The 288,358-nt window shown below is 46.6% G+C and overlaps 2 gene segments (V, D, J or C); both read left to right on the forward strand.

The window, feature by feature from the left end:
- The first annotated feature begins 6,122 nt into the window (after positions 1 to 6,122).
- On the forward strand, positions 6,123 to 210,119 carry LOC141166586 (T cell receptor delta constant-like). The segment is given in 5 exon segments: positions 6,123 to 6,232; positions 204,520 to 204,777; positions 207,202 to 207,261; positions 208,300 to 208,416; positions 209,426 to 210,119. Coding segments are annotated over 4 exon segments (477 nt in total).
- Positions 210,120 to 225,412: 15,293 nt separating this feature from the next.
- LOC141253123 (T cell receptor delta constant-like) lies at positions 225,413 to 235,185 on the forward strand. The segment is given in 6 exon segments: positions 225,413 to 225,485; positions 227,824 to 227,898; positions 229,586 to 229,843; positions 232,268 to 232,327; positions 233,366 to 233,482; positions 234,492 to 235,185. Coding segments are annotated over 5 exon segments (582 nt in total).
- Positions 235,186 to 288,358: the final 53,173 nt, after the last annotated feature.

Consider the following 288,358-nt stretch of genomic DNA (forward strand, 5'->3'; position numbering starts at 1 on the left):
CCCAGTGGCGGGAAACTCTGCAGATGGCGGGAACAAGTTGGAAATGGCGGACAATCGGCGGGAAACGACTGGTGATGGAGTCCGATGGCGTGGACCCTCCGGAACCGGCGGGAGACTTCTTTCTGAGGTAAACTTGCACTTTTCTTCAGGCACGCAGTACCCGGGTGTTGCGGGCACGTAATCCTGCCGACTACGCCAAAGTTGACGCGCCCCCTGGGACATATTCCTTTTTGAGGGGAATACCCGGCACCGGATCAGATGGGGGGTTGTAGTCTCCGAGCGGCTGTGACCCGGTCCCGTGCCCAGGGCGTCAAGCTCAGTGTGTGGCAGTCCTTACTGATGTTACTAAAGTTCTTTATGTCGACTACGCCACCCGTTGTGATGCGGTCACTGTGGCCGCCGCTGCAGCAGGGTCCGCTGAGGCTGATGGTGGATGCGCAGCTTGGTAGGATAACCCCCAACGGGAGGGGTATAGCCCCAGAGGGGACAGGCGCAGAGGATGGGGGTTGTGGTGGTGCGGTGCAGCCGGCAATGAAGACAGACTCGGGTTGTGCAGTTAAGGGTGTTTACTTACTGCAGATGTTGTACTGGTCACTCCAGCTGCTAGTGACCACCCGAGCCGTGCTGCGTCCACCAGGTCCTGGATCCAGCCAACCCCCAAACAAGTCCGGAGCGTGGCCCTGAGCTCTCCCTCTGTCCTTTCTTCAGCCGTCCCCACCAGTGATTCACCTAGGTCCAGCTCCCTCGGGCCTTCTGTTGGGACACCCTTGGCCCTGGGTTCCCTGACCCTTCATGTGGTGTGCCTTCGGGGTGAATGTGATGGGTGACCGTGGCAAACGCTGCCCACGATCTCCGGTCTCTGGCTAGGGATTGTTTTTGCCCCCACCAGCTTGGGTTCCGGTACCCTGATGCTGACTCCTCACCCGGTGCTCTGATTTGGGTTCTTGGGTCCCTTCAGTCTTCCCCCTCTGGGTCTTTCTCTGCTCCACTCTCTCTCTCTCCAGGGCTGTTGTTTCCTTCTCTCTCCTCTGCAGCTGACTCTCTGCGTCTGACTTGTCCTCTGCATCTGACTTGTCCTCTGCATCTGACCCTGATCTAAGTTGGTGCCCTCCTTATATATCCCTCTATGTGTGAGCTCAGGTGACCAGCACCCAATGAGCTCCTATCTCTACCCAGACTGCTCCCCCTATCTGCCCCTACACTACATGGGATGTACCACCCCCCTCCCACTCCAGCCAGGAACAGACTCGGTCGTACCTGCACATTTCTAAGTGGGAGTACCGTCGGCCTGTTCCCCGGAAATGGGATGTGTGTAGTGCATGCAGCCTACCGAGCTCAGTTCCACACTCCATCCTTACCCGGGAGTGGAATATCACACCTCTGGGTTGAGGTGCAATACTCCTGTAGCAGCCGAATCCTCAGGGTGCTACACTTACACAGCCTGGAGGTGTGTTTGGGGTCATTGTCCTGTTGAAAAATAAATGATGGTCTAACTAAACGCATTCCGGCAGAGTCACTGCGCTTCTGCAGGTGCATGGTGGTGGCAGCATCATGTTATGGGGGTGTTTTTCAGCTGCAGGGACAAGACGACTGGTTGCAATTGAAGGAAATATGAATGCGTCCAAGTACAGAGATATCCTGGATGAAAACATCTTCCCGAGTGCTCCGGACCTCAGAGTTGGCAGAAGGTTCACTTTCCAACAAGACAATGACCCTAAGCACACAGCTAAAATAACAAGTAGTGGCTTCAGAACAACTCTGTGACCATTCTTGACTGGCCCAGCCAGAGCCCTGACCTAAACCCAATTGAGCATCTCTGGAGAGACCTGAAAATGTCTGTCCACCAACGTTCACCATCCAACCTGACGGAACTGGAGAGGATCTCCAAATCCAGGTGTGAAAAACTTGTTGCATCATTCCCAAAACGACTCATGGCTGTACTAGCTCAAAAGGGTGCTTCTACTCAATAATGAGCAAAGGGTCTGAATACTTATGACCATGTGATATTTCAGTTTTTCTTTTTTAATAGATTTGCGAAAATTTCTACATTTCTGTTTTTTTTCCGTCAAGATGGGGTGCAGAGTGTACTTTAATAAGAAAAAAAAATGAACTTTAGAATTTACCAAATGGCTGCAATGAAACAAAGTGAAAAACTTAAAGGGGTCTGAATACTTTCGATACCCATTGTACATGTAAGCCAGTCCATAACTAAATAAAACTCTAAAAATATTCTCTTTAATTAATTAAAAAAACAATACATAAATGCACCCACATTTACACAAACACAGTGATTTAAAAAAAAAGATCAGAAATAATCAGAGACAGGGATGAGGTCTGCCCTTCACAATTCCCTCCCGGACAGCGGAGGTCGGCCCCTAAGATGAAGCGGTCTGGCGCCCCCGCTCCTCGTCAACTGCCCCTATGTAACTCTACCACTTGCCCAGCCTGAATAACATAATGCCCTGCAGCTCCTCCAGGGTCACCTCATGGCCTGCAGCTCCCCCCAGGGTCAACTCATGGCCTGCAGCACCCCCCAGGGTAACTTCATGGGCTGCAGCACCCCCCAGGATAACCTCATGGCCTGATGCACCCCCCAGGGTAACCTCATGGCCTGCTGCACCCCCCAGGGTAAACTCATGGCCTGCCGAACCCCCCAGGGTAACCTCATGGCCTGCAGCACCCCCCAGGGTAGCCTCATGGCCTGCAGCACCCCCCAGGGTAACCTCATGGCCTGCAGCCCCCCCCCCCCGGATAACATAATGTCCTGCAGCTCCCCCCCCCGGATAATAATGTCCTGCAGCCCCCCCCCGGATAACAATGTCCTGCAGCTCCCCCCGGATAACAATGTCCTGCAGCTCCCCCCCCGGTTAACAATGTCCTGCAGCTCCCCCCCGGGATAACAATGTTCTGCAGCTCCCCCCAGGATAACATAATGCCCTGCAGCTCCCCCCCCCAGGATAACATAATGCCCTGCAGCTCCCCCCCAGGATAACATAATACCCTGCAGCCCCCCCCCCCAGGATAACATAATGCCCTACAGCACCCCCCCACCAGGATAACAATGTCTTGCAGCCCCGCAGAATAAAATGCCCTACACCCCCCCGCAGAATAACATCATGCCCTGCAGCTCCCCCCCCCCAGGATAACATAATGCCTTGCCGCTCCCCCCCAGGATAACAATGCCTTGCAGCCCCCCCCAGGATAACATAATGCTCTACAGCACCCCCCTAGGATAACAATGCCCTACAGCACCCCCCTGGATAACATAATGCCCTACATCTCCCCCCAGGATAACAATGCCCTGCAGCGCCCCCACAGGATAACAATGCCCTGCAGCTCCCCCCCAGGATAACAATGCCCTACAGCTCCCCCCCCAGGATAACAATGCCCTGCAGCTCTCCCCCAGGATAACAATGCCTTGCAGCCCCCCTCATGATAACAATGCCCTGCAGCTCCCCCCTAGGATAACATAATGCCCTACAGCACCCCCCACCAGGATAACAATGCCCTGCAGCTCCCCCCCCAGGATAACAATGCGCTGCAGGTCCCCCCCCCAGGATAACAATGCCCTGCAGCTCCCCCCTCCAGGATAACAATGCCCTTCAGCTCCCCCCCCAGGATAACAATGCCCTGCAGCTCCCCCCCAGGATAACAATGCCCTGCAGCTCCCACCCCCAGGATAACAATGCCCTGCAGCTCCTCCCCAGGATAACAATAACCTGCAGCTCCCCCCCAGGATAACAATGCCCTGCAGCTCCCCCCCAGGATAACAATGCCCTACAGCTCCCCCCCAGGATAACAATGCTTTGCTGCCCCCCACCAGGATAACAATGCCCTGGAGCTCCCCCCCAGGATAACATAATGCCCTACAGCACCCCCCCACCAGGATAATAATGTCTTGCAGCCCCGCAGAATAAAATTCCCTACACCCCCCCCCCCACAGGATAACATCATGCCCTGCAGCTCCCCCCCAGGATAACATAATGCCTTGCCGCTCCCCCCCCCAGGACAACAATGCCTTGCAGCCCCCCCCCCCAGGATAACATAATGCTCTACAGCACCCCCCTAGGATAACAATGCCCTACAGCACCCCCCAGGATAACATAATGCCCTACAGCTCCCCCCAGGATAACAATGCCCTGTAGCGCCCCCCCAGGATAACAATACCCTGCAGCTCCCCCCCAGGATAACAATGCCCTGCAGCTCCCCCCCCAGGATAACAATGCCCTGCAGCTCTCCCCCAGGATAACAATGCCTTGCAGCTCCCCCCTCATGATAACAATGCTCTGCAGCTTCCCCCTAGGATAACATAATGCCCTACAGCACCCCCCACCAGGATAACAATGCCTTGCTGCCCCCCCAGAATAAAATGCCCGGCAGCTCCCCCCCCCCCAGGATAACAATGCCCTGCAGCTCCCCCCCCCCCCCCCACGAGGATAACAATGCCCTGCGGCTCCCCTCCAGGATAACAAAGCCCTGCAGCTCCCCTCCAGGATAACAATGCCCCGCGGCTCCCCCCAGGATAACATCATGCCCTCCCGCCCCCCACCCCTTCTCAGGGTAACATTATGCCATTTTCTCACAGCATACGATCTATCACACTGTTTCTTACCATCACCACCAGGCACCAGGAGCTGCTGGCAGGAGAGAAGCATTGAAAAGCAGCACAAAACGATCAGGGGTCGGAGCCAGCACTGAGCACCGCACAGGTCCTGAGCTGCAGTGCAGGAGCAGACAGCTGGGAACACCAGGGGCTCTGCCGGTGAGTACAGCAGATGTGGACACACAGAGCACACTGTGTGTTCGCGTCTGCTATATTGTCATGCAGGCTGCGGACAAAACATTATAATGAGGGAAGTCTGGCCACGGGCACCCCCGGAGCTTCAGGCGGTAGCCCAGAATGCCCTCATTATAATCCACCTATGATTACACCGCCAATTCTGTCCCTAGCTCAGCAGCATCTCTCCCTACTCTGCCTGTTTCCGGCTTAGACAGTGACGAGCATAGGGGCACCAGGTCTTATATAGAACCATTGACTCTATGCAGCCAGCCAATCACTGTAATGCCACAACCAACATGGCTATGGCATTACAGTGCGTGGCAAGCAATCCCTGCATGTTCTTTGGCTCTCTAAAGAGTGCCAAACATGCAGGGCAGAGACCCGAGCTCCCGCCCTAGCAACCCCGGAAATACTCGCTGAGCATGTCGAGCAGTGGGATACTCGGCGAGTACTGAGCAGTGTCGAGCACGCTCGCTCATCACTACTCAGTAGCAGCAAAAAGAGGGTAATATATACTGCAGTCTGGTCTTTTGTCTGAAACTGGTTAGGGAGGCTTGTTCTCAACTCTGAATGATTATGGGATATGAATTTATTTTGCATGTCTTGGGGAATGGCAAGCATGCAACTGGAACGCCTCTCACTTTGATGGCCAATTGGCAGACAATTTTGTTTGACAATCATGGAGCTATTGTCCTGCCTTGGGTGGGTGTAGCATAGGGCGTGCTGCCACCATGCTGTCTCCCATACGCTTATTCTGCCCACTACTGCCACTGTGAATGACCCATATGACCCTCTCTTGAGGGAACCAAAAATAAAGTAAAAAGTATAATTTATAAAAAATATGAAAATTGGAATCAGCCTCCTTTTCCCAGTGAGAAAAAATAAAGAAAGAAAAGAAATAGTATTGCTGCATCTGTAAAAGTTTTGAATTATCTAAAATAAAAGTAAAGTTTGGTAGTGCTGTAATTGTACTGACCTGGATGATCATGTTGCCAAGTAATTATTTGCTTCACAATGACTATTGTAAAAACAAAACCCAAAACCCAAAAGACAATGGCGGAAATGCATTTTTTTCACCATTTCACCCACTTGGATTTTTTTTTTCCGTAATTCAGTATATTATATGGTAAAATGGATGGTGTCATTAAAAACTACAAAACGACCTGCAAACATCTAGCTCTCATATAACCAAGTTGATAGAAAAAAATCCTAAATATTATGGCACTTAGCAGAAGGGGAGGTAAAAAAAGCACAAAAACAAAAAAAATTGCCCTAGAGGGAAGGGGTTAAAGGAACAACTTGAATGAGACGTATAGAAGAGCGATTCTGGCCATGTGATGCTGTACAGGTACGACCTCTAGAAGTCACATATATATAGAGGGAGGACATACTGTGTAGTGACAGAAGAGATGGAGCTTATTCTCGGCAGCTTTCTACTGCTCCAGTACTTGGGTAAGAGAACATGTGATGGGAGATATGATTATTATACAATCATTATTTCTCTATTTCTCTGTGATTTCAGGAGTCAGAGCTGAGGTTCAGCTTCTTCAGCCACAATCAGTATCTGCACAATATGGGGGACAAGTCCGGTTATCATGTATTGCTTCTGGATATGAGTTTACTGATTATCTGATTGCTTGGCTCAAACAGGTTCCAAGAAATCAGCCTGTGTATATGGGATATATAAGACCTAGAGATGGAGCTACTTATTTCACAGAATCATTTAGAGGAAGATTTAATAGTAGGACAGATAAGAACATGGCTTACCTGGATATAAGTGACGTTCAGTTGGAAGATGCTGCTGTTTATTACTGTGCTCGAGACCCACAGTGATCATATTACTCATCATCCCATACTATTATCTCCTGTACACATTGTATTCATCACTGCCACAAACCCAGGTACAGACATCTGTGATGGGACAACATGTGACTGTTCCTGCCAACCTTCTGAGAGGATTTGTGCTTAAGGCTGAGTGCCCACTATGTGTTTTTCAAGCGTTTTTGCTGTGGAATTTCTGCAGCGAAAACGCTTAAAAAACGCTGGGTAATACGTGCCCCATGGTCCCCAATGATAATCCGCATGTGCTGTGCACATGCTGCAGAAATTTCCGCTGCGGATTATCATTGCGGAAAAATATGCAGCATGTCCATTAATTTTGCGGACACACAGCGTAATTGCCGCCATTGACTTGCATTGAAACGCTTGATATCCACATGACTACATGTGCACACACGGATATGAAGCAATTCAATGAGCGGATGGTACCCAGGTTTGGAGAAGAGGAGACTTTCATCCAGACCCGGGTACCATGGTACCTGTAAAAAAAAAGAATTTAAAATAAAAAATAAAGATTATACTTACCTTCCGATGTTCCCCGGTCTCCTCAGCGATGCGTGCGGTGTGTTGGGCGGCTCGCGGTGGTGTGAAGAAATGACATGACGTCATTGAGTCATGTGACAGGTCACGCGACCACTGATGTCGGCGGTCGCGTGATCTGTCACATGACTCAATGACGTCATCGCAGGTCCTCCACACCACCGCGAGCCGCCCAACACACCAGACGCAGAGGAGAAGGAGACCGCGGGCCATCGGAAGGTAAGTATAATCTTTATTTTTTATTTTTCACCACTTTTATTCTTTTTTTCTTTTAACTATTACTTGGTCACACTATATAAATCCATGCAGGTTGCATGGATTTATATAGTGTGACCAAGTTGTCAATCACTTTTCCAAGTGATGCTAAAATCGCTTGGAAAAGCGCTTGATAACCCGCATGCGGAAATGCATGCAAAAACGCTTGACAAACGCTTCTACCTGGCAGGAAAAACGCATGTAAAATCCGCATGCATTTTTCCTGCCAGGGAGAAGCGGAAAAAATATGCAGCATTTCTGCATCGTGGGCACTTAGCCTAAAATTGTTTTTAATTTTCTTATATCAAAAGTCAACATACCTCACAACTTTTGAAGAACAGAAAGAAGGACAGATCATACAAATCTTGGCCAGACCCCAATCCACGTCCATTTACTATTTCTTTCTCCCCTGGCAGGAGGAGATGTCAGAGGGGCGCTGGTAGTGAGGGAAATTCAGATGCCTAAAGCTGCAAGGCGTAGACCCAAATTCGGGACTGTCCACTGTATCTGGGACAGGTGGGACAAGAGATCAGCGGATGGATTGACGGATCTCTGGTCCAGTGTCCAGGTCAGTGCTACCTGGCGGCTGGATGGGAGGCCATGAATCTCTTGCCTTCCGGCATCCCCGGCGCAGCTTTTTTGCAAATAGTCCGGGCAGCGCGACGTCATCTGTCTTGCTCATCTCTAGTTGGGACCTGTGGATTTATTTTTTGTTTCTTCATTCACAGTCTGAGTCACTTTCTCATCTTTATGTAGCTTCACTTTATTATATCTGGCATTTTGGTGTCTGCGTGGCCGGGTTCACATGTAGCATAAATACTATGTTTTGTTTTCTGTAAGATCTGCACCAAACTTCACAATACCAATCTTCTGTTATTATTGCTTCGTTTATTATGCCTTTTCCCCTTATTTGATGTGTTTTTGGTGCAGATGTGAAGCCGCGTTTTTAGTGTGGTTTTTATGGTACAGAAAAGCTTTGATTCTGCACTTAAAGTATCTGCAGTTTTTTTAATTTTTTTTTAGGCTCCACATAGAAGACAAGAAAAAAAAGCTGTTTAGATGCACAGGAGGTGCAGTTTTCATGAAATCAAATCCACTTTGTTTGGACAGTTAAACAGCAGGATTTCTATGCAAAAGAAAGTAGCAAAAAAAAAGCAGCATTTTCGCTATGTGTGAACATGATCTAAATGTCTAAGCAAAGTGGATGTGATTCCATGAAATCTCCGCCCTCTCTGCATCTAAAAATGCTGCTGAACTGTGCAGTTTTGGTGCTTTTTTTTCCCTTTAGGCTTCTATAAGGAGCCTGAAAAAAACGCAAGGAAAAAAAACACCATTGCATTTTTAAGTGCAGAATGAAAGCTTTTCTGTAGTATTAAAAACGCGGATTCACATCTGCACCAAAAACGCATCAAATATGGGGGAACACGTATGAAAAACGCAGCAAATATGCAATAATCAAAGACGATTGTTATTGCATCATGTAATGCAGACAAAAAGCATTTACGCTATGTGTGAACACGGCCTCAGCGTTCCATTTTTATTACATTTTTTATGGGTCTAATAGAGAAAAAATATCAATCACGACTTTTTTTATGCTATTTACCGATCTCGGTAAATAATCTGATCTCTTTGTTGTGCAGGTCGTTACCATTACAGGGACACCAAATATGTCAGTGTTATTTGCTGATTTGTGGTGTTTATTATTTTTTAATAAAGCAAATTAAAACTGACATTGTAATTGTTTTCATTATATTTTAATAATTTTATAGAAAGAAAAAATCTTCTATTCTCCCTCTAGAATCAAGGCAAATAGAAATGCATTGCTGTGTACAGTGTATTAATACAATCTGCTTGTGGAGTCAGAGCCTGCAATACAGATCAAGTAAACAAAATTCTCCCCATTACATCACTGGAGCCCATGACTCAGTATGTTTAGGTCCTGCCTGTAATGTTAAGGTTGTTGAGTTCAAACCTGGGAAGACTCAAAAAAAGAGGAAATTGAATTTTTGTAATTGCTTTTTATTTTTTTTTGTAGTTTTATAGAAACAAAAATCTGACTTTCATTACCTCAGTATACAAGTACAAAGAAATGCACTGCTGTATACAATGTGAATGTATTATCTGCTTCGGGGTTCAAGGCCTGCAATAGAGGTCAAGATTACCAAATTCTCCTATGTTTATCATTGTGGGCTATGTCTCCTTGCTAAAGCTGCTGCCTAAGAACATGGAGATGCGAGTTTGTGTTACGGGAAGACCTGAGCACAGGAAAAGGGGTGAATATATAATTTAATTTATGCACTTAGCAAAGAGAATCGGCCCTGCACCCTGTGGAGAGGAGCTACGGAGCGATGAAAACATTGGGCGAGTATTAGAAGCGGGGACAAAAGCTTTGACATGGTGGACTGAGCCCTCAAAGCGGGACAGTCCCTCTGAATCCGGAATAGTTGGGAGCTATGAAAGACAGAATTAAACATAATACATAGAAACCCGCCCCCAACCACACCATAATCACAGTCTCCCTTGAAGGGGTTGTCCCCTTTCAGAAAACTTATCTGCAGGCTCTATTAGTACTTTACTTCTTCCTCCCTGGATCCAATGATGTGTCTCTATCGCTGTCCCGAACTGTGTTCTTTGACTGAAGAGGTGTCATCATGTAGACAGCACAGTTGCCAATCACTAAGCTCAGTGGCTCGTGCTGTCTACATTGTTGGTGAAAAAATCCACAGATGCTACAGGCAATGATAGCACCATTAGTCCATAGTAGCACAAGCTAGTAAAGTAGTACCATTGCACTCCTACATATGGTGCACAAGTAGGATCCTATCCCTTGTAAATTATTGAAAAAACTTGGCACTCGTAGTAAGTTGTAGAATATTTTGAATATATTTATTTAAAGTGCAGGCAATCCAAAAAGTGAAGACATTTCGGTCATGTGACCTTCATAAGTATAACAGATTGCTAAAGGTAGAACGTGTATGCTAACGCTGAGGATGAGCAGTGTGAACGCTTCCTGCCATTGCAGTGTTACACTGCTCATCCACAGTGTTAGCATACATGTTCTACCTTTAGCAATCTGTCATACTGATGAAGGTCACATAACCGAAACATCTTCACTGAAGATGAGCAAATATTTCAATATTCGGTTCGGATTCCGAGCATCGAATTTGCAATATTTGCCGATTAGTCGAATATTCGCCGAACATAGCCGAACCCCATTGGATTCAATGGGGGCAAAACCAAACGCATGCACAACACCTTCAAATGGGCTCAAAAGCTGCCAAATCACATGCAACAGTTCAACCTGCTTTTATGCTCAGCCACACTCAGATGGCAAAAAAATCAGATTCATAGATTAGCATTGGCACAAAAATTTAAGGATCGTAACACGGGTAGTTGACTGAAAGCAAGTTGAGGCCTGCCGGTCTGGGAGGCCTGCTGCTACAGGCAGCACACATGAAGGAGACCCAACCAGTCTCCCCATTTCCAAAAATTAAAGGCTGACACCAAAGTGGCAACAATTTCACCCCAGTAGAAATATTATAATTAGGACCTACACCTCTTCCACTACAGCCAACCCAGCCGAAGGAGACCCAACCAGAAGTGTTCACATTTCCCTAAATTAGGGGCTGACACCACCAAAATGGCAACAATTTCACTAGAGTAGAAATTTTATAATGGGGACCGATACCTCTTCCACTACAGCCAACCTAGCAGATGGAGACCCAATCAGGAGTCTTCACATTTCCAAAAATTAGTGTCAGACACCACCGAAGTGGCATCAATTTCACTACAATAGAAATCGTATAATTAGGACCGACACCTCTTCCAATACAGCCAACCAATCAGATGGAGACCCAACCAGGAGTGTTCACATTTCCAAAAATGTGTTAACCCTTGCAGCAGCAACTGCAGGCACAGAAGCCACGCTAAAGATATCACAGACTGCAATTACATGAGATCAATGCAGCGCACTAAAAACTACAACATCGCCTAGTCTGTACAGTCTGCGATTAGGGTGCAAAAGTCCTTGGAGACTAAAGGGAGGTGGAGACTGGAGATGGTATTGATATTGAGCTCTAGATACTCCTGCTCCATCCTCTCCAGTCGTTCACCACATGTCAGACTTGTACTCTGTTGTGCAGGTGCATGAGCAGGTCTAAAAAATGTGTGAAAGGACTCACAGAAGTTGCTTCTGCCACTTGCACTGCTGCTGCTAATATTTTGACGTTTATGAATTGACGTGCGGGAGGTTGAAAGTCTACAGCTGCGATGCACACTGCTGTGTTGGGGAAACCTCTCTTCCCCAAATACAATCTATAAAATTTTTGGGCATCGGTGTAGATGCTTTCCTCCTCTTGACTCTGTGAATCTTTGTAATACACTTCTGATGCCCATGGCTTAGAATATGTGAACAGTTCTGCAGACTCACCCATCTGTGGTTCCCAGCACTCAGTTGGGCAGTTGTGACGCGTGGGGAATCAAGGGTAATTTGGATGCCACCTCTGTGGACTGTACTTTGTGTGATGTTGAGGTGGAGGAAGAGGAGGAGAGGCCACTTGAAGCAGCATTTGCCATCCACTGGAGCACATGCTCTTTCTGGCCCTCATCAACAAGGCGTACCGCTTGAGAAAGAAAGGCAAAAGAAAGAGAATGGAGTAGCCCGTCCAGTAACAGAAGAAGTTGTCAGTTATCTTTGGATAGGACGTGACAGTGTTGGTTCACTAGTGCTTTCACTAACATTACCACCTACCCCACGTATACATTGAACACCAAGCCTATTCCCCCTTCCACCACGACTTCTTTCTCATTCATGCTGCTCAGATAGTTTGGTAGATGCATGCTTTTAGCAACAGAAAATGAGATTTTTTACTCTGCACCAGCTCTGTACACTGCTGAATTTCAGCAGCACTAAATGACAAGGTGAGATATGGCTAGCTTTATCATGTTAGTAACAGAAGAAAGTATTTTTGTGTGGATGAGGCCTGTATAACAGAAGGTATGCTCTAAACAATTTCAAACTGAGATGTCCCTACTGTATCACATTAACAACATCAGAAAATATTTTTTTAGTGTGGATGAGGCTGTATAACATACAAAATATGCTCCAAACAATTTCAAACACAGATCTAGCCTGCTGTATCACGTTTGTCACAGAAAAAAGTTTTTTTTTTACTCTACAACAGCTCTGCACACAGCTGAATTTCAGTGTCACTATATGAAAAGGTGAGATATGGCTTGCTGTTTCACGTTAGTCACAGAGAAAATAGATTTTTTACACTACATACAGCTGAATTTTAATGCCACAAAATGACATGGGCTACTATGGCTTGCTGTATCACGTTAGCAACTGAAAAAAATAGATTTTTTACTATGACATGTTGCCTGCTGTCTGTGTTTAGCTCAGCAATGGCACAAGAAAATAAAAATCTGCTGGAAGGTCAATTTCACAGCCACACAGAACACTATTTATCTGACTTAGAAGCAACTGCCTATCTAACTAGCTAAAATCTCTAATGAGTCCAGGAGCACCGTCAGCAGCAGCCTCTGTGACCTGTTATAATCACAAAATGGCACTAACACAACATATTCGCACTTTATATAGAGAGGGACATGTGATTTCAGCAGCCAATGGCACAAGTCCTTGTGTCTGGACAGTGTGGATGCTTCCTGAGGCCTGCTTGGCTAGCTGCGATTTGCACAAAGTTCGGAAGAAAAAAAAAAAGATTACAAGCACGTCGCTGCTCTGAGATCTCCCCCTAGCCCCTTATCAAACACAGCCTCTCGCTCATCATACACCACCACTATCCTAGCCAAAGTGATAAAAATGCTTTAGTTGCAACGCAATAATTTCCCGCACTTTTACCGAATTTTACCGATTTTTGCTGATTTTAAGAAAAAATGTTTGGGTTTCCGATCACAAATCCGCATGTGCCATATTCGTGCCGAATTTGAAATTTGCGATAGTTTTTTGAACATATTCGCTCATCACTAGTCTTCACTTTTTGGATTGCCTGCACTTTAAATAAATATATTCAAAATATACTCCAATTTACTACGAAAGTTTTTTCAATAAAATAGTAGCACAAGCAACATGCGTTATCGTGTAGAAAAACGGCTTCTGGGACACTTTAGAACAGTGCGGCACAACCTTTTATGGTCCAATGGCCACATTGTCTTACTGTTTCACTTCAAAAGCCACAATAAAACTTACAAGGTTATTCCCAACTTTGTGTTATCACATTCATTTTTTATTGTTTAACTGAGTGCAGGAGATAAAGGAGTTCTGAGCTCGGCTATCTGTGACTGTTTAATTTACAGTGAATGGAGTATTAATACTGCAGTCATATTTAATCCCTTCCCCCACCAAGCCTGTTTTCACCTTCATGACCAGGCCAAATTTTACAATTCTGACCAGTGTCGCTTTATGTGTTAATAAACAGATCTCACTGATTCTGAGATTGTTTTTTGGTGACATATTGTACATGATAGTGGTAAAATTTGTTCTATATGACTTGCGTTTATTTGTGAAAAAATTGGAAATTTGGTGAAAATTTTGAACTTTTAATTTTTAAGCCCTTAAACCAGGGAGTTACATCACACAAAGTAGTTCATAAATAACATTTACCACATGTCTACTTTACAACAGCACAATTTTTGAAACAATTTTTTTTGTTAGGAAGTTAGAAGGGTTAAAAGTTGACCAGCGATTTCTCATTTTTCCCAAAAAATTTACAAAACTATTTTTTGGGACCAAATCACATTTTAAGTGACTTTGAGGGGTCTATATGACAGAAAATACCCAAAAGTGACACCATTCTAAAAACTGCACCCCTCAAGGTATTTAAAACCACATTCAAGAAGTTTATTAACCCTTCAGGTGCTTCACAGGAACTGAAGCAATATGGAAGGAAAAAATTAACATTTTACTTTTTTTCACAAAAATTTAACTTTAGGCCCATTTTTTTTTTATTTTCACAAGGGCAACTGAAGGAAGAAAATGGACCCCAAAATTTGTTATACAATTTCTTCTGAGTATGCCGATACCCGATATGTGGGGGGAACTATTGTTTGGGCGCACGACAGGGCTCAGAAGGGAAGTAGCACCATTTGACTTTTTAAATGCAAAATTGGCTGAAATCGAGAGCCAACACAATGTAACGTTTGGAGAACCCCTAATGTGCCTAAACAGTGGAAACACCCCATAAACGACTGCATTTTGGAAACTATACCCCTCAAGGATCAAGGAACTTATAAAGATATGTGGTGAGCTCCTTAAACCCCCAGGTGCTTCACAGAAGTTTATAACATTGTGCCGTGAAAATAAAAAATCTAATTTTTTCCACAAAAATGTAGTTTTAGCCCCGATTTTTTTATTTTCACAAGGATAACAGGAGAAAATTTTGCCCCCCCCAAAAGTTGATGTGCAGTTTCTCCTGAGTACAATGGTACCCCATATGTGGGAGGAAAACCACTGTTTGAGCGCACGGCAGGGCTTGGAAAGGAAGGAGTGACATTTTGGAATGCAGACTGATGGAATGGTCTGCTGGTGTCATGTTTGGAGAGCCTTTGATGTGCCTGAACAGTGGAAACCTCCCACAAGTATATGTAGCACCCTGAGGACTCGGCTGCTACAGGGGTATTACACCTCAAGCCAGAGGTGTGGTATTCCACTCCCGGGTAAGGATGGAGTGTGGGACTGAGCTCAGATAGCTGCATACACTACATACATCCCATTTCCGGGGGACAGACCGACGGTACTCCCACCAGTATATGTGCAGGTACGACAGTGTCTGTCCCTGGCTGGAGTGGGAGGGGGGTGGAACATCCCAGTAGTGTAGGGGCAGATAGGGGGAGCAGTCTGGGTAAGGCTAGGAGCTCATTGGGTGCTGGTCACCTGAGCTCACACATAGAGGGAGTATATAAGGTGGGCACCATCTTAGATCAGGGTCAGTCTTCTGTAGAGGGTCAGTCAGTCCTGAGAGAGGTCCAGGAGCGCCTGCAGAGAGAAGAGAGAGAGGAGAAGAGAAGGACCCAGAGGGGGAGAAGAAGGAACCCCAAGAACCCAGTATACAACCAGAAGGGTGAAGGGTTGGCACGCAAGGGAACCGGATCCCAAATTACTGGAGGAGAGAAACTACCCTCAACTAAGAACCGGAGGCTGCGACATTACATGTGGAGCAGCCTCTCACCAAGTCCACTAAGAAGGCACACCGAGCATAGGGTCAGGGAAGCCAAAGAAGGTTCACCCAACAGGAGACCCGAGGGAGCCGGACATAAGTGGACCCCTGGTGGGAACGGCCAGTAGAGAGGACAGTCAGAAAGGGAGCTCAGGACCACGCTCCAGAATTGCTTGGGGGTTGGCCGAGTCCAGGACCTGGTGGACGCAGCACGGCTCGGGCGGTCACTCAAGGCCAGAGTGACCAACAGAACAGCAGTAAGTAAAAACCCTGAACTGCACAGCCCGACTCTGAGTCTTCTTACCATCCACACTGCACCACCACTACCACCATCCTCTACACCTGACCCCCTGAGGCTATACCCCTCCCGTTGGGGGTTATACTACCACAGCTGCACATATACCACCAGCCTCAGCGGACCCTGCTGCAGCGGCGGCCTTTTGACCGCAAATCAACGGGTGGCGTAGTCGACACTAAGAACAACTAATAACATCTGTAAAGACTGCCACACACTGAGTTTGACACCCTGGGCACGGACCGGGTCGCTGCCACTCGGAGACTACAACCCCCATCTGATCTGGCTCCGGGTAATCCCCAAACAGCACTGGCCCAGGGGGCGCGTCAACTTTGGCGTAGTCGGCAGGATTTTGTGCCCGCAACCACCGGGTACTGCGTGCCTGAAGAAAAGTTCAAATTTACCTCAAGAAGAAGTCTCCCGCCGGTTCCAGAGGGTCCCCGCCATGGGACGCCATCACGGATCGTTTCCCGCCGGTTGCCCGCCATCTGCAGCTTTTTCCCGCCATCCACGGAGTTTCCCGCCACTGGGAGACGATTCCCGCCATTTCCAGAAGATTTCCCGCCTTGGAAGAGCGGACGCCATTATGGGCGTGCCAGAGGGTGGCAAGAGGTCACCTCCCATCGTGGGCCAGGTCAAGGAATGGCGCCAAAAGCAGAAACCGCCCCCACCAACGGAGACTGTGATGCTAGAGATGTCCATCAGCGTGAGAGAACTGCCCCTGGAACTGACAATCACAAAGTTGCCCCGGGACCACCTTCAATGTGGGCGGAGACAGAACAAGAGAGCGAAGATGGGTGCAGCCTGGAGGAGTCTGGAGAGAGCGCACCCGGAGACAAGAAGTCTGGAGAGGACTCCGGAGAAGTCGTACCCGGAGATGGAAGGAGAGTCAGGCAGCACCGACCCTGTGGTCAGGAGCCTGCTGCAAGCAACAACCCCACTAGGCTTAGTGGAGATCCTGGCACAGCTCCCCCGAGACCGGGAGTGTGCGCAGACCGCGCTGGAGCGCCTCGCATGGAGGATGGCCCAGGTGCAGCGAGAGACGCTGACGGAGTGGAGCCGAGGGATGGCCCTGCAGGCAAGAACCCGCCAGCGAAGCACGCCACCCGAGACGAGGAGACAGACCGTCTCTGAGGATGGTGCAGGAGGAGTGAAGGCCGGAGACGGCACCGAAGAGGGAGCTGAACAGATGGAGGCAGGTAAAGGGGACGTCACTACCCCGAGCCGAGAAACCGCGTGCCTGCCCCAGCTCCCCGTCGCAGAGCCCGAAATTCCCCCTGCCGTGCCCGTCGCTGCATCGTCACCGCTCCAGACAAGGCCTCAAGCAGAAGCCGCGGCCGCGACCCCTGTGACGTCACGCGCCTCAACCCTGAGCGCGGCAAAGCAGGAAACACCACCGGCCTGGTCGCAAGGTCTAGTACCCCCGGGTGCCGCAGTACCAACAGCGCCCTCTACCTCCACTGAGCCACCGGCCTGGTCGCTGGGCCAAGTAACCCCGGGCGCCGCCGTCTTCACGGTGCCCTTTACGTTCAGGGTACCCCAGGCCTGGTCGCAAGGCCTGGCGAACCCGGGCGCCGCTACCACCACCGCGCCCTCAACATCCACAGCGCCACACCTGGGTGAAGACCTATTTGCCCAGCATACGTGCCCGGATGGGCAGCCCTTTAGATGGCCACCGGAGTACTACCAACTGGAACTCCAAAAAGCAAGGCCCCTGTGCGAGCCCCTGATTCCGGCTCCGAAGCCCGTTAAGAGGACCCCGCTCCCGCTGGAAGAAGCGCAGTTCGAGTGGGACCCCACCGGAGGAGACCTCATGGGGTTCACTCAGGAAACTCGGGCAGCCGCAGCGGAGCGTGTGGAGTGCTGCCGCCAGCAGTTGGCAGTCTTCGAGCAAGAACGGAGAGAGAGGCGGGTCCGTGAGCAGCGGCTGCAGGAACAGAGCGCAGGGCAGAAGAGCAGGACCAGGAGAGACCCCCGTGCAGCTCATGGTCCCCGTACCACCGGGACTGTGATTAAGTTTCAATTGCAGCACGGGTGGGGCTTCATCAGGGATCACCACACCCCCGGCGACGTCTTTGTGACCAGAAGAGACATGGAGTCCCATCTGCCGGAGGGACACAGAGGTCGTGACCTATATGTAGGGGACGAGGTCACGTTCACCCGGCACAAGTGTGCCAAAGGACCCTACGCCCTCCATGTACACCGGCTGACGGAGGAGGAGATACGGTGTGAAGAGGAGCAAGAGGACCCGGACGGGTCTGAAGGAGGAGCAGGAGTACGCCGTCATTAAAGTACGGTAAAGAGACTGTACATAGTTACCCGTCAGGGTATAAGAACTGTTACTGCTGCTAGTTAAAATCCTTTCCTAATACCTGGCCGAGGACTGAGAGCGGCCATATTTCCCCTTGTATATAGTTGCGCTTTTTAAGGCGCCCCCTACTGGTTTTATAGGAAAGCTGTGTTATTCTACAAGAGACTGTCGCACTTTACCCGGTCACAAGTTGCACCGTGGCCGGAGGAACAAGAAAGTTTACAAGAATGTTTATTATGAAAAAGTTTTATGCTGCAGAAATATATATATAATGTTTTATATGTTTATGTTGTTATGAAAAAAAAAAAAAAAAATTGTATGTTTATGGATGTTTTATTCTCTTACAGCCCGAGGACGTGCTGTGATTTACCAGGGGGGAATGTAGCACCCTGAGGACTCGGCTGCTACAGGGGTATTACACCTCAAGCCAGAGGTGTGGTATTCCACTCCCGGGTAAGGATGGAGTGTGGGACTGAGCTCAGATAGCTGCATACACTACATACATCCCATTTCCGGGGGACAGACCGACGGTACTCCCACCAGTATATGTGCAGGTACGACAGTGTCTGTCCCTGGCTGGAGTGGGAGGGGGGTGGAACATCCCAGTAGTGTAGGGGCAGATAGGGGGAGCAGTCTGGGTAAGGCTAGGAGCTCATTGGGTGCTGGTCACCTGAGCTCACACATAGAGGGAGTATATAAGGTGGGCACCATCTTAGATCAGGGTCAGTCTTCTGTAGAGGGTCAGTCAGTCCTGAGAGAGGTCCAGGAGCGCCTGCAGAGAGAAGAGAGAGAGGAGAAGAGAAGGACCCAGAGGGGGAGAAGAAGGAACCCCAAGAACCCAGTATACAACCAGAAGGGTGAAGGGTTGGCACGCAAGGGAACCGGATCCCAAATTACTGGAGGAGAGAAACTACCCTCAACTAAGAACCGGAGGCTGCGACATTACATGTGGAGCAGCCCCTCACCAAGTCCACTAAGAAGGCACACCGAGCATAGGGTCAGGGAAGCCAAAGAAGGTTCACCCAACAGGAGACCCGAGGGAGCCGGACATAAGTGGACCCCTGGTGGGAACGGCCAGTAGAGAGGACAGTCAGAAAGGGAGCTCAGGACCACGCTCCAGAATTGCTTGGGGGTTGGCCGAGTCCAGGACCTGGTGGACGCAATACGGCTCGGGCGGTCACTCAAGGCCAGAGTGACCAACAGAACAGCAGTAAGTAAAAACCCTGAACTGCACAGCCCGACTCTGAGTCTTCTTACCATCCACACTGCACCACCACTACCACCATCCTCTACACCTGACCCCCTGAGGCTATACCCCTCCCGTTGGGGGTTATACTACCACAGCTGCACATATACCACCAGCCTCAGCGGACCCTGCTGCAGCGGCGGCCTTTTGACCGCAAATCAACGGGTGGCGTAGTCGACACTAAGAACAACTAATAACATCTGTAAAGACTGCCACACACTGAGTTTGACACCCTGGGCACGGACCGTGTCGCCGCCACTCGGAGACTACAACCCCCATCTGATCCGGCTCCGGGTAATCCCCAAACAGCACTGGCCCAGGGGGCGCGTCATATACACTATATATTAGAATTGATCTAGTGTTTCCTGGTATGGGAATAGTATAATGTAGTGGCATACGTAAGTTGTGTAGAGTGAATCAGGTTGGTAAGCGTGAGAAGTGTAGAGTGAATCAGGTTGGCATATGTGAGTAGTGTAGAGTGCATCAGGTTGGCATATGTGACTTGTTTAGAGTGCATCAGGTGGCATTATTATTATTATTTACATAGCGCCATTGATTCCATGGTGCTGTACATAGGAAGGGGGTTACATGCCAAATACAGTTATCACTTACAGTAAACAAAGCTAACAGTGAGACTGGTACAGAGGTAAGAGAACCCTGCCCTTGCGGGCTTACATTCTACAGATGTTAGTTGTGTAGAGAGCATTGGGTTGGCATACATGAGTTGTGTCGAGTGCACGTCAGGTTGGCATACGTGAGTTGTGTAGATTGCACGTCAGGTTGGCATACGTGAGTTGTGTAGAGTGCACGTCAGGTTGGCATACATGAGTTGTGTAACGTGCACGTCAGGTTGGCATACGTGAGTTGTGTAGAGTGCACGTCAGGTTGGCATATGTGGGTTGTGTAGAGTGCACATCAGGTTGGCATGCGTGGGTTGTGTAGAGTGCACTTCAGGTTGGCATACGTGAGTTGTGTAGAGTGCATGTCAGGTGGGCATACGTGGGTTGTGTAGAGTGCACGTCAGGTTGGCATACGTGGGTTGTGTAGCGTGCACGTCAGGTTGGCATACGTGAGTTGTGTAGCGTGCACGTCAGGTTGGCATATGTGAGTTGTGTAGAGTGCACGTCAGGTTGGCATAAGTGAGTTGTGTAGAGTGAATCTGGTTGGCAGACATCAGTTCTCTAGAGTGCATCACGTTGACATACGTGAGTTGTGTAGAGTCCATTAGGCTGGCATACGTCAGTTCTGTGATGAGCATCAGGTTGGCATACGCGAGTTGTGTAGCATGCATCAGGTTGGCATACGTCAATTGTGTAAGTCAGAAATTAATTTAGTAGTCTATGGATGTGTGGTACAGTTTGAAACATTCTTTTATATACAAATACAGATATTACTTATATTACGTGAGTTGTGTAGAGTACACGTCAGGTTGGCATTTTTGAGTTGTGTTGAGTGCACATCAGGATGGCATATGTGCGTTGTGTAGTGTACGTCAGGTTGACATACATGAGTTGTGTAGAGTGCATCGGGTTGGCAGACATGAGTTCTCTAGAGTGCATCACTGTAGCGTCGGCGTCCCTGCCTCCTGCTAGGCAGGGACGCTGTTCCCCTCACCTCTCCGCTCCGTGCCCGGCGTCTTCCTCCCGCTCTGCTGGCTCTCTTAAAGGGGCCGCGCGCGTCGTCCTAAGGAGTCCCCGGCCAATGGCCGGAGGACTTCACCATATATAAGGCACCTCCTCCAAAATGGAGGTGCCCGAGCAATGCTGTTGCAAAGCCTTCACTCTGCTTCAGTCCTCAGGTTCCACTACCAGTTTTCTGCCAGTCACCTGCCAGATTCCTGCCTGTTACCTGCCAGTCACCTGCCAGATTCCTGCTTGAGACCTGCCTGATATCCGCTTACCTGCTTGCAAGCCTGCGGTCCGACGGTCTGCCTTCCGACACCTGTCAGTCTGTCTATGGACCAGCCTGCCCACTCACCTGGGAGCGCTCACCTGCTACCTGCCTGCTAGCCTACCTGGAGGCTCTGCCGTCACTTGCCGTGACCACCTGCCCATCCAGAGACTCTTGCCCGCTCACCTGGGAGCGTCCACCTGCTACCTGTCTGCTAGCCTACCTGGAGGCTCTGCCGTCACTTGCCGTGACCACCTGCCCGTCCAGAGACTTTTGCCCGCTCACCTGGGAGCGTCCACCTGCTACCTGTCTGCTAGCTCACCTGGAGGCTCTGCCGTCACTTGCCGTGACCACCTGCCCGTCCAGAGACTCTTGCCCGCTCACCTGGGAGCGTCCACCTGCTACCTGTCTGCTAGTCTACCTGGAGGTTCTGCCGTCACTTGCCGTGACCACCTGCCTGTCCAGAGACTCTCGCCCGCTCACCTGGGAGCGCTCACCAGCCACCTGCCTGCTGTCCTTCTACCCAGAGACTGTCCCTGTCACTTGCCGTGACTACCTGCCCTTCTACCCAGAGACTGTCCCTGTCACTTGCCGTGACTACCTGCCCTTCTACCCAGAGAATGTCCCTGTCACTTGCCGTGACTACCTGCCCTTCTACCCAGAGACTGTCCCTGTCACTTGCCGTGACTTCCTGCCCGTCTTCCCTGGGAGCCACCCGCTTCCTTACAAGGACCGCCCCCTTGTATAGTTGCTCAGAGGTTCCACCTCCCAGACCCGTTACAGTTTGCTCGGGCCATGGAATCCGGTGGCACCCAAGCTCCCTCGCTCTCGGACCTATGTCATGAACTGTCCCGTCAGAGGTCCCAACAGGAGTCCATCCTGAGTCACCTGCGGAATGTCAACTCTCGCCTGGACACTCTGACTGCTCCACCAGCAACCACTGCTAGTGTCATGACTCGCAACCCGGCAGCGCCGCTGCCCACCAATACCATGGTATCCTGCCCCGGACCCCGGCTTTCTGCACCTCCTCGCTTCGGAGGTGACCCCGCTCAAACTCGGGGCTTCATAAACCAGTGCACCCTGCACTTTGAACTCTTGTCCCACCAGTTTATCTCCGACCGGTCCAAAGTAGCCTTTATCATGTCCCACCTCACGGGGGAGGCTCTGGCTTGGCTAAATCCTCTATGGGAGAGAGGAGACCCCCTGGTGTCCGACCTGCCAGCCTTTCTCACGGCTTTCCGGAAAGTCTTCGACGAACCCGGACGGAAGACCTCATCCGCATCGTCTCTGCTACGCCTCCATCAAGGAAATCTCACCGTAGGCCAATATGCCATACGGTTCCGTACCCTTGCTTCGGAGCTGGCCTGGGATAACGACGCCCTGGTGTCTGTCTTCTGGGAGGGTCTTTCCGGCCGTATTAAAGATGAACTCGCCGGTCGGGACATTCCTACCACTCTCGACGACTTAATAACACTTGCCACCCGGATTGACATCCGGTTCCAGGAGCGTGCCAAAGAGGTCACCCGTGAGAGGAGGTTTCCACGTCTAGCCCCTATCTTCCAGAAACCTGTCACTCCCTCCGTTACTCCCCAGGCACACTCACCTGAGCCTATGCAGGTCGACCAGACCAAGATGGTCAAAACCCGTCAAGACTTACGCCGTGCCGAGGGGAGCTGCTTCTACTGTGGCAGTAAGGAGCACCGGATCCGTTCCTGCCCAGAGAGGTCGGGAAACGCCTGTGTCTAGGATCGCTCAGAGAGGTCGCCCTAGACAAAAATAAACCCTCTCCATCCCTGATGCTGTCAGTCTCTATCATCTGCGGAGAGAACCGCTATTTTGAACTGGCTCAACTTGACTCAGGAGCTGCTGGAAATCTCATCTCTCAATCCCTGGTAGAAAAATACCGCATTCCCACCAAACCTCTGACCGTACCTTTATCTGTCGCCGCCGTGGATGGGGGCCTCTTACCACATCCCATCCAACTCATCACCGAATCTCTAACTCTACAGGTGGGAATGCTGCATTCTGAGAGCATCTCCTTTCATGTTCTGCCTGGACTCTCTCACGCCCTCTTGCTAGGCCTACCTTGGCTTCAGAATCATGCACCCGTGCTTGATTGGCAGACCGGAGAAGTCCTTCGCTGGGGACAGGACTGCCATAAGACTTGTTTAGTTCCCGTCCATCCTGTCCGTCCTTCTCCTACTCCAGCCAATCTACCTGGTCTTCCGGCTCCTTATTGGTCGTATGCGAACGTCTTTAATAAAAAGGAGGCACAGACATTACCCCCTCATAGACCATACGACTGCCCAATCGACCTGATGCCCGGCGCTACTCCTCCCCGTGGGCGCATTTACCCTTTGTCCGCTGCTGAGACCCGATCCATGTCAGAATATATTGAGGAGAATCTGGCCCGGGGATTCATCCGGAAATCTACTTCCCCGGCGGGAGCAGGCTTCTTCTTTGTCAAAAAGAAGGACGGCTCACTCCGTCCCAGTATAGACTATAGAGGCCTTAACCAGATCACGGTGAAGAATAAATACCCCCTTCCGCTCATTCCGGAATTATTTGACCGTCTGAGGGGGGCTAGAATCTTCACCAAGCTGGACCTCCGTGGGGCGTATAACCTGGTCCGTATCCGTCAGGGGGATGAATGGAAGACGGCATTCAACACCCGGGACGGCCACTATGAATACCTGGTAATGCCCTTCGGTCTCTGTAACGCTCCCGCCGTCTTTCAAGAGTTGGTCAATGACATCTTCCGGGACCTTCTCTACTCCTGCGTAGTGGTGTACCTGGACGACATCTTGTTCTTCTCTCTGGATCTCCCCACACACCGGAGGGATGTTCATCAGGTTCTGCTCAGGCTCAGGCAGAACCATCTCTACGCTAAATATGAGAAGTGCCTCTTTGAGCAGACCTCGCTTCCGTTTCTGGGCTACATAATCTCTCAGACCGGCCTACGAATGGACCCTGAGAAACTGTCTGCCATCCAGAAGTGGCCCCGACCAGAGGGGTTGAAAGCTATTCAGCGGTTCCTGGATTTCGCCAACTACTACCGTCTCTTCATACCGCACTTCTCTTCCCGGACTGCCCCAATCTCTGCGCTCACCCGTAAGGGCACTAATCCCAGAGAATGGCCGCCCGAAGCAGAGGAAGCCTTTCTTTCCTTAAAACAGGCTTTCTCTTCCGCCCCGGTGCTGCATCGTCCGGACGGCAACAAACAATTCTTCCTGGAAGTTGACGCCTCCTCCTCTGGAGCCGGAGCGGTACTTACCCAAAAGTCGCCTTCCGGAAGAATGGTAACTTGCGGCTTCTTCTCCAAACTCTTCTCCTCTTCTGAGCGCAATTATTCTATAGGAGATCGAGAGTTATTGGCCATTAAGCTGGCACTGGAGGAGTGGCGTTACCTGCTCGAGGGGGCTCTTCACCCGGTAATAATTTACACGGACCACAAGAACTTGGCTTACCTCCAGAGCGCCCAGAGACTTAAACCGCGCCAAGCCCAGTGGTCCTTGTTTTTTGCCCGCTTTGATTTCGTTCTTCATTTTCGCCCGGCAGACAAAAACATCAAAGCTGACGCCTTGTCCCGATCCTTCCTGGTGTCTGATCTAGAGGAGGAACCGAAGCACATCATTGATCCCGCCAGAGTAATGCAGGTGGCTCCCGTGAATCTAAATCGTCTCCCTCCCGGTAAGACGTTCGTAACAGTACCTGATCGGAAGAAGGTCCTACTCTGGGGTCACTCGTCTAAACTAGCTGGCCACGCCGGTCAGAAAAAGACCCTCCAGCTTATTACCCGGCATTACTGGTGGCCTACCCTGCACAAGGATGTAATAGACTTTGTTTCTGCCTGTGTGTCCTGCGCCCGCAACAAAGTTCCGAGACACCTGCCAGCCGGTCGCCTCCTTCCTCTTCCAGTACCTGCTGCCCCGTGGCAGCATATAGCTATGGACTTTATAACGGATCTCCCTGTCTCTGCCGGTTGTACGGTCATTTGGGTGGTCGCTGACCGCTTTTCCAAGATGGCGCACTTCATTCCCCTGCCGGGTCTCCCATCTGCACCAGAACTGGCTAAAGACTTTATCCGCCACATCTTCCGTTTCCATGGTCTGCCCCTCCACATCGTGTCGGATCGTGGGGTTCAGTTCACCTCACGCTTCTGGAGAGCCACATGTAAGCTGCTTGACGTCACCGTGGACTTCTCCGCTTACCACCCACAGTCCAATGGTCAAGTGGAGCGGATCAATCAGATCCTGACCAGTTACCTTCGGCACTTCGTTAATGCCCACCATTCGGACTGGGTGGATCTCCTACCATGGGCCGAATTCTCTTACAATAATCACGAGAGCGAATCTTCCTCCAAATCCCCGTTTTTTGTAGTCTTCGGTCAGCATCCTCGGATCCCATTTCCCGTCTCCACCTCGGTGGACAATCCGGCTGCGGAATCTCTCATTAGCGAATTCTCCTCCATTTGGGAGAGTACCCGATCCGCACTCCTTCAGTCGTCCGAGCGGATGAAAAAACACGCTGACAAAAAACGCCTGGATCCTCCACAATTCCGTCCTGGAGATAAAGTCTGGCTCTCGTCCAAGTATGTCCGGCTCAAGATTCCCTCCTACAAGTTAGGGCCTCGGTTCATCGGCCCACTGGAAGTTATCAAACAAATCAATCCGGTGGCCTATAAATTGAAACTCCCGGCCAACTTACGGATCCCTAACTCCTTCCATGTATCTCTCCTCAAACCCGTGGTACTTAACTCTTTTTCCAAGTCTACAGGTACGCCCCCTGCTCCGGTTTCCGCTGAGAACGAGTTTGAGGTAGAGAACATTCTGGTCACCAAAAGGGTAAGAGGAAAGACCTTTTTTCTGGTAGATTGGAAGGGGTTTGGTCCTGAGGAGAGAACGTGGGAGCCCCGGGAGAACATCCATGCCCCTCTCATCCTTGATAAATTTCTCTCTGGCCTAAAAAAGGGGGGGCCTAAAGGGGGGGTACTGTAGCATCGGCGTCCCTGCCTCCTGCTAGGCAGGGACGCTGTTCCCCTCACCTCTCCACTCCGTGCCCGGCGTCTTCCTCCCGCTCTGCTGGCAGCGCGCGCTGCTTCCCGGCCACGGTGCTTAGGGCGCGCGCTCCCCCTCTCTTAAAGGGGCCGCGCGCGTCGTCCTAAGGAGTCCCCGGCCAATCCCCAGAGGACTTCACCATATATAAGGCACCTCCTCCAAAATGGAGGTGCCCGAGCAATGCTGTTGCAAAGCCTTCACTCTGCTTCAGTCCTCAGGTTCCGCTACCAGTTTTCTGCCAGTCACCTGCCAGATTCCTGCCTGTTACCTGCCAGTCACCTGCCAGATTCCTGCTTGAGACCTGCCTGATATCCGCTTGCCTGCTTGCCAGCCTGCGGTCCGACGATCTGCCTTCCGACACCTGTCAGTCTGTCTATGGACCAGCCTGCCCGCTCACCTGGGAGCGCTCACCTGCTACCTGCCTGCTAGCCTACCTGGAGGCTCTGCCGTCATTTGCCGTGACCACCTGCCCGTCCAGAGACTCTTGCCCGCTCACCTAGGAGCGTCCACCTGCTACCTGTCTGCTAGACTACCTGCAGGCTCTGCCGTCACTTGCCGTGACCACCTGCCTGTCCAGAGACTCTCGCCCGCTCACCTGGGAGCGCTCACCAGCCACCTGCCTGCTGTCCTTCTACCCAGAGACTGTCCCTGTCACTTGCCGTGACTACCTGCCCTTCTACCCAGAGACTGTCCCTGTCACTTGCCGTGACTACCTGCCCTTCTACCCAGAGACTGTCCCTGTCACTTGCCGTGACTACCTGCCCTTCTACCCAGAGACTGTCCCTGTCACTTGCCGTGACTACCTGCCCTTCTACCCAGAGACTGTCCCTGTCACTTGCCGTGACTTCCTGCCCGTCTTCCCTGGGAGCCACCCGCTTCCTTACAAGGACCGCCCCCTTGTATAGTTGCTCAGAGGTTCCACCTCCCAGACCCGTTACAATCACGTTGACATACGTGAGTTGTGTAGAGTGCATTAGGCTGGCATACGTCACCTCTGTGACATGCATCAGGTTGACATACGCGAGTTGTGTAGCATGCATCAGGTTGGCATACATCAATTGTGTAAGTCAGAAATTAATTTAGTAGTCTATGGATGTGTGGTACAGTTTGAAGCATTATTTTATACACAGGCCAGGTTTGTCAAGGCAGGTGTCACATTGATAAGTGCTGTCTTTTCTTTTTACCCCTTCTGTAACACACTCGGCACCTCTTTTGCGACCTGCCTTTCTTTGTGGTTTGAGGGACCTCACCGGGAAAATGTTGCCCTGGTATGATACAACCACCTTCAGTTCCGGAAGTACTGGGACCTGCTCCTTCACGGCTGCCAAATATTAGGGCCTTGATCATTACCTCCTGGAACTGAAGGAATGACATAGCGGTCTGGCCTGCACATAATAATAGCATGAAAGTGTTGTACGATGTGCACGGCCAGCTTCATGTACCACACCTTGGCCTTTCACAAGGCACTGGACGACTGGAGGACTTGGTCAGAGAGATCAACTCCCCCCATGTTCTTAAAACCTATAAATGGCATACACGATATACTTAAAATTGTATCCTTTTATTAATCATATTAAAATGTGTAGCGTCGGCGTCCCTGCCTCCTGCTAGGCAGGGACGCTGTTCCCCTCACCTCTCCGCTCCGTGCCCGGCGTCCTCCTCCCGCTCTGCTGGCAGCGCGCGCTGCTTCCCGGCCACTGTGCTTAGGGCGCGCGCGCGCTCCCCCTCTCTTAAAGGGGCCGCGCGCGCCGTCCTAAGGAGTCCCCGGCCAATGGCCGGAGGACCTCACCATATATAAGGCACCTCCTCCAAAATGGAGGTGCCCGAGCAATGTTGTTGCAAAGCCTTCACTCTGCTTCAGCCCTCAGGTCCCGTTACCAGTTACCTGCCAGTCACCTGCCAGATTCCTGCTTGTTACCTGCCAGATTCCTGCTTGATACCTGCCTGATACCCGCTTACCTGCTTGCAAGCCTGCGGTCCGACGGTCTGCCTTCTGACACCTGTCAGTCTGTCTATGGACCAGCCTGCCCGCTCACCTGGGAGCGCTCACCTGCTACCTGCCTGCTAGCCTACCTGGAGGCTCTGCCGTCACTTGCCGTGACCACCTGCCTGTCCAGAGACTCTTACCTGCTCACCTGGGAGCGCTCACCTGCTACCTGCCTGCTAGCCTACCTGGAGGCTCTGCCGTCACTTGCCGTGACCACCTGCCCGTCCAGAGACTCTTGCCCGCTCACCTGGGAGCGCTCACCTGCTACCTGCCTGCTAGCCTACCTGGAGGCTCTGCCGTCACTTGCCGTGACCACCTGCCCGTCCAGAGACTCTTGCCCGCTCACCTGGGAGCGTCCACCTGCTGCCTGTCTGCTAGTCTACCTGGAGGTTCTGCCGTCACTTGCCGTGACCACCTGCCTGTCCAGAGACTCTCGCCCGCTCACCTGGGAGCGCTCACCAGCCACCTGCCTGCTGTCCTTCTACCCAGAGACTGTCCCTGTCACTTGCCGTGACTACCTGCCCTTCTACCCAGAGACTGTCCCTGTCACTTGCCGTGACTACCTGCCCTTCTACCCAGAGACTGTCCCTGTCACTTGCCGTGACTACCTGCCCTTCTACCCAGAGACTGTCCCTGTCACTTGCCGTGACTTCCTGCCCGTCTTCCCTGGGAGCCACCCGCTTCCTTACAAGGACCGCCCCCTTGTATAGTTGCTCAGAGGTTCCACCTCCCAGACCCGTTACAATCACGTTGACATACGTGAGTTGTGTAGAGTGCATTAGGCTGGCATACGTCACCTCTGTGACGTGCATCAGGTTGACATACGCGAGTTGTGTAGCATGCATCAGGTTGGCATACATCAATTGTGTAAGTCAGAAATTAATTTAGTAGTCTATGGATGTGTGGTACAGTTTGAAGCATTATTTTATACACAGGCCAGGTTTGTCAAGGCAGGTGTCACATTGATAAGTGCTGTCTTTTCTTTTTACCCCTTCTGTAACACACTCGGCACCTCTTTTGCGACCTGCCTTTCTTTGTGGTTTGAGGGACCTCACCGGGAAAATGTTGCCCCGGTATGATACAACCACCTTCAGTTCCGGAAGTACTGGGACCTGCTCCTTCACGGCTGCCAAATATTAGGGCCTTGATCATTACCTCCTGGAACTGAAGGAATGACATAGCGGTCTGGCCTGCACATAATAATAGCATGAAAGTGTTGTACGATGTGCACGGCCAGCTTCATGTACCACACCTTGGCCTTTCACAAGGCACTGGACGACTGGAGGACTTGGTCAGAGAGATCAACTCCCCCCATGTTCTTAAAACCTATAAATGGCATACACGATATACTTAAAATTGTATCCTTTTATTAATCATATTAAAATGTGTAGCGTCGGCGTCCCTGCCTCCTGCTAGGCAGGGACGCTGTTCCCCTCACCTCTCCGCTCCGTGCCCGGCGTCCTCCTCCCGCTCTGCTGGCAGCGCGCGCTGCTTCCCGGCCACTGTGCTTAGGGCGCGCGCGCGCTCCCCCTCTCTTAAAGGGGCCGCGCGCGCCGTCCTAAGGAGTCCCCGACCAATGGCCGGAGGACCTCACCATATATAAGGCACCTCCTCCAAAATGGAGGTGCCCGAGCAATGTTGTTGCAAAGCCTTCACTCTGCTTCAGCCCTCAGGTCCCGTTACCAGTTACCTGCCAGTCACCTGCCAGATTCCTGCTTGTTACCTGCCAGTCACCTGCCAGATTCCTGCTTGATACCTGCCTGATACCCGCTTACCTGCTTGCAAGCCTGCGGTCCGACGGTCAGCCTTCCGACACCTGTCAGTCTGTCTATGGACCAGCCTGCCCGCTCACCTGGGAGCGCTCACCTGCTACCTGCCTGCTAGCCTACCTGGAGGCTCTGCCGTCACTTGCCGTGACCACCTGCCTGTTCAGAGACTCTTACCTGCTCACCTGGGAGCGCTCACCTGCTACCTGCCTGCTAGCCTACCTGGAGGCTCTGCCGTCACTTGCCGTGACCACCTGCCCGTCCAGAGACTCTTGCCCGCTCACCTGGGAGCGCTCACCTGCTACCTGCCTGCTAGCCTACCTGGAGGCTCTGCCGTCACTTGCCGTGACCACCTGCCCGTCCAGAGACTCTTGCCCGCTCACCTGGGTGCGTCCACCTGCTACCTGTCTGCTAGTCTACCCAGAGACTGTCCCTGTCACTTGCCGTGACTACCTGCCCTTCTACCCAGAGACTGTCCCTGTCACTTGCCGTGACTACCTGCCCTTCTTCCCTGGGAGCCACCCGCTTCCTTACAAGGACCGCCTCCTTGTATAGTTGCTCAGAGGTTCCGCCTCCCAGACCCGTTACAGTTTGCTCTGGTCATGGAACCCGGTGGCACCCAAGCTCCCTCGCTCTCGGACCTATGTCATGAACTGTCCCGGCAGAGGTCCCAACAGGAGTCCATCCTGAGTCACCTGCGGAATGTCAACTCTCGCCTGGACACCCTGACTGCTCCACCAGTAACCACCGCTAGTGTCATGACTCGCAACCCGGCAGCGCCGCTGCCCACCAATACCATGGTATCCTGCCCCGGACCCCGGCTTTCTGCACCTCCTCGCTTCGAAGGCGATCCCGCTCAAGCCTGGGGCTTTATAAACCAGTGCACCCTGCACTTTGAACTCCTGTCCCACCAGTTTGTCTCCGACGGGGCCAAAATAGCCTTCATTATGTCCCATCTCACGGGGGAGGCACTGGCTTGGCTAAATCCTCTATGGGAGAGAGGAGACCCCCTAGTGTCCGACCTGCCAGCCTTTCTCACGGCTTTCCGGAAAGTCTTCGACGAACCCGGACGGAAGACCTCATCCGCATCATCTCTGCTACGCCTCCATCAAGGAAATCTCACCGTGGGCCAATATGCCATACGGTTCCGTACCCTTGCTTCGGAGCTGGTCTGGGATAACGATGCCCTGGTGTCTGTCTTTTGGGAGGGTCTGTCCGGCCGTATTAAAGATGAACTCGCCGGTCGGGACATTCCTACCACTCTCGACGACTTAATAACACTTGCCACCCGGATTGACATCCAGTTCCAGGAGCGCGCCAAAGAAGTCACCCGTGAGAGGAGGTTTCCACGTCTAGCCCCTACCTTCCAGAAACCTGTCACTTCTCCCGTTACTACCCAGGCGCACTCACCTGAGCCTATGCAGGTCGACCAGACCAAGATGGTCAAAACCCGTCAAGAGTTATGCTGTGCCGAGGGGAGCTGCTTCTACTGTGGCAGTAAGGAGCACCGGATCCGTTCCTGCCCGGAGAAGTCGGGAAACGCCTGTGTCTAGGATCGCTCAGAGAGGTCGTCCTAGACAAGAGTAAACCCTCTCCATCTCTGTTCCTGTCGGTCTCTATCATCTGCGGGGAGAACCGTTATTTTGAACTAGCCCAACTTGACTCTGGAGCTGCCAGAAATCTCATTTCTCAGTCTCTGGTAGAGAAATACCGCATTCCCACCAAACCTCTAGCTGTACCCTTATCTGTCGCTGCCGTGGATGGAGGCCTCTTACCACATCCCATCCAACTCATCACCGAATCCATAACCCTGCAGGTGGGAATGCTGCACTCTGAGAGCATCTTCTTTCATGTTCTGCCTGGACTCTCTCACGCCCTCTTACTAGGCCTACCTTGGCTTCAGAGACATGCACCCGTGCTTGATTGGCAGACCGGGGAAGTCCTTCGCTGGGGACAGGACTGCCATAAGACTTGTTTAGTTCCCGTCCATCCTGTCCGTCCTTCTCCTACTCCAGCCAATCTACCTGGTCTTCCGGCTCCTTATTGGTCGTATGCGGACGTCTTTAATAAAAAGGAGGCAGAGACATTACCCCCTCATAGACCATACGACTGCCCAATCGACCTGATGCCCGGCGCTACTCCTCCCCGTGGGCGCATTTACCCTTTGTCCGCTGCTGAGACCCGATCCATGTCAGAATATATTGAGGAGAATATGGCCCGGGGATTCATGCGGAAATCTACTTCCCCGGCGGGAGCAGGCTTCTTCTTCGTCAAAAAGAAGGACGGCTCACTCCGTCCCTGTATAGACTATAGAGGCATTAACCAGATCACGGTGAAGAATAAATACCCCCTTCCGCTCATTCCGGAATTATTTGACCGTCTGAGGGGGGCTAGAATCTTCACCAAGCTGGACCTCCGTGGGGCGTATAACCTGGTCCGTATCCGTCAGGGGGATGAATGGAAGACGGCATTCAACACCCGGGACGGCCACTATGAATACCTGGTAATGCCCTTCGGTCTCTGTAACGCTCCCGCCGTCTTTCAAGAGTTGGTCAATGACATTTTCCGGGACCTTCTCTACTCCTGCGTAGTGGTGTACCTGGACGACATCTTGGTCTTCTCTCCGGATCTCCCCACACACCGGAGGGATGTTCGTCAGGTTCTGCTCAGGCTCAGGCAGAACCACCTCTACGCTAAATATGAGAAGTGCCTCTTTGAGCAGACCTCGCTTCCATTTTTGGGCTACATAATTTCTCAGACCGGCCTACGAATGGACCCTGAGAAACTGTCTGCCATCGAGAAGTGGCCTCGACCAGAGGGGTTGAAGGCTATTCAGCGGTTCCTGGGCTTCGCCAACTACTACCGCCTCTTCATACCGCACTTCTCTTCCCGGACTGCCCCAATCTCTGCGCTCACCCGTAAGGGCACTAATCCCAGAGAATGGCCGCCCGAAGCAGAGGAAGTCTTTCTTTCCTTAAAACAGGCTTTCTCTTCCGCCCCGGTGCTGCATCGCCCGGACGGCAACAAGCAATTCTTCCTGGAAGTTGACGCCTCCTCCTCTGGAGCCGGAGCGGTACTTACCCAAAAATCGTCTTCCGGGAGAATGGTAACTTGCGGCTTCTTCTCCAAACTCTTCTCCTCTTCCGAGCGCAACTATTCTATAGGAGACCGAGAGTTATTGGCCATTAAGCTGGCATTGGAGGAGTGGCGTTACCTGCTCGAAGGGGCTCTTCACCCAGTAATAATTTACATGGACCACAAGAACTTGGCTTACCTCCAGAGTGCCCAGAGACTTAACCCGCGCCAAGCCCAGTGGTCCTTGTTTTTTGCTCGCTTTGATTTTGTTCTTCATTTTCGCCCGGCTGACAAAAACATCAAAGCTGACGCCTTGTCCCGATCCTTCCTGGTGTCTGATCTTGAGGAGGAACCTAAACACATCATCGATCCCGCCAGAGTAATGCAGGTGGCCCCCGTGAGTCTAAATCGTCTCCCTCCCGGTAAGACGTTCGTAACGGTACCTGATCGGGAGAAGATCCTACACTGGGGTCACTCGTCTAAGCTAGCTGGCCACGCCGGTCAGAAAAAGACCCTCCAGCTTATCACCCGGCACTACTGGTGGCCTACCCTGCACAAGGACGTAATAGACTTTGTTTCTGCCTGTGTGTCCTGCGCCCGCAACAAGGTTCCGAGACACCTGCCAGCCGGTCGCCTCCTTCCTCTTCCAGTACCTGCTGCCCCCTGGCAGCATATAGCTATGGACTTCATAACAGATCTCCCTGTCTCTGCCGGTTGTACGGTCATTTGGGTGGTCGCTGACCGCTTTTCCAAAATGGCTCATTTCATTCCCCTGCCAGGCCTCCCGTCTGCACCCGAGCTGGCTAAAGACTTTATCCGCCACATCTTCCGTCTCCATGGCCTGCCCCTCCACATCGTGTCGGATCGTGGGGTTCAGTTCACCTCACGCTTCTGGAGAGCCACATGTAAGCTGCTAGACGTCACTCTGGACTTCTCCTCCGCATACCACCCACAGTCCAATGGTCAAGTGGAGCGGATCAATCAGATCCTGACCAGTTACCTCCGGCACTTCGTTAATGCCCACCATTCAGACTGGGTGGATCTCCTGCCATGGGCCGAATTCTCTTACAATAATCACGAGAGCGAATCTTCCTCCAAATCCCCGTTTTTTGTAGTCTTCGGTCAGCATCCTCGGATCCCATTTCCCGTCTCCACCTCGGTGGACAATCCGGCTGCGGAATCTCTCGTTAGCAAATTTTCCTCCATTTGGGAGAGTACCCGATCCGCACTCCTTCAGTCGTCCGAGTGGATGAAAAAACACGCTGACAAAAAACGCCTGGATCCTCCACAATTCCGTCCTGGAGATAGAGTCTGGCTCTCATCCAAGTATGTCCGGCTCAAGGTTCCTTCCTACAAGTTAGGGCCTCGGTTCATCGGCCCACTGGAGGTTATCAAACAGATCAACCCGGTGGTCTATAAATTGAAACTCCCGGCCAACTTGCGGATCCCTAATTCCTTCCATGTATCTCTCCTCAAACCCGTGGTACTTAACTCTTTTTCCAAGTCTATAGGTACGCCTCCTGCTCCGGTTTCCGCTGAAAAGGAGTTTGAGGTAGAGAACATTCTGGCCACCAAAAGGGTAAGAGGAAAGACCTATTTTCTAGTGGATTGGAAGGGGTTTGGTCCTGAGGAGAGAACTTGGGAGCCCCGGGAGAACATCCATGCCCCTCTCATCCTTGATAAATTTCTGTCTGGCCTAAAAAAGGGGGGGCGTAAAGGGGGGGGTACTGTAGCGTCGGCGTCCCTGCCTCCTGCTAGGCAGGGACGCTGTTCCCCTCACCTCTCCGCTTCGTGCCCGGCGTCCTCCTCCCGCTCTGCTGGCAGCGCGCGCTGCTTCCCGGCCACTGTGCTTAGGGCGCGCGCTCCCCCTCTCTTAAAGGGGCCGCGCGCGCCGTCCTAAAGAGTCCCCGGCCAATGGCCGGAGGACCTCACCATATATAAGGCACCTCCTCCAAAATGGAGGTGCCCGAGCAATGTTGTTGCAAAGCCTTCACTCTGCTTCAGCCCTCAGGTCCCGTTACCAGTTACCTGCCAGCCACCTGCCAGATTCCTGCTTGTTACCTGCCAGTCACCTGCCAGATTCCTGCTTAATACCTGCCTGATACCCGCTTACCTGCTTGCAAGCCTGCGGTCCGACGGTCAGCCTTCCGACACCTGTCAGTCTGTCTATGGACCAGCCTGCCCGCTCACCTGGGAGCGCTCACCTGCTACCTGCCTGCTAGCCTACCTGGAGGCTCTGCCGTCACTTGCCGTGACCACCTGCCTGTCCAGAGACTCTTGCCCGCTCACCTGGGAACGCTCACCTGCTACCTGCCTGCTAGCCTACCTGGAGGCTCTGCCGTCACTTGCCGTGACCACCTGCCCGTCCAGAGACTCTTGCCCGCTCACCTGGGAGCGCTCACCTGCTACCTGCCTGCTAGCCTACCTGGAGGCTCTGCCGTCACTTGCCGTGACCACCTGCCCGTCCAGAGACTCTTGCCCGCTCACCTGGGAGCGTCCACCTGCTACCTGTCTGCTAGTCTACCCAGAGACTGTCCCTGTCACTTGCCGTGACTACCTGCCCTTCTACCCAGAGACTGTCCCTGTCACTTGCCGTGACTACCTGCCCTTCTACCCAGAGACTGTCCCTGTCACTTGCCGTGACTACCTGCCCGTCTTCCCTGGGAGCCACCCGCTTCCTTACAAGGACCGCCTCCTTGTATAGTTGCTCAGAGGTTCCGCCTCCCAGACCCGTTACAAAATGTACCTATTCATTATTACGCAAAACAAATAAATCCTCAATCAGGTTGGAAATAGCTCTGGGATTGCATCCAATTCCACATATCTTACGTATACCTCCATTTAGTCAACATATTATAATCAGTTTATCAATCATGGATCATCTAGTTTTGATTATAATATGATGACTAAGTATAGTGCCGAATGGGGTACTCTGTAGCTGGGCAGGCTGTCCGACGGGGGTATCACGGTGGCGATTGCCCAGTTCTGTGGCCCTGGCCGGGCAAGTGAAAGGGGGAATTATTTATAGGGGATTATAGTTTATGGATGATCCGTGATGCCAGCAGAGGTATCTGGCCAGGGATGGCCAGCGCTGCATATGGGGTCCCCAAGGGATAGACGGTAGTGCAGTAAGGTAGTTCACTCCCCTCAGCCGGTCCGGGCCCCAGGGGTGATGATGGGGGTTGTGATGAGCAGTGCAGCAGAAAGAAGCAAAGAGGCAAATTAATTCAGTCTTTACCTTTACTGATGATGGATGGCAAGTTGATTCCAGGAGTACTGGTCACTAGGTTCAGGGTCCAGCCAGCCTGGAAGCTGCTGGAGTCCACTCCACCAGGTGGGATCAGTATGCCTTCCTTCTGCCCTTTATATCTAGATTCTCAGATCCCTGTGAGCTGATCTGTTCCTCTTTGTGCTCCCTTCTCTGTAGTTTTCCCAACCAGCAGGCAGTGCAAGCCTCTCAGGGGAGTTGTCTTGTCTCTTACAGCTCCAGGCTCTCTATACTGCAGTACTTTTCAGTCTACACGTGCAACCAGCAAACTTGTAATCCTCTGATCTCCAGACTTGGCTGCCGGGGCTTGCAATTCCCTGAACTGCCCAGGACTCTGGTGTTCTCCTCTCAGCATGAGCCTGGGGTCAGCCTGCCAAAAAACCCGACTCCCCCCCCCCCCCACCAGAGCTCTTGTTTCCTCTTGCTTCTTCTCCCTTCCCTTCCTCACACTACTCCCTCTCTCCCCTCACCCCAGCCAGAAGAGGCTGTAACTCCCCAAAACTAGGTGCTTGTGCCCCCCTTCTGGTCAGGGATCAGGCCTGTGTGTGGATGTGTGGTTACCTGATGCAGGGAGCTCCATTTACTTCCAGACATACCACCCCCCGTTAGGGAGGCGATACCATTGTAGCTGCCAGACCGCAGGGGCACCACAGAAGGTATATGTGAGGAACTGCCCATTTTCTAAAGAATATGATACTTTTCCAGCAACGGACTACCATTTTTGTTAATATTATTATTGTGTTTTATTAGTGATTTACTTGTCATGTTTTATATAGTTCTGTTAACTTGTCAGTATGTACACTAGATTCACTTGTAAAATGTCCAGCATTCCACTAATCTGTATCTCAGGAGTCCATTGTTTCAACAGCCAATGGTCTCATTAGGTGAGTTTGGATTGAGACACAGTGGAGCCGTCATCACAGGGGGTCTTACATGCAGTCTCAGATGAAGGCTTCTAGAATATTCTTCATTGTTTAGCGAACAGTGAATGCTTGAGGGGGAGGGTGATCACTTCTCTGCTGGGAGGGGGCTGACCCCAGGGATGTGGAGGAGTTGATGGAAGGACACTAGAGGGATAGGACCTATGGCTGTGGACGTGGAGCTGATGGATGGATGGCTTATGGAGTGTTGGAGATCAGTTATCAACTGGGCTGGATAAACGTACTACAGTTGTGGATATGTCGTTGGATATCAACTTTATTCTAGGACCGTTGCTACTGGATATCTGTGCTTCTATTGTTTTATCCGTCATCTGGAGGATCGTGGACTGTGGCAACAGACTATACTGGCTGGAGATACAAAATCTGTGGGCCAACCAAAAATTGGGAGACAGTGAGTATGGCCTGATACAAAGCAAGTGGAACTATTGATCCCAGGTTGAGAACTTAAGGACTGAGAGAACTGTATTTTGGCCATTTACTTCGAATTGCTGCATTACCATGGATGTGATTAATAAAAGATTGTTGCATCGTTAACCTGCCTAGGTGATTACTTACAACCCACAACCGCACATCTTTACAAGTGGTGGCAAGCGGTGGGATCACCTATCTCTGGAGAGCATACCAGGGAAAGTTACCGAGCGGTGACTTGGCAGAAGAGATGACGGAGGATGGACCGACTGAGTTGAGGAGGATGCTGGACGCGCTAGGAGAGCGGGCCACGGAGATGGAGAGGGCGGCAGTGTTAAACAAACTTCTGGGTGTGCATGTAGCGATACCCCCATCCGCCCCAGTGCAGAGGACAATGGATAACAGGAGAGAGGGACCTACATCTTAAAGGTACCTGGATATACCACAGTTCAATGAGGACACCTCTGATATTGATGAACATCTCCGGTTATTTGAGAACCTCTGCCTGCTGCATGAGGTGTCAGTCAGTGACTGGCCCAGATATTTGAGTGTTGGCCTGACCGGAAACGCAAGAGAAGCTTTTAATAACTTGTCTTCAGTGGATCAGAGATGTTACTCTACCATTCGCAGTGCATTGCTAGAGAGGTATGCCGTCACGCCGGAAACCTACCGGAGGAAGTTTCGGGAGACTGACAAGCCCGCTGCACACACACATCGGGAGTTTGCCAACACACTACGTACGGCATGCACTCGGTTAATAGAAGGACTGAGGGCTCAGGAAGCAGAACATGTAATGGATATAATCATGTTGGAACAATTTATGTCAAAGCTCCCAGGTAATTTGAAAGAATGTGTGGCAGATAGAAAACCACTCAGCCTGGATGAGGCTGCAAGACTGGCGGATGATTGGTCTGCTAATCGACCAGGGCAACGTGGAAGTACAGCCCCAGTGAGTCAGGAACAGGATTTTACAGGGAGGCCATCGAGACCCATGGATCGGCCAGATGAGGAACGGCAGGGAGTTCAGACTTCACAAAGAGGGGGAGGTTGTCCAAGCCCCCAAGTACGGCCCTTGTTGGGGTGAGGAAGGCTTAACTGCCATAACTGTGGACGCATGGGACACTTTGCCAGGGAATGCTGGGAACGTTCTAGCCCACATCACAACCTAGGACGAGGATTGGTGTGCCACTGGGCCAATGTCGTAACCCAAAGCCAAAGACCGGTTCTCACTGCTTCAGCCGAGAGGGAGCGGCACTATCGGCAGACTAACCCCCCACCTGTGGTGAGTAATACACAAAATGCCATGACTGTCACAATGAAGGAATGTAATCTGGGGGAGGTAAATTACATCAGGGAGGAGGCCCAGGGACTTCGGGACACTGGATCTACCCTCACCCTGGTCAGCCCAGATACTGTCCCCCCAGAGCTTCCTTTACCAGGCTGCCAAGTGACCGCCCCCCTAACTGGGTGTCAGCACTCTGGGGTTGGTAGCAATGGATACAAGTTTTGTTCTCATTGGGCACGTGTGGAGTTTCCCAGGACAAACTGGAGATCAAGGAGGGGATATGGAGGACCCCGCGGAAAGGACAGACCCCTGATCCAGCGAACTAAATACAGAGTCCTTGTCTTCGGGCTTCCCCCATCGGGAAGTTGGCAGGATCTGAAAGACCATATGAGAGAAGCTGGAGATGTCTATTACACCGACGTATACAAGGGTGGAATGGGGACTGTGGAGTATATTTGCAAGGACGACATGGATTATGCTTTGAGGAAACTGGATGATACAAAGTTTCGTTCTCATAAAGGCGAGACCTCTTACATTCGTGTCCGTGCTGAAAAAGTGGGGGAGGTATGTGAGGAGCTGCCCATTTTCTAACGACTATGATACTTTTCCAGCAACGGACCACCATTTTTGTTAATATTATTATTGTGTTTTATTAGTGATTTACTTGTCATGTTTTATATAGTTCTGCTAACTTGTCAGTATGTACACTAGATTCACTTGTAAAATGTCCAGCATTCCACTAATCTGTATCTCAGGAGTCCATTGTTTCAACAGTCAATGGTCTCATTAGGTGAGTTTGGATTGAGACACAGTGGAGCCATCATCACAGGGGGTCTTACATGCAGTCTCAGATGAAGGCTTCTAGAATATTCTTCATTGTTTAGCGAACAGTGAATGCTTGAGGGGGAGGGTGATCACTTCTCTGCTGGGAGGGGGCTGACCCCAGGGATGTGGAGGAGTTGATTGAAGGACACTAGAGGGATAGGACCTATGGCTGTGGACATGGAGCTGATGGATGGATGGCTTATGGAGTGTTGGAGATCAGTTATTAACTGGGCTGGATAAACGTACTACAGTTGTGGATATGTCGTTGGATATCAACTTTATTCTAGGACCGTTGCTACTAGATATCTGTGCTTCTATTGTTTTATCCGTCATCTGGAGGATCGCGGACTGTGGCAACAGACTATACTGGCTGGAGATACAAAATCTGTGGGCCAACCAAAAATTGGGAGACAGTGAGTATGGCCTGATACAAAGCAAGTGGAACTATTGATCCCAGGTTGAGAACTTAAAGACTGAGAGAACTGTATTTTGGCCATTTACTTCGAATTGCTGCATTACCATGGATGTGATTAATAAAAGATTGTTGCATCGTTAACCTGCCTAGGTGATTACTTACAACCCACAACCGCACATCTTTACTGTATACGTAAGATCTGTGGAATTGGATGCAATCCCAGAGCCATTTCCAACCTGATTGAGGATTTATTTGTTTTGTGTGATAATTTCACTATGGAAAAGGGGCAGTGTGGGGTGGGATCACTATGCAGAAGGGGCGGCGTGAGTGGGATCACTATGGAAAAAGGGGCAGCATCACTATGGAGAAGGGGCAGCGTCGGGTGAGATTGGTATGGAAAAGGGTTCAGTGTGGTGTGGGATGTCTATGGAAAAACAGGCAGTGTGTGGTGGAAATACTATAGAAAATGGGACAGCGTGGGGCGGGATGACTGAAGGGATGTCTAAGGAAAATGGGCAGTGCGGGGTGGGTTTAGTATGGAAAAGGGGGCAGCATCGGGTGGCATCACTATGGAAAAGGGGGCAGCATGTGGGGTGGCATCTCTATGGAGAAGGGGGCAGCGTTGGCTGAGATCATTATGGAAAAGGGGCACTGGGGTGGGATCACTATGGAAAAAGGGGCAATGTGGTGTGGGATCACTATGGAGAAGGGGCAGCGTAGGGTGGCATCACTATGGAGAAGAGGCAGTGTGGGGTGGGATCACTATGCACAAGGGGCAGTGTGAGATGGGATGACTGTGGAAAAGAGGACAGCGTGGGGTGGGCTCAGTAAGTAGTAGTAGCATTTGGGGGTCTGTATGGGGAAATGGGCTCAGTATAGAGAAGGCTGAGGGAGACAGTTCAAAGAGGGGGCAGCATGGGAAGGGGACAGTGTGGAGATCGTAGGGGTGGGATGACCCTGGAAAAGGGGCATCGTGATGTGGGATCACGCTGTGGGTGTGATGGGTAGAATTCATAAGGGAGGATGCAAGGTTGTCATAGTATAAAAGGAGGGATGTCGTGGTCGTCATAGTATATAAGGGGAGGTGGCGTGGTGGTCATAGTATATAAGGGGGATGGTGTGTTGGTCATAGTATATAAGGGGGGACAGTGTGGTGGTAATAGTATAGAAGGGGGGACGATGTGGTGGTTATAGTATATAAAGGAGAACGGCGTGGTGATCATAATATATAAGGGGGGACAGCATGGTGGTCAATATATAAGGAAGGACAGCGTTGCAGCTATAATATACAAGGGGGGATGGCGTGGTGGTCATAGTACATAAGGAGGAAGGTGTGGTGGTCATAGTATATAAGGGTGGGCGATGTGGTGGGTATATTTTCTCATACTCCAAAATGTCATCATCAGTCGCAAGCTGGAAGCACTGCAGCACTGCCTTGGCCAAGCGGCAACAGGCTTTGCTGAAGTTAGTCTGCTTAGGTGATAAAACACACACCACCGCAGAGTTGTTGAAAGGCCTAACAGACCAGGTCTAACTGATCTGTGGCTCTTGACTCTGAACCTACAGCCAGACATGTTTGTGCGTGATAATGACAGTAACCTGGGGTCAGCTCTGAAGCTTGGCAACCTCGCACACGTACCATGCCTGGCCCACATGCTCAACTTAGTGGTTCAGCAGTTTCTCAAAACCTAACCTTATCAGCCTGAGCAGCTTGTAAAAGTATGCTATGTGCCCATTTTCACAAGTCAGCTACAGCTTCCGCCGCCTGGCAGTGCTTCAGCAGCGTTTGCAACTTCCAGCTCACCGACTGATGAGCAATGGCACCACTCAACATTACTTATGTTGGCAAGGCTTTGTGAACAGCAGAGGCAGTAGTTGAAAACCAGTTCCAACATGCCTGTCGGTATTCCGTTCAGCCTCGGCACATAAGAGCTGATGAGTGAGCATGGATGTCTGACATCTATGCCGTTCTCCATTGCCACTCAACCAAGATGGTGAGTGGCAATGACGCCATAATCAGCGCAATCATCCTGTAATGGGACGGGTGGTGGAACCACTGTGCCACGGTGCAAGGAGAGACTGGAGGGGCGTAACTAGGTGCCTCACAGAATTCAACCTTAGATCTACTGCAGCTTAATGACTCCGTGATCCAAGGAAAGACGAGGATGCTACTCCAGTACTGACCTCGAATTGATGGCAGGAGGCAGGCTCAGACGGGCACTTCTGATAGACAGGCAGGCGGGCACAGCTGATAGACAGGCAAGCGGACACGGCTGATAGACAGGCAGGCGGGCACAGCTGACAGACAGGCAGGCACATGCACTGGGACAAGAGAACTAAACAGAGTGTTAGCAGCAAACAAACTAAGTTGCACAGGCACCTCCATATTGGAGGAAGTGCCTTAAATAGTTAGAGTCCTCTGGCCATTGGATGGGGACACTTTAGGATGGTGCACGCTGTCCCTTTAAGAGGGGAGAGTACGCATGCTCTAAGCACAGTGCCCAGGGATCCACGTGCCGTGCGCACACCCCGGGCAGTGTCGGCATGGAGAGGATGCAGGAGCGGGACCCTCCAGCCGAGGGCCACAGCGGTAGGGGGGTCGGCATCTCTGCCAGAAAATGAGGGTAAGAGGCAGAGACGCCGGCGCTTCAGGACCCCCCCCCCCCCTTTACGCCCCCTCTCTTACAGACCTGCAAGAAATTTCTCCAGGAGGAAAGGGGCATGGATGTTCACTCTGGGCTCCCAGGACCTCTCCTCAGGACCAATCCCCTTCCAATCTACAAGAAAGAAGGTCTTTCCCATTACCCTTTTAGTAGCCAGAATACTTTCCACTTCAAAAACATCTGAAGAGCTGACAGTAGCAGGAGTGGTACCAGAGTCTTCGGAAAATGGACTGAGGACGAGAGGTTTAAGGAGAAGCATGAAAGGAGTTGGGAATCCGTAGAGACCCAGGAAGTTTGAGTTTGTAGGCTACAGGACTAATCCGATTTAGAATCTCGAAGGGACCAATGAAACATGGGCCCAGATTGTATGAAGGTACCTTGGGACGCAGCATCGGACTGGCCCGCCGGGACACCGGGAGATCCCCCGATGGGCCCCGGGTCCTCGGTTAGCCACCGTGATGGATATAGTGGGGGCCTGCGGGTAACCGTGATCTTTTTTGACCACGAGCCTATCAGAGGCCACCGCGCGGCACATACCTCCCTCTTGATGGTTGCTGGGAACATCTGCTGTCTGCCATGCGCTGTGCACAGAAGGAGTATAGCAGTGACATTCAAAGGTCGCCGGCCACCCAAATCCTCACGCATCAGCGTTCGGACTGATAGGCCGGCGGATATTGAAAATCACTGCTATGTGCCGGGCGCTGACGTCAGTGCACAGCACATAGCAGTGATGTGAAATGGCCTGTGGCTGGCGGGCTGCTGTCAGCACGCTGCCTCTGATTGGTTGGCAGCCCTGTTGAAGACCACACCTTTCGTGTGCCCTAACATCTTATGTGGTGTAGTATATAGAGGATGTATCCTGTGTGGTGCAGTTTATAGAGTATGTGTCCCATGTAGTGCAGTATGTAAAGGATGTGTCCCGTGTGGTGCAGTATATAGAGGATGTGTCCCGTGTGGTGCAGTATATAGAGGATGTGTCCCGTGTGGTGCAGTATATACACACGTGGTCAAAATTGTTGGTACCCTCGTTTAATGAAAGAAAAACCCACAAAGGTCATAGAAATAACTTGAATCTGTCAAAAGTAATAATAAATTAAAAATCTATGAAAATGAACAAATGGAAGTCAGTAATTGCTTTTCAACCCTGCTTCCACAGAATTTAAAAGAAAATTAAACTCATGAAATAGGCCTGGACAGAAATAATGATGCTCTTAACTTAATATTTTGTTGAACAACTTTTTAAGGCAATCACTGCAATCAAACAATTCCTGTAACTGTCAATGAGACTTCTGCACCTCTCGACAGGTATTTTGGCCCACTCCTCATGAGCAAACTGCTCCAGTTGTCTCGTGTTTGAAGGTTGCCTTTTCCAGACGTCATGTTTCAGCTCTTTCCAAAGATGCTCAATAGGATTTAGGTCAGGGCTCATAGAAGGCCACTTCAGAATAGTCCAATGTTTTCCTCTTAGCCATTCTTGTTTTTAGCTATGTGTTTTGGGTCATTATCCTGTTGCAAGACCCATGACCTGCCACTGAGACCAAACTTTCTTATGCTGGGCAGCACATTTCTCTCTAGAATCCCTTGATAGTCTTGAGATTTCATTGTACCCTGCACAGATTCAAGACACCCTGTGCCAGATGCAGCAAAGGAGCCCCAGAACATAAAAGAACCTCCTCCATGTTTCACAGTAGGGATAGTGTTCTTTCCTTGATATGGTTCATTTTTCTGTCTGTGAACATAGAGCTGATGTGCCTTGCCAAAAACTTCCATTTTTGTCTCATCTGTCCATAGGACATTCTCCCAGAAGCTTTGTGGCTTGTCACCATGTAGTTTGGCAAATTCCAGTGTGTCTTTTTTATGTTTTTTTCAACAATGGTGTTCTCCTTGATCGTATCCCATGAAGTCCACTTTGGATCAAACAACGACGGATGGTGCGATCTGACACTGATGTTCCTTGAGCTTGAAGTTCACCTTTAATCTCTTTAGAAGTTATCCTGGGCTCTTTTGTTACCATTCGTATTATCCATCTCTTTGATTTGTCATCAATTTTCCTCCTGCGGCCATGTCCAGGGAGGTTGGCTACAGTCCCATGGATCTTAAATTTCTGAATAATATGTGCAACTGTAGTCACAGGAACATCAAGCTGCTTGGAGATGGTCTTATAACCTTTACCTTTAACATGATTGTCTATAATTTTCTTTCTAATCTCCTGAGACAACTCTTTCCTTTGCTTCCTATGGTCCATGTTGAGTGTGGTACACACCATGTCACCAAACAGCACAGTGAGTATCTATATATAGGCCCACTGACTTATTACAAGATTGTAGACACCTGTGATGCTAATTAGGGGACACAATTTGATTTAACATGTCCCTTTTGTTACATTATTTTCAGGGGTACCATCATTTCTGTCCAGGCCTATTTCATGAGTTTAATTTTTTTTTAAATTCTTTCGAAGCAGGGTTGAAAAGCAATGGCTGACTTTCATTTGTTCATTTTCATAGATTTTTAATTTATTATTACTTTTGTCAGAATCAAGTTATTTGTGTGACCATTGTGGGTTTTTCTTTAACTAAACGAGGGGTACCAACAATTTTGACCACGTGTGTAGGGAATGTGTCCCGTGTGGTGCAGTATGTAGAGGATGTGTCCCGTGTGGTGCAGTATGTAGAGGATGTGTCCCGTGTGGTGCAGTATGTAGATGATGTGTCCCGTGTGGTGCAGTATATAGAGGATGTGTCCCATGTGGTGCAGTATATAGAGGATGTGTCCCGTGTGGTGCAGTATATAGAGGATGTGTCTCGTGTGGTGCAGCATATAGAGGATGTGTCCCCTGTGGTGCAGCTTATAGAGGATGTGTCCTGTGTGGTGCAGCTTATAGAGGATGTGTCCCATGTGGTGCAGCTTATAGAGGATGTGTCCCATGTGGTGCAGCTTATAGAGGATGTGTCCCGTGTGGTGCTGCTTATAGAGGATGTGTCCTGTGTGGTGCAGTATATAGAGGATGTGTCCCGTGTGGTGCAGCTTAAAGAGGATGTGTCCCATGTGGTGCAGTATATAGAGGATGTGTCCCGTGTGGGGTAATATATAGAGGATGTGTCCCGTGTGGTGCAGTATATAGAGGATGTGACTCATGTGATGTAGTGTATAGAGGATGTGTGGTACAGTATATAAAGGATGTGTCCCGTGTAGTGCAGTATATAGAGGTATATTTCTGCGCTGTTGCAGAAACCAGGGTCTCTGCGTGCTCACTTAAAAATATAAAAATGAGCAGGATCTTTAGTATAAAGGCCAGACTACTAGTCAACGAGCAAACTCCTTCATGATAATAGAGGCCACCATCTCCTTTGCTTGTTGGTAATGTTCTCTAGGAATGAGCTTGTCTCCAACCAGCCAGGAATATCCAGTGAATGGCACGCCATGGTTTGGTATTAGCACCCAGTACCAGAAGCAAAGCTATCCACAATTTCCGTACCTCAGAATTTTCATTTGGTAGACTGGCTGAGCAAACATTAGTTTCTCACAAAGGAGCTGAAGACACTGAGTGGCAGTAGGTGCATTACTGGGCTTTGCCAAGGTGCCATATTGCATCTTATGGCTAATCGAACGTGTTGAGGCACAGAATTCCAGAGGATTGTGGATATTTGGTATAAGTATTGGAGGTGATTGGGTGAGGAACAAATAAGTGTGGAAAGAAGGAGGTCTTGGGAGGACCAGAGATTACGTAAGGTAATATATCGGGAGATTCGTTCAGAGATGTACGAAGAAGAAAGCTTATGGATGGCTTTGTACGTCTGTTAGTAGTTTGAATTGGATACGCTGGGCAATTGGGAGACAGTAAAGGGATCTTATAGATTGCAATCTTATGGATTGCTGGAGCCAGTCCACAGTAAAAAAGCAGCCATAGAGTGTCCGGGAACCTTCACACACACTTTTCTTAGCCAGGGCTGCTTCTCAGCAGAGTTGGACGGAATCCTCCGGTGGGCCCTGGCTTCTCCATCAGGAGAGTTCACAGCGCAAACCTTTCAGGTTGTAATGATGAGGCCATCCATCTCCTTAGTTTTCTGTTACTTGGAATACAAGCACAAGTATGCAGCCACCCACAGGCAACAATACTGAACTGCCACATTTCTGAACAGCTGCTTGCACTTGAAATGTTGCCTATTAGGCTCGATGAGGCAGAAGCTTTTCACAACCTCATGCTGGCGGCGGCCGGGTCTCCATACTCCAGGTTTTTGTGGGCCCTGGGCGAAAGTCTCAGTGGGCCCCGTTAACACATACCACGATTCATGATGCACAGATACCGTAGACAAATATATATAGTACAATGCCGAAAATTTCACTTCTTACATTACATGAGCAATATCTATTGTAAATTCTACAATAGCTCACAAACCGGCGAATTCTCTCAACGCACAGTGCAGACCGGACAGTACAGTCCTCCATCCAGTATTATGGGCCCCATATAACGCTCCATACAGGATACTGGTCCCCATATAACGCTCCATACAGGATAATGGTCCCCATATAACTCTCCATACAGGATGCTGACCCCCATATAACGCTCCATACAGGATACAGGTCCCCATGTAATGCTCCATACAGGATACTGGTCCCCATATAATGCTCCATACAGGATACTGGTCCCCATATAATGCTCCATACAGGATACTGGTCCCCATATAACACTCCATACAGGATATTGGACCCCATAAAATGCTCCATAGAGGATACTGGCCCCCTTATAATGCTCCATACAGAATACTGGCCCCCAATAATGCCCCATGCAGGATGTCACCCCCCTCCCTTATAATGCCCCATACAGGATGTCACCTCCCCCCCCATATAATGCCCCATGCAGGATGTCACTTGTTCCCCCCATATAATGCCCCATGCAGGATGTCACTTGTTCCCCCCATATATATTTGTCAAGTATTTGAATGATGACAATGACATGAACATGTTGTTCACCTCAGTGTTTGGAAACACGGAATTGAATTTTTTGGATGTAAAATTTAAAGTTGTGGAAGGCAATCTATTCACAGAATCTTTTTCAAAACCCACATCCTGTAATGCACTGCTTCACTATCAGAGTGCGCATCCTTTACACACAAAGCAATCTTTACCCTACAGTCAATTTTTACGCTTGCGAAAAATTTATAACAATACTGCCTCCTTCGTAAAATTAAGTTCAAACAAAGAGGATATCCAGATGATATCATAGATATTGCCTATCAAAGGGTATGCCAATTTCCTCCGACCTCGTTATTAAATCCCCCAAAAAATTAGGACAATACAGATAAGTTTAAGAGATTCATTTTCAATTTCAAGTTTGGTCCTATGGATAAAAAAATTAGATCAGCAATTCTGAAAAACTGGCATCTTGTCACTGCAGACAGGGATTTCCAGGTGGGAGTGGGAAATCCATTGATTACTTACCGCCGGGGACCAAATTTGAAAGAAAAGCTTGTAAAGAATCACATAGAGGGTAATTCGGCGAGGAATTGGTTAAATAAATCAGTAATCACGGGCAATCACAAATGTGGTACGTGTAATTTTTGCAGTTTTCATGAGAATGCCCGGCAAATAGAACTTGGAGGGGTACACCATGTGATCAGGGATCATATTACAAGTAGAACCAAATTCACGGTTTATGCAATTTTTTGCCCGTGTAGAAGGTTCTATATAGGCAAAACAATTAGACCCCTGTTCACACAATTCAGAGAGCATTTCAATACAATCCTTTCAGGGAAGGGCTCTAAAAGGTTAATAGAGCATATTCGCACTGAGCATAGGGGTAATCCTGAAGTCATGTGCTTCATAGGATTAGAAAAAGTGGAATTGCCACGCAAGGGAGGAAACCACAATAAGATCCTCTCACAGAGTGAGGTGAAATGGATCTTCCGAACTAATGCCCAGGGACCCCTCGGCTTAAACGATAAGCTAGATATGGCAGTATTTTTATGATGGTTCCATGAATATTTTGTATATAATTTTTTTTTATTTTAAAACAATAGTTTTTAATTTTGTATTTGTTGTTGTAACATTTTGTATGGATGTTTGGTCTAGGGGGTGGGGTCAGGAGTATTTTAACCCCTGCACACCCCCATGACCATATGCCTGGACCCGTAGACATGCGAAACGGCCGTCGTCCACAAAAGGCGCCGCTTCCCTGCATTTTTAATGGAAATGGAATAAAAGAAGATTTTATTACATCGGTGTGCCACCTCGCTTTTTTCATGTATGAATTGTCCCCCCATATAATGCCCCATGCAGGATGTCACTTGCCCCCCCTATAATGCCCCATGCAGGATGTTACTTGTCCCCCCCCCATATAATGCCCCATGTAGGATGTCACCTATCCCCCCCATATAATGCCCCATGCAGGATGTCACTTGTCCCCCCCCATATAATGCCCCATGTAGGATGTCACCTCTCCCCCCCATATAATGCTCATGCAGGATGTCACTTGTTCCCTCCCACCGTATAATGTCCCATGCCTCCATACATGTAAAAAAAAATCAGATACCTCACTTCTCACCTTCTGCCGCTGCTCCGGACCCCTCACCCGCACCGGCGTCTTCCCGCTCTGCGCTGCCTGTTACAGCTCAGGAGAGAGCGCGGTGGCTGACCTGAGATGTCACAGTGCAGCAGCCGCGGAAGAGACCAGAGCTGCTGCAGAGGTACGGGGAGGGGTAAGTATTGTGCCAGGGCCCTGAGCAAGCAGGGAGGAGCGGGCGCTGACACCGGCACCGCACCTCTCATGGGTCCCATAGCGCACCAGGGTGCCCGACAGTGAGTGGGCCCCCCACCTGCTCAGGGCCCCGGCACTTGCCTGGGTGCTGACGCCGGCCCTGCCCAGCCACCACCATTTCTCCTGGTTTCGTCCCCGCCTTCCAAAAGCACGGGTCCCAGAACATTACCCATGCCCTCCCCAGTACACTTACTGGCAAGGACCACCTAACCACAAACACGTGGACAAGTGAGTGTGGCCAGGGACGGTACAGAGCTTGTCCACAGTAAAAAAAAAGCAGCCATAGAGTGTCATGCCAGGTGTGGGAAAGACTAGTGCAACACGGAGGGAAAAGGGAAAGGGAGCCCAGACACTAGGGAGAGGGGGAAGTGGAGACCTCCTAGTCTGGTCTAACATCACCCTGTTTCAACTATCGTCCCTATATTGCCTCTTCAGCAATCACCGGACGCGTGCCTCGCCCTACTCTCCCTGGCGTATGGCAACGGCTAGGCATGGGAGGAGATGAGCACTACTCAACCTCCGCTAAACTCTATAGATAACAAGGGTAGACAAAACAGGGGGAAAACTGCTTAGCTTTAGATGATGAACTTCAAATAAGCACACGGCCTCAAGCTCCAGAGAGGACAAAATACTGCTCCTGCTAAGCTTGACAAGTAGAAATGAGTATAACCGGCGACTCCCTCTCAGACACACCAGGTATATATACACCCAGGCCAGAGAGCTAATTAGCAAGAGAGAGGTAGCCACTGGGTCCTAAAGACAGCCTCCTATCTAGAAGCTGTCCGCAATACCAAACAGATCTCTTGCATCCCACTGCAAGGTGACTGTCCGTCACCTTCGACACACCCATGGCAGTGTCTGGGAACTTTCCCACATACTTTTCTTTGCCAGGGCTGCTTCTCAGCAGGGTAGGACAGGCCCACCAGAGAACCGGAGAATCCTCCGGTGGGCCCTGGTTTCTCCATCAGGAAAGTTCATAGTGCAAACCTTGCAGGTTGTGATGATGATGAGGCCATTCATCTTCTTAGTTTTCTGATACTTGGAATGCAAGCGCAAGTATGCAGAACATTACCCATGCTTTCCCCAGTGCACTTACTGGGAAGGAACGCCTAACCACAAACACATGGACAAGTGAGTGTGGCCAGGGACGGTACGGAGCCAGTCCACAGTAAAAAAACAGCTATAGAGTTTCTGGGAACCTTCCCACACACTTTTCTAAGCCAGGGATGCTTCTCGGCAGGGTTGGACAGGCCCACCAAAGAATCCTCCGGTGGGCCCTGGCTTCTTTTTCAGGAGAGTTCATAGAGCAAACCTTGCAGCTGCTATGGGGCTCTTTAGCGGGGGAGAAAGGTGGTCCCTCAGAATCAAATCCTCCAGTGGGCCCAATGTTCTTCAGTCTGACACGGCTTCTCGGTGAAAGTTGTATTTCACCATAGCCATATTCTTTAGCTCGGCAAAAGGACTGGCATAGAGGGAAACCGTATCTACTCCAGCTGTTATTTCTCCCAGGAAGTCCTCTAATGCAGCTTGTTGCATAAGAAATAGCAGTCCGTCCAACATCAGCTCACACTTCTCGGTGGTGCTTAGTCACAGACAAAGATCTCTCTTTACGCCTTGAATTTAATCACTACAGAGTTGGACAATGTTCTGATCTGCAATGTGTTTTGAGAAATAACGTGCATAAGCAAAGCCACGGTTTAGGCCACTGAAGGTCATTAAGCAAAACTCATACTGCTTTCCCACAGACTGAAAGGGGTATCAAGACTTCCAAGACAGCCAAGAGTTCCCTGTCCTCCCAAAGAGGATGACTGTCCATGTTCTCCTCCTCATTATCACTCAATCTGCACTGAGATGAGATGAGACTGGGCTGCATAGTTCCTTGCTCCGCCTGCAATGCCTCCTCTTTAACTGATCACCGAGTGTTTCAGTAGACAGAAGTGGGATGGTGATGCTAATTATCGCCGCACACCATCTTGGTTGAGTCCCCAAAGTTTGGGAGGACGGCACAGATGTCAGACTTCCATGCCCACTCATCAGTTCTTATGTGCGGAGGCTGACCCGAATGCCGATGGGCGTGTTGAAGCTGGTAGTCAACAACTGCCCTCTGCTGCTCACAAATCCTTCCCAACATGTGCAACGTTGATTTCCAACATGCGGTGACATCACATAACAGTGGGTGAGCTGGAAACTGCAAATGCTGCTGAAGCACTGCCAGGGTGGCGGAAGCTATAGCTGACTTTCTGAAATGGGCACACACGCATTGTACTTTCACAAGCAGCTGGGTAGGTTTTGAGCAACCGCTGAACCACTAAGTGGAGCACATTTAGTGCTCTCTCATTACTAATGTGTGCTCCTGTATGGAGAATAATATCAGCACTCAAAAATTAAAAGATGAAATATAGCCTGCTTTATATACCACGGTACTAAGAAAACCTATTTCGATTATATCTTGTGTACCCCTGTGACAAAAATCTGCACCAAAGAATTAATTTCACTAGAGTAGAACTAGTATAATGGTGATCGACAACTCTTCCAATACAGCCAAACCCAATAGATGGAGACCCAATCAGGATTCCCCACATTTCCAAAAATTTGTGGGAGACACCAGCAAAGTGGCATCAATTTCACTACAGTAGAAATTGTAGAATTTGGAGCGACACCTCTTCCCCTACAGCCAACCCCGTAGATGGAGACCCAATCAGGATTCTCCACATTTCAAAAAATTAGGGCCTAAAACCACCAAAGTGCCATCAATGTCAGTAAAGTAGAAATTGTAGAATTAAGAATGACACCTCTTCCCCTACAGCCAACCCAGTAGATGGAGACCCTATCAGGATTCCCCACAGTTCCAAAAATTAGTGGCAGACACCAGCAAAGTGGCATCAATTTCACTACAGCAGAAATTGTAGAATTAGGAACACCACATCTTCCCCTACAGCCAACCCAGCAGATGGAGACTCAATCAGGAGTGCACCATCCTCTCAAGTCATTCACCACGTGTCAGAATTGTACTCTGTTGTGCAGGTGCACGAGCTGGTCTAAAAAATGTGTGAAAGGACTCACAGAAATTGCTTCTGCCACTTACACTACTGCTGCTGCTAATATTTTGGCATTGACGAATTGACGTGCCAGAGGTTGGAAGTGTAGAGCTGCGATGAACTCTGTGTGCCTTACTGCTGGCTTGGGGAAAACCTATTTTAAGGTTGTGTAAAAGTGTGTTTCGATACTCCAGCATTCGCGGGTCCCTTTCAAGGACGGGAAGCATCTGGCAAAATTTACTCTTATAACATGGATCTAACAGAGTGGCAACCCAGTAGTCAGCACTATTTCGAAACATAACTATACTGGGATCATGTTGCAGATAGTGCATCAAGAAGGCACTCATATGTCAGGCTCTTTCATGAGGTTCAAGCCCATGCGGTGTTGGTGGCTGGGTTATTCCGATGCTTGTTTCCTTTGTCAGATTATCCTCTTCATGTTCTGACTGTTGCTTTCCCATCACCTCATCCTCTTCCATTTGTTCCTTGCCTTCACTAACAGTTTTTCTAGTATCGCCAACCCCACCTCAATCGCAGTCAACCACCCAGTGCGCCGCTGATCTGACCTGTTCTGAGCTATCACCAGCCCCCCTACTCATCTACCACGTCTCCCCGCTCATCATACACAAGCACTATGCTAGCAAAACTGTTAAAAACGCTGTAGTAAACCCGCAATCACGTAACCACGGAAATTCACCGAATGTTAATGATTTTCCCGAATTTAACAAATTTTGCTCGCTTTTCCGAGCAAGAATCCGAATGTGCCACATTCGTGTCGAACTTAAGTTTGGTATTCGGATTATGAACATATTCTCTCATCACTAGTGTCCCGTGTGGTGCAGTATATAGAGGATGTGTCCCGTGTGGTGGCGTATATAGAGGATGTGTCCCGTGTGGTGCAGTATATAGAGGATGTGTCCCGTGTGGTGCAGTATATAGAGGATGTGTCCCATGTGGTGTAGTATATAAAGGATCTGTCAGCTCTCCTGTGGTGTAGTATATAGAGGATCTGTCCTGTGTGGTGTAGTACATAGAGCAGGGGTCCTCAAACTACGGCCCGCGGGCCACATGCGGCCCGCAGAGGACTTTTATCCGGCCCGCCGGGCTATGGGCGGAGGAGAGGAGAGCGGTGCCATTGCCCGCCCTTGCCCCCGCTTGCTCAGGGCACCGGCAGGTGGATACTTACCTCTCCCCGTGCCTCCGCAGATCCGCTGTCTTCCTGGTCTGCGCTTCCTGTGACGTCTCAGGTCAGAGGGCACGGTGACGTCTTTACACCGCGCCCTCCCGAGTGCCGTCACAGGCAGCGCAGAGCGGGACGACGACGCCGTGACGCTGGAGCCCAGACCAGAGTAGAGCAGCGGCAGCAGCAGCAAGTGAGAAGTGAGGTGAGTATTGGATTTTTTTTATTTTTTTTTTATGTATGGAGGCATAGGTCATTATATGGGGGGGTGACATCCTGCATGGGTCATGATGTGGGGGAGTGACATGCTGCATGGGGCATTATATGGGGGGGTGACATGCTGCATGGGGCATTATATGGGGGGTGACATGCTGCATGGGGCATTATATGGGGGGTGACATGCTGCATGGGGCATTATATGGGGGGGTGACATGCTGCATGGGGCATTATATGGGGGGTGACATGCTACATGGGGCATTATATGGGAGGTGACATCCTGCATGGGGCATGATATGGGGGGTGATATCCTGCATGGGGCATTATATGGGGGGGTGACATGCTGCATGGGGCATTATATGGGAGGTGACATCCTGCATGGGGCATGATATGGGGGGTGACATCCTGCATGGGGCATTATATGGGGGGGAAAGGGACATCCTGCATGCGGCATTATAAAGACAGGGGAGTGATATCTTGCATGGGGCATTATATGGTGTGAGAAAGGGACATCCTGCATGGGGCATTATATGGGGGGTGGCATCCAGCATGGGGCATTATAAGGGGGGAACAGCCTGCATGGGGCATTATAAGGGGGGGGGCAGCCTGCATATGGCATTATAAGGGGGAAACAGCCTGCCTATTGGGAACATTTACCTGCCCATTGAGGACCTATGCTGCCTATTGGGGACCTATACTGCCTATTGGGGATATTTACCTGCCTATTGGGGACATTTACCTGCCTATTGGGGACCTATGTTGCCTATTGGGTACATTTACCTGCCTATTGGGGACCTATGCTGCCTATTGGGTACAGTTACCTACCTATTGAAATACCGGTTGATTTAACTTTACTTGTTCTTCATTTTAAATATTGTATTTGTTCCTGTATTGTTTTTTTTTACTTCAAAATAAGATATGTGCAGTGTGCATAGGAATTTGTTCATAGTTTTTTTTAAAAACTATATTCTGGCCCTCCAATGGTCTGAGGGACCGTGAACTGGCCCCCTGTTTAAAAAGTTTGAGGACCCCTGACATAGAGGATCTGTCAGTTCTCCTGTGTGGTGTAGTATATAGAGGATCTGTCCGCTCTCCTGTATGGTGTAGTATATAGAGGATCTGTCAGCTCTCCTGTATGGTGTAGTATATAGAGGATCTGTCAGCTCTCCTGTCTGGTGTAGTATATAAGGATCTGTCAGCTCTCCTGTGTGGTGTAGTATATAAGGATCTGCAGCTTTCCTGTGTGGTGTAGTGTATAGAGGATCTGTCAGATCTCCTGTGTGGTGTAATATATAGAAGATCTGTCAGCTCTCCTGTGTGGTGCAGTATATAGAGGATCTGTCATCTCCTCTGTGTGGTGTAGTATATTGAGGATCTACCAGCTCTCCTGTTTGGTGTAGTATATAGAGTATCTGTCAGCTCTAGTGATGAGCAAGCACTAAAATGCTTGGGTACTCTTTGCTCAAGTCAAGCAAATTGGAGTGCTCGAGTGCTTGATCCGAGCCCAATATAAGTCTATGGGAAACTCAAGCATTTTTCCGGCGGCTACCCCCGGAGGTCTGCAGGGGGCCTAAAAATTGACGAAATCAATGGGAACAGTGCTTAAATGACATGGGAACAGCATGAGGAAGACCCCTGGAAGCATCTCTGACTCCCAGGTCACTGCTGTCAACAATGTTGTCAGAGGTATTACGCCACTTTTACGGACTCACAAAAAAAAATACAAAAACTAAACCAAACATTTTTCCCAGGAAAATCAATTTAAGGAAGATCTTTTCTAGGGTAACGACTTGTATATAAGGCAAAATAAAAAAAAAAAAAAATGCTCCTCCACACCTTGAGCTATGTTCACATGTAGCATTTTTGATGTGTTTTTGCACTTTTCCCAGTAAATGTCATTTTAACATTTTACTACCTTATCTTCCATTGTGGTGTGCAAGACATGATCAGACACATCCATAAAGTCCTAAAAAGACACGGGAACAGCATGGGGAAGACCCATGGAAGCATCTCTGACTCCCAGGTCACTGCCTAAACTGTGGTCATCAGAGGTGATCCTATATTACTGCGGTAACACAGACATTTTTGGCAACGTGACAAATATTAAACTTCATTTAAAATGGGCAAGGTGTGTGGCAAGGGACAGGGAAGTGGACGTTATGGTGATGACGATAGTGCACACAGAGGCTGAGGCAGTGGGGAAGATGAAACTGTGCCTGCTGAGGGAGCACAACAAACATCATGTCGAACTACCTTCCTGTTCCGCGGAACACCACTTTTGAAGCCAGAGCAGTTGTTGGTTGGATAGCAGATAATGCTTCCAGTCAGTTTGCCTCCACCACCTCCCTGTCTTCCACATGGTCCAGTCTCAGCCGTGAGTCTGAACCAATTATTATTATTACTTTATAGCCTTAAACTCAATGGCGCTTTACATGTGAAAACGGGGTATACATCGCAAAAACAATTACAATAATCTTGAACAAAAATGTGACAGCGACTGGTACAGGAGAAGAGAGGACCCAGCCCATGAGGGCTCATAGTCTACAAGGGATGGGTGAGGATACAGTAGGTGAGGATAGAGTTGGTTGTGCAGCTGTATGGTGGAGACATCACATGTCCTCTCTATTTAAAAAGCGGCCATGTTCCCTCAGCGCCATTTTATCCATGTCACTACTGGAGACAGACACTGCTGAGTGTGCGCCCGTGTTCTGAGAGATATCTAGATAGATGAGCGCTTGTTTGGAAGTCAGATAGTGTAGATAAGTCCTCTGCTGTGTACCTGTTCAATCGACCTTGCAGCACATTTTTTTTTCTTGTGCAATTACTGAGATTCTGACAGAAAGAGCAGGGCCCATTCCATAAAACAGTGTTGTGCACCGGTTGTATTGTGCTCCATGCAGGAGTATACCTTCAATCTATTTTTTCACTTGCTAATGTGATAAAGCAAGCAAGCCCTTGTAGGCCACTTTTTGATTTTGTGGGGTTGAAATTCAGCTATCTGCAGAGCTTGTCAGTGGAGAGCTTCTGAGTGCAGAGCACAAAAACCTTTTTTTCATTTGCAAGCTGCAAGCTGTGTTAGCCCAGTTTGTCATTTTTTTGGTGGGTGAACTTCAGCTGTATGCACAGTAAAACAAATAAATGTTTTCTGTTGGCAGGCAGAGTCCACTAAAGATTTTTTTGTGTGCCAAACAAGATACACTATACTATACGTCAGCTACTAAGTAAGTGGCGGTGAACTGTTTTCAGAGTGAAAACAGCTAGCTATTGCTAGCCACAGTCCAAAGATTTTTTTGGTTTGGCAAACGTGATACACTCTGCTAAAAGCCAGCTACTATCTTAGTGTTGGTGAACCTCAGCTGTTTTCAGAGTAAAAAAAAAGATTTTTTTTGTCTTGCTAGGCAGAGTCCACAAGATTTTTTGTGTTGCAAACGTGATACCCTCTGCTAAAAGCCGTCTACTATCTTAATGACGGTGAAATTCAGCTGTATGCAGAGCTCATGCAGAGTAAAAAAATCTATTTTTTACTGTGACTAATGTGACACAGCAGGCTAGATCTGAGTTTGAAATATCTTGGAGCATATATTCTATGTTATACAGGCCTCATCCACAGTAAAAAAATACTTTCTTCTGTTACTAAAGTCATACACTAGGGGACATCTCAGGGTGCCAAGGGGAGGATGGTTCACTGCGATCAAGGGGGGTTGGCGATACCAGAAAAACTGTTAGTGAAGGTGTTCGTGAAAGCGAGGAACAAATGGAAGAGGAAGAGGTGATGGGCGAGCAATATGAAGAGGATAATCATCTCCTCTCTGTTGTTCATGTTTGGTGGGAGGGGACGAAGCAAACAAGCATTAGAATTACCCAGCCGCCAACACAGCATGGGCTTGAACCTCATGAAAGAGCCCAACATATGAGTGCGTTCTTGCTGCACTATATGCAACATGATCCCCATATAGTAAATGTGAAGAAGTAGAATGTTTTGTTATGTTTTTAAACCTGGTAGTGGTACATGACTTTCTAGTGTGACAGCTTCTGTGTGAATGTGTGTGAATGCATCTTATCTCCTACTTTTCCTATTAGGTTGGCCACCTAATGCACTTTTTCTACTCTTTCTGTGTTTTTAGCTAGGAACAATCTACTACATAATCGTCTTATCCCGTCTGTCTGTCCTTCTGTCCAGGAAATCCCGCGTCGCTGATTGGTCCAGCCGTGGCCAATCAGCTACGCGGGATTTCCGAACAAGATGGCGGCCTTTAGCGGTTCATCTGCCGCACGGAGGTCATCTCCCGGCTGCTCGCAGCATAAGTACCCCGACCGGCGATGTGACCGGCTAGTGTGAAGGGAGGACTGGGGAGCGGAGCCGCCGGCCGCGACCAATCAGCGATATTGGCGCCAAATTTAAACACCGCTCTGCTGATTGCGCCCGGTCGGCCGCATACATATTCTAGAATACCCGATGCGTTAGAATCGGGCCACCATCTAGTGTACCAATACCAAGGAAAATATATATGTATAACAATCTGTTTATATACAGTGGGTGCGGAAAAAATTCAGACCCCTTTAAATTTTTCACTTTTTGTTTCATTGCAGCCATTTGTTAAATTCTAAAAAGTTCATTTTATTTTCTCATTAAAGTACATTCTGCACCCCATCTTGACTGAAAAATAACAAATGTTGAAATTTTTGCAAATTTATAAAAAAAAACAACTGAAATATCACATGGTCATAAGTTTTCAGACCCTTTGCGCAGTATTGAGTAGAAGCACCTTTTTGAGCTAGTACAGCCATGAGTCTTCTTGGGAATGATGCAACAAGTTTTTCACACCTGGATTTGGGGATCCTCTGCCATTCTTCCTTGCAGATCCTCTCCAGTTCCGTCAGGTTGGATGGTGAACGTTGGTGGACAGCCATTTTCAGGTCTCTCCAGAGATGCTCAATTGGGTTTAGGTCAGGGCTCTGGCTGGGCCAGTCAAGAATGGTCACAGAGTTGTTCTGAAGCCACTCCTTTGTTATTTTAGGTGTGTGCTTAGGGTCATTGTCTTGTTGGAAGGTAAACCTTCAGCCAAGTCTGAGGTCCAGAGCGCTCTGGAAGAGGTTTTCATCCAGGATATCTCTGTACTTGGCCACATTCATGTTTCCTTCAATTGCAACCAGTCGTCCTGTCCCTGCAGCTTAAAAACACCCCCATAGCATGATGCTGCCACCACCATGTTTCACTGTTCGGATCGTATTGGGCAGGTGATTTTTCTCCACTCATACCGCTTAGAATTATCACCAAAAAGTTCTATCTTCGTCAGACCAGAGAATCTTATTTCTCATAGTCTGGGAGTCCTCCATGTGTTTTTGAGCAAAGTCTATGTGGGCTTTCATATGTCTTGCACTGAGGAGAGGCTTCTGTCGGGCCACTATGCCATAAAGGCCCGACTGTTGGAGCTCAGCCACAGTGATCTTGGGGTTCTTTATCTCTCTCACCAAGGCTCTTCTCCCAGGATTGCTCAGTTTGGCTGGAAGGCCAGGTCTAGGAAGACTTCTGGTGGTCCCAAACTTCTTCCATTTAAGGATTATGGAGGCCACTGTGCTTTTAGGAACCTTGAGTAATGCAGAAATACTTTTATAACCTTGGCCAGATCTGTGCCTTGCCACAATTCTGTCTCTGAGCTCCTTGGCCAGTTCCTTTCAGCTCATGATTCTCATTTGGTCTGACATGCACTGTGAGCTGTGATGTATTATATAGACAGGTGTGTGCCTTTCCAAATCAAGTCCTATCAGTTTAATTAAACATAGCTGGACTCCAATGAAGGAGTAGAACCATCTCAAGAAGGATCACAAGGAAATGGACAGCATGTGACTTAAATATGAGTGTCTGAGCAAAGGGTCTGAATCATAGGCGGATTATAATGAGGTCAATCTGGGCTACCGCCCGGGGCCCGTAGCTGCCATGGGGCCCGGGGCTCCCAGGGGCCTGTGGCCAGATTGACCTCATTATAATGTGTGACAGGAGGGCCCGGGAGTCGGAAGATGGAATCTGCTCTGCTGTGTCCGGCGGCGTTGCGAGGATAACTCACCAGCAACTGACTGTGTAAGTGCAGGAGAGGAGGCTCCGCCCACCTGCTCCGGCCTCCAGCAGAGCACAGAGCCAGCTTACAGCATGGCCAGCCCACTGCTCTCCCTGCCCCCTACCCGAGTCTGAATGTTACCTCTCCGTTCTCCCCCTCCTGCCCTGCAATTACACCAGAGCTCTGCAGTCGGGCCTCAAGAGGAGGGGAGGCTGCCCCACAGAGAACCTGCATCATGTACAGAAAGGGTAAGTCCATGTGCAGTGTGTGTGTGTTATATATATATATATATATATATATATATATATATATATATATGTGTGTGTATATGTATACCTATGTATTTGTGGGCCATCAGAGGGGCTCACTCGCTGTCGTGGCCTGGGCTGCTTCCCCTGTGCAGGACCGCTGGCACTTCACCTGACATGGCCGTGAGCTGTGCGGCTGTGTCTGGTATTAATGACACTGCGCCTATAATTGTGCTTGTGTATTGCCCCTGCCGCGCCATTACTACTAGACACAACCGCACAGCGCACGGCCATGTCAGGTGAAGTGCCGGCAATCAAGCAGCGCAAGAGGTCCTACACAGATGGCGAGTGGGCCCCTCTGATGGTCCAGGGCCATGTCTGTGACATGCCGGCGGCCCTGCACTGAGACATGCCTGAGGAGCTGCTGGACAGGACAGTTTTATGTGTTTATAAGATATGTACGTATGCATGTGTCTGTGCGCATATCTGCGTACCGTGTGCATGTGTGTGCATATCTGCATATCGTGTGTGCGCACGTGTGCTGGCCCGGCCGCATCACAGCTAGAAGACACGACCCTGTGCGCGGCAGTGTCTGCTAGCGTGACGTCATGCAGTGCGCCCTGCACTGCTTCTTACCACCATAGAGGAGCTGGACGACTGGAGCCGAGCAGGGGAATGGTGAGTGATGTGTCAGTGTGTGCAGATATCATTGTGTGATACGTCTGTTTATATGTATTTTTGTGTTTCAAATGTGTTTATGGCTATGTGCCCATGATGAAGAAATGCTGCATATTTTTTCCGCTTCTCCCCTGCAGATTTTACATGCGTTTTTCCCGCCAGGTAGAAGCGTTTGTCAAGCGTTTTTGCATGCATTTCCGCATGCGGGTTATCAAGCAATTTTTCAAGCGATTTTAGCATCACTTGGAAAAGTGCTTGACAACTTGGTCACACTATATAAATCCATGCAACCGGCATATATAGTGTGACCAAGTAATAGTTAAAAAAAAGAATAAGAATGGTAAAAAATAAAGATTATATTTACCTTCCGATGGCCCCCGGTCTCCTCAGCGATGCGTCCGGTGTGTTGGGCGGCTCACGGTGGTGTGAAAGGACCTTTCATGACGTCATTTAGTCATGTGACAGGTCACGCGACAGCCGATGTCATCTGTCGTGTGACCTGTCACATGACTAAATGACGTCATGGCAGGTCCTTTCACACCACCGCGACGCATACAACAGACCGGACGTATCGCTGAGGAGACCGGGGGCCATCGGAAGGTGAGTATAATCTTTATTTTTTTTATTTTAAATTCTTTTTTTTACAGGTACTTTGGTACCCGGGTCTGGATGAGAGCCTCCTCTTCTCAAAACCCGGGTACCATCCGCACATTGAATCGCTTAATATCCGCATGTGCACATGTAGTCATGCGGATATTAAGCGATTCAATGCAAGTCAATGGCGGCAATTACGCTGCGTGTCCGCAAAATTAATGGACTTGCTGCGTTTTTTTCCGCAATGATAATCCGCATTGGAAATTTCCGCAGCATGTGCACAGCACATGCGGATTATCATTGGAGACCATGGGGCACGTATTACCAAGCTTTTTTTCAGCGTTTTCGCTGCAGAAATTCCGTGGCAAAAACGCACAGTGGGCACACAGCCTATGCGTGTATGTATTTGTCTTTGTATATGTCTGTATATGTTTGTTTGTGTGTGTGCGCCCTCCTGCTGTATCTGGGGGGGGTGCCGTGCGTCCGCCGGCTGTATCTGGGGGGGGGCACCGTGCGTCCTCCGGCTGTATATGGGGGGGCGCCGTTTGGCCTCCGGCTGTATCTGGGGGGGGCGCCGTGCAGCCTCCGGCTGTGTCTGGAGGGGGCGCCGTGTGGCCTCCGGCTGTGTCTGCGGGGGGGGCGCCGTGCGGCCTCCAGCTGTAATCTAGGGGGGGCGCCGTGCGGCCTCCGGCTGTGTCTTGGGGGGGGGGGCGCCGTGTGGCCTCCGGCTGTATCTGGGGGAGGGGCGCCGTGCGGCCTCCTGCTGCATCTGGGGCGGGGCGCTGTGCGTCCTCCGGCTGTATCTGGGGGGGGCACCGTGCGTCCTCCTGCTGTATCTGGGGGGGGCGCCGTGCGGCCTCTGGCTCTATCTGGGGCCGGCGCCGTGCGGCCTCCGGCTGTGTCTGGAGGGGGGCGTCGTGTGGCCTCCGGATGTATCTGGGGGGGCGCCGTGCGGCCTCCGGCTGTGTCTGGGGGGGGCGCCGTGCGTCCTCTGGCTGTATCTGGGGGGGCGCCGTGCGGCCTCCGGCTGTGTCTAGGGGGGGGCGCCGTGTGGCCTCTGGCTGTATCTGGGGGAGGGGCGCCGTGCGGCCTCCTGCTGTATCTGGGGCGGGGCGCTGTGTGTCCTCCCGCTGTATCTGGGGGGGGGGCACCGTGCCTCCTCCGGCTGTATCTGGGGGGGGCACCGTGCGTCCTCCTGCTGTATCTGGGGGGGGCGCCGTGCGGCCTCTGGCTCTATCTGGGGGGGCGCCGTGCGGCCTCCGGCTGTGTCTGGGGGGGGGCGCCGTGCGGCCTCCGGCTGTGTCTGGGGGGGGGCGTCGTGCGGCCTCCGGCTGTGTCTGGGGGGGCGCCGTGCGTCCTCTGGCTGTATCTGGGGGGGCGCCGTGCGGCCTCCGGCTGTGTCTAGAGGGGGGCGCCATGTGGCCTCCTCTGGCTGTATCTGGGGGAGGGGCGCCGTGTGGCCTCCTGCTGTATCTGGGGCGGGGCGCTGTGCGTCCTCCGGCTGTATCTGGGGGGGCACCGTGCCTCCTCCGGCTGTATCTGGGGGGGGGCACCGTGCGTCCTCCTGCTGTATCTGGGGGGGGCGCCGTGCGGCCTCCAGCTCTATCTGGGGGGGGGCGCCGTGCGGCCTCCGGCTGTGTCTGGGGGGGGCTCCGTGTGGCCTCCGGCTGTCTGGGGGGGGGGCTCTGTGCGGCCTCCGGCTGTGTCTGGGGGGGGCGCCGTGCGGCCTCCGGCTGCGTCTGGGGGGGGCGCCGTGCGGCCTCCGACTGTATCTGGGGGGGCGCCGTGCGGCCTCTGGCTGTATCTGGGAGGGGGGCGCCGTGCGGCCTCCTGCTGTATCTGGGAGGGGGGCGCCGTGCGGCCTCCTGCTGTATCTGGGGGGGCGCCGTGTGGCCTCCGGCTGTATCTGGGAGGGGGGCGCCGTGCGGCCTCCTGCTGTATCAGGGGGGGCGCCGTGTGGCCTCCGGCTGTATCTGGGGGGGCGCCGTGTGGCCTCCTGCTGTGTATAGGAGGATTATGTGAAAGCTCATATTATACAGTATGAGACCCTACATACATAGGGGGATGTCAGCATACTTAATTGTGCTCAATATTAAGTCATACAATTAATATAAAAAAATAATTCTAATTAATATATTAATATTGTGCAGAATTAATTTCACATGAACTATCACATGATCTATGAAAGGGGGATCATGTGACAAGTCATGTGATACATCAGGTGTGTGTGTGTGTGTGTGTGTGTGGGGGGGGGGGGGGCATGCCGTCTAAACTGCCCGGGGCCCTTGCTACTCTTAATCCACCCCTGGTCTGAATACTTATAACCATGTGATATTTCAGTTTTTCTTTAATTTGCAAAAATTTCTACATTTCTGTTTTTTTTCCAGTCAAGATGGGGTGCAGAATGTACTTTAATAAGAAAAAAAAAAAACTTTTTAGAATTTACCGAATGGCTGCAATAAAACAAAGTGAAAAATTTAAAGGTGTCTGAATATTTTCAGTACCCACTGTAGTGTTTATATGGAACAAATTCATTTACCTGCACTGGGGCTGCAGGGTGTGTCTGCTCTGAAATTATAGGAGTCAGGCCAGGAGCCTTCTGGTGTTATATTGTGAATACTGCAAGGAATTGTGGGAGTTTTCATGTGTATATGTGGCACCCCAGAGGGTCTGGTTGCCACAATGGTAGTAATACCATGTCTGGGAGCAAAACAGGAGTTTCCTGGTCAGGGAACACACTACATGCAACACCTCCTGCCCCAGGCCAGGAAGGGGAGGATCCTGCCCCAGGCCAGGAAGGGGAGGATCCTGCCCTTTATAACTGGATCTGGAGGCGGGGTTAGCCCAGACAGGGTGGTAGTCGAGTTGAGGACACAGAAGCAAGAAGCCAGGGACTGGAGCTGGAGATAGCTCGTCCTGGATAGCATGCAGAGGACCGGACACCGGAGTCCGAGGCTGTGGGACCCTTCAGGACAAGCAGCAGATACCGCAGGGCAGGGGATTGCAGGTCTCCTGGCCCAACAGAAGCCCGGAGGCTCAGCCACACGAAAGGACCAGTACCGCCACAGAGGAGCGAGGAATACACGGGATCCGAGTCGCCAGCAATACAGGTGAGCACAGCACGTCACACTCAGGGACGTGGGCTACAACACGACTATAAGCGGGATAGCCAAAGAGTACAGTCAGAACGGCAGGCCTACAACTCCACCTGGCCAGGGGAATTCTAGGATTGCTCCCAGACTGACCAGGCCCTCATCCCTAGCAAGTACTCCCGTTGGGGCCTATATAATTACCACCAGTAAAGACCCTAGGACTGCACTGCAGAGACTCCGTGTTATCATTACTGATCCAGGCACTATCACCACTGTCATCCATACACGCTGCCCTGAAGCTCCACTCTTCCTGTGGGGAGTTTCATCACCTTGCTGCACATACCATCAGCTTCAGTGGACTGCTCCGCAGCGGCGGTTCCCAATAACCGCATTCCACAGGTGGCGTAGTCGGACATTATAAATATTATACATAAACTACCCTGGTTTCACCGCTCTGGGTCACGGACCGGGTCACCGCCACGGTGACTACAACCCCCAGCATCCACAGGCCCGGCTCCGGGTATGCTCACGGCCCAGGGGGCGCGTCATATAAAAGGTCACAATTAACAGCAGTGTGGATAGTTGTGAGGTCTTGTGTTATGTTCATATTATATGGAGCTGCAACAGCCTGATGTCAAAGGCCTATATTGAGCAAAATGTGGATTGTTGCTTTCTTTTGCTGAAGAAAAGGACTGCTTAAAATAAACTCCTTTGGAATTTTTGCATCTCTCAATGACTGTCATCTTTGAAAATCCCATGCTTCACATATGGTGTCAGAAGTGGGATAATTTTTTGAGTATTCCTCCAAGTACTCACATTTAAAGCATATGACGCGCCCCCTGGGCCAGTGCTGTTTGGGGATTACCCGGAGCCGGATCAGATGGGGGTTGTAGTCTCCGAGTGGCGGTGACCCGGTCCGTGCCCAGGGTGTCAAGCTCAGTGTGTGGCAGTCCTACAGATGTTGCTGGATGTTCTTTAGTGTCGACTACGCCACCCGTTGATTTGCGGTCAATACGGCCGCCGCTGCAGCAGGGTCCGCTGAGGCTGGTGGTGTGTGTGCAGCTTCTGGTAGTATAACCCCCAACGGGAGGGGTATAGCCTCAGGGGGTCAGTTGTAGAGGATGGTGGTAGTGAAGGTGCAGGATGACCAAGCAAGAAGACTCAGAGTCGGGCTGTGCAGTTCAGGGGTTTTTACTTACGGGTGTTCTTATGGTCACTCTGGCCTGAAGCGACCACCCGAGCCGTGCTGCGTCCACCAGGTCCTGGACTCGGCCAACCCCCAAGTAATTCTGGAGCGTGGTCCTGAGCTCCTGTCTGACTTTCCCTCTCTTCTGGCCGTTCTCACCAGGGATCCACCTATGTCCGGCTCCCTCGGGTCTCTTGGTGGGTACACCTCTTCTGGGTTCCCTGACCCTATACTTGGTCTGCCTTCCTGGTGGATTTGGTGAGGGTCGTGGCAGATCCTGCCCACGACCTCCGGTCTCTGGCTAAGGTGTGCTTTTCTCTCTGCCAGCTTGGGATCCGGTACCCTAGGTGCCAACCCTTCACCCTGTTGCTTGTATTCTGGGGTCTTGGGGTTCCTTCTCCTTCTCTCTGGGTCCTTCTGACTCCTCTCTCTCTCTTGGCCTTGGAGCTGGGCCCAGCCGGAACCACAACTCCCTGTCAGCCCTTCTGGCTGAGCTTCTCTGCTCTGCTCCTCTGACTCTACAAAAGACTGACTGACCTAAGATGGTGCCCACCTTATATACTCCCTCTATGTGTGAGCTCAGGTGACCAGCACCCAATGAGCTCCTAGCTTTACCCAGACTGCTCCCCCTATCTGCCCCTACACTACTGGGATGTTCCACCCCCCTCCCACTCCAGCCAGGGACAGACACTGTCGTACCTGCACATATACCTAGTGGGAGTACCATTGATCTGTCCCCCGGAAATGGGATGTATGTAGTGCATGCAGCCTACTGAGCTCAGTTCCACACTCCATCCTTACCCGGGAGTGGAATACCACACCTCTGGCTTGAGGTGTAATACCCCTGTAGCAGCCGAATCCTCAGGGTGCTACACATATATAAGGAGTTATGTACAAGACTCTTTCCTGGTGTATTAAACCAAAAGAAACTAACTGCTAAGTGAACAGCTGCAAAAAAACTCAAAGGTATGGAAAGTCAAGGTGCCAGACCGAAAGTTAAGGAAACAGCACAAAGTGATGATGATGCAGAGCTGCAGGGAACTGCTGGTGCTGCAGAAGATCCAAGTGCTGCTGAGCTATCTGAAAAGGCTTTACCGCAGAGCATTGCAGATCTTATGAAATGGCTAGCTATGCAGCAGATTCTAGCTGACCAAAGACAAGTGGAAGAAGCAAGGAGACATAATGAATAGTTGCGACATCAGGATGAACGCTGGATGGAATTGTTCCAAACACTAAAACGGGAATAGCAGACATTGCCACCTCCTCATCCTCCACCTGCAAGACTTTCTCCACAAGATGATGTTGAAACATATTTAACATTTGAGGATTGCAAGTACCTGTCAGTGGCCTAAGGAGCAGTGGGTAGTGAGACTGGCACCATATCTCACTGGACAAGTCCAGCTAGCATATAGCCACATGAATATACAGGATGCAAATAACTATGATTTGGTTAAAGAAAGTATCGTAAAGCGATATCACATAAGTGAAGAAACGTACAAAGCTTCAGGGATCTCAAATATTGCTACACTGATAATCCCAGAGAGATCTTTACTAGCCTGCAAGACTTGTATATGAAATGGATGAAACCAGACACTAAATCCATTGAAGAAATCAGTGAAGCCATTATACTTGAACATAAATTGGTGTGCATGTAAAATGTAAATGCATGTTCACATAAGGCCATTAGACAGAAAAAATAAAAGACAAAAGCTCAATACACAGATACCCAAAAGTAAATGGATAAACCGCAAAGTGCATAAAAATAATATTCAATAATGAAGGGTATTAAGTTAACATAAATTTTGATCAAAATAATGTAAAAGCCATCCTGCCACGTCAATCCCTATGCAGAAGAAGATCACTTGAACATTTTGCTTAGGTATTTTAATTTGGTAAACAAAAATGCAAATGTAAGTGCAAATAAATTCTAAGGCAACTGCAAGTGCTTCTTGGTAAAGCAGACAAATATACATGCACACATGTGAGGAGAACAAAAACAGAAGGGAAAACCCGACCATGAAGTCCCAAACATCAAATGTAGTGAAAAAATTATTTTATTTATTAAATACAGGTGACAGACAAGTGGATAGCAAACAATGATAATGATAAAACATATTTTTTAAAAACATTTAAAAACAGGGGCGCATATCCGGGTAGCATAAAAAATTCATAATGGGAGCAGCCAATTAATAAGTAGGATTACCAGTCCATGCACAACAAATTATAAATGTATACACATGATTGTCACATAAGAACTAGAGATGAGCGGTGTTCGACTCGAACTGTTCGCCAATCTCAAATTCGAGCTGTTTTGGGCGGTGTTCGAGCCGTTCGGCGAACACGAACGATTTGAAAAAAATTTGGCTGTTCGAGGTTATGTTCGATAACTGTTCCTGCACCAAAATCATAACTGGATTTTTTCTCAGTAATGATGAAAATTAATGTTAATACGCAGTTTGAGTGTACAGCGGGGCGGGGGGAGGGGCAGTGGATGGATCTCTGCAGGAATAATGAAGATCTCCATTTTTTTTTTCTCTTTCCCGCATTTACAGTGGGGAGGTGCAATCTGTCAGCCTATCAGCAGCGCACACACGGAGCGAACTGCTTTTTTTCACACAAGCAAGGGCATGTGTCATTGGCAGTGTATGTCACATGTCCTTGCCCTATAAGACCCAGCCATTTTCCCCGTCGCCACCATTTTATCACTGCTGCAGCTGCGTGTTAGACGGCACCGCTGTTGCTGTGTGCGCTATACTTTGTTAATTTGAAGCCAATTTTCGCACAAATCTACAGATAGCTTGGGAGTAGGGAATAGTTGTGATTGCAGTCCTTTTAAGGACTAGGTTACATCATTTCCCACGACTTTTATCAGGCAGGTCTGTGCTCTTAAATAGATAGGTTGGGAGTAAAGACTAATTGTAATTGCAGTCCTTTTGAGGGCTAGGTTACATCAGTTCCTATCACTTTTTGCCAGGCAGGTCTGTACCAGTGCTGTGGAAGTTTTTCACAGCATTTGGCTAAATCTAGCAAAGCAAATCCTTTTTGGCCTATTGCAGAGTGTGTTAGTCAGTGGAGTAGCCTATCTGTGTTGCAAGCTACACCACCTGTGTATAGAATACAATTTTTTTTACTGCACCTAGTGAAGTAAAACCTTTTGGGCATAGCATCATTCTATTAGTTCATCTATACTAACCTCCACCAGGTTGCAAATTAAATATAATTTTTATCTGCATCTAGCTCTGAAAAAATATTTGGGCTTCGGCTTGTAGCAGTGTGTGGGACTTGTTCTATTAGTCCATCTATACTAACCTCCACCAGGTTGCAAATTCAATATAATTTTTATCTGCATCTAGCTCTGAAAAAATATTTTGGCTTTGGCTTGTAGCAGTGTGTGGGACTTGTTCTATTAGTCCATCTATACTAACCTCCACCCGGATGCAAATTCAATATAATTTTTATCTGCATCTAGCTCTGAAAAAATATTTCGGCTTGTAGCAGTGTGTGGGACTTGTTCTATTAGTCCATCTATACTAACCTCTACCAGGTTGCAAATTCAATCAAATTTTTTTCTGCATCTAGCTCTGAAAAATTATTTCGGCTTGTAGCAGTGTGTGAGACTTGTTATATTAGTCCATCTATACTAACCTCCACCAGGTTTCAAATTCAATCTAATTTTTTTCTGCATCTAGCTCTGAAAAAATATTTCAGCTTGTAGCAGTGTGTGGGACTTGTTCTATTAGTCCATCTATACTAACCTCCACCAGGTTGCAAATTCAATCTAATTTTTATCTGCATCTAGCTCTGAAAAAATATTTTGGCTTCAACTTGTAGCAGTGTATGGGACTTGTTCTATTAGTCCATCTATACTAACCTCCACCCGGTTGCAAATTCAATATAATTTTTATCTGCATCTAGCTCTGAAAAAATATTTCGGCTTGTAGCAGTGTGTGGGACTTGTTCTATTAGTCCATCTATACTAACCTCCACCAGGTAGCAAATTCAATCTAATTTTTTTCTGCATCTAGCTCTGAAAAAAATATTTCGGCTTGTAGCAATGTGTGGGACTTGTTCTATTAGTCCATCTATACTAACCTCCACCAGGTTGCAAATTCAATCAAATTTTTTTTCTGCATCTAGCTCTGAAAAAATATTTCGGCTTGTAGCAGTGTGTGGGACTTGTTCTATTAGTCCATCTATACTATCCTCCACCCGGTTGCAAATTCAATATAATTTTTATCTGCATCTAGCTCTGAAAAAATATTTCGGCTTTTAGCAGTGTGTGGGACTTGTTCTATTAGTCCAACTATACTAACCTCCACCAGGTTGCAAATTCAATCTAATTTTTTTCTGCATCTAACCCAGCCAATACTTTTGGGCTAATACCACAGTTTGGCCACTCAGCTCTGCTCGGTTCCCATCCATTGTTTTTTGTGCAAACAACTCCAGAGTTGTCAATTAGTTAACCACCAAAATGAGTGGAAAAAGGCCTGCTGCTGGTGGAAAGGGGAATAGGCGTGTTGGGAAGGGCAAAAAAGGTTGTGTCCGTGGGGTAGGTGTTAAAGCAACAGTAACATCTGCAGAAGAAAGGCCATCTTCCAGCCAAACTAAGATGTCTACTTCTTTTAGCGGACAATGTGATAAGATCCCTTTCTTACAGCCACGCCAATCGCTACAAATTCCAGATGAGGCACAAAAACAGCAGGTGCTTCAATGGATATCAAGTGCTCCTTTAAGTGGGCTCTCCTCCACCTCAACTTCAACATCACAAATACTCCAGTCCTCAGAGGTGTCACCCCAATCGCACTTGCTTCCTCACAGCTCCCAAGTCTCCAGCTGCCCGTCTGAGTATGGGGTAGAACAGATGGTTGAGTCTGCAGAGCTGTTTACTCATACTATAGCCTGGGAATCAGAGGTCAGCTACAGAGCTTCTGTGAATCCAGACGAGGAAATGATCTGCACTGATGCCCAGAATCTTAATGAGTCGGATCCAGGACCAGAAGCAGAAGGTTCTGACCATAATGTAGACCCTCGTTCCCAAACTGTAACTCCTGTTGGTGGAGACAATGAGGAAGACGATGATGAGACTCAAATACCTGATTGAAGCGACAACTTTAGTTTTATGTCAGGGCAGGAAGAGGTTGGCTCTGAGGACGACGGGAGTGATAACACACAGGGTGATGATGACGAGGTTGGAGATCCCACTTACTGTCAACCCACAGTCAGCCAAGAGATGAGGTCAGCAGAGGAGGTGGAGGAGGATGCTAGTGACGACGAGGTCAGGTTGCGCCTTCCTGGACAGAGACGTAGTACTGGAAGCACGTCAACAACTGCATCCTCAAACACAACTCTGCCTCTGACCACAAGTCGTGGTGGCTCTTCAGGTCGCATGGGTGCTAAGCCTTGCATAGCCTGGGCATTTTTTCATATCGATAAAGATGACCCAACTTGTGTTATCTGTAACATTTGTCAGCAAAAACTAAATAGAGGCCAAAAAATACATAGTTTGAGTACTTCATGCATGAACCGGCACATGGATATGAAGCATAAGTTGCAGTGGGAAGCTCACTGTGCTACAATGCGGCCGGGCCAACCACCTTCTGCCATATCTTGTGCATCCGCGGCCTCTTCATCCTCTGTGACTGGGGGGACAGCAGTCACACCTGTTTTGGGACGCAGACCTGCCACCTCTTTACCCGCAACAGCCAGCGTGATTGGCAGGTCATCATTTTCTTTGGAGGTGGAAACACCAGCTGGTGTTCAGCGCTGTCCGACATCGATAGCACCACCTTTGGATCAAGGCAACCTAACATGTCCGCCTGCATCTTCCTCACAGACTGGCAGTTTGCCGGGGACACCCTTCTCAACCCCGTCTAAGCACAACAGCCAGCCCTCGGTCCCTCAGATGTGGACAAGTAAAAGACCATTTCCTCCTAGCCATGAGAAAGCTAAGAGGTTGAATTTCACCATCTGCAAGCTCTTGGCTACTGACATGCTGCCTTTCCGCCTGGTGGACACAGAGGATTTTCGAGACCTTATGTCCGTCGTAGTGCCCCAGTACCAGATGCCCAGTCGGCACTACTTCTCAAAGAAAGGTGTGTCTGCGCTCCACCAGCATGTCGCACACAACATCACCGCTTCTTTGAGAAACTCTGTGTGTGACAGGGTGCATTTCACCACAGACACTTGGATGAGTAGGCATGGAAGGGGCGTTACATGTCGCTGACTGGGCACTGGGTAACTATGGTGACAGCAGGACAAGGGGCTGCTGTCCAAGTCTTGCCGTCCCCACGAGTTGTGCGTCAATCCTCTTTATCTCGAAGTTCCTCCACTGCTTCTGCCTCCTCAACCTCCTCTCGGTCCTCCACCTGCACCCAAAGCCTGTCTGGTCATGCCACAAGCTTTCTAACTGCGCAGAAGGGATCCTGCACACCTCCTTACTATGCTGGCAGCAGGGCTCAAAGTCATCAGGCAGTTTTTACTTTGAAATGTCTGGGAAATGTGAGTCACACAGCTGAGGAGTTGTGGTCAGCTCTGGAGAACCAGTTTCATGAATGGTTGTCTCCACTGGACCTGAAACCAGGGAAGGCTGTGTGCGACAATGCTGCAAACCTGGGTGCGGCCCTTCACCGGGGCAATGTCACACACGTGCCTTGTATGGCACCTGGTTGTCCAGCAATTTTTAGCCCACTATCCCGGACTAGATGGCCTTCTGCAGAGGGCACGGTCGCTGTGTGCTCACTTCCGCCGTTCGCATCCCGCAGCTCAGTGACTTACATCTCTACAGAAGTCATTGGGCCTGCCACTTCGCCGGCTAAAATGCGATGTGCCTACCCGGTGGAATTCAACTCTGAACATGTTGCAGCGACTGTGGCAGCACCGACAAGCCCTGGTGCAATACGTTGTGACGTATAGCCTGGGCCAACGAGATCCAGCGGTGGGGCAAATCACGCTGGAGGAGTGGTCTCAGATCAGGGACCTATGCACCCTTCTGCACAGTTTTGAAATGGCGACGAAGATGTTTAGTGCTGACGATGCCATTATCAGCATGACTATTCCGGTGATTTACATGCTGGAGCACATGTTAAACAGAATTCGGAGTCAGGTGGTGGCACAAGAGGAGGTGGAGGAAGTAGAGGAGGAGGAGTTGTATGCGGAAGGGCTAACATCTGCTAGGTCCAGACGGTCAGCAGCACCAAGGCGGCAGGCATGTGAGGGTGGGGGAGATGGTTTTACCAGGGCGCATGGTAGCAGCCAAACTAGTGAGTAAGGTGCAGGAGCCCAGGAAGAAGTGGAGGACGAACTGATGGAACACTCATCAGATGAGGGAGACCTTGAGCACATTTCTGTTGTGCGAGGTTGGGGGGAGAGGGCAGAGGAAGGAAGCATGATTGTTACCTCGTCACCAACACAACAGGGACTTGGTGCTCCTGGATGCGCAAGACACATGAGTGCCTTCTTGCTGCACTACCTGCAACATGACCCTCGAATTGTCAGAATTAGAAATAATCCTGACTACTGGGTTGCCACACTGTTAGATCCCCGGTACAAAAGTAAATTTGCAGAAATTATTCCTGCCATAGAAAGAGATGCACGCCTTGGAGATCTTGTCATGACCCGCAGCCAGCGTTCTGTCTGAACGTGTGTTCAGCGCTGCTGGTGGTGTGCTGACAGATAAGCGCACGCGGCTCTCCACTGATAATGTAGACAGACTCACGTTCATAAAGATGAACAAATCATGGATCCGAAATCACTTTTCTACCCCTGTGTCATCCTGGGGAGAGTAAAAGCTTGATGATTTGTTACCTCACCAACCATTTTAAGCTTTCAAATTATTAATCATGTTTATCTGTATCTTGGTTGGAAAATAATTTGGGCCTTGTAGCAGTGTGCAGTACTGATTCTATTAGGCCATCTATACTAAACTCCACCAGATTTAAAATTACTAATCATGTTTATCTGTATCTTGGCTGGAAAATAATTTGGGCCTTGTAGCAGTTTGCCGTACTGATTATATTAGGCCACCTATACTAAGCTCCACCAGCTTTCAAATTAATAATAATTTTTAGCTGCATCTAGCCCGGAAAATAATTTTGGGGCTCCTAGAGGCACAAGACACATGAGTGCCTTCTTGCTGCACTACCTGCAACATGACCCTCAGATTGTCAGAATTCGAAATAATCCTGACTACTGGGTTGCCACACTCTTAGATCCCCCACACTCTTCGATCAACCTTTTCATTTTAATAAAGAACAAAAAAATGGTCATTTTTGAAATTAAGCATTAGCAGGTTATTACAAACTGAAATCAAACAGTTTTCAACTCAAAACTTTATTCTAGGTGATGTTACATTTGTACATAGGACCCCTTGTTCGAAAGAAGCTTTTAAACTCTCTCGTTCATTGAATTTGTCAGGTTTTGGATGGTTTCTGCTTCAATTGTTTTGCATGAGGACAGAATACCCTCCCAGAGCTGTTGCTTAGATGTGAACTGCCTCCCGCCATCATAGACACTCCTTTTGATGATGCTCCAGAGGTTCTGAACGGGGTTGAGGTCAGGGGAGCTTGGGGGTCACACCATAAGTTTGTCCCCTTTTATGCCCATATCAGCCAGAGATGCAGATGTGTTATGTGCAGCATGAGACGGTGCATTATCATGCATGAAAATGATCTTGCTGCGGAATACACATACACGGTTCTTCTTCTTGAACCATGGCAGGAAGTGCTGTTTGAGAAACTCCACATACATTATGGAGTTCATCTTTACCCCTTCAGGGATCCTAAAGTGGCCGACAATCTCTCTCCCCATGATTCCAGCCCAAAACATTACTCCACCTCCTCCTTGTTGGCGCCGTAGCCGTGTTTGCATGGGGTCTCCATCAACCTGCCATCCTCCACTCCATCGATCTGGACCATCGAGCGTTGCATGGCACTCATCGGTGAACAAAACAGTTTTGAAGTCAGTCTTCGTGTATTGTTTGGCCCACTGGAGCCATTTCTGCTTGTGTGCAGTGGATAGAGGAGGTCGACAGGATGGCTTACGCACAGCTGCAAACCTCTGAAGGACTCTGCATCTTGTTATTCGGGGGACGTTGGAGGCACCAGCAGCTTCAAAAACTTGTCTGCTGCTATGACAAGGCTTTTTTGCCGCTGCTCTTTTAACCTGACGTAATTGCCTGTAGGAAAGAGTCCTCAATTTTCCCTTATCAGCACGCACACATGTATACTGTGAATCAGCTACATACTTCTTGATTGTGCGATGATCAGGATGAAGTGTCTTGGCAATGTTGATTGTAGTCATGCCTTGACCTAAACACTCCACAATTTGTTGCTTCTCAGCAGCCGACACATCCTTTTTCTTTCCCATTTTGGCAGAAAATGTAGGCTGCTTTATAATGTGGGACAGCCTTCTTAAGTAGTCTTGCCTTTCATTGGACACACCGGCCAAACTAATTAGCACAGGTGTCTGCAATTGCTTACAGTGATATAAAGAGCCCTGACACACATCACCATCAATGAGTTTAACTGACAAACAAAAAAATTCTTACCTTATCACTCCTAAACACTTTTTGCATAATAATTTGGAACACAGTGTACATGTGCTTTTTCACAAAACACCAGTGGTTCACGTAGGGAATCTTACAGTTCTAACTTGCCAACCGTGGTCTGTATGGAGTTGTTCAATAAAGGGCCCAAAATTAAGATAACATAGACGGGAGAGGTCTCTATGAATATGAATATCTAAGTATTTGATACCCTGTGAGGGCCAGGCAAAGGGAGAGTTGGACTGGATGGAATCCTGTATGGATTTGGGGAGGGAGACATCGAGGGCCTCAGACTTTGTTGCATTGATTTTAAAATTTGACCATGTAACAAAGTGATCTATTTCAGCCATAACAGCAGGGATGGATATATGTGATTGAGTGATATATACTAGGACATCATCAGCAAATGCAGAGCACTTGTACTCGGTGCCTCCCACCTCAATCCACCTAATATTGGGGTTATGGCAAATTGATGAGAGCAGGTGCTCCGTCACTAGGATGTATATGAGAGGGGACAGAGGACATCCCTGCCTTGTCCCATTGATGATTATGAAAGGTGATGAAAATGTTCCATTTATCTTCAGCCTAGGTGACGTATTGCGATACAGGGCCGTGATTTTGGCTATAAAAGGATCCTCTAGACCCCTACCCCAAGCTTTTTAAGAGAATAATATATGGCGTGCCAGGAGACTCTATGGAATGCTTTCTCAGCATCCAACGAGAGTATGTAATTACAAATTTTTAACTGCATCTAGCCCAGGAAATACTTTGTGGCTAGTAGCAGTGTCTGCTAGTCAGCGGATTATCCCAGCTGTTAAGCAAGCTACACCACCTGTAGTTTGGACACTTAATTTTTTCAAAGGAAATGGTTCGGGCCCCCGGGACACTCAGTGAAGAGCATCGGGGAGGCACCCCAAGGCACAGGGGCTGGGACTGGCGGTAGGACGCCTTGCGGTGGACCGCCAAGCTCGATCCTTATAAAATCTTTTTAACTGCAGCAGCTTTAGTGGACGCTACTGGAGCTGGAATTACGCGGCTGCTGGCATGAGACTTGCCCTCCAATAGATCCTTGTAAAAGGATTTAAAGTGTACTCATTCAAATTAGAGAGACAATTTAAATTAAAAAGATTAGACCTGCCTCCACCACAGGGGGGCTCGCTCGACCCGCCAACAGACAGGCACCAGTATTGGGAGAGGGGGGCTTGCCGTCAGGCTCCACCGCGGCTCTGGCAAAAACCTGGCGACACGGAGGTCGCACGGGCAGGAATGGACAGGCCGTGTCGGCTTCCCACTTTTTTGGTTTTAGAAGGGCATGACATGTCTATATCTGTGTCTCCCCCTCCTTTTACTCCTCCACCTCTTTTCTTTTCGCATGACTATATGTACTTGTCACTTTTCCATGTGTTAGTTGTGTCTTCTGAGCAGTTTGTCAGCTTTTGGACACCTTTGAAGGTGTTTTCTATGTGTTTCTATGTGTTTTTGTTTGCCTGCCATTGGTTTTAACGGTGTTCGAAGGTGTTCGACGAACAGTTCGACGAACATACGGGTGTTCGACGAACCGAACCAAAATCGAACACTACAGGGGTGGCTCAACACTAATAAGAACTATATAAAAATTAACCAAAATATATAAAGTGCAAACGCATATGCTATGTCAAACCCTCTTCCATCAATATGTGTATGTGCAGCAATATATGTATCACTATTTCTCCAAGAATGTGCAAAGTTGCAATTATATATATACAGTACAGACCAAAAGTTTGGACACATGTGGAATTATATACTTAAGAAAAAATTGTGAAACAACTGAAAATATGTCCTATATTCTAGGTTCTTCAAAGTAGCCACCTTTTGCTTTGATGACTGCTTTGCACACTCTTGGCATTCTCTTGATGAGCTTCAAGAGGTAGTCACCGGAAATGGTCTTCACTTCACAGGTGTGCCCTGTCAGGTTTAATAAGTGGGATTTCTTGCCTTATAAATGGGGTTGGGACCATCAGTTGTGTTGTGCAGAAGTCTGGTGGATACACAGCTGATAGTCCTACTGAATAGACTGTTAGAATTTGTATTATGGCAAGAAAAAAGCAGCTAAGTAAAGAAAAACGAGTGGCTATCATTACTTTAAGAAATGAAGGTCAGTCAGTGTGAAAAATTGGGAAAACTTTGAAAGTGTCCCCAAGTGCAGTTGCAAAAACCATCAAGCGCTACAAAGAAACTGGCTCACATGAGGACCGCCCCAGGAAAGGAAGACCAAGAGTCACCTCTGCTTCTGAGGGTAAGTTTATCCAAGTCACCAGCCTCAGAAATCGCAGGTTAACAGCAGCTCAGATTAGAGACCAGGTCAATGCCACACAGAGTTCTAGCATCAGACACATCTCTTCAACAACTGTTAAGAGGAGACTTTGTGCAGCCGGCCTTCATGGTAAAATAGCTGCTAGGAAACCACTGCTAAGCACAGGCAACAAGCAGAAGAGACTTGTTTGGGCTAAAGAACACAAGGAATGGACATTAGACCAGTGGAAATCTGTGCTTTGGTCTGATGAGTCCAAATTTGAGATCTTTGGTTCCAACCACCGTGTCTTTGTGCGACGCAAAAAAGGTGAACGGATGGACTCTACATGCCTGGTTCCCACCATGAAGCATGGAGGAGGAGGTGTGATGGTGTGGGGGTGCTTTGCTGGTTACACTGTTGGGGATTTATTCAAAATTGAAGGCATGGCTACCACAGCATCTTGCAGCGGCATGCTATTCCATCCGGTTTGCGTTTAGTTGGACCATCATTTATTTTTCAACAGGACAATGACCCCAAACACACCTCCAGGCTGTGTAAGGGCTATTTGACCAAGGAGGAGAGTGATGGGGTGCTACGCCAGATGACCTAGCCTCCACAGTCACCAGACCTGAACCCAATTGAGATGGTTTGGGGTGAGCTGGACCGCAGAGTGAAGGCAAAAGGGCCAACAAGTGCTAAGCATCTCTGGGAACTCCTTCAAGATTGTTGGAAGACCATTTCCGGTGACTGCCTCTTGAAGCTCATCAAGAGAATGCCAAGAGTGTGCAAAGCAGTCATCAAAGCAAAAAGTGGCTACTTTGAAGAACCTAGAATATAAGACATATTTTCAGTTGTTTCACACTTTTTTGTTAAGTATATAATTCTACATGTGTTAATTCATAGTTTTGATGCCTTCAGTGTGAATGTACAATTTTTATAGTCATGAAAATACAGAAAAATCTTTAAATGAGAAGGTGTGTTCAAACTTTTGGTCTGTACTGTATATGTTCACAAAGTGTGTGAAGTTATGTAAACATTTTCCCATGTTAACACAGGTGTGCAAAATTTACAAATGAATTAAATAAGAAATCTTAGAAAAATTCATTAGAAGAGAGACAGAAGGGGGAAAAAAAGAAAAAAAAGAAAAAAGAACATGTGACAGCCTACTTTGGCAAAAAACAATAGGTAGTAAGGAAGTCCTTAGCATGGGATGAACCACAAAAATGTGCATATGAGGTAATCCCAGGTAATCCCAAAATGTTAAGCCATATAGTTGGCATGTATCAGTTGGGCCACATAATTGGCATATATCAAGCTAATGGGTACTTACAATGAATAGCCACCCTCCCAGTGCCGGGCATGCGTCCACCCCGACTCGCGTTTCGGCAAGCGCCTTCATCAGGGGGTGGAGACATCAGGAAAGCTGGCAGTATAAAAAGGGGACCAAGTGCCAATCAGAGAAGCAAGATGTGTTACAGTGGACCAATCGACATGGAGGGGGCGTGGTGTGACGCGATGCGGGCTCCAGCGCGAGGCTGCTCCCATGACTGCCACGTCAGGTGACCGGCAGCCCCGATAACACGTGGTGTCCACCTGACCCGGAACTGCAGGACCGCTGTAGACGCGGCCGGCATGGAGGCGAGCAAGCGCTGGAGTGCGCCCGCATACCGCCATCTCCAGGACAGAAAAAGAGGCATGGTGTGACGCATGTAGTGCCGCAATGCCAGAGGGCAGCCGCGACCACCGCGTCATGCGACCCAGTGTCAAGACCACGTGATCGCATGAACCACGTGATCCAGCGCAGCGGGCCACATAAAGACGCAGCGGACACAGGTGCTCAAGGGCAGCAGGGCAGACATGCGTGCCGCCTCCCTTCTGAAAATAATATCAAGATCACATATGAGAGAAAGAAATAGGGCAGATCTCTAAACCCTAAGAAATTATATGCCAAAATGTGTCCAGCAAAGAATACACCCAACTAATAGGATAGTTCTGCCATAGGAGACATGATAATTTTATAAAGTGAAAATATTGAATGATCAAAAAATAAATAATAAATAATAATGAAAATAATATAATGAGTAATAATAAATAATTGTAAATATAAATTAGAAAAAATGAATGATGATTAATTAATCAATCAAATATTAAACCAAATGATGAATAAATAATGATACAGAATACAATGAATAATAATAATATGTGAAGAAAAACATAAATTAGATTATAATGAAGAAAAAATAAATAAAATAAAAATAAAATAAAATATATACTATATATATAATATATATATTATAATGAGATGAAAATAATTATAGTATATAATGGAGTGAAAAAAACATAATTAATAGGGTAAAAATAAAAAATAAAAATTAAATAAAAAATATAAAATATATATAATAATAATGTGAAAATAAAAATGAGGTGAAAATAAAAATATATAATGAGGTGGTAATAAAAATAAAAATAAAAGTAAAATAATAAGTTGAAAATAAATTATAATAAAGTGAAAAAAATGAAAAAAATAAAAATAAATTAAATGTGTATATGAATAACCATATGTATAATGTGCGTGAATGTGCATAGGTGACATATGCTGATGAGAAGTGATGTGAAAGAAAGTGATAATGTGCAAAAAAGGATGTTCAAAGTGACTAAACCAAAACAGAACACCACAAAACAACAAAACAAACAAAGTAAAGTGCCATAATGAATGTGATAGAAATGAGTGAAAATGTGAATAATAAATGATGATGAGTTTATGAATATATGCTAATGTAGAAATGTGAAATGGAAAAAAAAAAAAAATCCAGTATATGTATTATAAGACAATGAATGTCATGCATCCGGCGGTACACAAATATCCCAGAGATTTCGTCCAATATCCACCAAATACGGAAAGGTCACACACCGCAGAATGGTATCCCACACATACTCAAATTTCGAATGGCAAACTAGAAAAACAAGAAATATATAATCATTAGTTCACCATATATAAGATGGCCTATAACCACTTCTAGGACACCCAATGGAAAATAGAACATATTAAAACATCTTAAAAAAGGAAACACTACAATATATGTAAAAAATGTTATAAAACCAAAGGGAAGAAGACCAACCTGATGTCATATGGGTAGTCAGAGAAACGGGACATAGCTGTTATTTTCATTAAGGCCAGAGGGATGGACCGTATTTAGAGTCCAAATCCATTTTGTTTCCCTCTGTGCAAGATTACGACTTATATTACCTCCTCGAATAGTGGGGGAAATAGTGTCAATACCACGGACCATAAACCGAGTGCTGTCACAGTTATGATGGACTTTAAAATGTCTTGGGATTGTCTTCAAAAGTGATATATCATTCTCATCCTTAACAGCCAAAATACCCAAAACATGTTCACGCACTCGCACTTTAAGTTGTCTCGTTGTCATCCCAACGTATATTTTAGGGCATGGGCACGTAGCATAATAAATGACAGCTTTGGTCGTGCATGAGATTTTTTGATTAATTTTATACGTATTAAGCCCCCTAGAATCAATGAACGTATTAGAGCACTCTACATTGACGCACGCCACACATCTACCACAAGGTAGACATCCCCCTGCCGCATGGTGACTATCCAAAAATGTCTTGGGGGGATCCACTTGGTAATGACTCCTTACCAGTTGATCGCGTAAGTTTTTAGATCTCCGGAATGTAATTTGCGGTTTATCAGAAAGATATTTAGATAGTGTGGGATCCGCCAATAGAATAGGCCATGACTTAGCGAGACATTGTCTCATGGCGTCTGCCTGTGCATTAAATGTGGTGATGAAACAAACCTGATTTTTATCTACTGATCTTTTAGAGGAGTATAAAAGTTGATGCCGTGGTGTATATTTGGCACTATGGTAAGCTCTCTTGACCATCCGGTGGCTGTAGCCACGTTCATGAAAACAAGCCCTCAGGTCAATGGCTCGTCTCTCAAAATCCGTGGCCAGAGAACAAATCCTTCGTAGTCTCAAAAATTGACCAACAGGGATGGAGTTGATCATAAAAGATGGATGTGCAGAAGAGGCATGTAAAAGTGAATTGACAGAAGTGGGTTTACGATACATATCAGTCTGTAAAACATTTTTTTCATCTCGCTTAATGTTTACATCCAAAAAATTAATAGAAGAAGCATCCGCTTCAAATGTGAGATGAATGTTGTAATCATTCACATTTAGTGCGGACATGAAATTGATAAGAGAATCCCTAGAACCCTGCCAGATCAAGAAGATGTCGTCAATGTACCGCGTCCAAAAAAGGACGCGGTCCATTGACAAGAGCCGATCTGACAGGAAGAGGTCTCTCTCCCACAGCCCCAGGAACAGGTTGGCATAGGAGGGCACAAAAGCTGCGCCCATCGCTGTCCCTTGGAGCTGCAGGTAGAAAGACCCCTTAAAAACAAAAATTTATGCGATAAAGTAAACTCCAAAAGCTGCAAAATGAAGGCAGACATTCCAGTGGATATGTTGGAGGTCTGTAGAAAAAAATTTGATAGCCCTAATTCCGTCCACATGTCTAATGTTAGTATAAAGGGACTCTACGTCACACGTGACAAGTAGAGTGTCCTCATCTATGTGTAACCCATCAACTTTCTTTAAAAATTCGCTTGTATCTTTGGTAAACGAGGGGAGGCATTACACCAGAGGTTGAAGTTTTGTATCAATGAATTTATTAACGTGTTCCAAATAATTACCTGTACCTGAGACAATCGGTCTACCTGAAGGTATTTCTCTGTTTTTGTGTATTTTTGGGAGAAGGTACAGCGTTGGAACAGTAGGTACAGTAACTTGGAGTGCAGAAAAGAGTTCTTTTGTTATGACTTCATTATCCTTAGCTGATAATACTAAGCTATAGAGTTGTGACTTGAAGCTAGTGGAAGGTTATACGTCAGTCATTTATAGCACTCAGTGTTCCTGAGTTGGCGAAAAGCTTCAGCCTCGTACATATTTATTGGCCAGATAACGATGTTTCCACCCTTATCGGCAGGTTTAATTACCACGTCATCAAGGTTTTGTAATCTATCTAAGGAGAGACATTCCTCCCTATTGAGATTATCATGTGTTACCCTCTTAGTAATGGTCTCTAAGTCTTTAGATACAATTTGGACAAACAAATCAATACTGTATTAGAACATGTGGACAGAGCTGGAAATTTCTTTGATTTAGGTCGTATTGAGGATGGAATCTTACCGCCATCAGGGGCATCATGTTTGATGGTTAATTCCTCCAAAATTCTCAGCACTTCCTGTTCTGTCTCTGTGGGAAACATGGCATGAGAAGAATGATCATGAAAATATTTTTTAAAAATCAAGGTCCTTGCAAAAATATGTAGGTCCTTAATAATTGTAAACAAATCAAATTTGCTTGAAGGTGAAAAATTCAATCCACGTTTGAGTACTTGTATATCAATAGGAGAGAGAACATGTGAACTGAGGTTAATCACCTTCATATCATGTTCATTAGTAGGAGAAACAATGTATGAACTCGGGGTGATTACCTTCATATCATGTTTGTTCCTCTCCATTGAAGGGTCAAAGTGTCTTTTGTTGGGAAATTGTCTGGTTTCGAGTTTCCGTTTGGGTCTCACCCCAGATCTCGTGGCATAGGTATATGAAGTACTGTCCGAGGTATCACTAGTAGATGTGAGGGATGATACAGATGGTGTGCGGTTCGCTTGATTAACATGTATTGAAGCCTTTTTCCACCGGTAAATAGACTCAAGTTGGAAATATTTTACATCCCTATTGTACTTATTAATCTGATTCTCTTGTATACCCTTAACAAGGACTTCAACCTGTTTTTCCATTTGTGTACTCATTATTTGTAGATTATCGGCTGATAATTCCGTTTTAGCCTGGGTGTATGCATCATCCAGTTCTTTATCAATCTCGACAAGAGTCTTATTATTGAACCCAATAAGTAACTCCATAAACCTTATAGATGTATTATTACACACTTCCTCCCAATCTTTAATAAATGTCTTGTCATTAACAGGAAAGGATGGTATGACTTTTATCCTGAAGCCTCTAGGAATAAGTCGTTTCAAAATATAATTTTCAAGGAATGTCCTATTCCACCACAATCTACTGCATTTAAAAAGTAATTGTTTAATAGAGTTGGTGATTTCCTCAGTTCTCTGACCACCAATACATTGATCTGCAGATCCACTGTTGCCAAAAACCTGATTGACTTTGCCCAGCCAAGCCTGTTCACTGGACTTGTAGTCCATGGCCCTTGTTGGAAAACCTGTGCAGAACACAGCAATAACATAAATATTGAAACAGCACAAGGGTACCTGCGAAAATATATTCCTGAAGATATATCGGTATAGCTGTTTATTTACATTAATAATATATATCTCGGTAATTACCGACCAGGATTTCGGACCAAGCGTGAAGGTAAGGGACAGTCGGAAAAAACAGACAAACAAAAACAGAAGGGAAAACCCAACCATAAAGTCCCAAACATCAAATGTAGTGAAAAAATTATTTTATTTATTAATTACAGGTGACAGACAAGTGGATAGCAAACAATGATAATGATAAAACATATTTTTTAAAAACATTTAAAAACAGGGGCGCATATCCGGGTAGTGTAAAAAATTCATAATGGGAGCAGCCAATTAATAAGTAGGATTACCAGTCCATGCACAACAAATTATAAATGTATACACATGATTGTCACATAAGAACTATATAAAAATTAACCAAAATATATAAAGTGCAAGTGCATATGCTATGTCAAACCCTTTTCCATCAATATGTGTATGTGCAGCAATATATGTATCACTATTTCTCCAAGAATGTGCAAAATTGCAATTATATATATATATGTTCACAAAGTGTGTGAAGTTATGTAAACATTATCCCATGTTAACACAGGTGTGCAAAATTTACAAATGAATTAAATAAGAAATCTTAGAAAAATTCATTAGAAGAGAGACGGAAGGGGGAAAAAAAGAGAAAAAAGAAAAAAGAACATGTGACAGCCTAGTATGGCAAAAAACAATAAGTAGTAAGGAAGTCCTTAGCATGGGATGAACCACAAAAATGTGCATATGAGGTAATCCCAGGTAATCCCAAAATGTTAAGCCATATAGTTGGCATGTATCAGTTGGGCCACATAATTGGCATATATCAAGCTAATGGGTACTTACAATGAATAGCCAAGCTCCCAATCCCGGGCATGCGTCCACCCTGACGCGCGTTTCGGCAAGCGCCTTCTTCAGGGGGTGGAGACATCAGGAAAGCTGGCAGTATAAAAAGGGGGCCAAGTGCCAATCAGAGAAGGAAGGTGTGTTACTGTGGACCAATTGACATGAAGGGGGCGTGGTGTGACGCGATGCGGGCTCCAGCGCAAGGCCGGCCCCATGACAGCCACGTCAGATCACTGGCAGCCCAGAGAACACGTGGTGTCCACGTGACCCAGAACTGCAGGAGCGCTGTAGACGCGGCCGGCATGGAGGCGAGCAAGCGCGGGAGCGCGCCCGCGTGCCGCCATCTCCAGGCAAGAAAAAGAGGCGTGGTGTGACGCATGTAGTGCCGCGATGCCAGAGGGCAGCCGCGACCACCACGTCATGCGACCCAGTGCCATGATCACATGAACCACGTGATCCAGCGCAGAGGGCCACATAAAGACGCAGCAGACACAGGTGCTCAAGGGCAGCAGGGCAGACATGCGTGCCGCCTCCCTTCTGAAAATAATATCAAGATCACATATGAGAGAACGAAATAGGGCAGATCTCTAAACCCTAAGAAATTATATGCCAAAATGTGTCCAGCAAAGAATACACCCAACTAATAGGATAGTTCTGCCATAGGAGACATGATAATTTTATAAAGTGAAAATATTGAATGATCAAAAAATAAATAATAAATAATAATGAAAATAATATAATGAGTAATAATAAATAATTGTAAATATAAATTAGAAAAAATGAATGATGATTAATTAATCAATCAAATAATAAACCAAATGATGAATAAATAATGATACAGAATACAATGAATAATAATAATATGTGAAGAAAAACATAAATAAGAAAAAATAATAAAATAAAAATAAAATAAAAAAAATAAAATAAAATACATATATATATAATATATATATTATAATGAGATGAAAATAATTATAGTATATAATGGAGTGAAAAAAACATAATTAATAGGGTGAAAATAAAAAATAAAAAATAAAAATTAAATAAAAAATATAAAATATATATAATAATAATAAAGTGAAAATAAAAATGAGGTGAAAATAAAAATATATAATGAGGTGGTAATAAAAATAAAAATAAAAGTAAAATAATAAGTTGAAAATAAATTATAATAAAGTGAAAAAAATGAAAAAAATAAAAATAAATTAAATGTGTATATGAATAACCATATGTATAATGTGCGTGAATGTGCATAGGTGAGATATGCTGATGAGAAGTGATGTGAAAGAAAGTGATAATGTGCAAAAAAGGATGTTCAAAGTGACCAAACCAAAACAGGAGTCCACACTATAGTTACCAGACATAGCACTCTAACGTACGTTTCGCGTGTCTTGCTTCCTCAGAAAGGGCGTATAAACTAGTTGTGGATCAGGTGGGTTATATCTAGAATCACAGCCAATGGGCTGCGCATACCAGTCAAGCAGCTGTGTATTTCCCATCTCATTCAGCGCTATCACATGATAGCATCCAGGGTCATGTGAAAAACACGTCCACTCCCACTCTCAAAAAAAAAAAAAGAGTGGGAAGGGCCAACACATGGAGGACAGAAAATCCCAAAGGCCAGGATTGCATGAGGGGAGCGCCCAGCAGGTCGGGTGTAGCGCGCAAACCGGATCAGTATGTAGCCGGAGGGACGCGTTCCCATGATTACACTCGGATCATATGACATCGCGCCCAGCTGACCGCAAGTAGTCGAGCATGTCACTCAAACACCCTTGATACTTAGTGCATACCCGAGCACCCGATGTAAACTCAAGTAGCGAGCACTTGCACTCAACACTGGTCGCCATATCATCATAATTTTTTTTTCTTTACTTTTGAAAAAATCCCAACCCTAACCCTACCCCAACCCTAGCACAACCCCAACCCTAGCCCGAACCCTAACCCTAGCCCAACCCCAACCCTAGCCCAACCCCAACCTCAACCCTAATACAACCTCAACCCTAATACAACCCCAATACCAGCCCAACCCTAGCCCAACCCTATTTTTATTATTTTTTTATGCCGTTCCTCGTGAGGTATAAGTGATTTGACCACTATTCTTCAGGTCGGTGCGATTACAGAGATACCAAATTCATATCGGGTTTTTATGATTGACAGCTGTCACACACTAAAAGACGCTTTTTTTTGCAAAGACTCGTTTTTGCATCACCATATTTTGAGAGCTATAATTTTTCCATATTTTGGCCAAGTTGACGTTTTTATTGGTACCATTTTCGGGCACATGATATTTTTTGATCGCTTTCTATTACAATTTTTGGGAGGTAGAATAAACAAAAACCAGCAATTCCAGAATTGTTTTTGGTTTTTCTTATGCCGCTCTGCTTGTGGTAAAACTGATAAGGCAGCTTTATTCTTTGGGTCAATACGTTTACAGCGGTACCGCATTTATATAGTTTTTTATGTTTTGGCGCTTATACACAATAGAAACTATTTTCTAGAAAAAATATTTTTTTTTTATCGCTTTATTCTGAGAGCTATAACTTATTTTTCGGATGATGAAGCTCTGTGGTGGCTTTTTTTTACGGGACAAGATGATGTTTTCAGCGGTACCATTTTTATGTACATTAGTCTTTTTGATCACGTGTTATTCCATTTTTTGTTTGGTGGTATGATGATAAAGCATTGTTTTTTGCTTTGTTTTTTATTTTATTTTTTTTACCGTGTTCACTAAAGGGGTTAACTAGTGGGACAGTTTTATAGGTCAGATCGTTCAGGACGCGGCTATATCAAATATGTGTACTTTTATTGGTTTATTTTTTTTTCATAATAAATAAATATTATGGGTACAATATATTTTTATTTTTTGGGGATTATGTTTTTCATTTTTTTTTTCACTTTCCTACACTTTTTTTTTACTTTTACACATTGTCCCACTATGGGACTTTCACTTTTTGCAGCCTGATCGGTTGTATAGCATAGAGAGCAGCAGCTTCCTATGCCAATGCAGCCTGTCATCGCTGCACACAGGGAGACATTACTTTGGTCATGCACTGCGCATGACCAAAGTAACTTCCTGCCTCCTGGTGACCCGGATGTTGTCATGATGACATTGGGTCGTCATGACAACATCCGGGAGTCGCCACAGACATCACTGGATGCCGGAGAGAAGGTGAGTACCGGCGCTTACCTCCCCCTTGCCCCCGCAATGCAGTGATCAACTTTGATCGCAGCATTGCGGGGGTTAATGTGCTGGGAGCGGTGCGGGACCACTCCTGGCACAATCAGCTGACACCCGGCAGCGATTGCCCTACACCACTTGTGTGCAGGCACGATCGCATTATACCAATAGTATGTAGCTGGTCCATAAGTCCCAGGGCGCAGCTACGTACTATTACTGACTTGGTTGGAAAGGGGTTAAAAGATCATACTGAGTACAGTGAAGCTTGCCTAGACGATGTTGTAATTTTTAGCAGATCATGGAAAGACCATTTACAGTATATCACTTAAGAAAGGTGACAGATGAAATTGAGAAGGCTGGTTTCACCATTAATCCACATAAATGTGCTTTGGGATTTAAAGGAACAAAGAACCTTGGATTTATTGTGGGTTAAGGTGAGGCCAGAAATTTCCAAAGTACAAGCCATCAAATCTGCTGGTGTTCCAACTACTAAAAAAGAAGTCCGATCTTTTTTGGGTCTTGTTTGTTACTACAGACGTTTTGCTCCAGACTTTGCTGAGGTAGCTGCTCCCCTAACTGATCTAACTAAAAACAACAAGAAAGAGGATGTTGTATGGACAAAAGAATGTGAACTAGCTTTTAAGCAAATAAAAGAATTTTTGTATAAAGAGCCTGTTCTGCAAAGCCCAAGCTTTGACAACCCATTTATTGTACAGATGGATGCGTCAGAAGTTGGACTTGGTGCAGTCCTTAGCCAAGAGGTTAATGGCGAAGAACACCCTATTCTTTATTTAAGTAGAAAATTGTTTCCTCGTGAACAAAAATGCTCCACTATAGAGAAGGAAGGACTAGCAATTAAGTGGGCTTTGGAGGCATTGTGCTACTATTTATTAGGAAGAGAGTTCACCTTAGTAACACACCATCATCCTCTTACCTGGATCCATACCATAAAAGACAAAAACGCCAGAATTACAAGATTGTATTTAGCATTACAGCCATTTAAGTTTCAAATAAAATATCAATCAGGGAAGGAGCAGCAGAATACAGATAATTTATCTAGGTATGGTGCTGAAGTAAAAGCTGTCTGTGGAAGGGCAAGCTTCCCCTTATGGAGAGAGGAATGTGAAGAAGTAGAATGTTTTGTTATGTTTTTAAACCTGGTAGTGGTACATGACTTTTTCTAGTCTGACAGCTTCTGTGTGTGAATGCGTATTATCTCCTACTATTCCTACTATTTTCCTATTAGGGGGCCACCTAATGCACTTTTTCTACTCTTTCTGTGTTTTCAGTTAGGAACAATGTACCAATACCAAGGAAAATATATATGTGACGCCTCGAAGCCCTCGTCCTGGGAAGATGGGGACTCGGAGACGGGTCCAGTTGTTGTAGAGATGGGATGCAGCCGTGGCCTGGACCCGCTCAGTGCCCAGGGCCGTCACATTTAAAATGGTGTTGTGGGCTTATCCGGGTTGAGTGACTGATTCCGACTACGCCACCTGTGGCACCTGGTGACGAGCCACCAGCACCGCCGCAGTCCGCTGAGGCATGGTGTCATTGCGGCCAAAGTTCTCACTACTCCCCACAGGCGGAGCAAGGCCTCAGGGCAGACAGACAGGATGGAAGGGGTAGTAGTAGAGGAGTACGGGCGCCACGTCGTGTTGTGTGGCGCAGAATAAACAGTCCGGACGCCATAGGGGTGAACCTCCAAGGCTTTACTCACGTCAGAGATGGCAGCGGGAAGGCGACTCCCTGCTCTCCGCGGAGTCCTGCGGCCACCAGGGACGGGGGTCCGACTACCTTCGAGCAAGTCCAGCATTCGATCAGGACCCCGCACCAGAGTGTTCCTGAACTACAGACCTCATCATTTCCCGTCTGTGTGTGTGTAGATAGGCCAGGTCTCCCTCTGAGCTCCTCTCAGAACAAGGGCACGGGTGGCGGCTCCGCTCCTTCTGATACCCGGTGGGATCCTCAGGGCCTACCGGGCTTTCCCAACTAGGACATGGAGTAGCAAGGTCGGGTGTCGGGGGTCAGTACCCCTCTTGCAGCCGGAATCCCTATGAATAGATCAGGTAGGCGAGGACAGGTGGCGTACACCGCTCCATCTGCATCCTCCCCGGGACCCATTTGCTGGGGAGCTACACTCTAGAGCTCCGGGCCTTCTTGCTGGTGGTCCTCGACCGGGCTGAGATATTCCTTATCTCCCGCCTGCCCATCGTCCCCAGGCCTAGGGACTAGGGCCGTGTCACCATCCCCTGCAGGCCCACACAGGATCCACTTTCAGGGTAGGAGATCACGTTCTGACACCAGTCAGGGTACAGCCATAGTACAACCGAGTACTGTCAGGAAACAGTCAAGAACCCAGAGCCAAGATGGCTTTCTATTAAATATTAGATTTACAGTGTCACTATATTGTGAGTCCTCCACCCTCACCCACTAACTAGTTCCTATCACTTTTGTGTTCCCCAGTCTCCCTGTAACCAGGAGGGCAGCACCTAGTGCATTCTAGCTACCTCTGGTGGAGAAGTGTGGTGTTGGATGTGAAGGAAGGGTCCTGATCATCACGCCGTCCTTACCTCAGAGGAGGAACACTACACTCCATTGAAGACGTGCAGCATCCCTGTGGCGGTCGAACCCTCAGGGGCACCACATATATGAATAACAATCTGTTTAAATAGTGTTTATATGGAACAAATTCACTTACCTGCACTGGTCCAGGGGCAGCATGGTGTTTCTGCTCTGACATTATAGGAGACAGGCCAGGAGCCTTCTGGTGTTAGGATACGTGCCCACGATGCGTTTTTCAAGCGTTTATGCTGCGGAATTTTTGCAGTGGAAATGCTTGGTAATCCTTCCCCCATTGTCCCCAATGAAATTCCGCACTTTCAATGCCCATGCTGCGGATTTTTCCACAGCGTTTTTGATGCGCTCATAAATCAGCAGCATGTCCATTATTTGTGCGTTTACGCATGCAGAATTGCCATCTACAATGCATTAGAAAATGCATGGCAATTCCGCATGTGCAAAACGCGCGAAAAACATGTGTCAAATTCCGCACGCATTTTTCTGGGCAAGGAGATGCAGAAATGAAGCAGAAATTTTCATATAGTGAATACTGCAAAGAATTGTGGGAGTTTTCATGTGTTTAAAAGGTCACAATTAACAGCAATCAGTGTGGATAGTTGTGAGGTCTTGTGTTATGTTCATGTTATATGGAGCTGCAACAGCCTGATGTCAAAGGCTTATGCTGAGCAAAATGTGGATTGTTACTTTCTTTTGCTGAAGAAAAGGACTGCTTAAAATAAACTCGTTTGTAATTTTTGCATCTATCAATGACTGTCATCTTTGAAAATCCCATGCTACACAGTAATGATTCGAAATAGTGCTGACTACTGGGTTGCCACTCTGTTAGATCCACGTTATAAGAGTAAATTTTGGCAGATGCTTCCCGCCCTGGAAAGGAACCTGTGAACGCTGAAGTATCGAAACACACTTTTACACAACCTTAACGTAGGTTTTCCCCAAGCCAGAAGTGAGGCACACAGAGTTCATCACAGCTCTTCACTTCCAACCTCCAGCATGTCAATTAGTCAACGCCAAAATATTATCAGCAGTAGTAGTATAAGTGGCGGAAGCAATTTCTATGAGTCCTTTCACACATTTTTTAGATCAGCTTGTGCACCTGCACAACAGAATAAAAGTTTGACAGGTGGTAAACGACTGGATAGGATGGTGTACTCCTGATTGAGTTTCCATCTACTGGGTTGGCTGTACTGGAAGAGGTGTAGGTCCTAATTTCACTATTTCTACTCTAGTGAAATTGATGCCATTTTGCTGGTGTCTGCCACTAATTTTTGGAAATGTGGGAATCCTGATTGGGTCTCCATCTATTGGGTTTGGATGTAGAGGAAGAGGTTTTGGTCTCCATTATACTACTTCTACTCTAGTGAAATTGATGCCACTTTGTTGCTGTTAGGCCCTAATTTAGGGAAATGTGAACACTCCTAGTTAGATCTCCATCTCCTGGGTTGGTCGTAGTGGAAGAGGTTTTGGTCTCCATCCATATGTATAGTTGTACTATAGTGAAATTAATTATTTGGTGCAAATATTATTCTCCACAAAGGTATTCACAAACATGCTAAACTCAAAATTGATTTTCAATAAACAACCATCAGCCACCCCATCAAACGCATCTGCTTCTTCTTCCTCCTCTGTTACCGTGCCAAGTATTGTCACGCAGATCTCCGACCGCAGAACCTACGGTTGTATACTCGCTCCAGTCAGGCTGAGAGAGAGCCCGTCAGCAGTAAAAGAAGCGGACATGTCTGCTGTGTTTGTTTCACTGAGCACACCACATGTTTCTCAATCCACCGTAACATCTCAGCCTTCACCTCACTCACGGTCTAACAGTTTGTCCGTTTCACCGAACGCCAGCCATCGGTCCCGTAGTTGTGGTCACGTAAAAGATTGTTTTCTCCTACCCATGACAAAGCTAAGAGGTTGAACTCCACCATCTCTAATCTGTAGTCCATGGAAATGGTGATCTTCGGCCCTAATTTTTTTTAAATGTGAACAGTTCTGATTGTGTCTCCATCTGCTGGGTTGGCTTTAGTGGAAGCGGTGTCGGTCCCCATTATACTACTTAAACTCTAGTGAAATTGATGTCACTTTGGTGGTTTTAGGCCCTAATTTATTAAAATGTGAACACTCCTGATTGGGGCTCCATCTACTGGGTTGGCTATAGGGGAAGAGATGTCGCTCCTAATTCTACAATTTCTACAAATTTTTGGAAATGTGGGGAATCCTGATTAGGTCTCCATCTATTGGGTTTGGCTGTAGTGGAAGAGGTTTCTGTCCCATTAAACTACTTCTACTCTGGTGAAGTTGATGCAACTTTGCTGGTGTTTGCCACTATATTTTGGAAATGTGGAGAATCCTGATTGGGTCTCCATCTATTGGATTTGGCTGTAGTGGAAGAGTTGTTGGTCACCATTATACTAGCTTAACTCTAGTGAAATTAATTCTTTGGTGCAGATATTTTTGTCACAGGGGTACACATGATTTAATCAAAATTGGATTTCTTAGTACTGTGGAATATAAAGCAGGCTAAGTGCACTGGGGAGGACACAGGTAATGTTCCGGGACCCGTGCTTGTGGAAGGCGGGGATGACACTGGGAGAAATAGTGGCGGCTGGGGACCAAGTATGGAGACCAGGCCGCAGCCGCCATTACTTTGTGAAAAGCTTCCGCCTCCACGAGCCTAAAAGACAACATTTCAAGTGCAAGCATTAGTCTAGAAATGTTGCAGTTTAGTATTGTGGCCTGTGGGTGGGTGGCTTCATACTTGCGCTTGCATTCCAAGTAACAGAAAACTAAGGAGATGGATGGACTCATCACCATCACAACCTGCAAGGTTTGCACTATGAACTCTCCTGATGGAGAAGCCAGGACCCACCAGAGGATTCTCCGATTCTCTGGAGGATCCGTCCAACCATACCGAGAAGCAGCCCTGGCTAAGAAGTCTGTGTGAAGGTTCCTGGACACGATATGCCTGCTTTTTTACTGTGGACTGGCTCCAGCAATCCATAAGATTGCAATCTATAAGATACCTTCACTGACTCCCAATTGCCCAGCGTATCGAGTTCAAACTACTAACACTGACGTACAAAGCCATCCATAACCTTTCTCCTCCGTACATCTCTGAACTAATCTAAAGATATATACCCTTATGTAATCTCTGGTCCTCCCAAGACCTCCTTCTCGTTACACTTATTTGTTCCTCACCCAATCGCCTCCAATACTTCTACCAAATATCCCCCATCCTCTGGAATTCTGTGCCTCAACACGTCCGATTAGCCACCATATTCGGATCCTTCAGACACAACCTGAAAATCTATCTCTTCAATACAGCCTACTGCCTGCCATTGCCTCGCTGCCACCTCAACACCACCGGAGCTAATGCAACTCCACAACCTACTGTCTCCTTCCCCACCATCCTGTAGAATATAAGTCCACAAGTGCAGGGTCTATAAGACTTAAGATGCAATATAACACCTTGGCAAAGCCCAATTATGTTTTCCTTCTGATATCTAACAATAATAAACAGGTCATGCTGGAGAAACTTGCACCAACTGCCACTCAGTGTCTTCAGCTCCTTTGTGAGAAACTAATGTTTGCTCAGCCAGTCTACCAAATAAAATTCCTGAGGTACAGAAATTGTGGATGGCTTTGCTTCTGGTACTGGGTGCTAATACCAAACAGTGGTGTGCCATTCACTGGATATTCCTGGCTGGTTGGAGACAAGCTCATTCCCACAGAAAAGTACCAGCAAGCTAAGATAGGCCTCTATCATCATGAAGGAGTTTGCTCGTTGTCTAGTAGTCTGGCTTTTATACTAAAGATCCTGCTCATTTTTATAGTTTTAAGTGAGCACGCAGAGACCGTGGTTTCTGCAGCAGTGCTTACAGGCCGGGATTATGGCGGAGAAATTGCTGTATCAGGTTGAGGATGCGAGCCATGTAAGGCACGTGTCTGAAGTTGCCCCGAAGTAGGGCCGCCACCGGATTTGCACCGTTATCGCACACAGCCTTCCCTTGCTCCAGGTTCAGTAGAGACAGCCATAGCTCAAACTCTGCCTGGAGAGCTGTCCACAACTGTTCAGCTGTATGACTGCGATCTCCAAGGCATATTTATTTTAACACTGCCTGATTGCGGTTAGCCGTGGCTGCGCAGTACGGAGGTGGGGGGAATTCTCTCTGCACTATTGGAACATGTGTCTCATTAAGGCAGAGGTTGAGGGCGCAGGTGGAGGCCCTACAGGAGGTGGAGGATGCAGAAGCACTGGAGAAAGTGTTAGATACAGAGGTTTGTCACGCAAGCCTTGGGGATTCCAACACTTGCTGTCTAGTGACATCTTGGTGTCTAGTGGTTTAGTTCTCCATCCCCTGGTGTGTAGTGGTTTAGTTCTCCAACCCTAGCTGTTTAGTAGGTCAGTTCTCTGACCCCTGTTGTTTTATTAGTTTAGTTCTCCAACCCGTTTTCTATTAGTTTAGTTCTCCATGTTCTGGTGTGTATTTACAGTATTTTTTTCTCTAACCCATCCATGCCCACCCCCAGGGGTTAACATCTGGTGACAAGGGTTTGGATTCTACTACGGATCAACTGACCAAAATTTTGAGCATTGCTACACATGCTTTTCCCCTCTTGAGTCTGTGAAGCTTTGGATCAGACATCTGATGCCACAGAATAGAATGTGTGAACAGCTCTGCAGACTCGCCCATCTGTGCTTCTTCACAGTCAGTTGGCCGGTTGGAGAGTTGTGACGTGGGTGAAATGAGGGTAATTGAGGTGCCACCTCTGAGGACTGTACTGTGTGTGATGTTAAGGTGGTGGAAGAAGAGCAGAGGCCACTTGATGCAGTGCTTGTCATCCACTGGAGCACATGTTCTTACTGCCCCTCATCTACAAGGCGTACCGCTATGCGACTGCCAAAGAAAGGCAATGGAGTCCAGTAACAGAAGTTTTAAAAATGCTGCACAATTGCTCACTGCAGCAAAAAAAACACCTATTTCTCATCTCTAATATCATACGTGTCTCACAACCTTAAACAGCTATTCAGTACTTTCAAGTACCTCCTCTGTCCACCAGCTCCCCCTCCCTCTCTTCTCCACTCATCTCATCTGAAGACTTAGCCTCATTCTTCAAGCAGAAGATTCACAACATAGGGCAAATTAAAGTTCCAACAGCCCCTTCTCATAACGACTCAACTCTCCTCCTCCAAAACCAGCTTCTCTGCCAGCACAGAAGATCACCTTTACTCTCCAAATCACATCTCACCACCTGTGAACTTGACCCAATAACATCCCACCTCATTCCAAGCCATACAACAATCTTCATCCCAAGCCTAACCCTCCTCTTCAACCTGTCACTAATAACTGGCATCTTCCCCTCATGATTCAAACATACCTCGATCACACCCATCCTCCCAAACCCCTCCCTTGACCCATCCTATGTTTAGCTATCACCCCATCTCATTTCTCCCCTATGCCTCCAAACTACTGGATCAACAAGTCTATTTTGAACTGTCCTCCCACCTCTCCTCCTGCTTCCTCTTTGACCGTTTACAATTTGGCTTCCGACCTCACCATTCCACTGAAACTGCCCTGACTAAACTCATTATTGACCTACTAACTGCCAAATCCAAGCAAGACTACTCTGTCCTCCTCCTCCTAGACCTGTCATCTGCCTTCAACACAGTAGACCATACCCTCTTACTACAGACTCTCAATTCTCGGCATCACAGACTTGGCCCTGTCTTGGATCTTTTCATACCTAAACGACAGGACATTCAGTGTCTCCCACTAACACACCACCTCCTCATCTCACCCTCTATGTGTCAGTTTCCCCCAAGGTTCAGTTCTAGGACCCAGGCTCTTCTCCATCTACACCTTCGGCCTGGGACAACTCATAGTCTCACGGCTTTCAGTATCACCTCTATGCTGATGCAGATCTACCTGTCTGGACCTGATATCACCTCCTTAGTAACTAGAATTCCACAACGTGTGCCCTGTATTTCATCTTTCTTCTCTGCTAGATTTGTAAAAATTAACATGGATAAAACAGAATGCATCATCTTTCCACCATCTCATTCACCCCAACCCCCCAACTGATCTATCCATCAAAGTGAATGGCTGCCCACTCTCCCCAGTCCCACAAGCTTGACTCTGATCTGTCCTTCAAACGTCAGATCCAAGCCCTTTCCACTTGCTGCTGACTCTAACTCCAAAGTATCTCGGGGATCCGCACATTCCTCAACCATGAATCTAGAAAAACACCAGTGCATGCCCTCATCATCTCCCGCCTCGAATACTACAAGCTCCAGCTCTGTGGTCTCCCTTCTACCACTCTCGCACCTCTCCAATCTATCCTAAACTGTGCTGGCTTATTAATCCAGCTGTCACCCCGCTATTCCCAGGCTTCTCCCCTCTGTCAATGCCTGCGGTGGCTCTCTGTTGCACAGAGACTCCAGTTGAAAAGCCTAACTTTGGCATATCAAGCCATCGAAAACCTGTGTCCTCCATACATGTGTGACCTAGTCTCCCTGTCTTAGTTACCTACATGCAACCTCCCATCCTTCCAAGGTCTCCTTCTCTACTTCCCTCTTATCTCTTCTTGTCACAATTGCATACAAGGTTTGTCCCATGCATCTCACCTACTGTGTAACGCTGTACCCCAACATATCAGACTGTCGCCTACCGTGGAAACCTTGAAAAGGAAGCTGAAGATCCACTTCTTGTGACAAGCGTACAATCTGCGGTAACCCTCGCTCCAGCATACCGCTGCACCACTAGCTGTACCCTGACCTACTGTACCCTCACCCTTCCCTTGTAGATTGTTTGTGCGCCCTCGCAGGCAGGGTCCTCTCTCCTTTTGTACCAGTCGGTGACCCCTTTTGACATGTAAAGCGCCACGGAATAAATGTTGCTGTAATAGTAATAACAATTATAATATTTGTTCTCTGGGTCAATTGATGGCGCTTTCCTCGTATTTACCCCCTTATTTGATGTGTTTTGGCAGCTTTAGGGCCTGTTTGAAGGTGTTGCATATGCTTTTTTTTTTTGTCCCCCCCATTAAATCCTATGTTGTTCAGAAATGTTTGACTAATTAATCAATGAATAAATTCGACAAATGTCTAAATATTCAGTGAACATTTCCGAACCGAGCATTGAGATGTTCGCTCATCTCTAGTGAGGAATGCGCGGCTAGCCAATCACAGCGCAGGAAGCATCCACACTGTTCAGATTTAGCGGTGTCCAAAGAACACCGCAAGGCAGGATTCAAGTATGGGACAGCAGATGAGAAGGCTGAAACAAAACACCGGCTTTATTATATACAAAGGGGTTATATGCCAAGAAGTAAGAATAACAGTGTTTACAATGATAATATTAATAACATAAACATAGGGAGAAATAGCTGAAGCGAGTTACAAAACTATGCTCCAGCTATGGCAATGAAAATTCAATGCAACAGTACACATCAAGTTTCACGAGTTGCTGTAAGTTAATTCTCTATCTGGCTTTCCACTATTCGGGCCAAGCTGCTACAGTGTCCTAACTAAGGAAAACTACACTTAACCCTAGCACAGTTCAACACCGGTGAGTCACAATTGCGCAGATCAGACACAGATGGTGGCCACCGCTTGTTCCCGGTGTAACTGTCCTGAATCAATTCACTTGAGTCCTTTCTCCTGTATATTGGATCTCTTTCCTCTGCAAACAGGCAAATCTTGTTTCACTTTCACTGTTGAGGAATGGCTGACACTCTGTTGTCTGTTGCATCAGACAACAAGTCTTCAGGGAAAGCGTTCAACAAGGGATGAATTTCTCCACTCTGACATAGTCTTGCCAACAAATCTTGTTAAATCCATACTGTTATCTCTCATAGATTAACAGTTTCATTTTCTAACCTCTCCTTATCAGTGAACCATCATCGGGAGTCTTTCTGTTCCCTCAGACACACACGAGGTCTCTCTGCTTCCTGGTTCTTCATCTCTCCCAGCACAGACCAAGAAAACTGGGGGGGAGGCGAATAGTCCAAAACCAGAAAACCTAGAGGGGAGCATGATTTCTTAAAGGAACAGTGCATTCAATGTTCGGTATGGGCTAATTCCCTACATGCCTCCCCACTTAAAGACGGCCGTCCTCAGCCTCACTGTATAGCTCTGAAAGGAATAAGGCTTTATGCAGTGGTATACATAACAGGACCACTTTCATCACAATACATATGACTGGACCAAATGCACTGATCAGCATTGTACCTGTCTGGTGGAACCCCCACATTAGGCCTACTGGATCTCCGGAGCTCCGGACTGTCCACCATTGGCATAGCGGCCGTAGGACTGTCCTCTTCAGCTGAAGGTTCGCCTGGAGCCTTGGGTTCCTCCTCTCTGTGATCTGGCAATGGATCCATGTTGGGAATGTCAACACCCACGGACTGGAGACCTTCCGTGGACTCAGAAACGGTCCACCAGTCTTCAACACAGTCACTGTACGGGAAAACTGGTCCTGATGAAGGAACAGGAGGAGCAACTCGGGGAAAAGATGTAGGATCTTCAGAGTGGCATGGCCGTAGCATATTCCTATGTAGAGTTCTTCGACCAGACTTCTCATTTTCAGCTTCGTACACTGGACTGGTGGGATACACTCTTGATCACTTTGTATGGTTGTACTTCCTAACGTCCGCTCAGCTTTCCCTTGGGGCATTTTTCCTGAACCAGGACTCGGTCTCCAGGCCGGAGTGGAGCTTCCTGAATTGGCGGTTGGTTTTTGTGCATCTTCTCTTACAAATGCTGGCCTGCTAGCCGGCAGATAGTCTGAAGTCGTCGCCGATGCTCTTTCACCCAGAAGGTGGTATATCATTCAAATAGATCCTCTGGCTGTTCCAGATTTAGCTCAATGATTCCTCAGCCTGCTCTACCAAACAGTAACGTCTATGGGGTATACCCTGTGTTGGTGTGAACCCGATTGTTATAGGTCCAGACTAGTTCGGGTATGTAGTCAGGCCAATGCGTCTTCTTATCTTCTTCTAATGTCCTCAATATTTGAAGAAGAGTCCGGTTGAAGCGCTTACAGGCCCCATTCCCTTGGGAAAATATGGGGTTGTCCGGGACCTTTCGATGCCGTACAGTGGATACAATTCCTCCATCACTTTCCCCTGAAAACACGCTCCTTGGTCTGAATGAATCTGCTTCGGACACCCATAAACTTGGATGAAATCCTGACAGACAGCTCGCGCAGCCGACTCAGCCGTCTGGTCCCGAGTCGGGGTGCCCACCGCAAACTTGGAGAAGTGGTCGGTCATGACCAGACAGTACTGTGGGCCTCTAGCCGACTGTCCCACGAAGAGGTAATCTATCATCAACACTTCAAGTGGTTCTTTGGTCTGTATGGTCAGTATGGGTGCCCTCTGTTCTGTGCTTTTGGTGAGGTCACACATTCGGCACTGTCGGCATGCTTCTTTAACCGTCTCCTCTAGTCGGGGGCAATATACTTAATGCTGCAGCCACTTGTAATTCTTCCCCTGGCCGAAATGAGCCCCAAACTCATGAGCTTCCTTGGCAATTTCTCGTGCCACTCTTTCAGGAACTACTACTTGCCATCTCACCCCTAAGTCAGCAGGCTGTTGCCACTTGCGATATAGAACGGTTTCTTAAACTTTCACTCTATCCCACTGGCATATCAAGGACTTCGTTTCGAGGTCTAGGGCTCTTTCTTCCGTGTCAGGCTATTTTCCTTGGCCTAGCCAGCTTTTTACTTGCTGCAACCCTGCATTCTCATCTTCGACCTGACCCCATTCTTCGTTAGTCCTTCCCAGTGACTTGGATAGAGGTTGAGCCTTCCCACTTGACTGTGCCGCTACTGTGATGGGTGTGAATTTACGGAAATCTGGAATCTCCTCCTCTTCTTCTAGGTTCTCATCACGGTCTTCACCCTGAGTCTCGAAGGTTACTCTTGACAATCCATCAGCATCAGTATTCTCAGTGGAAGAGCATTAGCAAATCGAGATGTCAAATTTTGCCAGATGGGCAACCCAGAGCTGCTCCAAAGCCCCCAGCTTGGCATTGTCCAGATGGGCCAACAGGTTGTTATCTGTTCGCACTTGAATCTTGGCTCCCGTCAGGAACTCTGTGAATTTTTCCATCATAGCCCATACTAGGGCGATGAGCTCCAGCCAGAAGGAGCTATAGTTGTGGGGGTACCGCTCCATATCCCTCAAGGCCCTACTGGCATAGGCGATGACTCTTTCATGCCTGTCTTGAATCTGTGAGAGGACTGCTCCTAATCCATGAAGACTGCCATCTGTGTATAAGAGGAACGGCCAGTCGAAATCTGCGTATGCTAAGATGGGGGCTGATGATAGGGCGTCTTTCAGTGTCTGGAAGGTCTCCTCCTGTTTCTGCTCTCAGGGTATGCCCTAATTCCTTGGTCCCCCAACAGTCCCCCTCAGCAGTTCGTGCAGAGGACCCGCTATTTTCGAATAGTCTTTGATGAACCGCCGGTAGTACCCTGTCAATCTGAGGAAGGCCTTTAATTCCCGTAGGGTTCTAGGTGCTGGCCATTGTTGTATCGCAGCTACTTTAGCTTGGGAAGGCAAGACCCCATCCTGAGACACGTTGTGGCCGAGGTACTCAATCTCTTCTTGAAAAGATGGAACTTTTTCGGCTTTATCTTCAGGCCATGGACCTGTAATCGTCCGAGCACCTCCCCAAGTCTGTCCAGATGCTCCTGAAAAGTAGCAGAGTAGACAATGATGTCATCCAGGTAGATCAGAGTAGTTTCAAAGTTTAAGACACCCAAACACTTCTCCATCAACCACTGGAACATCCCTGGCGCGTTGGATAATCCGAACGGCATCCTATTAAATTCAAACAGTCCCATGGGGAGTTTGAACGCTGTCTTCGCCTTTTCTGCCACTGGTACTTGCCAGTACCCGCTAGCTAAATCCAGAGTGGAGAAGTATTTAGCTTTTCCCAGGGCCATCAAGGACTCTTCAATACGGGGCAGGTGGTATGAGTCTCGCACAGTGCACGCGTTCAACCGCCTGTAGTCCATGCAGAAACTAAGGGTTCCGTCCTTCTTCATGGCAGGCACCACTGGGGCTGCCCATGGGCTTTGCCTACTCTACACCACTCCCAAATCCAACATCTGTTTCAGCAGGGACTTCACCTCTTGGTACAGCTTAGGGGGTATCTGTCAATATCATTCTCGAATCTGAGGTGTGTCCCCCGTCATTATCTCATGGGTGATGGCATATGTGCAGCCAAAGTTGTCAGCGTGACAGGCAAATGTGGCCTGATTCTCCCACAGCATTGCTTCCACTTGTATCTGTTCCGAATTGAGAGCTTTCACATCCACCCCCATCTGGGTCAGGAGGGCTCGCCCATTTCATTCTGGAGTCGGTGCCCCCATCTCTTTGGCTTTGACGGCCAGGGTCCAGATTGCGTCATCTACTGGGCCCAGGGTCATTTCTCTCGGACTCAACACTTCACTTTGATCTAAGTACACCCGAGCTAGTTCCACTCTCGGAGGTAAATGGATTTCTCTATGCCCCATATTCACGGACCGGATGGGTACTCTCCCTTTTTGGACCACTGCCAGTGTCCGGGCCACCAGGACGTTCTGGTCTATTTTATCTAGGCCCACCGGTTCAATATCCACCTCCATACCTTCAAGGTTGCAGAAAGTTCCCACGGGCAGTGGGAGAATTGTCTCCTGACCAGGAGGGAGGGTGAGGGATGCCCTTCCCGGCACGCGGATAATTCCCACAGACTGGTGTATCAGGATGCTCTTCTGTGTGCCACAAACACAGATCAGCCGTTGAAACGCTTTCTGAGTGAGCTTATGCGGGGTGGCCTGTTTCCAATTGCCAGGCCCCGTTTAGTGAACATAATCTGGTCTAACTCCCGCAGAATATTCATACCCATTATCACTGGTACATCTTCTTTAAATTTCTCGGGGACCAACAGGATGCCTTTTCTTCCCACATCTTGTCCACATAACCGCACGTTCATCCACACAACCCCCGTGACTGGGATCGGTTGCCGATTAGCCGCCGTCACCCGAATTAGACTCTCCCGCTCTGGCTTGGCCAACGCCTGAAAATAACAATTGAAGTACGACTCAGGCATAGTTGTCACTTGCGACGCGGTATCCACCAAACAGTGCGCTGGGATTCCTTCGAACTCGGCTTGCAGGATTTGACAGCCTGCAACCAAATGTTCAGAGTTGTGCTGGGTGGTTTTTCCTTCTACCCCCCCTGCAGTATGCCTCACTACTGCAGGGGCTGGAAGTTTAACGGTGGCTGTGGATACCCCTGCAAATAACGCTGACACTCTCTAGCGAAGTGTTTTTCACTTCCACATTTCCAGCACTGTGCAACCTGACGTCCCTCTCTTCATCTGTGTGCGGGAGGTGCCCTTGACATCCAACTGACTGGTCAGAGTGAAGGACGCTGGGGCCTCGGGTAAAAGAGCTCAGGCCGGGGAACCGCTGGTGGGTGATATTGAGGTTCTTGGTAACACTGCCAACCCACAGACGTTGTAGGTGGGGGACCGTAAGGGTTCAACGGACCAGCGTAGAGAGGTGCAGGTTCAGGAGCCCAAGGGAAGGTCCGATAAGGGTCTGCTAGGGTCATTTATGTTATCTCAGCGGCGGAGCCAGATCCCATCCTCGTTTTCATTTGTGTCAATTTTTCTTGCATAATATTCAGGCAACTCTGCAGGTCCTGCACCACCCTGAACTGAGTCTCTTCATTCCCTCTGCCCCCGACAGTCGTGTCGGCCTGAGTACGCACCACTACGGAGGCACAGCTGTCTTCTTTGCTTTGGGCCACTGCTTCTGCTAATATTTGTCGGAAACTTAAGGCCGAATCCACTCTTACTCGCTCACGCAGAATCTGTCGCAGGGAAGTACTGTAGAGTCCAAGAATAAATTGTTCTCGTAGTATTCGGTCTACAGATCCCATGCTCCCTACTCCGTCTGCCTCTTTCTTTTGTACCTCTGCAAGTACTTCTTGTAACGCTGTGGCGTATTGGGAGACTCCCTCCCCTTCTCGCTGCAACTGATAGAATAATTTTTCCAGGAGATGCCCCGCATTAGCTGTTTCGCCATATATCTCTTCCAGAAACTTCTCTTCAAAGGTGCTACGTGTGGCTTCCGGTTACAAGAAAACATTTCTGCGCGCTTCACCCTCCAGGGCAGCCAGAGCGATTTCAACTTGTAGTTATGGGCTGACAATATAAATCTTGGCAGCGGTCTGCAATCTGGTGACCCAGTCTGTCAGTGGCATATTCTGGCCATCAAATGTGGGCAGAACACTAAACAACATGGTCATAGGGAGACCCTTGCAGGGGTTCCACCATTGCCTGCGGTACTTACATTAGCCACATTGCTGTTGGCCAACTCCATCTCTGTAACCGTACCCTGCTCGCAGCACCACTTGTAACGGTGTCCAAAGAACACCGTAAGACAGGATTCAAGTACGGGGCAGGAGACAAGAAGGCTGAAACAAAACTCCGGCTTTATTATGTACAAAGGGGTTATATGCCAGGAAGTAAGAATAACAGTGTTTACAATGATAATATTAATAACATGAACATAGGGAGAAATAGCTGAAGTGAGTTACAAAACTATGCTCCAGCTATGGCAATGAAAGCTCAATACAACAGTACACATCAAGTTTCACAAACTACTCTAAGCTAATTCTCTATATGTCTTTCTGCTATTCAGGCCACGCTGCTACAGCGTCCTAAGTAAGGAAAACTACACTTAACCCTAGCACAGTTCAACACCGGTAAGTCACTCACAATTGCGCAGATCATATGCAGATGGCGGGCGCCGCTTGTTCCCAGTGTAACTGTCCCGAATCAATTTACTTGAGTCCTTTCTCCTGTATATTGGATTTTTTTCCTCTGCAAGCAGGCAAATCTTGTTTCACTTTCACTGTTGAGGAATGGCTGACACTCTGTGTTGTCTGTTGCATCAGATCACAAGTCTTCAGGGAAAGCGTTCTTCAACAAGAGATGAATTTCTCCACTCTGACACAGGCTTGGCAACAGATCTTGCTAAAGTCCATACTGTTATCTCTCATAGATTAACAGTTTCTTATTCTAACCTCTCCTTATCAGGGAACCATCATCGGGAGTCCCTTTGGAAGTGCATTGAGGTGAAGGGTGCATTGCTGGAAAAGGGAAAAAAAAAAAAAAACTCTTTAAATCTCTTAGTTTGCGAGTGTGAACGAGCGAACGAAAGTAAGTGTGTGACTTGTTTTTCAGTGAAGAGGTATTGGGAATCCTGCAGAAAATACCTGTGTGAATTGCGGTGAGTGCTGCATTGTGACCTGCTGAGTGCTTTTCTACCTGTTTAGATTTATTGGGCTTTTTAAAACCTATTTTCTCACTACAGTTTAATTTCTTAGTTTACTACCTGTGTATTTAAGGGTTCACTACATTGCACTAAAATCCTGAGGTGTAGCTTTACTCACAAGGGGTTAATTAAGGGGAAGGGGTCATAATTAAGGGTTTATAAGGGGCAGCTGGTTGGGCATTCAGTCCTTGGAAGTGCATTGAGGTGAAGGGTGCATTGCTGGAAAAGGGAAAAAAAAAAAAACCTCTTTAAATCTCTTAGTTTGCGAGTGTGAACGAGCTGCGTGTGTCCGGAGCATAAGTGCGAACGAAAGTATGTGTGTGACTTGTTTTTCAGTGAAGAGGTATTGGGAATCCTGCAGAAAATACCTGTGAATTGCGGTGAGTGCTGCATTGTGACCTGCTGAGTGCTTTTCTACCTGTTTAGATTTATTGGGCTTTTTAAAACCTATTTTCTCACTACAGTTTTAGTTTCTTAGTTTACTACCTGTGTATTTAAGGGTTAACTACATTGCACTAAAATCCTGAGGTGTAGCTTTACTCACAAGGGGTTAATTAAGGGGAAGGGGTCATAATTAAGGGTTTATAAGGGGCAGCTGGTTGGGCATTCAGTCCTTTGGAAGTGCATTGAGGTGAAGGGTGCATTGCTGGAAAAGGGGAAAAAAAAAAACTCTTTAAGTCTTAGTTTGCGAGTGTGAACGAGCTGCGTGTGTCCGGAGCGTAAGTGCGAACGAAAGTAAGTGTGTGACTTGTTTTTCAGTGACTTTGTATTCAGGGAGTTTGGAAGGGAGGACTTTGGACTGAATTGCTGACTGTATTTCATTAATTCTTTACTTTTCTTTTTACTTAACATTCTGTATATTGCAATCCCCATTAGGAAATGAGCTCCATTATTGACAATGCTATCCAGTGTACATCTTGCCACATGTGTGTATTCCTTGAACAGCCGGTCGAGGTTGCTTACTGCTGCGTGAGATGTGTGCACGTTGTGCGTTTGGAAGCCCAGATACTGGATCTAAATGAGCAGCTGGCAACACTGAGATCCATTGACAACATGGAAAGGAGTCTGCTGCTCACTGAGCAGCAGCTCACTGGGGTAGATGTGGGGGAGGGTGGTAGTCGGGAGCTGCAGGACAGTGAGGTCGCTAGTTGGGTGACAGTTAGAAGGGGTGGTAGAGGGAAGAGTGCCAGGGAGGCTAGTCCTGATCTGGCACACCCCAATAAGTTTGCAAAGTTGGCAGATGAGGGGAGTGACGGTACAGGGGTAGCACTACTGCAGCAAGGCATGTCCCCTGAAAGCCGGAGGAGTGTCAGCTCCAGTAAAGAGGGAAATAGGAGAGTAGGGCAGGCCAGGCAGGTGCTGGTAGTGGGGGACTCAATTATTAGAGGAACAGATAGGGCAATCTGTCACAAAGACAGGGATCGTCGAACAGTGTGCTGCCTACCTGGTACTCGATTCCGGCACATCGCTGATCGGGTTGACAGATTACTGGGAGGGGCTGGTGAGGACCCAGCGGTCATGGTGCACATTGGCACAAATGACAAAGTTAGAGGTAGGTGGAAGGTCCTTAAAGATGATTTCAGGGAATTAGGCTGCAAGCTGAAAGCAAGGACCTCCAAGGTGGTATTCTCTGAAATACTACCGGTACCACGTGCCACGCCAGAGAGGCAACGGGAGATTAGGGAGATAAATAAGTGGCTCAAGAACTGGTGTAGGAAGGAGGGATTTGGGTTCCTGGAGAACTGGGCCGACTTCTCAGTTGGCTACAGACTCTACGCTAGGGACCGGCTGCACCTTAATGGGGAGGGTGCAGCTGTGCTGGGGGAGAAAATGGCTAGAAGGTTGGAGGAGTATTTAAACTAGGGATTGGGGGGGGAGGGTATTCATTTTATAGGTGGGGAAGAAAGTGCAGATAGTGACCTGGGCACAAATAAAGAAATTGGGGGTGGGGTTAGAACAGTCAATAAAGTAAGAAGGAATAGAGGTACAGAGAGATACATAAAATGCATGTACACTAATGCCAGATGCCTCACCAACAAAATGGAGGAATTAGAATTAATTTTGTTGGAAAATAATTATGACATGGTAGGGATATCTGAGACGTGGCTGGGCGAGAGCCATGACTGGGCAGTTAATTTACAGGGCTATAGTCTGTTCAGAAATGACCGTACAAACAAGTGAGGGGGGGGGTGTGTGTTTATATATAAAATCATACTTAAAACCTGTCTTGCGGGAGGATATATGTGAATCTAATGAAAATGTAGAGTCCCTGTGGGTGGAGATAAGGGGAGGGGGAAAAAATAATAAAATACTGATAGGAGTTTGTTATAAGTCTCCAAAAATAATGGAAGTAGCAGAGAATATCCTCGTAAAGCAAATAGATGAAGCAGCGACTCAAGGAGAAGTCATTATTGTTAGAACCTTGCTCTTAGGTTTTTTTTCCTTTGCTGGTCACATGACCTTGTTGGCCTATTTAATCCTGCTCCGCCCTTCTGGCTTTGCTGGACTTCATTGTATATCTACTTTCTAGCTAGCCTGTGCTCTGTGTCTTGCTCTGTTAGTTTGCTTGGTCTACTGACCTCTATGTTCTATATATTTTGTTTGTTCGTCTGTCTGCTACTATTTCTGTTAGGAGGTGTCCCATATTCCTCCCAGTCCTTAGTACTTGTAGGGATTCCTTCCCCACATCTATAGGTCTCCGTACAGACTAGCTTAGGACTTTAGCAGGTCTGATCGCAGGATCAGGTCCCCTGTTACATCGTAGGGATTCAGCTGAGTTCTATCATAGGGACAGATCTCCTCTCTTTCCTTAGCTCTGGTAGCAGAACATAACAGTAAGTCCAGCCTGCAAATTCTCTAAGGAAAGATTTTTCTGTTCCATCATGGTGTCGGTTCAGGATTTGGCTCATCGCCTGCAGGGACTCTCTCTGGAGGTGGCCGAGCTCCGTCAGCACGTGAGTAGCTGTCCTGGAGCACATTTCTTGGAGCCTAAGGTATGTTTGCCGGATTTATTTTTTGGTGAACACCGAGAATTTTTTTCATTTAAAAATGCTTGCTTATTGTATTTTCGTTTGAGACCTAAGTCCTCTGGGGATGAATCCCAGCGCGTAGGGTTCATAATGTCACTTTTGCGCAAAGAGCCTCAGGAGTGGGCCTTTTCTTTGCAACCTAGTGATACATGCTTCAGATCAGTGGATAGTTTTTTTTCTGCTTTGGGACTATTATATGATGATCCTGACCGTGTCGCATCAGCTGAGACTGAGTTGAGACGTTTAAAACAGGGATCAGGTAATGTGGAAAAATATTGTACTCATTTCCGTCGTTGGTCTACTCAAACAGGGTGGAACGATTCTGCTCTGAAAAGTCTATTTCTTGCTGGGCTCAGTGAAAGGGTTAAAGACCTGCTAATTGCTTATCCTACACCTGAAGATTTGCAACAGGCTATGCAATTAGCTATACGGGTGGATAGAAGACTGCGTGCAAGGGTTAATGAGAGCAAATCCTCTGCTATGTCAGTTTCTGGTTATGAGAATGTGTGTACTAACAGTGGTGAACCGATGGAGATTGGATCGGTGGCACCTCGCTCTCAAGAAAAAGACCGTCGATTTTCTGAAGGCTTGTGTTTCTATTGCGGAAAATCTGGTCATTTGATTAAAGGCTGTGAGCTTCGTATGAAGAAAGAAAAAAAAAAGGTCAGTCACGCCCGTATTGCCTGTTTAAATTCCAAGGGTATATTTTTAGCTGCTTCCACGATTGCTCAGAAAAAATTAATGGAATTTCGGGTGTTTGTTGATTGCGGGTCTACTCTGAATGTAATTGATGGGGGATTCGTGGAAAGACTCAATTTAAAACCTGAACCTTTATCATCCCCCATTGCTGTGGTTTCTGTGGATGGTTCCCCTTTGAAGAATATTACTCTCAAGGTCTGTGAATTTCCTCTCACTATTAATGGTGTTCACCATGAGAAATTGGATTTGGTAGTGTTGAATAACTTGCCTTCTCCAGTAATATTGGGATTGCCCTGGTTAAAATTTCACAATCCTGTACTGGATTGGTCTACCAGTGAAATTAAATCCTGGAGCCATAAATGTTATGACAAGTGTTGTAACGGGCGTATTGCAGCTTTGGATAGGGGAGAATTGCCTGTTCCTATTTAGGATTTTTGGAGAGTTTTTTCTGAGAAGGAATCGCAGGTTTTGCCTCCCCATAGAGACTATGATTGTTCTATTGAATTTGTCCCTGGAGCGACTCTTCCTAAAAGTCGTTTATTTAACCTTACTATTCCTGAGAGGAAGGCTTTGGAGGAATACATACAGACAAGTTTGGCCGCCGGTCACATTAGGCCCTCTAAGTCTCCTGTGGCGGTTGGATTTTTTTTTGTAAATAAAAAGGACGGCGGTTTACGTCCTTGTCTGGATTTTCGTGAGATTAACAAAATTACTGTACGCAATCCTTACCCACTGCCATTGATTCCTGATCTGTTTAACCAGTTAATAGGGGCCAAGTGGTTCTCTAAAATTGACCTTAAGGGGGCATACAATCTGTTGCGCATGAAGGAGGGTGACGAATGGAAGACTGCTTTTAACACTCCTGTGGGTCATTTTGAGAATCTGGTTATGCCTTTTGGTCTTACTAATGCTCCTGCATTTTTTCAGAATCTGATTAATGACATCCTTAGACCTTTGATCGGTAAAAATGTGGTTGTGTATTTGGATGACATTTTGATTTATTCGCCGGATCTGGAGTCTCATTGGCGGAGCGTACGTGAGGTATTACAGTTATTAATGGACAATTCGCTTTTTGCTAAGCTGGAGAAATGTGAGTTCGCTGTACAGAGAATTAGTTTTTTGGGCTACATTATCTCCAGCAAAGGTTTTGAGATGGATCCGGTTAAGGTTCAGGCTGTGCAGGAATGGCCTAGGCCTATTGGTTTGAAATCGATACAGAGGTTTTTGGGTTTCGCCAATTACTACAGAAAATTCATAAAAAATTTTTCTAGTATTGTCAAACCTCTGACTGATCTCACCAGGAAAGGTGCTGATGCGGTTCAGTGGTCTTCTGAGGCCATTGAAGCTTTAGTGTATCTCAAGGAGAGGTTCACCTCTGCTCCCATCCTTATGCAGCCTGATGTTACTAGGCCGTTTTTGGTTGAGGTTGATGCTTCCTCTGTGGGGGTTGGCGCAGTATTGTCTCAGGATAACGGGGATGGATTACATCCCTGTGCCTTTTTTTCAAAAAATTTTTCGGAGACTGAACTGAATTACGATATTGGTAATCGGGAATTATTGGGTATTAAACTCGCATTTGAACACTGGCGCCACTTCTTGGAAGGTGCGGAATTTCCCGTTCAGGTTCTTACGGATCATAAAAATCTGATATATCTTGATGCTGCCAAGCGCCTGAATGCCCGTCAGGCTAGGTGGGCACTGTTTTTCTCGCGGTTTAATTTCTCCGTTACTTACATCCATGGTACTAAGAATGTTAAGGCGGATGCCTTGTCTCGCAGTTTTTCTCCCATAGTTGGTGCTGAGAAAGAGGAGAACATTTTACAAGAAGGTGTTGTGATAGCTGCTTTGGACTCCGTTTTGGAAAATGAGATTCTTAAAGCACAGGAGAATGCCCCTTCTAACACTCCTCATGGGAGGTTGTTTGTGCCTGGGACCTTTAGGAGAGATTTGTTTGTTGAGTGTCACGAATCTCGGTTGGCAGGTCATCCCGGAATCTCTGAGACCAAGAGACTGGTGGGTCGCAGTTTTTGGTGGCCTGGATGGCAGAAGGAAGTCATTAAGTGGGTGCGTCAATGTACTATATGTGCTAGATCTAAGTCCTCACATACTCCTGCTGCGGGGTTGTTTTGTCCTTTGGAGGTTCCCAGTGCTCCTTGGACACATTTGGCTATGGACTTTATAACTGACCTTCCCCCCTCTGAGGGTTTTACTGTCATCTGGGTGGTCGTGGACCGTTTTAGCAAGATGTGTCACTTGGTTCCTTTCGTCAAACTGCCCTGCGCTAAAACTCTCGCTAAGGCCTTTGTCAAGGAAATTGTCAGACTTCATGGCGTTCCTACTGACATTGTTTCTGATAGGGGTCCTCAGTTCGTGGCTCGTTTTTGGCGTGCCTTTTGTGATAGGTTGGGAGTTCATTTGTCGTTCTCGTCCGGATATCATCCTGAATCTAATGGCCAGACAGAAAGGAAAAACCAGGATGTTGAGCAGTTCTTGCGTTGTTTTGTGGCAGACAATCAAGAGGGGTGGTCTGAGTTTCTGCCACTTGCCGAATTTGCTCTGAACAATCATACATCTTCTTCTGCTGGTTGTTCGCCTTTTTTTTGTTGTTCTGGGAGACATCCGTCGTTTGGGTCGTTCTCCAAGTTGGGATCTGCCGTGCCTGAGGAGGAGAATTTTTCCGGTGATTTGGAGAGAGTTTGGACAGATGTGCATGGTAATCTTCAGGAGGCCAACAGAAAATCTAAAGACTACTTTGATAGGAAACGACAGGAGGTTTTGTTCGCTGTTGGTGATATGGTTTGGTTGTCCTCTAGGAATCTGCGGTTGAGGATTCCTTCAAAGAAATTGGATCCCAAGTTTGTAGGGCCCTTTAAGGTGCTTCAGGTTGTCAACCAATCTGCTGTTAGGTTGGAGGTTCCTACCTCCTGGAGAATTAATCCGGTATTTCATGTCTCTCTGTTGAAAAAAGCTGTTGTATCGGATTGTGACGCCTCTGCCTCTGTTCCTCCGGTGGTGGAGGACGGGGAATATGAAATTTCTCGCATCCTTAACTCTAGACGGTATAGAGGTAGTTTGCAGTATCTTGTGGCCTGGAAAGGTTTCGGTCCCGAGGATAACTCTTGGGTGAGGTCGGATGATGTTTCCGCGTCCAGACTTATCAGAGCGTTTCACAGGAGATTTCCTGATAAGCCTGGTCCTAGGGGATCCGGAGGATCCTCTTAGAAGGGGGGGTACTGTTAGAACCTTGCTCTTAGGTTTTTTTTCCTTTGCTGGTCACATGACCTTGTTGGCCTATTTAATCCTGCTCCGCCCTTCTGGCTTTGCTGGACTTCATTGTATATCTACTTTCTAGCTAGCCTGTGCTCTGTGTCTTGCTCTGTTAGTTTGCTTGGTCTACTGACCTCTATGTTCTATATATTTTGTTTGTTCGTCTGTCTGCTACTATTTCTGTTAGGAGGTGTCCCATATTCCTCCCAGTCCTTAGTACTTGTAGGGATTCCTTCCCCACATCTATAGGTCTCCGTACAGACTAGCTTAGGACTTTAGCAGGTCTGATCGCAGGATCAGGTCCCCTGTTACATCGTAGGGATTCAGCTGAGTTCTATCGTAGGGACAGATCTCCTCTCTTTCCTTAGCTCTGGTAGCAGAACATAACAATTATTATGGGAGACTTCAACTACCCTGAAATACATTGGGGGACAGAAACATGTAGTTCAAGCAAAGGAAATAGGTTTTTGACTACTGTGAGAGACAATTACCTTTCACAACTGGTTCAGGACCCAACAAGAAGGGGGGCACTGCTAGACCTAATATTAACCAATAGGCCAGACCGCATATCAAATATACGAGTTGGGGGTCACTTGGGTAATAGTGATCACAAAATAATACATTTTCATGTAACCTTTAATAAGATGTGTAGTAGAGGGGTTACAAGGACACTAAACTTCAGGAAGGCAAATTTCCAACGGTTAAGAGATGATCTTAGTGCAATAAACTGGGACGATATCCTGAGACATAAAACTACACAAAGCAAATGGGAGACATTTATTAACATCCTGAATAGGACCTGTGCACAATATATACCCTATGGGAATAAACATGCTAGAAATAGGAGGAAACCACTATGGCTAAATAGAGCTGTAAGGGGCATAATAAGTGACCAAAAGAAAGCATTTAGAGAACTAAAGCAAGTAGGTAGTGATGAGGTGTTAAATAAATATAGAAAATTATATAAATTATGTAAAAACCAAATCAAGGCAGCAAAGATTGAGGCAGAGAGAATCATTGCCAGAGAAAGTAAAAATAACCCCAAAATATTCTTTAACTACATAAATAGTAAAAAACTAAAAAATGATAGTGTTGGCCCCCTTAAAAATAGTCTGGGTGAAATGGTGGATGAGGATGAGGAAAAAGCCAATATGCTAAATGATTTTTTTTCAACCGTATTTACACAAGAAAATCGCATGACAGAAAACATGATTAGTGATAACAAAAATTCTCCAGTAAATGTCACTTGCTTAACCCAGAAGGAAGTACGGCGGCGTCTAAAAATCACTAAAGTTGACAAATCCCCGGGCCCGGATGGGATACACCCGCGAGTACTGCAGGAATTAAGTAACGTCATAGATAGACCATTATTTTTAATCTTTAAAGATTCCATAATAACAGGGTCTGTACCACAGAACTGGCGTATAGCAAATGTGGTGACAATATTCAAAAAGGGGACAAAAACTGAACTTGGAAATTATAGGCCGGTAAGCTTAACCTCTACTGTGGGTAAAATCCTGGAGGGTTTCCTAAGAGATGCTATACTAGAGTATCTGAAGAAGAATAACCTCATGACCTCATCAACATGGGTTTACGAGGGACCGTTCCTGTCAAACTAATCGGATCAGTCTTTATGAGGAGGCAAGTTCTGGACTGGACCAAGGAAATGCAGTGGATGTTGTGTATATGGACTTTTCAAAAGCTTTTGATACGGTTCTGTGTCACCCTGGCCTGGATGCCACAAAATGTAATAAAGCTGTGTCTGAGAGCAAAGGGGAGGTTCTCTAGTCAGGTGAACATTAGCATGCAGTACCTCCTGTCTCAGGCCAGTAGGGGGAGCAGGCTGCCCCTATAAAAGCTGGTGCTGGGGGCAGGGTTAGGGAGAACTGGATGACCTGTCTCAGCATTGAGACATGTCCCGGAGCAGAGCAGGGACAGAAAGTTGTATTGCACCTAAGAGGAAGTGTGGCAGGAGGAGAGCCACAAGCCAGAGACAAGAGGCGAAGTGAGCCTGTCTTGGCAGATAAAGGACTTAATTTACCAGACTTTGGTGTCTGAGGCTGGGAGGATTCCACATCCTACAGCAGATAACCAGTCCGCAGGGGACTGTATATTCCTTGGCCTAAGAAGCCTGGAGGCTCTGCCACAACAGAAGGGACCAGTAAAGCCGTACCAGGCCGGGAGCAGAAAGGAACCCACGTCGCAGGCCATACAGGCGAGAGTACACGGAAAGCTCGGAAACGTGGGCTGTTACCCTATCAGGAGGAGATAGCCAGAAGGAGCACAGAAAGCACGGTAGGCCTACACCCTCACCCTGACCAGGGCCAATTTCCCCATTGCTCTCAGACATCCAGGTCCCCTCCTAGCCGGGACTGTTGATGGGTCAGTTTACCTGTTTTAGTAAAGACCCTGGACTGCAACCTGTTGTCTGTGTGCTCCTTCGCGCCTCCAGCACTACCGGTACTGGGACTCTCACCACCATCACTCCCACCATCCATTATACTGCCCTGGGGCCGCACTCTTCCCGTGGGGAGTCACACTACCCTAGCTGCACACCTCATCAGCCCCAGCGGTCTGCATACAGCGGCAGTTCCTAATAACCGCAATCCACGGGTGGCGTAGTCAGACATAATCATCAGCACATAACGGACTACCACTGGCCTGACCACCCTGAGCCACGGAACCGGGTTGCCACTACTACTCCCATCGTTCCCCTACTGCCCGGATCCTCGTACCCCACGGCCCAGGGGGCAAGTCAGCTTTGGCGTAGTCGGCAGGATTTCGTGCCCGCAACCACCGGGTACTGCGTGCCTTCAAAAGACTGTCATACCTGCCGTGGTGAAGGTTCCCGCCATCCGGAGCCGTTTCCCGCCATCTTCAGTCGGTTCCTGCCATCTTCAGCTGTTTTCCCGCCATCCGAAGTCGTTTTCCCGCCGTCGGACGCCATCTGAAGGACGCCGCGCGGGAAGAAGAGGGGCGTGGATGCCGAAAGCGCGCGAGACCTGAAGCTCCGCCCCACGCACCGATGCTGCGCAAGGTCCTGGAAGGGAGAGAGAGCGACGCTGACGTCACCAGGACGCGACGCAAGGTCCTCGTCCAAAGCAGCACCAGCGGAGCCGCGGCCTACAGAAGAGGATCGTCGGAAGGTAGGCCACGTTTAACTAGGGGGGAGGAAGATGTCGGACACGGAGGCACCCACTACCACCAGCGCAGCTGCAGCAGCGGTGATGCCATTTTCCCTGCCCTACATCCCTGGAGCGGCCTGGCTGCCCAAGTACTCAAGGGAGCCCCATGCCCTAACTGGCTTTAAGGAAAGGCTGTACAGTTTGTTCCAAGTTTACCCCCTGACAGAGGAACAGAAGGTCAGCATACTAACAGGGCAGTTAACTGGCGCAGCCCAAAGGGAGGTAAAATCATGGCCCACTGAGGAGAAAAGGACCGTGAAGGGTATTCTGGCCCGGCTGCGGGGTACCTTTGACACACGTACCTCCGCTGAAATTAAAATGAGGTTCTATGGATGTAAGCAGCGGGCACAGGACAGCATCAGAGACTATGCCCTAAATTTGCAGGAAGCCCTGAGGGCCATCCAACAAGCTGACCCAGGCAGCGTGCAGGATACGGATAAGCTCCTAACAGAACAGTTCATAGAAGGTCTGCTGTTTAGCGCCCACAGGACCCAGCTGCGCCTCATGTTCTTTCAGAACCCTGATCTGACCTTTGCCCAATTTAAGGACAGGGCCATAAGGGTGCTCCGTGAACCTGCAACCAGTGGCGCTATAAACCCCCGGCGCCCTGCTCTCACCTACCACCAGGAGGCTGCGCCCTCCCCTATGGACTCTGTGGGGGCTGATGCACAGGCCCTGAACCAAGCCCCATCGAAAGATCTGCACCACCAAGTCCAGGAGCTGACCAGGAGCGTCGCGGCGTTGACCAGGACCGTCCAGTCGTTGCAAGTGGACCCATCAAGACCCATCGAGCTGGCTTCAAGTCCGGAGGATGTCCCGTGGCGTCGACAGAGGAGGATCCCGTTGTTCCGAGGGAGGCCTACAGACGCTACGCAGAGGATGGACAGCCCATTTGCCGTCGATGCAACCAGCCCAGACACATTTCCAGGTACTGTAATTTAAACGGGTCCAACCTGGGGCAGAGGGCCAACCCCCAGGCATAAGATCACCAGGCCCTTATAATTGGCGTAATAAGTACGTTGGGGGGCGCCCGGTTTTACCCGTGGTGCTGGACGGTATCTCCATGAGCGCCTTGCTGGATACTGGGTCGCAAGTAACCACTATCCCTTATGTACTTTTTAAGCAGTATTGGACTGATGCTGATATCACACGGTATCCAGACAGTAACTTGAGCATCATCGCCAGTAATGGCTTACCCGTGCCGCAGATGGGGTTCAAGGAGATGACCATTAAAATTGGTAAAGTTGAACTACCGGCACAGGGAGTAATTATTGTGGACACTGACCGTCGTGAAAGTCACCCTAAAATAACTGTGGGTACTAACGTAATTGAAAATTGTCTTTCTGAGGTAATTGTAATTCTACAACAGGTGGCGGTGAATGCTAGTTCCAGCCAACAGAGAGTCCTCAACAAAGAGATAAAAGCCCTGATGAGACGGCAGCAGGTAGAACTGTCTGGTGGTGAGATAGGTAGCGTAAGACTGAGTGACCCATTCCCCATTTCCATGCCTCCCAAAAGTGAAATGATGATCTCGTGTCGGACTGCAATCGGGTTGAGAGGTAGAGATTACCAAGCCATGGTAGAACCCGTGTACTCAGACAGCAGGCCCACCATTTTGACAGCCCGGGGGGTGGTTGATGTCCGTCATGGGAGGGTGCCCGTTCGCATTCTCAACATTGGGAAGAGAGAGGTACACTTGCCCAGGTACGCTACACTTGCCAAACTGTTTGTTGTCGAACACAAAGCTATCAGGGCCGTGGAACCCTTGCCCCCATCTCCACAGGCGGAGGGTAATGGCTCCCAGAAACAAAAGGAGGACTTGTGCCAGAAACTCCATGTGGGTGCTGACTCCACCCCCCTGCACCAAAAACAAGGAGTCTACCGGGTGGCCCAGGAGTACGAGAGAATTTTTAGTAAGCACCCGCTAGACTTCGGCAGAGTAAAAGGGATAGAACACCACATCCCCACAGGGAGCCACCCACCAATAAAAGAGAGACACAGGCCTGTACCCCCTGCACATTATCAGAACGCCAAGGGTATGCTGCGGGAAATGAAAGAAGCTGGGGTCATTAGACATAGCTGTAGCCCCTGGGCAGCCCCCCTGGTTCTGGTAAAAAAGAAAGACGGCACCATGAGAATGTGTGTGGACTATAGACAAATCAACCGTATCACCCACAAAGACGCATATCCGCTGCCTAGAATAGAGGAGTCTTTAGCCGCACTAAAATCAGCTAACTTCTTTTCTACTTTGGACCTTACTAGCGGGTACTGGCAGGTTCCTGTGGCAGAGGCTGACAAGGAGAAGACCGCCTTCACCACCCCGATGGGACTGAGTGAGTTCAACTGTATGCCCTTCGGGCTCTGCAACGCACCAGGGACCTTCCAGAGGCTGATGGAATGCTGTCTAGGGCACCAAAACTTCGAGACGGTCCTCCTTTACCTGGACGACGTGATCGTCTATTCAAAGACCTACGAGGACCATCTAAAGCACCTGGCCGAGGTGTTCGAAGCCCTGGCAGGCTACGGCCTGAAGGTGAAACCATCGAAGTGTCACCTGCTGAAACCGAAGGTCCAGTACCTAGGGCACGTGGTAAGTGCGGAAGGAGTAGCCCCCGACCCTGACAAGGTCACGGCGATCAAGAGCTGGCCAAGCCCCTCGAACATCAAAGAGGTGAGACAGTTCCTCGGGTTGGTAGGCTACTACCTAAGGTTCATCCGCGGGTTCACTAAAATGGCAGCTCCTATGCAGGACCTCCTGATAGGACAGTCTAAGTCCAGAAGTCAAAAGCCACCCTTCAAGTGTGATCAACTGGAAGAGGAGTCCTTCCGTCAGTTGAAGATGGCCCTCACAGGAGATGAGATCCTGGCCTACCCTGATTATGGTCAGCCTTTTATCCTTCACACAGATGCCAGTAATGTGGGACTGGGAGCCGTACTGTCCCAAAACCAACAGGGCAGAGAAAGGGTGATCGCGTACGCCAGCCGAAAGCTGAGGCCCACCGAGAGGAACCCAGAGAATTACAGCTCCTTCAAGCTAGAATTCTTGGCAGTGGTGTGGGCCGTAACGGAACGCTTCAAGCATTACCTGGCCTCCGCAAAGTTCACCGTGTACACGGACAACAACCCGTTGACACATCTGGACAATGCGAGACTGGGTGCCCTGGAACAGCGGTGGATGGCCCATCTCTCCAACTATCACTTCGTGATCAAGTACCGGGCGGGGAAAACCAATGCCAACGCTGACGCCCTATCGAGAATGCCTCACTTACCTGAAGGTGACGAAGACCCAGAAGAGCTGGAGGAGGTAGAACTCCCCGCGTTTCACCGGTACGGAGCCGCTCAATACTCCCACCGCGTGAAGGAGGAAGATCTAACCACCGTTATGATCAATCCCCTACCTCACCACAGCTGGGCCGAGACTCAAGATAGTGACCCTGCAGTCCGCCTGGTGAAAGATCTGCTGACCAGGAAGATGCCCGCATAGATCCGGATGCTCCAGAGGAAGCCAAGCAGCTATGGAAAGAGAAGAGCAAGCTGTTCCTCTACGAAGGCAAGCTGTGCAGAAGGATTGTCAATCACCGGACGCACGAGCTGACCTGGCAAGTCGTGGTCCCAAGGCGGGATGCAGCTATGGCCCTGGGGGCTTACCATGACAGAGCGGGGCACTTCGGTTGGAAGAAACTGGAGTTCCTGCTAAGAGGACGGTTCTTTTGGGTCGGCATGAGAGGGGCTGTAGAGAAGTGGTGCAGAGACTGTGGCCCTTGTCACCTAATGAGGAAGGACCGTGCCAGCCAGAAGACACCCTTGAGGCCCATCGTCACCACGCAGCCTCTTGAGCTGGTAGCTCTAGACCACGTCAAGTTGGCTCCAAGCCGGTCAGGGTACATCTACGCCCTGACAATCGTTGACCACTATTCCCGTTTTCTCGTGGTGGTCCCGGTAAAGGACTTGACAGCCCAAACAGCGACCAGAGCCTTCCAGCAATACTTCTGCCGTCCACACGGGTATCCGGAACAGGTCCTGACAGACCAGGGTCCAGCGTTCGAGGCTGAAATCTTCCAAGAGTTCTGCAACCTCTATGGCTGTAAGAAGATTCGGACAACGCCTTACCACCCACAAACCAACGGGATGTGTGAGAAAATGAACAATATTGACCTCCTGAAGACGTTGCCCCTGGAGGAACGCAGCCTGTGGCCAGAAAAACTGCCGGACCTGATTGACCTAGACAACCATATCCCGGTGAATGCTACAAACTGCACCCCGGCTTACCTGATGCGAGCCAGACCAGGTAAGCTGCCCGTAGACCTGGAGATGGGAGTCCTAACACCTGAGGACTCCTCCCCGGATGCGGACTGGGATACGGAAAGGCAACTGCAGTACAAGAAGGTACAGGAGAGTGTGGAGAAGAGCCTGGCCCAGGTGAGAGAGAGGCAAGAAAAACTCTTCAACCAACACGCCCCTGCTGGTCCCCTAGAACCTGGTGAGCAGGTCCTGAAGCAAAAGAGAAGGCTTCACAAGTTGGACGACCAGTGGAAAAGGGAACCCTACACCGTACTGCAGTCTGGTCACGACAACCCGAAGGTGTGCGTGATCACCAAGGACGGAGGAGAAACTACTAGTACCGTCTCCAGAGACCACCTAAAAAGGTGCCCCGAGCAACTCTGTAGTGCAGAAGAGGATGAAAGTGACCTTGAACCCACAGAGGACAAGGAAGAAATGATCAGCACCGTTCTCGGAGAGTTTCCTCAGTCCTGGACTCGAATAAACGATGCCATAGTGGTACCCGTCCTGCATTTCCTGCAACCGGCACAGCAACAACCAACACCAGAGCCGGAAGGTGAAGAGGAGCAAGCGGTTCCAGAGGCAGAAGAGCCTGTATCAGCAGCCCAGGAAAGTCAACCCTCTGCTGACAGTGAGCCTGCCATGCCTGCGGTAAGCCAAAGGACCCGCAGACAGCTGCCTGCCCTACCAGTACGCCCAGCTGGTAGCTGTACCCCTAATGCTAGTGGGGAAAGCCAGGTCGGTCCACCACCAGACAGTGGGTTAAGGAGGTCAACCAGGAGCACAAAGGGGCAGATACCCGCTCGCTGGAAAATATAGAGCGCGCTAAAATTGTAAATAACCCTGTTGCCAAATGTTGAAATGTTTGCCAAGTTACCTGCGTGATTATTAGTAGCGTGTTTCAGTTTCTTGCAGTTACCGTACGGACTCAAAGGTTATGGACTATTTATAACCGGGACCTTGTATGGACTGCGTTCGGAGCCTAACCAAGGAATGAACTAAGACTGCAAAGGACTTGGGGTAGGACAGACCCCCACCTGGTTAATGCTCCCCGTTGTGTCTGTGAAATGGACACCCGGTCACAGACCACACTGTGACCTTAAGAACTCAATTTGTGCGTCACTTTCCTAATAATGTTTTATGGTTATGCATGTTATTCTTTATTTACTGTTTAGTCCCGGAGTACTAAATTTCACTAGGGGGGAATGTGTCACCCTGGCCTGGATGCCACAAAATGTAATAAAGCTGTGTCTGAGAGCAAAGGGGAGGTTCTCTAGTCAGGGGAACATAAGCATGCAGTACCTCCTGTCTCAGGCCAGTAGGGGGAGCAGGCTGCCCCTATAAAAGCTGGTGCAGGGGGCAGGGTTAGGGACAACTGGATGACCTGTCTCAGCATTGAGACGTGTCCCGGAGCAGAGCAGGGACAGAAAGTTGTATTGCACCTAAGAGGAAGTGTGGCAGGAGGAGAGCCACAAGCCAGAGACAAGAGGCGAAGTGAGCCTGTCTTGGCAGATAAAGGACTTAATTTACCAGACTTTGGTGTCTGAGGCTGGGAGGATTCCACATCCTACAGCAGATAACCAGTCCGCAGGGGACTTTATATTCCTTGGCCTAAGAAGCCTGGAGGCTCTGCCACAACAGAAGGGACCAGTAAAGCCGTACCAGACCGGGAGCAGAAAGGAACCCACGTCGCAGGCCATACAGGCGAGAGTACACGGAAAGCTCGGAAACGTGGGCTGTTACCCTATCAGGAGGAGATAACCAGGAGGAGCACAGAAAGCACGGTAAGCCTACACCATCACCCTGACCAGGGCCATTTTCCCCATTGCTCTCAGACATCCAGGTCCCCTCCTAGCTGGGACTGTTTATGGGTCAGTTTACCTGTTTTAGTAAAGACCCTGGACTGCAACCTGTTGTCTGTGTGCTTCTTCGCGCCTCCAGCACTACCGGTACTGGGACTCTCACCACCATCACTCCCACTATCCATTCTACTGCCCTGGGGCCGCACTCTTCCCGTGGGGAGTCACACTACCCTAGCTGCACACCTCATCAGCCCCAGCGGTCTGCATGCAGCTGTGGTTCCTAATAACCGCAATCCACGGGTGGCGTAGTCGGACATAATCATCAGCACATAACGGACTACCACTGGCCTGACAACCCTGAGCCACGGAACCGGGTTACCACTACTACTCCCATCGTTCCCCTACTGCCCGGATCCGAGTGCCCCACGGCCCAGGGGGCGAGTCAGTTCCACACAAAAGGTTGATACATAAAATGAGAACAATGGAGATAGGGGAAAATATATGTTTATGGGTTAAGAATTGGCTCAGTGATAGGAAACAAAGGGTGGTTATTAATGGAAAACACTCAGACTGGGTCTCAGTTAACAGTGGGGTACCACAGGGGTCAGTATTGGGCCCCCTTCTTTTTAACATATTTATTAATGACCTTGTAGGGGGTATACAGAGTAATATTTCAATATTTGCAGATGACACTAAACTCTGCAGGGTAATCAATGCAGAGGAGGACAATTTTATATTACAGGAGGATCTATGTAAACTAGAGGCTTGGGCTGATAAATGGCAAATGAGCTTTAATGGGGATAAATGTAAGGTAATGCACTTGGGCAGAGGAAATAAAATGTATAATTATATGCTTAATTGTAAAACTGTAACTGAAAAAGACCTGGGTGTATTGGTGGACGACAAGCTCACGTTTAGTGGCCAGTGTCAGGCTGCTGCTGCAAAGGCAAATAAAATAATGGGATGCATTAAAAGAGGCATAGATGCTCATGAGGAGAACATAATTTTACCTCTATACAAGTCATTAGTGCAACCACACTTAGAATACTGTGTACAGTTCTGGTCTCCGGTGTATAAGAAAGACATAGCTGAACTAGAGCGGGTGCAGAGAAGAGCGACCAAGGTTATTAGAGGACTGGGGGGTCTGCAATACCAAGACAGGTTATTACACTTGGGGTTATTTACTGTGGAAAAAAGAAGGCTTAGGGGTGATCTTATTACTATGTACAAGTATATGAGGGGACAGTACAAAGACCTTTCTACTGATCTTTTTACTCTGAGGCCTGAGACGGGGACAAGGGGACATCTTCTACGTCTGGAGGAAAGAAGATTTAATCATAATCACAGACGGGGATTCTTTACTGTAAGAGCAGTGAGACTATGGAACTCTCTGCCGCATGATGTTGTAATGAGTGATTCACTGTTAAAATTTAAGAAGGGCATGGATGCCTTTCTTGAAAAGTATAATATTACAGGTTATAAATACTAGATTCCTTGATAGGGCGTTGATCCAGGGAACTAGTCTGATTGTCGTATGGAGTCGGGAAGGAATTTTTTTCCCCAATGTGGAGCTTAGTGTTTGCCACATGGTTTTTTTTTGCCTTCCTCTGGATCAACATGTTAGGCTATGGGTTGGACTAGATGGACTTAGTCTTCCTTAAACCTTAAAAACTATGTTACTATGTTACTATTCCCTCAGACACACATGAGGTCTCTCTGCTTCCTGGTTCTTCATGTCTCCCAGCACAGACCAAGAAAACTGAGAGGGGAGGCGACTATTCCAAAACCAGAAAACCCAGAGGGGAGCATGATTTCTTAAAGGAACAGTGCATTCAATGTCTGGTATGGGTTGATCCCCTACACAGACACAAAGCTTCTGGCATTGGCTGTTGAAATCACATGTCCTCTCTATATAAAAAGCGGCTATGTTCCCTCTGTGCCATTTTATCCATGTCACTGCTGAAGACAGATGCTGCTCAATGTGCTACTATGTAATGAGAGATATTAGCTAGATAGATAGTAGTGTTGAGCCACCCCCGTAGTGTTCGAGTTCGGTTCGGTTCGTCGAACACCCGTATGTTCGCCGAACTGTTCTTCGAACTGTTCGTCGAACACCTTCGAACACCGTTAAAACCAATGGCAGGCAAACAAAAACACATAGAAACACATAGAAAACACCTTCAAAGGTGTCCAAAAGCTGACAAACTGCTCAGAAGACACAACTAACACTTGGAAAAGTGACAAGTACATATAGTCATGCGAAAAGAAAAGAGGTGGAAGAGTAAAAGGAGGGGGAGACACAGATATAGGCATGTCATGCCCTTCTAAAACCAAAAAAGTGCGAAGCTGACACGGCCAGTCCGTTCCTGCCCGTGCGACCTCCATGTCGCCGGGTTTGTGCCAGAGCTGCGGTGGACCCTGACGGCCGGCCCCCCTCTCTCAATACTGGTGCCTGTCCGCTGGTGGGTCGAGCCCCTCCGCGGTGGGGGGGAGTAACATCTGCAGAAGAAAGACCATCTTCCAGCCAAACTAAGATGTCTACTTCTTTTCGTGGACAATGTGATACGATCCCTTTCTTATGGACACGCCCATCACTAAAAATTCCAGATGAGGCACAAAAACAGCAGGTGTTTCAACGGATATCAAGTGCTCCTTCAAGTGGGCTCTCCTCCACCTCAACTTCAACATCACAAATACTCCAGTCCTCAGAGGTGTCACCCCAATCGCACTTGCTTCCTCACAGATCCCAAGTCTCCAGCTGCCCGTCTGAGTATGGGGTAACACAGATGGTTGAGTCTGCACAGCTGTTTGCTCATACTATAGCCTGGGAAACTGAGGTCTGCTCCAGAGCTTCTGTTAATCCAGACGAGGAAATGATCTGCACTGATGCCCAGAATCTTTATGAGTCGGATCCAGGACCAGATGAAGAAGGTTCTGAGCATAATGTAGACCTTCGTTCCCAAACTGTAACTCCTGTTAGTGGAGACAATGATGAAGACGATGATGAGACTCAAATACCTGATTGGAGCGACAACTTGACTTTTCGGTCAGGGCAGGAAGAGGTTGGCCCTGAGGACGACGGGTGTGAGAACACACAGGGTGATGATGACGAGGTTGGAGATCTAACTTACTGTCAACCCACAGTCAGCCAGTCGATGAGGTCAGCAGAGGAGGTGGAGGAGGATGTGACTAGCCCAGGGGATGGGGATGACTCGGTACCCGGGCCTTTGCCTGGCCTTTGGGATGTCGCGGTGGTCGGCTCCCGGGCCCATACCCTGGGGTCAATCTTTAAAAGGGTGGATAATTGTTAATTTTATAAGAGTTCGTGACGCCACCTGTGGTATCTGGCGAGAAGCACCAGCGCTGCAGTAGTCCACTGAGGCCGGTGATAAGCCAGCTCGATGGTATAGCTCCCCACAGGTGGAGCTAGGCCTCAGAAAAGCGTATGCAGGGGGAATGCAGGACAGGCGAGACCCAACTGGGTCAGAGCAAGAACGGGAACGGACACGGTAGTCACTTCAGTACCTTTTACTGGTGGAAATTCAGGCACATCCCGGAGCACTGTAGGGTGAAGGGTGCATATCAGGATCCTCCCCAATGAGCGGGTGTAGGGCCTCCTGTTTCTTGCCTCTGCGTAGTAAGTTTCTGACCTGCCTGGAGCTAGGCCTAACTTTGTCTCTGTCCTGCGCTGGCTGACCTTGTGGTATGGCCTTGTCTTGGAGTTCACGCTCCCAGTATGCAGGGCCTAAGCGTCTCCTGGCTCTGTTACATATCAGCACCTTAGCGATCCTGGGACTTTTAGTTCTCCAGGGATTCCGGTTATGCCTTACTGGGTCATAGAGATCCCGGTAAGCTCAGATCCGGTGACCGGTAAATGCTTCGGGGTGAGCTGGTTAAGCTTCTCTGCCCCTTATGTACTAACTCTCCACTCGCCTTCGGCCTACTCGGGCCCTCACTAGGCTATACACACTAACGGCAACTTGCCGCGCTTCACCGATCTTATGGTGCCGGCACACCTTAAGCTCTAGCTGGGCTCCCTGAATCTAGCTAACAGGAGCCTCGTGCTCCACTGCTGAACTATTAACTGAGTTCTCTAGACTAGACTGAGCTCCACTGCAGACTGACCTCTCTTAGGTTTCTCTACTGCAGGAACTCATCAGAGGAACTGAACTGCCTAGCTCCACCTTCCCTATTTATATCCCTAATGGGCTCCCTCTGCTGGTCTGAGGTGGAAGGTGGAGATGTGTGAATGTTTATGGGGGCCTCTTGTGGAGGATTCCATCAATGCACTCTTCTAGGATCTGTGATACCAAGCGCAGCTGGGCATCACAGATGCTATTGACGACGAGGTTAGGTTGCTCCTTCCTGGACAGAGACGGAGTACTGGAAGCACGTCAACAACTGCATCCTCAACCACAACTCTGCCTCTGACCACAGTAGTGGCTCTTCAGGTCGCATGGGCTCTAAGCCTTGCATAGCCTGGGCATTTTTTCAGATCGATAAGGATGACCCAACTCGTGTTATCTGTAATATTTGTCACCAAAAGCTAAGTAGAGGCCAAAAAATCCATAGTTTGAGTACTTCATGCATGAACCGTCACATGGATATGAAGCATAAGTTGCAGTGGGAAGCTCACTGTGCTACAATGCGGCCTAGCGGGCCGGGCCAACCGCCATCTACCCCATCTTGTGCATCCGCGGCCTCTTCATCCTCTGTGACTGGGGGGACAGCAGTCACACATGTTTTTGGACGCAGACCTGCCACCTCTTTACCCGCAACAGCCAGTGTGATTAGCAGGTCATCATTTCATTTGGAAGTGGAAACACCAGCTGGTGTTGAGCGCTCTCCGACATCGAGAGCACCACCTTTGGATCAAGGCAACCTAACTTTCCGCCTGCATCTTCCTCACAGACCGGCAAGTTTGCCGGGGACACCCTACTCAACCCCGTCTAAGCACAACAGCCAGCCCTCGGTCCCTCAGATGTGGACAAGTAAAAGACCATTTCCTCCTAGCCATGAGAAAGCTAAGAGGTTGAATTTCACCATCTGCAAGCTCTTGGCTACAGAAATGCTGCCTTTCCACCTTGTGGACACAGAGGATTTTCGAGACCTTATGTCCGTCGCAGTGCCCCAGTACCCGATGCCCAGTCGGCACTACTTCTCAAAGAAAGGTGTGCCTGCGCTACACCAGCATGTCGCACACAACATCACCGCTTCTTTGAGAAACTCTGTGTGTGACAGGGTGCATTTCACCACAGACACTTGGGCGAGTAGGCATGGACAGGGGCGTTACATGTCGCTGACTGGGTAGTGGGTAACTATGGTGACAGCAGGACAAGGGGCTGCTGTCCAAGTCTTGCCGTCCCCACGAGTTGTACATCAATCCTCTTTATCGAGAAGTTCCTACACTGCTTCTGCCTCCTCAACCTCCTCTCGGTCCTCCACCTGCACCCAAAGCCTGTCAGGTAATGCCACCCGCTTTCTAACTGCGCAGAAGGAATCCTGCACACCTCCTTACTATGCTGGCAGCAGGGCTCAACGGCATTACTTTGAAATGTCTGGGAAATATGAGTCACACAGCTGAGAAGTTGTGGTCAGCTCTGGAGACCCAGTTTCATGAATGGTTGTCTCCACTGGACCTGCAACCAGGGAAGGCTGTGTGCGACAATGCTGCAAACCTGGGTGCGGCCCTTAGCCGGGGCAATGTCACACACGTGCCTTGTATGGCTCACGTGTTGAACCTGGTTGTCCAGCAATTTTTAGCCCACTATCCCGGACTAGATGGCCTTCTGCAGAGGGCACGGTCGCTGTGTGCTCACTTCCACCGTTCGCATCCCGCAGCTCAACGACTTACATCTCTACAGAAGTCGTTGGGCCTGCCAGTTCACCGGCTGAAATGCGATGTGCCGACACGGTGGAATTCAACTCTGCACATGTTGCAGCGACTGTGGCAGCACCGACAAGCCCTGGTGCAATACGTTCTGACGTATAGCCTGGGCCAACGAGATACAGAGGTGGGGCAAATCACGCTGCAGTAGTGGTCTCAGATCAGGGACCTATGAAGTTGACGCGCCCCCTGGGCCATGGGGTACCCGGAGCCGGACCGGTAGACGCTGGGGGTTGTAGTCACTGTCGCGGCGACCCGGTCCGTGACCCAGGGCGGTCAATCCAAGGGTAATTTGTATATATGGGTTTTATAATGTCCGACTACGCCACCTGTGGAGTGCGGCCAAAGGGGCCGCCGCTGCGGAACAGTCCTCTGAAGCTGGTGGTTTTGCAGCAATGGTATTATTACTCCCCACAGGAAGAGTGTAGCTTCAGGGCAGTGTGGGTGGGTGATGGTGGTTCTAGTGCAGGGAGTCAGTAATGAACACAGAGTCCGTGTTATGCAGTCCCAAGATCTTTACTCATAGTTGTTGCAGTCCAGATTACAGGTACCAGAGCAATCTCCCCCGTCGTGCTGTGCGTACTCAGTGAGGGGCTCAGTCCACCCCCAGATAGCTCCGGAGTACTTAGCAGGACCCCTTCTGTGTGTCCTTTCTCTGGCCTTCTCCCTGCACCTCACACCCAGTGACACTTCTATCCGGTATCCTCGGGCCTTGGCGGGCAACGTGTGTTCCGTCCCCTGGGTCCTATGTGGCTACCTTCTTAGTGAGACTGGTGTGGACGTTAGCCTGCAGTACATGAAATGCTGCAGCCTCCGGTTTGTAGTTGAGCCTTGCTGTTTCTCCGCTAGTTGAGGGACCGGTTCCCCTTATCTGGCCTGACCCCTCTACCTCCTGGTAGCAGCGGGCGTACGGGTGGCCTTCTGCACGGCCCGTACCCCTAGGGTCCCTTCGGTTCCTGGAGCCTTCCTGCTGCCACTCCTCTCTTCTCTCCTTCAGTCCTGGACCTCCCAGGCTAGGCCCGCCTCCGGAGCAGAACTCATGCAGAGCCTCTGCTCCTGTCACTTCTCCTTCTCTGACTAGCTTGCTCTTTCAAAGATGGCTTCCTATTTATACTCTCCCTGTCATGTGCTCCCCTAAGCTGCTTTCTCCACCCACACCCACTACATAGGACCCTCCCACCAGCTAGGGACCTGGGACTGTGCTCTCCCTTAGGCGCAATCTCGCCCTACCCCCACTGCGGGTATGTGTTTGATGCAGGTGTTAGGGTCCCGAGCCATACTCCTTCCTTTCCTGAGGGTGAGATACCACAGCTCTGGGTGAGATGCAGTACCTCTGTGGCGACTAAACCCTCAGGGGCGCCACACACCCTTCTGCACAGTTTTGAAATGGCGACGAAGATGTTTAGTGCTCACGACGATGCCATTATCAGCATGACTATTCTGGTGATTTACATGCTGGAGCACACGTTAAACAGAATTCAGAGTCAGGTGGTGGGACAAGAGGAGGTGGAGGAAGTAGAGGAGGAGTCGTATGCGGAAGGGATAACATCTCCAAGGTCCAGACGGTCGGCAGCACCAAGGCGGCAGGCATGAGAGGGTGGGGGAGAGGGATTAACCAGGGCACATAGTAGCAGCCAAACTGTTGAGGAAGGTGCAGGAGCTGAGGAAGAAGTGGAGGACGAACTGGCGATGGGCATGTAAGACTCATCAGATGAGGGAGACCTTGATCACATTTCTGTTGTGCGAGGTTGGGGGGAGAGGGCAGAGGAAGGAAGCATGATTCTTACCTCGCTACCAACCCAACAAAGACTTGGTCCTCCTGGATGCGCAAGACTCATGAGTACCTTCTTGCTGCACTACCTGCAACATGACCCTCGGATTGTCAGAATTCGAACTAATCCCGACTACTGGGTTGCCACACTCTTAGATCCGCGGTACAAAAGTAAATTTGCCGAAATAATTCCTGCCATAGAAAGGGATTCACGCATGCAGGAGTATCAGCAGAGGCTGTTGCAGAATCTTACATGTGCTTTTCCACAAAACACCAGTGGTGCATGTAGTGAATCTCACAGTTCTAACTTGCAAACCGTGGGACTGTCGAGTCTTCATCACTCAAACCGTAACAGTAACACAGTATCTGCTGGTAGCAGAAATTTTGTGGAATCGTTTGACCACTTTTTTAGACCATCCTTTGCAAGGCCACAGGAGACAAGAAGTCTGACACATAGTCAACGCCTAAAGAGGATGGTACAGGAGTATCTCCAAGTGAACATCGAAGCTATGACTGTGTCACTGGACCCTTGCTCATTTTGGGCTTCCAATCTGGAAAAATGGCCGGAGCTCGCCACTCACGCCTTGGAGATCTTGTCATGCCCTGCAGCCAGCGTTCTCTCTGAACGTGTGTTCAGCACTGCTGGTGGTGTGCTGACAGATAAGCGCACGCGGCTGTCCACTGAGAATGTAGACAGACTCACGTTCATAAAGATGAACAAATCATGGATCCGCAAGGACTTTTCTACCCCTGTGTCATCCTGGGGAGACTAAAAGCTTGAGGATTTGGTAAAATCACCTCACCAACCGTTTTAAGCAACTCTGGGGCAATTGATGCCACTTAAGTGGTGTCTGTGCCACAATTTTTGGAAAAAATGGAGACTCTTTTCGGAGTCCCCTTGCTGTGTTTTACGTGGCGTTGGCATCGTCAATTCCAGGTGGGTTGGGTCGCTTCCCCCCCCTTTTAACTGTAAGAAACTACATACACTATGGCTTGAGGTAACACAGATGGCTGAGTCTGAAGAGCTGTTTACTCAGAGGTCTGCTCCAAAGCTTCAGTGTCTGCTAGTCAGCGTAGAATTTTTAACTGCATCTAGCCTAGGCAATACTTTGGGCGCAGTAGCCCAGCTGCGAAGCAAGCTGCACTGCCTGTGTATCTAATAAGAATTTTTAAATGCATCTAGCCTAGGCAGACTGTGGGGACCCCCAACCAAATCCAGACGCTCAGCCCCCCTACCGCCCACCTTTCCTTGACAATACAATAATGTAACTCTTACAACTGGATTGGTGAGGATCAGTCACAGCTTTATTAACTCTTTATACTCATTCCATTAGAAAGGCATTTTATTTCTAAATTGTTGCAGCATGCCCTGGGTCTTCACACCGGCAAGTTGGCCAACAAGTGTAACTCTCCAACATGTCCTTTCTATTTCCAGGCCGCGGAGGGTCCTGTGTACTCGTATGCAGGACTCTGACCCCCATCCATCACTCTTAACGCTTGTTCCACTCCGTCCTGGAGTCCTGACAGGAATATGTCCAGTCCAATATCCATTAAGTGAACACCGTCGGGCCGTATGAGGCCTGCTTTATCTCCTTCCAGTTGTCGGTGTTGTATCACTACACCGCCTCTGTCTCTTCTAAATTTTGCCATCCGAATATTTATTACCTGCCTTGTCCATTCGATGGCCGTTATGTCTCGCGCACCTTGCCATACCGCTATCGGCACAATCTCTGACCATACTATAGTTAGTTTTGTGAAAAATTCTCTGAAGCGCTCAGTGTCTAGTTTCATTATTTCCATTAGTTATGCGCTCTTGTGATGACCTAGGTCGTTTCCCCGGGCCTGTATAACTAAGATGTCCGGACCTCTTGCCTCTCTCCCTACCTTGATTACCTCCATTAGTACCTGTGGCTATAGCAGGCCTCTAATACCTCTCCAGTTGAAATATGTGTTATGAAACTCTAATTTCCTCCCGCCTGGGCGGACTTTCGCCCTTTTTTCTGCCCAATATATATACGAGTGGCCTATCACCCACACTGTTGGCTTAGCGTCACCTGTAAAAGAAACAAACCACGTTAGGATAACAAGTCCGGTCTTATGTATCTCGCCAAACATGTGGATCGCCGTCTCCCTATCCTCTGAAATTCCGTTTCTGACAGTCCTGCTCTTGCTGCTTCCGTGGCTGCGCCTATGCGGAATGAGTGTGTCCCGTAATCTTTGGGGTGGTTCCCTGCCGATGTTATGCATTTGACGCGCCCCTGGGCCTGTGTCGCGCTGCGTTGCGCACGCGGGAGCTTACCCGGAGCCGGATCTGTTGAGGGTTGTAGTCTCGTGGCGGTGATCCGGTCCGTGCCCAGGGAGTCAGACTAAGTGGCGCTGTTTTAGCGGTAGATGTTAGACGACTACGCCACCCGTTGAGTGCAGCCAGGGAGCTGCTGCTGCAGGGCAGACCACTGAGGCCGGTGGTAGGATTGTGCAGCGTGATAGTATAACCCCCAACGGGAGGGGTATGGCCTCAGGGCAGCCGACGTGGATGATGGGGGTAGCAGGAACCACTCGGAGACGGTACTGTGTAGTTCAGGGTCTTTACTGGTGACAAAGATAGACCCCCCCGGAGTACTGGCTAGCGATTGGGGCCTGGTCAGTCCTTGAGCAGATGGGATCTCCCCTGGCCAGGCGGAGTTGTAGGCCTCCCAAACTAACGATACTCTTCTGGCTACCTTGCTAGAGGCGGGTATAAGTAGCCCACGTCCCTGAGTGTACCGTGTGGTGCTCACCCGTATGGCCGGTGACTCGGGGCCTTCGGGTTTCTGGGCCAGAGGACCTGCAATCCCCTGCCGGTCGGTTTCTGCTGCTGGATAGGAGTTAGTCCCCACAGCCTCGGACTCCGGGTCCGGTGATAACTTCTCAGTCAGGGCGAGCTCTGCAGCTGCCAGCCCCTGACTCCTTGTAACACTGCTCCCACAGAGCTCCTGTTGTTTCTTCCTATATTTGCTTCTTTTCTCTGCTTCTTCTCTACTCCTCACCCTGCCTCAGCCCTAGGTTTATATAGGGGAAGTTCTTCCCCTCCCAGGACTGGGCAGGAGGTGTGGCATGCATAGGATCCCTGACCAAGAGACCTCCCACCTGCTCTCAGACATAACATTGCTGTTACTGTGGAAAACCAGACCCCTGGGGTGCCACATTCCCCCCTAGTGAAATTTAGTACTCCGGGACTAAACATATTTTAGAAAAACATAACAAGATATAACAATGACAATAAAGAAACACATAAAGGTGGTCACGGCATGTCCGTAACCGGGTGCAGTCTTTGAAGAAAGCAAGGTGTCCATTTCACCAAAACAGGGAGACGTAACCAGGTAGGGGTCTGTCCTGCCCCGAGTCCTTAACAGTCTTTAGTCCGTCCTGGGTTACGCTCCAACTATGTACAAAGGATTCCCGGTAAATCCACCAAGGACTCCTAAAAATAACTAGAAACACATAATTATACACAAGCAACAATAAACAAGTAACCAGAAATAAAACAATTTATACACTTCAAATCCTCCAACGTGCGGGTAACTGGCCCCTAGTGGCCCTAGTGGACCTACGGAGCTGACTGTCTGGCCCTGAACTACAGGGTGTAGGAGCTGTTAAGGGTAAACTGGGCAGCGGTCTACGGGCCCTTTGGCTCACTAGGGATATGGCAGGCTCACTGCAAGCAGAGGGTTGATCCTCCTGGTCTGCTGGTGTGGGGTCTTCTGCCTCCTGGACCGGCTGTTCTTCCAACTCTACCTGTTGCTCCGTAGGTGCTTGGGATGCTGGTTGGAGGAAGGTGAGTACGGGTACCACAACTGCACCATTGACTTGAGTCCAAGACCGAGGGAAGTCTCCGAGCACAGTATTAACCATGTCTTCCCTTTCCTCTACGGGTCGAGGGTCTTCTTGTTCCTCTTCAGGGTTCCGTAGCTGTTCGGGACACTTCTTCAGGTGATCCCGGGATACAATGGTTGTGGTTTCCCCTCCGTCTTTACTGATGGTACAGACCTTTGGGTTGTCGTGGCTTGAGGGCAGTACGGTGTACGGGTCCTTCTCCCACTGGTCGTCCAACTTGTGGAGCCGTCTTTTTCTCTTCAAGACCTGCTCTCCGGGTACCAGGGGAACAGCGGGAGCATACTGGTTGTAAGTTTTCTCTTGTCTTTCCCTAGCCTGACAGAGACTTCGCTCCAGGCTCTCCTGTACTCTCCGGTACTGCTGCTGCCTCTCTGTGTCCCAGTCTGCTTCTGGTGAAGTGTCCTCAGGTGTCAGGACTCCCATTTCCAGGTCAACAGGTAACTTACCAGGTCTCGCCCTCATTAGGTAAGCCGGGGTACAGTTGGTGGAACCTACCGGGATGTGGTTGTATAGGTCCACCAGATCGGGCAGCTTCTCAGGCCACAGACTGCGTTCTTCCAGGGGCAACGTTTTCAGAAGATCTATTACCACCTGGTTCATTTTCTCACAAAGTCCATTAGTTTGCGGATGATAGGGTGTCGTCCTTATCTTCCGGCAGCCATACAGAGTGCAGAATTCTTGGAAGACCTCAGCTTCAAAGGCAGGTCCCTGGTCTGTCAACACTTGGTCCGGGTACCCGTGTGGACGGCAGAAATGCTGCTGGAAGGCTCTCGCTGCTGTTCGAGCTGTTAAGTCCTTGACGGGGACGACAACCAAGAACCGGGAGTAGTGATCCACGATGGTTAGTGCGTAGACGTAGCCACTTCTGCTTGGGGTCAGTTTTACATGATCCAAGGCTACCAGTTCCAACGGCTGCCGGGTGACGATGGACTGCAGGGGAGTCTTCTGGCTGGCACGGTCCTTCCTTCTTAGGTTGCACGGGCCACAGTCTCTGCACCACCTCTCGATGGTTCCCCTCATGCCTACCCAGTGAAACCGCTCGCGCAGCAGGAACTCCAGCTTCTTCCATCCGAAGTGTCCAGCCCCGTCGTGGTATGCCTCCATCACCATGGCTGCGTCTCTTCGTGGCACCACTACTTGCCAGATTAGTTCATGCGTCCGGGAGTTAACCATTCTGCGGCACAACTTCCCCTTATAAAGGAACAGTCGACTCTTCTCAGCCCACAGTTGCTTGGCTTCCTCCGGAGCGTCTGGGTCAAGGCGAGCCTCTGGCCGAGTCAGCATCTCCTTCACCAGTCGGACGGCAGGGTCACTGTCTTGCGTTTCCTCCCAGTTGTAGTGAGGCAAGGGGTTAAACGTAGCGGCTTGCTTACTCCTTACCCGGTGGGAATACTGGATAGTCCCATGCCGGTGGAACGCAGGGAGTTCGACTTCTTCCAGTCCCTCTGGATCTTCTCCTACGTCCGGTAGGTTTGGCATCCTGGACAGGGCGTCCGCGTTGGTATTGGAGCGTCCTGCCCGGTATTTGATTGTGAACTCGTAGTTGGACAGACGGGCCATCCATCTCTGCTCTAGGGCACCGAGTCTTGCTGTGTCCAGGTGTGTCAACGGGTTGTTATCCGTGTACACGACGAACCGGGAAGAAGCGAGGTAGTGCTTAAAGCGTTCGGTGACTGCCCACACCACTGCCAGGAACTCTAGCTTAAATGAGCTGTAATTCTCAGGGTTTCTCTCGGTGGGTCGCAGTTTTCGGCTGGCGTAAGCGATTACTCGTTCTTTCCCCTGCTGGATCTGGGACAGTACGGCTCCTAGCCCGATGTTACTTGCGTCGGTGTAGAGGATAAAGGGCTGGCTGTAATCCGGGTACGCCAGGATTTCATCCCCCGTGAGGGCCATCTTCAGCTGGCGGAAGGACTCCTCTTCCAACTTCTCCCATCTGAAGGGCGGCTTCTGGTTCTTGGCCTTCCGGGACTGGCCTATCAGGAGGTCCTGCATAGGAGCTGCCTTTTTGGTGAAACCGGGGATGAACCTGCGGTAGTAGCCTACCAACCCGAGGAACTGCCGCACTTCCTTTACACTGGAGGGACTTGGCCATTCCTTAATTGCGGTGATCTTATCAGGGTCGGGAGCCACTCCGTCAGCGCTCACCACGTGTCCCAGGTACTGCACCTTTGGTTTCAGGAGGTGACACTTGGAGGGTTTCACCTTTAGGCCGTAGCTTGCCAGAGCTTCGAACACTTCCGCCAGGTGTTTCAGGTGGTCCTCATAAGTCTTAGAATATACGATGACATCGTCCAGGTACAACAGGACCGTCTCGAAGTTTCTATGGCCCAGACAGCACTCCATTAATCGTTGGAAGGTTCCTGGTGCGTTGCAGAGTCCGAACGGCATGCAGGTAAACTCGCTAAGTCCCATCGGGGTGGTGAATGCGGTCTTCTCCCGGTCCGCCTCTGCTACAGGAACCTGCCAGTACCCACTAGTGAGATCCAAGGTAGAGAAGAAGTTAGCAGATCTTAAAGCAGCCAAAGACTCCTCTATCCTTGCTAAGGGGTACGCATCCTTGTGTGTGATACGGTTGATTTTCCGGTAATCTACACACATCCTCATGGTGTTGTCTTTCTTTTTGACTAAGACTAGTGGAGCTGCCCAGGGGCTACAGCTATCCCTGATCACCCCAGCCTCCTTCATGTCTCTAAGCATCCCCTTGGCGTGTTGGTAGTGTGCAGGGGGTACGGGTCGATACCTCTCTTTTATGGGAGGATGGTCTCCCGTGGGGATGTGGTGTTCTACCCCCTTGACTCGCCCGAAGTCTAACGGGTGTTTACTAAACACTCTCTCGTACTCTTGAACCACCCGATAGACTCCCTGTTTCTGATGTGAGGGAGTGGAGTCAGTACCCAAATGTAGTTGCTGACACCAGTCCTCCATTGTTTTCTTAGAGCCGTTACCTTCCTCCGGGTGAGATGGAGGCAAGGGTTCCACAGATTGTATAGCATTTTGGTTAATGGTATATAATTTGGCTAGCGTGGCATACCGGGGCAGGTACACTTCCCTCTTCCCGATATTGATTATGCGAACGGGCACCCTCCCATGGCGTACATTAACCACCCCCCGTGCTGTCAAGATGGTGGGCCTACTGTCTGAGTAAACTGGTTCTACCATTGCCTGGTAATCTCTACCTCTCAGACCAATAGCTGCCCGGCACCAAATCATCATTTCACTTTTTGGGGGCATGGCAATAGGGAAAGGGTCACACATTCTCACGCTACCAATCTCACCGCCGGAGAGTTCCACCTGTTGCCGTCGCATCAGTGCCCGGATCTCTTTTTGGAGCACTCGCTGCTCGCCGGAGCTGGCGTTCTTGGCAACCTGCTGTAAAAGGAAAATCACCTCTGCAAGACAATTTTCAATTACATTAGTTCCTAGAGTTATCTTTGGGTGACTCTCGTGTTTGTCAATGTCTACAATGATCAGTCCCTGTGCTGCCAGTTCAACTCTACCAATTTTAATGGTCACCTCTTTAAATCCGATCTGTGGCACGGGCTGACCATTGCTGGCGATGATACTCAAGTCGTCGTCAGGGTAGCGGGTAATATCCGAGTCATTCCAGTACTGCTTGAAGAGCACGTACGGGATGGTGGTGACCTGTGACCCGGTGTCCAGTAGGGCACTCATAGGAATGCCATCCAGTACCACAGGCAAGACTGGACGTCCTCCCACATATTTGTCGCGCCAGTTTGATGGGCCTGATGATCTTTTTCCTAGGGGTTGGCCCTCTACCCTAGGTTGTGCCAGTTTAAAGGACAGTACCTTGCCATATGTCCGGGTTGATTACAGCGGCGGCAGATGGGTCGTCCGTCCTCGTTGTATCGGTCGCTGGGTCTTCCTCTGGCCGGTGGGGTCCTCCTTGGTCGACGCCACGGGATGTCCTCCGGTCCGGATGCCAGCTGGATCTTCCCTGGAGTGGAAACCTGTAAAGACTGCACAGTTCGGGTTAGCGCAGCAACGCTTTTAGCTAGCTCTTGGACCTGATGGTGCAGGTGGTCTGGAGCCGAGTCATTGTTCAAAGCCTGCGCATCAGCTCCCACAGGCTCTGCCGACAAGGGCGCCGCCTCCTGGTGGTAGGTGGTAGTGGGGCGTCTGTGGGTCACAACGCCACCTGGTGCCGGTTCTCGGAGCACCCGGATGGCTCTGTCCTTGAACTGTGCAAATCCCAGATGAGGGTCCTGTAAGGCCATTGCCCGCAACTGGGTTCGGTGGGCATTGCAATATAAACCCTCTATAAATTGTTCAGTTAACAGCCTGTCCTCGTCTCCCACGCCGTCAGGGTCGGTCTGCTTAATGGCTCTCAGGGCCTCTTGTAGGTTCAGGGCATAGTCCCTTATACTCTCATGTGCCCGCTGTTTGCACCCGTAGAATCTAAGCTTGATCTCGGCTGAGGTGCGGGTATCAAAGGTGTCCCTCAGCCGGGTTAGTATCCCTGCGACAGTCCTCCCCCCAGGTGGCCAGGACTTTACCTCCCTTTGGGCTGCCCCGGTTAATTGGGCCACCAGGATGCTTACTTTTTGCTCTTCTGTGAGGGGGTACACCTGGAAGAGGCTATCCAGTTTTTCTCTAAAGTCCTGCAGGGTATGTGACTCCCCTGAGTACTGGGGTAGCCAGGCTGCCCCCGGGATATAGGGCATGGTGAAAGGCATGACCGCAACAGCGGTGGCACTGGCGGGGGTTGGAGCGGTGAAGCTCTCCTCCGTATCCGACATCCTTCTCCCCCCTAGTGGACCGTGGCCTACCTTGCGATGATCCTCTTCCGTAGGCCGCGGCTCCGCAGTGGATCGTCAGGGTTGAGGACCTTCCGTCGCGCTCCTGTGACGTCGGCGTCTGCTGGGCTCCTTCCAGGACCTTACGCAACGTCCGGACGTGAGGCGGGGCTTCAGTTCTCGCGCGTTTTCGGAGTCCACGCCCCTCTTCTTTCCACGCGGCGTCCTCAAGATGGCGTCCAATGGCGGGAAAACTCCACGGATGGCGGGAAGAAGGCCGAAGATGGCGCCGGATGGCGGGAAAACTCCACCGATGGCGGGAAGAAAGCGGAAGATGGCGCCGGATGGCGGGAATCTTCACCACGGGTAAGTTTTCACAGTCTTTTTCAGGCACGCAGTACCCGGTGGTTGCGGGCACGAGATCCTGCCGACTACGCCAAAAGTTGACGCGCCCCTGGGCCTGTGTCGCGCTGCGTTGCGCACGCGGGAGCTTACCCGGAGCCGGATCTGTTGAGGGTTGTAGTCTCGTGGCGGTGATCCGGTCCGTGCCCAGGGAGTCAGACTAAGTGGCGCTGTTTTAGCGGTAGATGTTAGACGACTACGCCACCCGTTGAGTGCAGCCAGGGAGCTGCTGCTGCAGGGCAGACCGCTGAGGCCGGTGGTAGGATTGTGCAGCGTGATAGTATAACCCCCAACGGGAGGGGTATGGCCTCAGGGCAGCCGACGTGGATGATGGGGGTAGCAGGAACCACTCGGAGACGGTACTGTGTAGTTCAGGGTCTTTACTGGTGACAAAGATAGACCCTCCCGGAGTACTGGCTAGCGATTGGGGCCTGGTCAGTCCTTGAGCAGATGGGATCTCCCCTGGCCAGGCGGAGTTGTAGGCCTCCCAAACTAACGATACTCTTCTGGCTACCTTGCTAGAGGCGGGTATAAGTAGCCCACGTCCCTGAGTGTACCGTGTGGTGCTCACCCGTATGGCCGGTGACTCGGGGCCTTCGGGTTTCTGGGCCAGAGGACCTGCAATCCCCTGCCGGTCGGTTTCTGCTGCTGGATAGGAGTTAGTCCCCACAGCCTCGGACTCCGGGTCCGGTGATAACTTCTCAGTCAGGGCGAGCTCTGCAGCTGCCAGCCCCTGACTCCTTGTAACACTGCTCTCACAGAGCTCCTGTTGTTTCTTCCTATATTTGCTTCTTTTCTCTGCTTCTTCTCTACTCCTCACCCTGCCTCAGCCCTAGGTTTATATAGGGGAAGTTCTTCCCCTCCCAGGACTGGGCAGGAGGTGTGGCATGCATAGGATCCCTGACCAAGAGACCTCCCACCTGCTCTCAGACATAACATTGCTGTTACTGTGGAAAACCAGACCCCTGGGGTGCCACACATTTATTAAATATAGCTTGGAACTGGTATCTTGATAATGGCGTTCCATCAATGTGTGATAGGAAGAAATTACTTTGTGATCTGATGGTTATATATGTTTTTACTATTGTTACCCGACTCAGTGTACCGTTTGTGGGTTGTAGAAGTACCCAAGTGCCCCTGCCTGCTGGAACCGTTTTCAATTGGCGCATGCGTAAACGTATTGCATTATTGGCTATGACTACGTCCTGGTGTAATAAGCCTCCACTGGTGGTAATTTTGGATTGAGGGACTAATTCGCTTATGCATAGCACCCCGAAGAAGGCAATCGCAAATGCAGTAGACAGTAGTGTTGCTTCAAATTGTGAGTGTCATGTTAATGGTGTTAGGGATATGATGTGAGAAATCAGTTTTAGTGACACGGGACAGGACGTCTACACTCCTGACTTGGCTGACCCCTTTTCCACCCTTTTATGGATTGTCTGATGATGAATCTCTTTGTCACATCTCCCCAATTCAGTAGTTGGAAGTGAAATGCTACTCCGGTCAGACACCGCTGCGCTGACGCCCCTGATATGCCCCTCATCATTAGCTTGTGGAGAAATTCTATGGTGACTTGTAATCTGGCTTGTTCACATTGGTCAACCCATCTGCCTGCTACTAGTCGTGTCCACTCTTCCCATGCCTTACCGTATGCTTGCCACGTCGATGGGGCAACTGACGCTTTGATTAATGGCATCAACTATTCGCCACTAGATCCCATAGGGAGGGTGGGCAACTGTTGCCCGATGGGTGGGCGTTGAGGAGGAGCTCTGTGAAAATCTGCCAAATGAATTGTGATAAAGTGTTAGCAGCAGCTTTAGACCCCTTAGCATCGTGGCTAGCGCGGACCCATGCATTGTGTTTTAGGCACAGGAATGCTAGCCGCGTAGACGGGAGAGATGATGATGCCATCTTATTAATGCAGTGCGCTAGGCTGGTGTTTTTTGTTATGAAGCGTATATTTTTGTTAGCCAGGAGCGCGCCCCATATTTTTATTGCTACCACTATTGGGAAGAAAAAATTTTTTCCAGGCTAGATGCAGCTAAAAATTATTATTAATTTCAAAGCTGGTGGCCTTGGTATAGATGGCCTAATACAATGAGTACCACACACTGCTACTATGCCCAAAATTATTTTCCAGGCAAGATGCAGCTAAAAAATATTATTAATTTCAAAGCTGGTGGAGCTTAGTATAGATGGCCTAATACAATGAGTACCATACACTGCTACTAAGCCCAAAATTATTTTCCGAGCTACATGCAGCTAAAAATTATTTTGAATTTGCAACCTGGTGGAGGTTAGTATAGATGGACTAATAGAACAAGTCCCACACACTGCTATAAGCCGAAATATTTTTTCAGAGCTAGATGCAGATAAAAATTATATTGAATTTGCAACCTGGTGGGGGTTAGTATAGATGGACTAATAGAACAAGTCCCACACACTGCTACAAGCCGAAATATTTTTTCAGAGCTAGATGCAGATAAAAATTATATTGAATTTGCAACCTGGTGGAGGTTAGTATAGATGGACTAATAGAACAAGTCCCACACACTGCTACAAGCCGAAGCCCAAATATTCTTTCAGAGCTAGATGCAGATAAAAATTATATTGAATTTGCAACCTGGTGGAGGTTAGTATAGATGGACTAATAGAACAAGTCCCACACACTGCTACAAGCCGAAGCCCAAATATTTTTTCAGAGCTAGATGCAGATAAAAATTATATTGAATTTGCAACCTGGTGGAGGTTAGTATAGATGGACTAATAGAACAAGACCCACACACTGCTACAAGCCGAAGCCCGAATATTTTTTCAGAGCTAGATGCAGATAAAAATTATATTGAATTTGCAACCTGGTGGAGGTTAGTATAGATGGACTAATAGAACAAGTCCCACACACTGCTACAAGCCGAAATATTTTTTCAGAGCTAGATGCAGATAAAAATTATATTGAATTTGCAACCTGGTGGAGGTTAGTATAGATGGACTAATAGAACAAGTCCCATACACTGCTACAAGCCGAAATATTTTTTCAGAGCTAGATGCAGATAAAAATTATATTGAATTTGCAACCTGGTGGAGGTTAGTATAGATGGACTAATAGAACATGTCCCACACACTGCTACAAGCCGAAGCCCAAATATTTTTTCAGAGCTAGATGCAGATAAAAATTATATTGAATTTGCAACCTGGTGGAGGTTAGTATAGATGGACTAATAGAACAAGTCCCACACACTGCTACAAGACATAATATTTTTTCAGAGCTAGATGCAGATAAAAATTATATTGAATTTGCAACCTGGTGGAGGTTAGTATAGATGGACTAATAGAACAAGTCCCACACACTGCTACAAGCCGAAGCCCAAATATTTTTTCAGAGCTAGATGCAGATAAAAATTATATTGAATTTGCAACCTGGTGGAGGTTAGTATAGATGGACTAATAGAACAAGTCCCACACACTACTACAAGCCGAAGCCCAAATATTTTTTCAGAGCTAGATGCAGATAAAAATTCTATTGAATTTGCAACCTGGTGGAGGTTAGTATAGATGGACTAGTAGAACAAGTCCCACACACTGCTACAAGCCGAAATATTTTTTCAGAGCTAGATGCAGATAAAAATTATATTGAATTTGCAACCTGGTGGAGGTTAGTATAGATGGACTAATAGAACAAGTCCCACACACTGCTACAAGCTGAAATATTTTTGCAGAGCTAGATGCAGATAAAAATTATATTGAATTTGCAACCTGGTGGAGGTTAGTATAGATGGACTAATAGAACAAGTCCCACACACTGCTACAAGCCGAAATATTTTTTCAGAGCTAGATGCAGATAAAAATTATATTGAATTTGCAACCTGGTGGAGGTTAGTATAGATGGACTAATAGAACAAGTCCCACACACTGCTACAAGCCGAAGCCCAAATATTCTTTCAGAGCTAGATGCAGATAAAAATTATATTGAATTTGCAACCTGGTGGAGGTTAGTATAGATGGACTAATAGAACAAGTCCCACACACTGCTACAAGCCGAAGCCCAAATATTTTTTCAGAGCTAGATGCAGATAAAAATTATATTGAATTTGCAACCTGGTCGAGGTTAGTATAGATGGACTAATAGAACAAGTCCCACACACTGCTACAAGCCGAAGCCCAAATATTTTTTCAGAGCTAGATGCAGATAAAAATTATATTGAATTTGCAACCTGGTGGAGGTTAGTATAGATGGACTAATAGAACAAGTCCCACACACTGCTACAAGCCGAAATATTTTTTCAGAGCTAGATGCAGATAAAAATTATATTGAATTTGCAACCTGGTGGAGGTTAGTATAGATGGACTAATAGAACAAGTCCCATACACTGCTACAAGCCGAAATATTTTTTCAGAGCTAGATGCAGATAAAAATTATATTGAATTTGCAACCTGGTGGAGGTTAGTATAGATGGACTAATAGAACATGTCCCACACACTGCTACAAGCCGAAGCCCAAATATTTTTTCAGAGCTAGATGCAGATAAAAATTATATTGAATTTGCAACCTGGTGGAGGTTAGTATAGATGGACTAATAGAACAAGTCCCACACACTGCTACAAGACATAATATTTTTTCAGAGCTAGATGCAGATAAAAATTATATTGAATTTGCAACCTGGTGGAGGTTAGTATAGATGGACTAATAGAACAAGTCCCACACACTGCTACAAGCCGAAGCCCAAATATTTTTTCAGAGCTAGATGCAGATAAAAATTATATTGAATTTGCAACCTGGTGGAGGTTAGTATAGATGGACTAATAGAACAAGTCCCACACACTACTACAAGCCGAAGCCCAAATATTTTTTCAGAGCTAGATGCAGATAAAAATTATATTGAATTTGCAACCTGGTGGAGGTTAGTATAGATGGACTAATAGAACAAGTCCCACACACTGCTACAAGCCGAAGCCCAAATATTTTTTCAGAGCTAGATGCAGATAAAAATTATATTGAATTTGCAACCTGGTGGAGGTTAGTATAGATGGACTATTAGAACAAGTCCCACACACTGCTACAAGCCGAAATATTTTTGCAGAGCTAGATGCAGATAAAAATTATATTGAATTTGCAACCTGGTGGAGGTTAGTATAGATGGACTAATAGAACAAGTCCCACACACTGCTATAAGCCGAAATATTTTTTCAGAGTTAGATGCAGATAAAAATTATATTGAATTTGCAACCTGGTGGAGGTTAGTATAGATGGACTAATAGAACAAGTCCCACACACTGCTCCAAGCCGAAGCCCAAATATTCTTTCAGAGCTAGATGCAGATAAAAATTATATTGAATTTGCAACCTGGTGGAGGTTAGTATAGATGGACTAATAGAACAAGTCCCACACACTGCTACAAGCCGAAGCCCAAATATTTTTTCAGAGCTAGATGCAGATAAAAATGATATTGAATTTGCAACCTGGTGGAGGTTAGTATAGATGGACTAATAGAACAAGTCCCACACACTGCTACAAGCCCAAATATTTTTTCAGAGCTAGATGCAGATAAAAATTATATTGAATTTGCAACCTGGTGGAGGTTAGTATAGATGGACTAATAGAACAAGTCCCACACACTGCTTCAAGCCGAAATATTTTTTCAGAGCTAGATGCAGATAAAAATTATATTGAATTTGCAACCTGGTGGAGGTTAGTATAGATGGACTAATAGAACAAGTCCCACACACTGCTACAAGACATAATATTTTTTCAGAGCTAGATGCAGATAAAAATTATATTGAATTTGCAACCTGGTGGAGGTTAGTATAGATGGACTAATAGAACAAGTCCCACACACTGCTACAAGCCGAAGCCCAAATATTTTTTCAGAGCTAGATGCAGATAAAAATTATGTTGAGTTTGCAACCTGGTGGAGGTTAGTATAGATGGACTAATAGAACAAGTCCCACACACTGCTACAAGCCGAAATATTTTTTCAGAGCTAGATGCAGAAAAAAATTATATTGAATTTGCAACCTGGTGGAGGTTAGTATAGATGGACTAATAGAATGATGCTATGCCCAAAAGGTTTTACTTCACTAGGTGCAGTAAAAAAATTTGTATTCTATACACAGGTGGTGTAGCTTGCAACACAGATAGGCTACTCCACTGACTAACACACACTGCAAGAGGCCAAAAAGGATTTGCTTTGCTAGATTTAGCCAAATGCTGTGAAAAAAACTTGCACAGCACTGGCACAGACCTGCCTGGCAAAAAGTGATAGGAACTGATGTAACCTAGCCCTCAAAAGGACTGCAATTACAAATAGTCTTTACTCCCAACCTATCTATTTAAGAGCACAGACCTGCCTGATAAAAGTGATAGGAACTGATGTAACCTAGCACTGAAAAGGACTGCAATTACAATTAGTCTTTACTCCCAACCTATCTATTTAAGAGCACAGACCTGCCTGATAAAAGTCGTAGGAAATGATGTAACCTAGTCCTTAAAAGGACTGCAATCACAACTATTCCCTACTCCCAAGCTATCTGTAGATTTGTGCGAAAATTGGCTTGAAATTAACAAAGTATAGCGCACACAGCAACAGCGGTGCCGTCTAACACGCAGCTGCAGCAGTGAGAAAATGGTGGCGACGGGGAAAATGGCTGGGTCTTATAGGGCAAGGACATGTGACATACACAGCCAATGACACCTGCCCTTGCTTGTGTGAAAAAAAGCAGTTCGCTCCGTGTGTGCGCTGCTGATAGGCTGACATACTGCACCTCCCCACTGTAAATGCGGGAAAGAGAAAAAAAAATGGAGATCTTCATTATTTCTGCAGAGATCCATCCCCTGCCCCTCCCCCCGCCCCGCTGTACACTCAAACTGCGTATTAACATTAATTTTTAGCATTACTGAGAAAAAATCCAGTTATGATTTTGGTGCACGAACAGTTATCGAACATAACCTCGAACAGCCAAATTTTTTTCAAATTGTTCGTGTTCGCCGAACGGCTCGAACACCGCCCAAAACAGCTTGAATTTGACATTGGTGAACAGTTCGAGTCGAACACCGCTCATCTCTAATAGATAGGCGCTTGTTTGGAAGTCAGATAGTGTAGATAAGTCCTCTGCTGTGTACCTGTTCAATCGATCTTGCAGCACATTTTTTTTTCTTGTGCAATTACTGACATTCAGACAGAAAGAGCAGGGCCCATGCCATAGAACAGTGTTGTGCACTGGTTGTATTGTGCTGTTTGCACGAGTATACCTTCAATCTATTTTTGCACTTGCTAATGTGATAAAACAAGCAAGCCCTTGTAGGCCACTTTTTGATTTTGTGGGGTTTAAATTCAGCTATTTGCAGAACTTGTCTGTGCAGAGCTTCTGAGTGCAGAGCACAAAAAAACTTTTTTTTTCATTTGCTAATGTGATAGTGTAAGCTGTGTTAGCCCACTTTGTCATTGTTTTGGTGGGTGAAATTCAGTTGTATGCACAGTAAAACAAATATATTTTTTCTGTTGCTAGACAGAGTCCACAAAAGATTTTTTTCTGTTTCAAATGTGATGATGAAGTGACCGCGGGCAAGGCTGCGCATTGGTATCTATGATCTGGCCCAGCAAGATCCCCACATACAGACTCTATCTTGATAACCGTATCTTTACTCGTATACATTTTTAACACAGCAAAGAAAAACAATAAATGACAACCGTAAATATGCACAGTAATAACGTGTACTGATAAGCTGACCCTCACTGTCCCTACTCCCACGTTACCAGTCCTTTACTCCAGAAGGATGTGTCCCCCGTCGCAGGCCTGTCTGTCTTTGCAGGAGGGCGTCCCAGCCGGAAAAAAAAACAGGAACAGCAGAATTCGCGGAAAGAAAGGAAGGGGTACTTCGGCCTCTCGCCAGAGGTCCCGCTTACAGTCTCTCTGATCCGGATAGAAGCTCTGGTGGGTCCCCTTATGTAGTCCACACTCCAGTAGCAGGGAGTATAACAGCTGAATCCTTCAGCAGTGCAGAAGCTGGGGAAGGCTCCGAGGATATGGTGTCAGATAGAAGAAATCACGTTGAGAGTCTCTCCTGCGCCACACACGAGGGCCTGCACACCGTCCTGGCTCTTTTCACAGACCACAGCAGACTTTTTGTGCGCTTTTTCCTGCTTCCCACTTTGGTCACATGGCTCTCTAGGGCGTGACACAGGAGGCTCAGTCTTTTTCTCTGTCATCACACCCTGCGCAGGTGCAACCTCTGGCCACAAGGTGGCAACATCATCCTGCATAATCACTTCTGTAACAGGCTCTATTTCAATGATCACAGAACAGCCAGAGCCTGCCAGCTCACTACACGCCCCCCCACTCAAAGGTTGGCAGTCCCTGTCAACGATCGGCTCCAGGGCGGCGATGGCTGTGGATGTGACAGGGGGCGGCTGGGAAGAGGGCCACACATATTGGTCTCTGTAGGACTGTCCTGGAGGTACCCCTGCAGTGGTCCTCGTTGTCCGCCTAACGGGTTGGATCCCCTCTCTCCTATCAGTCACCCCACTCTCTTTCCCAGTCGACATGTCAGTAGAGGAGGTAATCGGTTCAAGTGCGTCAGTCGGATGGACAGGGGTAGGCATGCATTCAGTCTCTACATCTCCGGGGTCAGTGTCTCCGACAGTATTAGTGATATCCATCTCTCTAGGTATCACAGTAGGGGAGTCAGGCTGGGAACGGCAGGGGCGCAACATATTACGGTGCAAAGTTCGGATGCTGCCGCTGTCTTCGCCCTGCACTCGATAGACGGGGCCACCGGGGTACGGCTGTCCAATTACTCGATAGACTTCGGTCTCCCACTTGGGCCGGAGTTTCCCTTGCGGCTTCTTTATTCGGACTAGGACCAATTGACCTACATTCAGTGGGTCTTCTTGTACCGGAAGTGGGTCAGCGTGCACTTGATCCTGAATTTGTCGGCCTACTAGCCGGTAGACAGTCTCCATTCTCTGGCGGTGCGTTTGTAGCCAGGAAGGATAGGTACCACAGGTATCTTCTTCGGAGCTAGACTCATGGATGTCTTTGCCTGGACGGCCAAAGAGAAGGGTGTATGGGGTGTATCCGGTGACGGAATGGACCTGATTATTATAGGCCCACAGCAGTTCCGGGAGGAATCGAGGCCAGTCGGGCTTTTTGTGTTCAGCCAAATTCCGGATCAGTTGTAAGAGGGTCCGGTTAAAGCGTTCACACGCGCCATTCCCTTGTGGATGGTAAGGGGTGGTCCTGGACTTCTTGATTCCATACATCCGTTGGAGTTCTTCAATGACTCGCCCTTCGAAACAAGCCCCCTGATCAGAGTGTAGCCGCTCTGGACACCCGTAGACCCGAACGAATTGCTGACAGATAGCCTGTTCAGCTGATTCAGCAGTCTGATCCTTGGTAGCAACAGCGACAGCGAATTTCGTGAAGTGGTCCACCATCACCAGACAGTACTGGTAGCCACTATTCGCCGTTCCGATCAACAGATAGTCCACCATCAACAGCTCGAGGGGCCTCGACGTCTTAATAGTCTGGACGGGGGCATGCTGCTCCGCGGACTTGTGGAATTCACAGGTACGGCATGCTTGACAGACGTTTTCAACCAACTTACGGAGCCCCGGACAAAAAATTAACTGCTGGGTCCACTGGAAGGTCTTGTCTATGCCGAAGTGGCCGTTCCTCCTGTGAGCTTCGCCCACCATCTCATGGGCCAACTGCATCGGGACGACAATCTGCAAACACTCCTCCAGCATATGGGATAAAAGGTCCCTGCGACACAGGACTCCATCTTTCACGATCAGCCGATCCCACTGGGCAAGCAGAGCCAAGGCTCCGGTCGATAGTCGGGCTCTCACTTCGGAGGGCGGTTTCTCTTGTTTATTCACATACAGTTTCAGTAAGACGTGCTCGGGATCTCGATCTTGAAGCTTGGCCCATTCTTGCTGGGACAGGGGAGATCCCACTACGGCTTCAATCCCTCCTACCGCATACTGGCGGCTATCTTCTATTTGCTTTGCGAGCCGGGCAAAGTCAGGCATCTCATCTTCCTCCAACTCTTCATCCCGGTCCCCCACTGGCGGGGATGATGTCACTCTAGACAGGCTGTCAGCATTCTGATTCTCGTTCCCCGCTCTGTATTTAATTTTGTACTGGAATCTAGAGAGCCTGGCCATCCAGCGCTGTTCCATTTCCCCTAGTTTGGCATTCTCTAGGTGGGCAAGAGGATTGTTGTCCGTCATGACCAGCACCTCCGCTCCTGTCAGATAGCCGGCAAATTTCTCCGTCATAGCCCAAGTCAGAGCCAAGAGTTCCAAGCGGAAGGAGCTGTAGTTGACGGGATTCTTTTCGGTGTCACGGAGAGACCTACTGGCATAGGCTATCACGCGTTCTTTATTATCTTGAACTTGAGAGAGGACTGCCCCTAGACCTTGAAGGCTGGCGTCGGTGTGCAACTGAAACGGTAATGTGTAGTCTGCATACGCCAGAACAGGGGGTGATGTTAGAGCAGCCTTAAGTGCCTGAAAGGATTTTTCTTGGTCAGGCCCCCAACTGATGCGTCGTCCTCTGGGGCTGTTCGCGGTCCCTCGGAGAACCTCATGCAGTGGTTCAGCAAGCCGAGCAAAGTCCTTGACAAACCGACGGTAGTAGCCTGCTAGCCCCAGAAAAGCCCGGACTTCTTTGATGGTAATTGGCTGCGGCCACTCTTGAACGGCTGCTATCTTCTCGGGAGAGGGCTGGACGCCTTCGGCCGAGATCCGGTGGCCCAAGTAGTCGATTTCCTGCTGGAACAGACGGCACTTGCTGGGCTTCAACTTCAAGCCGTGTCGCCTCAAGCGCTGGAACACTTGGCCAAGCTTGTGAAGATGATCTTCAAAGGTGGCGGAGTATACCATGATGTCGTGAAGGTATATCAGCGTAAACTCAAAGTTGAAGTCCCCCAGACAGCGTTCCATTAGTCTCTGAAAGGTCCCCAGTGCGTTATTCAAGCCGAACGGCATCCGGTCGAACTCATACAGGCCCATGGGAAGGATGAAGGTGGTCTTTTCCCTGTCCTTCTCACTCATTGGAACCTGCCAATATCCACTGGCCAGGTCTAGGGACGAAAAATATTTGGCCTTCTTCAGGGCGGTCAGTGACTCTTCGATCCGAGGAAGTGGATATGAGTCCCGGATAGTGCAAGCGTTCAGCCTACGGTAGTCCACGCAAAACCTTAGGGAACCATCTTTCTTTTTGACTATCACCACGGGTGCAGCCCACGGGCTCTGGCTTTCATGTACCACTCCGGCGTGTAGCATAGATTCTAACAGTCTTTTCACCTCCTGGTATTGCTGAGGTGGTATCTGCCGGTACCTCTCGCGGATAGGGGGGGTATCGCCCGTGGATATCTCGTGCTGGATACTGGTGGTACACCCAAAGTCTGTGTCATGCTTTGCAAAGGAGTCTTGGTGTTCCCGCAGGAGTTCCTCCACTTGAGACACTTCTTGTTTGGTGTACTGAGACGTGTCTAGCTGCACTTTTTCCCGTAGTTTTCGCCCAATGTCTTCTTCGTCTACTTGAGCGTTTATGGCTGAGACGGTTACCGTCCAGTCACCTTCTGTAGACGGGGTGAATTCTAGGGGCCCAATGGAATTCACTTCCGTGGGTAGAGCATATACCCGGGCAAGGTGAGTGCCGGCTTCAAGGGCTAGGCCTACGTCTGTGGTGTTGTTTAGCCTGACAGGGACTCTCCCGTTCCTCACGACGGCTAGAGTGCGAGCAACTAGTGGGTTTAGCTTACCCCCACTTGGGGTCCTCGGCTCGATCAACACTTCAACCCCCTCAAGTTGTCGGTGGGTGTTAAGGGGTAAGGAAATGACTGTCTCTTTTTCAGCGGGCAAAGTAATCCGGGTACGGCGTGGCACCGTAATGGCGGCTAGGTGTAGTTGTTCCTCTGCCATCTGTTGAAGTCCAACGGTCCGGATTACGCGCTGGAACGCCAGACGAGTCGGCTTATGTTTGGTGACTTTCTGCCAGTATTTGGGTCCTTTTCTTGTCAACAGCATAAGATCCAGGTCTTTCAAGATGTTCATTCCAACTATCACTGGGGTCTCGGAGCCGAAACCTTCCTTGACGATGACGATCCCTTGTTTCCCTAAGTCCTGTCCGCAGGCCTTAGTGTCCATCCAAGCAACTCCGGTCACTGGAATGGGTAGATTATTAGCCGCAATAATCTTAATGGCGGTGTCTGGGTCACGAGCAGTTCTTGGTTTGAGGTAATTTTCATAAAACTGTTCAGAGATCGTGGTCACTTGTGACCCGGTGTCCATCAGTCCCTGTACGGCAATTCCTTCCAGGACAACTTCAAGTGTCGGGCTATTCGAGGCAAGAGCACTCCGCCATCGGCTCTGTTTTTCCACACCCCTCTCCTTGGCCTCCCCTGCTGCGCGAGCCTCAGCTGCAGGGGTGTCTAGTTTAACGGCGGCCATTGTGGTGAGGCCCGGCGTGGTAGCTCTGCTTGTGGATATGGCTGGGGTTCCATTTGCTGGTCTGATCGAAATTCCCTTCGCTGGGGTGACTGAGGGTTTGTTCGTTGGTGTGACGGAGGTTGTTGCGGAGGGAAGTGTTGAGGACAACGATTTGCCCTATGGCGAGGATCACAGCATGACCAACACTGTCCCACGGGACGACTAGGCTGCCTTCGCTGGTCTCCGTGTCGGTCTAATGTTAACTGTAATATCTGTCTCTGTAAGTCTGCTACCATCTGTTTCAGGTCTTCCGTGTCACTGTTCGGATTTTTAATGTCAGATATGGATCTGCACGCAGCACTTTGAATCCCCACATCCATGACGGGTCCCCTTGAACGTTCTATGGCTTCCTGTTTGACTTCAGCAAAAGTAAGAGCCGGCATCATCCGGATCAAGTCCTGTAACGTGCGGTTAAGATACTGGTCTCTCAGTCCTATTACAAATTGGTCTCTCATACCAGCTAGTTGCTCCCCTTTTCCACAGGTTTGTTCAAGGAGTACCTGAAGGGCGTTCGCATATTGGGGAATATCCTCCCATTCAAGCTGCGTCCGTCTAAAGAACATGTGTCGCAGTGTTCCCTGGTATGTGGTCGGCCCATAGGTGTTCTCCAGCACCTGCACCAAATCATCTACTGTACGCTGGCCCCTGACCGTCTCCAGTCTGACTGTCGTCCATGCCTCCCCCTCTAGCATCAGTACCGCCATTTCTGCCAAGGTCTTAGGGTCAATATTATACATTTCCCCCAGTATCCGGACTTGTTCCGCCCACTCTGGCACAGGGTAGTTTCGTCCGCCAAATTTCCTGACCTGATTCACAATAGACACCGGCGGGGGTTTCTAACTGTACACATGGCCTGGGTGGGAATCCTGTTGGTCACACATCCTGCCGACTACGCCAGATGAAGTGACCGCGGGCAAGGCCGCGCATTGGTATCTATGATCTGGCCCAGCAAGATCCCCACATACAGACTCTATCTTGATAACCGTATCTTTACTCGTATACATTTTTAACACAGCAAAGAAAAACAATAAATGACAACCGTAAATATGCACAGTAATAACGTGTACTGATAAGCTGACCCTCACTGTCCCTACTCCCACGTTACCAGTCCTTTACTCCAGAAGGATGTGTCCCCCGTCGCAGGCCTGTCTGTCTTTGCAGGAGGGCGTCCCAGCCGGAAAAAAAAACAGGAACAGCAGAATTCGCGGAAAGAAAGAAAGGGGTACTTCGGCCTCTCGCCAGAGGTCCCGCTTACAGTCTCTCTGATCCGAATAGAAGCTCTGTTGGGTCCCCTTATGTGGTCCACACTCCAGTAGCAGGGAGTATAACAGCTGAATCCTTCAGCAGTGCAGAAGCTGGGGAAGGCTCCGAGGATATGGTGTCAGATAGAAGAAATCACGTTGAGAGTCTCTCCTGCGCCACACACGAGGGCCTGCACACCATCCTGGCTCTTTTCACAGACCACAGCAGACTCTTTGCGTGCTTTTTCCTGCTTCCCACTTTGGTCACGTGACTCTCTAGGGCGGGCCACAGGAGGCTCAGTCTTTTTCTCTGTCATCACACCCTGCGCAGGTGCAACCTCTGGCCACAAGGTGGCAACATCATCCTGCATAATCACTTCTGTAACAGGCTCTATTTCAATGATCACAGAACAGCCAGAGCCTGCCAGCTCACTACAATACACTCTGCTATAAGCCACCTACTATTTTAGTGGCAGTGAACTTCAGCTGTTTTCAGAGAAAAAAATAGATTTTTTTGTCTTGCTAGGCAGAGTCCATAAAATGTTTTTTTCTGTCACAAACGTGTTACACTCTGCTATAAGCCACCTATTCCTTTAGTGGCGGTGAAATTCAGCTGTATGCAGAGCTCATGCAGAGTAAAAAAAAAAAATTTTTTGCTGTGACTAACGTGATACAGTAGACTTGATCTGAGTTTGAAATATCTTGGAGCATATATTCTATGTTATACAGACCTCATCCACAGTCAAAAAATACTTTCTTCAATTCCTAACTAGTGTTGAGCGAGCACTAAAATGCTCGGGTGCTCGAAGCTCGGACCGAGCTCACCGTGATACTCGGGTGCTCGACCCGAGCAAAGAGCCCAATGTTAGTCTATGGGAGACCCGAGCATTTTTGCGGCGGCACCCCCGGCAGTCTGTAGAAAGCCTAAAAAGTGCCCAAAACGATAGTGACAGTGCTCAAATGACATGGGGACAGCATGGGGATCTCCCCAGGAAGCATTTCTGACCCCCAGGTCACTGCTGTCAACAACGTGGTCAGAGGTATTAAGCCACTTTTACGGACTCACAATAAAACATTCAAAAATGAAAGTGAAACTGTTTTCCTGTGAAATATGTTAAGTAACATCCTTTCCAGGGTAAAGACTTGTGTATAATGTAAAATAAATAGCCAAAAACAAAAAAAATCCTCCACACCTTGGGCTATGTTCACAAGTAGCGTTTTTTATGCGTTTTTGCACTTTTGTATTGCTTTCAACCGTGACCAATGCATTCACCGGGAAATGTCATTTTAACATTTTACAACCTTATCTGGCCATGTGCTGTGTGACACATGCATACAGTGCTGAAAAGACATGGGAACAGCATGGGGAAGACCCCTGGAAGTACCTCTGACACCCAGGTCACTGCCTAAAAGTTTGCCCATCAGAAGTGATCCTTGCCGCATCAGAAGATGCAGACTTGCAACTATCCCCGTGCAAGTCCTTGTCCCAGGGCCGTGTTCAATTGTACCTCCTCCATTCCTTGCAATGCAAGCGCAAGTATGCAGCCTGCCACGCACCCACCCCCAGGCTGCAATACCATACTGCTTGCTTGCTTGCTTGCCGTCATGGCTGCGTCGGCAGCCTGGTATCCATACTCAGTCCCCAGCCGCCCGGCGGCCGGGAGTCCACGCTTGGTCCCCAGCCGCCAGGGGGCGGCAGGATGTGCATAAACGGTCCTCAGCCGCCCCTATTTGAAGGACAGCCTAACCACAAACACGTGGACAAGTGAATGTGGCCAGGGATGGTCAATCTCACTGACACCTTTACACTGGGTTAATATTGTGGAAGCCAGGACAGAGTTGGACACGGGGATGCAACACGTCTTCCAGACATAGAGGATTGCGGGTCCTGGGTCAATCAGGCTTCAACACAAAGTTCAGAAGGTAGACAGCAGCAGTGGTCAGCCTCCTACACAACGAGCAAATTATTCATGATCATGAGGCCATCCATCTCCTTAGCTTTCTGTTCCTTGGAATGCAAGCACATGTATGTAGTAGCGGCTAGACCTGAGGTGGTCAGCATTTTGGCGCATATCCTACCTCCTCCAAGGATTGCTGGATGTTTTCCTGCTACTATCCAAGTTCTATGACTCCCGTTAAAACAAAGCTTCAGGTGATGAATGATGGATGAGGCGGTGGCAAAGAAGAAAGAGCAGGAGGAACAGGGAGCATTCACATCAATATCAGGCCAGTCAACCACACATGTCTTGTAGGATATGTTTCTGTACCAAAAGGAGCAGTTCAGCTACACAGTTATAGGGCATACAGTGAGTGCAATGCCTACCAAAAATTTCGAGGCACTCCAATGCCCCTTGGAAGTGACATGGAGGTCAGAGGGCCTTAACTAAACTGTTTTTTCCATTTATAGCAACTGGGTCTCCTGTACACTGTTGGCCTAAGCAGTGAATGGAAGGCTTTCCAAAAATTATGAGGAACTGCAATGCCCCTTGAAACAGACGTGGATTACAGCGTACTAAAAACCTACTACCCATTATTGGGGAGTGGGTCTCCCTTAGTGTTCGCCCATGCATTGAAAAGCAAAAGCTGACTAAAATTAGGAGGAAATGCAATGCCCGTTGGAAGAGTCGTGGAGGTTAGAGTTAATTAAAAACAACATTTCAATGCCCCTTGGAAGAGCTGTGGAGTTCAGAGTGGTTTAACAAGACGGTTTTAATGCCCCTTGGAAGAGACGTGGAGGTTACAGTGGCATAAAAAGACAATATCAATGTCCTGTGGAAGAGACATGGAGGTCACAGTAGCTTAACAAGATGGTTTTAATGCCCCTTGGAAGAGACGTGGAGGTCACAGTAGCTTAACAAGACGGTTTTAATGCCCCTTGGAAGAGTTGTGGAGGTTACAGTGGAATAAAAAGACAATATCAATGCTCCTTGGAAGAGTGGTGGAGGTCGGTTTTAATGCCCCTTACAAGAGCCATGCAGTACAGCATATTAAAAACATTATTTCCATTATTGGGGAGTGGGTCTCCCATAGTCTTTGCCTATGCATTCCAAGCAAAAGCTGCCAAATATTTGGACGGAGGAACTTGCAATGCTGGCAACACGGACCACGGTCACCCTGGTGGTATAGTGGTGGTGGAGGCTGATGATAAGGAGAAGAGCAAAAAAACAGCCGAAATGAGGAAGCGTATACCCATGTGTGGGTGTGAAGCGGTGCATGGGAATACACCTCCCGAAACAACACAATGGATTTGACTTTATGTTACTCTGCTGTCATTTGGTGGTGATGAGAAGTCTGGCCCAATCCAGCCCTTGTTCATTTTGATAAGGGTCAGCTTGTCAGCATTGTCAGTTGACAGGCGAGTGCGCTTATCAGTTATAATTCCCCCAGCGGCACTAAAAACACGCTCCGATAACACGCTAGCGGCAGGGCAGGCCAGTACTTCCAAGGCATACAGAGCGAGTTCATTCCAAGTGTCCAGCTTGGATACCCAATAATTAAAAGGCACAGAGGAATCACGGAGGACGCTGGTACGGTCGGCAAGGTACTCCCTCACCATCTTTTGAAACTTTCCACTCCTTGTGAGAGTACCCCACGCCTCAGGGCCTGTAAGCTGGGCGGGTCTCAGAAAACTGTCCCAGAATGTTGACAGTGTTCCCCTGCCTCTGCTGGATTGGAGTTGCGTCTCTCTCGCCTGTATTCCTTGGTTGGTGAACAAACTGTGACCTCTGCCGCTAGCATGTTCAGATGGGAATTTTTTTAACAGTTCTGCAGCAATGGCCCCATTTTTGTAGACCTCTCCACCTCAGGAATAAGAGAGTGAAAGTTCTCCTTGTAGCGGGGGTCTAAAAGTGTCACCAACCAGTAATGACTGTTACCCAACATTTTGACAACGCGAGGGTCACGGTTAAGGCAGCATAACATAAAGTCAGCCATGTGTGCCAGACTGGTAATGGGCAAGACTTCCGTGTTCTCACCAAGATGACGACTGACCATGCTCTCCTCCTCCTCCTCCCCCTGTCCTCAGGCCACCCACGCTGAACCGACGGTATGACAGTTGTACAGGTACTACCATCTACAGCGCATGATACCAGCTCCTGTTCTTCCTCCTCCTCCTCCTCCTCTCCCTCATTGTCCCCCAATGCATGTTGGGATGAGATGAGGCTGGGCTGTGTGTAATCGCCCGCTACAGCTTCTTGATTCATCTCATCATACTCTGGCTGCAATGCCTCCTCTTTAATTCTCTGCAGAGAGAGTTGCAAAAGACAGACACATGGGATGCTGATGCTAATGATGGCGTCATTGCCACTCACCATCTTGGTGGACTCCTCAAAGTTTGTCAGGATGGTACATATGTCAGACATCCAGGTCCACTCCTGAGGTCTTATGTGTGGAGTCTGACCTGAATATCGACGGCATTGTTGCAGCTGGTACACCACAACTGCTCTCTTCTGCTCACAAATCCTTTGCAACATGTGGAGGGTAGAGTTCCAACGAGTGGGGACATCACACACCAGTCGGTGTGCCGGAAGCTGCAAACGCTGCTGCAACACAGCAAGGGCGGCGGAAGCTGTAGCCGACTTCCGAAAATGAGCTGACAGGCGGCGTACTTTGACAAGCAGATCTGGCAACTCGGAATACGATTTAAGAAACCGCTGAACCACGAGGTTAAGCACATGAGCCAAGCATGGTACGTGTGTGATCTCACCTCGCCTCAGAGCCACCACCAGGTTACGGCCATTGTCACAGAGGACCATGCCTGGATGTAGGTTCAGCGGTCTCAGCCACAAATCTGCTTGCTTTTTCACAGCTGTCCACAACTCACAAGCAGTGTAAGGTTTATCACCTAAGCTTATGAGTTTCAGCACAGCCTGCTGCCGCTTGGCTGAGGCAGTACTGCAGTGCTTCCAGCTTGTAACTGATGTGGTGATATCTGAGATGGAGGCTGAACATGAGGAGGAGGAGGAGGATGATGCGCAGGAGCTGTACACTGGGCAGGCAACTCTGATTGACATAGGGCCCACAATCCTCGGTGTGGGGAGGATGTGTTCCTTCCCAAGGTCCGGCTGGGTCCCGGCTTCCACTATGTTTACCCAGTGTGCCGTCAGGGATATGTACCGTCCCTGGCCACAAGCACTTGTCCATGTGTCCGTTGTCAGGTGGACTCTCCCAGTAACTGCGTTGTTGAGGGCACAGCAGGTGTTTTGGGACACGTGCTTGTGTAGTGCGGAGATGGCACACCGGGCAAAATAGTGTCGGCTGGGGACTGAGTACCGAGGGACGGACACCGCCATAAGGTTGCGGAAGGATTCCATCTCCACCAGCCTAAAAGGCAGCATTTCCAACGCAAGCAGTCGTGAAATGTGCGAATTTAGGACTGTGGCCTGTGGGGCGTTGGCTGCGAATTTGCGCTATCGTTCAAAGCTCTGGGATATGGACAATTGAACGTTGCGGTGGGACGTGGATGTGTACACTGATGCTGTTTCTTGAGAAACTGCCATAACAAGTGAAGACTGAGAGGAGGGGGCATCTTTGCATGCAGTATGGACAGGGGATAGCATTGCACGCACAACAGGGGGTTCTCTTACATGGTCGACAGCGGAAGAAGCAGTGGTGACACCCGCTGACACTGGTCGTGGACCCTGAGGTTCGCCCCACAAAGTCAGGTGCTTTGCTGACATGTACCTGATCATGCTGGTGGTGGTCAGGCTGGTAGTTTTGTCACCCCTGCTGATGCTGGCCTGGCAGGTGGAACAAATGGCCTTTTTGGGGTTACCAGCAGAGTCTTTAAAAAAATTCCAGACTCTGGAAGACCTACCGGTTGTACTGGCAACGTCCCTCGTGTTGGTGTTAAAGGGAACGATTGCCCGCCTTCTGTCTGCGGCCACCACACTGCTTCTTCCTGCCTGTTGGGGTACTCTGCCTCCCTCCCCCTGTGTGCTGCTGGCCTCGCTCTGCGTGTCCTCCTGCCACGTTGGGTCAGTTACTAGATCATCCACCACCTCCTCCCCTTCCACTTCCGCACCACAGTCCTCCTCCTCACTTCGTGGCAATTGTGTCATCGCCCACCTCTTGTGACAAATTGCCAGCGTTGCCTTCCTGTGGCCGTGGCTGTTCAAATATTTGGCCATCGCTACATGGGATCTCCTCTTCCACCAGTTCAAGCAGAGCAGGCGAGGGGCACAAATATGGAAATGGACCAGTGAACAGCTCTTCAGAGTGTCCAACTGTGGGATCAGTTGCTGTCTGACGACACTCGGCATGGTGGGAGGAAGGAGCATCAGGGAGAGGAGCAGTATGCAGTCGAGACTCATGGCTACTAACAATTGACCGTGTGGAAGATAGACCGGAGGTGGTGGTGCCCAGGTGACTGGAAGTATTATCAGCTATCCAATTAATAACCTGTTCAGACTGATCAGTTCGCAGTAGAGGTGTTGTTGTGTGCTTTCCTAGTAATTCGGTCAAGAACTGGGAGCGAGAAGATGTGGCTGTTGGTTGTGGCACATTTTCACCTTGGCCACGGCCCCATCCTCTGCACGCACCACCACCAGAACGTCCAGTTCCACGTCCCTTGCCACGCGCCTTGCCCATTGTAAATGAAGTAAAATAGCTTACACTCGCACTATCAATGGCAAAAGGGTAATAAAAAGGAGATTTGAACCGTGGAAGAGGAAAACCACAGTTCTAGCTATCTGGCCTACACCAGACTCTTTTAAACAGATATATTTGTGTCTGAACAGTCAGCGAGACACTGAAAATGTTTTTTTTTATGCAGAAAAGACAAAAAAGTGGATAATACAGAGATTTGAACCGTGAAACTGCAAAACCACAGTTATAATTTCCTGGTGTATACCAGACTGGTTAAAATAGATATATTTGTGTCTAAACAGTCAGCGACACACTCAAACTGTTTTTTTTATGGAAAAAAGGCAAGCAGGTTGATAACACCCAGATTTGAACCGTGGAAGATGAAAAACACAGTTCTAGTTCTCTGGCCTACACCAGACTCTTTTAAACAGATATATTGGTGTCTGAACAGTCAGCGAGACACTGAAAATGTTTTTTTTTTATGCAAAAAAGACAAAAAAGTGGATAATACAGAGATTTGAACCGTGGAACTGCAAAACCACAGTTATAATTTCCTGGTGTATACCAGACTTGTTAAAATAGATATATTTGTGTCTGAACAGTCAGCGACACACTCAAACTGTTTTTTTTAATGGAAAAAAGGCAAGCAGGTTGATAACACCCAGATTTTACCCGTGGAAGAGGAAAAACACAGTTCTAGTTCTCTGGCCTACACCAGATTCTTTTAAACAGATATATTGGTGTCTGAACAGTCAGCGAGAAACTCAATTTTTTTTTTGGGGGGGGGGGGGGGGATACCAAAAGTTTAATAAGACGGTTATTTGTACAGTCTGACTGAGGAAAAAACAAAACAGGATTTAGATGAAAAAAAAAGGATTTTTCCTGGCCCCTGAGACCTGGGGATATGTCTAGCAATATGACCAGCAGGAGCACACAGGACTGTAATGTAGTGTTTGTTGGTATAACCACTGCGTCTCCTATACAGCCTGCCTGCCTGCCTGATATCTGGGATGGATATTAGTCCTGAGAAGGACTCTTTGTTTGATTTGGCAGGCTTTAGAGACCCTACACTAACTATTTTGCAGTATAAATCTCTTCCTAGCTCTGCAGCACTGACCTTACACTGTCTGATCCGGAGCGACTGTGTCCAAGATGGCGGCGCCTGTTTTTAAATACTCGAGGTGATGCTGTGCGGCCAGCCAATCACTGTAATGCCCACAAACAACATGGCTGCGGCATTACATTGACTGGCTGGCAATCGCTGCATGTTCATTGGCTCTGTAAAGAGCGCCAAACGTGCAGGGCGGAAACCCGAGCTCCCGCCCGAGTAAGCCGGAAATGCTCGGTGCTCGCCGAACATCCCGAGTAGTGAGATGTTATACAGCAGGGGATATCTCAGTTTGGAGAGTATCTTGTATGTTTTAGAGGCCTCATCCACTAAAAAAATACTTTCTTCTGTTACTAATGTGATACAGTAGGGGGCATTTCAGTTTGAAATTGTTCGTAGCATATCTCCTATGTTATACAGGCCTCATCCATATTAACAAAAATACTTTCTTATGTTACTAACTTCATACACTAGGGGACATCTCAGGGTGCCAAGGGATGGTGGTTCACTGTGATCAAGGGGGGTTGGTGATACCAGAAAAACTGTTAGTGAAGATGTTAGTAAAAGGGAGGAACTAATGAAAGAGGAATAGGTGATGGGCGAGCAACAGTCAGAACATGAAGAGGATAATCATCCCCTCTCTGCTCGTGTTTGGCGGGAGGGGATGGAGAAAACAAGCATCAGAATTACCCAGCCACCAACACAGCATGGGCTTGAACCTCATGAAAAAGCCTGATATATGAGTGTGTTCTTGCTGCATTATCTGCACCATGATCCCCGTATAGTTATGATTCAAAATAGTGCTGACTACTGGGTTGCCACTCTGTTAGATCCACGTAGAAGGGAGGAGGGGAGAGGAAATGTAGAAAGCTTTCCACGTTGTCGATTTCAAAACCATATGTCAGCCAGAATCCATCCTGAGGGTGCCGCACCCATTGGTGATCACAAGCAAATGTAAAAAGAAAAGGGAAATCCACCGGCACATCCAACAGCACTACCAAGTCGTCCTATGAATAAGGGTATTGTATACACCAGAAACGCGTCAGGTTTCTGAGGTTTCATTTTAGCACGTTTTAGTTTTTTCTTCAATAAAGAACAATTTTTAATTATTTCCTGTTGGATGTGTCGGTGGATTTCCCTTTTCTTTTTTCTGTTAGATCCACGTTATAAGAGTACATTTTGCCAGATGCTTCCCGCTCTGGAAAGGGACCCGCGAATGCTGGAGTATCGAAACACGCTTTTACACAACCTTAACACAGGTTTTCCCCAAGCCAGCAGTGAGGCAGTCGGAGTCCATTAGAGCTCTACACTTCCAACCTCCGGCACGTCAATTTGTCAACGCCAAAATATTTGCAGCAGCAGTAGTGTAAGTTGCAGAAGCAATTTCTGTGAGTCCATTCACACATTTTTTTAGACCAGCTCGTGCACCTGCACAACAGAGTACAAGTCTGACACGTGGTGAACGACTGGATAGAATAGTGCACTCCTGATTGAAACTACATTTGCTGGGTTGGCAGTAGTGGAAGAGGTTTTGGTTCCTAATACTACAATTTCTACTGTAGTAAAATTGATGCCACTTTGGTGTTGTCTGCCACTAATTTTTGGAAATGTGGAGAATCCTGATTGGGTCTCCATCTGATGGGCTGGCTGTAGTGGGAGAGTTTTCGGTCCCCATTATACTACTTCTACTCTAGTGAAATTGATGCCACTTTGTTGGTGTTAGGCCCTAATTTAGGGAAATGTGAACACTCCTGGTTAGGTCTCCATCTCCTTGGTTGGCTGTAGTGGAAGAGGTTTTGGTCTCCATTCATTAGTATAGTTATACTCTAGTGAAATTAATTATTTGGTGCAGATATTGTTCTCCACAAAGGGGTACACAAACATGATAAACTCAAAATTGATTTTCATTAAACAACCATCAGTCACCCCATCAAACGCATCTGCTGCTGCTTCTTCCTCCTCCTCTGTTACCATGCCAAGTATTGTCATGCAGGTCTCCGACCGTAGAACCTACGGTTGTATACCCGCTTCAGTCAGGCTGAATAAGAGCCTGTCAGCTGTAACAGAAGCGGCCATGCCTGCTGTGTTTGTTTCACTAAGCACACCACATGTTTCTCAATCCACCGTAACATCTCTGCCTGCACTTCACTCACGGTCTAGCAGTTTTTTCCGTTTCACAGTACACCGCTCTCTCTCAGCAATGCAGCCAGCTTTCAGTCCCACAGTTGTGGTCACGTAAAATATTGTTTACTCCTACACATGACAAAGCTAAAAGGTTGAACTCCACCATCTCTAGTCTCTGATTGTATCTCCATCTACTGGGTTGGCTGTACTTGAAGAGGTGTCAGTCCTAATTACACTATTTCTACTATGGTGAAAGTAATGCTGGTGTCTTCCACTAATTTTTGGATATATAGAGAATCCTGATTGGGTCTACATCTATTGTGGTGGCTGTAGTGGAAGAATTTTTGGTTCCTAATTCTACGATTTTTACTCTAGTGAAATTGATGCCACTTTGCTGGTGTCTGCCACTAATTTTTGGAAATGTGGCTAATCCTGATCGAGTCTCCATCTGTTGGGTTGGCTGTAGTGGAAGAGATGTTGGTCATCATTACTAGTGCTACTCTAGTGAAATTAATTCTTTGGTGCATATATTTTTGTCCCAGGGGTACACAAGATATAATCAAAATTGGTTTTCTTAGTACTGTGGTATATAAAGCATGCTATATTTCATCTTTTAATTATTCGGTGCTGATATTGTTCTACCATACACGGGTACACATTAGTAATGAGAGAGCACTAAATGTGCTCAGCTTAGTGGTTAAACGGTTTCTCAAAACCTACCCAGATCTGCCACAGCTGCTTCTGAAAGTGCAATGTATGTGTGCCCTTTTCAGAAAGTCAGCTATAGCTTCCGCCACCCTGGCAGTGCTTCAGCAGAATTTGCAGTTTCCAGCTCACCCACTGTTGTGTGATGTCACCACATGTTGGAAATCAACATTGCAGATGTTGGGAAGGATTTGTGAGCAGCAGAGGGCAGTTGTTGAGTACCAGCTTCAACACACCCACCAGCATTCAGGTCAGCCTCCACACATAAGAGCTGATGAGTGGGCATGGATGTCTGACATCTGTGCCGTCCTCCAAAACTTTGAGGACTCCACCAAGATAGTGAGCGGCGATGACGCCATAATTAGCGTCACCATCCCACTTCTCTGTCTACTGAAACAGGCGGAACAAGGGACTATACAGCCCAGTCTCATCTCATCTCAACGCAAATTGGGTGACAATGAGGAGGAGAACATGGACAGTCATCCTCTTGGTGAGGACAGGGAACTCTTGGCTGTCTTGAAATTCTTGATACCCTTCTTTCAGTCTGTGAGAAAGCAGTATGAGTTTTGCTTAATGACCTTCAGTGGCCTAAACCGTGGCTTTGCTTATGCACATTATTTCTCAAAATGCATTGCAGATCAGGCCTTTGCCTAACTCTGTAGTCATGAAATTCAAGGCGTAAAGAATAGTGTTGAGCGAGTATGTTCTGTCCGAGTATGCTCGGGCCGAGCTCCGAGTATTTATAGCTGCTCGGTGATATGGTTGAATCGCTCCCGTGTGCTTGATTTGCAACTGTTTGACAGTTTTATTACATGTGAGGAATGTGTAAGAAATAGACATTCCTCACATGTAATAAAACTGTCAAACAGTTGCAAATCATGCACACGGGAGAGATTCAACCATATCACCGAGCAGCTATAAATACTCGGAGCTCGGCCCGAGCATACTCGGCGAAGGGTTAATAGAACATACTCGCTCAACACTAGTAAAGAAACATCTTTGTCTGTGACTAAGCACCAACGAGAAGTGTGAGCTGATATTGGACGGCCTGCCATTGCTTATACAACAAGCTGCATTAGAGGATTTCCTGGGAGAAATGACAGCCGGAGTAGATACGGTTTCCCTCTATGCCAGTCCTTTCACCGAGCTAAAGAATATGGCTCTGGTGAAATACAACTTTCACCGAGAAGCAGTGTCAGACTGAAGAACATTGGGCACACCAGAGGATTTGATTCTGAGGGACTACCTTTTTCCCCCACTAAAGAGCCCCATAGCAGCTGCAAAGTTTGCGCTATGAATTCTCCTGAAGGAGAAGCCAGAGTCCACCGAAGGAGTCTCCGGTTCTCTGGAGGGCCCGTCCGACCCTGCCGAGAAGCAGCCCTGGCTAAGAAAAGTCTCTCTGAAGGTTCCTGGACACTTTATGGCTGCTTTTTTACTGAGGGGAAAACTCACACAAACACGGGGAGAACATATAAAATCCTTGCAGATGTTGTCCTTGCTGGGATTTGAACCCAAGATCCCAGTGCTGCAAGGCTTCTGTGCTAACCACTGAACCACTGTGCTGCCATTCTCCCTCTGATATCTAACATGCTGGAGAAACTTGTACCTACTGCCACTCTGTATATTCAGATCCTTTGTGAGAAACTAATGTCTTTGAGCAGCCACTCAGTCTACCAAATAAAATTCCTGAGAAGGAAATTGTGGATGGCTTTGCTACTGGTACTGGGGGCACTGCTAATACCATGGCGTCGTGCCATAGTTCACTGGAAACATTCCAGGCTGGTAGGAGCCAAGCAGATTCCCACAGAGAAGTACCAGCAGTAATGTTCTGGGACCCGTGCTTGTGGAAGGCGGGGACGAAACCGTGAGAAATAGTGGCGGCTAGTGACCGAGTATGGAGACCCGGCCGCCGCCATGAGGTTGTGAAAAGCTTCCGCCTCCACGAGCCTAAAAGGCAACATTTCAAGTGCAAGCAGCTGTCTTGAAATGTAGCAGTTTAGTATTGCGGTCTGTGAGTGGGTGGCTGGCTGGCTGCATATTTGCGTTTGCATTCCAAGTAACAGAAAACTAAGGAGATGGGTCCCGGCTTCCACAATATTAATTCAGTGGAATGCGTCAGTGAGATGTACCGTTCCTGACCACATTTACTTGTCCACATGTTTGTGGTTAGGCGGTCCTTCCTACTAACTGCACTGGAGAGGGCACAGGTAATGTTCTTGGACCTGTGCTTGTGGAAGGCGGGGACGACACCGGGAGAAATAGTAATGGCTGGGGACTGAGTATGGAGACCCGGCCACCACCATGACGTTGTGAAAAGCGTCCGCCTCCACGAGCCTAAAAGGCAACATTTCAAGTGCAAGCAACTGTCCAGAAATGTGGCAGTTTAGTATTTATAATCTGTGGGTTGGGTGGCTGGTTACATATTTGCGTTTGCATTCCAAGTAACAGAAAACTAAGGAGATGGATGGCCTCATTATCATCACAACCTGCAAGGTTTGCACTGCGAACTCTCCTGATGGAGAAGCCAGGGCCCACCGGAGGATTCTCCAGTTCTCTGGTGGGCCCGTCCAACCCTGCCGAGAAGCAGCCCTGGCTAAGAAAAGTCTGTGTGAAGGTTCCCGGACACTCTATGGCTGCTTTTTTACTGTGGACTGGCTCCAGCAATCCATAAGATTGCAATCTATAAGATCCCCTCACTGGCTCCCCTTTGCCCAGCGTATCTAGTAGTTCAAACTACTAACACTGAACTACAAAGCCATCCATAACCTTTCTCCTCCGTACATCTCTGAACTAATCTCTCCCAATATATTCCCTTACGTAATCTCCGGTCCTCCTCAAGACCTCCTTCTCTCCACACATATTTGTTCCTCACCCAATCGCCTCCAACACTTCTACCAAATATCCCCATCCTCTGAAATTCTGTGCCTCAACACGTCCGTGTAGCCACCACATTCGAATCCTTCAGACACTACCTGAAAACCCATCTCTTCAAGAGACAGCCTACAGCCTGCCATTGCCTCGCTGCCACCTCAACACCACCGGAGCTAATGCAACTCCACAACCTACTGTCTCCTTCCCCACCATCCTGTAGAATGTAAGGCCACAAGTGCAGGGTCTATAAGACTTAAGATGCAATATGGCACCTTTGCAAAGCCCAGTTATGTTCTCCCTCTGATATCTAACAATAACAAAAAGGTTATGCTGGAGAAACTTGCAGATAATGCCACTCAGCGTCTTCAGCTCCTTTCTGAGAAACTAATGTTTGCTCAGCCAGTCTACCAAATAAAATTCCTGAGGTACGGAAATTGTGGATGGCTTTGCTTCTGGTACTGGGTACTAATACCAAACCGTAGCGTGCCATTCACTTGATATTCCTGGCTGGTTGGAGACAAGCTCATTCCCACAGAAAAGTACCAGCAAGCTAAGGAGATGTTGGCCTCTATCATCATGAAGGAGTTTTCTCATTGTCTAGTAGTCTGGCTTTTATACTAAAGATCTTGCTCATTTTTATAGTTTTAAGTGAGCACGCAGAGACCGTAGTTTCTGCAGCAACACTTACAGACCGGGATAGTGGCAGAGAAATTGCTGTACCATCAGGTTGAGGATGCCAGGCATGCAAGGCACGTGTCTGAGGTTGCCCTGAAGTAGGGCTGCCACCGGGTTTGCACCGTTATCACACACGGCCTTCCTTTGCTCCAGGTTCAGAGGAGACAGCCATTGCTCAAACTCAGCCTGGTGAGCTGTCCACAACTGTTCAGCTGTATGACTGCAATCTCCAAGGCATAATAATTTTAACACTGCTTGATTGCGGTGAGCCCTGGCTGCGCAGTACGGAGGTGGGGGGGATTCTCCGTACTTGGAACTTGTGTCTCATTAAGGCAGAGGTTGAGGGCACAGGTGGAGGCCCTAGAGAATATGGAGGATGCAGAAGCACTGGAGGAAGTGTTAGATACAGAGGTTTGTCCTGCAAGCCTTGGGGATCCCAATACTTGCTGTCTTGGTGTCTAGTGGTTTAGTTCTCCATCCCCTGGTGTGTAGTGGTTTAGTTCTCCAACCCTAGCTGTTCAGTAGGTTAGTTTTCCAACCTCTGTTGTCTTATTAGTTTAGTTCTCCATGTTCTGGTGTGTATTTGTTTCATACTCCAACCATAGCTGTTTAGTAGTTTAGTTTTCCAACCCCTCTTGTATATTAGTTTAGTTCTCCATGTTCTGGTGTGTATTTATTTCTTTCTCCAACCCATCCATGCCCACCCCCAGGAGTTAACGTCTGGTGACGAGGGTTTGGATTCTTCTCGGACCCTACTTCGTCCAGGCCGGGATCAACTGAAAAAAATTTGGGGCATCGCTACACATGCTTTTCCCCTCTTGAGTCTGTGAAGCGTAGGATCAGACCTCTGATGCCCCAGAATAGAATGTGTGAACAGCTCTGCAGACTCGACCATCTGTGCTTCCACACAGTTAGTTGGCCGGTTGGAGAGTTGTGACGTGGGTGAAAACAAGGGTAATTGGGGTGCCACCTCTGAGGACAGTACTTTGTGTGATGTTGAGGTGGAGAAAGAGGAACAGAGGCCACTTGATGCAGCGCATGTTCTTCCTGCTCCTCATCTACAAGGCATACCGCTGTGAGACTGCCAAACAAAAGGGATTGGAGTCCAGTAACAGAAGTTTTCAAAATGCTGCACAATTGCTCACTGCAGCAAAACAAACCTACTTCTCATCTCTCATATCATACCTGTCTCACAACCCTAAACAGCTATTCAGTACTTTCAAGTCCCTCCTCTGTCCACCAGCTTCCCCTCCCTGTCCTCTCCTCTCATCTCAGCTGAAGACTTAGCCTCATTCTTCAAGCAGAAGATTGAAAACATAGCTTTTACTTAAAGTCCCAACAGCCCCTTCTCATAACGTCTCAACTGGTTCCCAGGACGGCTCTAGCTCTGCTACATTCACATGACAGGCTGGATCGCAGCCGAAAGCTGACATCCAGCTTGCCATGCCGCAGACACTGAGAAGCGCAGCCATGCTTGCGCTCCTCAGTGTCTGGCTGTGACGGCATCCAGATGAGCCGAGTTCATGTCCAATGAACTCAGCTCACCTCATGCACGTCACTGACAGCATGGGAGAATTCTCCTGCGCTCAGCACTTGAGCAGGAGAATTCTCCCATGCTGGGATGGCATTCTGATGACAGGCTGGATCGCAGCTGAGCGCTGCCATCCAGCTTGTCATCCTTCAGATACACTGCAGAGCGCAAGAATGCCATTGTTGCATAAGCAATGGCAGCCCGTCCAACATCAGCTCACACTTCTCGTGGTGCTTCTACGCACAAAGATCTTTCTTTGCGCCTTGAATTTCATGACTACAGAGTTAGGCAATGGCCTGCTCTGAAATGCAGCTTGAGAAATAACATGCATAAGCATGTCCAATCCACAGTAAAAAAGCAGCTATAGAGTGTCCGCATCTACTCCAGCTATCATTTCTCCGCCACCAGGTTCCATCCATTGTCACACACGACCATGCCTGGATGTATGTTCAGCGGTGAAAGCCACAGATCTGCCTGCTGTGTTACAGCTTTCATCAACTCTGCAGCGATGTGCGGTTTGTCACCTAAGCATTAAGCATATTATCTTCAGCACAGCCTGTTGCTGCTTGGCCAAGGCAGTGCTGTAGTGCTTCCAGCTTGTGACTGATGTGGTCATTTCGGAGATGGAGGCCGAACAGAAGGAGAAGGAGGAGGTGCAGGAGCTGAACAATGTGATTACATTAAGGTTACATTGGAGAGTCTGATTTTTATACTAAAGAAAGATCCTACTGTGTTTTTATTTATTTATTCATTTTTTTTACGTCTCTTCAAATGTGTATTGGAGTGCGTCCTAATGTTTGGCAGCCCTTGAAATTGTTGCATATGTAATAACAGTATAGTAGACCCACTCCTTAATAATGGGAAGTACAATTCAAATAGATTCTATATTCTAGAATATTAACTGTCTTATCTGAAATTCGTTTACGGGTGAGGTATCATAGTATGGATAGTGTATTACACCAATCCATCCAGATATTATTGCCTTATACTGCGTGCTACCAAAAAAAAATTAAAATCTATTCTATTCCTTATTGATAACTCTGTTAGATGCATTTACAATAGGGACAGGTGCTGCTAGGTGGTATCATCAGCTCCAGATGAGTGTTCATTCTGGTCGCATAAATGTTTTCCGCAACCCATAAATTTTTTTAAAAATTTCTTTGGCCATATATACAAATCATTACCCTGGAAAGAATGTTTCTTAACATTTTTTCCATTGTAGTTTGTTTTTGTATGTTTTTTTTTGTCAGTCCATAAAAGTGGCGTAATACTCTGACAACATTGTTCACAGATATGCTATTTGTCAGCGACAAACTGTGAATAGGTTTGCAACCACAACTGCAATACTTTAAATGGAGTGTAATATTTGACACGCTCACAAAAATTGCTGGATTATTAGGGCAGTCATCCGGGATAACGTCTGATGGCCACGGTTTCAGGCAGTCACCTAATACAGTGGGTACGGAAAGTATTCAGACTCCTTTAAATTTTTCACTCTTTGTTTCATTGCAGCCATTTGGTAAATTCTAAAAAGTTCATTCTTTTTCTCATTAAAGTATACTCTGCACCCCATCTTGACTGAAAAAAAACAGATATGTAGAAATTTTTGAAAATTTATTAAAAAAGAAAAACTGAAATATCACATGGTCATAAATATTCAGACCCTTTGCTCAGACACTAATATTTAAGTCACATGCTGTCCATTTCCTTGTGATCCTCCTTGAGATGGTTCTACTCCTTCATTGGAGTCCAGCTGTGTTTAATTAAACTGATAGGACTTGATTTGGAAAGGCACACACCTGTCTATATTAGACCTCACAGCTCACAGTGCATGTCAGACCAATTGAGAATTATGAGCTCAAAGGAACTGCCTAAGGAGCTCAGAGACAGAATTGTGGCAAGGCACAGATCTGGCCAAGCTTACAAAAGAATTTCTGCATTACTCAAGGTTCCTAAGAGCACAGCGGCCTCCATAATCCTTAAATGGAAGAAGTTTGGGACCACCAGAAGTCTTCCTAGACCTGGCCTTCCAGCCAAACTGAGCAATCGTGGGAGAAGAGCCTTAGTGAGAGAGGTAAAGAATAACCCCAAGATCACTGTGGCTGAGTTTCAGAGATGCAGTAGGGAGATGGGAGAAAGTTCCACAAAGTCAACTATCACTGCAGCCTTCCACCAGTTTTGCCTTTATGGCAGAGTGGCCCGATGGAAGCCTCTCCTCAGTGCAAGACATAAGAAAGCCAACATAGAGTTTGCTCAAAAGCACATGAAGGACTCCCAGACTATGAGAAATAAGATTCTTTGCTCTGATGAGATGAAGATAGAACCTTTTGGTGATAATTCTAAGCGATATGTATGGAGAAAACCAGGCACTGCTTATCACATGCAAAATACAATCCCAACAGTGAAACATGGTGGTGGCAGCATCATGCTTTGGGGGTGTTTTTCCACTGCAGGGACAAGACAACTGGTTGTAATTGAAGGAAACATGAATGCAGCCAAATACAGAGATATCCTGGATGAAAACCTCTTCCAGAGTGCTCTAGACCTCAGACTTGGCCAAATGTTCACCTTCCAACAAGACAATGACCCTAAGAACACAGCTAAAATAACAAAGGAGTGGCTTCAGGACAACTCTGGGACCATTCTTGACTAGCCCAGCCAGAACCTTTATATACTACACCACACAGGAGAGCTGACAGATCATCTATATACTACACCATACAGGAGAGCTGACTAGTGATGAGCGAGCCTGCTCGCCACTGCTCAGTACTCGCCAAAGCATCACTGTGCTCGACATGCTCGGTGCTTGGCGAGTTTTTCCGGGTTGCTCGGGCAGGAGCTTGGGTCCCTGCCCCGCATGTTTGGTGCTCTTTAGAGAGCCAATTAACATGCAGGGATTGCCTGCCATGCACTGTAATGCCATAGCCATGTTGGTTGTGGGCATTACACTGATTGGCTGGCCGCACAGGATCATCAGGTCTGTATAAGACCTGGCGCCGCTATTCTCGTCACAGTCTACCCCGGAATCAGGCAGAGAAGGGAGAGGTGCTGCTGCGTCAGGGAGAGATTTGCTTGTTTATAGTTAGTATAGGTATTCCACAACATATATATCCATCTGAACTAACAGTCCTTCTGAGGACTAATCCAGCTGCATATAATCAGTGCTAGGCAGGCAGGCAGTGTACGTGGTAGACTGCAGTGTATGATACAGCACAAAAGCATCCATTGAATGTCCTGTCTGCTTCTGTAATAATTACAGATATATGTATATAGTACATAGCCCAAGATATCAGGGGCCAGGGCAATTTTTTTTTTATCTTAATCCTGGTTATTTGCTTAAAAGAATCCAGAGTACACCATTTTTCTGCTCCATTTGCTTGTTCTAACTGCAGAATAACGCCCTATTTGTTCCATATTTCAGCGATGAAAATCCAAAAATTTGAACTGAACGTGGAAAATATTGGTTCCTTTTCCATTCTGTTGCTGTGTGTTGGTCAAGCTATTCACAGTAGGTGTCTGTGAAGCATAGTATTAGTAAATTACAGGCCTGCTATTCAAAACCGTGGTTCTGTGTCAGACATATCACCTATAAGACTGTTTCAAAATCAGACATTTCTTCCATTTCCATTCTGTTGCAGTGTGTCGCTCAAGCTATTCACACTAAGTCTCTGTTTAGAATAATATTAGTAAATTACAGGCCTGTTATTTAAAATCGTGGTTCTCTGTCAGACGTATCACATATAACTGCATTCCAAAATCAGCCATTTCTCGTGAATGTGGAAAATTTTGCCCTCCATTAAAAATGGACAAGGTGCATGGCAAAGGACGGGAAAGTGGACGTGATGGTGATGGTGCATGTAGAAGCCAAGGACGTGGCCGTGGGCAAGCAGAAATTGTGCCACAACAAACACCCACATCTTGTCGCTCGACCCTCCAGTATCAATTACTAGGGGACCGCAGTACACCACTATTGAACCCAGAGCAGTGTCAAAAGGTTGTTGGTTGAATAACAGATAATGCTTCCAGTTACTTTGCCACCACCACCAACACCCTGTCTTCCACACGGTCAAGTCTCAATAACCGTGAGTCTGGACCGCATATTCCTCACCCTGATCTTCCTTCCTCCCACCATACCGAGTACCCGGAGACAACTGATCCCACACTTGGACACTCAGAAGAGCTGTTCACTTTTCCATTTGTAAATTCAGGCCTCTCGCCCGGCCAGCTTCAAGCAAGTCAAGAGGAGAATGCGTGTAGCAATGCCCAAATATTGGAGCAGCCACGGTCACACGAAGGCGACGGTGGGAAAGTGCAACTACTGTCGCAAGAGGTGGATGATGATGATGATGATGATGAGACACAATTGCCAGAAAGTCAGGAGGAGGACCAGGGTGCAGAAGTGGAAGACGAGGTGGTGGACGATATAGTAAATGACTCAACTTGGCAGGGGGACATACAGAGCGAGGACAAGAGCACACAGGGGGAGGGAGGCGTAGCACCACAACAGGCATGAAGAAGCAGTGTGGTGGCCGCAGACAGAAGGCAGGAAAGCGTTCCTCGTAATGCCAACACGACGGAAAGTTGCCAGTACAACTGTTAGGTCTTCCCGAGTCTTGTTATTTTTTAAAGACTCTGCAGATAACCCCAAAAAGTCCATTTGCACCACCTGCCAGGCCAAAATCAGCAGGGGTAGCAAAACTAGTAGCCTGACCACCACCAGCATGATCCGGCACATGGCAGTAAAGCACCTGACTAAGTGGGCCAAACCCCAGGGTCCAGCAACAGTGTCTGCGGATGACACCACTGCTTGTTCCGCTGTTGTGCGTGCATGCCAATCCCCTGTCCATGGTGCATGTGTGTCATCCTGGCCTGGATGCCACAAATGTATAATAAAGCTGTGTCTGAGAGCAAGGGGGAGGTTCTCTGGTCAAGGACCATTAGCATGCAATACCTCCTGTCCCAGGCCAGTAGGGGGAGCAGGCTGCCCCTATAAAAGCTGGAACTGGGGGCAGGGTTAGAGGAGAACTGGACAACCTGTCTCTGGATTGAGAGGTGTCCCAGAGCAGGGACAGACAGTTGTGTTGCAGCCTAAGAGGCCGTGTGGCAGTAGGAGAGCCACGAGCCAGGGGCAAGAGGCGAAGCGAGCCTGTCCTGGCAGATAGAGAAGCTAATCTACCGGACTTTGGTGTCCGAGGCTGTTAGGATTCCAAGTCCTACAGCAAATAACCAGTCCGCAGGGGACTGTATGTCCTTTGGCCTAAGAAGCCCGGAGGTTCCGTCACAACAGAAGGGACCGGTGAAGCCACACCAGGCCAAGAGTAAAAAGGGACCCAAGTCGAAAGCCATACGGGCGAGAAGACACGGTGAGCTCAGGAATGTGGGCTATTACACCACGAGGAGGGAAATAGCCAGAGAGAGCGCAGAGAGCACGGTAGGCCTACACCCTCACCCTGATCAGGGCCAGCTTCCCACTTGTTCTCAGACATCCAGGCCCCCTCCTCAGCTGGGCCTGTTTTTCGGTCATTTCACCTGTTCTAATAAAGACCCTGAACTGTTTAAGAGGCCTCCATTTCCTGGCTATTGCTGTCGGAATCATCCCCTCCATCATCCATTATATACTGCCCTGGGGCCATACTCCTCCCGTGGGGAGTTGTACTATTCAGTGCTGCACATTTACATCTGCCCCAGCGGTCTGCACTGCAGCGGCGGTTAGCCCTGACCGCAATCCACGGGTGGCGTAGTCGGACATTGCAAAACATATAGAAGACTGCCACTGGTCTGACCACCCTGAGCCATGGACCGGGTTGCCACTACAACCCCCATTATTGCCCTGTTGCCCGGATCCGAGTGCCCCACGGCCCAGGGGGCGAGTCACATGCCAAGATGCCTCCCGCCCTGCACCTGTTATTGAACACTCTCAACTAGTACCATCAGCAAGCATGTCCACGTCCATGTCCCAGTGCAGCATTCAGTTGTCCCTACCCCAGTCCTTGGAATGCAAGCGCCAACACCCCACAGGCCACACTACTAAATTTACACATTTCGCAAATGCTTGCTCTCGAAATGTTGCCTTTTAGGTTCGTGGAGACGTAAGCTTTCCACAAACTGATGGAGGCGGCCGTCCCTTGATACTCGGTCCCCAGCCGTCACTATTTCTCCTGGTGTGCCATCCCCGCATTACACGAGCACGTGTCCCACAACATAAGACGTGTCCTCAACAACGCAGTTAATGGATAAGTCCACCTAACCACGGACACGTGGACAAGTGCTTGTGGGCAGGGATGGTACATATTCCTGACGGCACACTGGGTTTATATAGTGGAAGCCGGGACCCAGTCGGACCTTGGGACGGAACACGTCCTCCCGACGCCGAGGATTGTGGGCCCTGGGTCAATCAGGGTTGCCCCCACATTCTACAGCTCCTGCACCTCCTCTTCCTCAGCCTTCACAGTCAGTCACAAGCTTGAAGCACTGCAGCACTGCCTTGGCTAAGCAGCAACAGGTTGTGCTGAAGCTAATATGCTTAGGTGACAAACCGCACAGCGCTGAAGAGTTGTGGACAGCTCTGAAAGAGCAGGCAGATCTGTGGCTGACACAGCTGACCCTACAGCCAGGCATGGTCATGTGTGACAATTGCCAGAACCTGGTTGTGGCTCTGAGGCGAGGCGAGCTCACACACGTACTATGCCTGGCCCATGTGCTTAACCTCGTGGTTCAGCGGTTTCTCAAAACCTACCTGGATCTGCCAGATCTGCTTGTACGCCACCTGTCTGCCCATTTCAGAAAGTCAGCTACAGCTTCCGCCGCCCTTGTCGTGCTTCAGCAGCGTTTACAGCTTCCTGCTTACCGACTGATCTGCGATGTCCCCATGCATTGGAACTCTACATTGCAAATGTTGGGAAGGATTTGTGAGCAGAAGAGGGCAGTTGTTGACTACCAGCATCAACAAGGCCGTCGGTATTCAGTTCAGACTCCACACATAAGATCTCAGGAGTGGTCATGGATGTCAGACATATGTACCATCCTCCAAAACTTTGAGGACTCCACCAAGATGGTGAGCAGCGATGAAACCATAATTAGCGTCCTGCGCTATAGATGGTATTACCTGCACAACTGTCATACCGTCTGTTCAGCGTGGGTGGCCTGAGGACAGGGAGGAGGAGGAAGAGGAGGAGGAGAGCATGGTCAATCGTCCACTTGGTGAGGACAAGGAAGTCTTGCCTCTTTGCAGCATGGCTGAGTTTATGTTACGCTGCCTTTCCCGTGACCCTCGCGTTGTCCAAATTTTGGGTGACAGTCATTACTGGTTGGTGACACTTCTAGACCCACGCTACAAGGAAAACTTTCTGTCTTTTATTCCCACGCTGGACAGGCCTAATAAAATGGGGCAGTAGCAGAATTCCCTTGTTGCGGAATTATTAAAAAAATTCCATCTAAAAACGCTGGCGGCAGAGGTCACAGTTCGTTACACAACCAAGGAGTACAGGCGAGAGAGACACAAATCCAATCCAGCAGAGGCAGGGGAATACTGTCAAAGTTCTGGGACAGTTTTCTCAGACCCTCCCATCGCACAAGCCATGATGCGTGGGGTACTCTTACAAGGAGGGACACGTTTCGGAAGATGATGAGGGAGTACCTTGCTGACCGTACCAACATCCTCCGTGATTCCTCTGTGCCTTATAATTATTGGGTATCTAAGCTGGATACATGACATGAACTGGCTCTCTACGCCTTGGAGGTCCTGGCCTGCCATGCCGCTAACGTTTTTTGTCAGAGCGGGTTTTTAGTGCCGCTGGTGGAATTACAATTGATAGGTGCATCCGCCTGTCAACTGAAAATGCTGACAGGCTGACTCTTATAAAAATGAACAACGGCTGGATTGGGCCAGACTTCCCAACACCACTGAATTATATCAGCGTAACATAAACTCAAATACAGTGTTTTTTTTTGGGAGGTCTAACTCTATTCCCATGCACCTCTGCCTTCACACCCAGACATGGGTATACGCTTCCTGATTTTGTCTGTTTGATCTTGTGCTCCTCCTTCTCCGCATCCTCATTCTCTCTTGCAATGGACATTGGAGTTCCTCCAAATTTTTGGCAGCCGTTGCTTCACTGCATAGGCAAACAGTATGGGAGACACACTTCCTAATAATGGGAACATTGTTTTCAGGAGGCCCTCTGACCTCTACGTCTCTTGCAAGGGGCATTTGAGTTCCTCTAAATTTTTGGCGGCCGTTGCTTCAGTGCATAGGCAAACAGTATGGGAGACCAACTTCCTAATAATGGGAGAATTTTTTTCAGGAGGCCCTTCGACCTCTACATCTCTTGCAAGGGGCATTGGAGTTCCTCCAAATTTTTGGTAGCCGTTGCTTCACTGCATAGGCAAACAGTATGGGATACCCACTTCCTAATTAGGGAACATTGTTTTCTGAGGGCTTCTGACTTCTGCGTCTCTTGCAAGGGGCATTGGAGTTCCTCCAAATTTTTGGCAGCCGTTGCTTCACTGCATAGGCAAACACTATAGGAGACACACTTACTAATAATGGGAACATTGCTTTCAGGAGACCCTCTGACCTTTAGGTCTCTTGCAAGGAGCATTGGAGTTCCTCCAAATTTTTGGCAGCCGTTGCTTCACTGCATAGGCAAATAGTATGGGAGACCCACTTCCTTATAATGGGAACATTGCTTTCAGGATGCCATCTGACCTCTAGGTCTCTTGCAAGGGGCATTGGAGTGCCTCCATATTTTTGACAGCCATTGCAGTCACTGCATAGGCAAACAGTATGGGAGGCCCACCTCTATGTGTCTTTAAATTGTTAGTTGAGTTTTTTCTAAAGTTTGGCAGCCGTTGGACTTACTGCATACCCTATAACTGAAAAGCAGACCCTCTCCTTTCTAATGGGAACAAGTCATACTCGTTACTGTGGCCCTGCTCCATGTGTCTTTAAAGTCTTAGTGCCGTTTTTCCTAAAATTGGTCAGCCCTTGGACTCACTGCAAATGTGACGCCCTGCTGTGCATGGAGCCACAGATCCTGGAGGGGTGCATTTCAGGTTTTCTCCACAAGAGGCCCTTAGAGCATACACACACCTCCACCTTCCACCTCAGACCACCAGAGGGAGCCCGGATAGGGATATAAATAGGGAAGGTGGAGTGATTCAGCAGTTTCTGCTCAGACACAGAAGGAGAGAGTCTGTGAGTGAGTTCTCCTCAGGAAGAGAGTGGAGATAGAACAGTCTGGAGTCCACAGCCAGTTCCTGCAGAGTGAGACACAGAGAAACAGGTCAGTCTGCAGTGGAGCTCAGTCAGACTCAAGCAGCTCGAGTTAAGCGAGCTAGGAGCGTTGCTGACGCTCAGAGATCAGCAGAAGAGGCAGCCAACTAACTGCCAGTGTGTATAGCCTAGTGAGGGCCCTAGTAGGCCGAAGGCTAGAGGAGTGAGTAGCATTGGGGGCAGAGGAGCCTTACCAGCTCACCCCAAAAACCATATCCCAGACACTGTGTCCGAGTCTGCAGGGATTCTTTATATCCAGCAGAAGACAACCAGAACCCCTGGCGAACTATATGTCCCAGGAATACCAAACGCTGACTGTTATACCAGGGTCAGGAGTTACCGAGCCCCCATATACCAGGGAGTGTGTACTCCAACAGAAGGCCCTACCACAGGATCAGCCGGTGCAGAACAGAGACTAAGTTAGGCCTAGCTCCAGGCAGGCCAGAGACTAACACTAAGCGGCGAAGAAACAGGAGGCCCTACACCTGCTCACTGGGGAGCGTCCTGCAGTGCACCCCTCACCCTACAGTGCTCAGGATGGTACCTGCATTTCCACCAGTAAAAGGTACAGAAGCAAACCATGTGTGTGTGTGTTCAATGTTCTTCCTGTAACCCGGCTGGGTCACCGCCATATCGTGCACCTCGTCAAACATCACTGCCCTGAAGCCTAGCTCCACCTGTGGGGAGCTACACCATCAAAGCTGCCGTAACACCGGCCTCAGTGGACTGCCACAGCGCTGGTGATCCTCACCAGACACCACAGGTGGCGTCACTAACTTTGACATTTTATTTTCCCCTTTTTTAAGAGAGACCCCAGGGTACGGGCCCGGGAGCCGACCACCGCGATGTCCCCTAAGACCAGGCATTAAGGCCCGGGCGCCGAGTAGTCCCCATCCCCTGGGTGCCACATCTCTCTAACTGGCGTCACGAACAGGAACGGAAGGAGCTGTGCCCGTTGCCACCGGGTACTGTGCGCCTTAAAAGACTGTAAAACTCACAGTGGTGAAGCTTTTCCCGCCATTCTCTGGAGTTTCCCGCCACTGGCCGCCATCTTTCCGGTCGCCGCGCGGGAAGAAGAGGGGCGTAACCGCTGGAAGCGCGCGAAGTCGAGGACACGCCCCACGCACTGACGCAGCATCAGGTCCTGGCAGGAAGCCCCAGCGAACGCTCTGACGTGGAACATAAGTGACGCAAGGTCCTACCAGAAGACCGTCACCTGCGGAGCTGCGGCCTACAGAAGGAAGGTAGGCCACGTTTCACTAGAGGGGTGCCAAGATGTTGCAGCAACAACCCGACGCCGCGGCCCAGGCTGACAGCCCCGATGATGCACCCGCGGCCCCCGCCCCGCAAGACCGAGCAGCCGCTCCATCACCAGGGCCTGTAGCCCCTATCGTACCATTGACTTTACCCTACATGCCTGAAGCAAAGTGGCTTCCCCAGTACAGCGGCAAGCCAGACACCCTGTCTGGATTCAAGGTCAAAATATGCAGCATACTGGACATGTATTCTATGACGGGCAAACAAAGAGCTGCAGTAGTAGTGGGACAATTGACTGGTGCTGCGGAGAGAGAAGTAGAGACTTGGTCGGCCGCAGACCAGGAATCAGTGTCCACAATTTTCAAAAAGTTACAGACTGCCTTTGAGGACCGCACTGAAGCAGACCTCCGGATGAGGTTCTACCAATGCTCTCAGAAACCGGAGGACAGCGTTCGGGACTATGCCTGCCCTTTACAAGGGGCCCTGCAAGCTCTAAAACAGGTTAGCCCAATTAGCCTAACTAATGAGAGTAAAATGCTAAAAGAACAATTTGTCCGGGGGCTGAGGTCCCAAGCGGAGAGCAGGACTGTGCGTTCCTGGTCCTTGGATCATCCAGATGCTACCTTTGACACCCTTAAGGATATGGCTATAAAGGGACTGCAACCCCTGGAAACGGCAGATACTGCAATCCAATGTTACCAGGGTGGGGCCACTCCAACGCCAGCAGCACCCACCTTTTCCCCGCTGGCTGCTGAAGCCAAAGTGCAGGTAGCACCCCCTACTGAGCTGGACTGTCTGCGCTCAGAACCTGGCCACTGTAATGAGTGCCCTGCAACTACGTACGGAGCCAGAGACGGAGGGAAAGATCCTGCTAGCCGACTGCCCTGAGGATGTCCCCTGGATGAACCGGAGGAGAAGGAGGACGTAGCCACCCCGGAGGAGGACATCGCCACCCCGGAGGAGGACAACGCTGCCCCCAGGGAGGACCAACAACCAGCGCCATCCTCACCAAGAGTTCGTCTGCCACCGCTGCCAGAAGGCAGGTCACACAGTGCACCAGTGTTCTTTAAACAAGCAAACCCTGGGTCCGAGGGCCAACACCCAGGAATAGACTCAGCAGGCCCCTCAGACTGGCACCGCAGGTTCGTGGGAGGAAGACCTTTCCTATCCATCATACTGGACGGCATTGCGATACCTGCCCTGCTGGACACCGGATCCCAGGTAACAATCATACCTGATATCCTCTATAGCAAATACTGGTCCATGGACAGTCTCCAACCCCCAAACCCAGACTTTTCAGTATATGCCTCTAACGGCCTCCCTCTTGACCTACTTGGGGTTAAGAATGTAGCAGTAAAAGTGGGGAGAGTGGAGTTAAAGGACCAGGAACTCATTGTAGTGAAGACTGTCAATGAGGAAAATGGACTGAATGTGGTACTAGGCAATAACATTGTTGGTAACTGTTTGGAGGAGGTTGTGTTTTTACTCCAACAGCTCACTGACGTTGCCAGACCAGGGCAGAAGAGAGCGATCCAGAAGGAAGTCCGAGCCCTGATGTACCAGCAGCAAGTGAAGCTGACCGGTGGTGAGATTGGTAGCGTGCGGGTAACAGACCCAATACCCATTGTGATTCCCCCAATGAATGAAATGCTTATCTGATGTAGAGCAGCAATAGCTCTTAAAGGACAGAGCTACCAGGCGGTAGTAGAACCCCTTAGCTCAGAGCACAGACCTACACTCTTAACTGCCAGGGGGGTAGTAGACGTACACAATGGGAGGGTGCCCGTCCGTCTTCTCAACTATGGGGAAGACGAGGTCAGACTACCACGTTATGCCACTGTTGCCAAACTGTACACTGTAAATAATAACTCTATTCACACGGCGGAGTTCTTAACCTCCCCAGACCAAGTGGAGGATAATGACCCTACAACACAGGAGGAGGATTGGTGTCAACAGCTCCATGTTGGGACAGACACCACTCCTGCCCACCAGAAACAGGGAGTACACCGGGTGGTTCAGGAATACGAGCAAGTATTCAGCAAACACCCACTTGACTTTGGGAGGATTAAGGGGGTACAACATCACATCCCCACAGGCAACCATCCCCCCATCAAGGAACGGTACAGGCCTATACCTCCAGCACACTACCAGAAAGCCAAGGAGATGTTGCATGACATGCAGAAGGCAGGGGTAGTAAGGGATAGTTGTAGTCCCTGAGCAGCTCCCCTAGTCCTAGTCAGGAAGAAGGATGGAAGCATGAGAATGTGTGTAGATTACAGACAAGTAAATCGCATTACACATAAAGATGCATACCCTTTACCCTGTATTGAGGAATCTCTGGTTGCCTTAAAGTCTGCAAATTACTTTTCCACCCTTGACCTCTCTAGTGGGTACTGGCAAGTAGCTGTGGCTGAGGAGGATCGGGAGTAGACGGCCTTCACTACCCCGATGGGACTCTGCGAGTTCAACAGTATGCCGTTTGGACTCTGCAATGCCCCCAGAACGTTCCAGAGATTGATGGAGTGCTGCCTGGGACACCGCAACTTCGAGACTGTGTTACTATACCTGGATGACGTGATTGTGTACTCCAAGATGTATGAGGACCACTTGAAGCACCTGGCGGAGGTATTTGAGTCACTGTCCCAGTATGGGATGAAGTTGAAGCCCTCAAAGTGCCACCTGCTCAAGAAAAAGGTACAGTACCTGGGTACATTGTTAGTCCAGAGGGAGTAGCACCAGACCCGGAGAAGGTCACTGCCATCCAAAAATGGCCGGAGCCGAAGAACCTCAAGGAGGTGCGTCAGTTCCTGGGACTAGTAGGATACTACCGGAGGTTTGTAAAAGATTACACGAAGAAAGCAGTTCCTCTACAAGACCTCCTGGTAGGACAGTCCCCCAAGGGCAGAAATCCCTCATTCCACTGGGGTAAAGAACAGGCTGAATCATTTCAAGAAATGAAGGAGATCCTGACAGGTGATGAGATCCTAGCCTACCCTGACTACAGCCAACCGTTCCTGCTGTATACTGATGCCAGCAATGAAGGATTGGGAGCTGTCCTAAGTCAGAAGCAGAATGGCCAGGAGAAAGTCATCGCGTATGCAAGCAGGAAGCTCCGCCCGACTGAGAGGAACCCAGAGAACTATAGTAGCTTTAAGTTAGAGTTCCTGGCCTTGGTCTGGGCCATCACAGAAAGGTTCAAACACTACCTAGCCTCCAGCAAGTTCACTGCCTACACTGACAATAACCCCTTAACTCATCTTGAAACAGCCAAGCTGGGAGCCATGGAACAACGATGGATGGCTCGGCTGTCAAACTACCAATTCACAATTAAGTACCGGGCGGGCCGCAAGAACGCCAACGCCGATGCCCTGTCCAGGATGCCTCACCAGTCAGACACAGAAGAAGAAGTGGATGACCTGGAGGAGATTGAGCTACCTGCCTTTCATCGGAATGGGATGATCCACGAGCAACGAGCCTCCAGGAGGCAATGCGGTAAGACGTTAAACCCTTTGCCTCACCACAGCTGGAAGGAGACCCAGGACAGTGACCTGGTTGTCAGCCGTATCAATGAGGTGATAACCCAAGAAGGTTCCTCCCTGGAGAAGGATGCGTCTCTCCAAGCAAAGCAGCTGTGGAATGAGAGAAGCCGGCTATTTATCTACCGTGAGAAGCTGTGCCGGAGGTACGTCAATCCGAAAACCCATGAGATGGTGTGGCAGATAGTGGTCCCTAAGACGGACATCCAGATGGTGTTGGAGGCCTACCACGATCAGGCGGGGCACTTTGGCTGGAAAAAGCTAGAGACCCTGTTGAAGTGTCGATTCTACTGGGTAGGAATGCGCAGCTCCATTGAGAGGTGGTGCAGAGACTGTGGACCCTGTAGCCTCAGAAGAAAAGACTACAGCAGCCAGAAAGCACCCCTGCAACCCATCAAGACGACTCGACCCCTGGAGATCTTGGCCCTGGACCATGTCAAGTTGTCACCCAGCAGGTCAGGATACTCCTATGCCCTGACCATGGTGGATCACTACTCCAGGTTCCTGGTGGTTGCCCCTGTCAAAGACCTGACAGCAGAGACAGCAGCGAAGACATTCCAAGCGTACTTCTGCAGACCCCATGGATACCCTGAGCAGGTACTGACTGACCAAGGCCCGGCCTTTGAGGCTGAATTGTTCAAAGAGTTCTGCCATCTGTACGGGTGTAAAAAGATCAGGACTACACCGTACCACCCCCAAACTAATGGTCTCTGTGAAAAGATGAATAACATCATCATCGACCTGCTGAAGACCATACCACTTGAGGAGAGAAACCAGTGGCCAGACCTACTACCTGACCTAGTAGACCTGTACAATCATATACCAGTAAGTTCCACCAATTGCACTCCGGCATATCTAATGCGGGCAAGACCTGAGAAGTTGCCCATGGACCTGGAGCTTGGTGTTGTAGAACCTGAAGCTGATGTGACCACTGAGGACTGGGACACGACCAAACAGGAGCAGTACAGGAGAGTACAAGCCTGTGTCGAAGACAGTCTCACTCGGGTGAGGGATAAACAAGAAGCACAATACAACAGAAGTGCACCAGCAGAACCCTTTACACCAGGAGAAGTGGTATTGAAAAGGAAGCGGAGGAACCACAAGCTTGATGACCAGTGGGAGAGAGAACCCTACACTGTGTTGAATTCAAGGTTTGACAACAGAAAGACGTGTCTGATCAGCAAAGATGGAGGAAGAACAACTGCGACAATATCTAGGGACCACCTGAAGTTGTGTCCAGATCTGCTAAAACCCCAAGAAGAAGTGCCTCTCATTTTCCCAGAGGAACCTGAGGAAGCAGTAATACATACTGATTTAGGAGACTTCCCGGCAGATTGGCCTCAAATCGGAGGAGCAGTCATAATTCCAGTACTCCAATTCTTCCAACAGCCAGAAGACCCTCCACAGCAAGTCAAACCTGTAAGTGCTGCAGAAGAGCCTAGTGCCACAGAAGAGCCTGCTCAGGAAGAATCCCCAGAAGAAGGATCCCTGGCAGAAGCAGAGCAGGAAGGCCCAGCCAATGGTGAACTTGCCAGTCCAGTAGCGAGGTTAAGGCAGTTTTACAATACCATCGCTAGTAGAACAAATAGGGTAGCTGAGAGAAACACTGACACTACACAGACCACCGCACTACGCAGATCCACAAGTAGCACGAAAGGTCAACTCCCTGTCAGGTACACTAAGTAAAATAGTTAAACCTCGACAGATGTAGATAGTTACCCCTGGGGTATTGTATTGTATTGTATAATACTGTATATTATTGCATTATCCTGTGTATGTATTGCTGTGTATTTATTGCCTTTACATGCCTCTAACTTATATTTTGCCCCTCTAATGGACAATCCAAGTGAAACGGACACTTTACTTATTTGCATCCCATTACCCGCTTGGGTATCTAAGAACTCTGTGGCTGAGGACTATGTGCAGCCCAAAGACTTTTATTGTACATATTTGCACTCCCTGAGTGCCCCTTTGAGCAATCTCTCCGGAAGAGACTTGGACTTTCTGGTTGCTCATTGCCTACTGTTTACTGAACTATATATGTATATTTATCCATGTTCTGGTTATGCAACGTTCAAGTGTCCTAATCTCCCATAAAGGGAAGCTTGTTATTGTTGTTTTTACAAAATGTGCTTCCGCCCGGGAGTGCTGAGTTCAACTAGGGGGGAATGTGACGCCCTGCTGTACATGGAGCCACAGATCCTGGAGGGGTGCATTTCAGGTTTTCTCCACAAGAGGCCCTTAGAGCATACACACACCTCCACCTTCCACCTCAGACCACCAGAGGGAGCCCGGATAGGGATATAAATAGGGAAGGTGGAGTGATTCAGCAGTTTCTGCTCAGACACAGAAGGAGAGAGTCTGTGAGTGAGTTCTCCTCAGGAAGAGAGTGGAGATAGAACAGTCTGGAGTCCACAGCCAATTCCTGCAGAGTGAGACACAGAGAAACAGGTCAGTCTGCAGTGGAGCTCAGTCAGACTCAAGCAGCTCGAGTTAAGCGAGCTAGGAGCGTTGCTGACGCTCAGAGATCAGCAGAAGAGGCATCCAACTAACTGCCAGTGTGTATAGCCTAGTTAGGGCCCTAGTAGGCCGAAGGCTAGAGGAGTGAGTAGCATTGGGGGCAGAGGAGCCTTACCAGCTCACCCCAGAAACCATATCCCGGACACTGTGTCCGAGTCTGCAGGGATTCTTTATACCCAGCAGAAGACAACCAGAACCCCTGGCGAACTACATGTTCCAGGAATACCAAACGCTGACTGTTATACCAGGGTCAGGAGTTACCGAGCCCCCATATACCAGGGAGTGTGTACTCCAACAGAAGGCCCTACCACAGGATCAGCCGGTGCAGAACAGAGACTAAGTTAGGCCTAGCTCCAGGCAGGCCAGAGACTAACACTAAGCGGAGAAGAAACAGGAGGCCCTACACCTGCTCACTGGGGAGAGTCCTGCAGTGCACACCTCACCCTACAGTGCTCCGGATGGTACCTGCATTTCCACTAGTAAAAGGTACAGAAGCAAACCGTGTGTGTGTGTGTCCAATGTTCTTCCTGTAACCCGGCTGGGTCACCGCCATATCGTGCACCTCGTCAAACATCACTGCCCTGAGGCCTAGTTCCACCTGTGGGGAGCTACACCATCAAAGCTGCCGTAACACCCGCCTCAGTGGACTGCTGCAGCGCTGGTGATCCTCACCAGACACCACAGGTGACGTCACGAACTTTGACATTTTATTTTCCCCTTTTTTAAGAGAGACCCCAGGGTACGGGCCTGGGAGCCGACCACCGCGACGTCCCCTAAGACCAGGCATTAAGGCCCGGGCGCCGAGTAGTCCCCATCCCCTGGGCGCCACACATACCCTAGAACTGTATAGCAGACCCTCTCCTTTCTAATGGGAACATGTCGTACCTTGTTACTGTGGCCCTGCTCTTTGTGTCTTTAAATTGTTAGTGGGGTGTTTCCTAAATTTTGCCAGCCGTTGCACTCACTGCATACCCTATAACTGTATAGCAGACCCTCTCCTTTCTAATGGGAACATATTGTTACTGTGTCCCAGTTCTATGTGTCTTTAAATTGTTAGTGGGGTTTTTCCAAAATTTTGACAGCCCTTGCAGTCACAGCATGGGCATTACCACTATAGGAGACCCGCTCCTTTATAATGGGAACATTTTATTTACTAAGACCATCCTTTATGTCTCTTCAAAGGGGTATTGGGTTGCGTCCAAATTTTTGGCAGCCCTTGCAGTCACTGCATACGCAATAACAGTATAGGAGACCCACTAGTTAATAATGGGAACAACAAAGTATAGCCGGCTGATGGCTCTCTAACAATAGCGAGGGCCGACTGCTGGCCCTTTAAGAATAGTAAGGGCCACCTGATGGCCCTATAAAAATAGGCTTTGTGACTTTCAGAGTAATCCATCATAAATGAAACAGGATGTGTCTGATGATGTGTCACACACCACATGGCGAGATAAGGTTGTAATATGTTAAAATTACATTTCCTGATGAATGCAAATGTCTTGGTTGAAAGCAATGCAAAAGTGCAAAAACGCATCAAAAACGCTACGTGTGAACATAGCCCAAGGTGTGGAGGAGCATTTTTGTTTTTGTACATTTATTTTGCCTTATATAAAAGTCATCACCCTGGAAAGAATGTTCCTTAACATATTTACCAGGAAAATCCATTTTGGTTTGGTTTTTTATGTTTTATTGTGAGTCCATAAAAGTGGCATAATACCTCAGACAACATTGTTGACAGCAGTGACCTGGGAATCAGAAATGCTTCCAGGGTTCTTCCCCATGCTGTTCCCATGCCATTTGAGCACTGTTCCCATCGATTTGGGAAATTTTTAGGCCCTCTGCAGACCGCCGGGGGGAGCCGCCTGAAAAATGCTCGAGTTTCCTATAGACTTACATTGGGCTCATTACTCGGACCAAGCACTCGAGCATTCCAATTTGCTTGACTCGAACGAGTACTCGAGCATTTTAGTGCTCACTTATCATTAATTATTATATTATGCATGCATGTATGTATGAATGTATACATACACACACACCCGCAAACATAATAAGAGCAGATACTGAGAATGACACCATGTATACAGGGCAGGAGAAGTATACACATCATACACAGCTCCACAATAGATGCTACAATCAATTATATACACAGCTCCATACTATATACTGTGCAAAAGAATATAGAGTGGAGCTGTGTATATGCTATATATATATTCCACGCTATATACTACAGTATGTACACAGCACCATACTATATAAACATCTCTACACTATATATACACAACTCTGCAATATAATTAAGACCACATTATACTATATTATGATGCACACATCACAGGAGATCCATATACATCACATAGGAGACACCGCAACTGCTGAATATGTATCACAGGCCCACAAACACATCAGTCAGCCCCTGAAGTCAGCAGTCAGTCCCCAGCCCCAGAGGTCAGCTCTCAGCCCCATAAGTAAGCCCCCAGTCCCATATGTAAGCCCCCAACCCCAGAGGTCAGCCCCCAGTCCCATATGTAAGCCCTCAGCCCCAGAAATCAGCAGTCAGGTCCCAGCCCCAGAGATCAGCCCCCAGTCCCATAAGTAAGCCTCCAGCCCCAGAGGTCATCCCCCAGCCCCATAAGTAAGCCCTCAGTCCCATATGTAAGCCCCCAGCCCCAGAAATCAGCAGTCAAGCCCCAGCCCCAGAGGTCAGCCCCCAGTCCCATAAGTAAGCCTCCAGCCCCAGAGGTAAGCCAGCAGCCCCATAAGTAAGCCCCCAGTCCCATATGCAAGCCCCCAGCCCCAGAGGTCAGCCCCCAGTCCCATATGTAAGCACCCAGCCCCAGAAATCAGCAGTCAGGCCCCAGCCCCAGAGGTCAGCCCCCAGTCCCATAACTAAGCCTCCAGACCCAGAGGTCAGCCCCCAGTCCCATAAATAAGCCTACAGCCTCAGAGGTCAGCCCCCAGTCCCATAAGTAAGCTCCCAGTTCCAGAAATCAGCAGTCAGACACCAGCCCCAGAGGTCAGCCCCCAGTCCCATAAGTAAGCCCCCAGCCCCAGAGGTCAGCCCCCAGCCCAATAAGTAAGCCCCAGAGGTCAGGCCCCAGTCCCATATGTAAGCCCCAAGCCCCCAGCCCCATAAGTAAGCCCTCATGCCCCCCTCCCCGGGTACCATAAACATGTTTTCCACTGGCTGAACAACAGCATACATCATCATGCCACAGTACTCACGCCAGGTAGGAGCAGAGCTGCAGAGATCTACTTTCTGATTTGGTACGCCGCCACGCTTCGCTGCACCAACAGCTGCAGCCGGCATTGTAAAGGCGGGAGAGAGGAGCGCGCTCTCTCCTCCCACAGAGAATGCTGACGTGCCAACGTCAGCGTTCTCTTGTGTGCGACGCACGCAGTGGTTCAAATATTGAACCCTGCGTGCGCGTGCAGCATGCCCCTAATCCCGACTGTGCCTCCAGATTTAAGGGGGCAGGGGCCTGAAAAACGGGCCGGCTGCCGGATGAGCAGGCCGATGGCCGGATCAGCGGGCCCCGCGGCTCACTATGATACACACATCTGCGGCCCACCGGGAAAATGCCTGGTGAGCCAGATTAGCAATCCGGGCCTGCTGTAAGTGCATTCGTTTTGAGACCTGTGTTGGTAAATATGGCTGCCATTTTTCTGCTATGTTTTTTGACTATTTTGTCATCATTGCTCATCAGCCTGAGTAAAAAGATAAAAAAGCACCAAATCACTTAAATATAGTGGATTGGGGCTTATTTAATTGTTTGAAGCCTGTTTAAATGTACCATAAATGTCTCCCCAACTTTTAAATCATGCCCAGGGTCTCACTGTCTAAAATCAGTCCTGGTTTCACCACATAGTTAATTAAACATTACACAGTGCAACTTCATATCCTGGCCAAGAGATGAGAATCATGAACAGAGGACTTCCTTCTATGAATTCAAAATTCCCAAACACTATAAATTAAAATAGGATTTCTAAACTGGATAATCTTTTTAAAATCACCTTGGTGCCACAAGATTTAGGGTTTGCGCACCAGGAAACCACCAAGCCTGTCACAGAGTCTTGCTGGTAGACTATGATCACTGTGATAGAAAGTTATCTATTATTTATGGTGTATAGTACCTGATATTCTACACTAGACAGAAGCAAATTTGTAAAATGGTTAAAACAGATAAACAGATTTAGATAAATATTATAAAACTAGGTTAGAATTTATGGATCAGTTACTCCCAATCCCTATGCTGAATGCTCAAGAATTGGGATGAGCGAATCTGAACCTATTTTTACTGTTCAAGTTCGGTGCCGAATAAATTTTGTTGAAAGGCTGCAATGAGACCAATCAACAAGCTTTTAGGCTGTGGGCACTTCCGAAGCCTGAATAAATGCCGGATCACGGGTGTCACAGCAATTCTGCTCTGATTAGCATAGGGAAAGGACACAGATGGAGTGAGGAACAGTATTAGGTTCTGTATGTGTACTCTGCATCCATCTCTGTGTGAGTACTCTGCCAAAAAGCCTGTGTGTAAATGCTGCATGTGTGACACCCGTGTCTGTAGCGCCACAAAATGCCTGCATGTGTAATATAATTCATATGTATTGCCAGCTATGGCGAGGGCTAAATACTCTGCTGTTATAATTGCATCCACACATTGTTACCCGATTCCTTACTGAAGGACTGTGCACTTTTGCCTAAACCAGGAAGTTGTGCACGATCCCTCAGAGAGGGGAGGAGGTGCTTCAGTAGTTGTAGTGTGAGGAAGAAGAGAGCATCATGAAGGTCCTGGATGCAGAGGCATGCTCTCTGCAGAGGACAAGCTGCACAAGGCAGGGTATCAGTCCCTAGGGCCACAGAGACTTTCAGAGTCTGTCTTAAACTAAGAGACTGCTCGGTCTTCATATAACGAGCAGTGAAGTGCTTTTGCCCGGGAGCTCAGCAACCGCATGGAATCAGGGACACTGTTGTAAGAAATAGTAAGTGTTCTGACAGGATTCACATTGCCTGCTCGCTAGAAAGGATCACGGATCCAGTAACTGTTTATCTTGGACCCCTGGGGATCCAAGGAATTGTTTATCAGAGACATACTTGGCAGCAGGAAGGCTACATACCTCACAGAAGAGAAATTGAACCCTCACCATGCAGGTCTGAACAAAACCCTGTATGTGAATTTTATGGAAGCTTCTGGAACTGTTTGCAGAAAGGTACCAACTGGTTATTACCCTGTCCAAAGCTGATTATTTTCTGCTGCGCCATTCATGCTCCAACTCCCCTGGGAGCCAGACCTGTATGGGAAGGGCTAATCATCTGACACTGTTCATCACCACCTAACTCCCAGGGGCCTTCATCAGTGCCCGGCCATACCAGGCCGAACATCCCAACTGGCGTCACAAACCCTTTTTATTATTTTATTATTAACCCCACAATTGACAAAGACTGTCACGCGCCCTCAGTTGGGCCTGACTAGCATTAGGACCACCGTGCATCAGTACCGTGACCACACCGGCCGGCCCGGGCGGCACATATGTGTCTCTGTGTGTATACTCTGCCAAAAAGCCTGTTTGTGTACTCCCACACGTGTCTCTGTGTAAGTACGCAGCAAAAAAACTCTTTCTCTTCTCTGTTGTACACTTTTTTGGGGGTGGAAAAAATGAGGAGAGCACCAAATAGGGGACATGGATGTTGCCGTGGTGCAGCTCATGTTGCTGCAGCTGCTGCTGGTGGTAGTACTGTGGCTGCTGCAGGGAGAGGACTTGGTCGTTCTGTGCCTTCTACGTGCCAAAATGAAACACCTTCCTCTAGAGCATGCAGATGACAGGACATTCTGCATCTTTTCATAGGGCCGAGTACCATTTCATGAATGGTAAGGCCACAACATCTTGAGGCGGTTTTTGATTGGATGGCTGAGAGTGCCTCCACCCAATCCCCTGCTGAAAGGGCAGAGTTGGCACCTGCAGACCATGGTCATCTGGCTTCCACCTCACCCCCTTGCAAATCAACATAGCAGTCTGAGCCCCAAGTCATGCAGAACTCACTACTGCTTTTTGATGAGTTCCCTGGCTGAGGTTCTGTGGGCCATCTATCTGGCCCTGCCCCACAAGTGGAAGAGATTGAGTGCACTGATGCCCAACCACTTGTTTAGTTGGAGGATGAGTATATGGGAGGGTTAGTGCACACGGTCAGCACATCTCTGATGATGACGAAACACAGGTGCCAACTGCTGTGTCTTTCTATTGTGCGCAGACCGGCAAGGAGGGTAGGGGTGAAAATTGGGTGGAAGATGATGCAGGGGGTGATGAGGTCCTAGTCGCCACATGCAGTGAAGGCCTTCTGTGTGATGTGCACAGTTTGGAGGAAGAGGAGGTGGCCACGCTGCCCCAGCTGCAAGACAAAAGAGGGAGCAGGGTGCAAAAGAATAGCTGGCGGTCCCTATACAGTACATTGGCTGCTACTGCCTACCGCGCCAACGAACTGAGCACAGCAAAACCAGCTCAAAGGATCTCCCTGGCGTGGCATTTCTTAAGACAATGTACTGACGACAAGAGACCGGTGGTTTTCATGCTGTGCCATCAGAGGCTGAAACGAGGCATTAATGTTGTGAACCTGAGCACCACCTGCATGACGAGGCATCTGAATTCAAAGCACGTGTTGCAGTGGAGAACACACCTGAAATACCTGGGAAGATCTGAGGCTCCTCATGCTTCCTTTTCTGCTGCGGTCTCGGCCTCTTCCTCCTGCTGCCAATCAATAGGGTCACTTGGCTCAAAGCAAAGAGAGGATGTGACAGCACCACCACCACCAGAAGTGTCACTGTGCATCTCCACACCTCATGAAAGCGTTAAGCTCTCCATCCCCCAAACACTGGAGAGAAAGAGAAAGTATCCCCCTACCCACCAATGAGCCAAGGTCCTGAGTGGCCGCATTTCAAAATTACTGGCCTTTGAAATGCTGCCATTCAGATTGGGCAGTTTTATAAAACTGATGGTAGTGGCTGCTCCATAGTATGTGGTTCCCAGCCGCCATTACTTTTCCAGGCGAATCATCTCTGCCATTTACGCACATGTTGCGGACAAAATCAGGTGTGCACTGCGCAACTCCATTAGTGGTAAAGTCCGCATAACCACAGATAAGTGGACCAGTAAGCACAGACAGGATGTTACATCTCTCCAACTGCCCACTGGGTAAATGTAGTGGCGGCTGGGCCTGAGACGGAAGGCGTTTTGCCGCATAACCTACCACCAGCAAGGATTGCTGGACGTTTCGATGACTCCTCCTCCTACTTCGCTTCCTCCACCACCTCCTCAACTGGTCATCGGAACACCTTCACCACAAACTTCAGCACAGCCAGGGGGAAATGACAGCAGACTGTAATGAAACTCATCTGTTTGGGGGAAAGATCCCACACTGCATAGTAGCCATGGACGGGGATCAAATAAGAGACTGATGAGTGGTTGGTACCGCTGAACTCAAGCCTGGCCTCGTGGTGTGCTAAAAAGGATGAAATCTCGTAGCAGCTCTGGGCTAGCCAGTTTGACGCACATCCCTTACCTGGCGCATGTGCTGAATTTGGTGGTGCAGAGCTTCCTTAAAAAGGACCCTGATATGTAAAAGCTGCTGCTTAAAGTGCAGGCCATCTGTGCGCACTTTCAGCATTCTCCTCCTGCTCGCCTGTCTGAGCTGCAATGTCACTTCGGCCTTCCCGTTCACCGCCTCATATGCGATGTACCCACAAGGTGGAACTCCACCTTGCATATGCTGGAGAGACTGTGCAAGCAGCAGCAGACAATAGTGGAGTTTCAGCTGCAGCACGCATGGATGAGTCGCTTTGCGGAACAACACCACTTCACCACCAACGAGTGGGCCTCCATATGGAGCATGTGTGCCATGTTGTGCTGCTTCCAGTACTCCACCCACCAACATGGACAGCGCTGATGACGCCATCATCAGCGTTACTATCCCACTTCCATGCCTGCTAGAAAAAAAGCTTCAGGCGATGATGGATGAGGTGGTGACACAGGAGGAAGAGGAGGAGAAACAGGGACCATTCACACCATTATCAGGCCAGTCGTCCACACATGGCTAAATTGCTACCCCCACCTCCTGCTCCACTTGGACCTCTGCTTTCTTGTTCAAGATTATTGTTTTTATTTTATTCTATGTTATTTTAAGTCTTTTCTCTAAAAAAAAACAAAAACTGAAAAAACAACAACAAAAAAAGCCACAAAACAGTGTTTGCTACCTCCTCCTCCGTCTCTTCCACCTACACTGCCACGTCCACCTCCACCTCTTCCACTTGGACCTCTGGCTTCTAGTTCAAGATTGTTGTTATTTATTTATTTTTATTCTATGTTATTTTAAGTCATTTCCCTACAAAAAAAACTAAAAAAAAACCCCACAAAAACTGTTGACTACCTCCTCCTCTGCCTCTTCCATCTATACCGCCACGTCCACCTCCACTTGGACCTCTGCCTCCTGGTTCGAGATTATTATTTTTCAATTTTTTATTCTGTGTTATTTTAAGTAATTTCCCTATCCACATTTATTTGCAGAGCAATTATCCTGCTCTTATTCACATTTTGCTTCCTTTTGCAGCCCCTTAGCCCTTACTATAACCATTTTACAGCCATTTTACAGCACTGAAGTTTGGGTCCCCTTTGACTTCTACTGGGTTTGGGTTCAGGGTCAAGCTCAGATCAATTTCTAATGCCCAAACCAAATTTTAGATTACAGTTCAGCCAAACCCAACGAACCCGAACATCCACGGGTCCTCTCATCCCTACTCAAGAAAACGAATTTCAGTCCGGATTTCAACCCACCAAACTTTCCAAAGCAAAGAAGTTGCATGATTTAAGGCTTTGGGTCCAAATGTTTTGAGATTAGGGTTAGATTAGGGTTATAATAATAATAATAATAAGGATTTTTCTATAGTGCCAAGATATTTTATTTACATTTTAGAGGGGACTTGTACAGACAATAAAGACATAACTTACATAACTCAACAGGTACCAAAAGGAGTGAGGACTCTGCTCATTAGCTTAAAATCTCAAAAGCTCTCTTAAAGATGACCTTCAACTGGATATTTTCATTTAAACCTCCTCAAATTGCCGCTACACTACTAATTCTAGAACAGTTTTTCTTTTCCTTCTATGCACTTCTTTCCAAAGTTATGCACCCTGGTAATAAAAGTGCAAATGTCTCTTCAACCAATTGGGTATGTGCCACCAAACTTTTGTGTGGGTGTGGCTGTGTTTTGATAGGCCAGCTTCAGAGGAAAAAAAAATATGCCCATAGTAAATTTTGATGATATATGCCCAATTCGTTGAAGGGAAAGGTTGCATCTTTATTTACGATAACTTTGGAATGGCAGTGCACAGAAGAATAAAAACTTTTCTAGAAGCAGTGAAGCAACACTAAGGCTGCGTGCCCACTATGCATTTTTTAAGCATTTCTGCAGCTTAATTTCTGCCGTGAAAATGCTTAAAAAATGCTTGCTGCAAGGTCTGCAATGGTCCCCAATGATAATCTGCATGTGCTGTGCACATGCTGCGGAAATTTCCGCTGCGGATTATCATTGTGGAAAATTCCGCAGCACGTCCATTAACTTTGCGGAGTCGCAGCATTTTAGCCGCCATTGACTTGCATTGAATCACATAATATTTGCATGACTACACGTACACATGCGGATATTATGCGATTCAATGTGCGGATGGTACCCGGGCCTGGAGAAGAGGAGACTCTCCTCCAGACCCGGGTACCATAGTACCTGTAGTTAAAAAAGAATTAAAATAAAAAATAAACATATGCTTACCTTCTGATGGCCCCCTGTCTGCTCCCGGCGGTGCTGCCGGCTCTTCGGCTGCTCGCCATGGAGTAAAAGGACCTTCCATGATGTCATTTAGTCATGTGACAGGTCACTTGACCGCTGACTTAGGCGGTCGCGTGACCTGTCACATGATTAAATGATGTCATGGAAGGTCTTTTTACACTACCGCAAGCCGCCGAAGACACCGGACGCACCGGAGAAGGAGACGGGGGGCCATCTGAAGGTGAGTATAATGTTTTTTTTTATTTTTCACCATTTTTATTCTTTTTTTTACTATTGATGCTGCATTTGCAGTATCGTAACTTGGTCACACTATATAAATCCATGCCGGTTGCATGGATTTATATAGTGTGACCAAGTTGTCAAGCACTTTTCCAAGTGATGCTAAAATTGCTTGGAAAAGCAATAGGAAGTAGTGTAGAAAAACTCCAGCACCTTCTCCGTATCCATCACATGAAATGTAAAGTTAAAACGTCCATTTTATTAGTTCCATTAAAAAAGTGCCATATGTAAGGCAGACCTTACGCGTTTCGAACCAAGCAAGGGTTCTTAATCATAGGTAACATTACTATAGATAAAAGACATATATATACATATGGACTGAAAACAAAAGAGAAAATAGGGTGGAGACAACAAAGAACAGGAAGTTCATTAGTGAATGAGAATCCTCCTGAGGATAATTGCTCAGTAATATACATAAATTAAACTTATGTGCATGGTATGCTGGCAAATTAAGTACACCATTAGAAAAAAGTATCAAAAAATGTACATTAAGTCATTGCGAAAATTGAGACCATTGGGAATGCGAGAGTTAAGTTTAAGAATCCATGAGGCTTCTCTGGCTAGGAGAAGCTTGCCTCTATCTCCTCCAGGTATTTGTCTTTGCACCTTGTCTATACCAATAACCTTAAGTGTGGAAAGATCACCACAGTGAAAATCAGCAAAATGTTTGCTGAGCCCTGACAGTGCAGGCAAAATATATAATATTAGGCACTTTATTAATTGCTCTAGTACATATGTCATTTATCAAGCACTGTGCACATCTTGCAAAAATTTTTATGTGGGTTGCACCAGCCGCATGCTCAAAAGACGCATGGCAGAGCATGTTGCTGGAGGACTCCGAATCCTAATGCAGTGAGTCCTCCATGTCAGGGCTCAGCAAACATTTTTCTGATTTTCACTGTGGTGATCTGTCTACATTTAAGGTTATAGGTATAGACAAGGTGCGAAGACAAATACCTGGAGGAGATAGAGGCAAGCTTCGCCTAGCCAGTGAAGCCTCATGGATTCTTAAACTTAACTCTCGCATTCCCAATTGTCTCAATTTTCGCAATGATTTAATGTACATTTTTTGATACTTTTTTCTAATGGTGTACTTAATTTGCCAGCATACCATGCACATAAGTTTAATTTATGTACAATACAGACCAAAAGTTTGGACACACCTTCTCATTTAAAGATTTTTCTGTATTTTCATTACTATCAAAATTGTACATTCACACTGAAGGGAACTCCTTCAAGATTGTTGGAAGACCATTTCCGGTGACTACCTCTTGGAGCTCATCAAGAGAATGCCAAGAGTGTGCAAAGCAGTCATCAAAGCAAAAGGTGGCTACTTTGAAGAACCTAGAATATAAGACATATTTTCAGTTGTTTCACACTTTTTTGTTAAGTATATAATTCCACATGTGTTAATTCATAGTTTTGATGCCTTCAGTGTGAATGTACAATTTTCATAGTCATGAAAATACAGAAAAATCTTTAAATGAGAAGGTGTGTCCAAACTTTTGGTCTGTACTGTATATTACTGAGCAATTATCCTCAGGAGGATTTTCATTCACTAATGAACTTCCAGTTCTTTGTTGTCTCCACCCTATTTTCTCTTTTGTTTTCAGTCCATATGTATATATATATATATATATATATATATATATGTAACGCGTCTGGGAGGCGGAACCTCTGAGCAACTTATACAAGGGGGCGGTCCTTGTAAGGAAGCGGGTGGCGACCAGGGAAACAGGCAGGTAGTCACAGGAGGTGACCGGGACAGTCTCTGGGAAAGCGGGCAGGAGGTCACAGCAAATGACCGGGGCAGTCTCTGGGTGGACGGGTAGGAGGTCACGGCAAGTGACCGGGACAGTCTCTGGGTTGAACGGGCAGGAGGTCACGGCAAGTGACCGGGACAGTCTCTGGGTTGAACGGGCAGGAGGTCACGGCAAGTGACCGGGACAGTCTCTGGGTAAAGCGTAGGTACGACCTGTGACGGCTGAGCCTCCAGGTAGGCTAGCAGGCAGATGGCAGGTGAGCGCTCCCAGGTGAGCGGGCGAGAGTCTCTGGACTGGCAGGTGGTCACGGCACGTGACGGCGGAGCCTCCAGGTAGGCTAACAGGCAAGTAACAGGTGAGCGCTCCCAGGTGAGCGGGCAAGAGTCTCTGGACTGGCAGGTGGTCACGGCACGTGACAGCGGAGCCTCCAGGTAGGCTAACAGGCAGGTAGCAGATGAGCGCTCCCAGGTGAGTGGGCAAGAGTCTCTGGACTGGCAGGTGGTCACGGCACGTGACGGCGGAGCCTCCAGGTAGGCTAACAAGCAGGTAGCAGATGAGCGCTCCCAGGTGAGCGGGCAAGCTGGTCCATAGACAGACTGACTGGTGTCGGAAGGCAGACCGTCGGACCTCAGGCTAGCAAGCAGGTAAGCGGATAACAGGCAGAAATCAAACAGCAAACTGGCAGGAAACTGGCAGGTAACTGGCAGGTAACTGGAAACGGGACCTGAGGGCTGAAGCAGAGTAGTGAACAGTGCAACAACATTGCTCGGGCACCTCCATTTCGGAGGAGGTGCCTTATATATGGTGAAGTCCTCCGGCCATTGGCCGTGGACTCCTTAGTACGGCGCGCGCGGCCCCTTTAAGAGGGAGGGAGCGCGCGCGCGCCCTAAGCACCGTGGCCGGGAAGGAGCGCGCGCTGCCAGCAGAGCGGGAGGAAGACGCCGGGCACGGAGCGGAGAGGTGAGGGGAACAGCGTCCCTGCCTAGCAGGAGGCAGGGACGCCGACGCTACAATATATATATATATATATATATATATATATATATATATATATGTCTTTTATCTATGGTAATGTTACCTATGATTAAGAACCCTTCTTGGGTTCGAAACGCGTAAGGTCAGCCTTACATATGGCGCTTTTTTAATGGAACTAATAAATTGGACGTTTTAACTTTACATTTCTTGTGATGGATACGGAGAAGGTGCTGGAGTTTTTCTAAACCACTTCCTACTGCTTCTCATCCCTGGACTTGCTACCAAGGATTTCCGTGCACCAGTGGACCCTTATGGCATATGCATGGTAGGCTGAAATTTCCCTTTTTCTCCTTATATGCTTGGAAAAGCACTTGACAACCCGCATGCGAAATCGCATGTTCAAAACGCTTGACAAACACTTCTACCTGGCAGAAAAAACGCATGTACAATCCGCATGTACAATCCGCATGTACAATCCGCATGCATTTTTTCTGCCAGGGAGATGCAGAAACGCTCAGGAAAAATCCGGAGCATTTCTGCATCGTGGGCACATAGCCTAATTGAAAGATGTACTCGATTTAAATAAAAAACAGTGAAAGGTCCTCTATCTGGCCAGGAGCTAACCTGTGTAGGGCTTTAATAAGAGTTTTTTGTGTTTTACACGTAATGTTTGAAAATGCATAAATACTCATAGAAGTCAGTTTTTTTGCTTCTTCCTGAGCATGTGACCTTTTGTGATGTGGTTCATCAGGAAATTAACGTTCAGTTTTTGCTGCATTATGTATCACTGTGATATATACAGACCACAGTGGTTAACATGTACAGACATCCTGTAAAAATCCTAACAGATGTATTAGATGAATAACTGAACAATCTACTGTGATCATTCTACTGAGCAAAATATGGATTGCCTTTTAGAGAAAACTAGCATTTATCAACAGACAATAATGCTGTCTCATTAGACTCTAAATATTCTATATCTTATGCCCATCGACTAGTAATGAGTGAAATGATTTGTTGCAAATAAAATTTGAGTAGATCCTTTAGGAATTTGCTGAACTCGTTGAATTCAAACAATTTGCTATATGATTTGTGGGAATTACCTAATATGGCCACCACCATTTTACAGATTGCAGATGATTGAGAAGGTTAAGGCTAAGTGCCCACGATGCAGAAATGCTCCGGATTTTTCCTGAGCGTTTCTGCATCTTCCTGGCAGAAAAAACGCATGCGGATTTTACATGCGTTTTTCGTGCCAGGAAAGAGCGTAAGTGAAGCATTTTGATCATGTGATTTCGCATGCGGGTTGTCAAGCGCTTGACAAGTGCTTGACAACGTGGTCACACTATATAAATCCATGCAACCGGCATGGAATTATAAATTGTGTCACCAAGTTATAGTAAAAGAATGGTAAAAAATAAAAAATAAATATTATACTCACCTTTAGATGGCCCCCGGTCTCCTCCGGTGCATCCGGTGTGTTGGGCGGCTCGCGGTGGTCTAAAAGGACCTTCCATGATGTCATTTAGTCATGTGACAGGTCACACGATGCCACAGAACACCAGGATTGGCAAAGTCGCCACTGGTGCCCTGTGCTCTTCACAGATGAAAGCAGGTTCACACTGAGCACATGTGACAGACGTGACAGAGTCTGGAGACGCTGTGGAGAGTGATCTGCTGCCTGCAACATCCTTCAGCATGACCGGTTTGGCAGTGGGTCAGTAATGGTGTGGGATGGCATTTCTTTGGAGGGCCGCACAGCCCTCCATGTGCTCGCCAGAGGTAGCCTGACTGCCATTAGGTACCGAGGTGAGATCCTCAGACCCCTTGTGAGACCATATGCTGGTGCGGTTGGTCCTGGGTTCCTCCTAATGCAGGACAATGCCAGACCTCATGTGGCTGGAGTGTGTCAGCAGTTCCTGCAAGATGAAGGCATTGAAGCTATGGACTGGCCCGCCCATTCCCCAGACCTGAATCTGATTGAGCACATCTGGGACATCATGTCTAGCTCCAGCCACCAACATCACGTTGCACAACAGACTGTCCAGGAGTAGGCGGATGCTTTAGTCCAGGTCTGGGAAGAGATCCCACAGGAGACCATCCGCAACCTCATCAGGAGCATGCCCAGGCATTGTAGGGAGGTCATACAGGCACGTGGAGGACACACACAATACTGAGCCTCATTTTGACTTGTTTTCAGGACATTACATCAAAGTTGGATCAGCCTGTAGTGTGTTTTTCCACTTTAATTTTGGGGGTGACTCCAAATCCAGGCCTCCATTGGTTAATAAATTTGATTTCCATTGATGATTTTTGTGTGATTTTGTTGTCAGCACATTCAGCTTTGTACAGAACAAAGTATTCAATGAGAATATTTCATTCATTCAGATCTAGGATGTGTTATTTGAGTGTTCCCTTTATTTTTTTTGAGCAGTTTATGATTAAACTCCCTGTCTAACCAGCACTGTATAACGTAACTCAGCTAAATAAACACTTTAAAAAAACATTTATATTGTCCCCATTTCCTATGCTATTGAGGGCTTTGCCTTGTCAATGGGGCATTAGTTTCCCCCAGACTAGTCGGCCCTCTTTCCATGTTATCACGCCCCTGTGGGCATGATAACATAATTTGCATGAGCGGCATCATCGCCAGCTCATGCAAATCTCGCGCACATGCTCTGCTCATTTCAGCAGCATCAATGCGTCTCTGAAGCTGGGGGAAGCTTCGGAGAGACACACTGCACATGACCGGAAGATCAGAAGATGGTTTCCAGTCATGTGCAGTGCATCTCTGAAGCCGGGAAGCGTACACCCGACTTCAGAGACGCATCGACACTGCCGAAATGAGTGTCACGCATGCACAAGATTTGCAGGGGCTCGCGATGATGCCGGCTCGTGGAAACTATGTTATCACGTCCGTGGGTGTGATAGCATGGAAAGAGGGCCAACTAGTCTTGGGAACTAACGCTCCACCAACTAGTCAAAGCCCTCAATATCATAGGAAAAGGTGACATTATAAATGTTTTTTTAAAGCTTTTATATGGACTGTCCCGAACGGGTTCACCTTTTCGATGGTGGGATGGCTTAAATACTATTTTTGATCAAAAACAGTGTTACTAAGAACCCTATTTTATTTAAATGCACTTGCTTTTTATTTATTTACAGCAGGGTTTATGTTCTTGCTTCTTGTAGGTTTTTCTGATTATATGGGGCTGGTTAGGCAGGGAGTTTAATCATACAGACGTGAATGCTGCTGAGCTGGAGGGCATGGGGGACCTGACAGATTCCCTTTAAATTCACCACATGCAAAATTAGAGTGGTGGGTATCTCATTGTTAACAGTATTAGTAGCCTGAACATCCCTTAACCCCTTTACCTCCGAAGGTGGTTTGCACGTTAATGACCAGGCCAATTTTACAATTCTGACCACTGTCACTTTATGAGGTAATAACTCTGGCTTCAATGGATCCCCCTGATCGGGCGCGATCGCCGGGGTGTAATAATACGTACTTCGTCAATAAGGCCCAGGGTGCAGGTATGTATTATTACGCTTATTACGCCCCATGTCAGAATGGGGTTAAAGAAATGTGTCACAATTTTTTTAAATTAATAATAATAATTAATAATATATAAACAATTTTTTAAAACAAAATAAAATGTACTATATTAACATTTATTTTTCTATTATTTTTTTCTTTAGCCACTGGGAGCTGACATTTTTATTTGCTGGTGTGTAAATGTCACAGCACAAAACTTTCACACTAGAAAAAACAGCAACCCCAGGCCATATTAGACTTTGGTCAATGTCTGACCGCATCTCCTGTTACTGTCGCTGTCTCAGCTGCGAACAGTGTATACTCCCTAAGTGCGCTTATAGGGAGAGAACTGTCACTCCAGGGCACCGGGTGATGCCACAGTCAAACATACCTGGCTGAGATCATACAGCCAGTGCCTGATAGATGTTGCCTATGAATCAGGTAGCATATATGAGCTGTCAGGTTGCCTTTAAGTGGATGTCCAAATACTCAATGTGGCCAAAACGGATTACAACCGATTAACATCTTCCACTTGACTGCACTATACTACATAGCTTGGTGTCATTAAAAGAGGTTGCTAAGCCCAGTGCAATTTTTCAGCAAGCACTATCAGCATCTAGACTTCTTGGCTATTTGGAATCCACAAATTCTTGATGGGGACACAGGCAAGACTCTGTCGAGGCTTTTAATCACCGCTTCTTAAAAAAAATATTAAATCAGCTTAATTCAACAAATTATACATAGCTCTGGCTATCACTTATAAAATTATTTACTAAGGAAAATTAAAAGAAGGACATAAAAGTGTTCCTAGTGCAGCATTATTGGTCAATAGAGTTCATCTGTGGGATTTTTTTCTCCTAATATGGGACAATCAACACCTGCCTCAGAGAATTTTGTCTTTCTCTGGACCAACATGGATGATAAGTTGGATTTGAAGAACCTGAGTCTTTTTTTCAACCTAATATAATAGTCAGAAACCTATAACTAACAGTACTGAGAAGCTACATCATGATTACTGGTGAGAATTAACATGAAAGAGTCTGATGTTTCCTTTATTCTTGAATACAAGACTGTATGGGTTTTTTGCATTGCTCAATGTGTAAGATGTTTTACACCTCCCATTTAATTATTACAAATCCTAAAATGAAACATAAAATACTCTTCTATCAGATGCTGGGACATTAATGTAGGTAAGTTATTTATAATCTATATTAGAAACTGTATTCAGTGGTTCTCTGCTTTCATCATAGTGGGATATTGGTAGTTGCACAGCTAAAAGTAACTTATTAGTTAGGTGCATGTAAAAATTCTTCAATTTTTTAAGGCACTTACATGGTTTGTAATTTAACATATGTAGGTGTCTTACAGTGCAGCTAATATACTGGGCAGAAAGACCCAAGTCATTTAGTTCAACATTGTAGTGGTGCTTCCTACTAGTGAGGCTACGTCATGCCGTCATCTCCATCACTCCGGCATTGAACATTAGTTGGACGCATCCACAGCATACAGCTGTTACAAGCAACAGACTCTCCTGTATCTGGGTATGTGTTGAATGCATTTAGGTATTTTTCGTTACATGTCCAAAAATAGATGGAGCAAGGGAAAGTGTAAAATAGATAAATCACGTGACTGTCGTCATCTTGCATCCTCTGGACACAGAAACTGCCAGTGCTCACGTTGCCGATACCTGGGCAGCAGAGAGACTTCCAATTCAGAGCTGAAGTGAAGTATTAAGTCTGCATTAGTTGTAAGTGACAATACAGTTTGTAGCCTCTTAGTAAATTTTCATATAAAGTGACCTATCCCCTATATTATATATTACACAATATGTAAATTAATTTCTCTTTTTGGATAGACTGAATATATTTTTGTTGAAATTTTAAAGTGTAAAGATATTAATAATCGTTCAATGTATATGTGAGCTCTACAGATAGAGGTTTCTGAATAGGATTAATTCACTGTGTATTTGGGATTCCACAGTGATTAAAACATGGCTGTCACCTGTACAAAAAGTATAAACTCCAAAATGACCCAAAATGAGGAAATATGTGAATAAACACAAAATAAACAGATAATCAGATCACTTATTTATGTTCTACCCTTTATAGAACGATAATTAAACGAATAAAAATGACAAAAAATATTCTAATATTCATAGCTACAAAGTTTACATTTTAAGAGACGTAACTCATTATATAATTTCACATTTGCCGTAGTTACATTAAGAGTTGTCATTTCTATTCAAGCCCATTGTAAACATTTCCCATGAAACAAAATGTAAATTTTTATGTACTAATTTATGTATGTAATATTCTCTGGGAGTAACGTAGGTTTTAGTACAGCTAGTGTACACTGTGTATTATTCGGATGGTCTCATTTTTGGAACAGGAACAAGACTTGATGTCCTGCCAAGTAAGTGGGAATAAAAAAACAAAAAAAACATGATATACATTTAGATTTATATTCTACATAAAACACTTTCAGAACATTTTTGGAAAGCTGAGAAGATTTGATTTACTACAAGTTTTTCACTAGTTGAGTGATTGAGGTTTACCCAAATTTTCATTGTTCTAAGCCATATTTTACATTATTGACCTAATTACTAGTCTTTAATATTTATTCAGATTTTATTAGAAATTATTGGTCATATTGTTTGAACTACAAACATTTTTTATATAATTCGAACATTTTTAATCTTGAAATATGCTAATTACATTAAAAATGCAGGTTACAGGAAAGGAAATGTATTAGTCATTTTCAAACAATATTATAAATGTACATTGTTTTATAATTTATCTCATTTATTTAAATGATTTCTCATTTTGATTAAAAATAAAATATAAAAAATGCTTGTTAAAAAATATGTTTTTTATTTAAACCTAAAACAACATCCAGAAAGTGATTTCAGGCTCTTTAAGGGCTTGTGTTCATTAGATGTGTGATATTTTCAACTGGCTCCATATTGGGTGCATGGAATATGCTAATTAACTTTTACTAACTTTTTAAGGAATGGAATAAAAAACAGCAATTTCACCACTTAGTTTTTCTTTTTCAATTTAAACCTTTTACTGTTCTGTAGAAATAATGTGAATAATACCAAACGCATAGCTAGCACAGATTCTTAATGTTTTATTAGTTTTGTGTAATAATACCACAGCTCAAAAAAAAATAGTGTTTATAATTCTACCTTTTATAATTCTTTTTCGCAGAATGATTAATATTTAATACATCTATTTTGAGGTACATATAAGTTATCCAATTGCATTGATGATTTTTTGTGGCTTGGACATGTTGCTTTAATGTTATTTTAACTACTTTATATCGTTACATTAACATGTTAAAAAAATATATTTGTTTGATTTTTAACTGCGATTTTTTTAAACAATTTTTTAAAACTTCTATCAAACGCCTTCCTGAAATTTTTGTTTTTCTGCGTTTGTTTTCTCCTATTATTCTTTCAAGACTCATAATTTATTGCAATTACACAATAGGGTTTTGTTATTTTGCAGAACAAGTTGTAGTTTTGAAAGACACCATTAATTTGTCAGAAAATGTCCTGAAAAACAGAGAAAGAAAAATCCCAGGGCAGTCAAATGGTTAAAAAAACATAAATCTGCCATTTATTTTTATGACATTCATTTTTTTTTTTAAAAAAATGCAGACTTGAGAAAAAAAAAACATTAACATTTTTGCTTGTCGCCATGTTTTGAAATATGCAATTTTTGGGGAATTTGGCGAATATAGGTTTATTTTTTCTGAGGCTAACAGCCATTATTATCTGTATAATTTTTAGGAAATTTAGACATTTTGTTGACTTGTTCTTGCATTTTTGGAGGGAGGAAATTTGAGGGAGTTGAAATTACCTTGTCATCTAAATTCATAAAATGAATTTTGCTACGCCATTTTCCAATATACTAACGGTACATTTACATCTGCCTAACCAAGACCATTAAAAGAATGACATTTGTCTATATGCATGTTGTCAGATTGTTTCTGGGTGACCGAAGGGAATAAGGCATGCTGTAGTTAGTGTACATCCATGTTGTTTTGTATGTTACTAAAATTATTATTGTCCGACTTTGATCTTTCTGATATTCCAGGTAACAAGCCTACTACTCCTCCTGAAGAAGTGTTTGAGCTAAAAGCTAAAGGAGATGTCTCCTCCATCGCCTGCCTGGCAAAAGATTTCTACCCCAAGGATATTGAAATTTATGTTAATCAAACCAAACAAGAAAATGTTCACACAATCTTGTCCAAGGAGGGATTATACAGTGCGGTCAGTGTTCAGAATGGGAAGTATGAGGACTTTACATGTGAGGTCAAACAGCCTCAAAACTTGACAACTGTAAAGTCAAAAGGTGATAAAGTATTTTCTCTTTATCTGACATGATTCTCAAAGTAACTGGAATCAGTAATATTATTTGCTTTGTTTTAGACTGTGTTCATGACAAAAAAATTTGGTTCAATTTTGGTTTCAGTGTATTCTGCTTTTGTAGTCAAAAACACAGAAAACACTGAAATGTAACAAATCCCACAAGTCAATGTGCATTGCTAGGTCCATTACAAATAAAAAATGCTACAAATTTTACAAATTGTGATAGCAAAGCTATTCCCCCACTTCAACTGATTTTTCAGTCTACATGGAATAGCTCTGCAAATATTGATACTGCAATTTTTCCCCATTCAGATGAGGCCTGGTTTGGCACATGGAGAGGTAGGACATTAGTGGTTAGGTACCATCCATATTAAAAAGTACACCTTGACGTGGTTGGATGGCTTTTGAGCTCTTTCATCAAAAAGCGCTTACTAAGTACCTTACGTTTTTAACGTTTACAGCAATACTGCAATATTGGAGTTCATGTATTCATTAGTTGAAAAGATATACTATGACTTGGACAAATTACATGACTTGTATATTCTATGACTATATGAAAAGGGATATTTTCTGACTTGGAGATATTCTATAATTTGGATAGGCCTTGATTGTACTATAGCGCATGTTCTATAACAAGTATATTTTCCTTTATATTATGAACTGTCAGGGGATCTTGAATCAACTAATTTTCTAACTTCCCCAGGTAGAGATGGTTTATGTGTGTAAAGGGAATAAATTTAAAGAGTTATTTAATGAATTACTTTGTATTTAAAAGTTTTAATAACTATGGGTCAATTTACATTTCGAGTATTTTTCTAAAGTTATCATTGTCAGGGAATATTCGGACTGCAATACTCAGACTGGCCGGTCATATTCCTATGCAGCTGTCACGCTCGGGTCCGTAGAGCCGCCGACCAGTCCGTGCACTGCGTTTCGATATCCATCTGATTTTACAGCTGTCTGATTTATACGGCCATCTGGCTGCACCCTCAATTAAGGGTGTCGAGTGGGGCGGTTATTCATCCTTGGTTTTTTTAAATAATGATGTACCATATTGATCCCATACTGCTTCTTTTCCAGCACTACTCGTGTACCTCATCAGTCTCCATGCTTCCTATTCCGCTCATCAAGCATGTGACTGCTACAGCTAATCATAGTGATTAGCTGCAGTGGTCACATGTCTGTACAGCCAGAAAGGGATGCATCACTAAGGCAGCCAAACTCCCTTTGCGGTGCAATACCTATAAATGGATATATTATTCATCACAATAAAGGTTTGAAAATTTTTTTGGGTGACAAATTTACTAAAATGTTTCAGTCCTCATAGTCACTGCTTTCAAAGTTAAATTAAGGGATAAACAGCAGTGGGAAAAATATTGCTTCCAACATCGAATATAGCGGTCAGCTTGGAATGGGTCACATGACAATTCGTAATTGTTACACACCTTGATTATAATGAATAAAATGTTACTCTATGAGCATTGCATCCTACAGAGAATGTCATTATTTTCTGACAGCTTTGCTCTTTTTATATTTAGGGTATCAATATACTATATAGCAATCTTCTGAGCGCCTTCTGCTCTATCAGATACTTCCCTCAGATCAGACACGATGTTCATCATAACAGATTCCCTTTAGATCAGACAACTTCAAATGCAACAGAACTTATCAACCAGATACAGAGATCATAGGGGAAATAATGCACGTGGTTTTCTACGAGCTTACTAAGCATGAACGGCTTTCATCCCGTTACACAAAGTCTGGAAAATGGAGGCTGTTAGATTATTTTACAATTCTAACTACTATATACAATACATTTTTGATAATGGCTGTGTTCACACACCATGGTTTTTTCAGCATTCATTTTCTGCAGCAAAACCTGATTTCTTGCCAGGAAGTTTTTCTGGATTTTTGTTGCTGTTTTCTTGCTTTTTTCGGTGCGTTTTTTCATCGTTTTTTCATTGTCCTTTTGTCTCGGATATGCATGTACATAAAGTTCAGTGAAAAAAAAAATCTCATTCTGGTTTAGGCACAAAAAACGCTGAAAAAAAACCGCTGAAAACTCGACAACCTGTGTTTTTGGTGCGTTTTTTTCACCACCCATTACTTCTAATGGGTGAAAAAATGCTGCAAAAATGCTGAAAGAAGTGACATGCTCTATTTTGCAAAAAAAAATATGTAAGGCACAAAATCCTGAACAAAAAAACCAAGGTGCGTGCATGAGATTTCAGGAATCTCATAGACTTTGCTGGTACTGCAAAATGCAGCTGAAAATTTGCATAAAAACTCATCAAATAACGCTGAAAAAAACATGATGTATGAACATAGCCAAATTGTTACAAATTACTCTGCAATAATCACTGAAACACTAGAATAGAAAATTGCTAAACTGTTTCCTTCCATGCAGGTACTGATAATCAAGCTGAAGAGGAGACAGACAGCAGATGTGAGAGAACAGATAGCTCTTGTAAGTGACATGTTTTAAAGAAGCACTCCTCCCATCAACATTTTTATCCTCTTAATATATTGAAGTCACCATATTATATAGCACTGTGTACTTACAATTGCTCGTTTTGCCTTTCTACCCAGATAATCCTTCTCTTTTCTATTAGGTCTATGACATCACGTGATTATATTCTGAATAGCTGAATCCTTCTAAGCTCTATGTAGAAACAGGAGGTCAATTATCTCTGCTCTAGTCATGAGTCACTGCAAAAGTCCATGGCTGGGGGGGGAGCTGAGCAGCTGAGTCAGGAATTGAAGAGGGGGATGATAAAAGCAGGGACAAGAGACGTCCTGTTTCTACATAGAGAAGAGAAAAGAGAAAAATGTACTGGGTAGAAAGACAACAGGAGCAATTGCAAGTACACAGTGCTGTATAATATGATGACTGCAATATAGTAAGAGGATACAAACTTTGATGGGAGGAGTACTTCTATAGGTAATAGTATATCATATCAATGTCATTTATCCACTGCACATTAATAATAAAATAGGCAACTACTGAAATGATTATGCTCATTCTCTCACTATTTCTATTCTGGGAACTGTTAGGGAATGTCCTGTAGGCAGTAATAGTTATTTCCTCAGGATGATAACATCTGACCACATGCCCCATTATAGAATATGGAAATTTTGGGGGAGGCACTCTTGTAGACTCTGCATACCCATGCATTACATGTACAACATTTCACATGAATGACCACCACGCCATGCTACTTTGCCAATTGTATATGCCCAGATGTAGATTATTCCTATAACCTCTATAATGACAGTCTTGCTTTATTTAGTAAGTGGTTTCTGCTCCTGAACAAGGTGTAGAATTATATTCTGGTTGGCAGAGTGCCCCAGATTTCATCTTCAGTAAGGATGCTCTCCAAAATACTGGGGCACATGTTTACACACCATCATAACTAGAAAGTATAGAATTGCTTAGGAAATGCTTACTGCTTGATCATGAACTTAATGGCTGTGCACTTATACTCTAATTTCTGCTGTTTTCCAGTTCACAGAATGGAGGAAATGAATATGCTCTCCTTAACCGTAATGGGGATGAGGGCATTGTTTGCCAAAACTCTGGTCTTTAATCTGATCTTGAGTGCAAAGATCTTCTTAATGTAAGGTGAGCACCAAATCCATCCAGGTATAAAAACTCGATAAAAATAGATAATACATATATTTCTGGCAGTAGTTATTAAAACAAATAAGGGATTTGTGGCCTCGAAGTACATGAATGAAAAAATAGATATGGTTAAAATGGAACCATACTGGCTTTACAAAGGTGAGATTTTCTAAGCCGATTACATGAAAATCATTTCTAGCCGAAATACACAATTATAACCTTAAACAGCAGAATACAAGCCAAGAGATACCAACTTACTTCAAATATGCTATTATCTGGGAAACAGAGCAAAAAATTATGAAAAAATAACATTTTGTGACCACATTCACGTGTCCGAGTTTTGCATACATGTTCTTTTTTTTTTGCAGATAACACAAACCCTTTAAAACTTTCGGCCCTATTCACACATTTGTTTTAAAAAGAAAATGCCAATATCTCCAAGTTTCGTTTGATTCACAGACCAAACTCACACATGTCAATGAAGTAATGGACTGCACATGGATGCCATCTGTATTGCACCTGTGTGCTGTCCATTAGAAAGCATGGATGTGTGAATTTGGCCTAAGGCACTACTGTGCATGTCCTTGAATGGGTTGTACTATAAATGGAAGTGGTCACCTATCCACCCTGTTTGAATAGAGCGATGGTCCCGCTTGCGACACCACCATTCTATTTATTGTCTATAAGAATTCTTAAAGCACCACTCCGGCATTTTTTTTGCTTCACCACCAGTGGTATCACTAATGCATGTTCCCTGCATCTAATAGTATATTTACCAGCCGCTGTGTTGTATTCGCCATTCGCAGAGTGTAATAACAGTTCAAAATGCTTACAAGGAATGAGTTAACCTGAAAGCCTTCTTTAATTCATGAAAATTACATAGAGTTTGCCTATGGTCACAAATAATGTAGATGATTGTGTTGATACTGAAACTTTTGAATATATAACTTTTGTCTTTTATTAGAATAAAGGATACAGAGTTTGATCACTGATGTGTTTTTTTTGGCAGACGCCACTGTGAAGATGTAACATTTCCGGCTTTATTGATGATTGCATACCTGGGTCCGATCAGCAGCTTTCTCCGGACTGTTCTATCAAATGCAGATTACATCTAGAAAACATGTCCAGGAAATCTGTCTGTCTCTAATAATAACTGCACCACTCCCATATACTTTTAATTTGTGCAAATGGTCTCAACTGGTAATGCCCCCCAAATCTAACAAAAAAAAAATCCCCAAACTTTTGCGACTTTTGACATTTTCATCAAAAGTGCCAGTGTTTTTCACAGCAGAAGTGCTACTCCAGTCCTTGACTCAACTCAGAAGAAGCCATGAATTAAGTGGTGTTCGCCTCTTAATAAATTTGGCGCCTCGTACTCCATCAAGACTGACATAGCGCGACTGTGTGATACACCAGTCTTGATTAATCTGTCCCGGTGTCTTTAACCTGGTTGCCAATATATCATTCAGCTTGCTTAGCTATTTTACTATAAAATACATATTGTATATCATATTTAGCGTGCGCTGCTGCCTTATTCATGAATCATACAAAAATTTCTCAAATGGCATCTCATATATTCAGTATAAATAATATTTCCTTAATAATAAATAATAATATACATAAGTAATACTATAAAAGTGGTTTAATAAAAACAATGTATTCAACAGGTTTCCATAAAGAAATATGTATTTAGTGTTCTTTAAGTGGCCAGTGATGTTTCAACAAACTTCAGAAACAAAATCAATCAAACAAATATAACAACCTTTATAATATATCTCATCAGACAAAATAGCTTCTTTCTCCACTTATATGCTTCTTCTCTTCCCCCTTCATTTTTTCTCATGTTCTCTTGAGTAAGACAGTTAAAGCCTGTTTTGTTCAAGACAAGATGAGCAGCTAGCTGACTGAAGGATCAGATAATAGCTGCTTAGTGAAGACTATGGAGCAGAGAGTTGGAGGAGGAGTGTGGAGCTGAGTAGGTGAGAGAGACAGAGACACACACATATTGTGCTGCTGCTTTCTCCTAAGTGTTGTTGTGCTGGAGTCACAGTTAAACTTCTCAGTACTGCTATACAATGTCCTCCATGCTGCTTCTTCTGAATATATGCTATAGAGACACAGGAGAACACGAACCCTCATTTCTTTGTTCACTGTATATGAAAGATATGGCAGAAGCTGCTCTCCATCTACTAACTCACATATACAGACCACAGCTTATTCTAAAAAGTTACCTAAAACTTAGATACTCTTTACCTTTTTAGTTAAAGTGTGAGATGCATCAAATGATTTCCGATTAATTCTGTGAACATCAAGGATTCACTTGTTGGTGTAACAGATTGAACATATTTGGGTTTGCGACAACCGGAGGTTAAGCCTAACTGTATCTATTGCTGGCGAGAAGAAGCCACTCTTATTAGCTGATGTGTACAATAGCATAAAGCTTTTGTGTGCAAGAGGATTCCTCTAGGGGGACTGAGCTACAGACCACTGGATATATATTTCCAGTCTGAGGCTTTGCACAGCAGGCGCGATCAAGTGACGTAATTGCTACGTAGAGTCTCAGTTGTGCAGACTTAATGGCAGATGAGGAAGTCATCTCTCTCCTTCGCCATATTATTTAAAGGGACTTTGTCAGTACAAAATGACTGTTCAAACCAAGTACAGGCACATAGTACATTATGGTGGAGCCAATAATTTAAATACACCTTCCCACCTGCTTGGTTTCCATCTATTTCCTCTGTTTTCTGCCTCTATGAAGCCAGAGCTGTTAATCAAAGAAGAGGAGGTAGGAGATTGAGGAATAAACAAGCAGGTGGGAAGGTGTATTTAAATGATTGGCCACGCCATGAAGCACCAAGTGCCTGTACTTGCTTTGAACAGTCATTCTGTGCTGACAGAATCCCTTTAAATAATATGGTGAAGGAGAGAGATAACATCCTCATCCACCATTCAGTCTGCACAACTGAGACTCTATGTAGCAGGCGCAATTATGTCATTAGGTCCCGCCTGCTGTGCAAAGCCTCAGACTGGATATATATATCCAGTGGTCTGTAGCTCAGTTCCCCTAGAAGGATCTTCTTGCACACAAAATATTGATACTCTTGTACAGTCCAGCTAATAAGAATGGCTTCTTCTTGCCAGCAATGCATACAGTTAGGTTTAACTTCCTGTTGTCACACACCCAAACATGTTTTCTTTCTTAATTTCATATTTGTGTAGCATAAATAATAATGGGAGTATTCTCCAAACTAGTATTCCAAAGGCACAGGTTTAGTTCTCTCCTTTAGCCCTTGAGCTAAGTAATTTTGTCAAGATGTGCAGATTCATTTTAATGGCCTGGTGGATATAACCAAATATTGTAATCGGTTAACTCAGTCAGTCCCATAGACTTTGAATGCCATTTGAACAGTTGAAACATATTTAAGATGCATTTTTCAAAAGTGTGCCCTAAATCTTACTAACATATAGTTAAAAAAAGAAAAGACCAGATGGAAGGTAACTTGATTGCAAGATCAGTCCACTCAAGGTTTGTCGTTATTTGTTATTGTGACCACATAGCTTTTCTTCTTAATTATGCCAGACATAAATTCTGTAGGCCAGGAGAAATACGCTATTATCTTAGTGTTGACTTTTGAATTTATGTGCTTTTCTTTGATTGGTCAAGAAGCACAGAATATTATTTGTACAAGGCCACGGCCCCTCTATCAGTATTTGGATAGTATTTGGTCAGTATTTTTCTCAGGTATGGGAGCTAAAACCAGGTGAGGTACAATCAGAGAAAAGGTATAATAGAAACAAATGCACCATTTCTGCATTTTTGACCCAATCCTGGTTTTGGCTCCCACTCCTGAGAAAAAATACTGACCGAATACTGACCAAATACTAATAGCGGAGCGGTGGTCTAAGTCTGGATTTTGACACTTGAGTTCATATTTACTGCAACTTATTGTCTGCTAGCTTTGCAAGATAGGGGCGCAGGGTCTTTGAACAATGGATGTTTGCTAAATATGTTGATTAACAATTGTGTGGGCCCTGTGGCTTGTTGACTCATAAAAGAGAGGAGGACAAACTATGCAGATCGATTAAATTCTCAAGCAATGAGAGTTAAACTCATCCCACCTGCCTCCTGACCTGTGGATGATGACATGAACCACAGGTGTGGATATAAAATGGATCCCCATTTTTCTGAGAGACTCTTCAAAACAGCAGCTAGGACACATGGCTCCATCAAGAGGGACACAGAAGTGGCTCTACAGGATGTCAGCATAGGGAACCATGGCCCCAGCTGAAAGAACGCAGATCTGCTCCATTGACCATTGCTGAACCCTCAGACATTTTAAAGAAATCTAGGTTGGGACAATCAGGTCACCAGGCTACATACCTCACTGCAAACGGTTAGTTTCCTAAGCTTGTCTTTACCTCCTCTCTGTGGGTGCCCCCCAAAAGCTGTGGGGGTAGTCAGCCCTGGAAGCCCCAAAATCGCAGCTGCTCTAATCCCGGTGAACCAGCGGTAAGGTGAGACTCTGTAATTTGCACCATCCTGGGTATTTGCTGGGACTGTTCTATATGTTATTGTTCGCTGGTGGTTCAATAAATTATTGCCACACTGTTATACCATCACCCTGTTTTGTCTGAGTAGTGTTCTGCCCATGGGAAAAGAGAGCGGGCGTTCAGTGGTATGAGTCTTGGTCCATGTGATCTTTCTAAAGACAGCTGGGCCAGCAGACAAGAGCACCCACTGACCTCCGTGTCTCCACAGTTATCATGGAAACATACAGGTGCATCTCACTAAATTAAAATATCAACAAAAAGTTAATTTATTTCAGTTCTTCAATACAAAAAGTGAAACCCATATATTATATAGAGTCATTACAAACAGAGTGATCTATTTCAAGTGTTTATTTCTGGTAATGTTGAGGATTATGGCTTACAGCCAATGAAAACACAAAAGTCATTATCTCAGTAAATTAGAATAATTATCAAAAACACCTGCAAAGGCTTACTAAGTGTTTAAAAAGGTCCCTTAATCTGTTTCAGTAGGCTCCACATTCAAGGAGCAGACTGCTGACTTGACAGATGTCCAGAAGGCAGTCATTGACACACTCCACAAAGTCCCAGAGTTCCAATATTCATTTGGAAATCAAGGTCCCAGAGTCTGGAGGAAGAGTGGAGAGGCACACAATCCAAGCTGCTTGAGGTCTAGTGTGAAGTTTCCACAATCAGTGATGGTTTGGGGAGCCATGTCATCTGCTGATGTAGGTCCACTGTGTTTTATCAAGACCAAAGTCAGCGCAGCCATCTACCAGGGAATTTTAGAGCACTTCATACTTCCCTCTGCCGACAAGCTTTATGGAGATGGAAATTTAATTCTCCAGCTGGACTTGGCATCTGTCCACACTGCCAAAAATACCAATACTTGGTTTAAAACCAAAAGTATCACGGTGCTTGATTGGCCAGCAAACTCGCCTGACCTTAACTCCATAGAGAATCTATGGGGTTTTGTCAAGAGGAAGATGAGAGACACCAGACCCAACAATGCAGACGAGCTGAAGGCTGCTATCAAAGCAACCTGGGCTTCCATAATACCTCAACAGTACCACAGGCTGTTCGCCTCCATGCCACATCACATTGATGCAGCAATTGAAAGGAACCCCGACAAAGTATTGAGTGCATTTACTGAACATACATTTCAGTAGGCCAACATTTCGGATTTTAAAAACATTTTTCAAGCTGTTGTTATGAAGTATTCTAATTTACTGAGATAATGACTTTTTTGTTTTCATTGCCTGTAAGCCATAATCATCAACATTAACAGAAATAAACACTTGAAATAGATCACTCTGTAATGACTTTATATAATATATAAGTTTCACTTTTTGCATTTAATAACTGAAATAAATTAACTTTTTGATGATATTCTAATACTTTGAAGAACCTAGAATATAAGACATATTTTCAGTTGTTTCACACTTTTTTGTTAAGTACAGTACAGACCAAAAGTTTGGACACACCTTCTCATTTAAAGATTTCTCTGTATTTTCATGACTATGAAAATTGTACATTCACACTGAAGGCATCAAAACTATGAATTAACACATGTGGAATTATATACTTAACAAAAAAGTGTGAAAAAACTGAAAATATGTCTTATATTCTAGGTTCTTCAAAGTAGCCACCTTTTGCTTTGATGACTGCTTTGCACACTCTTGGCATTCTCTTGATGAGCTTCAAGAGGTAGTCACCAGAAATGGTTTTCACTTCACAGGTGTGCCCTGTCAGGTTTAATAAGTGGGATTTCTTGCCTTATAAATGGGGTTGGGACCATCAGTTGTGTTGTGCAGAAGTCTGGTGGATACACAGCTGATAGTCCTACTGAATAGACTGTTAGAATTTGTATTATGGCAAGAAAAAAGCAGCTAAGTAAAGAAAAACGAGTGGCCATCATTACTTTAAGAAATGAAGGTCAGTCAGTCCGAAAAATTGGGAAAACTTTGAAAGTGTCCCCAAGTGCAGTTGCAAAAACCATCAAGCGCTACAAAGAAACTGGCTCACATGAGGACCGCCCCAGGAAAGGAAGACCAAGAGTCACCTCTGCTTCTGAGGATAAGTATATCCGGGTCACCAGCCTCAGAAATCGCAGGTTAACAGCAGCTCGGATTAGAGACCAGGTCAATGCCACACAGAGTTCTAGCAGCAGACACATCTCTTCAACAACTGTTAAGAGGAGACTTTGTGCAGCAGGCCTTCATGGTAAAATAGCTGCTAGGAAACCACTGCTAAGGACAGGCAACAAGCAGAAGAGACTTGTTTGGGCTAAAGAACACAAGGAATGGACATTAGACCAGTGGAAATCTGTGCTTTGGCCTGATGTGTCCAAATTTGGTTCCAAACACTGTGTCTTTGTGCGACGCAGAAAAGGTAAACGGATGGACTCTACATGCCTGGTTCCCACCGTGAAGCATGGAGGAGGAGGTGTGATGGTGTTGGGGTGCTTTGCTGGTGACACTGTTGGGGATTTATTCAAAATTGAAGGCATACTGAACCAGCATGGCTACCACAGCATCTTGTAGCGGCATGCTATTCCATCCGGTTTGTGTTTAGTTGGGCCATCATTTATTTTTCAACAAGACAATGACGCCAAACACACCTCCAGGCTGTGTAAGGGCTATTTAACCAAGAAGGAGAGTGATGGGGTGCTACGCCAGATGACCTGGCCTCCACAGTCACCAGACCTGAACCCAATCGAGATGGTTTGGGGTGAACTGGGCAGCAGAGTGAAGGCAAAAGGGCCAACAAGTGCTAAGCATCTCTGAGAACTCCTTCAAGATTGTTGGAAGACCATTTCCGGTGACTACCTCTTGAAGCTCATCAAGAGAATGCAAAGAGTGTGCAAAGCAGTCATCAAAGCAAAAGGTGGCTACTTTGAAGAACCCAGAATATAAGGAATATTTTCAGTTGTTTCACACTTTTTTTGTTAAGTATATAATTCCACATGTGTTAATTCATAGTTTTGATGCCTTCAGTGTGAATGTACAATTTTCATAGTCATAAAAATACAGAAAAATCTTTAAATGAGGAGGTGTGTCCAAACTTTTAGTCTGTACTGTATATAATTCCACATGTGTTAATTCATAGTTTTGATGCCTTCAGTGTGAATGTACAATTTTCATAGTCATAAAAATACAGAAAAATCTTTAAATGAGAAGGTGTGTCCAAACTTTTGGTCTGTACTGTATATGTAAAAATGCATATATGTATATCCATAGAATTAATAGCAATATAATTCATAAAGCTAAACCTTTAAAAATTAGTGGAATGTCATGCACACGATTATTGCAATGTATTATACAAAAATAAATCAATAGTGAGGAAATACAGAGGCATCATACTAAAACATATCTATAAATAAAAATAGAATGTCTCACCACATCAGCCTTCACTTCACACTCCGGTGCGCGTTTTGACCCTACTGCATCTGGACATCCAAGAAATCTTGCAGAAAAAAAAGCAGCAGGAAAAAAAAAACATATTTGCTTTTCGGTTTGAACTCCTTAAAGACGAGTGCCATAAATATACAGCGCTAGTCTTCAGTGGGTGTAAAGAAGTACCGTATTTTTCGGACCATAAGACGCACCTAGGTTTTAGAGGAGGAAAATAGAAAAAAAAATGTAAGCAAAAAATGTGTTCATGATGCACTTTTAAGGGGGAGGGGGCACTGGTATAGGGGTAATGTCCCCCAATTCTGACAATATCCTCCATCCTGGTATATATGCCCCCTCTTCCTTTTATACGTGGTCCCCATCCCCATCCTGGTATGCCTGGCATCCCTCCATCCTGGTATGCATTGAACCCCTCCATCCTGGTATGCATGGCACCCCTCATCCTTATCCTGGTATGCATGGCACCCCTCATCCCTATCCTGGTATGCATGGCACCCCTCATCCCTGTCCTGGTATGCATGGCAACGCTATCCCTATCCTGGTATGCATGGCACCCCTCATCCTTATCCTGGTATGCATGGAACAGCAATCCCCATCCTGGTATGCATGGCACCCCTCATCCCTATCCTGGTATGCATGGCACAGCAATCCCCACCCTGGTATGCATGGCACAGCAATCCCCATCCTGGTATGCATGGCACAGCAATCCCCATCCTGGTATGCATGGCACCCCTCATCCCTATCCTGATATGCATGGCACCCCTCATCCCTGTCCTGGTATGCATGGCACCCCTCATCCCTGTCCTGGTATGCATGACACCCCTAATCCCTATCCTGGTGTGCATGGCACCCCTAATCCCTATCCTGGTATGCATGGCACCCCTAATCCCTATCCTGGTATGCATGGCACCCCGTATCCCTATCCTGGTATGCCTGGCACCCCTCATCCTTATCCTGGTACGTATGGTCCCCTTATCTTTATCCTGTTATGTATGCCCCCCCTCAGAAAAATCCTGGTATTTATGGCCCCCTCATCTTTATCGTGTTATGTATGCCCCCCTCAGCATTATCCTGGTATGTATGGCCCCCTCATCTTTATCCTGTTATGTATGCCCCCCTCAGTGTTACCCTGGTATGTATGACCCCCTCATCCTTACCCTGGTATGTATGGCTCCCTCATCCTTACCCTGGTATGTATGGCCCCCTCATTCTTATCCTAGTATGCATGGTCCCCCTAATACCCATCATGCTGCACATTAAAAAAAAATAAACACTCCTACTCACCTTTCTTCTCTCTCCTCCAGTGCTGCATCCTGTCTGCCCGCACTGATCTCTCCTTGTGAGCCGCGCATGGTTTTTTTTGCAATTTCACCTCACCTGGAATTTTTTTTCCCATTTTCAGTAAAATATATGGTAAAATTAATGATAACATTGAAAAGTACAAATTGTCCTGCAAAAAACAAACCCTCATATGGCTACTATATGGGCAAAAAATGAAAACATTATTGAAATTGGAAAAGAGGAAGAAAAAATGAAAATGCAAAAAAAAAATAGCCTGTCTTTAAAGGGGTTTTCCCACAAACAAAAGTTAATTTTAATCCATAGCTGTGTCCAGGGGTGGATTAAGAGTAGCAAGGGCCCCGGGCAGTTTAGAAGGCATGGGCGGACGTCCAGGAGGTGAGCTGAGTTCATTGTCGGCTCATCTGGATGCCGTCACAGTCAGACACTGAGGAGCGCAAGCATGCCTGCGCTTCTCAGTGTCTGCGGGATGACAGGCTGGATGGCAGCGTTCTGCTGCGGTCCAGCCTGTTATCTCGATGTAGCAGAGCTGGAGCCATCGTGGGAACCATGGAAAGGTAAGGATGAGGTTGCTTTATTATTTTTCTTTTATTGCAGGAGATCGTTGGCTTCAGCTGGAATGGGCGTGATGGTAAGTATGGTTTAATTTAGAACAATAAAGGATTGTGTCTTTATTTCAATTAAAGGACTTTATTCTGGGTGTTTGTGTTTTTTTTAACTTTGACTATGGGGTTAGTAATGGGGGTGTCTTATAGACGCCTCTCCATTACTAACCTGGGCTTGATGTCAGCTGGCATTATAGGCTGACATCAACCCCAACCCTATTACCCCCTGCCACCGCACCAGGGCAGCGTGGAAGAGCGAGGCTAAGTGCCAGAATTGGCGCATCCTATGGATGCGCCATTTCTGGGGCGGCTGACGGCTGGTGTTTCTAGCCTGGGAGGGGGCCAATATTCATGGCACCCTTCCTGGGCTATTAATATCAGCCCCCAGCTGTCTGCCTAGCCTTTGCTAGCTATTAAATTAGGGGTGACCCCACGTTATTTTTTGGGGGGGTTCCCCCATTTTAATAGCTAGTAAAGGCTAGGTATTCAGCTGGGGGCTGATATTAGTAGCCTGGGAAGCTCCGTGGGTATTACCCCCTTCCCAGGCTTCAAACATCTGCCCCAGCTGTCTGCTTAACCTCCGCTAGAGACTAAAATTACGGGGAACCCCACGCCAATTTTTTTTTTAATAAATCCGTTATTTTAACACTAGATGACAAGTACAGTAACCAGCACTATCACAGTACTTCATATATATGTGACTGACATGTTTCTATCTATCTAATCTATGTGTGAAGCTCTATTCTTTCTGTTATAAATTGTCGGGTACAGATGCTGAATTGCCGGCCGGCTTTCTTAAAGAGACGGTGCATGAAAACACTATTATTTTTTTTAATAAATCCTTTACACTAAATGACAAGTACAGTAAGCAACACTGTCACTGTACTTCATATATATGTGACTGACATGTTTCTATCTATCTAATCTATGTGTGATTCTCTATTCTTTCTATTCTAAATTGTCGGGTGCCGGCTTATGCCGCTGCTGAATTGCCGGCTTTTCATATATTGTCACAGAAGCGATGCGAACTTCCCTGCTCCGGACACAGCGCAGCGCTTCTGTGACAAGTGAAAGCTGTCGGCACAGAAGCCCTGCGCTGTGTCCGGAGCTGGGAATACGCAGCGATGTGTCAGTTTCAGCAAAGAAGCGCTGACTGTCTGGACCTACCGCCGCCGTATTTTAACTCCCTCCACCTTATATTAACTCCGACATGGCAGGGATACGGCCACGGCAGCTTATTAACACCCCCAGAGTATCCCCGCATGTCAATTTCTGAAAGTTCAAAAGCATTACCGGCGTATAAGACGACCCCAGACTAGACAGAAGATTTTTCAGTCTTCAAAAGTCGTCTTATACGCCGGAATATACGGTACATAAATTAAACTTATGTGCATGGTATGCTGGCAAATTAAGTACACCATTAGAAAAAAGTATCAAAAAATGTACATTAAGTCATTGCGAAAATTGAGACCATTGGGAATGCGAGAGTTAAGTTTAAGAATCCATGAGGCTTCTCTGGCTAGGAGAAGCTTGCCTCTATCTCCTCCAGGTATTTGTCTTTGCACCTTGTCTATACCAATAACCTTAAGTGTGGAAAGATCACCACAGTGAAAATCAGCAAAATGTTTGCTGAGCCCTGACAGTGCAGGCAAAATATATAATATTAGGCACTTTATTAATTGCTCTAGTACATATGTCATTTATCAAGCACTGTGCACATCTTGCAAAAATTTTTATGTGGGTTGCACCAGCCGCATGCTCAAAAGACGCATGGCAGAGCATGTTGCTGGAGGACTCCGAATCCTAATGCAGTGAGTCCTCCATGTCAGGGCTCAGCAAACATTTTTCTGATTTTCACTGTGGTGATCTGTCTACATTTAAGGTTATAGGTATAGACAAGGTGCGAAGACAAATACCTGGAGGAGATAGAGGCAAGCTTCGCCTAGCCAGTGAAGCTTCATGGATTCTTAAACTTAACTCTCGCATTCCCAATTGTCTCAATTTTCGCAATGATTTAATGTACATTTTTTGATACTTTTTTCTAATGGTGTACTTAATTTGCCAGCATACCATGCACATAAGTTTAATTTATGTACAATACAGACCAAAAGTTTGGACACACCTTCTCATTTAAAGATTTTTCTGTATTTTCATTACTATCAAAATTGTACATTCACACTGAAGGGAACTCCTTCAAGATTGTTGGAAGACCATTTCCGGTGACTACCTCTTGGAGCTCATCAAGAGAATGCCAAGAGTGTGCAAAGCAGTCATCAAAGCAAAAGGTGGCTACTTTGAAGAACCTAGAATATAAGACATATTTTCAGTTGTTTCACACTTTTTTGTTAAGTATATAATTCCACATGTGTTAATTCATAGTTTTGATGCCTTCAGTGTGAATGTACAATTTTCATAGTCATGAAAATACAGAAAAATCTTTAAATGAGAAGGTGTGTCCAAACTTTTGGTCTGTACTGTATATTACTGAGCAATTATCCTCAGGAGGATTTTCATTCACTAATGAACTTCCAGTTCTTTGTTGTCTCCACCCTATTTTCTCTTTTGTTTTCAGTCCATATGTATATATATATATATATATATATATATATATATATGTAACGCGTCTGGGAGGCGGAACCTCTGAGCAACTTATACAAGGGGGCGGTCCTTGTAAGGAAGCGGGTGGCGACCAGGGAAACAGGCAGGTAGTCACAGGAGGTGACCGGGACAGTCTCTGGGAAAGCGGGCAGGAGGTCACAGCAAATGACCGGGGCAGTCTCTGGGTGGACGGGTAGGAGGTCACGGCAAGTGACCGGGACAGTCTCTGGGTTGAACGGGCAGGAGGTCACGGCAAGTGACCGGGACAGTCTCTGGGTTGAACGGGCAGGAGGTCACGGCAAGTGACCGGGACAGTCTCTGGGTAAAGCGTAGGTACGACCTGTGACGGCTGAGCCTCCAGGTAGGCTAGCAGGCAGATGGCAGGTGAGCGCTCCCAGGTGAGCGGGCGAGAGTCTCTGGACTGGCAGGTGGTCACGGCACGTGACGGCGGAGCCTCCAGGTAGGCTAACAGGCAAGTAACAGGTGAGCGCTCCCAGGTGAGCGGGCAAGAGTCTCTGGACTGGCAGGTGGTCACGGCACGTGACGGCGGAGCCTCCAGGTAGGCTAACAGGCAGGTAGCAGATGAGCGCTCCCAGGTGAGCGGGCAAGAGTCTCTGGACTGGCAGGTGGTCACGGCACGTGACGGCGGAGCCTCCAGGTAGGCTAACAAGCAGGTAGCAGATGAGCGCTCCCAGGTGAGCGGGCAAGCTGGTCCATAGACAGACTGACTGGTGTCGGAAGGCAGACCGTTGGACCTCAGGCTAGCAAGCAGGTAAGCGGATAACAGGCAGAAATCAAACAGCAAACTGGCAGGAAACTGGCAGGTAACTGGCAGGTAACTGGAAACGGGACCTGAGGGCTGAAGCAGAGTAGTGAACAGTGCAACAACATTGCTCGGGCACCTCCATTTCGGAGGAGGTGCCTTATATATGGTGAAGTCCTCCGGCCATTGGCCGTGGACTCCTTAGTACGGCGCGCGCGGCCCCTTTAAGAGGGAGGGAGCGCGCGCGCGCCCTAAGCACCGTGGCCGGGAAGGAGCGCGCGCTGCCAGCAGAGCGGGAGGAAGACGCCGGGCACGGAGCGGAGAGGTGAGGGGAACAGCGTCCCTGCCTAGCAGGAGGCAGGGACGCCGACGCTACAATATATATATATATATATATATATATATATATGTCTTTTATCTATGGTAATGTTACCTATGATTAAGAACCCTTCTTGGGTTCGAAACGCGTAAGGTCAGCCTTACATATGGCGCTTTTTTAATGGAACTAATAAATTGGACGTTTTAACTTTACATTTCTTGTGATGGATACGGAGAAGGTGCTGGAGTTTTTCTAAACCACTTCCTACTGCTTCTCATCCCTGGACTTGCTACCAAGGATTTCCGTGCACCAGTGGACCCTTATGGCATATGCATGGTAGGCTGAAATTTCCCTTTTTTTCCTTATATGCTTGGAAAAGCACTTGACAACCCGCATGCGAAATCGCATGTTCAAAACGCTTGACAAACACTTCTACCTGGCAGAAAAAACGCATGTACAATCCGCATGTACAATCCGCATGTACAATCCGCATGCATTTTTTCTGCCAGGGAGATGCAGAAACGCTCAGGAAAAATCCGGAGCATTTCTGCATCGTGGGCACATAGCCTAATTGAAAGATGTACTCGATTTAAATAAAAAACAGTGAAAGGTCCTCTATCTGGCCAGGAGCTAACCTGTGTAGGGCTTTAATAAGAGTTTTTTGTGTTTTACACGTAATGTTTGAAAATGCATAAATACTCATAGAAGTCAGTTTTTTTGCTTCTTCCTGAGCATGTGACCTTTTGTGATGTGGTTCATCAGGAAATTAACGTTCAGTTTTTGCTGCATTATGTATCACTGTGATATATACAGACCACAGTGGTTAACATGTACAGACATCCTGTAAAAATCCTAACAGATGTATTAGATGAATAACTGAACAATCTACTGTGATCATTCTACTGAGCAAAATATGGATTGCCTTTTAGAGAAAACTAGCATTTATCAACAGACAATAATGCTGTCTCATTAGACTCTAAATATTCTATATCTTATGCCCATCGACTAGTACTGAGTGAAATGATTTGTTGCAAATAAAATTTGAGTAGATCCTTTAGGAATTTGCTGAACTCGTTGAATTCAAACAATTTGCTATATGATTTGTGGGAATTACCTAATATGGCCACCACCATTTTACAGATTGCAGATGATTGAGAAGGTTAAGGCTAAGTGCCCACGATGCAGAAATGCTCCGGATTTTTCCTGAGCGTTTCTGCATCTTCCTGGCAGAAAAAACGCATGCGGATTTTACATGCGTTTTTCGTGCCAGGAAAGAGCGTAAGTGAAGCATTTTGATCATGTGATTTCGCATGCGGGTTGTCAAGCGCTTGACAAGTGCTTGACAACGTGGTCACACTATATAAATCCATGCAACCGGCATGGAATTATAAATTGTGTCACCAAGTTATAGTAAAAGAATGGTAAAAAATAAAAAATAAATATTATACTCACCTTTAGATGGCCCCCGGTCTCCTCCGGTGCATCCGGTGTGTTGGGCGGCTCGCGGTGGTCTAAAAGGACCTTCCATGATGTCATTTAGTCATGTGACAGGTCACACGATGCCACAGAACACCAGGATTGGCAAAGTCGCCACTGGTGCCCTGTGCTCTTCACAGATGAAAGCAGGTTCACACTGAGCACATGTGACAGACGTGACAGAGTCTGGAGACGCTGTGGAGAGTGATCTGCTGCCTGCAACATCCTTCAGCATGACCGGTTTGGCAGTGGGTCAGTAATGGTGTGGGATGGCATTTCTTTGGAGGGCCGCACAGCCCTCCATGTGCTCGCCAGAGGTAGCCTGACTGCCATTAGGTACCGAGGTGAGATCCTCAGACCCCTTGTGAGACCATATGCTGGTGCGGTTGGTCCTGGGTTCCTCCTAATGCAGGACAATGCCAGACCTCATGTGGCTGGAGTGTGTCAGCAGTTCCTGCAAGATGAAGGCATTGAAGCTATGGACTGGCCCGCCCATTCCCCAGACCTGAATCTGATTGAGCACATCTGGGACATCATGTCTAGCTCCAGCCACCAACATCACGTTGCACAACAGACTGTCCAGGAGTAGGCGGATGCTTTAGTCCAGGTCTGGGAAGAGATCCCACAGGAGACCATCCGCAACCTCATCAGGAGCATGCCCAGGCATTGTAGGGAGGTCATACAGGCACGTGGAGGACACACACAATACTGAGCCTCATTTTGACTTGTTTTCAGGACATTACATCAAAGTTGGATCAGCCTGTAGTGTGTTTTTCCACTTTAATTTTGGGGGTGACTCCAAATCCAGGCCTCCATTGGTTAATAAATTTGATTTCCATTGATGATTTTTGTGTGATTTTGTTGTCAGCACATTCAGCTTTGTACAGAACAAAGTATTCAATGAGAATATTTCATTCATTCAGATCTAGGATGTGTTATTTGAGTGTTCCCTTTATTTTTTTTGAGCAGTTTATGATTAAACTCCCTGTCTAACCAGCACTGTATAACGTAACTCAGCTAAATAAACACTTTAAAAAAACATTTATATTGTCCCCATTTCCTATGCTATTGAGGGCTTTGCCTTGTCAATGGGGCATTAGTTTCCCCCAGACTAGTCGGCCCTCTTTCCATGTTATCACGCCCCTGTGGGCATGATAACATAATTTGCATGAGCGGCATCATCGCCAGCTCATGCAAATCTCGCGCACATGCTCTGCTCATTTCAGCAGCATCAATGCGTCTCTGAAGCTGGGGGAAGCTTCGGAGAGACACACTGCACATGACCGGAAGATCAGAAGATGGTTTCCAGTCATGTGCAGTGCATCTCTGAAGCCGGGAAGCGTACACCCGACTTCAGAGACGCATCGACACTGCCGAAATGAGTGTCACGCATGCACAAGATTTGCAGGGGCTCGCGATGATGCCGGCTCGTGGAAACTATGTTATCACGTCCGTGGGTGTGATAGCATGGAAAGAGGGCCAACTAGTCTTGGGAACTAACGCTCCACCAACTAGTCAAAGCCCTCAATATCATAGGAAAAGGTGACATTATAAATGTTTTTTTAAAGCTTTTATATGGACTGTCCCGAACGGGTTCACCTTTTCGATGGTGGGATGGCTTAAATACTATTTTTGATCAAAAACAGTGTTACTAAGAACCCTATTTTATTTAAATGCACTTGCTTTTTATTTATTTACAGCAGGGTTTATGTTCTTGCTTCTTGTAGGTTTTTCTGATTATATGGGGCTGGTTAGGCAGGGAGTTTAATCATACAGACGTGAATGCTGCTGAGCTGGAGGGCATGGGGGACCTGACAGATTCCCTTTAAATTCACCACATGCAAAATTAGAGTGGTGGGTATCTCATTGTTAACAGTATTAGTAGCCTGAACATCCCTTAACCCCTTTACCTCCGAAGGTGGTTTGCACGTTAATGACCAGGCCAATTTTACAATTCTGACCACTGTCACTTTATGAGGTAATAACTCTGGCTTCAATGGATCCCCCTGATCGGGCGCGATCGCCGGGGTGTAATAATACGTACTTCGTCAATAAGGCCCAGGGTGCAGGTATGTATTATTACGCTTATTACGCCCCATGTCAGAATGGGGTTAAAGAAATGTGTCACAATTTTTTTAAATTAATAATAATAATTAATAATATATAAACAATTTTTTAAAACAAAATAAAATGTACTATATTAACATTTATTTTTCTATTATTTTTTTCTTTAGCCACTGGGAGCTGACATTTTTATTTGCTGGTGTGTAAATGTCACAGCACAAAACTTTCACACTAGAAAAAACAGCAACCCCAGGCCATATTAGACTTTGGTCAATGTCTGACCGCATCTCCTGTTACTGTCGCTGTCTCAGCTGCGAACAGTGTATACTCCCTAAGTGCGCTTATAGGGAGAGAACTGTCACTCCAGGGCACCGGGTGATGCCACAGTCAAACATACCTGGCTGAGATCATACAGCCAGTGCCTGATAGATGTTGCCTATGAATCAGGTAGCATATATGAGCTGTCAGGTTGCCTTTAAGTGGATGTCCAAATACTCAATGTGGCCAAAACGGATTACAACCGATTAACATCTTCCACTTGACTGCACTATACTACATAGCTTGGTGTCATTAAAAGAGGTTGCTAAGCCCAGTGCAATTTTTCAGCAAGCACTATCAGCATCTAGACTTCTTGGCTATTTGGAATCCACAAATTCTTGATGGGGACACAGGCAAGACTCTGTCGAGGCTTTTAATCACCGCTTCTTAAAAAAAATATTAAATCAGCTTAATTCAACAAATTATACATAGCTCTGGCTATCACTTATAAAATTATTTACTAAGGAAAATTAAAAGAAGGACATAAAAGTGTTCCTAGTGCAGCATTATTGGTCAATAGAGTTCATCTGTGGGATTTTTTTCTCCTAATATGGGACAATCAACACCTGCCTCAGAGAATTTTGTCTTTCTCTGGACCAACATGGATGATAAGTTGGATTTGAAGAACCTGAGTCTTTTTTTCAACCTAATATAATAGTCAGAAACCTATAACTAACAGTACTGAGAAGCTACATCATGATTACTGGTGAGAATTAACATGAAAGAGTCTGATGTTTCCTTTATTCTTGAATACAAGACTGTATGGGTTTTTTGCATTGCTCAATGTGTAAGATGTTTTACACCTCCCATTTAATTATTACAAATCCTAAAATGAAACATAAAATACTCTTCTATCAGATGCTGGGACATTAATGTAGGTAAGTTATTTATAATCTATATTAGAAACTGTATTCAGTGGTTCTCTGCTTTCATCATAGTGGGATATTGGTAGTTGCACAGCTAAAAGTAACTTATTAGTTAGGTGCATGTAAAAATTCTTCAATTTTTTAAGGCACTTACATGGTTTGTAATTTAACATATGTAGGTGTCTTACAGTGCAGCTAATATACTGGGCAGAAAGACCCAAGTCATTTAGTTCAACATTGTAGTGGTGCTTCCTACTAGTGAGGCTACGTCATGCCGTCATCTCCATCACTCCGGCATTGAACATTAGTTGGACGCATCCACAGCATACAGCTGTTACAAGCAACAGACTCTCCTGTATCTGGGTATGTGTTGAATGCATTTAGGTATTTTTCGTTACATGTCCAAAAATAGATGGAGCAAGGGAAAGTGTAAAATAGATAAATCACGTGACTGTCGTCATCTTGCATCCTCTGGACACAGAAACTGCCAGTGCTCACGTTGCCGATACCTGGGCAGCAGAGAGACTTCCAATTCAGAGCTGAAGTGAAGTATTAAGTCTGCATTAGTTGTAAGTGACAATACAGTTTGTAGCCTCTTAGTAAATTTTCATATAAAGTGACCTATCCCCTATATTATATATTACACAATATGTAAATTAATTTCTCTTTTTGGATAGACTGAATATATTTTTGTTGAAATTTTAAAGTGTAAAGATATTAATAATCGTTCAATGTATATGTGAGCTCTACAGATAGAGGTTTCTGAATAGGATTAATTCACTGTGTATTTGGGATTCCACAGTGATTAAAACATGGCTGTCACCTGTACAAAAAGTATAAACTCCAAAATGACCCAAAATGAGGAAATATGTGAATAAACACAAAATAAACAGATAATCAGATCACTTATTTATGTTCTACCCTTTATAGAACGATAATTAAACGAATAAAAATGACAAAAAATATTCTAATATTCATAGCTACAAAGTTTACATTTTAAGAGACGTAACTCATTATATAATTTCACATTTGCCGTAGTTACATTAAGAGTTGTCATTTCTATTCAAGCCCATTGTAAACATTTCCCATGAAACAAAATGTAAATTTTTATGTACTAATTTATGTATGTAATATTCTCTGGGAGTAACGTAGGTTTTAGTACAGCTAGTGTACACTGTGTATTATTCGGATGGTCTCATTTTTGGAACAGGAACAAGACTTGATGTCCTGCCAAGTAAGTGGGAATAAAAAAACAAAAAAAACATGATATACATTTAGATTTATATTCTACATAAAACACTTTCAGAACATTTTTGGAAAGCTGAGAAGATTTGATTTACTACAAGTTTTTCACTAGTTGAGTGATTGAGGTTTACCCAAATTTTCATTGTTCTAAGCCATATTTTACATTATTGACCTAATTACTAGTCTTTAATATTTATTCAGATTTTATTAGAAATTATTGGTCATATTGTTTGAACTACAAACATTTTTTATATAATTCGAACATTTTTAATCTTGAAATATGCTAATTACATTAAAAATGCAGGTTACAGGAAAGGAAATGTATTAGTCATTTTCAAACAATATTATAAATGTACATTGTTTTATAATTTATCTCATTTATTTAAATGATTTCTCATTTTGATTAAAAATAAAATATAAAAAATGCTTGTTAAAAAATATGTTTTTTATTTAAACCTAAAACAACATCCAGAAAGTGATTTCAGGCTCTTTAAGGGCTTGTGTTCATTAGATGTGTGATATTTTCAACTGGCTCCATATTGGGTGCATGGAATATGCTAATTAACTTTTACTAACTTTTTAAGGAATGGAATAAAAAACAGCAATTTCACCACTTAGTTTTTCTTTTTCAATTTAAACCTTTTACTGTTCTGTAGAAATAATGTGAATAATACCAAACGCATAGCTAGCACAGATTCTTAATGTTTTATTAGTTTTGTGTAATAATACCACAGCTCAAAAAAAAATAGTGTTTATAATTCTACCTTTTATAATTCTTTTTCGCAGAATGATTAATATTTAATACATCTATTTTGAGGTACATATAAGTTATCCAATTGCATTGATGATTTTTTGTGGCTTGGACATGTTGCTTTAATGTTATTTTAACTACTTTATATCGTTACATTAACATGTTAAAAAAATATATTTGTTTGATTTTTAACTGCGATTTTTTAAACAATTTTTTAAAACTTCTATCAAACGCCTTCCTGAAATTTTTGTTTTTCTGCGTTTGTTTTCTCCTATTATTCTTTCAAGACTCATAATTTATTGCAATTACACAATAGGGTTTTGTTATTTTGCAGAACAAGTTGTAGTTTTGAAAGACACCATTAATTTGTCAGAAAATGTCCTGAAAAACAGAGAAAGAAAAATCCCAGGGCAGTCAAATGGTTAAAAAAACATAAATCTGCCATTTATTTTTATGACATTCATTTTTTTTTTTTAAAAAATGCAGACTTGAGAAAAAAAAAACATTAACATTTTTGCTTGTCGCCATGTTTTGAAATATGCAATTTTTGGGGAATTTGGCGAATATAGGTTTATTTTTTCTGAGGCTAACAGCCATTATTATCTGTATAATTTTTAGGAAATTTAGACATTTTGTTGACTTGTTCTTGCATGTTTGGAGGGAGGAAATTTGAGGGAGTTGAAATTACCTTGTCATCTAAATTCATAAAATGAATTTTGCTACGCCATTTTCCAATATACTAACGGTACATTTACATCTGCCTAACCAAGACCATTAAAAGAATAACATTTGTCTATATGCATGTTGTCAGATTGTTTCTGGGTGACCGAAGGGAATAAGGCATGCTGTAGTTAGTGTACATCCATGTTGTTTTGTATGTTACTAAAATTATTATTGTCCGACTTTGATCTTTCTGATATTCCAGGTAACAAGCCTACTACTCCTCCTGAAGAAGTGTTTGAGCTAAAAGCTAAAGGAGATGTCTCCTCCATCGCCTGCCTGGCAAAAGATTTCTACCCCAAGGATATTGAAATTTATGTTAATCAAACCAAACAAGAAAATGTTCACACAATCTTGTCCAAGGAGGGATTATACAGTGCGGTCAGTGTTCAGAATGGGAAGTATGAGGACTTTACATGTGAGGTCAAACAGCCTCAAAACTTGACAACTGTAAAGTCAAAAGGTGATAAAGTATTTTCTCTTTATCTGACATGATTCTCAAAGTAACTGGAATCAGTAATATTATTTGCTTTGTTTTAGACTGTGTTCATGACAAAAAAATTTGGTTCAATTTTGGTTTCAGTGTATTCTGCTTTTGTAGTCAAAAACACAGAAAACACTGAAATGTAACAAATCCCACAAGTCAATGTGCATTGCTAGGTCCATTACAAATAAAAAATGCTACAAATTTTACAAATTGTGATAGCAAAGCTATTCCCCCACTTCAACTGATTTTTCAGTCTACATGGAATAGCTCTGCAAATATTGATACTGCAATTTTTCCCCATTCAGATGAGGCCTGGTTTGGCACATGGAGAGGTAGGACATTAGTGGTTAGGTACCATCCATATTAAAAAGTACACCTTGACGTGGTTGGATGGCTTTTGAGCTCTTTCATCAAAAAGCGCTTACTAAGTACCTTACGTTTTTAACGTTTACAGCAATACTGCAATATTGGAGTTCATGTATTCATTAGTTGAAAAGATATACTATGACTTGGACAAATTACATGACTTGTATATTCTATGACTATATGAAAAGGGATATTTTCTGACTTGGAGATATTCTATAATTTGGATAGGCCTTGATTGTACTATAGCGCATGTTCTATAACAAGTATATTTTCCTTTATATTATGAACTGTCAGGGGATCTTGAATCAACTAATTTTCTAACTTCCCCAGGTAGAGATGGTTTATGTGTGTAAAGGGAATAAATTTAAAGAGTTATTTAATGAATTACTTTGTATTTAAAAGTTTTAATAACTATGGGTCAATTTACATTTCGAGTATTTTTCTAAAGTTATCATTGTCAGGGAATATTCGGACTGCAATACTCAGACTGGCCGGTCATATTCCTATGCAGCTGTCATGCTCGGGTCCGTAGAGCCGCCGACCAGTCCGTGCACTGCGTTTCGATATCCATCTGATTTTACAGCTGTCTGATTTATACGGCCATCTGGCTGCACCCTCAATTAAGGGTGTCGAGTGGGGCGGTTATTCATCCTTGGTTTTTTTAAATAATGATGTACCATATTGATGCCATACTGCTTCTTTTCCAGCACTACTCGTGTACCTCATCAGTCTCCATGCTTCCTATTCCGCTCATCAAGCATGTGACTGCTACAGCTAATCATAGTGATTAGCTGCAGTGGTCACATGTCTGTACAGCCAGAAAGGGATGCATCACTAAGGCAGCCAAACTCCCTTTGCGGTGCAATACCTATAAATGGATATATTATTCATCACAATAAAGGTTTGAAAATTTTTTTGGGTGACAAATTTACTAAAATGTTTCAGTCCTCATAGTCACTGCTTTCAAAGTTAAATTAAGGGATAAACAGCAGTGGGAAAAATATTGCTTCCAACATCGAATATAGCGGTCAGCTTGGAATGGGTCACATGACAATTCGTAATTGTTACACACCTTGATTATAATGAATAAAATGTTACTCTATGAGCATTGCATCCTACAGAGAATGTCATTATTTTCTGACAGCTTTGCTCTTTTTATATTTAGGGTATCAATATACTATATAGCAATCTTCTGAGCGCCTTCTGCTCTATCAGATACTTCCCTCAGATCAGACACGATGTTCATCATAACAGATTCCCTTTAGATCAGACAACTTCAAATGCAACAGAACTTATCAACCAGATACAGAGATCATAGGGGAAATAATGCACGTGGTTTTCTACGAGCTTACTAAGCATGAACGGCTTTCATCCCGTTACACAAAGTCTGGAAAATGGAGGCTGTTAGATTATTTTACAATTCTAACTACTATATACAATACATTTTTGATAATGGCTGTGTTCACACACCATGGTTTTTTCAGCATTCATTTTCTGCAGCAAAACCTGATTTCTTGCCAGGAAGTTTTTCTGGATTTTTGTTGCTGTTTTCTTGCTTTTTTCGGTGCGTTTTTTCATCGTTTTTTCATTGTCCTTTTGTCTCGGATATGCATGTACATAAAGTTCAGTGAAAAAAAAAATCTCATTCTGGTTTAGGCACAAAAAACGCTGAAAAAAAACCGCTGAAAACTCGACAACCTGTGTTTTTGGTGCGTTTTTTTCACCACCCATTACTTCTAATGGGTGAAAAAATGCTGCAAAAATGCTGAAAGAAGTGACATGCTCTATTTTGCAAAAAAAAATATGTAAGGCACAAAATCCTGAACAAAAAAACCAAGGTGCGTGCATGAGATTTCAGGAATCTCATAGACTTTGCTGGTACTGCAAAATGCAGCTGAAAATTTGCATAAAAACTCATCAAATAACGCTGAAAAAAACATGATGTATGAACATAGCCAAATTGTTACAAATTACTCTGCAATAATCACTGAAACACTAGAATAGAAAATTGCTAAACTGTTTCCTTCCATGCAGGTACTGATAATCAAGCTGAAGAGGAGACAGACAGCAGATGTGAGAGAACAGATAGCTCTTGTAAGTGACATGTTTTAAAGAAGCACTCCTCCCATCAACATTTTTATCCTCTTAATATATTGAAGTCACCATATTATATAGCACTGTGTACTTACAATTGCTCGTTTTGCCTTTCTACCCAGATAATCCTTCTCTTTTCTATTAGGTCTATGACATCACGTGATTATATTCTGAATAGCTGAATCCTTCTAAGCTCTATGTAGAAACAGGAGGTCAATTATCTCTGCTCTAGTCATGAGTCACTGCAAAAGTCCATGGCTGGGGGGGGAGCTGAGCAGCTGAGTCAGGAATTGAAGAGGGGGATGATAAAAGCAGGGACAAGAGACGTCCTGTTTCTACATAGAGAAGAGAAAAGAGAAAAATGTACTGGGTAGAAAGACAACAGGAGCAATTGCAAGTACACAGTGCTGTATAATATGATGACTGCAATATAGTAAGAGGATACAAACTTTGATGGGAGGAGTACTTCTATAGGTAATAGTATATCATATCAATGTCATTTATCCACTGCACATTAATAATAAAATAGGCAACTACTGAAATGATTATGCTCATTCTCTCACTATTTCTATTCTGGGAACTGTTAGGGAATGTCCTGTAGGCAGTAATAGTTATTTCCTCAGGATGATAACATCTGACCACATGCCCCATTATAGAATATGGAAATTTTGGGGGAGGCACTCTTGTAGACTCTGCATACCCATGCATTACATGTACAACATTTCACATGAATGACCACCACGCCATGCTACTTTGCCAATTGTATATGCCCAGATGTAGATTATTCCTATAACCTCTATAATGACAGTCTTGCTTTATTTAGTAAGTGGTTTCTGCTCCTGAACAAGGTGTAGAATTATATTCTGGTTGGCAGAGTGCCCCAGATTTCATCTTCAGTAAGGATGCTCTCCAAAATACTGGGGCACATGTTTACACACCATCATAACTAGAAAGTATAGAATTGCTTAGGAAATGCTTACTGCTTGATCATGAACTTAATGGCTGTGCACTTATACTCTAATTTCTGCTGTTTTCCAGTTCACAGAATGGAGGAAATGAATATGCTCTCCTTAACCGTAATGGGGATGAGGGCATTGTTTGCCAAAACTCTGGTCTTTAATCTGATCTTGAGTGCAAAGATCTTCTTAATGTAAGGTGAGCACCAAATCCATCCAGGTATAAAAACTCGATAAAAATAGATAATACATATATTTCTGGCAGTAGTTATTAAAACAAATAAGGGATTTGTGGCCTCGAAGTACATGAATGAAAAAATAGATATGGTTAAAATGGAACCATACTGGCTTTACAAAGGTGAGATTTTCTAAGCCGATTACATGAAAATCATTTCTAGCCGAAATACACAATTATAACCTTAAACAGCAGAATACAAGCCAAGAGATACCAACTTACTTCAAATATGCTATTATCTGGGAAACAGAGCAAAAAATTATGAAAAAATAACATTTTGTGACCACATTCACGTGTCCGAGTTTTGCATACATGTTCTTTTTTTTTTGCAGATAACACAAACCCTTTAAAACTTTCGGCCCTATTCACACATTTGTTTTAAAAAGAAAATGCCAATATCTCCAAGTTTCGTTTGATTCACAGACCAAACTCACACATGTCAATGAAGTAATGGACTGCACATGGATGCCATCTGTATTGCACCTGTGTGCTGTCCATTAGAAAGCATGGATGTGTGAATTTGGCCTAAGGCACTACTGTGCATGTCCTTGAATGGGTTGTACTATAAATGGAAGTGGTCACCTATCCACCCTGTTTGAATAGAGCGATGGTCCCGCTTGCGACACCACCATTCTATTTATTGTCTATAAGAATTCTTAAAGCACCACTCCGGCATTTTTTTTGCTTCACCACCAGTGGTATCACTAATGCATGTTCCCTGCATCTAATAGTATATTTACCAGCCGCTGTGTTGTATTCGCCATTCGCAGAGTGTAATAACAGTTCAAAATGCTTACAAGGAATGAGTTAACCTGAAAGCCTTCTTTAATTCATGAAAATTACATAGAGTTTGCCTATGGTCACAAATAATGTAGATGATTGTGTTGATACTGAAACTTTTGAATATATAACTTTTGTCTTTTATTAGAATAAAGGATACAGAGTTTGATCACTGATGTGTTTTTTTTGGCAGACGCCACTGTGAAGATGTAACATTTCCGGCTTTATTGATGATTGCATACCTGGGTCCGATCAGCAGCTTTCTCCGGACTGTTCTATCAAATGCAGATTACATCTAGAAAACATGTCCAGGAAATCTGTCTGTCTCTAATAATAACTGCACCACTCCCATATACTTTTAATTTGTGCAAATGGTCTCAACTGGTAATGCCCCCCAAATCTAACAAAAAAAAAATCCCCAAACTTTTGCGACTTTTGACATTTTCATCAAAAGTGCCAGTGTTTTTCACAGCAGAAGTGCTACTCCAGTCCTTGACTCAACTCAGAAGAAGCCATGAATTAAGTGGTGTTCGCCTCTTAATAAATTTGGCGCCTCGTACTCCATCAAGACTGACATAGCGCGACTGTGTGATACACCAGTCTTGATTAATCTGTCCCGGTGTCTTTAACCTGGTTGCCAATATATCATTCAGCTTGCTTAGCTATTTTACTATAAAATACATATTGTATATCATATTTAGCGTGCGCTGCTGCCTTATTCATGAATCATACAAAAATTTCTCAAATGGCATCTCATATATTCAGTATAAATAATATTTCCTTAATAATAAATAATAATATACATAAGTAATACTATAAAAGTGGTTTAATAAAAACAATGTATTCAACAGGTTTCCATAAAGAAATATGTATTTAGTGTTCTTTAAGTGGCCAGTGATGTTTCAACAAACTTCAGAAACAAAATCAATCAAACAAATATAACAACCTTTATAATACATCTCATCAGACAAAATAGCTTCTTTCTCCACTTATATGCTTCTTCTCTTCCCCCTTCATTTTTTCTCATGTTCTCTTGAGTAAGACAGTTAAAGCCTGTTTTGTTCAAGACAAGATGAGCAGCTAGCTGACTGAAGGATCAGATAATAGCTGCTTAGTGAAGACTATGGAGCAGAGAGTTGGAGGAGGAGTGTGGAGCTGAGTAGGTGAGAGAGACAGAGACACACACATATTGTGCTGCTGCTTTCTCCTAAGTGTTGTTGTGCTGGAGTCACAGTTAAACTTCTCAGTACTGCTATACAATGTCCTCCATGCTGCTTCTTCTGAATATATGCTATAGAGACACAGGAGAACACGAACCCTCATTTCTTTGTTCACTGTATATGAAAGATATGGCAGAAGCTGCTCTCCATCTACTAACTCACATATACAGACCACAGCTTATTCTAAAAAGTTACCTAAAACTTAGATACTCTTTACCTTTTTAGTTAAAGTGTGAGATGCATCAAATGATTTCCGATTAATTCTGTGAACATCAAGGATTCACTTGTTGGTGTAACAGATTGAACATATTTGGGTTTGCGACAACCGGAGGTTAAGCCTAACTGTATCTATTGCTGGCGAGAAGAAGCCACTCTTATTAGCTGATGTGTACAATAGCATAAAGCTTTTGTGTGCAAGAGGATTCCTCTAGGGGGACTGAGCTACAGACCACTGGATATATATTTCCAGTCTGAGGCTTTGCACAGCAGGCGCGATCAAGTGACGTAATTGCTACGTAGAGTCTCAGTTGTGCAGACTTAATGGCAGATGAGGAAGTCATCTCTCTCCTTCGCCATATTATTTAAAGGGACTTTGTCAGTACAAAATGACTGTTCAAACCAAGTACAGGCACATAGTACATTATGGTGGAGCCAATAATTTAAATACACCTTCCCACCTGCTTGGTTTCCATCTATTTCCTCTGTTTTCTGCCTCTATGAAGCCAGAGCTGTTAATCAAAGAAGAGGAGGTAGGAGATTGAGGAATAAACAAGCAGGTGGGAAGGTGTATTTAAATGATTGGCCACGCCATGAAGCACCAAGTGCCTGTACTTGCTTTGAACAGTCATTCTGTGCTGACAGAATCCCTTTAAATAATATGGTGAAGGAGAGAGATAACATCCTCATCCACCATTCAGTCTGCACAACTGAGACTCTATGTAGGAGGCGCAATTATGTCATTAGGTCCCGCCTGCTGTGCAAAGCCTCAGACTGGATATATATATCCAGTGGTCTGTAGCTCAGTTCCCCTAGAAGGATCTTCTTGCACACAAAATATTGATACTCTTGTACAGTCCAGCTAATAAGAATGGCTTCTTCTTGCCAGCAATGCATACAGTTAGGTTTAACTTCCTGTTGTCACACACCCAAACATGTTTTCTTTCTTAATTTCATATTTGTGTAGCATAAATAATAATGGGAGTATTCTCCAAACTAGTATTCCAAAGGCACAGGTTTAGTTCTCTCCTTTAGCCCTTGAGCTAAGTAATTTTGTCAAGATGTGCAGATTCATTTTAATGGCCTGGTGGATATAACCAAATATTGTAATCGGTTAACTCAGTCAGTCCCATAGACTTTGAATGCCATTTGAACAGTTGAAACATATTTAAGATGCATTTTTCAAAAGTGTGCCCTAAATCTTACTAACATATAGTTAAAAAAAGAAAAGACCAGATGGAAGGTAACTTGATTGCAAGATCAGTCCACTCAAGGTTTGTCGTTATTTGTTATTGTGACCACATAGCTTTTCTTCTTAATTATGCCAGACATAAATTCTGTAGGCCAGGAGAAATACGCTATTATCTTAGTGTTGACTTTTGAATTTATGTGCTTTTCTTTGATTGGTCAAGAAGCACAGAATATTATTTGTACAAGGCCACGGCCCCTCTATCAGTATTTGGATAGTATTTGGTCAGTATTTTTCTCAGGTATGGGAGCTAAAACCAGGTGAGGTACAATCAGAGAAAAGGTATAATAGAAACAAATGCACCATTTCTGCATTTTTGACCCAATCCTGGTTTTGGCTCCCACTCCTGAGAAAAAATACTGACCGAATACTGACCAAATACTAATAGCGGAGCGGTGGTCTAAGTCTGGATTTTGACACTTGAGTTCATATTTACTGCAACTTATTGTCTGCTAGCTTTGCAAGATAGGGGCGCAGGGTCTTTGAACAATGGATGTTTGCTAAATATGTTGATTAACAATTGTGTGGGCCCTGTGGCTTGTTGACTCATAAAAGAGAGGAGGACAAACTATGCAGATCGATTAAATTCTCAAGCAATGAGAGTTAAACTCATCCCACCTGCCTCCTGACCTGTGGATGATGACATGAACCACAGGTGTGGATATAAAATGGATCCCCATTTTTCTGAGAGACTCTTCAAAACAGCAGCTAGGACACATGGCTCCATCAAGAGGGACACAGAAGTGGCTCTACAGGATGTCAGCATAGGGAACCATGGCCCCAGCTGAAAGAACGCAGATCTGCTCCATTGACCATTGCTGAACCCTCAGACATTTTAAAGAAATCTAGGTTGGGACAATCAGGTCACCAGGCTACATACCTCACTGCAAACGGTTAGTTTCCTAAGCTTGTCTTTACCTCCTCTCTGTGGGTGCCCCCCAAAAGCTGTGGGGGTAGTCAGCCCTGGAAGCCCCAAAATCGCAGCTGCTCTAATCCCGGTGAACCAGCGGTAAGGTGAGACTCTGTAATTTGCACCATCCTGGGTATTTGCTGGGACTGTTCTATATGTTATTGTTCGCTGGTGGTTCAATAAATTATTGCCACACTGTTATACCATCACCCTGTTTTGTCTGAGTAGTGTTCTGCCCATGGGAAAAGAGAGCGGGCGTTCAGTGGTATGAGTCTTGGTCCATGTGATCTTTCTAAAGACAGCTGGGCCAGCAGACAAGAGCACCCACTGACCTCCGTGTCTCCACAGTTATCATGGAAACATACAGGTGCATCTCACTAAATTAAAATATCAACAAAAAGTTAATTTATTTCAGTTCTTCAATACAAAAAGTGAAACCCATATATTATATAGAGTCATTACAAACAGAGTGATCTATTTCAAGTGTTTATTTCTGGTAATGTTGAGGATTATGGCTTACAGCCAATGAAAACACAAAAGTCATTATCTCAGTAAATTAGAATAATTATCAAAAACACCTGCAAAGGCTTACTAAGTGTTTAAAAAGGTCCCTTAATCTGTTTCAGTAGGCTCCACATTCAAGGAGCAGACTGCTGACTTGACAGATGTCCAGAAGGCAGTCATTGACACACTCCACAAAGTCCCAGAGTTCCAATATTCATTTGGAAATCAAGGTCCCAGAGTCTGGAGGAAGAGTGGAGAGGCACACAATCCAAGCTGCTTGAGGTCTAGTGTGAAGTTTCCACAATCAGTGATGGTTTGGGGAGCCATGTCATCTGCTGATGTAGGTCCACTGTGTTTTATCAAGACCAAAGTCAGCGCAGCCATCTACCAGGGAATTTTAGAGCACTTCATACTTCCCTCTGCCGACAAGCTTTATGGAGATGGAAATTTAATTCTCCAGCTGGACTTGGCATCTGTCCACACTGCCAAAAATACCAATACTTGGTTTAAAACCAAAAGTATCACGGTGCTTGATTGGCCAGCAAACTCGCCTGACCTTAACTCCATAGAGAATCTATGGGGTTTTGTCAAGAGGAAGATGAGAGACACCAGACCCAACAATGCAGACGAGCTGAAGGCTGCTATCAAAGCAACCTGGGCTTCCATAATACCTCAACAGTACCACAGGCTGTTCGCCTCCATGCCACATCACATTGATGCAGCAATTGAAAGGAACCCCGACAAAGTATTGAGTGCATTTACTGAACATACATTTCAGTAGGCCAACATTTCGGATTTTAACCCCTTAAGCCCCGGAGCATTTTTCGTTTTTGCATTTTCGTTTTTGCTCCCCTTGTTCCCAGAGCCATAGCGTTTTTACGAGTTGTACTTTTCAACGCCATTACTAGTTTTATCATATCCTGTACGGGAAAATGGGAAAAAAATTCCAAGTGCGGTAAAATTGCAAAAAAAGTGCAATACCACAGTTGTTTTTTATTTATTTTTTTTACCATGTTCACTGAATGCTAAAACTGACCTGCCCTTCTTATTCTACAGGTCATTATGAGTTCATAGACACCAAACATGTATAGGTTCTTTTATATTTAAGTGGTGAAAAAAAATTCCAAAATTTGGTAAAAAAAAAAATAAAAAAATAGCGCCATTTTCTAAGACCCGTAGCGTCTCCATTTTTCGTGATCTGGGGCTGGTTGATGGCTTATTTTTTGCGTGCCAGGCTGACGTTTTTATTGATAACATTTGGGGTAGATCCGATGTTTTGATCGCCCGTTATTGCATTTTATTGCAATTTTGCGGCGACCAAAAAACGTAATTCTGGCGTTTAGAATTTTTTTCTCGCTACGCCGTTTACCGATCGGAATCTTTTTTTATATTGATAGATCGGGCGATTCTGAACGCGGCGATACCAAATATGTGTATGTGGGTTTTTTTTTTATATATATTTTATTTTGAATGGGGCGAAAGGGGGGTGATTTAAACTTTTATATTTTTTTATTTTTTTTTATATTTTTAAAAACTTTTTTTTTTTACTTTTTGCATGCTTCTATAGTCTCCATAGGAGACTAGAAGCAGCAACTATCCGATCGCCTCTGCTACATACAGGGGACGAGCAGGTCCCCTGCATGCAGCAGAAATGGTCCTGTGCTATGAGCGCCGACCACTAGGTGGCGCTCATAGCGACAAGATCATGACAACCACAGGCGTCTGCTGCAGACCCTGGGTTGTCATGCACGCCCATCGGCGACCCGCGATCACGTGACGGGGTCGCCGGTGGGCGGGGCTTATGACGCGCTACCCGGAAGCGCGCGTTAAATGCTGCTGTCGGAGATTGACAGCAGCATTTAACTGGTTAACAGCCGCGGGTGGATCGCGATTCCACCCGCGGCTGTTGCGGGCACATGTCAGCTGTAAGAATCAGCTGACATGTGCTCGGTTCAGTGAGGGCTCAGCGCAGCAGCCCTCACTGAACCGGCGGTACGCAAATATGCGTACTAATACGTCCCCGGTAAGTAAGGGGTTAAAAACATTTTTCAAGCTGTTGTTATGAAGTATTCTAATTTACTGAGATAATGACTTTTTTGTTTTCATTGCCTGTAAGCCATAATCATCAACATTAACAGAAATAAACACTTGAAATAGATCACTCTGTAATGACTTTATATAATATATAAGTTTCACTTTTTGCATTTAATAACTGAAATAAATTAACTTTTTGATGATATTCTAATACTTTGAAGAACCTAGAATATAAGACATATTTTCAGTTGTTTCAAACTTTTTTGTTAAGTACAGTACAGACCAAAAGTTTGGACACACCTTCTCATTTAAAGATTTCTCTGTATTTTCATGACTATGAAAATTGTACATTCACACTGAAGGCATCAAAACTATGAATTAACACATGTGGAATTATATACTTAACAAAAAAGTGTGAAAAAACTGAAAATATGTCTTATATTCTAGGTTCTTCAAAGTAGCCACCTTTTGCTTTGATGACTGCTTTGCACACTCTTGGCATTCTCTTGATGAGCTTCAAGAGGTAGTCACCAGAAATGGTTTTCACTTCACAGGTGTGCCCTGTCAGGTTTAATAAGTGGGATTTCTTGCCTTATAAATGGGGTTGGGACCATCAGTTGTGTTGTGCAGAAGTCTGGTGGATACACAGCTGATAGTCCTACTGAATAGACTGTTAGAATTTGTATTATGGCAAGAAAAAAGCAGCTAAGTAAAGAAAAACGAGTGGCCATCATTACTTTAAGAAATGAAGGTCAGTCAGTCCGAAAAATTGGGAAAACTTTGAAAGTGTCCCCAAGTGCAGTTGCAAAAACCATCAAGCGCTACAAAGAAACTGGCTCACATGAGGACCGCCCCAGGAAAGGAAGACCAAGAGTCACCTCTGCTTCTGAGGATAAGTATATCCGAGTCACCAGCCTCAGAAATCGCAGGTTAACAGCAGCTCGGATTAGAGACCAGGTCAATGCCACACAGAGTTCTAGCAGCAGACACATCTCTTCAACAACTGTTAAGAGGAGACTTTGTGCAGCAGGCCTTCATGGTAAAATAGCTGCTAGGAAACCACTGCTAAGGACAGGCAACAAGCAGAAGAGACTTGTTTGGGCTAAAGAACACAAGGAATGGACATTAGACCAGTGGAAATCTGTGCTTTGGCCTGATGTGTCCAAATTTGGTTCCAAACACTGTGTCTTTGTGCGACGCAGAAAAGGTAAACGGATGGACTCTACATGCCTGGTTCCCACCGTGAAGCATGGAGGAGGAGGTGTGATGGTGTTGGGGTGCTTTGCTGGTGACACTGTTGGGGATTTATTCAAAATTGAAGGCATACTGAACCAGCATGGCTACCACAGCATCTTGTAGCGGCATGCTATTCCATCCGGTTTGTGTTTAGTTGGGCCATCATTTATTTTTCAACAAGACAATGACGCCAAACACACCTCCAGGCTGTGTAAGGGCTATTTAACCAAGAAGGAGAGTGATGGGGTGCTACGCCAGATGACCTGGCCTCCACAGTCACCAGACCTGAACCCAATCGAGATGGTTTGGGGTGAGCTGGACCGCAGAGTGAAGGCAAAAGGGCCAACAAGTACTAAGCATCTCTGGGAACTCCTTCAAGATTGTTGGAAGACCATTTCCGGTGACTACCTCTTGAAGCTCATCAAGAGAATGCAAAGAGTGTGCAAAGCAGTCATCAAAGCAAAAGGTGGCTACTTTGAAGAACCCAGAATATAAGGAATATTTTCAGTTGTTTCACACTTTTTTTGTTAAGTATATAATTCCACATGTGTTAATTCATAGTTTTGATGCCTTCAGTGTGAATGTACAATTTTCATAGTCATAAAAATACAGAAAAATCTTTAAATGAGGAGGTGTGTCCAAACTTTTAGTCTGTACTGTATATAATTCCACATGTGTTAATTCATAGTTTTGATGACTTCAGTGTGAATGTACAATTTTCATAGTCATGAAAATACAGAAAAATCTTTAAATGAGAAGGTGTGTCCAAACTTTTGGTCTGTACTGTATATGTAAAAATGCATATATGTATATCCATAGAATTAATAGCAATATAATTCATAAAGCTAAACCTTTAAAATTAGTGGAATGTCATGCACACGATTATTGCAATGTATTATACAAAAATAAATCAATAGTGAGGAAATACAGAGGCATCATACTAAAACATATCTATAAATAAAAATAGAATGTCTCACCACATCAGCCTTCACTTCACACTCCGGTGCGCGTTTTGACCCTACTGCATCTGGACATCCAAGAAATCTTGCAGAAAAAAAAGCAGCAGGAAAAAAAAAACATATTTGCTTTTCGGTTTGAACTCCTTAAAGACGAGTGCCATAAATATACAGCGCTAGTCTTCAGTGGGTGTAAAGAAGTACCGTATTTTTCGGACCATAAGACGCACCTAGGTTTTAGAGGAGGAAAATAGAAAAAAAAATGTAAGCAAAAAATGTGTTCATGATGCACTTTTAAGGGGGAGGGGGCACTGGTATAGGGGTAATGTCCCCCAATTCTGACAATATCCTCCATCCTGGTATATATGCCCCCTCTTCCTTTTATACGTGGTCCCCATCCCCATCCTGGTATGCCTGGCATCCCTCCATCCTGGTATGCATTGAACCCCTCCATCCTGGTATGCATGGCACCCCTCATCCTTATCCTGGTATGCATGGCACCCCTCATCCCTATCCTGGTATGCATGGCACCCCTCATCCCTGTCCTGGTATGCATGGCAACGCTATCCCTATCCTGGTATGCATGGCACCCCTCATCCTTATCCTGGTATGCATGGAACAGCAATCCCCATCCTGGTATGCATGGCACCCCTCATCCCTATCCTGGTATGCATGGCACAGCAATCCCCACCCTGGTATGCATGGCACAGCAATCCCCATCCTGGTATGCATGGCACAGCAATCCCCATCCTGGTATGCATGGCACCCCTCATCCCTATCCTGATATGCATGGCACCCCTCATCCCTGTCCTGGTATGCATGGCACCCCTCATCCCTGTCCTGGTATGCATGACACCCCTAATCCCTATCCTGGTGTGCATGGCACCCCTAATCCCTATCCTGGTATGCATGGCACCCCTAATCCCTATCCTGGTATGCATGGCACCCCGTATCCCTATCCTGGTATGCCTGGCACCCCTCATCCTTATCCTGGTACGTATGGTCCCCTCATCTTTATCCTGTTATGTATGCCCCCCCTCAGAAAAATCCTGGTATTTATGGCCCCCTCATCTTTATCGTGTTATGTATGCCCCCCTCAGCATTATCCTGGTATGTATGGCCCCCTCATCTTTATCCTGTTATGTATGCCCCCCTCAGTGTTACCCTGGTATGTATGACCCCCTCATCCTTACCCTGGTATGTATGGCTCCCTCATCCTTACCCTGGTATGTATGGCCCCCTCATCCTTACCCTGATATGTATGGCCCCTTCATTCTTATCCTAGTATGCATGGTCCCCCTAATACCCATCATGCTGCACATTAAAAAAAAATAAACACTCCTACTCACCTTTCTTCTCTCTCCTCCAGTGCTGCATCCTGTCTGCCCGCACTGATCTCTCCTTGTGAGCCGCGCATGGTTTTTTTTGCAATTTCACCTCACCTGGAATTTTTTTTCCCATTTTCAGTAAAATATATGGTAAAATTAATGATAACATTGAAAAGTACAAATTGTCCTGCAAAAAACAAACCCTCATATGGCTACAGTTATATGAAAAAGTTTGGGCACCCCTATTAATCTTAAGCTTAATGTTTTATAAAAATTGGTGTTTTTGCAACAGCTATTTCAGTTTGATATATGTAATAACTGTTGGACACAGTAATGTTTCTGCCTTGAAATGAGGTTTATTGTACTAACAGAAAATGTGCAATCTGCATTCAAACAAAATTTGACAGGTGCATAAGTATGGGCACCCTTATCATTTTCTTGTTTTAAATACTCCTACCTACTTTTTACTGACTTACTAAAGCACTTTTTTTGGTTTTGTAACCTCATTGAGCTTTGAACTTCATAGCCAGGTGTATGCAATCATGAAAAAAGCTACTTAAAGTGGCCACTTGCAAGTTGTTCTCCTGTTTGAATCTCCTCTGAAGAGTGGCATCATGGGCTCCTCAAAACAACTGTCAAATGATCTGAAAACAAAGATTATTCAACTTAGTTGTTCAGGGGAAGGATACAAAAAGCTGTCTCAGAGATTGAACCTGTCAGTTTCTACTGTGAGGAACATAGTAAGGAAATGGAAGAACACAGGGACAGTTCTTGTTAAGGCCTGAAGTGGCAGGCCAAGAAAAACATCAGAAAGGCAGAGAAGAAGAATGGTGAGATCAGTCAAGGACAATCCTCAGACCACCTCCAGAGAGCTGCAGCATCAACTTGCTGCAGATGGTGTCACTGTGCATCGGTCAACTATACAACGCACTTTGCACAAGGAGAAGCTGTATGGGAGAGTGATGCGAAAGAAGCCGTTTCTGAAAGCACACCACAAACAGAGTCGGCTGAGGTATGCAAAAGCACATTTGGAGAAGCCAATTTCTTTTTGGAAGAAGGTCCTGTGGACTGATGAAACCAAGATTGAGTTGTTTGGTCATACAAACAGGCGTTATGCATGGCGGTGAAAACACACAGCATTCCAAGAAAAACACTTGCTACCCACTGTAAAATTTGGTGGAGGTTCCATCATGCTTTGGGGCTGTGTGGCCAATGCCGGCACCGGGAATCTTGTTAAAGTTGAGGGACGCATGGATTCCACTCAGTATCAGCACATTCTTGACAATGTTCAAGAATCAGTGATAAAGTTGAAGTTACGCAGGGGATGGATCTTTCAGCAAGACAGTGATCCAAAACACCGCTCCAAATCTACTCAGGCATTCATGCAGAGGAACAATTACAATGTTCTGGAATGGCCATCCCAGTCCCCAGACCTGAATATCATTGAACATCTGTGGGATCATTTGAAGAGGGCTGTCCATGCTCGGCGACCATCAAACTTTACTGAACTGGAATTGTTTTGTAAAGAGGAATGGTCAAAAATACCTTCATCCAGGATCCAGGAACTCATTAAAATCTACAGGAAGCGTCTAGAGGCTGTTATTTTTGCAAAAGGAGGATCTACTAAATATTAATGTCACTTTTCTGGTGGGGTGCCCATACTTATGCACCTGTCAAATTTTGTTTAAATGCAGATTGCACATTTTCTGTTAGTACAATAAACCTCATTTCAAGGCAGAAACATTACTGTGTCCAACAGTTATTACATATATCAAACTGAAATAGCTGCTGCAAAAACACCAATTTTTATAAATTTTTATAAAACATTAAGCTTAAGATTAATAGGGGTGCCCAAACTTTTTCATATAACTGTATATGGGCAAAAAATGAAAACATTATTGAAATTGGAAAAGAGGAAGAAAAAATGAAAATGCAAAAAAAAAATAGCCTGTCTTTAAAGGGGTTTTCCCACAAACAAAAGTTCATTTTAATCCATAGCTGTGTCCAGGGGTGGATTAAGAGTAGCAAGGGCCCCGGGCAGTTTAGAAGGCGCGGGCCCCCCCCCCCCACCACACACACACACACACACACACATACACACACACACACCTGATTTATCACGTGACATGTCACATGATCCCCTGTGATAGATCATGTGATAGTTCACGTGAAATTAATTTGGCACAATATTAATTATAATAATTTTTTTTAGGCTGTGTGCCCACTATGCATTTTTTAAGCGTTTCCGCAGCGGCAATTCCGCTGCAGAAACGCTTAAAAAACGCTTGGTAGAAGGTCTGCCATGTTCCCCAATGATAATCCGCATGCTGTTCACATGCTGCGGAAATTTTCGCTGCGGATAATCATTGCAGAAAAATCCGCAGCATTACCAATTATTTTGCGGAAGCGCGGCGTTTTTGCCGCCATTGACTTGCATTAGAACGCATGGATTACGCATCACTGTATATGTAGATGCGGAATCCATGCGTTTCAATGTGCGGATGGTACCCGGGTGTGGAGAACAGGAGACTCTCCTCCGGACCCGGGTACCATAGAACCTGTAAAAAAAGAATAAAATAAAAAATAAATATTATACTTACCTTTTGATGGCCCCCGGTGTCTTTATCCGATGCGTCCTGGCTTGCCGGCAGCTCACGATGGTCAGAAAAGGACCTGCTGTGACGTCATTTAGTCATGTGACGGGTCACGCGACCGCTGACGTTGGCAGGCCATCAGAAGGTAAGTATATATTTTTTAATTTTTACCATTCTTTTACGGTCACACTATATAAATCCATTCTGGTTGCATGGATTTATATAGTGTAACCAAGTTGTCAAGCACTTTCCAAGTGATGTTATAATCGCTTGGAAAGCGCTTGTCAACCCGCATGCGGAAATGCAAGTGAAGAACGCTTCACATCCACATGTTCCTGGCAGGAAAAACGCATGTAAAATCCGCATGTACAATCCGCATGCGTTTTTTCTGTCAGGGAGATGCAGAAACACTCAATAAAAATTCCGGAACATTTCTGTATCGTGGGCACATAGCCTTACATTAATTGTATGACTCAATATTGAGCACACGTAGCCATCTATACACAGCGGGAGGCTGCACGGTGCCATCTATACACAGCGGGAGGCCGCACGTAGCCATCTATACACAGCGGGAGGCTGCACGGTGCCATCTATACTCAGCAGGAGGCCGCACGGCGCCATCTATACACAGCGGGAGGCCGCACGGTGCCATCTATACACAGCAGGAGGCCGCACGGCGCCATCTATACACAGCAGGAGGCCGCACTGCGCCATCTATACACAGCAGGGGGCCGCACGGCGCCATCTATACACAGCAGGGGGCCGCACGGCGCCATCTATACACAGCAGGGGGCCGCACGGCACCATCTATACACAGCAGGGGGCCGCACGGCGCCATCTATATATAGTGGGAGGCCGCACGGCGCCCCCCCCAGAGACAGCAGGAGGCCGCACGGCGCCAACTATACTCAGCAGGAGGCCGCACACAGTCACGCATGCAGTCACGCACACACACAAACATATACAGACATATACATACACGCATAAACACATTTGAAACACAAAAATACATCTAAACAGACATCACACAATGATATCTGCCTACACACACACACACACACATACACACACATACATACATACACATACACACACACACACATACACATACACACACATACACACATATACACACACATACATACACATACACACTCACCATCCCCCGGCTCCATTCCTCCTGCCAGCTCTGACTTCTCCGTTGCAGCAGTGCAGGCCGGGCGCGCACTGCGTGACGTCACACTAGCAGACACAGCCGCGCACAGGGCCGTGTCTCCTAGCAGTGACGCGGTCGGGCCAGCACAGGGAAGTCAACTGCTGCAGTGCTGGCCCGGCCAATGAAGAAATAGCGGCGGCCCCTGCTGGGGGAGCGGTCCGGGGCCCCCCCTCCCGCCACTGCTACCGGTATGTGCCGCGGCGGCCCGCACATATAATGAGGGCAATCCGGCATTAGACACCCCGCCCGGAGCCGCGGGCCCTCTGCAGGCTCGGGGCCCCGGGCTGTAGCCCGGATTGCCCTCATTATAATCCGCCTATGGCTGTGTCTGATCGTGTACTGAGCACGGTCTGATCATACCACTTCTCAGTGTCAGTGAATGTAAAAAATAGTTTTCCAGCACACGATGTAGAAAAATTAGAAAAAGATTTTATTTAATCCATCGCTAAAAAATACAATTCCAACAGAGATAAAAGCATGTGTAGGCTTACGCGTTTCGGATCATATTTGACCCTTAGTCATAGCATAAAGTACTGAATAAATGTTGCACTTTTCAAGGTAAACAGTCAAGGGAAGCTGTCAAGGGTAACACCCAGGGGTGGATTAAGAGTAGCAAGGGCCCCGGGCAGTTTAGAAGGCGCCCCCCCCCCCCCACACACACACACACACACCTGATGTATCACATGTCACATGATCCCCTGTGATAGATCATGTGATAGTTCACGTGAAATTAATTTGGCACAATATTAATTATAATAATTTTTTTTAGGCTGTGTGCCCAGTATGCGTTTTTTAAGCAATTGCGCAGCAGAAATGCTTAAAAATGCATGGTAGAAGGCCTGCCATGTTCCCCAATGATAATCCGCATGTGCTGTGCACATGCTGCGGAAATTTCCGCTGCGGATTATCATTGCGAAAAAAAGCGCAGCACTACCAATTATTTTGCGTAAGCGCGGCGCTTTCGCCACCATTGACTTTCAATGGAACGCATGTAATCCGCATCACTGCATCTGTACATGCGGAATCCATGCGTTTCAATGTGCGGATGGTACTCGGGTCTGGAGGACAGGAGACTCTCCTCCGGACCCGGGTACCATAGAACCTGTAAAAAAAGAATAAAATAAAAAATAAATATTATACTTACCTTCTGATGGCCCCCGGTGTCTTTATCCAATGCGTCCTGGCTCCCCGGCAGCTCACGATGGTCTGAAAAGGACCTGCCGTGACATCATTTAGTCATGTGAAGGGTCACGCGACCGCTGACGTCGGCAGGCCATCAGAAGGTAATTATATATTTATTTTTTACCATTCTTTTACGGTCACACTATATAAATCCATGCCGGTTGCAGGGATTTATATAGTGTGACCAAGTTGTCAAGAACTTAGTGATGCTAAAATCGCTTGTCAACCCACATACGGAATTGCATGTGAAGAACGCTTCACAGCTGCATGTCCCTGGCAGGAAAAACGCATGTACAATCCGCATGTACAATCCGCATGTACAATCCACATGCGTTTTTTCTGCCAGGGAGATGCAGAAACGCTCAAAAAAAATCCAGAGCATTTCAGCATCGTGGGCACATAGCCTTACATTAATTGTATGACTCAACATTGAGCACACATAGCCATCTATACACGGTGGGAGGCCGCACGGTGCCATCTATACACAGCGGGAGGCCACACAGCGCCATCTGTACACAGCAGGAGGCTGCACGTAGCCATCTATACACAGCAGGGGGCCACACGTAGCCATCTATACACAGCAGGAGGCTGCACATAGCCATCTATACACAGCAGGAGGCCGCACATAGCCATCTATACACAGCAGGGGGCCGCACGTAGCCATCTACACCGCGTGCAGAATTATTAGGCAAATGAGTATTTTGATCACATGATACTTTTTATACATGTTGTCCTACTCCAAGCTGCATAGGCTTGAGAGCCAATTACCAATTAAGTAAATCTGGTGATGTGCATCTCTGTAATGAGGAGGGGTGTTGACTAATGACATCAACACCCTATATAAGGTGTGCTTAATTATTAGGCAACTTCCTTTCCTTTGGCAAAATGGGTCAGAAGAGAGATTTGACGGGCTCTGAAAAGTCCAAAATTGTGAGATGTCTTACAGACGGATGCAGCAGTCTTGAAATTTCCAAACTTTGAAGCGTGATCACCGAACAATCAAGCGTTTCATCGCAAATAGCCAACAGGGTCGCAAGAAGCGTGTTGGCCAAAAAAGGCGCAAAATAACTGTCCATGAATTGAGGAAAATCAAGCGTGAAGCTGCCAAGATGCCATTCGCCACCAGTTTTGCCATATTTCAGAGCTGCAACGTTACTGGAGTATCAAAAAGCACAAGGTGTGCGATACTCAGGGACATGGCCAAGGTAAGGAAGGCTGAAAAACGACCACCTTTGAACAAGAAACATAAGATAAAATGTCAAGAATGGGCCAAGAAATATCTTAAGACTGATTTTTCAAAGGTTTTATGGACTGATGAAATGAGAGTGACTCTTGATGGGCCAGATGGATGGGCCAGAGGCTGGATCAGTAAAGGGCAGAGAGCTCCACTCCGACTCAGACGCCAGCAAGGTGAAGGTGGGGTACTGGTATGGGCTGGTATCATCAAAGATGAACTTGTGGGACCTTTTCGGGTTGAGGATGGAGTGAAGCTCAACTCCCAGGCCTACTGCCAGTTTCTGGAAGACAACTTCTTCAAGCAGTGGTACAGGAAGAAGTCGGTATCGTTCAAGAAAAACATGATTTTCATGCAGGACAATGCTCCATCACATGCATCCACCTACTCCACAGCGTGGCTGGCCAGTAAAGGTCTAAAAGAAGAAAAAATAATGACATGGCCCCCTTGTTCAATTGATCTGAACCCTATAGAGAACCTGTGGTCCATCATAAAATGTGAGATCTACAGGGAGGGAAAACAGTACACCTCTCAGAACAGTGTCTGGGAGGCTGTGGTGGCTGCTGCACGCAATGTTGATCGAAAACAGATCAAGCAACTGACAGAATCTATGGATGGAAGGCTGTTGAGTGTCATCATAAAGAAAGAAATATTGATCACTAAGTTTTTTTGTTTTTATTTTTGCATGTCAGAAATGTTTATTTCTAAATTTTGTGCACTGATATTGGTTTACCTGGTGAAAATAAACCAGTGAGATGGGATTATATTTGGTTTTTATTAAGTTGCCTAATAATTCTGCACAGTAATAGTTACCTGCACAAACAGATATCCTCCTAAGATAGCCAAATCGAAAAAAAAAAACACTCCAACTTCCAAAAATATTAAGTTTGGATATTTATGAGTCTATTGGGTTGATTGAGAACATAGTTGTTGATCAATAATACAAATAATCCTCTAAAATACAACTTGCCTAATAATTCTGCACACAGTGTATGCACAGCAGGAGGCCGCACGTAGCCATCTATACACAGCAGGAGGCCACACGTAGCCATCTATACACAGCGGGAGGCCGCACGTAGCCATCTATACACAGCAGGAGGCCACACGTAGCCATCTATACACAGCGGGAGGCCGCACGTAGCCATCTATACACAGCAGGAGGCCGCACGTAGCCATCTATACACAGCAGGAGACCGCACGTAGCCATCTATACACAGCAGGAGGCCGCACGTAGCCATCTATACACAGCGGGATGCCGCACGTGCCATCTATACACAACGGGAGGCTGCACGTAGCCATCTATACACAGCGGGAGTCCGCACGTAGCCATCTATACACAGCGGGAGGCCGCACGTAACCATCTATACACAGCGGGAGGCCGCATGACGCCACCTATACACAGCGGGAGACCGCACGGCGTCACCTATACACAGCGGGAGGCCGCATGGCGCCATCTATATACAGCGGGAGGCCGCATGGCACCACCCCCCCAGAAACAACAGGAGGCCGCACGGCGCCATCTATACTCAGCAGGAGGCCGCACGCAGTCACGCACGCACACAAACATATACAGACATATACATACACGCATAAACACATTTGAAACACAAAATTGTATGACTCAATATTGAGCACACGTAGCCATCTATACACAGCAGGAGGCCGCACGTAGCCATCTATACACAGCAGTAAGCCGCACTTAGTCATCTATACACAGCGGGAGGCTGCACGGCGCTATCTATACACAGCGGGAGGCCGCACGGTCCCCCCCCTGAGACAGCAGGAGGCCACACGGCACCATCTATACACAGCGGGAGGCCGCACAATGCCAACTATACACAGCGGGAGGCTGCACGATGCCATCTATACACAGCGGGAGGCCACACGGTGCCATCTATACACAGCGGGAGGCCGCACAGCGCCATCTATACACAGCAGGAGGCCGCACGGCGCCATCTATACACAGCGGAAGGCTGCCCAGCGCCCCCCCCAGAGACAGCAGGAGGCCGCACGGCGCCATCTATACTCAGCAGGAGGCCACACGTAGCCATCTATACACAGCAGGAGGCCGCACGGCGCCATCTATACACAGCAGGGGGCTGCATGGTGCCGTCTATACACAGCGGGAGGCCGCACGGCACCATCTATACATAGTGGGAGGCCGCACGGCGCCCCCCCGAGACAGCAGGAGGCCGCACGGCGCCAACTATACTCAGCAGGAGGCCGCACGCAGTCACGCACACACACAAACATATACAGACATATACATACACGCATAAACACATTTGAAGCACAAAAATACATATAAACAGACATCACACAATGATATCTGCCTACACACACATACATACACACACAAACACAGTCACACACACACACACAGACTCACCATCCCCCGGCTCCATTCCTCCTGCCTGCTCTGACTTCTCCGTTGCAGCAGTGCAGCATGCGCACTGCGTGACGTCACAGCTATTAGACACGGCCGCGCACAGGGCCGTGTCTCCTAGCAGTGACGCGGCCGGGCCAGCACAGGGAAGTTAACTGCTGCAGTGCTGGCCCGGCCGATGAGGAAGTAGCGGACGTGTGCCGCTGCTGGGGGAGCGGTCCGGGGCCCCCCCTCCCGCCACTGCTACCGGTATGTGCCGTGGTGGTCTGAACATATAATGAGGGCAATCCGGCATTAGACACCCCGCCCGGAGCCGCAGGTCCCCTGCAGGCTCGGGGCCCCGGGCGGTCGCCCGGATTGCCTTCATTATAATCTGCCTATGGTAACACCCACCAAAATCAGCTGTGATATCAGCATCACTAATTCAAGGCTAGCAGTGATCTAAACACTAGTTTAACCCTAAAGTACATCCATCCTCTACAAACATATTACAATGTGAACTATCACTTAGTAATGCACTAATTATTTGATCACTTTTTACCCAAGTTTTTTATATATGTGAATTCATTGAATAAACAATTGATGCACTATTTAAATATATAATTAACAATAAGAGCTTCTAAAGATATCATTACCTATTTTCTAAAAATTATTGTTCTAATATTTGATTTCTAGGGCATACTCCCCCCCCCCCAAAAAAAATAAAAACTTCTCTATTTTAACCCCTTTACAGCCCATGACGTATTAATACGCATCAGTGCCCTGGGCTTTAAGAGCCTGACCCGTATTAGTAAGTCATCGGGTGTCACAGCTGACACCCGGTACTATGTGCAGGGAGCGATCCCGCACCGCTCCCGGCACATTAACCCCCGCAATGCTGCGATCGAAGTCGATCGCAGCATTGCGGTGGCAAGGGGAGGTGATCGGTATACTCACCTCCTCTTCCGGCCTCCAGCGCTGTATGACGCGGCTTCCCGGGTGTTGCCATGACGACCCGCTGTCGTCATGACAACATCCGGGTCACCAGGCAGCAGGAACATTGTTTGGTCATGCACAGTGCACGACCACACAATGTTCTCACTGTGCAGCGCTGACTGCCTGCATAGCACAGGGATGGTGCTCCATCCCTATGCTGTGCAGGTGATCAGAATAAAAAAAGTTAAAGTCCCAGAGTGGGGCAAAGTAAAAAAGTGTAAAAACTCCCTGAAAGTGAAAAAAAAAAAAAAAAAAAAATTGTAAAAATATTTAAAAAAAATAAAAAAAATAATCCACCAAAAATAAAAATATAATGTACCCATCAATAAATATTATTATGAAAAAAAAGCAAACAAACAATAAAAGTACACATATTTGGTATTGCCGCGTCCGGAATGACCTGACCTATAAAACTGTCCCACTAGTTAACCCCTTCAGTGAACACGGTAGAAAAAAAAAAAAAAAAAGCAAAAAACAATGCTTTATCATCATACTGCCAAACAAAAAATGGAATAACACGCGATCAAAAAGATGAATATAAATAAAAATGGTACCACTGAAAACATCATCTTGTCCCGCAAAAAACAAGCCGCCATACAGCTCCATCATCCGAAAAATCAAAAAGTTATAGCTCTCAGAATAAAGCAATGCAAAAAAATATTTTTTTCTATAAAATAGCTTTTATTGTGTAAAAGAGCCAAAACATAGAAAAACAATATAAATGTGGTACCGTTGTAAACGTACTGACCCAAAGAATAAAGCTACCTTATCAAATTTACCACACGTGGAACAGAATGAAAAAAAAAAAAAAAAAATTCCTGAATTGTTGGTTTTTGTTTATTCTGCCTCCCAAAAATCGGAATAGAAAGCGATCAAAAAATGTCACGTGCCTGAAAATGGCACCAATAAAAACGTCAACTCATCCCGCAAAAAACAAGCCATCACATGACTCTGTCTGCCAAAATATGGAAAAATTATAGCTCTCAAAATATGGCAATGCAAAAACTAGATTTTACAAAAAATGCGTCTTTTAGTGTGTGACAGCTGTCAATCATAAAAACCCCATATGATTCTGGTATCACTGTAATCGCACCGACCTGAAGAATAAAGTCGTCTAATCACTTATACCACACGAGGAACGGCGTAAAAAATAAACTCTTGGGTTAGGGTTGGGCTAGGGTTAGGGTTGTGCTAGGGTTAGGGCTGGGGTTGGGGTTAGGGTTGGGGTTGGGATTTTTTTCAAAAGTAAGAAAAAAAGATGACAATTTGGTGACCTCTCTGTCGTACCTCTGGGTTCAAAATGTTCACTATACCCCTTGATAAAATCCTTGAGGGGTCTAGTTTCCAAAATGGGGTCACTTGTGGGGGGTTTTCACTGTTTAGGCACTCAGGGGCTTTCCAAATGCGACATGGTGTCCGCTAACAAATTGAATGGAAAATCGGCTCAAATTGTTAGCGGACACCATGTTGCGTTTGGAGAGCCCCCTAAACATTGGAGCTCCCCCACAAGTGACCCCATTTTGGAAACTAGACCCCCCAAGGCACCTATCTAGATGCATAGTGAGCACTTGGAACCCCCAGGTGCTTCACAAATTGATTCGTAAAAATGAAAAAGTGGAAAAAAAAATACTTTTTAATTTTTACGAATCAATTTGTGAAGCACCTGGGGGTTCCAAGTGCTCACAATGCATCTAGATAGGTGCCTTGGGGGGTCTAGTTTCCAAAATGGGTTCACAAATAAACGCAAGTGATATTGAAGAAATTTTACCACAATCATGAAGTACAATATGTCACGAAAAAACAGTCTCAGAATCAGGGGGATCCTTTGAAGTGTTCCAGAGTAATTACCTCATAAAGTGACAGTGGTCAGAATTGTAAAAATCGGCCTGGTCATTAACGTGCAAACCACCCTCGGGGGTAAAGGGGTTAAAACCATATGAAAATGGCTGGAAATTATTACAAAACGCAATTAGCATGTTTTCTTTTGCATACTATTGATTATAGAGTCCCCTAGATTGATCACAAAAATAAATTTATTTTTTTTTCTCTTCCTTCAATTTTTTTTTTAAAAAAAAAATATATATTTCCATTTATTAAATGCCTCAATTTGTCCCAACTTTTTTAATATAGATACATCAATTCATGTTTTAGATTTAGTCCTGCTGGGTATCTGGTATTTAGTTTTAGAATCCATCAAGTATCGCTAGTACCATTCTCTCCCAGGGTGAAAGAATATATTAATATTCTTACTTTTATTATTTTAGAATAATAGAACCTGATAAAAAATGGTAATCTGGATAATATTCGAGATCTAGTACCAACTGGTCTATATGTAAAGCTTTGGTATTCTGCCACCAAAGTCCGTAGGTGAGATGTGTCTGAAAGATGTGACCACGGATCTCTGTCCAAGCAGTGAGAGATAGGTTACTCACTATCCTGCCTCACGTAGTTAATCCAGGAAGGAAGATGCAGTGGACAAACTTTTAGATAGTTTATTGACAGTACTTTGACAAACGATGAGGTTGAGATGTCCCGGGAAGATGAAGGGAAAAGGATGAAGAGTAGAAGATTGAGAATGGAGGATGGAAGTAACAGGAAAATCCTCTCTCCTGCTCTGATGCACGTTTCTATCAAGATGGCACTGACCAAAAAGAACAAGATGTGAGGAAAGAAGAAAGGAGGAGTTACACAGAGCGAGAGAAAGGCATTGTGGGAAATTACAGCTGCAGATTATTATTATTTATTTATATAGCGCCATTAATTCCATGGCGCTGTACATAAGAAGGGGTTATATACCAAATACAGATATCACTTACAGTAAACAAACTAACAATGATAGACTGGTACAGAGGGAAGAGGACCCTGCCCTTGTGGGCCTACATTCTACAGGAATGGGGAAGGAGACAGTAGGTTGGGGGGTTGCAGTAGCTTCGGTGGTGTTGAGGTGGCTGCAGGCAAGGTCATGGCAGGCTGTAAGCTTGTTTGAAGAGATGGGTTTTCAGGTTCCGTCTGAAGGATCCGGATGTGGAGGCTAATTGGATGTGTTGGGGCACAGAATTCCAGAGGACGGGGGATATTCGGGAGAAATCTCGGAGGCCATTGGGTGAGGAACGAATGAGTGTGGAGGAGAGAAGGAGGTCTTGGCAGATGCATGAAAACATATAACAATAAGCAGTAAATGACAGCAAAGGAATACAAAGCACTGAGCAACAACTAACTGTACCAAGTCAACAGAACCACAAGTGCATTCAAGGTTTTTGCTATGTAATCTGAGAGCACCATAATGTAGGAGCAGATAACTTGATTACAGTTATTTGTCACTTATTTGGCTGTATTTTGCTGTTTCAACACAATCAGTGTTTTATCAGCAAGAGATTATCAGTACAGAACAACTGGCATCATGCCTCCTAGTTCAACTACGCCACCAGCACTGATTAGCAGCTCTCTGTCACTATACAATGTACACAGAAAGCTGTGGTGTGGACAGGGTTATATAGGGCTCAACATTCCAAGTTCTGCTAGATCTGCTGCAGAGAAAACTGATTCTATTATAACTGCTGCACCCAGTAAAATAAGTGATACATTGCTGGTATCAGGGTCTCTGTCCCTACCTTATGGCGCTGTCAGATTACATAACATAAACTTGCTGACAGATTCCCTTTAAGCATATGTCTCTGTAATGGCTGTACATTCTGCAGAGAAATGAATGAGACCGCACACTCCCACTCTGAAATACTTGGATTTCACTACATTAACTGTATTGAAGGGGAGTTATTTTTCATGATGTTAATTGAATGATAACTCAACCTGAAAGCCAAAAAATAAAGGTATACAATACAACAATAATATGAAGGCATGAACGAAGTAGACAACAATGTCTATAAGTACATGGAATAATACATTGGATAGCCCATCTTTGGATCGGAAAAGCCGCACTAGGCCAAACTGTCTCCAACCTCATTGTAATCCAATAGTTCGGGTTCCAGTTGCAATAAAAAATGAGCATCTTAAGTGGCCTGAAAGTTCTTTGAAAGTTCCTTTTGGATACATAGAGAATTACTTCTCAACTGGTAGTACGGCAACCTATGTTACAGATCTGATAAAGGATTTGGAGTCACCCTGCTCTGTGATGATCGCTCTCACTCTACGCATCTTGCCATCTTGGCTTGGAAATGTTTTTGAGATAAGACTGATAGTTCATGCATTTCTTTATTCCTTCTGGTTTTTCATGAAAACAAGATCTCCTGTTTGCAAGTTCAGTTTAACATGTTGCCATTTTCTTTGTCATTGGAGAAGAGTAAGGAACTCCATTTTCCATGTACTCCAGAAACAAATAGATGTTGTACTGTACATGTTTCAAACACGACTGATATGCGCTACTGAATACAGAGTTGAGGAACAGTCATAAGTTTATAAATGAGGATAGTTGCTGGAGTAAAATAGCAGGAGATTCTGGATCCATAAATACAGGAACAAAAGGCCTTGATTTCACAATAGCGGAAACGTCAGCTAAGAAATTGGTCAAATTCTCATGAAATAGCTGAGAAAGTAGAATAAAGGGGGAAAGGATGTGAATAAAAATTTACTTTTATTAAATTAGAATTTAAAATAACTAAATGTATATCCATTAGTGTTGAGCGAACATGCTCGACACTGCTCGGTACTCGCCCGAGCATCACGCTACTCGGGATGTTCGGCGAGCACCGAGCATTTCCGGGTTACTCGGGCGGGAGCTCGGGTCTCCGCCCTGCATGTTTGGCGCTCTTTACAGAGCCAATGAACATGCAGGGATTGCCAGCCAGTCACTGTAATGCTGCAGCCATGTTGTTTGTGGGCATTACAGTGATTGGCTGGCTGCACAGCGTCACCTCGAGTATTTAAAACCGTGCGCCGCCATCTTGGACACAGACGGCTGGTATCAGACAGTGTAGGGACAGCGCTGCTGATTTAGGGAGAGATATATCCTGCAAAATAGTTAGTGTAGGGTCTGTAAAGGCTGCCAGATCAAACAAACAGTCCTTTTCAGGACTAATATCCATCCCAGATACCAGGCAGGCAGGCTGTATAGGAGACACAGTGGTTATACCAGCAAACGCTGCATTACAGTCCTGTGTGCTGCTCCTGTTGCTGAAATTGCTGGACTTAGCTCCAGGTCCCGGGGGCCAGGAAAAATCCTTTTTTTTCATCTAAATCCTCTTTTTTTTTCCCTCCTTCACAATGTACAAATACCCATCTTATTAACCTTTTGGTGTCCCCCCCCCAAAAAAAAAAAAAAGTGTGCCTCTGATTTTTCAGACACAAATATATCTGTTGAAAATAGTCTGGTGTAGGCTAGAGAAATAGAAGTGTGGTTTTGCAGTTCTATGGGCCATTTGTATCTAAAAAAAACAGTTTGAGTGTGTCGCTCACTGTTCAGCCGCAAATATATATATTTAAAAAGGTCTGGTATACACCAGTAAATTATTACTGTGGTTTTGATGCTCCACGGTAAAACATCTCTATTATCCTGTTTTTGGCATTTTTTGCTGTATAAAAATAATAATAGTGTCTCCCTGATTTTTCAGACACAAATATATCTGTTGAAAATAGTCTGGTGTAGGCCAGAGAGACAGAAGTGTGCTTTTGCTGTTCCACGGTAAAAAATCTCTATTATCCTGCTTTTTGCATTTTTCGCAGTAAAAATAAAAAAATAATAGTGTCTCCCTGATTTTTCAGACACAAATATATCTGTTGAAAATAGTCTGGTGTAGGCCCGAGAAATACAAGTGTGGTTTTGCAGTTCCACGGTACAAACCTCTGTATTATCCACTTTTGGGCCATTTGTATCTAAAAAAAAACAGTTTGAGTGTGTCGCTCACTGTTCAGCCGCAAATATATATATATTTTAAAAAGCCTGGTATACACCAGTAAATTATAACTGTGGTTTTGCTGTTCCACAGTAAAAAATCTCTATTATCCTGCTTTTGTCATTTTTTGCCGTAAACAATAAATAGTGTCTCCTGATTGTTCAGACACAAATATATCTATTGAAAATAGTCTGGTGTAGGCCCGAGAAATACAAGTGTGGTTTTGCAGTTCCACGGTTCAAACCTCTGTATTATCCACTTTTGGGCCATTTGTATCTAAAAAAAACAGTTTGAGTGTGTCGCTCACTGTTCAGCCACAAATATCTCTATTTAAAAAAGTGTGGTATACCCCAGTAAACAATAACTGTGGTTTTGCCATCCCACGGTAAAAAATCTCTATTATTCAGGTTTTGGTAGTTTTTTCCGTAAAGAAAAACAGTAGTGTCTCCTGACTGTTGTGACACAAAAATATATCTGTTGAAAATAGTCTTGTGTAGGCCCGACATCCCAGTGTGGTTTCGCAGTTCCACGGGTCAAATCGCTGTACTATCCAGTTTTGGGCCTTTGGTATCTAAAAAAAAAGCAGTTTGAGTGTGTCGCTCACTGTTCAGCCGCAAATATCTCTATTTAAAAAAGTGTGGTATACCCCAGTAAACAATAACTGTGGTTTTCCTCTTCCACGGTTCTAATCTACTCTTTATTACCCTTTTTCCATTGATAGTGCAAGTGTAAGCTATTTTACTTCATTTACAATGGGCAAGGCGCGTAGCAAGGGACGTGGAAGTGGACGTTCTGGTGATGGTTCGTGCAGAGGACGGGGCCGTGGCCAAGGTGAAAATGTGCCACAGCCAACAGCCACATCTTCTCGCTCCCACTTCTTGACCGAATTACTAGGGAAGCACAGAACAACACCAGTATTGAGAACTGATCAGTGTGAACAGGTTACTAATTGGATAGCAGACAATACTTCAAGTTACCTGGGCACCACCACCTCTGGTCTGTCTTCCACACGGTCAACTCTTAGTAGCCGTGAGTCTCGACCGCATACTCCTCCTCACCCTGATGCTCCTTCCTCCCACCATGCCGAGTGTCGTCAGACAGCAAGTGATCCCACACTTGGACACTCTGAAGAGCTGTTCACTGGTCCATTTACATATTTGGGCCCCTCGCCTGATACGCTTGAAGTGGTGGAAGAGGAGATCCCATGTTGCGTGCCCAAATATTTGAACAGCCACGGCCACAGGAAGTCGACGTTGGCAATCTGTCACAAGAGGTGGACGATGACGAGACACAATTGCCAGGAAGTGAGGAGGAGGATCGTGGTGCGCAAGTGGAAGAGGAGGAGGTGGTGGATGATCTAGTAACTGACCCAACGTGGAAGGAGGACATGCAGAGTGAGGCCAGCAGCACACAGGGGGAGGGAGGCAGAGTACCCCAACAGGCAGGAAGAAGCAGTGTGGTGGCCGCAGACAGAAGGCAGGCAACCGTTCCCCGTAACACCAACACGAGGGACGTTGCCAGTACAAGCGGTAGGTCTGCCAGAGTCTGGAATTTTTTTAAAGACTCTGCTGATAACCCCAAAAAGGCCATATGTTCCACCAGCCATGCCAGCATCAGCAGGGGTGACAAAACTACCAGCCTGACCACCACCAGCATGATCAGGCACATGGCAGCAAAGCACCCGACTTTGTGGGGCGAAACCCAGGGTCCACGACCAGTGTCAGCGGGTGTCACCACTGCTTCTTCCACTGTTGTGCGTGCAATAGAACCCCCTGTTGTGTGTGCAAGGCAATCCCCTGTCCATGCTGCATGTAAAGATGCCCCCTCCTCTCAGTCTTCACTTGTTATGGCAGTTTCTCAAGAAACAGCATCAACGTCCACGTCCACGTCCCACCGCAGCGTTCAATTGTCCGTATCCCAGACCTTTGAACGAAAGCGGAAATTCGCAGCTAACGTCCCACAGGCCACAGTCCTAAATTCGCACATTTCACGACTGCTTGCATTGGAAATGCTGCCTTTTAGGCTGGTGGAGACGGAATCCTTCCGCAATCTTATGGCGGTGGCAGTCCCTCGGTACTCGGTCCCCAGCCGACACTATTTTGCCCGGTGTGCCATCCCCGCACTACACAAGCACGTGTCCCAAAGCATCTGCCGTGCCCTCAACAACGCAGTTACTGGGAGAGTCCACCTGACAAGGACACGTGGACAAGTGCTTGTGGCCAGGGACGGTACATCTCTCTGACGGCACACTGGGTAAACATAGTGGAAGCCGGGACCCAGTCGGACCTTGGGACGGAACACATCCTCCCCACACCGAGGATTGCGGGCCCTATGTCAGTCACAGTTGCCCCCACAGTGTACAGCTCCTGCGCATCCTCCTCCTCCTCCTCCTCCTCATGTTCACCCTCTATCTCAGATATCACCACATCAGTTACAAGCTGGAAGCATTGCAGTACTGCCTCCGCCAAGCGGCAACAAGCTGTGCTGAAACTCATAAGCTTAGGTGATAAACCTCACACTGCTTGTGAGTTGTGGACAGCTGTGAAAGAGCAGGCAGATCTGTGGCTGAGACCGCTGAACCTACATCCCGGCATGGTCGTGTGTGACAATGGCCGTAACCTGATGGCGGCTCTGAGGCGAGGTGAGATCACACACGTACCATGCCTGGCTCATGTGCTTAACCTCGTGGTTCAGTGGTTTCTTAAATCGTACCCCGAGTTGCCAGATCTGCTCGTGAAAGTACGCCGCCTGTCAGCTCATTTTCGCAAGTCGGCTACAGCTTCCGCCGCCCTTGCTGTGTTGCAGCAGCGTTTGCAGCTTCCGACACACCGACTGGTGTATGATGTCCCCACACGTTGGAACTCTACCCTCCACATGTTGCAAAGGATTTGTGAGCAGAAGAGAGCAGTTGTGGAGTACCAGCTGCAACAAGGCGGTCGATATTCAGGTCAGACTCCACAAATAAGACCTCAGGAGTGGACCTGGATGTCTGACATATGTACCATCCTGACAAACTTTGAGGAGGCCACCAAGATGGTGAGTGGCGATGACGCCATCATTAGTGTCAGTATTCCACTTGTCTGTCTTTTGCAACGCTCTCTGCAGAGAATTAAAGAGGAGGCATTGCAGCCAGAGTATGATGAGATGGAGCAAGAAGCCGTAGCGGGCGATTACACACAGCCCAGCCTCATCTCATCCCAACGTGCATTGGGGGACAATGAGGGAGAGGAGGAGGAGGAGGAGGAAGAACAGGAGCTGCTATCATACGTTGTAGACGGTAGTACCTGTACAAGTGTCATACCGTCGGTTCAGCGTGGGTGGCCTGAGGACAGGGGGGAGGAGGAGGAGGAGGAGGAGGAGAGCATGGTCAGTCGTCATCTTGGTGAGGACACGGAAATCTTGCCCGTTACCAGTCTGGCACGCATGGCTGACTTTATGTTACGCTGCCTTAACCGTGACCCTCGCGTTGTCAAAATGTTGGGTGACAGTCATTACTGGTTGGTGACACTTGTAGACTCCCGCTACAAGGAGAACTTTCACTCTCTTATTCCTGAGGTGAAGAGGTCTACAAAAATGGGGCAATACCAGAAGGCCCTTGCTGCAGAACTCTTAAAAAAATTCCCATCTGAACACGCTAGCGGCAGAGGTCACAGTTCGTTGCCCAACCAAGGCGTACAGGCGAGAGAGATGCAACTCCAATCCAGCAGAGGCAGGGGAACACTGTCAACGTTCTGGGACAGTTTTCTGACACCCGCCCAGCTTACAGGCCCTGAGGCGCGGGGTACTCTCACAAGGAGTGGAAAGTTTCAAAAGATGGTGAGGGAGTACCTTGCCGATCGTACCAGCATCCTCCGTGATTCCTCTGTGCCTTTTAATTATTGGGTATCCAAGCTGAACACTTGGAATGAACTCGCTCTGTAAGCCTTGGAGGTCCTGGCCTGCCCTGCCGCTAGCGTGTTATCGGAGCGTGTTTTTAGTGCCGCTGGGGGAATTATAACTGATAAGCGCACTCGCCTGTCAACTGACAATGCTGACAAGCTGACCCTTATCAAAATGAACAAGGGCTGGATTGGGCCAGACTTCTCATCACCACCAAATGACAGCAGAGTAACATAAAGTCAAATCCACTGTGTTATTTCGGGAGGTGTATTCACATGCACCGCTTCACACCCACACATGGGTATACGATTCCTCGTTTCGGCTGTTTAATCTTCTTCTCCTTATCCTCAGCCTCCACCACCACTATACCACCAGGTTGCCAGCATTGCAAGTTCCTCCATCCTAATTTTTGGCCGCTTTTCCTGGGAAAGCATAAGCAAATACCATGGGACACCCACTCCCCAGTAATGGGACTTATGTTTGTAATATGCTGTACTGCATGGCTCTTGTAAGGGGCATTGCAAGTTGCTCCATCCTAATTTTAGGCAGCTTTTGCTGGGAAAGCATAAGCAAATACTATGGGACACCCACTCCCCAATAATGGGACTTATGTTTGTAATATGCTGTACTGCATGGCTCTTGTAAGGGGCATTGCAAGTTGCTCCGTCCTAATTTTTGACAGCTTTTGCTGGGAAAGCATAAGCAAATACTATGGGAGACCCACTCCCCAATAATGGGACTTATGTTTGTAATATGCTGTACTGCATGGCTCTTGTAAGGGGCATTGCAAGTTGCTCCGTCCTAATTTTTGGCAGCTTTTGCTGGGAAAGCATAAGCAAATGCTATGGGAGACCCACTCCCCAATAATGGTACTTATGTTTGTAATATGCTGTACTGCATGGCTCTTGTAAGGGGCATTGCAAGTTGCTCCGTCCTAATTTTTGGCAGCTTTTGCTGGGAAAGCATAAGCAAATACTATGGGAGACCCACTCCCCAATAATGGGACTTATGTTTGTAATATGCTGTACTGCATGGCTCTTGTAAGGGGCATTGAAAGTTGCTCCGTCCTAATTTTTGGCAGCTTTTGCTTGCAAGGCATAAGCAAATACTATGGGAGACCCACTCCCCAATAATGGGACTTATGTTTGTAATATGCTGTACTGCATGGCTCTTGTAAGGGGCATTGCAAGTTGCTCCGTCCTAATTTTTGGCAGCTTTTGCTTGCAAGGCATAAGCAAATACTATGGGACACCCACTCCCCAATAATGGGACTTATGTTTGTAATATGCTGTACTGCATGTGACGCGCCCCCTGGGCCGTGTGTACACGTGTGTGGGATACCCGGTGCCGGGTCTCTGGGGTCTGTAGTCTCCATGGCGGTGACCCGGTCCCGTGGCTCAGGCTGGTCAAACCAGTGGCAGTCTTTCTTAGGTTTTGAGGTTAATTGTCCGACTGCGCCACCCGTGGATTGCGGTCAGGGAGTACCACCACTGCGAGGCAGACCGCTGAGGCTGGTGTTGTGTGTGCAGCATAGAATGGGATAACTCCCCTCGGGAGGAGTATAGCCTCAGGGCAGTGAGTGTGGATGATGGGGGTGATGGTGCACGAGCGCAGCAGGAACGACTCAGAGTCTTTGCAATGCAGTTCAGGGTCTTTACTGATGATTATAAGGTAGACCCTCCCGGGAGTACTGGCTAGCATAAGAGGCCTGGTCAGTCTGTGAGCAAGCAGGAGTTCCCCTGGCCAGGTGGAGTTGTAGGCCTCCCCGTCTGTCTGCACTCTTCCTGGCTACCTTGCTGTAAGCGGGTAGAAGTAGCCCACGTCCCTGAGTGTACCGTGTAGTGCTCACCCGTACGGCTGGTGACTTGGGGCCTTCTGTTAGCCTCCGCTCCACGACGGCGGTGCTGGGCCCTTGCTTGTGACTGAGCCTCCGGGCTTCTATGGCCAGAGGACCTGAAATCCCCTGCCGGCTGGTTTCTGCTGCTGGATATATAAGTCCTCACAGCTTCGGACTCCTGTGTCCGGTTCCTATTGTCTTCTGCCAGGGCGAGCTCTGCTCAGCTTCCAGCCCCTGGTCTTTAGCTCCTATCTCCTACAGAGCTCCTTGCTGTTACTTTCCCTTGCTCTCACTCTGACTCTGACTGTTCTCTGACTCACTCAACCCTGCCCCAGATCCAGTTTATAAGGGCAGAATTCTCCCCTCCCAGGACTGGGACAGGAGGATGTTGCATGTTTAAGGAATCCTGACCAGGAAACCTCCCACTTGCTCTCCGACGTAATATCTCTATTACTGTGGTGACCAAACCCCTGGGGTGCCACACATGGCTCTTGTAAGGGGCATTGCAGTTCCTCATAATTTTTGGAAAGCCTTCCATTCACTGCTTAGGCCAACAGTGCACGGGAGACCCAGTTGCTATAAATCGAAAAAAAGGTTTAGTTAACGCCCTCTGACCTCCATGTCATTTCCAAGGGGCATTGGAGTGGCTCGAAATTTTTGGTAGGCATTGCACTCACTGTATGCCCTATAACTGTGTAGCCGAACCGCTCCTTTTGTTACAGAAACATATCCTACAAGACATATCTGGTTGACTGGCCTGATATTGATGTAAATGGTCCCTGTTCCTCCTGCTCTTTCTCCTTTGCCACCACCTCATCCATCATTTATCACCTGAAGCTTTGTTTTAACGGGAGTCATAGAACTGGGATAGTAGCAGGAAAACATCCAGCAATCCTCGGAGGAGGTAGGATATGCGCCAAAACGCGGACCACCTCAGGCCTAGCCGCTACTACATACATGCGCTTGCATTCCAAGAAAACAAAGCAGATGCTACCTTCTATCATCATCATCATGCTCCTCACCTAGGCACTCTCAACTCCCCTGATGGAGAAGCCAGGGCCCACCGGAGGAGTCTGGTTCTCTGGTGGGCTCGTCCAATGCTGCCCTAAAGCAGGCCAGGCTAAAAAAAGTGTGGGGGAAGGTGACAGGAGAAATCAGGGCGGCTGGGGACCGAGTATGGACACCTGGCCGCCACCTGGCGGCTGGGGACGGAGCGTGGACACCCGGCCGCCGGGCGGCTGGGGACAGAGTATGGATACCTCGCTGCCGAAGCAGCCATGAGGTAGTGGCCAGCTTCGGCCTCCTCCAAACTATAAGGCCCTATTTCAAGTGAAAGCTAGCAGTATGGTATTGCAGCCTGCTGGTGGGTGGGTGGTTGTCTGCATATTTTCGGTTGCATTGCAAGGAATGGGGGAGGTACAATTGAACACTGCCCTGGGACAAGGACTTGCACGGGGATAGTTGCAAGTCTGCATCTTCTGATTCGGCAAGGATCACTTCTGATGGGCACACTTTTAGACAGTGACCTGGGGGTCAGAGATGCTTCCAGGGGTCTTCCCCATGCTGATCCCTTGTCTTTTCAGCACTGTATGCATGTGTCACACAGCACATGGCCAGATAAGGTTGTAAAATGTTAAAATGACATTTCCCGGTGAACGCATTTGTCACGGTTGAAAGCAATACAAAAGTGCAAAAACGCATGAAAAATGCTACTTGTGAACATAGCCCAAGTTGTGGAGGAGTATTTTTGTTTTTGGTTATTTATTTTACCTTATACACAAGTTTTTACCCTGGAAAGGAAATTCCTTAACATATTTCACAGGAAAACCGTTTCAGTTTCGTTTTTGAACGTTTTATTGTGAGCCCGCAAAAGTGGCTTAATACCTCTGACCACGTTGTTGACAGCAGTGACCTGGGGGTCAGAAATGCTTCCAGGGGCGATCCCCATGCTGCCCCCATGTCTTTTGAGCACTGTCACTATCGTTTTGGGCACTTTTTAGGCTTTCTACAGACTGCCGGGGGTGCTGCCGCAAAAATGCTCGAGTCTCTCATAGACTAACATTGGGCTCTTTGCTCGGGTCGAGCACCCGAGTATCACGGTAAGCTCGGCCCGAGCTTCGAGCACCCGAGCATTTTAGTGATCGCTCAACACTTTCAGTCGTCATCTTGGTGAGGACATGGAAGTCTTGCCCGTTACCAGTCTGGCACCCATGGCTGACTTTATGTTACGCTGCCTTAACCGTGACCCTCGCATTGTCAAAATGTTGGGTGACAGTCATTACTGGTTGATGGCACTTTTAGATCCCCTCTACAAGGAGAACTTTCACTCTCTTATTCCTGAGTTGGAGAGGTCTACAAAAATGGGGCAGTACCAGAAGGCCCTTGCTGCAGAACTATTAAAAAAATTCCCATCTGAACACGGTAGCGGCAGAGGTCACAGTTCACTGCCCAACTAAGGCATACAGGCGAGAGACGCAACTCCAATCCAGCAGAGGCAGGGGAACACTGTCAATGTTCTAGGACAGTTTTCTGAGACCTGCCCAGCTTACAGGCCCTGAGGCGCAGGGTACTCTCACAAGGAGTGGAAAGATTCAAAAGATGGTGAGGGAGTACCAGCGTCCTCCGTGATTCCTCTGTGCTTTTTAATTATTGGGTATCCAAGCTGGACACTTGGAATGAACTCACTCTGTATGCCTTGGAGGTCCTGGCCTGCCCTGCCGCTAGCGTGTTATCGGAGCGTGTTTTTAATGCCGCTGGGGGAATTATAACTGATAAGCGCACTCGCCTGTCAACTGACAATGCTGACAAGCTGATCCTTATCAAAATGAACAAGGGCTGGATTGGGCCAGACTTCTCATCACCACCAAATGACAGCAGAGTAACATAAAGTCAAATCCACTGTGTTATTTCGGGAGGTGTATTCCCATGCATCGCTTCACACCCACACATGGGTATACGCTTCCTCATTTCGGCTGTTTTTTGCTCTTCTCCTTATCCTCAGCCTCCACGACCACTATACCACCAGGGTGACCGTGGTCCATGTTGCCAGCATTGCAAGTTCCTCTGTCCTAATTTTTGGCAGCTTTTGCTTGGAAGGCATAGGCAAAGACTATGGGAGACCCACTCCCCAATAATGGGAATAATGTTTTTAATATGCTGTACTGCATGGCTCTTGTAAAGGGCATTAAAATTGTCTTGTTAAGCTACTGTGACCTCCACGTCTCTTCCAAGGGTCGTTAATATTGTCTTTTTATTCCACTGCGACCTCCACCACTCTTCCAAGGGGCATTAAAAGCGTCTTGTTAAGCTACTGTGACCTCCACGTCTCTTCCACAGGGCGTTGATATTGTCTTTTTATTCCACTGTAACCTCCACCACTCTTCCAAGGGGCATTGATATTGTCTTTTTATTCCACTGCGACCTCCACCACTCTTCCAAGGGGCATTAAAACCGTCTTGTTAAGCTACTGCGACCTCCACATCTCTTCCAAGGGGCATTAAAACTGTCTTGTTAAACCACTCTGAACTCCACGTCTCTTCTAAGGGGCATTAAAACCGTCTTGTTAAACCACTCTGAACTCCACAGCTCTTCCAAGGGGCATTGACATGTTGTTTTTAATTACCTCTAACCTCCACGACTCTTGCAACGGGCATTGCATTTCCTCCTAATTTTTGTCAGCTTTTGCTTTTCAATGCATAGGCGAACACTAAGGGAGACCCACTCCACAATAATGGGTAGAAGATTTTTAATACGCTGTAATCCACGTCTGTTTCAAGGGGCATTGCAGTGCCTAATAATTTTTGGAAAGCCTTCCATTCCCTGCTTAGGCCAACAGTGTACAGGAGACCCAGTTGCTATAAATGGAAAAAACGGTTTAGTTAAGGCCCTCTGACCTCCATGTCACTTCCAAGGGGCATTGGAGTGCCTCGAAATTTTTGGTAGGCATTGCATTCACTGTATGCCTTATAACTGTGTAGCTGAACCGCTCCTTTTGGTACAGAAACATATCCTACAAGACATGTGTGGTTGGCTGGCCTGATATTGATGTGAATGGTCCCTGTTCCTCCTGCTCTTTCTCCTTTGCCACCACCTCATCCATCATTCATCACCTGAAGCTTTGTTTTAACGGGAGTCATAGAACTGGGATAGTAGCAGGAAAACATCCAGCAATCCTCGAAGGAGGTAGAATATGCGCCAAAACGCTGACCACCTCAGGTCTAGCTGCTACTACATACATGCGCTTGCATTCCAAGGAACAGAAAGCTAAGGAGGTGGATGGCCTCATGATCATGAATAATTTACTCGTTGTGTAGGAGGCCGACCACTGCTGCTGTCTACCTTCTGAACTTTGTGTTGAAGCCTGATTGACCCAGGACCCGCAATCCTCTATGTCTGGAGGACGTGTTGCATCCCAGTGTCCAACTGTGTCCCGGCTTCCACAATATTAACCCAATGTGAAGGCGTCAGTGAGATGGACCATTCCTGGCCACATTCACTTGTCCACGTGTTTGTGGTTAGGCTGTCCTTCCCACTAAATGCACTGGGGAGGGCACAGGTAATGTTTTGGTATGCACGCTTGTGTATAAGGCGCACCGGGACAAATAGGGGCGGCTGGGGACCGTTTATGGACACCCGGCCACCCCCACGCGGCTGGGGACTGTGTGTGGGCACCCGGCCGCGGGGCGGCTGGGGACTGAGTATGGACACCCGGCCGCCCCCTGGTGGCTGGGGACGAAGCGTGGTCACCCGGCCGCCGGGCGGCTGGGGACTGAGTATGAATACCAGGCTACCGACGCAGCCATGACGTGGTGGCCAGATTCCACCTCCACATGCCTAAAAGGCCCAATTTCAAGTGCAAGCAAGATAGCAGTATGGTATTGCAGCCTGGGGGTGGGTGGGTGGCAGGCTGCATACTTGCGCTTGTATTGCAAGTTATGGGGGAGGTACAATTGAACACTGCCCTGGGACAAGGACTTGCACGGGGATAGTTGCAAGTCTGCATCTTCTGATGCGGCAAGGATCACTTCTGATGGGCACACTTTTAGGCAGTGACCTGGGTGTCAGAGATGCTTCCAGGGGTCTTCCCCATGCTGTTCCCATGTCTTTTTAGCACTGTATGCATGTGTCACACAGCACATGGCCAGATAAGGTTGTAAAATGTTAAAATGACATTTCCCGGTGAATGCATTTGTCATGGTTGAAAGCAATACAAACGTGCAAAAACGCATAAAAAATGCTACTTCTGAACATAGGCCAAGGTTTGGAGGAGTATTTTTGTTTTTGGTTATTTATTTTACCTTATACACAAGTCTTTACCCTGGAAAGGATGTTCCTTAACCCCTTTCCGACCTGGTCAGTAATAGTACGCACCAGGTCGGGAAGGCCGGTTCAGCGGGGGCTCCGGCGCTGAGCCCGCACTGAAGCGAGCACATGTCAGCTGATTATTGGAATCGCAATCCAACCGCGGCTGTTAACATGTTAAATCTCTGACAGTGGCATTTAATTCACGCTTCCGGGAGTCCTAAGCCCCGCCCATCAGTGACCCCGTCACGTGATCGCCAGTCACCAATGGGTGGGCATGACAACTCAGGGTCTGCAGCAGACGCCTGTGGTTGTCATGTCTCAATTGCTATGAGCGCCACCTAGTGGTCAGCGCTCATAGCAAGTGAGCATTTCTCCTGCATACAAGCGATCTGCTCATCGCTTGTATGCAGTAGAAGCAATCAGACAACTGCTGCTTCTAGTCTCCTCTGGAGACTATAGAAGCAAGCAGAAAGCGTAAAAAAAGCTTTTAAAAAAATAAAAAAATAAAAAATATATAAAAGTTTAAGTCACCCCCCTTTTGCCCCATTCAAAATAAAATATATATATATAAAAAAAAACACATACACATATTTGGTATTGCCGCGTTCAGAATCGCCCGATCTATCAATATAAAAGAAGAATTAATACAATCAGTAAACGGCGTAGCGAGAAAAAAAATTTAAACGCCAGAATTAAGTTTTTTTGGTCGCTACAACTTTGCAATAAAATGCAATAATGGGCGATCAAAACATCGGATCTACCCCAAAATGGTATCAATAAAAACGACAGCACGGCACGCAAAAAATAAGCCCTCACCTGGCCCCAGATCACGAAAAATAGAGAAGCTAAGGGTCTCGGAAAATGGCGTCATTTTTTTTTGTTTTTTTAGCAAGCTTTGGATTTTTTTTTCACCACTTAAATAACAAAGAACCTATACATGTTTGGTGTCTATGAACTCGGAACGACCTGGAAAATAATGATGGCAGGTCAGTTTTAGCAATCTGTGAACGTGGTAAAAAAAGGACCCAAAAAACAACTGTGGAATTGCATTTTTTTTGCAGTTTCACTGCACTTGGAATGTTTTTCCCATTTTCCAGCACACGATATGGTAAAACCAGTGATGGTGTTTAAAAGTACAACTCATCCCGCAAAAAATAAGCCCTCACATGGCCATATTGAACGAAAATTTAAAAAGTTCTGGCTCTGGGAAGAAGGGGAGCAAAAAAGGAAAACACAAAAACAGAAAGACCCATGGTCGTTAAGGGGTTAACATATTTCACAGGAAAGCACTTTCACTTTTGTTTTTGAACGTTTTATTGTGAGCCTGTAAAAGTGGCTTAATACCTCTGACCATGTTGTTGACAGCAGTGACCTGGGGGTCAGAAATGCTTCCACCGGCGATCCCCATGCTGTCTCCATGTCATTTGAGCACTGTCACTATCGTTTTGGGCACTTTTTAGGCTTTCTACAGACTGCCGGGGGAGCCGCCGCAAAAATGTTCGGGTCTCCCATAGACTAACATTGGGCTCGTTGCTCGGGTCGAGCACCCGAGTATCACAGTGAGCTCGGCCCGAGCTTCGAGCACCCGAGCATTTTAGTGCTCGCTCAACACTAATATCCATCCATCAAAGAAAGTGTGGAAGTGGGGTTCAAAGGACCCCAACTTATTCAAGTGTATACTTGAAGCTTTGATATCGGACAGACAGAGTCAGATACTGAACTTCTCTTGAAGAGAGATGGCGCAGAAAAAGGTGTGTTTATTATTCCAGCACAACATATATATATATTCTGTATAAAGGAAGGTCCCAATAGGGTGTCGCCCTGAGGCAATTGAGCAATCACAGTAGTCTCTGGCCCATGGTATAGATAAGTCTTATTATGTTGCCCTATAGGGTTAAGTGTTTCCTCCCAGGTATTCTCCTCATTCGCCAGGGTATTCTTTTGGGAGGTGTCATGTTGAATCCTTTGTCTTCTTCTTGTAAACATTTTGAAAGTCCACTTCTATAACCAGTTCCAGCTAGTTCTTTCAGGATATATATATATAGTGACACACGAGTACAGATATCTGATATATATATATATCAAGGTTTTCATAATATATTAAAGTGTGGGTATATATGACTAAATGATATCCAATATAAGAAATATATGCAAAACAAGATTCATAACATATAACAAAATATAAGTATAGATATTTAGTATACATCAGAGTTTCATATAATGTTTTTTAGCAGATTTTAGAATCTTATCGTTAACCCCTTAATAACATCTGACGTACTAATATGCGTCTGTGCCCTGGGACTTAAGAGCCAGACCTGTATTAGTACGTCATCGCGATCGCACACAGGCTGTGCGGGCGCGATCGCCGCCGGGTGTCAGCTGATTGTCACAGCTGACACCCGGTACTATGTGCAAGGAGCGGTCCTGCACCGCTCCCAGCACATTAACCCCTGCGATGCTGTGATCGAATTCGATCGCAGCCGATCGCAGCATTGCGGGGGCAAGGGGAGGTGATCGCAGATACTCACCTCCTCTTCCGGCTTCCAGCGCTGTCTGCAAAGGCTTCCCGGGTGTTGCCATGACGACCCGATGTCATCATGACAACATCCGGGTCACCAGACAGCAGGAAGATTGTTTGGACATGCGCAGTGCATCTCCAAACAATCTTCTCAGTGTGCAGCGCTGATAGCCTGTATGACACAGGGATGGTGCTGCATTCCTGTGCCATGCAGGCGATCAGAGAAAAAAAAAGTGAAAGTCCCATAGTGGGACAAAGTAATAAAGTATAAAAACTGTCAGTAAGTGAAAAAAAATAAATAAAAAAAATATATATATATAAAAAAAAATAAATAAAATAATCCACCAAAAATAAAAATATAATGTACCCATCAATAAATATTATTATAAAAAAAAACAAAAAAAACAATAAAAGTACACATATTTGGTATCGCTGCGTCCGGAACAACCTGACCTATAAAACTGTCCCACTAGTTAACCCCTTCAGTGAACACGGTAAAAAAAAAAAAAAAAAAAACGAAACAAAAAACAATGCTTCACCATACCGCCAAATAAAAAATGGAATAACACGCGATCAAAAAGACGAATATAAATAAAAATGGTACCACGGAAAACGTCATCTCGTCCCACAAAAAACAAGCTGACATACAGCTCCATCAGTCGAAAAATAAAAAAGTTATAGCTCTCAGAATAAAGCTATGCTAAAAAATATTCTTTTCTATAAAATTGCTTTTATTATGTAAAAGTGCAAAACATAGAAAAACGATATAAATGTGGTACCGCTGTAAACATACTGACCCAAAGAATAAAGCTGCCTTATCACTTTTACCACACGCGGAACAGAATTAAAAAAAAAAAAAACAATTCCTGAATTGTTGGTTTTTGTTTATTCTGCCTCCCAAAAATCGGAATAGAAAGCGATCAAAAAATGTCACGTGCCTGAAAATGGCACCAATAACAACGTCAACTCATCCCGCAAAAAACGAGCCGTCACATGACTGTCTGCCAAAATCTGGAAAAATTATAGCTCTCAAAATATGGCGATGCAAAAACTAGATTTGACAAAAAATGCGTCTTTTTGTGTGTGACAGCTGTCAGTCATAAAAACCCCATATGATTCTGGTATTGCTGTAATCACACCGACCCGAAGAATAAAGTCATCTAATCACTTATACCGCACGAGGAACGGCGTCAAAAATAAACTCTTGGGTTAGGATTGGGCTAGGGTTAGGGCTGGGTTTGGGGTTAGGGTTGTGCTAGGGTTAGGGTTGTGCTAGGGTTAGGGTTGTGCTACGGTTATGGTTGTGCTACGGTTAGGGTTGTGCTACGGTTAGGGCTGGGGTTGGGGTTAGGGTTGGGGTTAGGGTTGTGATGGGGTTGGGATTTTTTTCAAAAGTAAGAAAAAAGATGACGATATGGTGACTAGTGTTGAGCGCAAGTGCTCGCTACTTGAGTTTGCATCGGGGGCTCTGGTATGCATTGAGTATCGTGGGTATTTGAGTGACATGTTCGAGTCTCTGCCCCATATGCTTCGCGGCCAAAAAAACTTTACGGGGATTGCCTGCCATGCACGAGCATGGTTTTTTTGGGGTGTCTAATAACCGTGAAACATGCGGAGCAGGGACTCGAGCATGTCACTCGAGCACACGCTGTACATGGTGCATACCTGAGTACCCGATGCAAACTCAAATAGCGAGCACTTGCGCTCAAGGCTAATGACAACTTATTCAATATGATGACCTAATGTAAACAAATTCTGTGTCGTACCTCTGGGTTCAAAATGTTCACTATACACCTTAATAAAATCCTTGAGGGGTATAGTTTCCAAAATGGGGTCACTTGTGGGGGAGCTCCACTGTTTAGGCACATCACGGGCTCTCCAAACGCGACATGGTGTCCGCTAACAAATTGAATGGAAAATCAAATTCTTAGCGGACGCCATGTTGCGTTTGGAGAGCTACTGCGTGCACAAACATTGGAGCTCCCCCACAAGTGACCCCATTTTGGAAACTAGACCCCCCAAGGCACCTATCTAGATGCATAGTGAGCACTTGGAACCCCCAGGTGTTTCACAAATTGATTCATAAATATGAAAAAGTGTTTTTTTTTTCACATTTTCATTTTTACGAATCAATTTGTGAAGCACCTGGGGGTTCCAAGTGCTCACTATGCATCTAGATATGTGCCTTTGGGGGTCTAGTTTCCAAAATGGGGTCACTTGTGGGGGAGCTCCAAAGTTTGGGCACACAGGGGCTCTCCAAACGCAACTTGGTGTCCGCTAACAATTTGAGCCGATTTTCCATTCAATTTGTTAGCGGATACCATGTTGCATTTGGAGAGTCCCTGTGTGCCCAAACATTGGAGCTCTCCCACAAGTGACCCCATTTTGGAAACTAGACCCCCCAAGGCACCTATCTAGATGCATAGTGAGCACTTGGAACCCCCAGGTGCTTCACAAATTGATTCATAAAAATGAAAAAGTGTTTTTTTTTCACTTTTTCATTTTTACGAATCAATTTGTGAAGCACCTGGGGGTTCCAAGTGCTTACTATGCATCTAGATAGGTGCCTTGGGGGGTCTAGTTTCCAAAATGGGGTCACTTGTGGGGGAGCTCCAATGTTTGGGCACACAGGGGCTCTCCAAACACAACATGGCGTCCGCTAATTATTCAAGCAAATTTTACAATCAAAAAGTCAAATGGCGCTCCTTCCCTTCCGAGCCCTGCCGTGCGCCCAAACAGTGTTTTTTCCCCACATATTGGGTATCTGCGTGCCCAGGGGAAATTGCACAACAAATTTTGGGGTCCATTTTTTCTTGTTACCTCTGTGAAAATAAAAAAATTGGGTCTAAATTAACATTTTTGTGAAAAAAGTTAAATGTTCATTTTTTTCTTCCACATTTAAAAAATTCCTGTGAAGCACCTGAAGGGTTAATAAAGTTCTTGAATGTGGTTTTGAGCACCTTGAGGGATGCAGTTTTTAGAATGGTGTCACTTTTGGGTATTTTCTGTCATAAAGACCTCTCAAAGTGACTTCAAATGTGATGTGGTCCCTAAAAAAATGGTTTTGTAAATTTTGTTGGAAAAATGAGAAATCGCTGGTCAACTTTTAACCCTTATAGGTTCCAAAATTGTGCTGATGTAAAGTAGACATGTGGGAAATGTTATTTATTAACTCTTTTGTGTGACATATATCTCTGATTTAAGGGCATAAAAATTCAAATTTTGAAAATTGCAAAATTTTCAAAATTTTCGCCAAATTTCCATTTTTTCACAAATAAACGCAAGTGATATCGAAGAAATTTTACCACAATCATGAAGTACAATATGTCACGAAAAAACAATCTCAGAATCAGGGGGATCCGTTGAAGCGTTCCAGAGTAATTACCTCATAAAGTGACAGTGGTCAGAATTGTAAAAATTGGCCTGGTCATTAACGTGCAAACCACCCTCGGGGCTTAAGGGGTTAACAGACCCCCCTAAAAACATTTTTGAAATCCTTCATTAGATTCCCTCTCTACTTAGCACTTGTAGAAATACATAGCAAAAATTTTCACACAAAAGAATATAGAGGTTACATTTAATAATATAAATTCTAGATATAACTAAATGAATACTGCTTTCACAGCTCCCTCTCCTTTGGCAGTGGGTGAACGCTCCAGCCGAAGTGCAAACACACAGACCTGCCCACGTACTTGTTAGGTAAGGGAAATGGGAAGTAGGAGAAGTTTGGATATATAGAAATATTTAAAATTCAAAACTTTATTAATTTATTAAAATCCTTTAAGTACAAAATGTATCATGCATCTATAGATGCATATAAGGTAACCATCTATTAGAATATAAGGATGGTACCCACTAATAAATCTGGCTAGATGTAGTGTAAGACAAATATGGGACACCTCAGTCCAGTCCCTCTAATATAGGACCGAGGTTATTTGTCCACGTACTTCTCCTCCCCTAGTAGGAGGAGCCAGTGAGGCCGGATTCCCCAGACAAGCCTGTCCGCTACACTGCCGGATGGACACGAACACACACAAACCACGACAAACAAGAGAACTATACAGGTGCCACAATCAAGTGTTAGACTAATTATTTAAGACTGACTGTTTAATCTGGTTTGTTGTCAAAGATTCTTCTGTCCAGTTATTAGTTTCCTCATCAGTCATTACCATTATAGGATCCACAGTTTTTTGTATTAGTTTCCGTATACAAGGAACAACACAACATGCCATCATCGCTAATATAATCATTATTACAAGAATTGCCATCCCCACCTGAACTAACCATTTCTGCCAGCCACTCATCCATGAGAAATACTGGTCCCATGGATCCTTGATCCCTGAATTTTCTTTGAGTTCTTCTGATAAACTAGTAAGTTTCTTTAGAGCAATTGTTACTTTGCCTGTAGGGCCAACATTATCTGGAATATAGGTACAACAAGAGTCCCCGAACATCTTACATACGCCCCCTTTTTCTGCTAAAATCATATCCAGGGCCATTCTATTCTGGTATGCCATTACTGATGTAGGACCTAGTTGATCTGTCAAACCCTGTAGGGCATCTTTAGTAGCATTTACAAATCTCTGCTGGTTATAATACAGATAATTAATCCAATCTACATTCTTGTTGATAGTTACCAGGGGCATGACAAAGGATTCAAATCCTGCTTTAACTTGATCTCTGGCTTTAAACTCGTCTAGTACCCCCCTTGGCACTCCTATAGCATCAATATAGACATGGGTATCCAGATTTCCTTTGATATTTATTCCCACTCCCCTCAATTGGGTGGCCCTACCTATTTGTGGAGCATATTCATGATAAGAGGGAACAATGCTACAATAATCAAATCTAAACGTTGCCACTTGATTGCTGGTGGCATTATACCAGAAGGTAGGTACACGTCCCGTTTTAGTAATTGCTACCTGGGACTCGGGATTCTGAGCGCTGACAAAAACAATGCAGAAAAGGATATACAGTCTCGTGGCTGTGCTGGTGCTGGGGTCTTCTTGCAATGTGAAGCGTGGATCCAAGTGGCCTTCCCTTTGACTTTGACTGATGTAGGTGTCACCAAGATCACTTGGAATGGGCCCTCGTATCTGGGATCCAGGCAGGACTTCTGGACGTGCTTCTTAATGACCACCCAGTCTCCAGGTTTGATTAAGTGAGTATGCTCGTCACTGTCAGGATCTGGGATAGAATACAAAATGCAGCATGTGTTATTGCAAGTTCTTTGGACAATTGTATTACATAGTTAACAAGGGTATCACTACCTGCAACCATCTCTTGGGGGAAATACCCTCCCAACCTTGGGGCTCCTCCAAACAAAATCTCATAGGGAGTCAGTTTGTGTTGGCCTGTCGGTGTGTTTCTGATTGAGTACAGGGCAATGGGAAGGCCATCTGGCCAGGGAATTTGTGTCTCCTGATTAATCTTCAACAATTTGGACTTTAAAGTACCATTTAGTCTCTCAACCTTCCCACTACTTTTGGGATTGTAAGGCGCATGAAGGCCTAAGTTGGTTCCTACCATACTCCACAGATCCCTGTAGAGTTGGGCCGTGAATGCTGGTCCCTGGTCACTTTCTACTACTTTTGGTACCCCAAACCTACACACAACCTCTGTCATCAGTTTCTTAGCTGTGGTGCGGGCTGTCATGTTAGTGACTGGGTAGGCTTCAGGCCAGCCTGAAAACATATCCACTATTACCAGAGCATATTCATATTTCCCTACTTTGGGCATCTGAATATGGTCAACTTGGATTCTCTGAAATGGGTATAGTGGTTTTGCCAGATGTTTTGGTGGAGTCTTTTATGTTTTTCCTGGTTTGCAAGTTGCACAGATCAAGCAGGCCTTTGTGTATCGCAGAATGGGTGTTGATATTCCAGGTGCCAAGTATAATTTGTTTATCTTTTGGAACATCTGATCTTTTCCCAGGTGTGTGGCTCCATGGGCCCATGAGATTGCCGCTGGGTATAGTGTTCGTGGAAGGCATACTCTTGGACCTAACATCCATAGGCCATACTTGTCCTGCTTGGCTCCCGACTTCTTCCACTCTTCTTTTTCTTCTGCTCCATCTTCTGCCTGATGTTTGTATAGTAAGGTCCACGGTGGTGTTATATGTTTACTCTCATTCTGATCTTGAATTTGTCTCTGACTTCTTGTCATAACCATTGTTTGGGCTGGGATTTGTTGTTCCTGCCATGCCACTTCTGCTGTCTCTTTCCCTGGGCACCACTGAAGGGCTGCGTCCTTGGCTGCTTCATCTGCATAATGATTACCCAGGGCTTCTTCTGTATCCAAGCGTCTGTGTGCTCGGACTTTGATTACAGCTACTTCTTCTGGCAACTTCAATGCCTCCAAAAGGTCCTTTACAAGACCTGCGTGTTTGATGGGTGTCCCGGTGGCTGTAAGAAATCCTCTGTTCTTCCACAGATAACAGAAATCATGTGCCACACCAAAAGCATAGTTTGAATCTGTATAGATATTGATCTTCTTGCCCTCCCCTGCCTTGCAAGCCTCTGTGAGTGCAACTAGCTCCGCCTCCTGAGCTGACATGGACGGGGGCAATGGGCCTACTGAGACAGGCTGGTCCATCGTGACTACTGCATACCCCGTGTGGAACCTTCCAGCTTTATCAGCAAACCTAGAGCCATCCGTCCACATCTGGAGGTCTGGATTGGGGAGGGGCTCTTCTTGGATCTTCAAATTATGTTGTGCTTCTGACATCATCTGTTCAATGCAATCATGCTCAAGGAGATCTTCTATTTTCGGGCCGTCTGGGTCAAAATCATGGGGCCTGAGATTAACGGGAGGAGAATTGTCCACATCATCCCCCCTGGAAAGAGGCAGTAAAGTGGCAGGGTTGAGTACTGTACATCTGTGGAGAGTGATGTTCTCAGGAAGCAAAAGGGAACACTCTAGATGGACATGTCTTTGCGCAGATAGGAATCTTGGCTGTGTCTGAGCAAGGATAGCCTTGAGGTCGGGTTTCATGTCCTCGGATCACATCAGCCGTCTTGTCAAGAAGCAAGTGTGCAGCCTGAACAGCTCTGAGACATGAAGGGGCGGCTCTGGCAACAGGATCAAGCCTTGTTAAGTAGTAGGCAACGGGTCTCATGCTGCCTCCATGTTTCTGGGCGAGAACTCCAGAGGCATGTCCCTTGACTTCGTGTACAAAAAGGTAGAAGGGCTTGGTATAAACAGGTATGCCCAAGGCTGGGGCAAATATGATGCCTTCTTTTAGCTTCTCAAAAGAGTCATACATCTGGCTGGGTATGTTACGACCATAGGTGATAAGATTACCTTCTCTTAGGGCATCATAGATAGGTTGCATGAGTCTTGAAGCATCGGGGATCCATTGTCTACAGTAGGTGGCGAGGCCTAAGAAGGCTTGGAGTTGTTTATACCCTTTAGGGAAAGGTATATCCACAATGGCTTGTTTTATTTCATCCGTTAAATGTCGGAGGCCCTGAGATAGACAATGGCCTAAAAAGACAACCTTCTGGTGGCACCATTGAACCCTGTCCTTGAAGACTTTACAGTTCTGTGCAGCAAGATGTAGAAGGAGATCAAGAGATAGACTCTCACAATCCTCGAAGGTTGGAGCGCAGAGAAGAAGGTCATCAACATACTGTAGCAGCGTAGAGTCTGGATGTAAATCTTTCCATGGTTGGAGACATAATGACAAGGCCTGTGTGAACTGATTTGGAGAATTTGGAGCTCTCTGTGGCATTACTGTCCAAGTGAATTGGGACCCTTGAAAAGTAAAGGCAAACAAGAAATGACTGTCTTCGTGGAGCAGTACGCTGAAAAAAGCATTTACAAGATCAATAACGGTAAAGTGCGTGGCATCTGGGGGTACTCCAAAAAGAAGAGTGTGTGGGTTTGGGACCACTGGAGATTCCAACACTGTTGCATCATTAACGGCTCTGAGATCTTCTACAAGTCTAAATTTATCTGGCTGACCTTTCACTGGTTTCTTCTTTACTGGAAACAAGGGTGTGTTGCAGGGAGAAACGCATCTGACGAGAGCACCATTCTTTAATAGGGCCATGATCTGTTCTTTGAGAGAAGATTCATGTATTGCCTTGAGAGGGTATTGGGGCACTCAGGGTAATTGTGCCCCTTCCTTCAGTCACACAGAAACAAGGGGTACCCTGAGGCACCCAATATCATCTGGTCCTTTTGACCAGAGATGAACGGGTACTTGGGAGACAATGTGGTCTGGTACTCCAAATCCCATTGTTAGTTCAAAAAGAAGCAGAGGCACGGCTTGGAGCACACACATATCTTCATCTTGAAGAATATCCTCTGTGCGCGGGTTGTGTAGGATCAACTGGAGACCTGTAGAAGTGTATTGGATATTTGCTTGTAATCTGGCGAGTAGGTCAGCTCCAAGGAGATTAACAGGGCAGGTGGGGGAGACAACCAACCTGGCGAGCACCTCTTCATAGGGTCCAATCTGTACCGGTTGAGTCAAATGGGCTTTTGTAGGTTTCCCATCCACCCCTATGCACGTAATAAAGTCTTTAGTAGTGATATTAGAAAATGGCAACTCATCTTGGGGTATAACAGTCCTGGCAGCGCCCGTGTCAACCATATATTCAAGCATTTGTCCTTCCACCTGTAAGGGTACCTTGGGACACGTGAAGCCAGATTTAGACACCATTGTTGACACGAGACTAGTGTTGAGCCACCCCCGTAGTGTTCGAGTTCGGTTCGGTTCGTCGAACACCCGTGTGTTCGCCGAACTGTTCGTCGAACTGTTCGTCGAACACCTTCGAACACCGTTAAAACCAATGGCAGGCAAACAAAAACACATAGAAACACATAGAAAACACCTTCAAAGGTGTCCAAAAGCTGACAAACTGCTCAGAAGACATAACTAACACATGGAAAAGTGACAAGTACATATAGTCATGCGAAAATAAAAGAGGTGGAGGAGTAAAAGGAGGGGGAGACACAGATATAGGCATGTCATGCCCTTCTAAAATCCAAAAAGTGAGAAGCCGACACGGCCAGTCCGCTCCTGCCCGTGCCACCTCCGTGTCGCCGGGTTTGTGCCAGAGCCGCGGTGAACCCTGACGGCCAGCCCCCCTCTCCCAATACTGGTGCCTGTCCGCTGGTGGGTCGAGCGAGCCCCCCTGTGGTGGAGGCAGCTCTAAGCTTTTTAATTTAAATTGTCTCTCTAATTTGAATGAATACACTTTAAATCCATTTACAAGGATCTATTGGAGGGCAAGTCTCATGCCAGCAGCCGCGGTAATTCCAGCTCCAGTAGCGTCCACTAAAGCTGCTGCAGTTAAAAAGCTTTTATAAGGATCGAGCTCGGCTGTCCACCGCAAGGCATCCTACTGCCAGTCCCAGCCCCTATGCCTTGGGGTGCCTCCTGATGCTCTTCACTAAGTATCCCATGGTCCCGAAGCATTTCCTTTGAAAAAATTAAGTGTCTAAACTACAGGTGGTGTAGCTTGCTTAACAGCCGGGATAATCCGCTGACTAGCAGACACTGCTACTAGGCACAAAGTATTTCCTGGGCTAGATGCAGTTAAAAATTTGTAATTAGATACTCTCGTTGGATGCTGAGAAAGCATTCCATAGAGTCTCCTGGCACGCCATATATGATTCTCTTAAAGAGCTTGGGGTAGGGGTCTAGGGGACCCTTTTATAGCCAAAATCACGGCCCTGTATCGCAATACGTCACCTAGGCTGAAGATAAATGGACTGTAGCACCCTGAGGGCTCGGTTGCTACAGACGTATTGCACCTCACCCAGAGGTGTGATATCTCACTCTCAGGTAAGGATGGAGTGTGGATCAGGACCCGACACCTGCATGCATTACACCACATTGCCGTGGGGCAGGGCGACCAATATGCCCCTGAGATGGGCACGACAGTCCCTGTCCCTGGCTGGAGTGGGGGGAGGGAACACTGAGGAAGGGGAACCCTGTAGTGCAGGAGCAGGGAGGAAGCAGTTCCTGGGTGCATTGAGAAGGGAGTATAAAAGGTGGGCACCATCTTAGTTCAGTGCAGAGAAGTCTGAGCAGAAGTGGCAGGGAGCAGGGGCTCTGCATGAGCTCTGCTCCGGAGGCGGGCCTAGTAACAGAGGCCCAGGCCTGCAAGAGGGAGAAGGAAGGAAGAGGAGCGGAGAAGGCTCCAGGAATGAGGAATGAAGGGATCCCAGGGGTGCGGACGGGCGAGTCGCCACCGCACGCCCGAATCCACCTGCGTGGAGGGGTCAGGCCAAAGGGGGAGACCGGTCCCCGAACTAGTGGAGGCAGGAAACGACCCTCAGCTAGAAACCGGAGGCTCTGACATTTTATGTGGCGCAGCCTCTTGCTCCACCCGCTAGGAAGGCACCACATAGGGTCAGGGAAACTGGCGCCAAGTTTACCAAGAGGAGGCCCGAGGCAGCCGGACAGAAGTGTTGGTAAGAAAGGCCAGACAAAGGACACACAAAGGGGGTCCTGTGAAGTGCTCCAAAGTTATCTGGGAGTTGTCTGAGCCCCTCACCTGGTGAGCACAGTACGACGTGGGCAGCCGTTACCTGCAGACGTGGTCTGGATAATAAGAACTGTGAGTAAAGGCCCTGAACTGCATCACTGACTCCGTGTCGTTACTGCTGCTGCCCTGCACCATCACCCCCATCCTCCGCATACACTGCCCTGAGGCTATACTCCTCCCGTGGGGAGTTATGCTACGCTCTGCTGCACCCACAACACCAGCCTTAGCGGTCTGCCCTGTAGCGGCGGTTCACTCTGACCGCAATCCACGGGTGGCGTAGTCGGACATTTAAACATCAAAACCACATAAATAGTTCCGCCACTGGTTTGACCGCCCTGAGCCACGGAACCGGATCGCCGCCACGAAGACTACAACCACCAGCATCCACCAAAAAGGGTCCGGCTCCGGGTGTCCCAAGGCCCAGGGGGTGCGTCAGAACATTTTCATCACCTTTCACAATCACCAATGGGACAAGGCAGGGATGTCCTCTGTCCCCTCTCTTATACATCCTAGTGACGGAGCACCTGCTCTCATCAATTCGCCATAACCCCAATATTAGGTGGATTGAGGTGGGAGGCACCGAGTACAAGTGCTCTCTATTTGCTGATGATGTCCTAGTATATATCACTCAATCACATATATCCATCCCTGCTGTTATGGCTGAAATAGATCACTTTGTTACATGGTAAAATTTTAAAATCAATGCAGCGAAGTCTGAGGCCCTCGATGTCTCCCTCCCTAAATCCATATAGGATTCCATCCAGTCCAACTTTCCCTTTGCCTGGCCCTCACAGGGTATCAAATACTTAGGAATTCCTATTCATAGAGACCTCTCCCATCTATGTTATCTTAATTTTGGGCCCTTTATTGAACAATTCCATACAGACCACGGTTGGCAAGTTAGAACTGTAAGATTCACTACGTGAACCACTGGTGTTTTGTGGAAAAGCACATGTACACCGCGTTCCAAATTATTATGCAAAAAGTGTTTAGGAGTGATAAGGGAAGAATTTGTTTGTTTGTCAGTTAAACTCATTGATGGTGATGTGTGTCAGGGCTCTTTATATCACTGTAAGCAATTGCAGACACCTGTGCTAATTAGTTTGGCAGGTGTGTCCAATGAAAGGCAAGACTACTTAAGAAGGCTCTCTCACATTATTAAGCTGTTAGAACCTTGCTCTTAGGTCTTTTTTCCTTTGCTGGTCACATGACCTTGTTGGCCTATTTAATCCTGCTCCGCCCTTCTGGCTTTGCTGGACATCATTGTATATCTACTTTCTAGCTAGCCTGTGCTCTGTATCTAACTCTGTTAGTTTGCTTGGTCTACGGACCTCTATGTTCTATCTATTTTGTTTGTTCGTCTGTCTGCTACTATTTCTGTTAGGAGGTGTCCCATATTCCTCCCAGTCCTTAGTACTTGTAGGGATTCCCTCCCCACATCTATAGGTCTCCGTACAGACTAGATTAGGACTTTAGCAGGTCTGATCGCAGGATCAGGTTCCCTGTTACATCGTAGGGATTCAGCTGAGTCCTATAGTAGGGACAGATCTCCTCTCTTTCCTTAGCTTTGGTAGCAGAACATAACATAAGCAGCCTACATTTTCTGCCAAAATGGGAAAGAAAAAGGATGTGTCGGCTGCTGAGAAGCAACAAATTGTGGAGTGTTTAGGTCAAGGCATGACTACAATCAACATTGTGCGATGATCAGGATGAAGTGTCTTGGCAATCAAGAAGTATGTAGCTGATTCACAGTACACACGTGTGCGTGCTGATAAGGGCAAATTGAGGTCTCTTTCCTACAGGCAATTACGTCAGGTTGAAAGAGCAGCGGCAAAAAAGCCTTGTCATAGCAGCAGACAAGTTTTTGAAGCTGCTTGTGCCTCCAACGTCCCCCGAACAACAAGATGCAGGGTCCTTCAGAGGTTTGCAGCTGTGCATACGCCATCCTGTCGACCTCCTCTATCCACTTCACACAAGCAGAAACGGCTCCAGTGGGCCAAACATTACATGAAGACTGATTTCAAAACTGTTTTGTTCACGGATGAGTGCCGTGCAGCGCTCGATGGTCCAGATGAATGGAGTGGAGGATGGCTGGTTGATGGACACCCCACGCAAACACGGCTACAGCGCCAACAAGGAGGAGGTGGAGTAATGTTTTGGGCTGGAATCATGGGGAGAGAGATTGTCGGCCCCTTTAGGATCCCTGAAGGCGCTAAAGATGAACTCCATAATGTATGTGGATTTTCTCAAACAGCACTTCCTGCCATGGTTCAAGAAGAAGAACCGTGTATTTCACAGCAAGATCATTTTTCTGCATGATAATGCACCATCTCATGCTGCACATAAAACATCTGCATCTCTGGCTGATATGGGCATAAAAGGGGACAAACTTATGGTGTGACCCCCATGCTCCCCTGACCTCTACCCCATTCAGAACCTTTGGAGCATCATTAAAAGGAGTGTCTATGATGGCGGGAGGCAGTTCACATCTAAGCAACAGCTCTGGGAGGGTATTCTGTCCTCATGCAAAACAATTGAAGCAGAAACCATCCAAAACCTGACAAATTCAATGGACGAGAGAGTTCAGAAGCTCCTTTCGAACAAGGGGTCCTATGTGAAAATGTAACATCACCTAGAATAAAGTTTTGAGTTGAAAACTGTTTGATTTCAGTTTCTAACAACCTGCTAATGCTTATAATTTCAAAAATGACCATTTTTTTGGTCTTTATTAAAATGAAAAGGTTGATCGAAAAGTTTGGGGGATCTAAGAGTGTGGCAACCCAGTAGTCATGATTACTTCGAATTCTGACAATATGAGGGTCATGCTGCAGGTAGTGCAGCAAGAAGGCACTTATGTGTCTTGCGCATCTCGGAGCCCCAAAATTATTTTCCGGGCTACATGCAGCTAAAAATTATTTTTAATTTTAAATCTGGTGAAGCTTATTATAGATGGCCTAATAGGATCAGTGCTGCACACTGCTACAAAGCCCAAATTATTTTCCAGTCAAGATACAGATAAACATGATTAGTAATTTGAAAGCTTAAAACGGTTGGTAGGGTGATTTTAACCAATCATCAAGCTTTTACTCTCCCCAGGATGACACAGGGGTAGAAAAGTCGTTTCGGATCCATGATTTGTTCATCTTTATGAACGTGAGTCTGTCTACATTATCAGTGGAGAGCCGCGTGGGCTTATCTGTCAGCACACCACCAGCAGCGCTGAACACACGTTCAGACAGAACGCTGGCTGCGGGGCATGACAAGATCTCCAAGGCGTAAGTGGCTAGCTCCGGCCATTTATCCAGATTGGAAGCCCAAAAAGAGCAAGGGTCCAGTGACACAGTCGTGGCTTCAATGTTTACTTGGAGATACTCCTGTACCATCGTCTCTAGGCGTTGACTATGTGTCAGACTTCTTGTCTCCTGTGGCCTTGCAAAGGATGGGCTAAAAAAGTGGTGAAATGATTCCGCAAAATTGATGTTACCAGCAGATACTGTGGTTCTGTTACGGTTTGAGTGCTGAACACTTGACGGTCCCACGGTTGGCAAGTTGGAACTGTGAGATTCACTACGTGCACCACTGGTATTTTGTGGAAAAGCACATGTAAGATTCTGCAACAGTCTCTGCTGATACTCCTGCATGCGTGCATCCCTTTCTATGGCAGGAATAATTTCTGCAAATTTACTTTTGTACCGGGGATCTAACAGTGTGGCAACCCAGTAGTCAGGATTATTTCTAATTCTCACAATTCGAGGGTCATGTTGCAGGTAGTGCAGCAAGAAGGCACTCATGTGTGTTGCGCATCCAGGAGCACCAAGTCCCTGTTGTGTTGGTGGCGAGGTAACAATCATGCTTCCTTCCTCTGTCCTCTCCCCCCAACCTCGCACAACAGAAATGTGATCAAGGTCTCCCTCATCTGATGAGTCTTCCATCAGTTCGTCCTCCACTTCTTCCTGGGCTCCTGCACCTTCCTCACTAGTTTGGCTGCTACCATGCGCCCTGGTAAAATCATCTCCCCCACCCTCACATGCCTGCCGCCTTGGTGCTGCCGACCGTCTGGACCTTGCAGATGTTAGCCCTTCCGCATACAACTCCTCCTCCTCTACTTCCTCCACCTCCTCTTGTGCCACCACCTGACTCCGAATTCTGTTTAACATGTGCTCCAGCATGTAAATCACCGGAATAGTCATGCTGATAATGGCATCGTCAGCACTAAACATCTTCGTCGCCATTTCAAAACTGTGCAGAAGGCTGCATAGGTCCCTGATCTGAGACCACTCCTCCAGCATGATTTGCCCCACCTCTGAATCTCGTTGGCCCAGGCTATACGTCAGAACGTATTGCACCAGGGCTTGTCGGTGCTGCCACAGTCGCTGCAACATGTGCAGAGTTGAATTCCACCGGGTAGGCACATCGCATTTTAGCCGGTGAAGTGGCAGGCCCAACGACTTCTGTAGAGATGTAAGTCGCTGAGCTGCGGGATGCGAACGGCGGAAGTGAGCACACAGCGACCGTGCCCTCTGCAGAAGGCCATCTAGTCTGGGATAGTGGGCTAAAAATTGCTGGACAACCAGGTTCAACACGTGAGCCATACAAGGCACGTGTGTGACATTGCCCCGGCGAAGGGCCGCACGCAGGTTTGCAGCATTGTCGCACACGGCCTTCCCTGGTTTCAGGTCCAGTGGAGACAACCATTCATGAAATTGGTTCTCCAGAGCTGACCACAACTCCTCAGCTGTGTGACTCACATTTCTCAGACATTTCAATGTAAAAACTGCCTGATGACGTTGAGCCCTACTGCCAGCATAGTAAGGAGGTGTGCAGGATCCCTTCTGCGCAGTTAGAAAGCTTGTGGCATGACCAGACAGGCTTTGGGTGCAGGTGGAAGACCGAGAGGAGGTTGAGGAGGCAGAAGCAGTGGAGGAACTTTGACA

Source organism: Phyllobates terribilis, unplaced genomic scaffold, assembly GCF_046119375.1.
Source record: "Phyllobates terribilis strain yellow unplaced genomic scaffold, ASM4611937v1 Scaffold_1__5_contigs__length_1240528914, whole genome shotgun sequence".
In the NCBI taxonomy this organism is placed as follows: Eukaryota; Metazoa; Chordata; class Amphibia; order Anura; family Dendrobatidae; genus Phyllobates; species Phyllobates terribilis.